This window comes from Ornithorhynchus anatinus, chromosome X2 (genome assembly GCF_004115215.2).
Source record: "Ornithorhynchus anatinus isolate Pmale09 chromosome X2, mOrnAna1.pri.v4, whole genome shotgun sequence".
Taxonomy (NCBI): Eukaryota; Metazoa; Chordata; class Mammalia; order Monotremata; family Ornithorhynchidae; genus Ornithorhynchus; species Ornithorhynchus anatinus.
The window spans coordinates 18,665,801-18,954,158 of record NC_041750.1 but is presented as its reverse complement, the minus strand read 5'-3'; the positions used below and the strand labels follow the sequence as shown (position 1 = coordinate 18,954,158).

Below are 288,358 nucleotides of genomic sequence, written 5' to 3'. Positions count from 1 at the left end.
CGTAAGCTCCGCTCCTCTGCGGCATAGAGAAGTGAAGTGACTTGTCTAAGGCTACACAGCAAGTGGCAAAGCCTGGATTAGAATCCAGGTCCTCTGACTCCCAAGGAGGGCTCTTTCCACTAGACCACATTGCTTCTCTGCCCAGATATAGCATTGCTCTTACCCATCTAAGTATATCGTGCTTGAGAATCTGAAATTAAGATGGGTGCATCTATTTCAGGAATGGAACTGCATGTGTTGCTTGGAAAAGAGAGCCAGGGCTATCTTCTTATTGTTAATGTCCCAACTCCATCCATTTGACTTAAAGAAGCTCACTGGGATTAGGTTGGCCTTTTAAATGCACTTGCTTTACATTTTATTCCCATTGAACTAGATAGAAGATCCATTTTTCTGCCTTAGTTTTCACCTTTGAGAAAATGGCTAAGCACTGCAAAAGCTTCAGGAACCCCAAATCATGTGTCATTTTAAATTGACACAGGAATACCAGAATTACTGACCTAAAAAACCTAGGCATCCTGAATACTAAAACATAGTAACTTCATCATACAAAATAGGTCTTCCACAGACTTGAAAAGTAGGATATTTTGTAAACTTGCAACAGGCAGGATTGTTGGCACAATGGACTGGAATATGAAGCTTGTCAGGACAGTTGTCCAGGACTTTTCAGGCTTTGCTGTTATGCTATTTGAAAGGTATGTACCTGTGATTTTTAAAGAGCCCTGTCTGCTTGTTACAACCTGTACTCCATCAAACTTGGTTTAGGCTAAATATGACCTAGATCAATGAAAACATGGAGGATTGGGAAATCCACCCAGACTAGCAGAGCAGGCTATGTGCAAGCAGAGGCAAGGTGTCTCCCATACATATAGGCAGAGATGGTATGTGAGTAAAAATGAGCCCCCAAAACCCAGGGGACTGAAAAAGTGATAATATCCAGCCTGCTGATCCTTCATATTTATCAATCAATCAGTGACATTTACTCAGCACTTACTCTGTGCAGAGCATGACAGGGTTTGGGAGAGCAAGATACAAAAGAGTCAGTATAGACAGGCAGGGAGCTTTCAGATCAGAGGGGGAGGCAGACATAGACTTACCAGGAAAGTGTAGAGACCAACACCAAGACATCTTTCATTCATTCATTCAATAGTATTTATTGAGCACTTACTATGTGCAGAGCACTGTACTAAGCACTTGGGATGAACAGGTCAGCAACAGACATCTATACTACATTCACAGTATATACAAGCATTCAACTCATCGCTCTCATTCAACCTACACATTCAATCTATTACCAAATCCTGCCAGTTCTAATTTCAAAACATTGCTAAAATCTGTCATTTCATCTCCATCCAAACTGCTACTAACCTGTTCCAGTGTAACCCATCTTGACTCATGCATCAGCCTTCTTGCTCACCTCCTTCCCTCTCCCCACTCCAGTCCTTACTTTACTGTTGTCTAGATCATTTTTCTAAAGAAACATTTAGTCCACATTTTTCCACTCCTCAAGAAACTCATCCACCTCCACATCAAACAGAAACTCCTTACTATCAGCTTTAAAGCACTCAACCAGCTCTCCCCCTTCCTACCTTATCTCACAGATTTCCCACTGCAACGCAGCCGTGCACTTTATTCCTCTAATGCCACTCTACTCACTCCCATCTCTTTCACCACCAACCCCTCGCCCACATCCTCCCTCTGGCCTGGAACTCCCTCCTCCTTCATGTATGATAGACCACAAGCTCTTCCTACCTTCAAAGCCTTATTAAAATCACATCTCCTCCACGAGGTCTCTGTCCCACTTGGGGCTCACAGTGCAAGTAAGAGGGAGAACGGGTATTGAGTCCCCCAGTTTTTCAGGTGAGACAACCGAGGCATAGACAAATTAAATGACTTGTCAAAGGTCACAGAGGAGGCTAATGACACAGCCGGCATTAGAACCCTGGTCTTCTGACTCTCAGGACTGTGCTCTTTCAACTATGTCATGCTACTCCATTCTGCAAACACAGCTATACTTGTTTTTGTTACCATTCACGTATTTAGCAACAAATATGGGCCCAGCACCACACAAAAGAAAGAACAGGCCATTTTCTCTCCTTCCCGGGCTAACAAGCTTTTAGTGATATTAGCCACCCTAGCTTCAAAATACTTAGCATTGCTCCTGGCTTCATAACACATAAAAAAGGATAAGTTTCGCTTCTAGATAAACACTCCATAAGCATGATAATTTTATTTTGAAATGTCTTCCCATTACCAGGGTGCATTTTTCTCTAGAACATTCCTCCTTTCTGTCAAAAGGACAAAATCACCAACAGTCAAGAACAGATGGGAATAGAAATCTCCCTTTCAAATCCAAGAGAAGACCTCTGATGTCAAGAGAATGTTTTTTATTTGGAACACAAACTGAATTTCAAAGACGGTCACACCAGTGTCCTGATCACAAAACTTCTCCCAAAGGTCTGGTGTAAATCTGAGAGGGCCTCAGATCTGCACGTAGTGTGGGTGTGGGCGGGGGGCAGGGGCTGAGAAATTCATCCTTGCCTGGCATGGTGGGAAGGGCCATCTGGTACTTTTTTGTTGTTATGAAAGTGCTGGCTTAAGGGTGGCGATTTGGATTCTGCTTTTCCCCTTTTACATGGTGAGAAACCATCATTATGAATGTAGTTATGCAGGCAAAATGATGAACAGTATTCTTACTTTCTGACTGTATTCCCTACTTTAGTCTTTCTGCCCCTAGTGAGCTCAATGGTGTCTGGCCTTTATTTACTTAATAGTACCTGGTTCCATGTGTCAGTTTTTGTTTTTTTTTTTTACTGAGTGCCTTGCTCTTAGAAAATTAACCTCTCTAAGCCACCGGTGCATAAGTACAAAGCAGATAGGTATGCTTAATCTCACTGGATTCATTAAAGCCATTTTGCGTTGCCTGCCCTGCTGATAATGCAGAGGCTTTCCCAGCCTGAGACACCAGCAGGACATCCTGTTTCAGTTTAGAAATCAGTTCCCTCGTTCCCATTTCCCTTTTTTCACCTCCCTTCACCCACATACCCACCCAGCAATAAACAAGGAAACCTGAGAAATAATCTCTGACCGAAGAGACTTCCCCTGGCGTTGATTGCCACTCTGGCAACCAGCCAAGCCCAGTGTGCCACTGAAATGGACTCAGCAGGGGAGCTACTGGAAGGCAGTCAAAGAGCACCAAATAGGGAAATCATTAAATACTACCACCTCAACAAAACTCTCATTTGTTTGGCTTTCGTTTTTTTTAAAGGCAAAATTAAACACCTTCAAAACTATCCTCCAAGCAGGTAATAAAATTCCAGATCTACTTGGCTTTTGCATAAGCAAGTTGGCTTTCACTAACTTGTTCAAAACTTCACTTCCTTAGAAAATTATCCCAGGTTGCAAGTTACCCGGAGGAGATGGAGGGTTAATACAGTAGCATGTGGCATGTAAGTGCCTTTGTAATGATGTTCTTATTCAAAGAAAGCTTTAATTTGTTCTGTTTGGAAGACAGTGAGGAAGATCAGGGAAAAGAGGGGGATCTCATGCTTTTAAAAACATGCTAAACGGTCTAAGTTTTTCAGAGAGAAAAATGAAGGGAAGTGAAAGTTGGGGAAGAAAAACAACACAGGGGATCATTTGACCTGTAGGAACACAGGAGAGGATGCTATTCTGATTTAATGTTTCACTGAGTTAAAAACAGAGCTACGGCCAGGCTATTAGAAAAAAAAAATAGATCCCAGTGACTTTAAACCAGGAAAATGCATCTCTGTTCCTTTTGACAGTGTCTTGTGAATGTGCTATTAGTAAGAGATTTTTTTTTCCTCTTAAAGGATAGATAACCTCAGGGCCTTCGTAAATATGTAGGGTGTATATATGTCTTAACAGCAATTGGCCTAGATGACAGCAGTAGATCAACTGTGAAGGGCTAATTAGCCAAATGAATGAAGAAAGAAGTGTTTTGGCAGATGACAAAGAGATTCATTAGATAATGTTTGCTTTTCCTTTAGCTAAATACTATGCTTTTAATTAGCACCAGGATTTTCCTCTCCAGCCATTTGGAGTACAACATTGAAACAGCTCCTTTGATATAATGTGACTCTTGGGTGGCATCTCACTTGTCAGGATGTAGCATCCCAGAGTCAGATGGAGAAAGAGAGAGAGAGAAAGCATGCACAAGTGCACTTGAAACATGTGACTCTTCCTGTTGTCCCTGATTTTTCTCTCCCACCTCCCTCAGTCATTTCAACCCAACACAAATAGTACTCCAGAGTAATCAAAAGATATTGAGGGAGAGCAGGCATCTCTCCTGAAGGTGCACTTGGACAGGCTTGTAAAATAATTTTGACTACATACAAAATATTCATTTTGCAAGGTCTTAAACTATGGATTTACTTGCCTTCCATCTACCAGTCGCCTGTCACCAAGGCAAGAAACGTTCCATAAACAATTTTTAAAAATTTTCTTTAAGGAAGATGTATTCATTCAATTTAAACAGATGACGATACTTTGTTTCTCTCTAATCCCTTTCCAAAGTTGTTCATGATCTTTTATAGATCCTCTCTCATTGATTCTCACAATTCTCAAAATTAGTGTGATCTAATAGAAAGAGCATGGGCTTGGGAGTCAGAGGATCTGAGTTCTAATTCATTCATTCATTCAGTGGTATTTATTGAGCACTTACTATGCACACAGCACTGTACTAAGTGGTTGGGAAAGTACAATACAGCAATAAAGAGACAATCCCTTCCCACAAGGAGCCCACCAAGGTCCTCCCTAGGGCAAGTAATTTAACTTCTCTGTGCCTCAGCTCCCTCAGCTGCAAAATAGGGATTCAATATCTGTTCTCCATCCTACTTAGATGTGAGCCCCATGTGGGACAGGGACTGTGTCCAACCTGATTATCTTCTATCTACCCAGAGCTTAGTATGGTGCACACAGTAAGCACTTAATAAATACCACAGTGAGTTCTCCCATAATGTATATTATCATCTCCAAGTGTAGATTAATTCACCTTATGGACTCTATGGGTACTTCCCTACCCCCTCTCTAGCTTACTCCCTTTTGCTCACAGGACTCCTGACCCTACCAGGTAATGGAAAATGGGTGTCTAGATGGACAGGAGAGCTTTGGCCTCAACCATCATCTGACTGGTGTACTTTCCCAAGTGCTTAGTACAATGCTCTACACACAGTAAGAATACAATAAATACGCCTGAATGAATGAATGAATGGTGTTGGCGAGGTGAAAGGGAATTGCACTCAAGAGAAAGGGGAAAGCTTGGGCACTGACATACCTGGGGGTGTTGATTTTTTGCCAGTGTACATTTCTGCTGGGTTTCACTTTCGCTCAGATGTGCTCTCTGCAGAGGGGATTCTACTCCAACCCTGGCCAGAGGGACAGGACAAGAAGGAGTGAGTGTGAAAGGAGACTCCAAACCCAGCTCCATAGTGTTCTCTCCTCTTGTGCACATGTATGCTTGCTGAATCTCTGACCTTGGCTACAGGGATGGGACATTAGAGGGCATAAATATGCATGAGAGGGAGCAATTCCCATAGTCAAATCCCAAGCTGGCATGCCTGCCTTTCATCCCTAAATGTTCCAGGCCCTCTTCTCCCATCCTGACATAATTTTCTGGTATCTGGGGTAGTGAGGGGGAAGTAGAGGGGATCCTATAGCCATCTTCTATCCGCTGACTCTGGGGCATCTAGAATCCTCTCGGGCTGCCCATCCACTGCCGTCCCCCACCTGGAACTCATTTTGGCTGCCTCCACCATGGGGCTATGCTTGGCTGGAAGGATGAGTTTGTGGGGGGTGGGTGGCAGTGGTGTCAGGATCACATCAGGGCCACCTCTGCAATTCAGAGTTGCCCTCTGACAACATGGCCCTACATAATCTCCCTCCCAACTCCATCAGCTACCCTTGCCTTCAGAGAGTTTTTAGGGTTTTTTTTGTTTGTTTTTTTATCATGGTATTTGTTAAAGCACTTACTATGTGTCAAGCACTGTTCTAAATTCTGAGGTAGATATAAATTCATCAGGTCAGGTACAGCCTCTGTCCCACATGGGGCTTTCTTGGCTTGATCCTTGACTTTTTCCTCACATTCAACACCCTGTTTAGATCTATTTAGTCAGTTTCCAAATCCGGTCAACTTTTCCTGTGCAACATTTTCAGTAACTGCTCTTTCCTCTCCTTCCAAATGACCACTATGCTGGTCATAGCCCATGTCATATCAAGTCATATATCAGCTTGACTACTACATCAAGCTTCCTCAATGGTCTCCCAGCTTTCAGTTTCTCCCTTCCCAGCCCACACTTCACTCTGCTGCCCAGATCATTTTTTCAAATGTCATTATTCATATGTCTCCTCACACCCCAAAACCCTCCAATATCTACCCATTCCTCTTGGAATCAAGTAGAAATAAATTTTTTAAGACACTCCATCCTCCTCCTCTCCCTCTTATTTTTCCCACTTTCTTCTGTCACTATACCCAGCTCACATACCCAGCTACCCCTGTAGACTGTAAGCACACTGTGGAGGAAATGTGTCTGTTATATTGTTCTCTCCCAAGCAGTTAGTACAGTGCTCTGCACACACTTAGCGCTAATTAAATACGAATGACTGACTCACAATCTTCATTCCTCTAGAGCTAACCTACTCACTGTGCCTCATTCTCTTCTCTCCCACCACCACCCCCTTGCTCACATTCTTCCTCCAGCTCAGGACACCCTCTGCTTTCTAATCTTCAAGTCACAGTCACCTTCAAAGCCCTTCCGAAATCACATCTCTGTCTGGAGGCCTTCCTTGATTACTTTTTCTTCTCAGGTTGCAACCCCCTACTTCCACTAAAGCACACCTACCAGCAGTTTGGCACTTATGTACCTATAGCACTTTTGTACATATAAATTTACATACCCTAAGCACTTGCTCTTCTATATATCAATTTTCTTTTCTATTTTCTCTATGAATAATTTTGGGTCATCTTCTTCACTAGACTTTAAGCTGCTTGAGGGAAGGGATCATGTTTTTTAACTCTATCATGCTCTTCCAAGCACTTAATATGGGGCTCTGCACACAATAGTTGCTCAATAAATACCACTGATTAATTGACTGTAGTGCTATCTGCCTAGCGCTAGTGTAGATAGAAGATAATCAGATTGAACACAGTCCCTGTTCCACCTGGGGCTCACTGTCTAAAAGGGAGGGAGAAAAAGTATTTTATCCCCATTTTACAGATGAGGAAGCTGAGGCACAGACAAGTGAAGTGACTTTCCCACTATCACCCAGAAGGCTAGTGCCAGACCCGGGAATAGGACCCTGGTCTCTTGGATTGCCAGTCTTTTCTCTTTCCACTAGGACACACTGATGGAGAAGAAAGTTGGAGTCAGTCCTGGGATATAGTCTATTTTTCTAACCAACAGGCCACACTTGAGTGATAAGGAAACCCAGTTGCAGAAGTTGTTTTCTAACCATGAGAGTTACACTTCAAGGGATGAGTGGTTGATGTGGCTGCAATTAAAGGCTTGATGGAGATGAAATGCACTCAAAGGCTAACAGTCACCTCCTCAAAGATAAGATGATAGCAATGAGAAGGCTCAGGAATAGATGAAGAGGTTTGTGTGTGTGTGCATGTGTATGCATCTCACAACAAAGAGGGAAGGAGAGAGAAGTAGAGAAAAATAAAACTAATAAAGGAACTTTCAGAATTCAGATCCACTTTATCCATATGGGAGAGAGATTAATTTGACTGTAATTACTATTACATTCCCAGCCCTTCTTTATAACCCTCTTTGTGAATAATTCTCCTCAGATGCAAATGTTCTGAATTTGTCTAGGGTTGATGTTTGAGGAGTAGCAGGGGAGGAAGCAACATGGTCTAGTAAAAAGAGCACAGTCCTGGGAGACAGAGGCCCTGGGTTCTAATTCCAGGTCTGCCACCTACCTGCTGGGTGATCTTGGGCAAGTCACTTCACTCCTCTGTGCCTCAGTTCCCTCATCTGCAAAATGGGGATTCAATACCTGTTCTCCTTCCTATTTACTCTGTGACCCCCATGTGGGATCTGATTATTCTGTATGTACCCCAGTGCTTAGTACAGAGCTTGGCATATAGCAAGCGCTTAACAAACACCACAATTATCATTAGTCTTAATTTAGTCATTTTTGAGTAAAAGCAGCAATATTTGGGAAGGGAGTGGGGAGAAACCATCTTCATTCAACAGTGATTTGACTTTAAACCTAAAAGTCTCCATGAATGCAGGTACAATTAGGAGAAAGGTGCCCTGGAGATTGGTAAAGGGTGACAGGGCTTCCAGAGTCCCCATATTAAAGACCTGTAGGTGGTTAAGCATGAATCCCACCTAATTAACTACTTGTGCCAAAGAGGGAGGTCCTAAGTTCCTGTGCAGAGATCAATACTACATTTTATGAGTAGTAATAGTAATAATAATTGTGGTATTTGTTAAGTAGTTATTAGGTGACATGGCATTGTTCTAAGCACTGGGGTAGATACAAGCTAATCAGGTTAGATGCAGCCCCTGTCCCACAGGGGGCTCACAATCTAAGTAGGAGGTATTAAATCCCCATTTTACAGATGAGGAAATTGAGGCATGGAGCAGTTAAGCGATTTGCTGAAGGTCATACAGCAGCTAGGCAGTAGAGTCAGGTTTGTGCTCTCTCCACTAGGACACTAGGACCCGCTGTTTCCCATAGTAGTAGTAGAAGCAGTAATAGTATTTATTAAGAGTTTACTCTGTGTAGAACACTGTTCTAAGCACTGGGAGAGAATCCACAAGTGGGAATTAGTAGTAGTAATAATAATAATAATTGTAGTATTTGTTAATTGCTTACTATGTGCCAAACACTGTACTAAGTGCTGGGGTGGATACAAGCAAATCTGGTTGGACACAGTCCCTGTCCCACATGGGTCTCACCGTATCAATCCCCATTTTACAGATGAGGTAACTAAGGCACAGAGAAGTAAAGTGACTTGCCCAAGGTCACAGCAGATTAATGGAGGACCTGAGGTTAGAACTCACACCCTTTTGACTAGTAGTAATAGTAACAGCATTTACTGAGTGCCCTCTTGGTGCATTGCTCTGCACTTTGGAAGTTCAGAATAATGAAGTGACACATTCCCTGCCCACAGAAATTATAAAATAACAAATAATTTAAGAATGGTGATATATATACACCAAGTTCAGGGTTAAATAGAAAATAATCAGGTCAGACACAGTCCCTGTCCTACATAGGGTTCACAGTCTAAAAGGGAGGGAGGACAGGCATTGAATCCCCATTTTACAGATGAAGAAACTGAGGGATCAAGAATTGAAGTGACTTGCCCAAGGTCACACAGCAGGCAAATGGAAGAGCCAGGAATAGAACCCAGGTCTCCTGACACCCAGGCCACTTATCTTTCCACTAGGCCATGCTAACCGGAGGAAACAAATATAAAAAATATTTACTATTAGAAAGGTCAAAATAAATAAATTGATGGACATATAGACATATATGCATGTATATTGAGAAGTAGCATGGCCTAGTGGAAAGTGCCCTGGCCTGGGAGTCAGAGCACCTGGAATTTAATCCCAGCTCCACCACAAGCCTGCTGTGTGACCTTGAGCAAGTCACTTAACTTGTCTGTGCCTCACTTCCCTCATCTGCAAAGTGGTGATTTGTTGCCTGTTCTCCCTTCTAATTAGACTTTGAGCCCCATGTGGGACCTGATGATCTTTTATCTACCCCAGCACTTAGTACAGTACTTGACACATAGTAAGCGTTGAACAAATACCATAAAAAATATAAATAAATTATTTCATCTGTAAGACAGGAAGAAGGCTGTTAGAGTCCTTCCACCCTGCCTCATAGAGGTGGGAGATTACAGGGAAACCTCCAAAGCTATGCCTTTCCCGCTGTATAAGCCCTCAACTTTATCCACTCACCACATAACCCCTTCTCCTTAACCTTTCCCTTTCATGCTGGTTGAAGAAATGACAGCCCTTAGATCATTCTGTAACTACTGGTTAAAATGGAGCTGGGGGGAAGCAGTGCAAAACCACTATGCACCTTGGAAGGAATGACTTAGAGCCAGAGAGCTGTCATCACAACCATGTGTGGCACTGCAGGCTTTGGATTTCACCACATTGCCTGCCAAGGCAGTGTTTTCATAAAAAGGTCCTGGTGCACGACATTCGGGATGATTCAGTTGCTGAACGGCAAAGCAAGAGCTCTGCCAAGTATCTGTCAATCATATCGGTAAATTAGTTGTCAGGGCCTGTTCCTTCAAGTACTTTTTGTTGCAATTATTTGCTCTTTCTTCACTTTCCAAACATAATCACATCCCATTCTCCCCCCTCCAGTCACTGCCCTGGCCATTCAAGGACATGAGTATCTAGGCCTTTCACCTAGGTGCTAGATTATTTTCAGAATTCCATTTCTCCAAGTGTTTTCCACTGGGAAATCATGCTCCTCATTTGAGGCAAACACAGATTACAGGTGGCCCAATCAATCAATTGTATTTATTGAGCACTTGTGTGAAAATCACTGAACTAAGCACTTGGAAGAGTACAGTGTAACAGAGTTGGCAGACATGTTCCCTGCCTATGACGAGCTTTAGTGTCTAGACGGGGAGGAGAAGTCTATGTTGAATAGGACCAAACTGTCAGACCTTAACAAACACTACAAAGTTCTTGCAACAGCAACTGAATTTTCAACTCATATGCTTTTTGAGACCCTGAAATAGTTTACTATTGTTCTGAAATATCTTCTCTCCCAGTTTCAAAGATCTGCACTGTGACAACACTGGGGCAAAGGTTTTTAAACTAGCTTTGGTCAGTGCCATCACATCTTGAAAATGTATCAGTCAATCGTATTTACTGAGTGCTTACTGTGCGCAGAGCACTGTTCTAAGCATTTGGGAGAGTACAATATGGCAGAAGCAGTAGACACATTCCCTGTCCACAAGGAGCTCACAGTCTAGATGGGGAGACAGACATTATGACATTTAAGCATCTACTATGTGCCAAGGATTGAACTAAGCGCTGGAGTAGATACAAGATAATCAGGTTGGACATAATCCCATGCCCCACAAGAGGCTCACAGTCAACATGAGAAGCTGCATGGCCTACTGGAAAGAGCAGGACCTGGGAGACAGAAGGCCACGGGTCCTAAATCCTGGCTCCACCACTTGTCTGCTGTGTGACCTTGGGCAAGTCACTTCACTTCTCTGTGCCTCAGTTACCCCATCTGTAAAATGGGGATTAAGACTGTGAGCCCCATTTGAGACATGGACTGTGTTCAACCCGATTCTTGTACCTATTGCTGGGCTTAATACAGTACCTGAAATAGTAAGTAATGCTAAAAAAGAAATAAATAAAATAAATAACATAGATGGTGACTGTCCAGTGTCACTGAGCATCCCTATTATGCTCATGTTCTAAAACATATTTGTTCTTTCCTATTTGCAGAAAGTGGTCTCAAGATTGCAGCTTTCCAGGTTGGATTGACTGTCTTGGGCATCATTAAACTGTCCACTGGATAATTTAAGTGCAACTCCAGTGATCCATGTACGGTTGTGTCACCCAACAGATGTCTGAGGAGTTAAATTTTCCCACAAGCATGATATCCTGCAGTTTCAGGTACTTCATGAGTTGGCTTAAGTGTTTTTTTATCCTTCCTTCCCTCCTGGCCTAGTGGATTTTAGCAGATGTATGCTGCATTTATTATCATTATTATTTTTCTTTCTGCCCTTATTCAAACAGACTATTTTTGTAAGCTGAAGCTGTGATACACTATTTGAGGTTATTAATGCCAGAGGTTGCTGACAGAAGTATCACTTGTAATTGCAAAAAAAAAAATAATTAGGGTTGTGGTACTACCTAAAAAAATACTGAGGAAGAAAATTTTGAAAGGGAGAGTCAGCCATCAAATTCATTCAATCGTATTTATTGAGCACTTACTGTGTGCACAGCACTGTACTGAGCGCTTGGAAAGTACAATTCGGCAGCAGAGACAATCCCTACCCAACAATGGGCTCACAGTCTAGAAGAGGGAGACAGACAACAAAACAAAACAAGTAGACAGGCATCAATAGCATCAAAATAGATAAATAGATCCGCGAGGACAGGATCATGTCTAATACTTCTATTTTACACTTCTAATGCTTAGTACAGTGCTCTGCACACTGTAAGTTCTCAATAAATACTATTGATTGAAGGTGACCAGAAGTAAAGGAGAATTAAAAGCTCTCTGAGGCCACTGGTGACCTTGGAGAGTTTCTACAATGAGGAAGGCTGAAGGTTTTACCTCTATAGCTAAGGAAATTAAGGCACTGAGAATTGAAATGTCTTACCAAAGGTTATACCTATGTCAAGTCTCGAGTTATTCCCAATACAAAGTACAGATGTCCACTTATCATTGGGGCCATCAACAGCTCATTAAGCTGGTTCAAAAGCTTCTAACAAAAATATCTAGGAAATCAGAGAAAATGTAATGGCTTGCTAAAATAATAGGTGAAAAAACCAAGACCTTTTCCCAGAGGAGACATTTACCTTGTATCTATTAAAGAAACTTGGAGGGGCATGACCGTGTTTCACAGCAGGGCTGGGGAGTTGGGGGCGGTGGGTGGATTTTTACTTTAACCTTATGAACCAGTTGATCAAAAACCAGCTGCATTCCAGTTTGTTCTGAGTGCTTGCCTAAGTTAAGCAGGATTTCAGGCACTCACTGCGGGCTCGGTAAATGCTTGCTGATGATGACGATCATGTAATATCTGAGACTAACAAAGATCAGGACTGCAAGATATAGGTCTGAGTAGACATTCTGAATACTTCCCTCTTCAGAGTCTCTTTCTTTCTTCCTCTCTTGCTCAGTCCCATATATGCCCCAGTCTACCTACTTTTAGTCTTCAGGTCTCCACCCTTCTAGACTGTGTGCCCGTTGTTGGGTAGGGGTTGTCTCAATCTGTTGCCGAATTGTACTTTCCAAGCGCTTAGTACAATGCTCTGCACACAGTAAGCGCTCAATAAATACAATTGAATGAATGTGTTCCAACTATGGTGCCACCACTAATTTGCTATGACACTGTAGAGGTCTTTTTATCCTAGTGAGGAAAATGATCACGAAACCCTCCAGCGAAGGACCTGAAAGAACTCATGCAATGGGCTTAAAAAAATATTTTATACACATCGTGGTTTCTTTCTAGTCCTTTGTTGTTTGTTTTTTGATGGGAATGGTGGGAAGAGAAATAAAAACTAAGTGACTGGGTTGCTTGAGTTATCAAAACCTGATGAGGTTGGAGACCATAGAGAAAATAGAAGTGGGAAACTGCCATCATGGTGGTCCAAGCACTTACCCTATCCCACCTTGACTAGTGTATCAGCATCCTCGCTGACCTCCCTGCCTCCTGCCTCTCCTCACTCCAGTCTGTACTTCAATCTACTGCCTGGATCATTTTTCGAAAAGAAGGTTCAGTCCGTCTCCCTACTTCTCAAGAACCTCCAATGCTTACCCATCTACCTTTGCAACAAAAAACCCAACTCCTTACCATTGGCTTAACAGCACTCATTCAGGTCTCCCTCTCTCTACCATACCTCACTGATTTTTTACTATTACCCAGCCTGCCCACTTCACTCCTCTAACACCACTGTACCAACCCACTGGACCTCAAACTCATCCATTTTGCCACTGACCCCTTGCCCACTCTGGCCTAGAACTTCCTCCTCCTTCATATCCAGACCACCACTCTCCCGACTTTCTAAGGTTTATTTAAATCTCATCTTCTCCAATAGACTAACTAAACCCTCATTTCCCCATTCTCCCTTTTGCATTAACCTTGCCCTTAGATCTGTGTCCTTTTAAGCACTTGATATTCTCCCCACCTTCAGCCCCACAAGTTATACACATATTCATTCATTCATTCATTCAGTAGTATTTATTGAGCACTTACTATGTGCAGAGGACTGTACTAAGCGCTTGGAATGTACAATTCGGCAACAGATAGAGACAATCCCTGCCCATTGATGGGCTTACAGTCTAACTGGGGGAGACGGACAAAAGCAAGACAACTTAATCATGATAAATAGAATCAAGGGGATGTACACCTCATTAACAAAATAAATAGGGTAATAAAAATATATACAAATGAGCACAGTGCTGAGGGGAGGGGAAGGGAGAGGGGGAGGAGCAGAGGGAAAGGGGGCTTAGCTGAGGGGAGGTGAAGGGGGGGACAGAGAGGGAGCAGAGGGAAAAGGGGAAGCTCAGTCTGGGAAGGCCTCATGGAGGAGGTGAGCTCTCAGTACGGCTTTGAAGAGGGGAAGAGAGTTAGTTTGGCAGAGGTGAGGAGGGAGGGCATTCCAGGACAGCAGGAGGACGTGGGCCAGGGATTGACGGCGGGATAGGCATAAACGGGGGAGGATGAGGAGGTGAGCGGCAGAGGAGCGGAGCGTGCAGGGTGGGCAGTAGAAAGAGAGAAGGGAGGAAAGGTAGGAGGGGGCAAGATGACGGAGAGCCTTGAAGCCCAGAGTGAGAAGTTTTTGTTTTGTGCGGAGTTCGATAGGCAACCACTGGAGGATTTTAAGGAGAGAAGTGACATGCCCAGAGCGTTTCTGCAAGAAGATGATTTGGGCAGCGGAATGAAGAATAGACTGGAGTGGGGAGAGACAGGAGGAAGGAAGATCAGAGAGAAGGCTGACACAATAATCCAGCCGGGATATAATGAGAGCTTGATATCTCTCTCCCTCTGTACTGTAAGCTCCTTGTGGGCAGGAAACTCTATTGTACTGTCCTCTCATACAGTGCACAGTAAGTGCTCAATAATTACCATCAATTGATTGGAAGCATTTATAATTAATAATAATGTTGGTTTTTGTTAAGCGCTTACTATGTGCCGAGCACTGTTCTAAGCGCTGGGGTAGACACAGGGGAATCAGGTTGTCCCACGTGGGGCTCACAGTCTTCATCCCCATTTTACAGATGAGGTAACTGAGGCACCGAGAAGTTAAGTGACTTGCCCAAAGTCACACAGCTGATAAGTGGCTGAGTCGGGATTCGAACCCATGACCTCTGACTCCAAAGCCCGTGCTCTTTCCACTGAGCCACGCTGCTTCTACTCCCTCCCCAAGGCATGCAATCCCAATGGCCCTCCCCCCTTAACATACAGTTATATCGATTTATGTATTATTTATTTGTTTCTTAGTGTAGCCCAGTGGATAGAGCACTGAACTAGGAGTCAGGAGACCTGAGTTCTAATCTTGACCTTGCCAATTGCGTGCTGTGTGATCATGGGCAAGTGATTTAACTTCTCAGTTTCCTCATCTATAAAATGGGCATAAAATACCTGTTCCCCCTCCTTCTCAGACGGTGAGCCTCATGTGGGAGAGGGACTGTGCCCAATTTGATGATCTTGTATCTACTCCAATGCTTAGCATAGTTTAGGGCACATAGTAAGAGCTTAATAAATACTATCATTACTAGTCATTTATTTTTCCCTTACTTTTCTGTGGCTGGTTGTGTCTATTTTTCCTCCTGTTGCCACTGAAAGTGCACAAGGGATGTCTGCCTGTCTCCCCTATTAGATTGAAAGCTCCCAGAAGAGCTTTATCTTTCATTACACTGCCCCTCTAGCACCTAATATAGAGTGTTCTACATATCATATGCACTAAATAAATACCATTGGACAAATGAATGGATAGGGCACAACAAATTTTGTGTCAAAGGGCAGGTAAAATGATCAGGGATATCGAGAAACTTTCATAGAGGACTCCTTGGTCTGGAAAGGGGAACGCTGAGAGCAGACATGCTTGAAACAGTCATAATCAGGAAGGATGTGAACAGGGTGAGAATTGAACTGATCTTTACCAATTCCCAGGTAGCTTCAACCCCCAGGAAATTAGGCCACTCCCTTGTAACAGATAAAATGCTCCTCAAGACAAAAGAAAAAAAAATTGGATACTTTATTTAAAATATACATTTCAATTCTACCCATTGTAGGATCTGGAAAGGCTTATCATATAAATCCAAAAATCTGTCTATGTGAGGTCTTTCAAGATGCTGAAACACCAAAGAGAGTCAATGAACTCCACAGGATTGTTAAAGCTTAGTAGTGGCCTACTTCTGCTCAGTGAATGTGTCAAACATAACTTAGTAAGTAACAGAATAGTCTGCTAGACATACCCAAGGTATGAACAATGGGATCCTGTCCACTACTGTCAACCAGCAGGATTTGAAAGATGACAGACAGATCAATGTAGCCATGTGAGGGACTGAATCAACCACTGGCTCAAAGCTTTGGAACTTGAGCTATCAGTACAACCAGTGCATTGAAAAGTGACATCCAAACCAACAAAATGACTATGAAGCTTTGGGAGAATAAAGAAACCTACATGGTGCTCTGTGACAGCATCAAAGGAAAACCCAGCTACAAGCACCATGTGAACAGCAAACAGATGCTTCTCAGAGACCCTATCTATAAAGCAGCTATCAAGACAGTGGGTATGGCAAGAGGATGCCATCGAGACTGGTTTGTTGAAAATATTCTGAGATTTTTTAAATGGTCTTCAACAAATGGACTGTATCAACAGTATTTTACAGCTCTTCACGATAATTACAATTCTCCCCTCCTCCCCCCGTCACCATTGAGACCTACAGGTTTTTATTTTTTTTTAAAGTGAAGAAACACTCAGCACCAGTAGTGGGGCTGTAAGTTCCCTCTAGGCTGCAAGGTCTTTTTGGGCAGCGAATGTGTCTACCAACTCGGTTATATTGCCCTCTCCCATGCTCAGCAAGCAGTTAGCTCACAATAAACTCCACTGATTGACTGGGTTTTCAAAGCTGAAGAGATCCAGAAATAGGCCTATTGTCACCAACTAAGAGCTTTTACTTAAGCAGCTCTGTTGCCTTATACACACTACTACAGCAGTGCTAATGAGAAGAGATGGAATCACCTCCAAACACAGAAAAAAAGGGAATCTCATACAGAAGGAATCTTAAGAAAAAACATATAGTGGATAACCACAGGTGACAGAAGTGGAATCTTTGTAACTGCCTATTTTGGAATAGCACTACCTCTTATGTCTTTATGTAGGCCATAATGCTATAGAAAACTTTGCTTTTTCTGATAAATGTCCACAAGAATCAAAGAATTTACCCAATTTTGATGTTTTAGGCAGAGTGCCTAGCCAGTGTTCACCAGATGTAGCATTGGAGGTATGTTGGCCATCAGGCCCATGCGTTTTGGTAACCAATCCCAGGTGCTCCCAAACAATAACAATAATAATAATTGTTATTGGGAAGCAGCGTGGCTCAGTGGAAAGAGCCCGGGCTTCGGAGTCAGAGGTCATGGGTTCGACTCCCAGCTTGGCCACTTGTCAGCTGTGTGACTGTGGGCAAGTCACTTCACTTCTCTGTGCCTCAGTTACCTCATCTGTAAAATGGGGATTAACTGTGAGCCTCACGTGGGACAACCTGATGACCCTGCATCTCCCCCAGCGCTTAGAACAGTGCTCTGCATATAGTAAGCGCTTAACAAATACCAACATTAACATTAATAATAATAATTTTGGTACTTGTTAAGCACTTACTAACGTGCCAAGTACAGTTCTAAATGCTGGGGTAGATACAAGTTAATCAGTTTGGACACAATCTTCGTCCTACATGAGGCTCACAATTTAAGTAAGAGGGAGTAGGATTCATTCCCATTTTACAGATGAGGAAACTGAGGCACAGAGAAGCAAAGTGACTTGCCCAAGGTCAAACAGCAGACACGTGCCAGAGTCGGGATTAGAGTCCAAATCCTCTGACTCCCTGGCCTTTGCACTTGCCACTAAGCCATGCTGCTTCTCTTATCCCACATGTCTTGGGACAGACGGATTAAATAGCCATCAGTTGATTTGTAGTCAAAAAGAATGCTCATCCTCTAATTTACCTCAATAATTCTGTCAAAGACTTGGTGCGTAAATCTCTTCACTGTGTCAGGGAGAAGTGCTCGCAAATGGTATTTCATTCATCACATTGCCTGTCTTAACAAACATGTAATTTTCTGAACATTCCTAGATGAGTGTCAGGCCAAAAACAACAAGGGTGCAGCCATGGGTGCGGTCTTCTCAATTCACCAAGAATGACTTGTCCCATATTTGCTTCCCCACCGTCAACACTAGATTCATGACCTCTCTCATACTGTTACCAGAGGGCGGTAAAGGTTAAGCAGGGGCCCATTTGCCATTCTCATTCAGTACCACAAAATTGATATTGTAATGTTTGAAGTGACAGGGCTTTTTTGCATAATTTTCACTGAAGGAGTCATTCAAAAAACCCATCTCCACTACTTTAGGCTGCTGCCCCAAGAACAAATTTTTCCCATTTCGGACATACCCTCCACCTAGATGACGACCCACCATCGATGGCTATGAGCAACACATTTGCACAGCTCAGACATATTACGGAGGGGTCCACCCTGATCCTCTTTACCGAGAGAGTCAAGAAAGATGTATTGCTTCTAACATTTGTTGGCCTCAGAAGCTATCCAGCAGAAGGCCTCGGATAGTGCAAGGCCCTGGGAGTCAGACTGTATATATCTGTATATTCTGTAATGTATTTATTCAGAGCCCAGCAGTCTTGCCCAGTAGCCTGCCCTGTCCACATCTGCAAGGCAGTGTAGTGATTTCAGGGTGAGGGCAGGATCGGGACAAAGCTGGAGAGATGACTCCCGTGGCATAATGATGTCACATATCATGTGAGCGGCTCCCCAAAGTAAATTAGCCAGGAACACACAGATAATTTCCCTTTGAGTAGACCTGGTAAAATTAGGATCTTTCATTCATTCATTCATTCAATAGTATTTATCAAGCGCTTACTATGTGCAGAGCACTGTATTAAGCGCTTGGAATGAACAAGTCGGCAACAGATAGAGACAGTCCCTGCCGTTTGACGGGCTTACAGTCTAATCGGGGGAGACGGACAGACGAGAACAATGGCAATAAATAGAGTCGAGGGGAAGAACATCTCGTAAAAACAATGGCAACTAAATAGAATCAAGGTGATGTACAATTCATTAACAAAATAAATAGGGTAATGGAAATATATACAGTTGAGCGGACGAGTACAGTGCTGTGGGGATAGGAAGGGAGAGGTGGAGGAGCAGAGGGAAAAGGGGAAAAAGAGGGTTTAGCTGCGGAGAGGTAAGGGGGGGTGGCAGAGGGAGTAGAGGGAGAAGAGGAGCTCAGTCTGGGAAGGCCTCTTGGAGGAGGTTTCTCCCTCTAGACCATGAGCTCATTGTGGGCAGGAATGTGTCTGTTTGTTGTTATATTGTACACTCAAGCGCTTAGTACAGTGCTCTGCATGTAGTAAGCACTCAATAAATACGATTGACTGAATGAAAGGACCTGAGTTCTAATCCTAGATCCACTGCATGTCTGCTGAAAATGGATCAGAGAGATAAGAGGAGAACCGGGAGAAAACTGTCAGAAAAATCAAGACTAGATAGGGTAGATTTCCAGAAGCAGGGAAGTGGTCCATAGGGCCAAAGGCAGCCAAGAGGTTGAAGAGGATTTGGACATAGTAAGATTCATGAGATAGGGTAAGAAGGAGGTCAGTGGAGTGAAGGGGGGTGAAAAACAGATTGTAGCAGGTCAAAAAGGGAGCTGGAGGAGAGGAAGTGGAGAGAGGGGAATCTATAAACCGTTTAAGAAGTTTGGACAGGAATGGGAGGAGGGAGATGTGTGTGGAGTAGCAGTGGAGATGTAAAAAGACCACAGTGACACAGGAGGCAAAGTGTTTAAATAGAACTGGGACATGGAATGTGTCTACCAACTCTGTTAGAGTGTACTCTCCCAAGTACTTAGTACAGTGCTCTGCACACAGTAAGGGCTCACAAAAATGATTGATTGACTGATAACATCACTGAACATGTCCTGCAGGCAGAAAACTCCTGAATTTTTCTGTCTCCTCATTTGTAAAGACACTAATAACAATACTCACCTATTTTGGCATAAAAACTGAAAATTATTTGCAAAGGGCAAGCATTCTGTTTAAGCATGTTAAATGTGTGTCATTTATTCCAAGCCTCTAATTAGCTTGCCTAAGTGATACCACTGGATGTTAAAAAGTTGGGAACTTCCCAAACAAAAGGGATTGGGCCTTCTGTTTGGAGGAGTTGAACTACAAGAAGCATTAAATTCCTAAATAAACAGGATCTATACAAAATCAAGAACAAGCAGAACAAAATAGCTAGAGAAAGAGGGCCAATCTACTGTTACATGAGCAGAGTTGTCTAAACCACATCGGGGAGCTTAAACAGAGCAGACAAAACTCAACATGGAATGAGCGACCCACTTGCATTCCTGTAAATGCTGGTATGAAGAGCAAATGAAATGTTGGCATTTGTTGGTGGGGTTTTTTTTGTAGTCAGGTTGTCCCACATGGGGATCACAGTCTTAATACCCATTTTACAGATTAGGTAACTGAGGCCAAGAGAAGTGAAGTGACTTGCCCTAGATCACTCAGCAGACAAGTGGCTGAACCAGGATTAGAACCCATAACCTTCTGACTCACAGGCCCGGGCTCTATCCACTATATGATGTTGCTTCCGCACACCCTTGTTCTCCTATCTGCGAATCGAGACGTGATTTGTAATGGGACGTGGAATCCTTTTTGATCCCTTTCAATTGAGTAAGACCTCTCCCAGTTAAATCGAGAGATGGGGATTCATAAAATAACCTGAAACATTAGAAAAGGCAGATACCTTGAATGGGAAATCTGAAGGACTGTTTCCCAGCTCCATTTTGTGCCGCAGACAATAATGGACATCAGGGAGACTGGATGGCTTGGGGAATTGGTCATGGGATCTAGCAGGTTTTACTTCTGTGGCACTCATTTGAACCCTGCCACCAGAAGCGACAGCGACCAAATGTCACTACCATCTGATGATTAATTGTCCTGACTGAGATGAGCTACTAGGAACCAGTCCTGATTCTCAAGGCTAAATCACGGTCAAGAAAGATTGCTTTGGGACTCTTGATGGCACTCTCAAGCTGAAAATATCAGATGGGCCATGGAGACTTAAATTATTCCTCTCACTTGATGTCTCAGCCGCATCGCTCATAAAATAGGGCCAGCTGCAAAGCCCCCAGTTTTCTGCTCTTTAGGAAAGGCATTCTATAGAAAAATAGGGGATGGGTATAAACTAATGCCATTCACTTTTCTCACTGCAAATAGAAATACTCAAATAATGTAGTTGGATGTTTACAAGTCATGTGCTTATCCATGCCTTTTTTAGGTTTGCCATGCTGATGTCTGTCTTGGATTATAAGCAACTAGAAGCCGTATCAGTTGAAGTTGTTCTGGACCTTGGCCTGTATGATGACAAATTAAGGACCGTGGTTTCGATAAGGATGATTGTTCTGACCATATAGGGCTAGTCCAATACATTCAGACCTGAGAATCACTGGCAAGAGGTTGCAATGGGTACTGAGACAGCCCAGATTATGGCTAAAGAGGAACCAGTCTGAGTCCTATACCTTTCACACAAGCATTCACTTTTAAAACCTCCCACCACCACCATCAGGAAAATGCTAAAAATCAAGTCATCTTATTGCTCTTTAGTATTCTTTGCAAAAATGAGTACACCTGGAGAATGCCTTCAGCAGCCTCCTCCTGCCCAACCCCCACTCCCTGCCAGGATGCAGTGACTAAACACCTTCCAATACCTAGGCAAGAACCAAGCAATGTCCTTTTAGGCTATCTAGTTCTCTAAGTGTGTTGTTGGCAGGGAATGTGCCTGTTTATTGTTATATTGTACTTTCCCAAACACTTAGTACAGTGCTTTGCACACAGTAAGCACTCAATAAAAACGATTGAATGAATGGCCTACTGATAGTTCAGGAGAGCTTACTGCTGCAACCCAGACATTAATGATTTTCTTTAACAGAAGTTTCCTGGTGTAGTACACAGGGTTAGAGAGAACGTTGACAAACAACATGTAAAACTAGAAGGAATATTCTAATCAACCTGATTTTATGACAGGCATGTTAAATGTGATTACTCCTTTACAGCATTCCCCGCATGCCCATCTGCTGCTTTGAGACATGCACAGCTGTTCTGATTTCCTCTGTACAGTTTCTTGACAGTTATTTCCAGTACATGGAGTCTAGCCCAAAATCTTTATCCTCGCTCTCATTTTGGCCAAACCCTGGCAGCTCTTTGCACTGTATATTGCTGGACAGAGTGCTTGCTCACAAGCAAAGTTTAACATGTTAAGAACTGGGATGAATCTACATACTTCTCAAAAGATTATAAACTCTCATTAAACTGAAAGACCCTTGTGGGCAAATAATCTCTCTAGTGCTTCAGTTGTACTTTCCCAAGTGCCTGTCACAGTGCACTGTACTTCCTTGACACCCAGTAAATACCACTATCATAACTCTGCCACTTGATGTTTATCAAATCTTCTTATGCGGTGAAGAAAACAAGAAAAGCATCACTTCAAGCACTAGAAGTCAGCCAAGACTGTCTCAACCAACTGGCAAAGAAGGGCATGATGCATCAATTAGGGTTGGTTTTTTTTTTTAAATGGTATTTGTTGAGCACTTACTATGCGCTATGCACTGAACTAAGTGCTAGGGTGGATACGAGTTAATCAGGTTGGACGCAGTTCATGTCCCATATGTGGCTCAGTCTTAATCCACATTTTTCAGATGAGGTAACTGAGGCACAGAGGAGTTAAGTGACTTGCCCATGGTCACACAGCAGGCATGTGGCAGAGCTGAGATTAGGACTCCAGTTCTCTGACTTCCAGAGCCATGCTCTATCCACTATTTACTCTTTTTTTATATATTTTGAAAACACTCAAAGGGTTTAAAAGTTGATGGCCACTGGGATGATATGCCTAGAAGGCAGTGGAACCTTCTGAGTTCACCACTACTTACCCAGATTCTAGGGCAAGAACATTATTCTTTAATAGTTCTCCATGGCATGGGACCATATCAGCTGTGGCTCAGGAGAGCTAATCAGCACAGAGGTGCTATCAGCCTGCCAAAAATAAATGAGGTGAAAATTGCCTCATTCAGATCCAATTCTGCCTAATTAGCATTGAAAGCTGTGAAAAGGTACTCTGTCCACCAGAAATCAATGAAGCAAAATGAGCTCTAACAGAAACATATTTTCACTAGTCCCCCAAGCAGAGGCAAAATCAGAATTTGATGTCCTGCTCCAATCATAACTCTTTACTCACCATCACTTACCCCAACCTGTCTTATGTGTTACAATTTCACATTTCCTCTTCCCTCCCAGACATCTCCACATAGCTGCTTTGTTGGCATCTCAAAATCAGCACGATTAAATTTAAATTGTTCATTTTTCCTCCCAAACCAACACCTTCTGCTAACTTTCCCATCTCTCTTGATAAGCACTGTCATTCTCTCCTGTGACAGAGGCTGGCAATCTTGGTGTCATCCTCAAATCTTCTCTTTCAACTCTCAATCTACTACCAGATCCTACTTGGTAGGATTTACCTCTCCATCCAAGCAGCTACTGCCCTGATCCAAACTCTGGCGTTATCACAGCTAGACTATTGTATCAGTCTCCCTGCTGCTTGGCTATTCTCCTTCCAATCCAAACTACATACTGTTGCACAGACCATCTTCTTGAAGTGACACTCAGTCCCCATCCCTTCACTCATCAAAATCCTCTACTGATTTCCTGTGTCCCTTGGATCAAGCAAAAACTCCTCACAGCTTCGAGGATGTCCACAAGTTCGACCCACCTTACATCATCCGCTATCTTCACTTGTTATTTCCAACTTGCTTTCTTTGTTCCTTCAAAGCCAGTCTTTTAACTGGTCCTCACTCCCTGCTCTTGTGCCTCCATCCCTATGCTCACACAGTTCCCTCAGCTTGAAACTTCTTCCTTTCCTAAATCTGACAGATCACAGCTCCCTATATTTGAAGTCTTATTAAAATTCCACCTCTTCCAACAAGCCTTCCCTGTGTCATTTCCAGTACCCCAGGTCCTATACACCCACCAGCCATCTCTACTTCTTATTTATACCCAGCCCCAACTTTTTTTATATATCAATAATATTTACTGAGCATTTACTGGGTTCTAAGCACTTAGTACAGTGGTTTGCACACAGTAAGCATTCAATAAATATGATAGAATGAATGAATGATTGGGAGCATCCAATAATTAGAGGACATGACCCCTGTCCTCAAGAAGCTTACAATCTCGTCAGAGAGAGAGACACACAAAGTGATTACAGAATGGAGGAAAGAGAACATGAAAAGATGGCTATCTTGAGGAGTAAGTACATAGATGAGAATGTATGGAAATGCTATGGCTGTTTGGGTGTGCATCACTGTGGAGGTGGTGTGCATATGTTTATTCAATTACTTACTTTGATTGCTCTGTAAAGATTGTAGTGTTTATTTCCCCTGTCAAAGTATGAACTCTGTGTGGGCAGGAAACATGTGGCTTCTTTGTTTTGTTTCATCCCAAGCACTTATTCATTCATTCAATAGTATTTATTGAGCACTTACTATGTGCAGAGCACTGTACTAATCACTTGGAATGTACAATTCATCAACAGTTAGAGACCATCCCTGCCCAATGATGGGCTCACAGTCTAAACAGGGGAGACAGACAGCAAAGCAAAACAAAACAGAACAAAACAAAAACAAGACATCATCATCAAGATAAATAGAATCAAGGGGATGTACACCTCATTAACAAAATAAATAGGGTAATAAATTTAGTGCACTGTATCCAGCAACACTCAATAAATACCACTGCTGCTACTACTACTTACTGAAATCCCCTGAGCCAGAGAAGACCCAAGACTTAGCCAGACCCCTCAGATCTGAGGTAATGATTATGGTATTAAAGTGCTTACTATGTGTCAAGCACTGTTCTAAGTGCTGAGGTAGATCCAAGTTAACTGGGTCGGACACAGTCCCTATCCCACATGGGGTGCCCGGCCTAAGCTGTGATGCAATGAAATGGAGCGAGAATTTCAGCATAGTTACCTCTCCCTGCTTCCATGGCACTTTTTAGCAATCGCTCAGATCAGGAACCTATTCACTCAGCATTCTCATGAAGCATGTAATGGTTTCAGCTGTGACTTCTCATTACCCTTGGAGACATGACATACGATCTTCCATCTACCACCTTCAAAGGGCTCTCAGACTGATAACATTAGGTGCCATCTAACACATCTTCCCTCTGGTGCCAAATTAAGGCACTCTCACCATACTGCCCTCTCTTATGCTGGTTGATGCAGGAGTGAAGGCTATAGAGACAGTTGTCTCTTTAGAGACACCAAAGTTAATTGGATCTCTACATCACCCTAAATATGCTGCAAAACAAGTGCAGGGAAAGAAAGATAGAATTTCTAGACCCTGGAGGATTCAGCTTGAGTGCAGCATGCACTTTAATGACTAAATTTACTTGTGTTGTACTCAATGGTAATTGAATTTAGCAGCTGAATTAACCGGATTAAGGCAGCATCTACCTGGATTCACTCAGAGTGGCTCAAGGGAGAGGAGCTACATTGAAGGGGAAAAAAACCAAACAATATTACCACTATGTCTGGGGGAGGTTGTTAGCTAGCTTAATCCCAAAGATCACATCTAGGACATTTGAGTACTCAAAAGAAAGGCAATTTTAGATCCTCTTCTCAGGGTGTTGGATATGAGTTCCATTAAATAAAACAAAGCACAGGTATTGTCCATAGTGTGTATCAGAGAACTGAAATTAGGTCAGAGATAAGAGGAAAACAACTGGCCAGGGATTTTCTGAGGGAGAAAAAGAGTCCCCTACTCACAAACCCCATCAGTCAATCAGAATCTACAACCCTTCACAGAAAAGAAGCCTAAAACTCTTTCCCTGGCCTTTGAAAGTTTAAGAAGAGTTGAAGCACAATGTGTTGAAATCCATGTTCTGCAGATTCCTTTTAGAACTGGGAGTCCTAAAGAGCAAGTGACAAATATCAGATGAAGTAAAATTACTTTGACTGCAGGGTTAGCAGGGTTAGCTCTTCCCGGAGGAGAATTCTGGGCCTCACTGTTGCTATGAAGTAGGAATGGTGCCTCTGTATTCTGGGTTTGGGTTCTTTCCAGAAGGAAGTTGGTGTATATGCATGTGTGAGTATATATAAAAATATATCTGTACTTCAGTTTTGAAGGTGACCCTCCTGATGGTGAGATCCTATCCATGCATACTGCTTGGCTGAAAAGATTGATGCAAAACTGACAATTTAATTCATTTACATGCATGTAAATACAGTTCTTTGCTGTGCTCATAAGTTTGTGCCATACAGGGCCTGTCTGTTTCAAACCTTCTTAATATCTTGATCTTCCCGAACCCTTTGCTCAAGAAGAGCTACCACTCTCCTCCTAATTGCTGTTTATGTTGGTCTACCTTAACAGTCCTCTTTTATATCATTGTTTGAGACTGTACTTTCCTGTCTTTAAATCATTTATTTTTCCCTCCTTGCTTGTGTGTGCCCCATTCCACCATTCAGCAGCTTCGTGGGAATCTTGCTATCACCCATTCATTTTCACAATCTACCCATGGAAATCTGTGATGAGCATTGCTTCAATGCTGCAGAGATGACTATATTCCCGCACCTCATTGTTGATTCTCACCCAGTGGAGATTCCAAGGAAGAACAGCACTATTATTTTAGTTACACTGAAGTAAAAGTTAGGTTTACTATCATGGAACCTCCTGCCATTCCTTTAATTCACTTATTCATTCAGTAGTATTTATTGAGCACTTACTGTGTGCAGAGCCCTGTACTAAGGCTTGGAAGAATACAATATAACAATAAAGATACACTACCTGCCCTCAATGAGTTTATGGTTCTGTGGTGACACTGATCAAATTGTTCAGAAAGTTGGAATTGCTTTTGCGGCTGGTTCAGATCTTACAGCCATATAGGTTAGACATCACTGTGTTTTTGAAGTACATACACAGGGAAGCAGCATGGTTTAGTGGAAAGAGCATGGATTTAGGAGTCAGGGGACCTGGGTTCTAATCCCAGCTCTGCCAATTGTTGTTTGGGCAAGTCACTTAACTTCTTTGTCCTCAGTTTCCTCAACTGTAAAATGGGGATTCAATTCCTGTTTTCCCCTCCTACTTGAACTATGAGCCCCATGGGGGACAGGGACTGCATCCAACTTGATTAATGTATATCTACCCCAGGGCTTAGAACAGTGTTTGACATGTAGTAAGCACTTAATATAATAACAAGAAGGAGACACACAGCTTAGTATGGATCACTTTTAGAGTAAACTGAGCACAATCCCGAAGAAAAATCAACGTTTAGAACCAGGCTACCCACAACCAAAGGTTATCTTCGCTAACATTGAATTTACACAAATCCTACCATTCTGGCAACTCACTATCCAACGATGCTCTGTATTCCAAGAAATAGATAACAGACCTGTTTGGCTTTTAGAGACTGTCAAAGATTTTGGAGATAATGGGATGTTAAATTTCATTAAAAAATGAAGAGCTACAAAACTGTAGCTGGGTGGAATAATAATTCTAGTATTTTTAAAGCATTTACTCTGTGCCAAGCCCTGGGGTAGATATGAAATAATCAGCTCAGACACGGTCCATGTCCCACACAGGACTCACAGTTTTAGAGGGAGGGGGAACAGGTATTTAGTCCCCTTTTTATAGATAAGGAAACTGAGGTTCAGAGAAGTTAAGAGACTTGTCAAAGGTCACACAGCAGGCAAATGGAGAAGCTGGGATTAGAACCCATGTTCCCTGATAAACTAGTCTTGTGCTCTTTCCACTAGGCCACAGAAATCAGTAGCATAAAATGTTCTGTAGCAAATCCATAACTCTGGGTCATTAAAGAATTGATCTGAGTGGAAACTGTCTTCAATATTCTTCTTGACACCTCTGGTTTTTCAAAATCCTAAAGAGGTTAAGTAATACATTTCAGTGTGACACAGGATTAGATTTGTCCTGTGGCAAAAAAAAAATGCAAGGGTAAAAAATCATATTAAGGAATAAAATCTATTTTCATTCATTTAGGAGAATGCATCTGAGCAACAAATACTGAAAATGAAATGGGAAGAAACAGCCAGGGTTCTAAGCAGAATATGATAGTGGAGCTTACATTTGATGTGGGGGGCGGGTGGGTGTTGGTGTTAAAATTCAGTTCAGTTTTAAGTAACGCTAAATAATAAAACTCTTAGAGGAATGGTTACAAAATAGTTCTGGCCAGGAACTCAACACCCCCCTTCATTCCCACCAGACCCTAACTGACCCCAACTTCAAAAACTTCCTGAAATTCCACCTCCTTCAGGGACCATTCCCCATTTGACTTCTATCATGTCATCCCAACAACCACTTTGCCATGGCACTGTGCTTACTGAACTGTAGCAACTTACTAAAGAAGCAGCATAGCCTAGTGGAAAGAGCACGGGCCTGGGAGTCAGAGGACCTGGGTTCTAAGCCCAACTATGCCATACGTCCGCTGTGTGACCTTGGGCAAGTCACTTAACTTCTCTGTGCCTCAGTTTCCTCATCTGTAAAATGGGCATTGACCTGTCTTCCCTCCTACTAAGACTGTGAACCCCAGATAGGACGGGAACTGTGTCCAATGTAATTAGCTCGTATCTGCCCCAGTCCTTCGAACAGTGCTTGATACATAGTAAGTGCTTAACAAATACCATTATTATTATTACATCTTTGCAACACAAAGGACACAGGAAAAATGCTGGGAGAAACACCAAGACCTCTCTATTGAGCTCATTGACTTTACAAATCATTTGACAACATTAAGGGTCAAGGGCTAAGTAAACTGGACTATCCTGTGAAACGCACCAAAATCTACTAGTTTACTTATACAACAAACTGATCAGTTAAGTCAGAGTGGAAGGTGCTTTATCTTTTTCCCCAGTCAAAGGTGAAGTTGAAGCAGGGCAATGTTCTGTGGTCTCTGGTCAAAGAACCACCTTCTACGTTCCATGAGGTGGATAGGCACATAATAAGTGCTTAACAAATGCCATAATTATTATATCATTCATTCAATCACTGTACTAAGCTCTTGGGAGAGTACAATACAACAGTAAACACATTCCCTGCCCACAATGAGCTTACAATCTGGTGGGGGAGACAGACATTAATATAAATTACAGATATGTACATAAGTGCCATGGGGTGATGGGAGACTCCATCAAAAGTGAGGGTAATAATCCTTGTCTTTCCCTTCATCTCTGGGATGTTGGAGGATAAAATAAGATAAATGATGTGAAAATGCTCTGACAAAACAAACCATGGTCTTTTCTATAGCTCCTCAAGGCGTCTGGTAATGGGGAATTCATGCAAGCGCAGGTGTTGGAGAAGTAAAACAGGGCCTCAGTCACCCGTGGTCTTCCTGGCATTTCCGCAGTGGCCTTTGCCAATCCCCGAGGGCCCGGAGATATTTGGGGGACTCTGTCTGTAGCTTTCCACAGGCACCTCCATGGTTTACTAGCAATCACAATTCTGCCCAAATGCCAGAATAACATTTGGAAGGTCTGTTTATGTCTTCAAGTTGGTTCACACTTTGGTATATTTAGTGGCCACAAAGTCCCACCCAGGGGTGGTCCACTTGAAACGAAATGCTTGTATAAATGGGAACCTGTTTTGAGTTCTCCCCTATCCCCATGAAATGCCCTACTTAGCTGTAGATAGTTTAAAATATTTAATGAATATCCAAACAGGCATCTGGTACCTATTAAAAACCCTTGGGGAGACTGTCTTAGGGATGATGCTTTATTCTAAATAGCTATGTTAAATATTTTTAAAAAAATACTTGGAATGTGTTTTCTATTAAAAGCAGAAATTCCCTCTGTAGCTGTTGGAAAATCCATCATTATCATGCTGACACATTAAGGGATAATCCAACACAAACAGTGTAAATCTATCTGCTTGTATAGAGAGCCCCCTCGCCTCCCCCATTCATAAAACCACAAGAAAGGTCTCCTAATGATCTGATGGGATGGAAAAAAAAATATGGTATTTGTTAAGCACTTACTAAGTGTCAAACACTGTTCTAAGTGCTGGGGCAGATACAAGTCAATCAAGTTGGACACTGTTCCTGTCCCACATGGGGCTCACAGTCTAAGTAGGAGGGAGAAGAACAATTGAATCCCCTTTTGAAGTTGAAGAAACTGAGGCACCAAGAAGTTAAGTGACTTGCTCAAGGTCACATAGCCGGCAATTGGCAGAGCCAGAATTTGAATCCAGGTCCTCTGATTCCCAGGATTGGGTTCTTTCCACTAAATCACACTGCTTCTTGGATTAATATTTCATTTTCTCATTTGCTCACTCACAAAAGAGCAACGTTTTCCAAAAAAAAAGCACAAAAAGTGGACTTTTATGGTGTCTTCTGTATTCATCCCCCATGTTTTGTAAATGGATAAGGGTACAGATCAGGTGTGAATAGTTCCTCAAAATGCCTATGTGACACTAATGATCCACCATACTATCATCATCATCACAGTTATTTGCAGAGGTTACAACACAATAAGGGACAGCCTTTTGGTGGGTACCAATACTACTTTGGATCCTGCATAGGCATTTCCAGCCCTTCTCTGCCCTCACCCCCTCACACAGGTGATTTTCATCATCAGCAGTGTCTTCTTTGACTATGAAAAGCATCGAACTTGAGACGTGACATGAAAGAGATGAAGTTCTAGCACCATCTGTTAGAAACTTATCATTTAAGGGGAGAGAGAGAAAAGGGAAAGCCAGATATATAGAAATATTCAGAAAGGATTCAACTTCAAGTTTCAGGGTCAGGATTAGAACCCAAGTCCTTATGACAATCAGGTCCATGGTCTATCCAGTGGGCCACTCTGCTTCTCCAGTGGCCCTGTTCTCAGCTAGGACCCACCAGGTGATCCAATTACGTCGCCTCATTAAAACAGGAGCTAGGTGGGCCTCCCACCTCCATTCTAGCCTGTAAACCCATTGGAGGCAGGGAATGTGTTTACCAACTCTTTTTGACTGTACTCTCCCAAAGGTTGAGCACAGTGCTCTATGCTCAGCAAGTGCTCAATAAATGATTGATCAGTCAGTTGATTGACTCTTCCTAAGTGCCCATTGCGGGGCCCTGATTGAGATCTCCTGTGATAGAAATGACTTCTTCTTGTTCCATAAGTTGCCTGGGTTGGAAGCCTCTTTCCCACTCTTGGAAAAAAGAAATTTAGGTGCCCTCTCCACCATATCAAATGATTCCTCTTATTTAATGACTTCACAAGATGTTCCCAAATCTACCAAGAGTCTTAGCAACATTATTCTCTGGCTGTAAAAAGAGTTCCTTGAGCAAATTACTTCATTTTGGGTTTTATGCTGAGTAAGTTTGAAGTGTGCAATTAAAAGGGACTAGTTGTGGTTTCCACCCTGCAAAGCTGTCTTGAATTTATTATAGCAGAACATGAACTTCTGCACATCACATGCCAGTTAACTATTTCACTGCCACCCCTCTGCTTCCATCTCCATATGGTCCAGACATTCCCTCCCAGCAACTAAGCATCTCCCCAAATCACATTTAGTTACAGCATCTCATGCAAGACCTGGAACCTCAGCCCCCTGTGGGGCACATTTTCCCTGGTGAGTTTCTCAAATATGGAAATCCATGAGGTGGTTGCTATTGAACCACAAAAGAAAATTCAGCCATATTAGGTGACCAAATAATGATAATTGTGTTATTTGAGAAACATTTACCATGTGTCAAATACTGTTCTAATTCATTCATTCAATCATATCTACTGAGCACTTACTGTGTGCAGAGCACTGTACTAAGCATTTAGGAGAGTAAAATAGAACAATAAACAGGCACCTTCCCTGCCCACAATGAGTTTACAGTCTAGAGAGGGCTGGGGTAGATAAAAGATCATCAGGTTGGACATGGTTTCTGTCCCACATGGGGCTCAAGGTATAAGAGGGAAGGAGAAAAAGTATTTTGCTCCCATTTTACAGTTAAGGAAACAGACACAGAGAAGTTAAGTGATTTACCCATGGTCAAGCGGCAGGCCTAGCTCGGATTAGAAGCCGGGTCTCCAGCACCAAGTCCTATGCTCTTTCCACTGTAACTAAAATGCAACTCCCTCCCCTCTCTCCCTCTCCCCTCGCCCCGCAATAAAAATCAGAGATCCTGGAGAAACCCCAATGTTCAACTTGTGGTCACCCATGCAAGCAACCCAACCTGAACATGTGTAATAAAATGGATTATTAAATCACTACAGCAGAAGCTGGCCTATGCTTGGGAGCCCAAATAAATTTTCAACTGGTCTAAAATTAAACCCCAATTCTATACATGTTCAAAAATAAGATTCACATCATTCACTGGAAATAATATTTCCCTCACGGAACCGGGTAATACACCAGGACAATTTCCTGTTGCTTAATGTTGGATTACAAACATTTTTAGTGCTTGAGTTAATTAAAATAATATTTTTACTAGAGGAATGTAGTGTAAATGTGGACAAGAGCTATCAAAAGATATTTGAAAGCAAAGATAAGTTACATAGCTATAAAATTAAGCTCAAAAGAGATTATATTCTGATAGTACATGCTCAAAAAAGTCATTAACTTTATAGGAAAAATTAAAAGGTAAATTTAGCTAATTAGAAAGGCAAAAAGTAATAGAGAGGACAGGCTGATCAAGAGAATGGGTACATTCATTAGTGATAGTAGAGAAGAGGGGAGGATTTCCTAAATTGTGTTTGGATTCCAAAGAACTGAATGTATTAAAAAAGAACATTTTCCCCATTCCTAGAAAGGATTAAATGTTTGCTCAAATAGCAGGAACCAAATATTTTTCCTCTCTAGGGCTCTGGCAGAATCTATTGGAAGAATCTATTAAGCTAATGTGTACATTCAATACTCCATTTGGAAGGTATTTACAAAGCTAGCATCTGGGATGTGTTCTGCTCCTAAGGTTTTCAGTAAAAGAGCACAAAACAAAAACATAAACTTTGTTATCAATGGGTCAGTCCAATGGTCCAATCAGCCCAGTGTTCTGTCTCTGCCAACAGGCTTTATCTGCTGTGTGACCCTGGACAAGTCACTTAAGTTCTCTGGGTCTCAATTACCTCATCTATTAAAATAGGGATTAAGACTATAGCCTCATGTGGGACATGGACCGTGTCCAACCTAATTAGCTTGTATCTATCCCAGCACTTAATACACCGCAAGGCACATAATAAGCACTTGATGAATACAAAAAAAAACCCCAAAATAGGCTTGAAGGTAAAGAGTCATAATCGCTTTCCATGACAACCAAGTTCCTGGTTATGAATGACATCTATGAATTACAAATACTGGAAAATAGAGGAAGAACAAGTGAATGTTGATGATACAGTGCATTCTTGATAGTCTGGATGCATTGGATCCCTGCTGCATACAATTTTTCAGAAAAGTTTTTTTTAATGGTACTTATTAAGCACTTAACTGGGTACCAAGCATTGGGGTAGATACAAGATAATCAGGTTGGATGCAGTCCCTGTCCCCGTGAGGCTCACAGTCTAAGGAGGAGGAAGTAGGATTTAATCCCCATTTTACAGATGAGAAAACAAGGCACAGAGAAGCTAAGTGACTCACCCAAGTTCACACAGCAGACAAATGGCAGAGGCAGGATTAGAACCCAAGTCCTCTGACTCCCAGGCCCATACTCTTTCCACTAGATCATACTGCTTTTGGTTTAGGAAATTTAAGAATTTACAAATTTAGGAAATTTTGGAATTTTAGAAAGCTATATTTCTGTGAAGGAGTTCTTAAAAAAAAAAGATGCTTTTTGCTATTGCCTAACCACCTCAGCAGTCAGAATGCTGCCTCTTGAAGGAAGAGAGCCAATGAAGGGTCACAAGAGGACACATCACACACTGGCTAAGTATAATTGATGCACAGGCAATCAGGAGGAAGGATTCCCAGCACCTGATTTGAAAATTTGTAACTTTGGCTGCAAGAGTCACACAAGAAAATCAACAGAACATCCCACTCCACACTCACCAGTAGCAGATGTTTCTGTCCACTCGTCGTTGGCTCCTGTCCTCCAACCCTCTCAGCTAAACGGATTCTGCTCCTGAGGTGCTCTGCAATTATCTGTGATTTTTCTGTTATCCAGTCACCTGAGTCAGAGGTTAAGCCAGATAATTGAAAACATGCTATAAGTTGATTTGGGGTGTTTTACTAGAGGAATATAATAGGACTATTAAAACTACCTATTAAAATTGGCAAACAGGGCATCAATCCATTGTATTTATTTATTTTGTATCCTAAAAAAACCCGCTCTTGACCCCACTTCCCCCTCCAGTTATCGTCCTATCTCCCTACTACCCTTCCTTTCCAAAATCTTAGAACGAGTCATCTACAATCGATGCCTAGAATTCCTTAACTCCCATTCTCTCCTAGACCCCCTCCAATCTGGCTTCCGTCCCCTCCACTCTACCGAGACTGCTCTCTTTAAGGTCACCCATGACCTCCTTCTTGCCAAATCCAATGGCTCCTACTCCATTCTGATCCTCCTTGACCTCTCTGCTGCCTTTGACACTGTCGACCATCCCCTCCTCCTCCATACCTTATCTCACCTTGGCTTCACGGACTCTGTCCTCTCCTGGTTCTCCTCTTACCTCTCTGGCCGATCATTCTCGGTCTCCTACGCTGGAGCCTCCTCCCCCTCCCATCCTTTAACTGTTGGAGTTCCTCAAGGGTCAGTTCTTGGCCCTCTTCTGTTCTCCATTTACACTCACTCCCTCGGTGAACTCATCCGCTCTCACGGCTTTGACTACCATCTCTACGCAGATGACACGCAGATCTACATCTCCGCCCCTGTCCTCTCCCCCTCCCTTCAGGCTCGCATCTCCTCCTGCCTCCGGGACGTCTCCACCTGGATGTCGGCCCGCCACCTAAAACTCAACATGAGCAAGACTGAGCTCCTCATCTTCCCTCCCAAGCCCGGTCCGCTCCCAGACTTCTCCATCACCGTGGATGGCACGACCATCCTTCCCGTCCGGCAGGCCCGCAATCTCGGTGTCATCCTTGACTCGTCCCTCTCGTTCACCCCACACATCCTATCCGTTACCAAGACCTGCCGGTTTCACCTCTACAATATCGCCAAGATCCGCCCTTTCCTCTCCACCCAGACGGCTACCTTACTATTACGGGCTCTCGTTATATCCCGGCTAGACTACTGTGTCAGCCTTCTCTCTGACCTCCCTTCCTCCTCTCTCGCCCCGCTCCGGTCTATTCTTCACTCCGCTGCCTGGCTCATCTTCCTGCAGAAATGATCTGGGCATGTCACTCCCCTTCTTAAACAACTCCAGTGGTTGCCTATCGACCTCCGCTCCAAACAAAAACTCCTCACTCTAGGCTTCAAGGCTCTCCATCACCTTGCCCCTTCCTACCTCTCCTCCCTTCTCTCTTTCTACCGCCCACCCCGCACGCTCCGCTCCTCTGCCGCCCACCTCCTCGCCGTCCCTCGGTCTCGCCTATCCCGCCGTCGACCCCTGGGTCACGTCCTCCCACGGTCCTGGAACGCCCTCCCTCCTCACCTCCGCCAAACTGATTCTCTTTCCCTCTTCAAAACCTTACTTAAAAATCACCTCCTCCAAGAGGCCTTCCCAGACTGAGCTCCTCTTCCCCCTCTACTCCCTCTGCCATCCCCCCTTTACCTCTCCGCAGCTAAAGCCTCATTTTCCCCTTTTCCCTCTGCTCCTCCACCTCTCCCTTCCCATCCCCACAGCACTGTACTCGTCCGCTCAACTGTATATATTTTCGTTACCCTATTTATTTTGTTAATGAATTGTACATCGCCTTGATTCTATTTAGTTGCCATTGTTTTTACGAGATGTTCTTCCCCTTGACGCTGTTTAGTGCCATTGTTCTTGTCTGTCCGTCTCCCCCCTTTAGACTGTAAGCCCGTCAAACGGCAGGGACTGTCTCTATCTGTTGCCGACTTGTAAGCCAAGCGCTTAGTACAGTGCTCTGCACATAGTAAGCGCTCAATAAATACTATTGAATGAATTTATTGAATACTTACTGTGTGCAGAGTACTGGCGCTTGGAAGAGTACAACAAATACATTCCCAGCCCACATTCCTAGCATAGTCTGGAGGGGGAGACAGCAATATAAATAAAGGATATGTACCTAAGTGCTGTGGGGCAGAGGGGGTGGTGAATTAAAGGGAGCAAATCAGGGCAATGCAGAAAGGAGGGGGAGAAAAGGAAATGAGGTCTATCAGACAAGACCTTTTGGAGGAGATGTGCCTTCAATAACGTTTTGAAGAGGAGAGAGGCTAATTGGTGAATATGAAGAGGAATGGCCTTCCAGGTCGGAGGCAAAAAATGGGCGAGAGTCGGTGGTGAGGTAGATGAGATCAAGGTACAGTGAGCAGGGTGGCATTAGAGGAGTGAAGTGTGCAGGCTGGGTTATAATAGGAGAGTAGCCAGGAGACGAAGAAGAGAGCAAGGTGATTGAGTGTTTTAAAGTTGATGGTAAGGAGTTTCTGTTTGCAGCAGAGATGGATAGGCAACCACTGGAGGTTCTTGAGAAATAGGGAAACATGGACTGCATCTTTTTGTAGCAAAGTGATCCAGACAGCAAAGTAAAGTATGAACTGGAGAGGGAAGAGCCAGGAGGCAGTGAGGTTAGCAAGGCGGCTAATACAGTAATCAAGTCAGATTAGGATAAATGCTTGGATTAAAAACAAATGTGGATGAAGCTACATGTGGGAATTAAGGAGCATTTAAAACTGCTGCCCAAAGACCCAGGCAAAGGGGGTCCCCTGCCAAACACCCCCCAATCCATGGTGCCACTACTGCACACATCGCTGCTCCCAAAACCCTCCTGTTTCCATCCAGGGAAGGAATTCCTGACCCCTTCAATGGAAGAGAATCCCTACTCACCTTGGAAGCTCCACAGCTCTTTGGAGTTGAGAGGAAAAGAGGGAGGAGCAGGTCTTAGCCATCACCCAGCCCAGGATGACCGTCTAATGATGATAGTACTTGTTAAGTGCTTACTATGTGTCAAGCACTGTTCTAAGCACTGGGGTAGATACAGGGTAATCAGGTTGGACACAGTCTTAATCTCCATTTTCTAGATGAAGTAACTGAGGCTCAGAGAAGTTAAGTGACCTGTCTGAGGTCACACAGCAGACAAGCAGCGGAGTAGGATTAAAACCCAAGTCCTTCTGACTCCTAGACCTGTGCTCTATCCTCTAGGCCACGCTGTTTCTCTTGCTGTGATTTAGAGAGAGTGGGACCTCCTTGTTCCTGGAGACTTCACTACAAGTCCCAAAGGGGAGGGAGAGAGGTTCCTGTTCTCTACTGGTGGGAGGGGCTCTCCCATGGCTGCCCCTACCTGGGAATTATCCTCTCATTGGAGTGAGGAGAAGGGGAAGTGATTAACAGACATTTAAAACCACCACTGCTGGGCAGGGTGGGAGATGACATTTAAAACCGTTAGATTCACAATGAAGTAAACCCTGTTAATGTGTGTTTAAATTGTACAATTGTTTTTTCTGCACCAAATGTTGCCGACACCTGGAGTGGAAACAGATCAAAACAGAATTTGGATTGTCAAAAACCCATCTGTTCCCCAAATAAGGAATGGTTACAGGAGGTATTGTTCATTTTTTAACTTTGCTGTAAAATACATTACAAACCTGGGATTAAAAAACTAGTTTTTTTGTGCTTCATAAAATATAAATTGTTTCCTGATATTGGGAGGACTAGAATCAGAAAACATTTGCCAGGTCATAATCATTAACCCAAATCTTAGAAGACATTTGAATTCAAGGCAGAAATATGGATCAAAGTACAGACCCATTGCATACACACCTAGTTTTATGACAGTAACAGAGAAACAATATGCTCAAGTACAGGAGGAGGCTTTAGTGCTTGTCTTTTGCACTTTTTATGTAATTATTTGGATCCAGAAAGTTATTCTTTACAACCTTGGATCAAAAAACACAAGTAAGACTTCGGGGGAAAATTTTGTGACATTTCCCCAGTTCCAATGTTTATCTTTTTCAATTCCAGTGACATGGAATGAAACTGTGTTTTGCTCAGTGGTGATCATTAACTACTGCATACACTACCTAAAGCATATTGTGAAAAATATGCAAACTTAGAGTCTGTCATGTAGATCACATCTGTAAATATAATGAAAAGACTGATGATACAAAAAAATGTGAATTGTGATTTTGATTCAGTGCATTATTTTGAATAATGCTGAGAGGCAGAATGGTCTAGTGGTTAGAACATGGGCCTAGGAGTCAGAAGGTCATGTGTTCTAATCCCAGCTCCACCACTGGTCTACTGTGTGACCTTGGGCAAGTCACTTCACTTCTCTGTGCCTCAGTTACCTCATCTGTAAAATGGGGTTTAAGACTTGAGCCCAATGAGGAACTGGGACTGTGTCCAACCCAATTTGCTTGCATTGCCCCTCCTGCCTCCCATGCTTAGTACAGTGCCTGGAACACAGTAATTGCTGAAAAACCACTATTATTATTATTATTTTTAACAATGAAATCCATTGGGTTGGGTCACAATCAGTGATATTTACTGAGCACTTACTGGATGCAGAGATCTGTACAATACAATACACTTAGAAGAGTACAACAGAATTGGTAGACCAATTCCCTGCCCAATTACAAAGAGGATGACATTACTGTGATGCATTCATCAACCATGGCATTTATTGAGTATTTACTGTGTGCAGAGCACTGTACTAAGCAATTGGCAACACATGGGAGAAGAAGCTCCATAGGTTTCCCAGGCCGCAGCAATCTATCGGGTTGCTGATGAGGGAGGGGCTACATTCATTCATTCAATTGTATTTATGGAGCACTTATTGTGTGCAGAGCATTGTACTAAGCCCTTGGGAGCATACAATATAACAATATAACAGACACATTCCCTTCTCCCAGTGAGTTTACAGCCACATAGAGCACCAATGGAAAAGCAGAGCTAAAACTGTTCACAGCACAAGTTGGGACAAAATGAACAAATGAATACATAAATGGGATTATATCTACTTTCTCTATTATACTTTCCCATCAATCATATTTATTAATTGCTTACTGTGTGCACAATACTGCACTAAGTTCTTGGGAGGGTATAACAGAGTTGGTAGACCCATTCCCTGCCCATAAAGAGTTTAGTCTAAGTGGTTGCATGCACTTATAGTGTACTGCTCTGCACACAGTACGTGCTCAATTAAAGTATCGATTGATTGATTAATAACTAAATGAATGGACAAAATAAATTAAGGTATACATAAGTGACTATTGGGATTCATTCATTCATTCAATAGTATTTATTGAGCGCTTACTACGTGCAGAGCACTGTACTAAGCATTTGGAATGTACAATTCGGCAATAGAGAGAGACAATCCCTGCCTCATAACGGGCTCACAGTCTAAACGTAGTGTGACCTGGAAAGGAGGAGCTTAACTGGTGAAGGCTTTCTGGAGGGGGTGGAATTTCGATAAGAGTTTGAAGCAGGGAATTTCCGTGGTCTGGTGGGGTGCGGGGGAGAGAGTGAGCAGTGGGTCCAAGACAGGAAAATTGGATGGTGAGGCATAGTGAGCTTTGGAAGAGTGAAGAGCAAGAGCAGGGATGTAAGGGTGGGGAGGAGAAAGTGTGCCTATGTGGGAAGGAGAGAACTGGTGGAGAACCTTGAAGCCAAAGGACAAGAGTTTATGTCTGGTGCAGAGAGGAATAGGTAGTCATTAGAGGAGTGGAGTGGGTGCTGCATTTTAATGATGGTGTTTGTTAAGCGTTTACTATGTGCCAAGCACCATTCTAAGTGCTGGGGTAGATACAAGGTAATCAGGTTGTCCCACATGGAGCTCACAGTCTTAAAACCCATTTTACAGATGAGGTAACTGAGGCACAGAGAAGTTAAGTGACTTGCCCACTCAGACAGCTGACAAGTGGCAGAGTCAGGATTAGAACTCAAGGCCTCAAACTCCCAAGCCCATGCTCTTTCCACTAAACCATGCTGCTTCTCCTAGCATTCTAAATGATGTATTGGGAAGATGATCTGTGCAGCAGATTGAAGGGAGGTGAGACTGGTTTAGTAGAATAGGAGAGGATGAGAATTTCAATCAGGCTCAAGGCTGAAATATGGAGAAGAAGGAGCAGAGCTGGGAAATAATGAAGAGGAAAGAAATGGCAGTTTTCAGGGATAGAATATTCTATCCCACACTATGTGTAAAACAGAATATTTTAAGAATATCGACTAGGGTGAAGAGTTAATTGAAATTGCTTAGAGCTCCTCAATTCTTTGTTAATTTTTAAATATTGAATAAGTTAATATTTGCTTTAAGTGGAAAGTCCTTATAGTATGCCTTTAGCCAACCAGTAAATAATGGCTGAGACATGAAGCACTAACAGACTAGAGCACAAGAGACACTGTACTAGTGTAAGCCTTGCAAAAGCCTCTTTTTTTTTTTCCCCTAGTGCCTGCAGTGCCTAGTTTGATTATCAGGAAAGACACACCATACAGCTGTTCTTCCTTTATAAGCCTTCACAACAGTCCCAGCTGGAAGCAGTTTGTTCCCCTCAGACCAAGACAAAGTTTCCTTTACAGATCAGAGACTCTCCCCTTCCATACCAGGCAAACAAGATTCACCCCTCAGTGCTTCATCTGAACTGCTTTGGGAACAGTTTAATAATTCGTACCGTGAGGAATTTTTCAACAGTTTCCCAGAAAACAATAAATCTTACCTCTCAGCAAGGATTTAGCCACAAGTGGCCACCCACCTTTGGTTTGCAGTTTTCACAGGACATTTCGTGAAATTTCGGTCCAGCCGGAGAGAAAGCAAAGGCAGGCCAATATGTTCCCTTATTAGAAAGGATTATTTTGGCCTTTCCCAAAAGTCTGACTCTGTACTTCCCCAAGCTTTATTCCAATTCATCTAGGGAAGGAACGAGCAAGTCTAACCAGAGTCCATAAGACTGCTGACTGGATTCTCGCATTGGTTAAAACAAGCTTAATGATACATAAGGAGGTCTCTATAAGGTCCCAAGATGGTATTTATTGAGTGCTTACTCTGTGCCAAAGCACTGTGCTAAATGTTGGAGTAGATTCAAGATAATTCAATTGGACACAGATCCTGTTCCACATGGGGCTCCCAATTTAAGAAAGTAAATACTTTATTCCGATTTTAAAGATGGGAAACTGATAGTCAAAGAGGATACATGTCTTGCCCAATGTCATTACAGCAGGTCATTGGCTAAGCTGGGATTTCAACTCAGGTCTCTCGATTTCCCTGTCTCATGCTCTTTTCACTGGGACACACTACCTCAAACCCAAACATTTATTAAGCATTGACAGTGTGCAAACACTGTAAGAAGTGCTGGGGAGAAAACATAACAATCAATTAAGAAAACAGGCTTGCCCATTCTGACATAAGCACACACTGTGTTTTCCGCCACTGTGATGGCCTGTATCCAATGGGTTTGGGTTGTCAGATGAATGTTTCTTCATTCCCTTATAATATCCTAGTCAAAAATGAATGGTGAAATCATGCATTTTGGCAGCATCGAGTGTATTATTGAACTTTCCTAAGTGCTTATTACAGGGTATTGTACTCAGTAGGTGCTCAATAAATATCATTACTACTAATATAGGTGAATCAGAAGCGGGGAGATTTGAACAGGGACATAAGGATCTGATGAAAATGATATACAAGTACAAGGAATTTGTAAAAAGTTTAAAGTCAAGCAAATGTAAATGGTATTGTATTTATGAGCTAAAATAATTACTGTTTTGGGGTATCTTTCTTTCCTTGAGCCATAATAAGCCATCCATTATATTTGGTAATTCTTTTGACTAATGTATCTTTAATAGGTACAACATGTGTTGCTTTTTTGTGGTATTTGTTAAGCACTTACTATGTGCCAGGCACTGTACTAAGCACTGAGGTACATACAACGTTGTCAGGTTGGATCATTTTTCTACAAAATCATTTAGTTCATGTTTCCCCACTCCTCAAGAACTTCCAGTGGTTCCCCATCCATTTCCGTATCAAACAGAAACTCCCTACCTTTGGCTTTAAAGCCCTCAATCACCTCGCCCCCCTCCTTCCTCACCTTGCTATTCTCCTACTACAACCCAGCCCGCACATTTCGCTCTTCTAATGCCAACCTAATCGCTGTATCTTGATCTTTTCTACCTCGTCGCTGACCTGTTGCCCATGTACCACCTCTGGCCTGAAACACCCTCACTCCTCATATCTCACAATTACTCTGCCAACCTTCAAAGCCTTATTGAAGGCGCATCTCCTCCAAGAGGCCTTCCCAGATCAAGTTCTCATTTCCTCTTTTCCCACTCCCTTTTGCGTGACCCTGACTTACTCCCTTTATTCATCACCTTCTTCCCCCCACTTACATACATGACTATAATTTATTTATATTGTCTGTCTCCCCCTCTAAAGTTGAAGCTCACTGTGGGCAGGGAATGTGTTTCTTATATTGTTGTGTTGAACTCTCCCAAATGCTTAATATGGTGCCCTGCAAACAGAAGCATTTCGTAAATAAGATTGATTGATACCATCTACAACTTGGGACATTGGCTCATTAGCTATGCATATGACTGTGAATAGCTGAGGGAGGGTGTGTGTTGAGGAGGTGTCGGTAGAGGGGGTGTGTATGCCTGAGTGAGTATGCAGATTTGTGAGTGTGTTAGTGGACAGGGTGTCTGAAGGAGCTAGGGTGTGTGTTAGGCAGAGTGGAGTAGGATGGAAGCAGAGGGACTGCTTCTCTCCCCCATTTCCTAACCCCAGGTAAAACTGGGAAATTCCAACAATGAAAGTAAAAAAAAAATCCACCTGTGGACAGAATCCAAACCTGGAAAGCTCCTGTAGACTATAAGTTTCTTGTGGGTAGAGATCATATCTAATAACAATATTGAGCAGGGAACATGTCTACCAACTCTGTTGAATTGTACTCTCCCAAGTGCTCAGTACAGTGATTTGCACCCAGTAAGTGCTCAGTGAATATCATCTATTGACTGGCTGAACATATTATATTTTCCAAGCACTTAGTATAGCATTCTGCACACAGTAAGCACTCAATAAATACCACTGATTAAGAAGAAAAAGTGTGGCAGAAACATCTAAGCAGATAGGTCAGGGAAAGTTAGTTTACACTTGAATCAAAATAGGTCTCCCTTATGAATAACAAGAGATACTTATAGGTATTTTATATATAGCAAATACGTATGTGTATATATATATATATATATATATAAATATATATTTCTTACATTCCACCCAAAGCAAGCATGGTGTTTTGAAGAGTGTCCTGATGGCAGAACAAATACATTCAGCTAGTTCAACTTTACTAATTACATCACACATACCAGAGTTCCCATGCATAGCTGTATCTAATTAGTGTAAAAGCATCTACACTGAGATTTACAATACACCCAGAGAGATGTTTTGAAGATTTCAGAGACTGGAAAAGAGGCTGTAATTGAGCCTGGCCTCATTGTTCTATTGGTTTAGGGCAATATAAACACGCTGCCAATCTCTGGATATCTGATTCCATTGGGGAGAATACAAGACTGTAAACTCTCACATGGGCAAATGGGGAGAGATAATATGAGCTTCAGCGATCCTGGATCGTGTAGAATTACTCACACTATTCAGAGTGTGCCTGAGGAGATTAAAGCAGTTTCTGCCATTAAAGTTCCAACATGCTGACACTTCAGACAGAAAATAGGCTTATAGTGTCCATGGGAAATTGGACTAGAAGCTGGAAAGGCAGCTTGAAACCCACACTAGACCTCAGGCCCCCTCCAGTTATTGCTCCATCTCCCCCTTCCCATTCCTCTTCAAACTCCTTGAGCGCACTGTCCACACTCGCTGCCTCCATTTCCTCTCCTCTAATTCCCTCCTTGACCCCCTCCCATTTGGCTTCTGTCCCCTTCACTCCACTAAAACTGCCCTCTCAGAGGTCACCGATGACCTTCCTCTTGTCACATCCAATGGCCTCTACTCCAACCTAATCCTCCTCAACTCCTCAGTTGCCTTTGACCCTGTAGACCACCCCCTTCTCTTGGAAAGAATATCCAACCTTGGCTTCACTGAAACAGTCCTATCCTGGTACTCCTATCTCTCTGTCGGCTCCATCTCAGCCTTCCAGCTTCTAAATGTGGGATTCCCTCAAGGTCCAGTTTTGAGTCCCCTTCTATTTTTCTTTTATATCCACTCCCTTGGCGAACTCATTCGCTCCCACTGCTTCTACTACCATCTTCTTGCAGATGACTCCCAAATCTACCTCTCCTTCTCTGTAGTCTCACATTTCTGCCTGCCTTCAGGATATCTCTACTTGGATGTCCTGCCAACGCTTCAAACTTAACATGTCCGAAACAGAAATCCTCATCTTCCCACCCAAACCCTATCCTCCCCCCAGACTGTAGCCAACACCATCGTCCTCCCTGTCTCACAAACCTACAACCTTGGTATTATCCTTAACTCATATCTTTCATTCAATCCACAAATCCAATCTGTCACCAAATCCTGTCCGTTCAACCTTCACAACATCTCTAGAATCTGTCCTTTCTTCTCCGCCCAAATTGTTACCATGCTTATCCTAGCATTTATCATATTCTGCCTTGACTACTGCATCAGCCTCCTCACTGACTTTGGTGCCTCCTGTCTCTCCTAATTCCAGTCTATAAGCTCCTTATGGATAGGGGATGTGTCTTCCAATTTTGTTGTACTGTACTCTCCCAAGTACTTAGTATGGTGATTTGCACACAATAAGGACTCAAATACCTCTGATTATTTCATTCTGCTGCCAAGATCACTCATTAAAAAAAGGGTTTGTTTTGGGTTTTTTTAACAGTATTTCTTAAGCGCTTACTATGTTCCAGGCACTGTACTAAAGCTGTGGTAGATATGAGCTAATCAGGTTGGACGCAGTCCCTGTCCCACATGGGGCTCACAGTCTTAATCCCCATTTTACAGATGAGGTAACCGAGGGACAGAAAAGTTAAGTGACCTGACTAAAGTCACACAGCTCATTATTATTATTATTATTATTATTTGTTGATCTCTTCCTATGTGTCAAGTACTGTTCTAAGCCCTGGAGTAGGTAAAAGCTAATCAGGTCAGACATATGTCTCCACACTCTTTGATAAACTCCAGTGATCACCCATCTAGTTCTGCATCGAACAGTAATTCCTTAGCTCAATCGGCTCTCTCTCTCCTAGCCACTTCTTCCTCTAGACTGTAAGCTCCTTGTGGGCAGGGAATGTGTCTACCAACTCTTTTGTTGGACTCTCCCAAAGTGCTTGGAACTCAAGTAAGAACTCAGTAAATACCACTGATTGATTTCCTTACTTTACAATTTTCTTCTCTTCCTCTCTCCCACTCTTCAATTTCATACCTCCTCTTGCTGGGGTGGATACAAGCAAACCGAGTTGGACACAGTCGTTGTCCCATATGGGGCTCACAGTCTCAATCCCCATTTTACAGATGAGGTACCTGAGGCACAGAGAGGTGAACAGACAAGAGGTGGAGCCGGGATTAGAACCTATGACCTTCTGATTCCCAGGCCCGTGCTCTATCCACTATACCATGCTGCTTCTCAACACCACCAACCATTAGCCCTGGACCGCCTCCACAGTACACTTACTCCACTCCATGCCAGGCAGTGCTGTTGCAGGAAATCCAGGCACCAAGTTGACTTCGGCCATTTCCACTTCATCTTCACTCTGTCCTCTCCTCCGCTCAGTAACACTACTTCTCCTCCTTCATTGACTTCCAAGGCCACTGCCCTCACCAACCATTCCAGACCTTTAACTCCCTCCTAGAACCTCCAGTTCCCCCACCTCCCCCTTTTCTTGCCTCTGATGACAAAATAGAAACCATTAATGGGGATTTCCCCCACATCTCCCTCTCCTATTCCCCTGCCATTCTTTAAACCACGACCAGAGTGTAAACTCCTGCGGGCAGGGAACACGTCACTTCTTCATTCCGTTCTTTCCAAGCTGCTAGTACAGTGCACCACACCAACTAGGCCCTCCTTAAATACTATTCTAGGAAATGTGAATTGTTGTGAAAATGAGCTCAGTATCTGGATGTCTGGAAAAAATGAAAAACCGATGCATCAGGGTTGCTGGCTTTCAGGATAAATTAACAGAACAAAATTCCAAAGCAGATAAAGTAGAGGGTGGAGGACTTGTTGACATCATTCCTTGAAGACCTATATGGCACAGTGACTCATTACCAGATGGGAGTTATTTTAGAAGTACTATTATGGGTACATTATATAACAATAATCAGAATGAAATAAAAATGGAGAACTCAGTATGCCTCCTGTTACGGAAAGAATTAAGTAGCAGAGGTCATCCATTTATCTATGTCTCAGCAGCCAAATACTTAAGCTAGTAGAAAACAACAGCCCTCCCACCTCGGCTAACACATACACACATACACACACACACACACATGCACACCTCAAAATATATTTATATGCACACAAAAATGCACAAAAAACTATACATTTAGATGTATGTCTGACTGTGTATACATACATTTGGTCTGGCCAGGGAAGGAATAGAGAATAGGACTCTTATCTTCATTGGTTTGTGGATGCAAGATGACTGGAATGAGATGGGAACTGTTTTGACTTTACAGAAATTTGATTTTACAAGTACTCGGAGTAGAGTGTGCATGTGTGCACTACACATATTTTGAGGAAGAAACAATATAAATCACTCTGAAGCTAAGCATATATACAGATATCCATTTGTTCTGCTTTGAAATGCCCATAGAGGACTAATATAACAAGATAGGAAGGTTTTGTGGAGTCCCTCTCCTAATCCCTGGGGAATGTGTCTCTTTACTCTTGTATTATACTGTTCCAAGCTCTCAGTACAGTGCTCTGCACCTAGTAAGTGCTCCATAAATATGACTGCCTGACTGACAATAATAATTATGGTATTTATTAAGCACTTACTATGTGCCAAACACTGTACTAAGCACTGGGGTGGATACTAGTTAATGGGGTTGGACACAGTCCCTGTCCTGCATAGGGCTCACAGTCTCGATCCCCATTTTACAGATGAGGTAACTGAGGCACAGAGAAGTGAAGTGACTTGCCCAAGGTCACATAGCAGACAATGCCTCAGTGGTTCATCAGCTGCAGGGGAACAATTGCAGGGTGACTAGCTGTATTGCTGGGCTGGTATTTGCTGTGTCAAAGTCTGGCATCAGATCTTGTTTTATAATCCAAGAGATTTAGAAAGGCATGCCATCGCATGGCTCCATGCAAATCACCTTCACCTTGAAGATTTGCAAGAGCTCTCTAAATGATAATTTGACCCACTTTAGCTTTAATGCACAGTTTTCATTCTCTCTCCCTCCCCCAACCCTGCAAACCATAAAGAAAACATGATTTTGTAGCTGTAATTTGGTTTTTCAGGAAATGCCTAATTTGTGAGTTGGATTATGAATATGTTTTGACTCACCTGGCCACAGTGTCCTCAACCAAGCTACCCAAACCATTTCTAGACCAGTGTTGGACCAATGTGTTCTATTCAATGGTCCAAGTCCCTTGTGGACCAAGACCCTCTGCCAATTTGGAACTCAGCATGGGGCCCGGAACAGTTGCCCCACTTACCCCAACTCAATTCCCAATACCCTTCTTCAGGCCTCACTGAGAGGTAATGTGTGACAAGAGTAAAGAGAGATGATGGGGATGAGGCTGATGTTAAAACTAAAAATTCCAGTCACATTTCTTCTGGAGAATAAGTTCTAAGGAGATATAAGGAAAAAGCATTAATCAAACGAGACACATCTTTAAGTAGTTCTGGGGATTAAAGGTGTGGTGATGCAGCAGAAGAGGGAGTTTAAGATGCTGTTAAGGAGGGATGCCATGCTCAGCTAGATGGATTTTCCTTTGTTCTTACCTCAAATTGAAACTTTGGCCCTGCTTCATTCTAGTACGCTAAAGTCTTCAAATGGCTCTCTGCGCTGCCATTTCGACCCCGACGCTTGCTCCGATGACCACTTGCTATGTTGAAGGCTCTCCACCTTCTGAGCACTCAAAAATAAATAAGTAAATAGATACATTACTAGTACTCAGTGTGATGGCTCTAACTGAGCAGGCTGAGATTCACATGTGAACAAGTAGACTTCCTGGGGGGTACTGAGCTGTAATTTCATTTTATTTTAAACAAGGCACTCAGGAAGAGGAAACCAAATGAGCCAAGAGGGTTGCCTGAAATAATAATAATTATGGTATTTGTTGAGTGCTTACTATGTGACAGGCACTATACTAAGCGCTGAGGTAGATACAAGATAATCAGGTCAGACACAGTCCCTGTCCCACAAAGGACTCACAGTCTGTGTCCTCATTTTATAGATGAGGTAAGTGAAGCACAGAGAACTTAAGTGACTTGACCAAAGTCACGCAGCAGACAAGTGGCAGAGCTGGGATGAGAACCTAGGTCCTCTGACTCCCAGGCCCGTGCTCTTTTCCATTAGGCCATGCTGCTTCTCAGGGCCATGCTGCTGTGCGAGGCTGGGGCAAAAGAGAAGGGGTGGAATGTAGGAATGTGAGCCACTTGTTTTCCAGCTGGCTATACTGCTCTCTTGGGAAGGCAAGAACTACCATTTCCCTGGAATCTCCCTAAAGGAAGGAAATTGGGTGATTTATGATACCTCTTGAACAGGTAAACAATGGCAATCTAATTTAAGGCATCTTTTCCCTCCCTTGAGGAATTATCCAACACATCAGAAATATGTTGTGATGAGTAGCAGTTGTGTTTTGCTAAGGTGAAGTCTTAAAGTGACATATGGGGTAATCTCACATGATCTCAGATCCAGACCATTTTTGGATAGTCGAGGAGAGCAAGGACTCGGGAAAGTGCCCTAGCAATTATGAAGTCCAGGAGATCTGATAACTTTACTCAGTACCAGTAAAAGTCAGGTGACTGCCACGTCAAGCAGCAACTCCTTTTTTGGTGCATCTATTTCAAGAATTATCCTCAATGCCACAGATATCTTTGGTCCTGGGTTTCAGGTGAGAAGCGCTCCCCAGTTCATGTAAATTTTCATTTCGTGACCTTGAAGGAAGGACCCAAATCTGATTGGATTTTGGCAGTGTGTTTGATTGAGCTTCATTATTGTTTCTGTGGACCAGATGGTCCTGCTTGCCCTTAATAGGTTAATCAAACCAGGAATTGCTAATTGTCTTCTCTGGCATTATTCCCTGAGAGTGTTTTAGAAGTGTTTCCCACAAGAGTTGATTTTGGTGGCTTTAATTCGCTTAGCTTCATTTATGTGAGATGCTATTTGTCATCTTCCAAACATCACTTGTATAATCTTAATGATCTGAGGGTGTCAGCAGGTGTAGGTAGAATTATGACATGCTTTAATTACCCTACCCAACCCAGCCTGCTCCAGCTCACCAGGGCAAATAATTCCATCAGGTTGCAAAGTCATCCTCTCAGTTCTGAGGCAGTCAGTCAAGTAGGAGGTTGCTGTCTGCCCCAAAGGAATCCGGCCACCTGGACGGGAGAGTGAAGGAGGGGAAGCAGGAAAAAGGCAAGTGGGAGAATTCAATCTGAAAGACCTAATTAGCTAAGGGATAGGGGTGGGTGGATGGGTAGGGATTGTTTCTATTTGTTGCTGAATTGTACTTTCCAAGTGTTTAGTACAGTGCTCTGCACATGGTAAGCACTCAATAATTATGGGTGAATGAATGAGGGAATGGCTATGAAGATGGAAAAAAGAATATGTTTCCTGAGTCAAGATGTCACCTGTCACCATCAACCAGCACCCTGAGTAAAGATCAGCTGCTTGGACTCTCAAATATAAATCCTGGAGAATCCAATAATTTTCAAAATGGAAACATTGCCCAAAGATCCTCTTACTCTACCAACTGGAGGGGTATTTGCCCAGACACTTTTTGACCCCTACCAAAAAAGGACATTGAAAATAAAACATAAATAATATCGGATCTAAGCTACTTGGTAGGGATGTCAGATATATTTAGCACCAAGAGCAAAGGCTGGAATACAGAGCTTGAGAGAAGCAGTGTAGCCTAGTTTGTTTTGTTTGTTTGGTATTTGTTAAGCACTTACTATGTGCCAAGCACTGTTCTAAGCACTGGGGCAGATACAGGGTAATCAGCTTGTCTCATGTGGGCTCACACTTTTAATCCCCATTTTACAGATGAGGTAACTGAGGCCCAGAGAAGTTAAGTGACCTGCCCAAGGTCATACAGCAGACAAGTGGCAGAGGTGGGATTAGAACCCACATCCTCTGACTCCCAAGCCCATGCTCTTTCCATTAGGCCTAGTGGAAAGAGTACAGGCTTGGGAATAAGGGTACCTGGGTTCTAATTCTGACTCTGACATTTATCTATTGCATGACCTTGGATGAATCATTTAACTTCTGTGGGCCTTAGTTCCTTCATCTGTAAAATGGGGATTCATTACTTGTTTTCCTTCCCACAGACTGTGAGCCCTATGTGGGATAGAGACTGTATTTGGCCTGATTATCTTGTTTCTACCACAGTGCTTGGCACAAAGTAAGCACTTAAATACTATAATTATTATTATTATTTCAAGATTTCTTCATTTTTACTCATGATAGGCTTCTCATTTAGGGATGTGTCTTTTTATTGTTGTACTGTACTCTCCCAAGTGCTTAGTATAGTGCTCTGCACACAGTAAGCACTCAATAAATATGATTGAATTTTTTTTCTACTCTCATTCTTGTAATATTACTAGCACTAAGACTCTGTAGAGTGCTTTCATTTTCCCTTACCTTCTATCATAATAATAATAATGGTATTTGTTAAGCATTAACTACATGCCAGGCACTGTATTAAGCACTGGGGTAGATAAAAGCAAATCAGGCTGGACTCAGTTCCTGTCTCCCACTGGGGCTCACAGTTTCAATCCCCATTTTACAGATGAGGTAACTGGGGCCCAGAGAAGTGAAGTGATTTGCCCAAGGTCACACAGCAGACAAGTGGTGGAGCTGGGATTAGAACCCAGATCCTTCTGATTCCTGGGCCCGGGCTCTATCCATTAGGCCATGCTGCCCCTCTGGTCTTCCCATCAGGTAAGGAGTAAGGAGTGTACCGATGCTGGAGACTGTTAACTGAGGACACCAAAGTCAGGTCAGGCCTCCAAAGAAGAGTAAAGGGAAACTAGAGCCAGAGGGAAAGAATCAGTGAGGGACAAGGCGTGCAAGAAAGCATGCATTTGAGAGAGGGGAAAAATGAGAATGTGAGCAAGTGTGAGGCAGAAAGAGAGTTGGAGAGAGGGAAATGTCAGGGAGAGGAAAAGAGTGAATGGCAGAGCCTGCTCTAAATACGGTTTCGATTGCAGACATTACTTTACAGAGTGAACAGATCATTGTTAAAACATCAAAATCCATTAAGCCAACTCAGAGATGCTAACCATTAGGAAATGGGAAAAAAATTGGTTGGCTAGAACAACAACCCTGGGACAACCACTGCCCCATTGATTTCTTTTGATCTACAAATGCATCTGGGAGAGAAAGGAGTGCTGCAGCCTGAATGCCAAGCCCCTGGAGCGAACTCGAAGCCTGAGAGCATAATGGGGCTTGCTCTCTGATTTCCCATCTTTAGTGTCTCAATTTAACGATAGCTTGATGATCCCTCTGAGAACGGGCCTGAAATCCGGCTGGGCCGCCACATCCTTCATCCTTTAAATCTGGCTCCGATTTACAAGTCGAAACCCTCATTGCAAGAGTTCCCCGTGGTTCACTTTCTGTTCGGATTGGCCGCCTCGAGCCTTTATTCTGTCACTGTGTTCAGTTTCTGTTTCCAGCCATACTGAAATTCACGGAAGAACATTCCTTCTCAGCAAACCTCATCGGGAAGCACTATGGATTTGCTAGAACATAGTAGAAACTTATTTTCTAGAGTACAAATTCTCAGTTGATATTTAATTAAAATAAGAATAACATCTTCTGTTTGGCTTCCTTTCCCATCTCTTAGGATGGCTTGCTAATGCTTCCATATTGAACCACATCTGCCGGAGTTTTCACTTGCTCCTGCTAGGTTGAGCAGATCCGATCAGATTTGAATCAAATCCATACAGTGCCATTAGTGAGAGTGCACACGTGGCAAATTCAGACAATCCATGGAAATTCTCTCCAGGTGTGCCACGAAGGCCTCTGTACCAAAGTCCCAGCACTCCAGCTCAACACCATTAAAGGGATCTGATGTTTTCAGACAAATGGGTGTGATATGCTCCTAGAACCAAAGTCAAGAAATACATGCTTCCAGCTCTCTGTGGCCTAGTGGAGAGAGCATTAGCCTAGGAGTCGGGGAACTTGGTTCTAATCCTGGCTCTGCCACTTTCCTGCTGTGTGACCTTGGGCAAGTCACTACTTCTCTGGGCCTCAGTTTCTCATCTGTAAAATGGGGATTCGATACCCCTTCTCCCTCCTACTTGAACGGTGAGCCCCGTGTGGGACAGGGACTGTGTCTGACCTGAATGCCCTGTATCTGCCCTGGCACTCAATACATTGCTTGGCACAGAGTAGGGCTTAACAAATACTATTATTATTATCATTATTAATAATAATGATAATGATAAAAAAACTCAAAGCACACACACCCATCTCTCGCTTAGAGAACTCTTTGCAGGAAAATCTCTCATCTTTTAGGCCAAACTTGGGATATATTTTCCCGGTACTTAGCCTCACTCTTTTACAAAATCCCTTTGACATAGCTTCAGGTGATACTGACAATTTACAGTTCAGGAAGTGGAGGTTTAGAGGATTGAATGACTTTCCGAAGATTTCACAAAAAAGGAACCAGGGGAGCCAGGACTCAAGCTCAAGTCTTAAAATTCTGTTGTCAGCCCATCCGTGCCCAAAGAACTCCTTTTTCTTAAAACTTTTATTACATGGACTACCTACCTCTCCCTTGGTAATGTCTCCTCTAACTCATTTACCAGCTCATCTGTCAATCTTATTTTAGGTGTGTGTCATTCCTCATCCAGCACAGATCTGTCACCCTCCTGTTTCCTAAATAGTTCCTTAAAATAGTTTTCCCTCTGCATATACTTTGCTTCTCTGACCTGTTTCCTTAAAATCATCTCTCAATCAAGTTTTTTACTGATTGCATCCATTTGCCTAGTGTTATATCAGATCTTTGCTCTAGCTATTGTTTATCGTGTGGATCTGTAACAGCAAACATGAGGCCCCATCTCTGCAAACAGGTTATTTCTCTCCATGATAATGACAGAAATAAACCATTCAACAAATGGGAATTTTAGAGAAAGATGAGTAGGGGTTGGGTGACTTTAACTGTTTTAAAGATCTTCAAGATTAAATGACAAGTAGGACAAAGTGCTCTGGTATGTTGCAAGACCATTAGGCCCAACCTATAAAAAAAAATGGGAATGAATCAATAAGTGCATACTGTGGACAGAGCACTGTAATAAGCACTAGGAAAGAATACAGAGATGGGACTTAGATGTGGTCCCTGTCCCTCAGCAGGGAAGTGGGGGGTGGTCACGATCTACACGAATGATGCAAGAAAGGCTAAATGGGCCATTAAGGAAGACAGACATGGGGAACCATGGGGAACATGAGGCCTCTCAGGGAAAAAAAACTGAAGAGGAAAGTGAGGTCAGTGAGGAAGTGAAGGGGAGAGAGAGTAGGGCTGGTGATCTGTAAGAGTTTGCTCTTAGAGTTGATGAGCTGTAAGTTTGCTCTTAGACATCTTAGAATGCGCAAGGGTGCAGAAAAAGAGAGTGAGGGGAGGCAGTAGCACCCAAGGGCAAGGATAGACAAATTAATGAGGAAAGAAAATGCAATTGGGGAACATAGTGGATAGACCCTGGGAGTCAGAAGGAACGGGATTCAAATCCTGGCTCTGCCACTTGTCTGCTGTGGGACCTTGGGCAAGTCACTTAACTTCTCTGTGCCTCAGTTCAGCAGTAAAATGGGGTTGACTGTGAGCCTCTTGTGGGACATGGACTGTGACGAATCTGGTTATTTTTTATCTACCCCAGCGCTTAGAACAGTGCCTGGCACATAGTAAATGCTTAACAGCGTGGCTTAGTGGATAGAGCACGGGGCTGGGAGTCAGAAGGACCTGAGTTCTAATTCCGGGTCCGCCACATGCCTGCTGTGTGACCTTGAGCATGTCCCTTCATTCTCCTGGGTCTCAGTTACCTCATCTGTAAAATGGGGAGTGTGAGCCCCATGAGGAACAGGGACTGTGTCCAACCTGATTAACTTGTATCTATCCCAGTGCTTAGAACGGTGCTTGGCACATAGTAAGTGCTTAACAAGTACTATAATTATTATTATAAAAAATACAATGGTATTTATTGAGCACTTACTGTGTGCAAAGCCCTGTAGTAAGTGCTTGGGCGAGTTCAGTACAATGGAGTTGATAGATATGGTCCCTGCTTACAAGACAGACATTGAAACAAATTACAGACAGAGGAAATGGCAGGGTACAAGGATGTGTGCAGAAGTGCTGTGGATGGAGTGACTATCAAGGGTTTAAAGGGTACAGATCCAAGTCCACCCCACATGCTCCGCTCCTCTGCCGCTCACCTCCTCACCGTCCCACGTTCTTGCCTATCCCGCCGTTGACCCCTGGCCCACGTCCTCCTGCTGTCCTGGAATGCCCTCCCTCCTCACCTCCGCCAAACTCTCTTCCCCTCTTCAAAGCCCTACAAAGCTCACCTCCTCCAAGAGGCCTTCCCAGCCTGAGCTTCCCCTTTTCCCTCTGCTCCCTCTGCTGCCTCTCTGCCCCCCCTTCACCTCCCCTCAGCTAAGCCCCCTTTCCATTTCCCTCTGCTCCTCCTCCTCTCCCTTCCCGCCCACCCCGCCCGCCCAGCACTGTGCTCATTTGTATATATTTTTATTACCCTATTTATTTTGTTAATGAGGTGTACATCCCCTTGATTATATTTATTGCTATTAAGTTGTCTTGTTTTTGTCTGTCTGTCTCCCCCAACTAGACTGTAAGCCCATCAATGGGCAGGGATGGTCTCTATCTGTTGCTGAATTGTACATTCCAAGCGCTTAGTACAGTGGTCTCCACATAGTAAGTGCTCAATAAATACTATTGAATGAAAGTTCATAGGTGACATAGAAGGGAGAGGGAATAGGGGAAATGTGATTCTAGAATGACTTTGAAAGTGTGAAGAGTGGTGGTCTGTTATATATGAAAGGGGAGGAGAGGGAGGACGTGGGCAGGGGGATGGCAGCGATATAGATGAGATCAGGGAACAATGAGTAGGTTGGTGTTAGAGAAGTGAAGTGTGCAGGCTGGGTTGTAGTAGATCAGCGAGGTTAGGTAAGATGGGGAGAGCTGATGATTACCATTAAAGCCAATGGTAAGGAGTTTCTGTTTGATGTGGAAATGGAAGGGAAACCATTGGAGGTTTTTGAGGAGTGGGGAGACATGAGCTGAATATAATTTTTTTAAAACATCCGAGCAGCAGGGTACAGTATGTACTGGAGTTGGGAGGCAGGGAGGTCAGTGAGGAGGTAGATGAGATCAGTGCTTGGATCAGTATAGTAGCAGTTTGGATGGGGAGAGAATAGGGGATTCTAGAAATACCGTGAAGGTAGAACTGACAGGATTTGGTGACAGACTGAATGTGTGGGTTGAACGAGAGAGATGAGTCGAGGATAATGTTCATCAATCTGCCCTCCTCCCTTCCCTAGTCTATATGCATTATTAATCACCTGTCTGGCTACACCTCTATCACCTTCATCACTTTTATTTGCTTTTGTTGCTTTGTTGATGTTTTTTTTTAAACACCAACTTGACCCCATCACATTTGTCTTCACAATGGACCTTCTTGACATGCCTCAAACCTAACCCATTTTGGCCCCTCATGTTTTCTTTAGTAAGCAACTTTGTTTCTCCTATCACCATTCTATCTCATTCCTTCCACTTTTTTAAGCCTTTCATCTACAATCTTCTCTCCTGCTTCCTTTAGAATTCTTTTAGCAACTTCTTTCTTTCCCATCACTGCGCCTAAAGGGAAGTCTTTTTTACTGCCACCTCTGCCATTTGTTAATAAGCTTTTGTGGTCTACCCCAAGGCATAATCCAACCAATCAACAAACCTCACAAAAGTGAGAAGAGTGGGTCGAAGCTGCCAAGGAGGTTAATATGCTAATATACACAATTCTTGTCTTGCTCTATGCTGTTGAGCTGTCTCTGACCCACAGCGACTCCAGTGACTTCCAAAATGCCCCACCTCCATCTGCAATCATCCTGGTAGTGAATTCAAAGAGTTTTCTTGGTAAAAATCCGGAAGTGGTTTACTATTGCCTCTTCCATGTACTAAACTTGAGTCCTGCCCTCAACTCTCTCCCATGCCCCTACTGTCCAGCACAGGTGAGTTTTGACTTGAGGCAGATGGCCTTCCACTCTCTAGCCATTGCCCAACCTAGGAATGGAATGAGTATGCCTCCACTTGACTCTCCCTCCCATAGTCAAGACTGGTAGAAGACCGGAAACTCTCCTGAGAGGGGATATACATAGTTACTGATAATGAAATTAACAGATCATGTTTTGAATTCTGAAATGTCATGGCCCAGTGGAAAGAATAGGGGCCTGGGAGTCAGGCGACCTTCTATCTCAGCGCTTAGATGAGGTATATGCTTGGCATATAGTAAGCACTTAAATATAACAAGCATGTGGCCTAATGGAAGGGGACAGGCCTGAGAATCAGAAGGACCTGGGTTCTAATCCCACCTCCCCCATGTCTGCTGTGTGACCTTGGGCAAGTCACTTAACTTCTCGTGCCTCAGTTACCTCATCTATAAAATGGGGGTTGAGACTGTGAACTCTATGTGGGATGAGGATTGTGCCCAACCTGATTATCCTGCATCTTACCCCAGCACTTAGTACAGTGCCTGGCACATAGTGAGCGCTTAAAATACCATAAAAAATTATTAGCACTTAGCTAATGTATAGACATTTAATTGTTCATTCAATTAGATTAACCTATTTATAAATACTTTGATGTTTGTCTCCCCCATTAGAGTGTATTCACTTTGTGGGCAGGGAAAGCCTATTGCTTATTCTGTACTTCTGAAGTGCTTAGTATAATGCACTGCACCCAGTGGACACTCCATTAATGCTATTACTATTACTAGGAAGTAGATTTCTGTAATGACCACAAAATGATTTAGGGTAAGATCGCTTAAGCTGCTTCAGCATCTGTTACAACCATTGTCTGGGGAAAGGCAGACACGTTATCCCCCAAGAGGCTATGCAATTCCACACTTTGCATTCAACTTCCTTGAAGAAAAGGCAGAAGATAAGTAAGCAAGCAAGCTGAAAGCAGGGAACAGTTAATCAATAGTATTTATTTAACACCTGTGTGCAGGGCACTGTACTGAGCCCTTGGGAAAAGTACAATAGTAGTAGAAGCAGCGTAGCCTAGGGGAAAGAGCACAGGCCTGGAAATCACCCTGCCCCCTCCTACCTCACCTTGCTACTCTCCTACTCTAACCCAGGCCGCCCACTTGGCTCATCTAATGCTAACCTTCTTTCTCGCTGTACTCCTATCTCATCTATCTTGCCGCCAACCCCTTGCCCATGTCCTTCCTTTGGCCTGGAATGCCCTCCCTCCTCAAATCGGACAATTACTTTCTCTTCCCCCCGCCGGGCCCCCCTTCAAAGCTTTATTGAAGGCACACCTCCTGCAAGAGGACTTCCCTCACTAAGCCCCCCTTTCCTCTTTTCCCACACTTTGTGTTGCCCTGACTTGCTCCCTTTATTCACCCCTCCCTGCCCCACAGCACTTACGTACATATCTGTAATTTATTTATATTAATGTCTGTCTCCTCCTCTGGACTGTAAATTCATTGTGGGCAGGAAATACGTCTGTTTATTGTTATATTTTACTCTCCCAAGTGCTTAGTACAGTGCTCCACACAGTAAGCGCTCAATAAATACCATCGAATGAAATCAGAGGACCTAGGGTTCTAATCCCGGATGTTCCACTTGTCTGCTGTGTAACCCAGGGCAAATCACTTAAATTCTCCATGCCTAAGTTTCCTCATCTGTAAAATGGGGATTCAATACCTGTTCTCCCTCCTATTTAGAGCCCCATGTGGGACAGGGGCTGTATGCAACCTGATTATCTTGTGTCTACCCCAGTGCTTAGTACAATGCTTGGCACAGAAGAAGCACTTAAATACCACCATTATTACTATTATTATTGTTGGACCTGGCCATTGGTCCTAAGAGCTTACAATCTAGTGGGGGAGTCAAACAGTAAGATCAATTACAGATAACAAGAAGTAAGAGTTTAAATATCTAGTAATAATAATTGTGGTATTTGTTAAATGCTTGCTATGTGTCAAGCACTGTATGTACTAAGTGCTGGGGTAGATACAAGATAATCAGGTCCCACATGGGGCTCAGAGTCTAAGTAGAAGGGAGAACACGTATTGAATCCCCATTTTGCAGATGAGGGAACTGAGACACAGAGAAGTTAAGTGACTTGCCCAAGGTAACACAGCAGGTAAGTGGCAGAGCCAGGAGTAGAACCCAGGTTCTCTGACGCTCAGGCCCCGGCTCGTTCCACTTAAGCCTTACTGTTTCTCATGACTTATTGAATATCTGTTCATTCATTCATTCATATTTACTGAGTGCTTACTGTGTGCAGAGCACTGTACTAAGTGCTTGGAATGTACAATTCGGCAACAGATAGAGACAATCCCCACCCAACAACGGGCTGACATAAATCCTGTGTGTCAGATTCAGGATTAAGTTCTGGAATGGAAGTGCAGAAGTGGCATTAGAGGGAACTATAAAGTGGGGAAATTAGATGTTGATCGGGGAAGGCCTCCGGGAGGAGATGTGATTTCAGGACGGATTTATTCTCCAAAGCTCTGGAAGCTGTCATTGCCATAATGGGGTTCATACAGATTCAGCCCAATCTCCTAGACTTTCTATGGCTACAATGTTAATTGATTCTGATGCCCCCGAGGCTCTGCCAGATTCTCAAGTGACTCCTGAATCGCAACAGGAAGATTCAATTACTGCATGAATGGTTCAGATTCAATGTTAAGGCCAGTCCTGCCTTGATTGGTAAGTAACTACAATCCATTTTATACTTGATATGTGACTGTATTTTCCTAATTTCTAAAAATTGTACACTTTTGAGTAACTGGCATCACCCATTTCTCCAACACGCCAGAGAAAGCTTAGGCCAAGTGCACAAGCTGTTGTCTGTACTGTATTCATTAGGGCAGAAATGAACCTAACTTGGATAGATTGTAAACGGCACAAGGAACCCTGTCTCTTAATTTTCTTTTGTTCTCCAAACACCTAGAACAGTGTTCACAGCAGGAGCAAAATAAAGACTTGAAGGAATCCAAGTTATCACAGTCACACCTGTCAGAGAACCTTTCAACTCTTGGACCTCAAGTGGAAATTACTCCCTCTCCACTGGGGAGATACTTCACTTGGGATTCTCCCTAATAGGCAATGTTCTTTCTCTCAAAATTCACTGTGATTCTGTTATGCCTCTGTAATGAAAAGACTATCTGCATGCCTTGCTCCATCTACGCCGAGGTAACAATTAAGGCAGCAACACTTTCAAAAAAGATCCTTTACAGATGCTTCACATCCAGAAAATAAATCACACAGACCAAACAGAAAGTTACACATGCCATGCCCCCACCTCAATGATAAAAGAGCCCTAGAAACTCCTACCCTTTCACTGATATTGTGCAGAATAGAGGCTCAAATATTTAAATGAATAAGCAAAGTTAAGACTGCCTCTCAGAACAAAGCAGAAAGAAAGCTGCTTTATCCTGTAAGATCTATAGATGATACTAGCTAAGCCTGTCATGAAGGTCTCCCTCCACTGCTCAAAAACTAAGCCATCTTGCTGCATTTAGCACTTTTTTTTAGACCACCCACTCAGACTCAGATACACAAACCACATGTGCTAGGAATGTCTGCTCTGAAATCAATATCAGCATTACGACCTTATTACTTGCACAGACAGCCTTTTAGGGCAACTCATTTGTTATAGCTTTTCAATACCTTTGATTATTTTCTTTTAACGGCTTAGCTTATTCTCTTTTTTTAGCCTTCAGAAACTTCAGTACTCTTTAGCAGGGAAGAAAAAAAATGGTGCATGAAAATTTTTTTGTCAAAGTATAAAAGCTTTTACCATATCCACCGTTTACTCCTAGTTCCCTCTGATCTCTTCATCTGTGGGGATAGGCTTTGATGAATCCTGATACCCACCCTGAATTATGTTCTTATTAAACAGACATGAATGGCTTAGCCCCATAAGGGATAATTTTGCTAGTTAGCAATCAACGGGTTCCCCTCTTCCTGGTTTTTCCAAGGGCTCTCCAATCCTTTAACACTTGTTTCTCAATACCTCTAGGGGGCAAGCCTGCATTACCCGGTGGTAATGGGTGCTGAACAATGCTTATTGGGTGCAGAACAATGTACTAAGTGCTGGAAAAAAATTCGTAGGTGGGAATTAGACAATGGAGGGACTGGGGAGAGGAGCTCAAAAGCTGGTCTAACTAGAGAGGAAATGGAAGCTCAGAGATGTCAAGCAACTAGTCCAAAGTTACCCAGCTAGCTGCTGGAAGATCAAATTACTGACCAAGAAAGGTGTAATGCTTCTCTGAAGAAAGAAAGGCTCCGTAAATGGGAGGAGGTGCTTTCTGTTCATTTTTCAGAGGGAATCCTAGCTTCATGGCCGAAAGGCACTGAATAAAATTTCCATTTGGGTGACATCCTTTCAGGAGGACTGAAGATTTTGCAGATTTCATTCGAGAGAAAAATGCTAATAGTACATTGAAAAGTCTAATAGCTGGAAGAGGATCTGACCCCTTGACCACTTAGGTGAGACACTCAATCTACCTATCCATTTGTGGATTAGGAATAAATATAGGCCACCCCTCAGAGAGATATTGCAAAGAGGGGGATGGTGAGGATGCTTACCTGGTACTCTGAACTCCTTGGGTCATAGGTCCGGTATGCGTACCAGTGTCATGTTATTTTTATTGCTGTGATCCAAGATGCAATCAGATCTTTGTCGCGAACAAAAGTGGTGCAGGCATAATTTTGTAGAAAAATGAGTTTTTATGCTGAACCAAAAGAGGACAGACTATGAATAATTCAGAACATGGCCACATGCGAAATCATTTGCATCCTCAATCTATTTCAGGTTATGTATTTGTGCATTGTTATTTACTTAGCTTCAACTGTTAAAATCCAAGGCAACCCCGTTATATCAATGGTCCACCAAAGAACCAGAGCCAACCCAGAATCATGATGCACATCTCTTTCATGTGTTGGAATTAATGATTGGCAAACAATCTTCTCTCCACTAAATAGAGCATCACATTCACCAATTATTCATCAATTCTTTACTCTTTTACCTACTGAACTTTGGGCAATTTGGGGTCTTTAGATTGTACATATCTTATTAGATTGTACATATCTTGCCTACTCTATTACTCCCGCTATCTGTAATTTATTTAAGGGTCTGTCTTTCCCACTAGACTGTGAACTCCTTGAGGGCAGGAATTGTGTCTTCCAATCTTTTGTACTTTCCCAAGTGCTTATCTCTGCACACCAGCACAATCAGTGCTACTGATTGACTGCTTTATATTACTACTGTCATATGTTACCAAGGGTCTTCACTTCTTGTCACAATTCCATTTTTCACACCAAGTCTGGGAACCCTCACCTTTGGTAGCCCAGCATTACAAGAGTTAACATGCAGATGCCAAATATAGCCACTGTAGGTTGGGTAATCCCGGCTTCACCTTATGTCTGCTGTGAGACCGTGGGCAAGTCACTAGAAGCAGCGTGGCTTCGTGGAAAGAGCACACGCTTGGGGGTCAGTGGTTGTGGGTTCTAATCCCAGATCTGCCACTTGTCAGCTGTGTGACCTTGGGCAAGTCACTTAACTTCTCTGTGCCTCAGTCACCTCATCTGTAAAATGGGGATTAAGACTGTGAGCCCCACATGGGACAACCTGATTACCTTGTACCTACCGTGGTGCTAAGAACAGTGCTTGGCACATAAGTGCTTAAGTACTACTATTATTATTTTTATTATTAATAAATTTGGATCACCCATATCTGCAAATGGCCCTTGGCAATGGCATGAGGCTTCTATCACCAGATACCCCCACCTGAAAAGTCAGTAAGCAGCGAAAACTAGGCTAAGAAACAACACCCACAGTCCTGAAATCTGGAGTGGCTTTAGGGAATGCAGGAATGACTACAAGGACTCCGATTGAGCCTACAGCACCCCTAAGAGATCTACCCTAGGCTATGGAGTTCCCCACAGGGACCTTCTCTGGGCCAGGCCTCTGCCTCCCAGATTTGGACCCTCCAAGAAAACTATAATGGGCCATGTAGACAATTTCTCTGTGAGTCAGGGACCAAGTTTAAAAACACTTTTGTATCTCAATCTCCAAATATACATTAATATATGCTTTTGATTCATGAGGCACATCAAATGCATATAAAGCTCTACATACAGGTAGCCATTCCCTTTGATAGATATTGACAGATTTACTTTCTGGTGTCAAGAATTAGTCAGAGAAGCAGCATGGTGTAGTGGAGAGAGCACGGGCCTGTGAGGCAGAAGGTCCTGGGTTCTCATCCCGGCTCTGCCACATGTCTGCTGTGTGACCTCGGGCAAGTCACTTTCTTTCTCTGTGCCTCACTTACCTCATCTGTAAAATGGGGTCTGAAAATGTGAGCCCCATGTGGGACAGGAACTGAGCCCAACCCACTTTGCTTATATCCACCCCAGTGCTTAGTACAGCACTTGGTGCGAAGTGCTTAACAAATACCATAATTATTATTATTAAGAATACATTTTCCTTTATTTTTTCTCTGCCTGGTGGTTCTTGGATCCAGTTAAGGATCCATCAGTATTTCCATCCTAATTCTCTAGATTCAAAACACTTTCATTCTAGTGCCAAAATATATACTTTCATTTACTAGACAATAGGGGCTCTGTCTTTGATTTAAACCCTACTTTTTCAATATACTCTTAACAAAGAAGCTTGGGAACAGTAGTAACTGAATAAATAACACTATTGTCTTAAAAAAAAAAGCTGGGCTTCCAGATGAGTACCAACTCTGGGAACTGATTCACTAATGCCCACCTACACACACAGTTCTATACTATTAGACCAAAACTGGATTATGTTGACATCTTGAAGGTTGGTACATAAAATCAAAGCAAAGTTGAGAGTGGAAAGGAATGCATGGAGTATAAAAGCAAAGCATAACCTTAAATAAACTGTCCCACAGCAGATCCTTATGCTACAGTGAGAAAAAGAACATAATAAATGCAGTAGTGTGCCTTTCCTTATATCCCCATTTATCCCTTTCAGTACTAAAGGTTAAGCGAGTTGGGTTAAAAACAGGTTGAGATTAGACAATTATGGGATAGTCATCAACTACTCATAATTACCCTTTTAAAAAGATTGAGACAATATAAATACATTTACTTTTATTTTTAGTCTGACTTTAAGAAAAGACTAGGATGGGTCTGTACAAGCATCAGCCTAAGATTCATTGTTAGAAAAAAATTTAACTGGCCTAGTCCATAATAATGATGGGAAATTACCCAAATTCAATTACATAGGTTTGCTTAGTGCTTTCAGAAACTGATCCTAGCCCCATAACTTTGGATTTTTTCTAGCTTCCCCTCTGTTTTCCTAATATTTGCATACTCGCCCCCTCTTCCTTTTTTTGCTACAGCTTTTCTTCAAAGCACACTTGTACTTGAGAGGTTTGGGAAGCGAAGAAAACCCCTCTTTTGAATCAAGGTAAATAAGACAATTGCCAAAGCTTCCTGGGCTAACTAAATTACTCTAATGTCCTAAAACGGAAGCGTCACCTCTTATTACGCTCTTTTGCTGCAATCCTGAGGCAGCTGTTACATTAAGAGTTATTCACTTCATTCGACTGCTGTTCTTACTCACATCTTCAGAGAGGTTTTATGAAAGTTAACCCCGATCTGGTTAATCTACTTCATTATTCATATGCATTTGGTTAATTTGTTAAAAAATGCTTAGAGAATAGAACTGAACTTGACTAAAGATCCCTATACTTGAAAGTCAAAGCCACTGCACATGCTGATTATAAATTATTTCACATAGGAAGACCTAAATGGGGTTTTAAGAGACATATGACTAAGTGGAATTAATTGAAAAATGATTTATTGTTTCTGCATACAAAATTAGATGAAAATAGCTAATGTAAAACTTTAAAAAAAAAATCAACACTGTGACTCTTATCTATCAGAATTTTGTGGAAAACTCACTTTTTCTGCCCACATTCCAAAACTTAGATGGGAAGATTTTTTTTTCCCAATGTTATCAAATTAGAATCTAAATTTTGGAGATTTTTTTTTAAAGGACATGGAGAAAATTACTTTGAAATGTAGATCTAAACTAGGATTCGGGTCCTTTATTCTCTTTCCATTCTGGTCATGTTCTGGACTTTCTAGTATTTGGCTAATATTTTATGGGTAAAATATGTCCTCTTGAACCAGTTCGACAAAATAGTTGGTCAGGCTCTCCTCCCTCCGAAATTCAGAGTTTTTACCACAAAATTTAGTTAGAAAAGTCAAAATGGTCCAAACTACACATGAAAGTCTCCGGTTCAACTAAAAAGATACTAGATTGACTGTGCACTAGTAATTTAACATTTTTTTTTAAAAGATTGCTTTTACAATTTCCAAACATTTTCATATAAATGTGGACTCCCCCACCCCCAAAATGTAAAAAAATCCAAACCCACACATTTACTCAGTATTATCTGCCTAGTGATCTTTAAAGAAGTATCTTCTGCAAATTGCACATTGAGAAGTGGACTAAATAGCAACAAATGCTTCAAGTATGTTTCATGCCAATCATCATTAAGAGTCATAACATTACTGAAAAAGTACACTTGTTCTTTTGGAAGCAGCCATAAAGGTATCTTCCCTGGAAAACTGTTGAATTATAAGTAATAAAAAAAGAAGAGAAACATCATTTCTTTGGATGTAAAGAAACAAGATAAAATTCCCCTTTTGGAGGTGGCAGAACTAATCCCGGGATAAGTCTGCGTTAACATTAAATTCACCAAAGTAAGGGCGTGGAAACACCGCTGACTGAATAGGTATTAGTGAATCTCAGTATAAACAATACTGCATCGGGTATGAAAGTTTACATGGGAGATGGAGACTTCTCAACATACACATTAAGTCATTTTTCAGATTGATCCATTTGAGCAAACCTTTGGATCCAGAAGTATTTCTTTATCCTTTTCCTAACAGAGATGAAATGTTTATCCTAATAAGGATTTGGAGATGTGATAGATTCATCATGAAGAAGATGGAGTACGGACACCAAAGATTTTGTTGCTTTTTGTTTAGTTTTTTTTTATTTTAAGTTATTTGCTTTGCACAATGCCTAGTTTTAAAGTAAGGGTGCATAGGAAAATCCGACCATCTTTGTTATATTTGACAAAAGAAATCCTTCTGGAAACACAAGAAGGTTCCTGAACAGTTTCTGAAATGGCAACTCAATATACAATTTAACATATCATTGTAGAACAACAAAGTTTTCTTTTTCAGAGAAAGAATTTTAATTTTCAGATGTAAAAAACAAAAACAAAGTCTAAGCAGACTAGAGGTGAACAAAAATACTTTGTACCAGTTTTACGGAAAGGGCGGGTAACACACCGGTAGCAGAAGAGTGTTGTAACTCCTAGTAATAAATAGCCCCAAATTAAGAATTTTCTACAACATTTCTTTAGAAAACAGGACCAAAACTCTTATTTTTAAAATGATGATCCTGTTGAATGCCTTCACTTCCATATATACCTAATATTATAACATTAAAACAGACACAAGAATGTTGATGACAGATCAACAATGCTGGGTTCAGGACAGTTGACAGTAACACTTTTTGTTCAAAGTCCTACTGGTTTATTAACTAAGGCTAGCGAGCAAGTCATATGACCCTATTTGGTGCATCTTCTACCATGGTCCGATATCAGTACATGGTTAGAGCCAAGGACCTGACCCAACCCATGGTTTGGTCCCCTACTTGGTACATAATTTCCTGGAACGGCAAAAAGTGGAAACAAGACAGTAACCTTTTAAGTGACTCAAGAAAAGTGGCACAAACGTAAGTTAGGTCACTAAGCTTGTGATGGTGCTGCGTCAAAGGAGCAAACGTGTGACCCGGGTACTTGTAACATCTGGTAGTGTCATTCCCTCAATGACTTTAGAATATCTGTATGCAACAATAAATAGATCAGTTATGTAATAAGGCAGTGTGCTGAACATGCATTCATCTTGTGGACTGAAATGCCACAGAGAGATACATGATACCATACACATTCATAAAGAACAAGGTTTTTTTGTATTTTTTTCAAGGCGATCCAGGTAAACTCTTCCAGAGTATTTTCTTGGTGAAAAGAGTGATCCTCTGAGCATGTCACTTAACAAATTCTTTATTAAGAGATGATGACTGTTTTTAATGAAAAATAAAGCTGTAGAAGTTTGTCCCGTTTGTGTTTTCCTTTTGGCTGCATTATTTAAGAGTATTTCATAAGGACAAAAATAACCAAAAAAAACCCCATTCCAACAGTTTTGGATGCAGACATGTTCTGGATCCTCAGGATGTTCCAGATGATTCCAGGTAACTCTGTAGTTTACGTACTGTGGATTTGTCCAGCGAACATAGGTCAAAGTCAAAGGTTGTGTTCGTGATATGAAAGTGTCCAGTTTCTTCTATAAGGTTTACAATCTGGGAAAGTGAAGAGGAGGGATGAGAAGTGAAGGGAGAAGAAGGGGAGACCATAAGCATTTAATTAAATCAATCCATAGTAATTATTGAGCACTTACTGGGTGCAGAGCATGGCCCAATGGAAAGAGCACGCCTGGGAATCAGAGGACCTGGGTTCTATTCCTGATTCGGCTGATTGCTGTGTGACCTTGGGCATGTCACTTAACTTCACTGTGCCTCCGTTCCCTCAAACTGTAAAATGGGGATTAAGTATCTGTTCTCTCTCCTACTTAAACTGTTAGCCCCATGTGGGACAGGGACTATGTCTAATCTGATTAATTTGCATCTATCCCAACGCTTGGAACAGTGCTTGACACATAATAAGCCCTTAACAAATGTAATAATAATAGTAATAATAATGCCATCAAGCAATAGAGCAATGGGAGGGAAAGCAGCTGGATGGACAGTAAGCACGTTGGCTAGATAGGGGCCCAGAGTGCCCGGGTGGAAGGGGAAATGAGGGAGACTAAGTAAGAAAAGGGACAATGTGGCAGATAGCCTTGAATCTTAGAGTAATTTTTTTTGTGTTTTGGGGTTTGTTTTTTTTAGATTTTTTTAAGGTATTTGTTAATAATTGTGGTATTTGTTAAATACCAGGCACTGTACTAAGCACTGGGGTATACACAGGAAAAAAGGGTTGGACACAGTCCATGTCCCATTTGCGGCTCACAGCCTTAATTCCCATTTTACAGATGAAGTAACAGGCACAGAGAAGTGAAGTGACTTACCCAAGGTCACACAGCAGCCAAGTGGTGGAACTGGAATTAGAACCCAGGTCCTTGTGACTCCCAGGCCCGTGGTCTGTCCACTAGGTCAGGCTGCTTCTCTAGTTTTGATTTAGTACATTAAACAACTGGAAACTACTGAACACTTATGAATAAGATTGTGGCACTTGTGAGTAGAAAGTGTTTCATCAAAACAGTTATGGCCTAAATGGGTCTGGACTGTAATATTCCTTCATTTTATAAACACTTTCCACCCAACCCACACTCCATCCCCGATAAACTCATGCTAATATTCTCAGTGATGACCCCTGAGTGGGCAGGAGAGAAAAATCTCTAGAACAATGTCAGGGGAAACCATCAGGCACAGTGAGGAGAGTAGAAATATCTTTCATTCATTCAACTGTATTTATTGAGGGCTTACTGTGTGCAGAGCACTGTACTAAGTACTTGGGAGAATGCAACAATAAACAGACACATTCCGTGCCCACAACGATCTTACAGTCTAGAGGACGAGCCCTGAGGAAGGTCTGCAAAAAAACCCTTGGAGAACTGAAAATGCTGAAAGCAGGAAAAACTGGGTATCAGGCAGGCAGGAGGCTTATAAATCAGGTAGTGTGGAAGTGGAAAGACAAAGGGAACAGGAGGGGAGAAAGCAACATGTTCCTTTCTCTACACAGATAACAGATAACCCATTATCAATAGTCAGTATTCTCTAATATTAAGGACAGAAGCTGACAATATTTGTTGCAACATTGAGGGACTAGGCATGGACTAAGTAGCTACAAGATAATGGTGACCGTAAAATCAGCATGGTGATGGCTTGGGAGTTAAGGTCTAAAGCCGTTCTGCTACGAATGCCACTCTGGGCTTTGTGAATTTTGGGTGTAAGGAAAAGTACAAGTGGAAATCCATGTAGAATGAATCCATTCAAAATGAGGAGACCACAACTCAATATCAATTCTAGGCTTTTTAAGCTCCCATATAAATAATGTACATATTCCACTATCTGTTGCCAAATTCAAGTCTATCTCTGTCTCTCTCTCTCTCTCACACACACATACACACACACCTCAGTCTGAAACACCAAGGACATATGATAAACCTAAGTAAACTCCCAAGATTTGAGTTTTTTATGAGTTTGCAAGACCAAACCAAAGTAGAGTTAGATGGTATCACGGGCAGCAGGATTGTGGACTGCTTGCCAAAGGGAACAGCATTAATGGTTTGAGTTATTCATGCACGCATACACATCCTCAACTTAGTCCAAAAATGCTTTATATAAGAAAAATACAAGAAGGTTTCTTGCCAGGAAGTCTTGCCAGTTAAAGTATCAGAAACACAACTTGAAAATACTTTATTATTAGGACAAAGACTGAAAAACGTAAGGACTCCCCATCAACTCACAACTATCTGAGCTCCACTTTTCTATGTGAATGTACAATTCTGTTGAGGTAATGCCTTGGGGTTCACCACCTCAGTTTCATTATCAATTATCACAATGCAGAAATTAATGTTTCAAGTTGCCTCCCTGGAACACCCCTACTGCCACTAATAATGAACATATAAGATACAGACCAAGAAGAGGGGAGTAAACTGGGAATCTTCCAAGTGCTTAGTACAGTGCTCTGCACATAGTAAGCACTCAATAAATACTATTGAATGAAATACTATTGAATGAATCTCATTTTTCAGAGAATACTAGTAACAAAACCTTTTGTGGCGGATTATTTCCAGCCGTGTCAACTCATTGGCAGTAACACGCATTCCACTGTGTTGTTTTGTTATTGTTTTTATAATGGCAAGAGCCTCTTGTTCAATTTGTGGTTTCTTTGTTCACTATAAGAGTAGCTGCATTATAATTAATCTTACTATTTAAAAATCAAATCATTTTCAAAACAATTGGTCTGATTTCCCCTCCGATAGAAGCTTGAAGTGTCCTCCTAACTGAGCATGAAGTGATAAGGAAACGGCGGTGGTGGTGATGGTGGTAGCACAGGTAGAAGTAGAAATAATAATATTTATCTAGTGACCACCAGCATGGTTTGGTGGAAGGATGACACGCCTGAGAGTCAGAGGCCCTGGCTTTTAACCCGGGCTCTCCCACTTGCTTGTTCTCTGATCTTGGGCAAGGCACTTAACTTCTCTTGGATTCAGTTTCCTCATCTGTAAAATGGAGATTGAAAACCTGTTCTCCCTGCCACTTAGACAGCGAGCCCTATGGGGGACAGGGACTGTGTCTAACCTGATTATGCTGTATCTACCTCGGCACACAGGACAATGCCTGGCACCTGGTAAGTGCTTAAATACCACAATTATTATCATTATAATAACTATTATTATTATTCGTGAACTATGCATTTGGGAAACTCAAAACAAACGACACACACCTTGTCCAGAAGGAACTTACACTGTAATAGGGAGGCAGACATAAAAGTACTTAAAAATGAATAATGGAATGTACAATTCCATAAACGTGTAAACATAAGTGCTAAGCAGGGGTATACGTAAGCACCTAAGTGCTAGAGATAGCTGATGGGTACTGGCCATAGGTGAACCACATATGTCAGTAGCCAGTAGCACTTAAGTGACATTTTTAACACTATTATACTATGAAATCAGTAGCCCTGATCCAAAAGTTTCCCATTCCTGCTATTTTCTCCCCTCGCATGCCAGGTTAACCTATCAACAAGCTGAGAGGTCTTTGATTACAAAACTACAAGCAGCAATGTTAGAACTTCATTTCTACAGGTACCGATATTTCACTTTGTTGTTGCACTGTCAACTGAAGGAGATTAATCAATTCCCAGACACAACACAGGCTGCCAGGTGTCAAAGGAAATAAGTATTGTTGGCCAATGCCTCCTTAGGTTGTATTAAAAACCCCTAAGGTGCCATTCACAATTCAACCCTGATGGTGAGTCACAGGGTTTGTGCTTCCTAGTTTCACACTGTCCAGGAAAGTATCATGAAAAGAAGAGTTCTCACCTGCTGAAGAACGGGTCTTTCCCTCAGTGTCATTAATCTTCTATGAAGCTCCACCAATTCGTCCAAATATGCCTAAAAGAGAAGATTTCCCACAAACACACACTTTACTAAGAGGCAGACTCAGTGCATCACTTTCCACACCACCCAATCCCTGCTGATTTGAACTTGTGGGCTAGAATTTGAACTTTGGAAGGGGGGCATAAAAGGCAATTTCCATAATCATGGAATGGTAAAAGCTAGACTACTAGAAGGAATTCTATTTTACCCAACCTTTCTTCACCTTCAAACGAATTAACATTGGAAATTTCTTGCTTTTTTTGTTCTTCATGAAATTCAAATGAGCATTCCAGAATGTTCTCCCCACCACTCACTTTTACCCTCACAATTCTTCAAATGGTATGGGCATGTATCTGACTAGGAAACATTTAAGGTTTTAAATATCTCATACAAAAACCTGAAGACAGGTTTCTTCATTAGGGAAATAACTCAAATGGTCAGAAAATGGCACCATTTAATCATTTAGCAGAGTTTCTATCTGGCCTAATATATTAATGTGTAACCTAATGGAAGAATCACAGGCCTACGAGTCAAAGGACCTGGGTTCTAATCTCAGTTCTGCCTCTTGTCTGCTGTATGACCTTGGGCAAGTCACTTACCTTCTCTGTGCCTCAGTTACTTCACTGTAAAATGAGCCCTATGTGGGACATGGACTGTGTCCAACCTGATTATCTTGTATCTACCCCAGTGTTCAGTACAGTGCCTGGCACAGGGTAAGTGCTTAAATACCATCAAAAAAAAATCAGAAGGGAGCAGGGACAGGAGTAACCTTAGAGAGACGGTGGAGGCATTCTGAGCTCTTCCTCCTCATCCCCTCACTCTCTGATTCGGGGCCAAATTGGTCTCAGTTCCTACTCTGGAGCCGCCTCAGCGCCATCCATTTCCACAGAAGTAATCAGCTTCCATTCTTGCAAGCGTGAACAGCAGTTATGTGCCTCCAATCCTATTCTGATGGTGGAGGGCAGTTCTCAGCTCCCGTTGTCTCTCTCCCTCCCTCCCTCTCTCCAATCTGGGAGTGACTCAACTTCAGTCAGGGAGGGGGCAGGAGGAACCCTGCTCTTACCCCTGCCCCATCAGGTGGTCTGGGCAAATTCTGGGTTGGGGCAGCTGCTGTCAGATCAGGATATTCTTGACAGCAGCTGAGAAACACTCTTCCATAAACCATTTGTGTGATGTAATGATATCATATGGAATGTGGGGGCAGCATATTTACACCCCCTTTTTTTTGGGCGGGGGGCACAATTTCTGAAGGCCACTTTGTCAGGGACATAATAAAAGGTAAGCCAAAAGGAAGAGGGGGGATCCTTCTCTTTCGTCTGGTCACGTGCCATTCACTCAAAAGACATACCCGCCTATCTCCATTTTAACATGTTTGCTCCGCTTCCTGTCAAAAGTCTTCACTTCCACTGGGCTTCCCATGAACTCCTCCACCTCTAGAGTCACCTTAAGCAAACCAGAGTAAAACTCTGGAAAAGGACCCCTGAGATTCTCCTGCATTTCTATGTGGAATTCCATATCCCCAGAACACCAAGCCCATATCAGTCCAGGATTATTAGACAAATATGGCACTCATGACCAAGTTCTCAAAACATGCTGTATTTTAGCCCATTGTCCTGGATAAAGAGTAGTCGTCAAAATCATCGTCTCAGCCCACCTCTCCCCGACCTCCAACTCTCCTACCTCACATTTTCTCTGGAACAACTTGGAAAATAAAAATCATGTCAAATGGCAGCATGAGTCACAGACCAATTTTGAAGCTACACTAAGAGTACCTTATCACAATCACCATTCTTCGTTGACTTATCAGATTTGTTTGGCTTCACTGGACTTTTCACTTCTAAGATCTAGGAACCAAGAAAAGAAAACACTGGTGTCAGGTTCGTGTTTTATTGCTGCCTAAGAAGTGACCCTTAGTCAATGCACTAAGGTACACAGTAAAAGCAAAGTACTCTGTAACAATAATCACTTTGCATTTATAGGCAGCTTATCCTTGCTAGAACTCTAGTTGAAAATACACTCAATAATAAGCCCTAAAACAAAAACAACCCTCAAACTATCCTTGTTCATAGAATCTAGGTTTTTCTCCCATGTGCTTTTCAATCATTTTTAAAATCATATTTCATTTACACCAGAAGTATTGAATCACAGGTGCAGGATGTCAAAAATCCTGTATTGATGAGAAAAACTGAACTATCACGCTAAGCTCAGGAATATATTTCCTGCGAAGTCACACTCTGTAACACATGAATAGTGGCAGAAGCATACTAAGATTACATTACCCTGAGACATGAATTCTTTCTTCTTCATTGTCTTCTGCACAGCCAGTAATTCTGCCAGTGGTAAATAATAAGGATCTTGCTAATGATAACCACATAGCGTGCACGCAGCTCCTTTGTACTGGATTCCATATTTTCCTGGCTACCAAGCCCTCGGGTTGGGGAGTCATCGACTGTGGGCGGTGGGAGGGGGTGGGGGTGTCTCCCTACATTATTAGAACCGGCTGAAGGCTTGCACCCCATAGGGGTTCAAAGTGGGAGTGAGCACCCTCTGGAATGAGGTGGCCCATCTCTGATCCCATCTGAAGTAAGTGGAAGTTTTTTTGTGAAGCCAAGAAAAAGCAGAGTTAACAGCACAGCTGAAAGAGATGCACGTGGAGAAGGCTAATGAGAAAGTCCTAACAACTGAGTGTGCCAGAAGTTCCACAGAGTGGGAAATGAGCTGACAGGATGGGTAACTGGGTTAGAGGGTCAGGCGAGCTTCCCCGTCTTCCCTCCCCATCCCCCGGTCACCAGCAGAGCACAGAAAGCAGCATGGTGCAGTGGATAAAGCATGGGCCTGGGAGTCAGAAGGTCATGGGTTCAAATTCTGGCTCCACCACTTGTCTGCTGTGTGACCTTCGGCAAGTCACTTCACTTCTCTGTGCCTCAGCTACCTCATCTGTAAAATGGGGATTGAGACTTTGAGCCTCACATGGGACAGGGATTGTGTCCAACCCAATTTGTTTGTATCCACCCCAGAGCTCAGTACAGTGCCTGGCACATAATAAGTGCTAAACCAATAAGATGCAGCAAGGTGGCATTAAGTGCCAGCCGTGCTTGGCTTCCTCTCCCCCAACCAAGCTCCTCGTTCTTATGCTTCCTACCCCCCACACCCTATTCCTTCCCCTCACTCATACATTCTCTACCCAGTGATGGTCAGGTGGGAGAGTGGATGGAGGAGAAAGGAAGAGCAGCAGGGGAAAGACCATCGAACACAGACAGAGAGGACCTGAGTAGTTCCGAACATGAGACCTTTGACCCTGAGAGGGATAATCGATCAATGGTATTTATTGAACACTTATTGTGTGCAAAGCACTGTATTAAGTACTCAGGAGAGTACAGTTCAACAGAGTTGGTAGACATGTTCCCTGCCCACAACAAGCTTAAAGTCTAGAGGGGACCGCAGAGTGTAAAACCCCCACCACATTAATGCAAGGGACTCGTTGACCCTCTGGGGGACTCAAGCTCACCATGGGATGCTGGGATTCAACAGGAATGATCAGGCTCAGGTGAGGTGAGCCTCCTAGGTCCCCACTGGAATCAGGTGGCCAGTTTAACTGTGAATGGAGAACTTCTGGTGGCACCTTAAGATCTTCAATTATCAGAATGTGTTTGCTCAATGAGGAAATCCCATACTAAATTGTTAATCTCTTCTCTATACCCAGATTTTCTTCTCTGTTGCTGCTGTTGTTGGATATGGGACCTCAAGAGAAAACTCCAGTGCTCACAGGTCTTGGAATGGGGAGGTCAGTAGATGGCACTCCTCCCTAAATGAGATATTGTTGGTAAGCAGAAATTGAACCTTCCCGGTGACATTCAAACCTCTCAATGCTCTTTGGCAAAAAAGAAGTCTCATTAAAGCCAGTGTCCCAGTTAAGTTCTAATTTAGAGAGCTGCCTTTTGGGTTCCTTTCTTTCCTTTGAGACATCAATTAATTTGGACTTCATATTCACTAGCTGGTCCTACATTTAATGAGAAGCATTACAGCCTATGATGAAACAGCAACCGCCTATTCCAGAGGTATGGTAGGCAGAATACCCCAAGCAGCAAAGCCACATATTATGTATTCTATATATGTGGCCCAGAGAGGCTGTAAAGTGCCTGGAGATTAAAAGTTAGACGACAAGTGTGGTTTTGTTTCCTTCAAACTTCAGTGCCAGTGAGCAAAGATTAACCAGGTTGTCTAGAGCAGCAACCTTTAACTTGAAGCTGGTTAATCTTCTCTCTTTACTCTCTCTTTGCTCCAATCAACAGCTCTGTCAAAGCTTCATATTCTGAAAGAGCTAAGACATGCTAATGATAATTCTATTTATGTTCTTTCCTTATCTGTAGGAAATTGACTTGGGAATACAAAAGTGTAACCCTGGTTGCAAACCAGTTTGACTGGATGAGGATTCTTTAAATTTTATCCAAACTGCCTTACAAGGCATTGTCAGAGAGCTAGATGCTGGTTTATTTTTAAGTTCATACAATGCCAGTACACTTAATTAAACCCTTAAAAAGAAAGGAATAGCTTTAGTTAGATGCTTGGACATTTCTCCTCTTTGTTCACCAGCCTGTTTTGTAGGGCAGGAAGGGGAGGAAGATATGTGCATAAGATTTATAGAAACTTTTCTTTTTCAACATAGGCTAAGAATATCATCATTATTGAATCACCATCAGCATTTATTGAGGGCCTGCCATATGCACGTACTTGGACATTCACTAAAGACGTGTGCAGAGCACTGTACTATGTGCTTGGGAAAGTACAGTATAACACTAAGGAGACACATTCCTTGGCCACAACAAGCTTACAGTATAGAAGGGAGAATACACTATGAAGAAAAGAATAGGGCTGGGAAAAAGTACACAGGTGAGAATTAGACATGGACTCTGACTCTCAACCTATGAAGGGGCTCCCAAGAGTTGAGAGAGACCTTTTTCCACAATCCCCTTTTCTGAAGACAGAGCCAGAGGAAAATGAGAAGTTGAAGATGGGAAAAACATGGGAACAATATTTTTATGTCGTGAGAGGGAGGGGGTCCAAGGCATAGGTATTTTAAGAACAGGAAGAAGACCACCTCTTGGGAGACAATCATATTTATTGAGCGCATACTGTGTGCAAAACACTGTATTAAGCACTTGGGAGAGTACAATATAACAGATACAATCCCTGCCCACAACAAGCTTAGTCTAGAGGGGGAAAAAGACAGTAATATAAATAAGTTCAAGGTGGGGTGAATTAAGCAAGTCAGGGAGAGGCAGGAGTGGGAGAAAAGGAAATGAGGGCTTAGTCAGGGAAGGCCTTTTGGAGATGTGTCCTCAATAAGGCTTTGATGGTGGGCCGAGTAATTGTGTGTCAGATATAAAGAGGGAAGGCATTCCAGGCCAGAGGCAAGACATGGGAGAGAGGCTGGCAGCAAGATAGATGAGATCAAGGTACAGCGAGTAGGTTGGCACCAGAGGAGTGAAGTCTGCAGGCTAGGTCATAGTAGGAGAGCAGTGAGCTGAGGTAGGAGGGGGTAAGGTGATTAAGTGCTTTAAAGCCGATGGTAACGAGTTTCTGTTTAATGCAGAGGTAGATGGGTGTAACCACTGGAGGTTCTTGAGGAGTGGGGAAACATGGACAGCTGGGACAGCTGGGAAGGAGAATGTGGAATTGTGTAGACTGTTAACTCCTTGAGGGCAGGGACTCTCTACCCACTCTATTGTACTCTCCCAAGTGTTCAGTACAGTGCTCCATGCACAGTAAGTGCTCAGTAAATACCACTGATTGCGGTGGGAGCAGGGAAATGTTGAAGCGGTAAGGGTGGCCCTAGGGGAACTTCGTATTTGATGGACTCTGGCTTCCAAAAGTTAGGAAGGTCTTGAGGCGTTAGAGGAGGAGAAGGTGAGGGCAACAGGATATATGATTTTGATCACCTCTCTCTTTGCCCTATGGAGGTGGCTTTTAGCTCCACTCTACCCCTCTAAACATTGTTCTATGAATAATTTTGAGGAGTGTAGTCACCCAAAATATAAGCTCATAAGAATAAATGTTGAAACCATCTGTACTAACCTTTTCAGGTCATTTTTCTAAGATCCTTTTTGCAAGTGCACAAAGTTCCTTCTACATTTTGGTTATGTGTAAAACAAGAGCCCTGGCTGCCTGTTCCCAGTGAATCAACAATATAAAATGCAGATGTCACAACAGCACCTCAATTCTTTGTGAACTTTCTTGGAAATAGAAAGTGAAAAAACCAAACTGGGTTATGATGAACTCTTCCCTGAAAACTCCACTTGAGGCTGTATATGTGTTCATGGAATAGGAAATGGAAAGAATAAATTTAACAGAAGCTTGAGGGAGGTTATTCGAGCTAAGTCTTCATTTTACCTGGTTGTTGTTGGCTTTTAATAAAGGAGGTGGTAAATCATGGTGTAAGGGTGAAGAGGTAGAATTGCTCTCAATGTCGCTGCCATCACTTAAACTAACCCTGAGAAGAGAGGAGAAAAATTCATACATGAGCATCAGATAGACACTGAGATCTATAGTACACCCTCCACCTCCAAGGGTAAAGTGGAGGGGGGGGGGGTGCGTGGGAGGGAGAGAGGGAGAGAGAGAAGTGGGGTGGGGGCACGCCACGGGTCTGTGACAATGCAACCATGAGCAAGGGGATTTGCAATCTATACCTAATCTAGACATATATAATAATTTTAACCCCCTATCCCACCAAACCTTCCACCAGGATGAAAAGATTCTAATTCAAATTTTACTTTCCCTGTTCACTGTACTGGTTTCAGTCTGCCATTCAATAAGTATTTACTGAACAGCCACAGGCTGTTTGAGGTACATAGCCATGGAGGTGCTAATAAGTGGCGAAAAGCTCAAAGGTGACAGCCAGAGGTGGAAGGCAAGGGTCCGGGATACTTTACAGACCAATTGATCAGTCTCTGGATAATTGAGAAGGGATGTTTATGAAATCAAAGTGTGAAACTCGAGAGGAATTATTAGAACTATTCTAACACTAACTTTTTGCAAGAATGCTTGGGAAGTCAGACTCTGCTGACATGAAACAAATTTGTACAAACCAAAGATATTGATTATATTTTTCTATTCTGCTCCTGCCAATAACAACTAATTTTCATTTATTGTGACATATAGCAGTGCTCTATGGATTCAATGTCTGAAATGATTAAAGTATCTCAAGTCCAAAGCACATTTACAAAACACCCTTGAGAAACAAGCAAAAGTTTTCATAATACCCTTTCTATACTGAGATCTAGAGCTGCTGATGAAGGCATCCAAAAGCAAAAGGACATGAAAATACCTTTCTTTTTGGTCAAATTAAAATTAGAGTTTCTTTTTAAGTAGTGTACAAGTGGGCCTCTGTGCAAACTTGCTGAATAAATGTCCTTCACTATTCAGAGTCTTTTCCCCAGTTACACAGAGAATAACAATAGCATTATTTCATATAATAACATTTCCTACTGAGGAACTCGGAATGCTTTAGAAAGTCAGGGTGGTCCTTTAAATGGGCAATCACATACTGTCTTGAATAAAATATTTGTGAGATAAGGTACAAGAGACAAAAAGGAAAGGGTGAACTTTGACATTATATACAATGATTTGGATGTGATTAATTTTTCTAAAGGGAATTATGTTGCCAAAGCCACAGACAAGGATTACAGATGAAAATCACTTCTCGACTAAAGAAGAAATCTTCATTGAATTTCTCAAGTGCATTAAGGGTCAAATGTTAGAATGAGAACTGGAGTGTTAGCAGCAAGTCTCAAACTGAGAAAGGAAGAAGGGGATGACCACCCAGGCCAATGCTCTCAGCAACCTTCAAAAAAAAAAAAAACCCAAAACACTACACTGCCAGCAAAAGATGCTGCCAAATGGAATAGGAAATTTTTGTAAAACTAGCCACTTGGTAAAAACCAATGGAATACTATTACAGTAATTGCCAGGCCATCTACATACAAATGAACACTAGAGAAATTTTATTCAGCACAAAGCCAATTTAATTTTATAAAACTGACCCATATTTATATACCTCAAGTACATGGATTCACATTAGTAAGAAAAATGAGAAACAAGATGTCATGAATATCACTGTTTATTGTTGTTATACTTTCCCTAGTGCTTAGTACAGTGCTCTGCACACCGTAAGTGCTCAATAAAAATGAATGAATGAATGAATGAACTTATGATAAAGAAATGAAATCTTTCGAAGTAGTTAAACACATTCTATCAATTTTAAATGACAGAAGTTGCCCCTTAGCTGCAATTGAAATTATGTCTAAGAGCATCAAAGCTTCCTAGGAATCTCCCTTAACACATTAAAAAGGACATATTTGAGGAAAGGCCAGGAGTACTAGTTAATAATGCCAGCAACATGATCCACTAATACCAGATAGTGCATTTTATGACTGCAAAAAGGAAAACTGTCTATATCCACTTGATGGACAATCACTGGATTTATACATGGGCTTATATTCTCAAACACAGGGGCTTCCACTCTGTGAATTTTGGGAGAAGTAGCGCAGCCTAATCAAAAGACCATGGGCCTGGGAATCAGAGGACCTGAGTTCTAATCTCAGCTCTATTTGCCTATTGTGTGACATTGGGCAAGTCCCTTAACTGTTTTGTGTCTGAGTTTCTTCAATGTAAAATGGGGAGTCAACTCTCCCTCCTACTTAGATTGTGAGCCCAATGTGGGATAGGGATTGTGTGTTCAACCTGATTGTTGTGTAACTACTTCAGTGCTTGGCACATATCAATCAAAGGTATTTACTGAGTGCTTACTGAGTGCAGAGCACTGTACTAAGCACTTGGGAAAGTACACCCTAAAAGTGTTGGTAGACACATTCCCTGACCACAATGAGCTTACAGTCTAGAGGGGGAGACAGACATTGATATAAATAAATAATTTACAGCAAAGTTCTGTGGGGCTGAGGGTGGGGTGAATACCAAATGCCCAAAGGGTAGGGACTCAAACACATACCGATGCAGAAGGGAGGGGGATTGAGGAAAAGAGGGCTTAATGGGGAAGGTCTTTTGGAGGAGATAAGCCTAGCATAGTAAGTGCTTAACCAATACCATTATTATTAGTTCCTTAATCTTTTAAAAAAGAATATTATGTCACTGAAAATGCAAATGAACAATTCTTTCTAGAAACAGCATAGCATAGCAACACATTAGGTTTCACCCGCTTTTAATCAGTGAGAGCTTTTATAATGTGCCAGAGTGCTTTTGTTTGGAGATAAATTTGGGCTATTTTAAATCAGCTCGTTTATTCACCCTCCCTAACTGGCAACATCCACCTGCATACCCCTAGTAGATGCTCACCTGTGACTTCTGGCTCCTCCTTGAGAATTTACAGCCTTCTCCATTTCAGAGTCATTGTCATTTTCTTCTCCTTCTGTTTCTTCTTCATTGTCATCAGAATGCAGATCTTTCATTATAGAGCTTAAGGGACCTGAGCAACAAACAAACAAACAAACAAACAAACAAACAGGTAATGGGTCACAGAGTTCAAATTTCTTTTCAGTATTTGATGTAGAAAATTTTCTACTATTTGCACTTTCATGCTATTCCTGTAAACAAGACAGATTCAGCATTTAACACCTTGGGGGAGTATTTTTCAAATGCAGCCACTGCTAACTAGCCAGGATTTTAGCCTTAGATAGTTTCTGTTGTATTTGTAGATCTGGGAACTTATTTTTAGAGGACTGAATGAATCTCCCATTTTTACCTATTAGTAAATTGCATGTTTTGTTAGATTAATCCTTGGATTGAAAAGCAGAGTCTAATAAATCACTCTGATTGTAACTTGTTCATGGCAAAGCAGCCTTTGTGTGCCTGTTTTTGATCTATTTAGGTTTAGCTGTTCCTTTTATTTCAAGGTTAATTTCAGGTCAAGCAAGCACTTTGCTAAAGTTCAGATTTTAAAAGTGTGTCAGTTTCATGCTTCATTGTCCTATCTGTTCCTCACATGAACTGGGGCTTGGGCATGAGCCTTTTGGGGAGAGTTACACAATCAGTTTTCATTCTTTGACTCCTTGTTAAAGGCAGTTATGGTATTATCACCAATGTGCATTTACATAGCTAAGAAACTGAAATAAGACATTCCTTAGAACATTCAAGAGAGTCCAACAGTGGGGTGAGAGAAGAAAACTAAGCTGCAAGTAATGTGATTCTGGAGTAGGTCATACCTGAAAAGATAGAGGAAAACCCAAGAGGGGATTGCTTGTGGATCACTAATTCTGAGACCATATGGATCCGGCCAAAGACAAATTAATTTAAAGCCAGAGTTTGGAAAGTTAAGGAAAAGGTGAGGTAGACTCTTGGGAATCCCCAAATCCTTATTTGAGATGGAAAGGGCACAGATTTGGGGAAAGTTTGAATTTTCTGGAATCCAGCATACCGAATAAACCCAATTCCTTTGCTGTTGTTCTGGGCTTATAAACCATATAAAAAATCTCGAGAAATTAATGGAGCAAGGCCTTTCCACCACCTATGTGATTTCTGTTCATGGTACTCTCTATTTTATACTTTTTTTCATAAAAGCTTGTTCTTAGCCCAAACACACAGTACATCATGGTTTTAAAACTACTTCAAATAATGAATTTAACATCTAATGATAAACTAAAATGCAAAATGAAGGAAAACAATTTAAATGTAATGAAATAACTATTAAGACTCAAACCACATGATCTTCCTATATACTCATTTGAGAAATCTCAGAAGAGAGATTTTGAATCCACCTCTAAACCCAATGGTCAGGATAAATCTAGTTTTCTATTTTCTATTTCACTTTGGGAGTCTTGGGAGGGTAATCCCAATTTTCCTTTAGAAACAAACTAAATGGAAGCTAATTTACTATTCGGCATGTGAAACAGAGAAAATTGGTAACAAAATCCCATAGGTCACTGAGCTCCTTGGCATCTTTTACATGCTTTTTGGGAATATCTTTTTTTTAAAAAAATTTGAGGGTTCTTTTATACCTTGTTGTCTTGTCTGAGAAGGTGTAAAGCTGGAGCTGGAACTGGATCCAGAACTTGTTGGGCTAGGTTGCTCAGACTTAAAGAAAGAAGGGCAAAAAACACAGAAAGAAATCATTAGACAAATAATATAGGGCATTCGCATAAATACCTAAAAATAATCTAGTTCCTCACGCTTTTCTAACCCCTTGTAGAGAGAGAGAGACAGCAAATCTGGCCAGCACTAACTGAATGGAAACTTTTTCATCATTTCAAAATGTCAAAAGCCACAAAGTACACATCAAGGGTTTCTGTGGGTCCATAGCATATTCTCCATACCCTGCATTAAGAGATTTAGAGGATGAGGATCATTGCACACAAAAAGAGACTCTCAAAGGGGGTTGGAATGTCTTGGTCTGGTAGGTTATTAGCAAAGCTGTTCACCCCTAGCAAAACTTGGCTTCAATTTGGTTCCTCATTCTCACCTGCATTATACCACCTTATTGAAACCACATCAACTGGTATGACTAGTGTTCGCATCAAAAATCCACAGTGCTGTTTGCCACAAGATTTAAGAAGCATCTTACAATTGGCCTAGGATTAGCAAAATGGAAAATGATCTAAAGCAGAAATAAGATGCATGACCAGAGCCTTCGCAACTGCAACTGCTCAAACCTTTATGTTATTTTGCCACATTCATTCACTCAATCCCATTTATTGAGTGCTTAATGTGTGCAGAGCACTGTACTAAGCGTTTAGGAAAGTTCAATATAACAATAAGCAGACACATTCCCTGCCCACAACGTTTCAGTCTAGAGGGGGAGACAGACATTAATTTAAATAAATTGCAGATATGTACATAAATGCTGTGGGGCTGGATGAATAAAGGGAGCAAGTCAGGGCGATACAGAAGGGAGTGGGAGAAGATGAAGGCTCAGTCAGGGAAGGCCTCTTGGAGGACATGTACCTTCAATAAGACCTTGAAGTGGGGGAGAGTAATTGTCTGTTGAATTTGAGGAGGGAGGGCGTTCCAGGCCAGAGGCAGGATGTGGGTGAGGGGTTGGCAGCGAGATAGATGAGAACAAGAAACAGTGAGAGGGTTAGCATTACAGGAGCGAAGTGTGCGGGCTGGGTTGTAGTAGGAGAGCAGCGAGGTACACACACATCTCACTGCGGTGGGGTGAGGGGGAGAAGTGAGGTCAAACAGACAGAAGTAGAGGAATGGGGTTATGCTCTCTCTGCCAAAAAACCACCTAAGGCATCTCGTCTGGTGGACGGGCTCAGCAGGGATCTTGAAAAGAGCAGGTGAGTGCGGGCAGTGAAGATCATAGGAGCTACTAAGGTCGGGGACTTGGCCACTAACTACCTTATGGTGTTATGGCACAGCAGAGTCACTGTGCTTTTGGCATGAGAAATTCTTGAGTGCCCTTTGCAATGTGCAGCACTGCCGCCCACCTGCCTGCTTATTATACCTACTGCACCAGAGGAAATATGGCTGGCAGGGACAAGAAAGTGCCAAGGGCGTTACGCTAACTCTATTGCCATGATCGATTCCTTCGGGCAGGTTCTCAGTCCTGAAGTCTCTGTGACCAGATCTGGCCTTGTGTCTGTTCTTTGGCTGAAGAATTTGTTCATAATAAGAGACCACATTCTCCACCCTCTCCAGTCAGTGGGAAGCAGCATGGTCCAGTGGAAAGAGCACGGGCCTGGGAGTCAGAGGACATGGGTTCTAATCCTGACTCCACCATGTGTCTGCTGTGTGACCTTGGGCAAGTCACTTCATTTTGCAGAAGCAGCGTGGCTTAGTGGAAAGAGCATGGGCCTGAGAGTCAGAGGATGTGGGTTCTCATCCCAGGCTCTGCCACTTGTCTGCTTTGGGACCTTGGGCAAGCTGCTTAACATCTCTGTGCCTCAGTTACCTCATCTGTAAAATGGGGATTAAGACTGGGAGCCCCACGTGGGACAACCTGATTAACTTGTATCTATCCCAGTGCTTAGAACAGTGGTTGGCACACAGTAAACGCTTAACAAATACCAACATTCTTATTATTCTCTGTGCCTCAGTTACCTCATCTGTAAAATGGGGATGAAGACTGTGAGCCCCATGTGGGACAGGGACTGTAACCAATCTGATTACCTTGTATCTACCTTAGGACTTAGAACAGTACTTGGCACATAGTAAGCGCTTAACAATACCATTATTATTTTTATTATTACTATTATTAATTGGCTTCTTCAACCCTGCTTTAAAGCAATACCTTTATGACTTTTGACCATTCAGTCTATGTCCTTAAGTCAACGCCATTGGTGAGAATAATTTTATAATACAAATGGTGGGGGGCTATTTTAGTGTGGGCTCTTGACTGCTCAGATTGTTCACATGCCAGACTGCTTTTTGTCTCGCAAGCACCAACTTTGAGACTGGAATCAACCCGATGACCCAGAGGTAAAAGGAACCTTACCTTCCAGGCTCAGGGTCAAGCTTGGACCAAGTAACACATTACGTGCTGTAGAAAGCCAATTAACTGAACTAACTGGGGCTCTGGCTAGTTCAGATCATCGAACGTCTGCATGACCACACAAAATTAGGTAGGCTATCCCAGATAGGCAAGTGGCCAGTTTTGTTTTCTTATCTGGAATTTGGTTTGTTTGGCATTTAGTCAAATGAGCTTCAGTTTATATAACTGATATTCAGCTTCTCTTGCCGACTTGGATTTTACCGACATGGTTCTTTCTTGATTCACCTCCTACTACTCTGCACTCTCCGTCCTGATCTCCTTGGCTTGGACATCAGAAGTCGGGACCAGTGTGAATGGAGACACCACAAACTCTGGGGTCTGCTGAGGGCCCCCCGATGCCTCTATAAACTCCTCACCCTGGAACGGATTCATTCATTCATTCATTCAATCATATTTATTGAGCGCTTACCGTATGCAGAGCACTGCACTAAGAGCTTGGGAGAGTATAATACAATAAACAAACACATTTCCTGCCCATAATGAGCTTACAGTCTAGAGAGATTCTGTCCTCTGCAAAAGGGGAAGGCTGTGGCAGTGGAGAACCAAGGGCTGGGGCTTGGAGCAGTGAGGATCCTCCAAGGACTGTTGAGCTATTTATTTATGCTCTTCATTTTTGGTTGTTGAACTGTTAAAATGCTCCCATAGTCTGTAAATTCATCAGGTTTTCTATGTAGCCATTTCCCCCCACCTCGACTGTGAGTCCCTTGTGGGACGAGGCCCACGTCAGAACTGATTATCCTGTATCTCCTCCAGTGTTTAGCACAGGGCTTGGCACAAGGCAAGTAATTAATACCATAACTAAAAATAGTATTTACCTGGAAACTAACACTTCCTTCTCCCTTCCCCTAGAGGGGAAAGGGGCAGTAGACACTAACAAAAAGGGACAAAAGTCCTGTCCAGGTGGCACATACTCTACTGACCCTCACCCCTAGAGAGTGATCCAGCACAAACAAAAAGATGGAAAAAATCCAACATCACCCAAATATTTGAACACCTGTATGAGCAAGGCAGAGAAGGCGGCACTTTTTGCCTTTGGGCACACGGCATAAAAACACCAGGCATGAAGTTTTCCCTTCACTGGCTGACACACAGGAGCGTTATTAATGGACATCAATTTATTACCTGAAGTGACATGGACTCCAGATGAGTCAAGCGCATCAGTGGTTTGTGTAAAAGTATACTTTGCTTATTTCAAACCTCCTCAACCCCTTCTTGTAGGCCAACACTTGGCTGGCTCAATCCTAAGTAACAATGGATACATAATTTCCATGCTTCCCCCAGCCATATCCAGCAAGAAGGGAAAACTGCATTATTATTTCTGAGTTCCTATTTTTTAATGGTATTTATTGAGCACTTGCTGTATGCAGAACACTCTACTACCAAATACAATTTCTTACCAAGTACAGCTGTTCTGGACAGGGGTAACTTCCTGGATCAGCTGGAATGGTGTCCTGAATTGGCTACTGTAATACTTATTGACAACTCAGAAACTCTTAACACACTCTCTCTCTGACAGGTGGAAAATACTGAGAGAGAGAGAGAGAGACAGAGAGACAGAGAATAGTGCGATCTGAGAAGCACTGAGTGAAGAGAACTGATTTTTAATAATAATGGTATTTAAGTGCTTGCTATGTGCCAAACACTATATGAAACACTGGCATAGATGCAAGGCGGGAAGAGCTGATGGAGACGCTCGAAGCTATTTGTGTGGAGTTTTGCCTTGCATTGGTTAAATGTCCCCATGAGCATAATGCCAGGTAAAATTAGGTCATCCAAGCAGACATGGGTTACTGACATACACTGACTCACAGAACATACCGGATTGCCACTTCCTGTCTTAGATCGTGGGAGTGCAGCCCCTTGCTCCCCAACTGTGGAGAGATGGACGGGGTTGGTTTCCATGGGCTCACAGAAATCTTGACGCTTTGCCCTCTGCCATGATGGAGGGAGAACAGGAGAACGACTTCTAATAGGCAAGTTTATACCACTAGGGTAATTGGGAACCTGGAAATCCTGCGAGGTGATTGAGGCAGTCTCCATTCTGTTGACCACTGTGAGCCGACGGTCCTGCCTGCTGTCATCTGAGAAGGTGGCTTGCATAGTGATTTCTGACTGACGGCACATTGAGGTTGGAATGGGAACAGTCTGTGTGGGGATGGTTGGGATGGGAATGTCCAGAGAAGGCTTGTAAAATGAATAAGGGTACTCCATGACTATCCTCCACCTGTGGAGGCTCCAGGGAGCAGAGTGGCCCCCGCTGTGGTAGCCCCGCCCTCCTGCCTCACAATGTGGGAGCATAGCTTGACCTCACTATTAAAACGCTGGGAGGCTGGGACAGCCCGTAACCAAGGTCGGTTGCCTGGAAATGATGAGAAGCCTGAGTTCTGTCGCCTCTTAGGGCTATTGCAGCTGCTTATTTTTTACATTCTCAATTTGATTTTTGATCCTTAATTTGATTTTATTCTTGCTGGCCATTCATAGGAGTATTTCCAGTATTTATTAAGTGCTTATTTTGTGCAGAGCACTTTACTAAGTGCTGGGAAAAAAACACTCAGATGAAAATCTGACATAGTCCCCGGGTTTGAAGGGGCTCACAATCTAAAAATATAAGAGGGGGCGGGGTACGGCAGCCACGTCAGAGAAGAAGAAACAGTAAAAGCACAAAAATACGCAAGACAAGGACAATGATAAATGCAAGTGGGATAGAGCATTGTGACTGGATGCAGTGCTACCTGAGGTTCTGTTTTACTGTGTCCTTAAAATGTTTCCTTTGCCCTTTTTGCTTTCCGTTTCCCAACTTCAGCTCTCCACACAGGTCTGGGTATTCCGCTGTCACTCATTCTCCTCACAAGCGCCACCCATTGTTGCCGTGTTAAGGTGGGCACAGCTTCAATGCTAAAAGCCTGACTGCGTTGGAGAACTTGATTAATAATTGTGGAATTTAAGTGCTTACTATGTACTGGGCACTGTACTAAGCGCTGGGACAGATACACGATAATCAGGTCCCACAGGGGACTCACAGCCTAAGTAGGAGGGAGAAGGGGTATTGGATACCCATTTTGCAGATGAGAGAAATGAGGCACAGAGAAGTGAAGTGACTTGGTCAAGGTCACACAGCAAAGTGCTAGGGCCGGGATTAGACCCCTGGTCTGCTGACTCCCAAGCTTGTGCTCTTTCCACTAGGTTACTCTGCTTCACTGTTCATGTATATGAAGCATTTGACAGCTTCTTCCCATTTGATATTGGGTAGAGCCCATAAACGATGCCAACAAAACTGCTCAGGGAGTCGTCCATTATTCTCTGGTAGCCGAACCAGGAGCACTCTGGCTAGGATCTTACAGGGAAATGGAGAGTATTGAGGTGCCTGATCATTGCCACCACCTGATCTTTTGCCTTTAGTCTTGAAGAAGGAGATGACAGTGGCATCTTTGAGATCTTCATTGTGCCATATGTTGAGGAAATGCCTGTGTGTTTAAGCAGAGGGTCCCTTCCATGTTGACACATTTCAAAGAGTATGCCATTAAGTCCAGGCATTTCACCATTTTTCATGACACTGATGCAGTAAATTCCTCAGTAGTAGAGACAAATTCCAAATCTTCATATGTTGGAAAATTTTCACAGAGTTGATATAGAAAAAGTTCTTAATAAGTACCATAAGAAAAAAGAATACAATGTTCATCTTTACATCTCTCTCCCTAGGCTGAGCAAGACTCCCTCAAACTCTCCACACCATTAATGTTATTTTATCTGAGGCTGATTCTTATGGCTAGACCATTTGCATTTTCAAAAATCCAGCTAATGTAAAATGGCATGAATTAGCTGGGTTCCAGTGAGTTACTGACTAGAGGCTTTTCTTCTGGAGAGAACTGTGGGAATTGAAATAACCAAGAGGTAGGTGATTAAAAGGTCACACCATTTTTAAACATGCTGCTCATCTCTGAGTCAAGGTCAATTGTTCAGAAGCTCAGGGTCCTGGAAATCCTGGACTTAAGACAGTTCAAGAAACAGTGATCAGCACTTAGAACTTTATTAAATGTACATCCTATTTCAGCTTTACAACATATCAGTTTCAACTTCACAGCACTAGCCTCCTTCATGTCACTAGTTCCCTTAGTGGCTTAATAATAATTATACCTCCTCACTAAGCATGTACCACATGCAAAGTACTATGATAAATACAAGGCAATCAGATCAGACATTGTCCCTGTCCTACTTGGCACTCACAATCTAATTTATCCCCATTTTTACAGATGAAGAAACTGAGGCCCAGAGAAATGTAATGATTTGCTGCAGGTCACACAGCATATCAGCTTGGTCTAGTGGATAGAGCACAGGCGTGGGAGTCAGACCTTGGTTCTAATTCTGGTTCTGCCACTTGTCTGCTGTGTGACCTTGGGGAGTTACTTAACTCACCCGTGCCTCAGTTACCTCATCTGCAAAATGGAAATTAAAACTGAGACCCCTAAGAAGAATAAGGACTGTGTCCATCTTGAATAACTTGTGTCTATCCCAATGCTTAGTACAGTGCCTGACACATAGTAAATGCTCAACCAATACCATGTAAAAATAGCTGGGATTAACATCTAGGTCTCCTGATTCTCAGCCCATGCGCTTCCCATTAGACACAATGCCTCAGTAGGGAACTTTATAAGATATGATGCATGGGAAATTGGAGAAACAGTTATAAGATCTTAAAAAGGGGAGGGGCTGATGGAGCAGGAGCAGCTGTGGGGGCGGGGAGGTGGGGCTACCTAATTGCCAGGGGGAGTCACCAGGGAGGGTCAACATGTCCATTTTACTTCCAATGAAGTAAAAGTCAGCTGAGTAGTTAGGTTACTCAGCTTTAATAGATTACACACCCAATTCTAGGTAATTCTAGTATAAATAGGGTAACATTGTTTTAAGAGAAAACTGGTACCCACTTACAAGGTTTTGATTTGAAGGACAATAGTCATAAGTCAAAGGACTGCCTCTAGTTTGTAATTACTTACAAGCACCAACACTTACTGGTAAATGAAAAGATTTACAATTTACAATTACAATTTCTCTTCCAGTTCTAACAGCCAAAAGGCCCCAAGCTGAAGGGGTGCTTTTGTCTCTGCACTGAGCGTATCTCAGGCTCTGGACTTAGGAGCAGTCTCTACATCTACAATTTAACATTTTTGCCAAGGGACCTGAAAGCACCACACTAGATGTGTGACACTATATTTATACATATATACACACACACACATATATAGGAGCAGAGAAGGGGAAGGAGGCAGTCAATCCAGCTGTGGGAACAGAGCAGAAAAAAGACCAATTACAGTTGTGAAACCTGTAGTTGTTAATGCCACCTTGAACTGAACTGACTCCACCTGTTTTTGATCCGATTGTTCAACAAGGAACCTAACTAGAGCTGTACCCAGGGCTGGGTCACCTTCACTGATTAAGGCTGATAAATTTTCTGGTGTCCAATTACTTAAGCAGTGTTTCTGGGATGGATTCTATCTCACCTGTTGCCCCTAAAGGGCAGGGTTACAAGTCCAGTTGAATTAAGGGCTCTAACATGGCACGATGACTGCCCTCCCACCCACCTGGAAAGGTACAAGCTACCTCCACAAATACCCACATTGTGCTGGAAAGACTATCCTTGGCTACAGTTTAGCAACATTCTCATTACCATTACTAATTGATCCTGTAGTCAGAATTGACTAATTAGGTACTTGTGAAATGATGCACATAAAAATAATCATAATGGTAATTGTTAAGTGTTTACTATGTGCCAAGCACGCTACTGAGCACTGGGGTAGATATAAGATAATCAAGTTAGACATAAGTCCCTGTCCCACATGGGGCTCAGAGACTAAATAGGAGGGAATAAGATTTTTATCCCCATTTTACAGATGATGAAACCAAGGCACAGAGAAGTTAAATGACTTGCTCAAGGTCACACAGCTGACAAGTGGTGGAGCTGGGATGAAAATCCAGGTCCTCTGACTCCCAGGCCTGTGCTGTTTCCACTAGGCTACGCTATTTTATGCATATCTATGCATAAAGCAGAGCCTGAAAGACTCTTAAATAACTGGCCATCCTAAATAATTGAAAGTTTAGAAATAAAGCTTGTGGCCTTGAAAAAATTACAGAATGCTAAACAGTAGATGCAAGTCATCTGTAGTAGCATTTTTGATATGCACTTCTCATGGAATATGTTAAAAATATGGTTAAGTGAATTTAGGACATCACAAAAACCAGCAGAATAAGAGAACAAAAGTGGCAACAATGTTTAGTTACCTAGTCGGACACTTCTAAAAAGCTTTCAAATAACTACTCTCTGAAATGAACTTCTAAGGATCTCTTTCAAATGGATTAGTTCAAGAGTTTTAGGTAACGTTTGATTGGTACTAATAAAGAGATTGTATGGGTAGTATCTTCACCGTCAGTAGGGTCTTCTTCGAATATGAAAGACAACGAAGGGTCTATCGAGCTGTCATGTATCCCTGTTGCTTGACTTTCAGATTTCTCTCTGGTATACCCAAAAATAGATTTCCTTATTCTATGTGAATTTTCCACTTAGCCTCACAGTTGTTCCAATCTGAATTTATTATTTGCACTTTGATTTTGATCAAGGAATTTCTGCCTTACAGAATCTCTACATCTCATCGGCATTACCTTATGCTCCACTGAAGCACTTCATGAAGGGTCCGCTATTAGCTACGTTACATTTTTCAAATTTTTTTAAAGTATATCCCTTGCAAAAGGAAAAGGATTTTTTTTTTAAAGAAAACATCTTTCTAACGATAATATACTGGGTGCAGCTTAAATACCTGGCACATTCAAGACCAAACTGCCTCAAGCTGATTGGTGACAACCCTTTCGGTCTTAGTCAAATCAAATGGCTGTGAAATTTCAGTATTTGTAGGTCACTGGTATAAATTATTTCTAATTGTTGTTGTCTTCTGCGAGTATGTTTGTTTCTGCCCACCCTCCACATGCCTCGCTCCCCATTCCTAACTCCCAGTGAAACACAGACAATTTTGCTAGAGTTAAATATTATTAAGTGGGGCCTTTTTGGGAAAATTCTGAGACCCTGAGTTTACCATACTCATTATTCACTTCCACCCACAGGTTCATTTTGATGACCCACCCAGTAAAAAAGGGTGAAGAGGGAAATTCTGAATGAATAAACCGAGTGTCGAGTAAAACACAAGATTAATGTAATTCAACTAAAAACAGTAAAATATCATCATTTTGAGTATTACATCTTTAGGCTCAAGTTGTTCACCAACTTAACACAGCTTTACTAGTCTCTGATTTATGGCTCATTACATTTCAGTCAAAAATAACAGCATTAATATATAATACTTGACTGCCCTCAGCGAACTACACTTTCATTCATAAGTCAAACAGTTACTCTTCTTTATAAATCAATCTATTGTTGTCCTTCATAAAGAGAAGGCAGATTTATGGCCTTTTGAAGCCTTTTTCCACAATCAAAAAGATGCCTCTATTTGGGCAATAGAACGCCTTTCTTATTCTAAGGGTCTTTGGGGTGGGGGTGGGTAAAAGGACCTTCAACATCTGTTCCCTTCAACTCAGTGACACCTCTAATTTTCAAATTCTGGAAACTGAAATGCAAATGTGTTGTGGGGGCTAGATTTCTAACTTCTAAATGGAGTAACTGGAATAATTTCACAACATTCCTTTCAAGCAATATTTAAAACACTCAGTATCTGCAGTTGGTCATTTATGTATTTGAAGTATAACATCTAGAATTCACGGAACAGCATTTTGGCCTACAATCACATCAATGATAAATAATGTATATTGACTCCTTCAATTTTTCACCCACCAAAATGTTGAAGACAAATCTGAACTATAGGCTTTGAAGATTCCAGACTCCCAATAGTGATTCAGCTTTTCACAAAATCATCATAGACCACCAGCATACAGTAAACAAACGTATGTCCCATATGTTGTTTCCTGTCCCTTACCCCTTCTTAGAGAGAAAAGTTGACTTGGATGAGATTGGAAACTTTATGCATTCATTTTGAATGAACAGCAGGAACTTGCCAACACTCAATTTTAGAAACTATGTTCACTTATCAGCTGGCAACCACACATATCAAATATGGGGTCTTTTTTCCCCAGTTAGTCAAAGCTCAAGCTTCAACACTATCAGATAAAAAGTTTCAGAAACAAGCCATTTTGATACTTATGGAGGAGACATGTGCTGAACGTACCATTTTTCCTGTCCTGAATTTGCACTGTTCTTTATTTCAACTGCTTTCTCTACTAAACTGTCCCACACCAAGCCGATCTTCATGGATATAAATTCTCACACTAATAGAGTTCAGCTTCTGGAAACCAAAGTTACCTCGAACGGTCCCAGAGGAAACACAAAGTCAACCACAACTATTAAAAACTGAAAAAAAATAAAAAGCCAAAGGATCAGGTAACTGGAAGCAGGAAGAGCTTCATTTTAGAAAAAAATACTCAACTATTTCTTCCACCCATGAATATGGAAAGAGCTTCTTGTTACTAGAGGCTATCTTTTGTCACTTAAGCAAGACTTTCTGACAGTTTTACAGGCTGTTATCCCAAGGACTTAGGGATTTATGGCTTTTATTCACTTGGGCTTTCTGCTCTTACCCACTGGTTACTAATCATTAAAGATATTTTTTTATGGGCCTGAAATTAGTTCAAAGGATGTCCTTCACCAATAAGAGTTTAGGATAGTAGCACCATAGGTCTTCTTCGATGTTCTTGCCTGGCTTTACTTGACTTTTTTCTTTCTACAGATAAGTTAGGGTGTACTCAGAACCAAACTGTTCAATTAGTGCCATGGCATGGAAGATTTACAGTATTCTTAGATGGCGGTTTTAGACAGCTCTGGAACCTAGTTTAATGCCAGGATCCTAGGTGGATTTAAAGCCATAAACTTATTTTTAGCACCACAAAATGGAGCAGAGGGCATTTCATTTCTTATTTATGGAGAAACCCATTCAGGTTAAACTCACCTGCCTAACTAGCCATTGCATGAGCAGTAGGGGCTTCCGAAAAGTACTTGGGCTTCTTTAATGCTTGTTGACATTTAATTTTCATATTGCTGTGCATCAATTTTGTCCTTTAAAAGACCTATTGTCTGGTAGTGCCCACCATGGGAAATCTAACAAATAGACATTAGGGCAAAAATGCCTTTCAGAGGATTGAAAAGAAGAACATCAAGGTCTTTTCATTTCCCTTCCATTTGGCACTTACGTATTTTAATCATATCCTCAGCATAGATGTACAAATGTACAATTTCTTGTATATTCAATTATTTATCCAGCTATTTTAACTGGACATATTTGTTCTACAACCTTTCATATCCCTGTTCCACCTACGGATCCCACTATTTGTAAATCATTTTTCTGTTTCCTCCATTAAATTGCGAGCTCCATGAGCACAGAGAAAGTCTGGTGCCTTGCTTTTGTTGTACTCTCCCGAATAGAGAAGCAGCATGGAATAGTGAATAGGGCACAGGCTTGGGAGTCAGAAGGTCATGGGTTCTAAACCCAGCTCTACCACTTGTCTGCTGTGTGAACTTGGGGAAGTCATTTCACTTCTCTGTGCCTTAGTCACCTCACCTGTAAAATGAGGATTGAAACTGTGAGCCCCATGTGGGGTAGGGACTGGTTCCACCTGATTTGCTTGTTTCCACTGCAATGTTTAGTACAGTGCCTGGCATATAGTAAGTGCTTAACAAATGCCATAGTCATTCTTATTCTTATTACAGTGCTCCGCACTCATTAGGAGCTCAATAAATACTATTAGTCACATATTTAGTGGTGTTCCTCTTGCTTGGAAAGATGAAAGGGACTGCAGACCAGCCAACAAACTTGGATGAAGACCATTTATCGCCAAGGCGAAGGAAATCTTTTCAATGTCAATTAATCAGTCGCATTTATTGAGCACTTACTATGTGCAGAGAACTGTACTAGGCACTTAGGAGAGTACAATACAACAGAGTTAGCAGAATAATAATAATTATGGTATTTAAGTGCTTACTATGTGCCAAGCACTGTTCAAAGCGCTGGGGTAGATACAAGGTAATTGAGTTGTCCCACGTGGGGCTCACAGTCTTAATCCCCATTTTACAGATATGGTAACTGAGGCACAGAGAAGTTAAGTGGCTTGACCAGGGTCAAACAACAAGAGACAAGTGGTGGAGTGGGGATTAGAACCCTCATCCTCTGACTCACAAGCCCGTGCTCTGGTCACCAAGCTTTGCTGCTTCTCAATGTTAGAATGTCATGAGATCTATTATTATTGCCTGAAAAGTTAGATACTAAAGTAATGATCACGATATAAATACAGTAGCTACTCTATGAATGCGGCAAGAATGTTGTGCCAGGAGACTCTAGCCAATCAACATCCATTTTGCTGCTCCCCAGAGGGAGTGGCAGAAGGAGGAAGGAGAAATCTGGCCAGGGATACCTAGAGAGAAACAGCCAGGGGCCATTCTAACTCTCCTTCCCCAAGATCCCCTAGCCTGGTACTCTCTCACTACCTTTGCCATAGCTGCCACTACCCCTCCTTCAGCTCCCACTGTGCAGGCTCCTCTCCTTGATCAAGAGGATTTATTGAGCGCCTACTGTGTGAAGAGCACTGCACTAAGTGTTGGGAGATCAGAAGCAGCATGGTGTATTGGAGAAAGCAAGGGTCTGGGAGTCAGAAGGTCATGGGTTCTAATCCCAGCTACACCACTTGTCTGCTGTGACCTTGGGTGAGTCACTTCACTTCTCTGGGCCTCAGTTACCTCATCTGTAAAATGGAGATTCAGACTATGAGCCCCATGTGGGATAGGGACTGTGTCCAACCTGATTACCTTGTATCTACCCCAGCGTTTAGACCAGTGCCTGGCACACAGTAAGTGCTTAACAAATACAATTATTATTATTATTATTACAATAGAGTGAGTAGATATGGTCCCTGCCTTCAAGGAGCATCTCCCTTAATGGTTTCAACTTCAACATATCCAATAGTTTAGAAAATAATGTTACTTTCTTGCTAACCTCAGCTTTTCAGATGTCGTCACAAAAGATTAAATTCTTCCCACAGTATACCCCTAAAGCTGAATTCCAAATTTTGCTAAAATCTATGCATGTGGAGAAAAAAAGCCAAAGCAGCGCTCTCTCTAGGAGACAACTTCCTGGCAATGACTGGGTCATGGGAGGGGCAGAAATGGGGCAAGGTGGAAGGGTAAGGGAGGAGGCGGAGGAGGAGGAGAAGGAGGAGAAGGGGCAATGGGTAAGAAGATGGAGGGCCTGGTGAAGTAGAAAGGCTGGAACCTATGAGCCTGGGACCAGTAGGACAGCTGGTGTAGAGTAAAGGGGCAGAATTGGCCCCTAGGGAGAGAATCCTGCTATGGATGGGGCAGCAGTGGTTAATGATGCATGAGCACCGTTAGACCGTCAGAGAGAGGGGGTCACTAGCAGGGCCACTTGGGAGTCATCCACGTATTTTGGCTAGAACAGACAAAAGAGACCTCAAGGAAATCTAGCTTGCCATACGAAATCATGCAAAGTACATTGATGTCTTCTTAAGATCCAATAAATTAAATAAAAACATCTAAAATCTGGGATCAAAAACAAAAGTATCACATTCAAGGAGCAATGAAAATAGGGGAGTAGTGTGGCCAAGTGGATAAAGCATGGGCCTGGGAGACAGAGAACCTGGGTTCTAATCCAAGCTCCGCCACTTGCCTGCTGAGTCACCTTGGGCAAGTCACTTCACTTCTCTGTGCCTCAGTTTCCTCAACTGCAAAATGGGGATTAAATATCGGTTCTCCCTCCTACTTAGATTGTGAGCCCCATTCGGGACAGGGACTGTGTCTGACCCGATTAACTTGTATCAACTCCACTGCTTAGAAGAGAGTTTGATATATAGTAAGTGCTTAACAAATACCATAAAAAATACCCCAAATAAAAGATTTTCAATTTGATTTTTATATGCATATATGCAAACACTTAATTTTCAAAATGTTTACCTTTAACATCTTACTCAGCATACTGAGGTCATACTCAGACTAGAGGTCTGCCATTATCAAATACTAAATTCAAAAGGCTTTTATCAAGCCAGTCAAATTATTTCACTGGTGGAGGAGAGGAAAGGAGCTGCTTAAGCCAACCTTTAAAATTCAATAGCACTATGTCTTAACAAGAAATGCCTATTACTATTTCAGACAATTATGTAAGCATTTGTGGCATTTCTCTGACTCACTTTCTTCATTATCTAGCTTTCGGTGAGAAGAGAATACTGCTGATGATAAACTGATCTTGACCAGAGAAGCAGCGTGGCTCAGTGGAAAGAGCACGGGCTTTGGAGTCAGGGCTCATGAGTTCGAATCCCAGCTCTGCCACTTGTCGGCTGTGTGACTGTGGGCAAGTCACTTAACTTCTCTGTGCCTCAGTTCCCTCATCTGTAAAATGGGGATTAAGACTGTGAGCCCCACGTGGGACAACCTGATTCCCCTATGTCTACCCCAGCGCTTAGAACAGTGCTCGGCACATAGTAAGCGCTTAACAAATACCAACATTATTATTATTATCACTATAAACAGCAGACGATACGACAAGTCAAAACCCTCATCGTTTTAGAATAAAGAACAGAGCAACGAAGTTCATTTGTTGGTGGTCAGGGCTTTTGGATTAAGGAGTAAGAGTCTCCCAAAGGCATTTGGATCCACACACACCTATTTAAATTACACTAGCAAAGGCTTGATCATCACACAAACCCCAGCTAAGCGTAAGCAAATACCCTTATAAGGTCTTTTAAAATCCAGCTTCTTCCATGTGGGATAAGGTTACAATCTGTTTGACAAATCAAGATGTCAAAAGTTTACCATCTTCCCAACCTCCCTGAACTTTGAATCAAATGGTTTTACATCCTTAAAAAAGGTAAAGTGTTGCTTAAGAAATAGTCCAGTTAAATAGCCTTGGGCAAATTCATTGCACTTTGGTTTTTTTGTTTTGTTTTTCAACTGCTAAGGACTTTTGGATCAAGAAACTACCACATCAGTGTTTCAAAGCATCTTTTTGTTTTACAGGCATTTTAACCATTTGTATAACAGAGTATAACATAAATGTAGAATACTCCAAATAAGCAAACAGGGAAGGTCCATTACAGAAAACTACCAGGGATCATTTCTTCCTATACATCTAAGCAGTGGCCAAGTCAAACGGCCACATGCTGAAAAGGATGGTTTTAGGGTTGGTTTATGCTCAAAATGCTCTAAACTCAACATGCTTAAACTTAAAATTGAGCAACCATTTCAGAAAGAGTAAAAATGGCACATAGAAAGATTTTCATGCTATGCTACTAAAATGCAAACCAGAAAGCGGAACTGAAAACTGAAAAAAACTTTTTCAAAGTAACTTGGGAGTGTTCACTGTTTTCAGATGTAGGTCCCTCCCCTCTAAGTAACACAGGCCCCATGATTTTCAGGACCAGGTCTCAGCAAAAGATACCTTGTTCTCAATGATCTAAGCTGGTAAGTAAATAAGTGGGGGGAAAATGCCCTCAATAATGTTATTAAAAATAACTTCCTCTCAGCATCTTTCATCTTGGTTACATATACACACACTTCTCTTGTGTGTTGACCTGTCTTGGTTGTAAAAACACAAAACAGATGGCTGTTGTCTTGCTCTGAGCCTGTCCTGAAGGAATAATGACAGACATGTTTGGCCCGCAATTTAGGTACTCCATATATTCAACCTAGTTACCAGAAAACGGTTAAGGAGAGTAACAAATCACACACTCTTTTCAACTCCCCTTTTGTTTGTGAGCAAATTGAGGGCCTGCAAGACAGTGCCTAATTGTCCAGGGAGAGGTGCTGGGCTCTAAATGCCAACACTTCTCCCATTGTCCTGGTCTGGGGTTCAGCAGGAGGTGGGGGGGGAGGGGGAGAGGAGATGTAAGAGAGGCAGAGGGGGAGGGAAAGCGGAAGGGATGTTGTCTGAAAACCAGAAGGTCCTAGGAGATGTACTTTCTTGTCACTGATCCTTCCAGTCTTGGGGCAAGAAGTGCCAAGACTCTGCCCATAGGTGCCAAGGCTGTGCCTAGATAAATCTCAGCACTAATTAAGCGCGGTTTCAAGGTATCTTTTTTGCCGTCATGTCATCAGATTTACAAACTATTGGCAGCAGTATCAGTATATCTCTCCCTTCTACCAAACTACACATACTATGCCAATTCCTCCCAGAATTTAGGAAGCTGCAAAATCCCAACAGTATTTTAGAACTAAGCAGTTTTGTGTTTGAAAACACAAAAAAGAAAACTTCTCATGTTAGTGTTTTCCAAAATGAGTCCTTGGAATATCCACCAATAAGATCAGGTCAATTTTGCACTCTGGGCCAAAGACACCAATTCTCACCCCCTTTCATTCAGAGAAGGCTCCTGGTCCAGTCTCAGCGGAGGTGGAAGGATACAGCAGGAGAAGGCAATGTTCGGCAGCCAGGGCTCAGTCTCCACTCCACTCCTGAGCCTGTTCCTCCCTCCACTTGTTGATGTCACTGCAGAGGCAGGGGTGGCCACCAAGGGCTCAGGGAGGCCTCAGAGGGCAGTTCCCTGGCTCCATCTTGGGCCTTCTGGCTACTGTGGGGCAACCCCCATGGCATACTATTGTGGTGGCCAATGGGCAAGCTGTAAACTGAGACCATACTAGCTATGGTTCTGCTGGTCTGTCACAGGACTGGTGATAAACTAGGAACAGAGATTGGAGGCCAACATGAGGCTGGAGAAGCCATTCTTTTATTCATTCCTTCAATCGTATCTATTGAGCGCTTACTGTGTGCAGAGCACTGTACTACACGCTTGGGAGAGTAGAGTATAACAGTAAGGAGACACATTCCCTCTTATACCCCCTTCCCAAGTGTGCCATAGGTAACTCTCCTTCTTGCCTCGTCCTTGCTCCATCACTGGCTAAATCTGTCTCAGAAAACTTTGAACAAAATAACTATCAATGGGACACAGGTGTTGGGATAATTTCATTATTACCAATGCAGTGGTCAAATGAAAATTTCTTTCCATGCATTGCATTCCCGATAAATATCATTCTTATAGCTTACTGCATCCAGGGGATCAAAAGGCACTACATATGGCACTAATAAATCATGTAGAGTCATCAAATCTCCAGACTTTTCTTTGGCTAAAAGTGCAATGTTTTACTAAAGGGGTTTTATCTACTCTAGCAGTTCTCTGCCAAACCAAATTTAAGTCCCCAAGAGCTCTAAAAATATATAGTTCCCCTGCTGCCCCCTCCCTGTACTTCTGAAGTTGAGAGATGTTATTATGTGGCCATATTCCCCCTGCTTTTAAATTGCATGAATGACTAGGAATTTATTCAGAAAAATATAAAGTTCACATGTGCTTTCATCCATATATATAGATATAGAATATAGATACATATAATAATGATGGTATTTGTTAAGCACTTACTATGTGCCAAGCACTTTCTAAGCACTGGGGTAGATACAAGTTAATCAGGTTGTCCCACGTGGGGCTCATAGTCTTAATCCCCATTTTACAGATCAGGGAACTGAGGCACAGAGAAATTAAGTGACTTGCCCAAAGTCACACAGCTGACAAATGGCAGAGCTGAGATTAGAACCTATGACCTCTGACTCCCAAGGACTGCCCCTATTTGGACTGTGTCCAACCTGATTAACTTGTATCTACCCCAGTGCTTGGCACATAATAAGCACTTAAGTATAATTATTATCATTATTATTATTGTTATTAAATGATTCTGTTGTCTGGCCAAGTTATTTCTGACCTGCCTCCCCACCTCAGCCCCCAGGATTGACTTATCTCATCTCAGAGAATTTCAACTTCAGCCAAGCTGGACATCCCCATGGTATCTTCCCAGGAGACCAGAACTGTAGGATCAGAAGTGGGAGATTAATTAGGGTGTGAACAACCTGGAAATCAATCAGTTGCTACATCTACCAGGGCCTATTAAAGCAAACATCAGGTTCCTGCTCACAAGGTGATGAGAGGCTCGGTAAATAATAAGGGTATAATTACACTTTAGAGAAAGGAGAAAATGTCAAACCAGAACTAAAACTTCCCACAAAATCACAATCTCCTCTGCAGGTACATTTGATAGAGCGCTAGATAGTTGGCAGGGAAGGAGAGAGGCATGAAGGAGATGACACTCGTACCGACAGATCCCCCCATCCTCTACTAGTGGCATCACTTTAGCCTAACTTAATCTGATGTTTCACACTAAGGTTTTCCTCCATTCAGCATTGCGTAGTGGATAGAGCACAGGCCTGGGAGTCAGAGGGTTGGGGGTTCTAATCCCGACTCCACCACTTGTCTGCTGGGTGACCTTGGGCAAGTCACTTCACTTCTCTGAGTCCTCAGTTTCCTCATATGTAAAATGGGGACTGAGACTGTAAGCCCCATGTGGGACAGGGACTGTGTCCAACCCAATTTGCTTGTATCCACCTCAGTGCTTAGTAAAGTGCCTTTCACATAGTAAGCTCTAAATGCCAGAGTTATTATTACATGTTGGATCAAAATGAAGAGTTCCCTACAACTGGGGTGTGAGGACCTAAAGCCTGATGGGCTACCACATCAGTCTGAAAGCTGAAAAGCAAAGACAGGGACTCCATTATTACTACTACTACTAATAATAATGCAACAATAATTGCATTCACTGTGGGGGTTTTCTCCTAGATCCTGCTGCCTTCTGCTTGGCACCACCTTGCCTGTTCCCTGCCCCCTTCCTAATGCATTCAGGGGTCAGGCAGTCAATCAATCAATGGTATTTACTGAGTGCTTACTGGGTGCAGAGCACTGTACTAAATGCTTGGAAAAGTATAATATGAGTCGGTAGATGCCATCCCTGCCCACAAGGGCCTTACAGTCTTAAGGGGGAGACAGATATTAAAATAACCCAGAGATGACATTTCCAAAGTTGTCACTCCACAGGCAACCCTCTATTCAATAACCACCCCAATAATAATACCGTGGAAAAGGGCATTTCCAACTTTGAAAGCGCTTTTTATTAGTAAATTCCCCTAGCCAGCACAATTCTTCCACATCGTTCTCCCTTATGCTGCTGATCGCTCCCATTGATGATAGGTCTAATTTACAATAGCTTCCACTAACAGGGCTTTGTCTAGTCTGTTCATTTAAAAACCACTTTAAGACAGAGGAAGTTCATTCTTAGTATTCTCAAACAGAGAATCCTAAGTAACCTTAAAGTTACGATGACTCTGATGGTATTAGAGCTCAGTATTTTTCACCTGGGTCAAGTCATTGAGCCAATTAATTTTTCCCTCCAGAAATCCAGCAGCACCATATGGTGGCACTCTGCACACAGTAAGCGCTCAGTAAATACTATTGATTGATTGATGTCTACTGTGAGTAGGGTAAGTTCTTTTTGAGTAAGGCAGTCTTTCTTCCAGCCGACTGCTTCCTTCTCTCTCTGCCCAGATGCTTCATTTCAGTTCTGCTTGCCTAAGGTTCAAATCAGTCAACTTCCCACGTCAACAATGCCGTGGGGTAGCAGGATCATCCCTACTGGAAATGAATGTCAGTGTCAGTCGTCTTAAAGGCCACTAACACTTTAGAGTGGTGAAATCGCACACCATTAGCAGGAAGGGTAAAGCCCTGAGAAGTGGCAGCTTTTGTCTGTCAAGGCCACCTAGGATTAGTGAAAATGGAATACCCTAGGCTATCATCATCGTTATCAATTAACCTTTACAGAGAGGTGCCTCCTTGTGAGGCCTGCTTATATCTCTAGTTACCTAACAATGGAATGGGGTCACCACCTCACTGGGCCCATGTACAGCCAGCGCTGGGCTGCCAGAGCTGAAGAAATCTAGGGATATACTGACCTTCTTCAAGTGAAAGATTTTTACTCATCACTCATAAAGCCCTATGGCCTTACTGAAAAATCAAATGGAAAAGCCCTCATCACTGACAAAGAGGCACACGTGGCAAGAGCAGTATAATGAATCTCTGATCATGTTGGCCACTGTCGAGGAAGAGGTTCTTCAAGGCCTAAAGAACCTGCTAGAATGTGGAGATATGATCTTAGTTCCAGCTTATGAGGAATGAGCTTCCACAGTCAAAGGTAGCAAAAATGGGAAAGCACTGGAATCCAACAGCATTCCTGTAGAAGCCTACACCCAAGGAGGGGACCTAATCTTCGAATACCAGGACAACCTTTTCTTCAGCAATTTGGAACCCCAAGGAAACACTATAAGACTTCAAACACGCCACCACATTCGAGAAGAATGGGGAGAGCTGACTGTGGGAATTACAAGGGGATCCCTTTGCTGGCATGACTCAATCAACCAATGGTATTTATTAGGCACTTGCTGTGTGCAGAGCCACTGTATTAAGTGCTTGGGAGAGCTAGAATCTTTCTAAACAAATTACTGAAGAACGTAGTCAGAAGGGGAACGCTCGCAATCACCGAGGACAGAAAACTGTTTTCCAAGATCTGCTGAAGTACAGTCTTCAAACCAAGTGATAGGGCAGTGAACTTTTGGTAGCTCAATGCAGCAGCCTGGCCAACCTGGCAAATGGAAATCCACAGAGGGGCTAGAGCAAAGGCTTTGTCCTAGAGCAAAGGCTTTGCGAGGGCTGGGAAGTAAGGAAGCAGAGTTGAAAAGCACGATTAAGCCTAACATGGGACAAATGAACTACCACGAGGATCTAGCCTTACTTGAAAACAGTGCAGGAGGGAATGTGTATTGGTCTTTTCAACCATATTTAAATGCAAGAGTATGACCTCACAGTAGCATTATCTCTGATAATGAAGGATGGAAATATATATATATATACACACATGTATACACATACACACACACACATTCCTTAATTGCAGCATGGCTTCAAATCAATATGCAGCACAACACACGCAGGAAAAGTGAGCAAATCCACGACTGCTATCCTGTGTTTATTGAGCTTACAAAAACTATCAAAGGCTCATTACTCTGGAAATTGCTGAGAAGATTCAACTATCTAAGAAATTCATGAAGCTCCTTAGGCTACTTCATGATGGTAGGGTTGGTCAAATCAGTCAAGAAATCAATCAAAAGCATTGATCAAGCACCTACTGTGTGCTAAGCACTTTACTAAGGACTTGGGAGAGCACAATAGAATTAGAAAGCACAATTCCTGCCCTCAAGGAGCTTACAATCTATCAGTGAGCCAGACATTTAAATAAACTACAAATAGGAGGCAATAAGAGCGTAAATATGTTACGTACAACCCTCCCCATGCTTGACAGACCACAGGCACTCCTCATGTTCAATGCCCTCAACTCCCTCCTCTAAAATACTTTTTCCAAAGAGTTCCCAATACCTCAAATTGTACAAACTCACAAGCAGTCTCCAGAACATATGTATTCATTTATACCCATCCTAAGTATTTCTGTATATATGTTATTTCAATTGTACATTGATTATTAATTAATTTGATTATTCTCTAAATACTCTCATTTCTGACTCTCCCACTAGAGTGTATGCTCCTTATAGGCAAGGAATGTGTCACTTCTCTGTTTGGTACTTCCCAAGAACTAAGTACACTGCATTACAACTAGTGGACACTCAATATATACATACCACTACTATGAATACATGTACATAAGCGCTACAGGGATTGAGTACTTAAGGCCTTATGTGGTGTGGAAGAACTGCAGTAGAAGTTAAGGGACATAAAGTGGGGCGATGAGAGATTATTCAGGAAAGATCTGCTGGGGACATAACTGGAAATTGGGCAGAGCTGTGGTCTGGCAGATAAGAAACAGGAGGGAATTCCAGGTAGGGGAGTGAAGACGCAAGCAGGCGAGTTGGGAACAAGTCAGTGAGTAGCTTAGTTTGAGAGGAACAAAGAGTGTGAGCTAGGGTATAGTGAGAGGAGAGTGGATAAGTAGGAGGGAGAGAGCCCAGTGAGTGTTTTAAAGCCAATCGTCACTCAGTCACTCATATTTATTGAGTGCTTACTGTGTGCAGAGCACTGTATTAAGTGCTTGGGAGAGTACGATGTAACAATAAACAGACATATTCTCTGCCCACAATGAGAATATAGTCTAGATCGGGGTTCTAATCCCATCTTGTCTGCTGTGTGACCTTGGGTGAGTTACTTCACTTCTCTGTGCATCAGTTACCTCATCTGTAAAATGGGGATTAAGTTTGTGAGCCCTATTTGGGACAGGGACTGTATCCAACCTGATTACCTTGTTACTCCCCCAGTGCTTAGAACAGTACCTGGCACATAGTAAGCTCTTAATAGAGACCATTAAAAAAAAAAGAAAAAAGAAAAGGTCCTGGTTGTGCTCTCCACATTTCTCTTGAAGCTAACAACAAAGGTCAGTTTGGCAGAACTGCGCTCTGATCAAAGGCCATACTGACTTTCAGGAAATTTTTTTTTTTCTGCCAGCTGTCATTCAGATTGCTCAGCAAATTAGAAGCGCACACAAAAGTTTTCAAGTGCAGAATCCATTTAGGAGCTAAGTGACTGCCGCATAGAGCCAATGCTATGCCACAGCTCCAGGAGCCAGCAGCTATTGTGATTTTCACAAGCCACAGTAGCCAACTATTTTTTGGGATTCCTGCTGGCTCGGCCCACCACCCAGACACCTGTGTGAGGGGCTTGATGATATTCAATCAATGGTGAAATCCTTCACCACTGAGGCAGTGACCCAACAGGCAATTGCATGCTTCTAGCTGTCGCACACTTCTAAGGGACTTTGGCAAAACATCACATGCTGTCTCGTAATGACATCATATGGAGCAGGGCCCAGGGCAATTGTTCTGATTCTCCATACCCCAGGGAACCAACACTCCATGTGATTTTGAAGATTCAAATCACTGGAAGAGACAAGCTCTGTTTCCCACAATTTTGGAATCCTTCTTCAAGAGACATATTCAAATTCAGTCAAGCCTGCTTTTGTGAATATGGAACTCAGCAGATTCTCCCTCAACCTTCAGCCTTTCCCTGCCAAAATCTTTTATGGAGATTAGAAATGCATTCTGGATTTCTGAGGTGGGCCATGGAGGTTCTCTCGGTGATTTGCAATTCTGATGAACTTCATGGGAACAATGAATTTTGAGACCTCGGATGATTTCCTTACTAAAATTCCTAGGACCCATTTCTCTTAGGCATCTGAAATATCCTTCCTTATGACCTTAATGGATTAGATAATCTAGTCCCTTAACTACTGGGGTCAATAATGGGCACAAGGGTTTTTGGAATTTACATAGCTCTTTGCATTGCAAAATGCTGTGCCATCATTTCCAGTCTTGAACCTCTTTTATGAAAACATATTTTTGCATCCGGGGTAGTTCAACACACTGACTGACATTTCAGATGCTTTAAATTAGGCAAACCCAAACTGTCATAAATTTGAACCATGAGATATAAATTTGGCAAAGTTATTTTTATATTTTACTAACTTCTGTCTAATCTGCCATGTCTTTAATAGATGTCCATAAATACCTTATCAAAAAAAACATATTTAATTACTTCCTACATAGGGAATTAGTTCTGCTGATGGAAGTACATCTTGAAAGATGTGATCCAAACCAAAATGTATTTAGAGATTTATCTTATCTTCCATAGCTAGAGCAGGCTAATTTTAATGGCACTGAAGGAAGAAAGTAGCAGTGACAATTTAAAACTATGTTCTAAATGGGAACATTAGAAGAGCTAAAATCCAAGGGGTTCAGAAATTTGTACAAGGAGATTTCACAGTTTTAAATTTTCCTCCACCTTAAAAATAAACTGTTTTCTATTACTTTTAGGAGAAAAGTGGGGACACTTCTCACCACTATTGAGAATGCATAAGGAGGAAAAACACAAGAAGAATCAAATAGCTGCATTCTTCATAAATTCATTTTAATGACTTCACCTTAGAGAAGCAGCATGGCCTAATGGATGGAGTATGGGTCTGTGAGTCAGAAGGACCTAGGTTCTAATTTCAGCTCTGCCACTTCTCTTCAGTGTGACCTTAGACAAGTCACTTCACTTCTCTGTGCCTCAGTTATCTCACCTGTAAAATGGGGACTGAGATGACCTGCCCCTACCCCTACTGGACCCTCCAGCTGCAGCTTTGTAAGGGCAGTGCCTCTGGCTAGCTCCTCTTGGCTCTCAGTCTCATCAGGATTGTTTTGGCCACCTCAACTGTGGCGCTGCCCCTCGTCCTGCCCCCGACCTCTCCTGGCTTCCCTCACCTGCTCCAGCCTGGTCCCAAGGGCCTAGAGAAGCAGCGTGGCTCAGTGGAAAGAGCACGGGCTTTGGAGTCAGAGGTCATGGGTTCGAATCCCAGCTCGGCCACTTGTCAGCTGTGTGACTTTGGGCAAGTCACTTAACTTCTCGGTGCCTCAGTTTCCTCATCTGTAAAATGGGGATTAAGACTGTGAGCCCCACGTGGGACAACCTGATTCCCCTGTGTCTACCCCAGCGCTTAGAACAGTGCTCGGCACAAAGTAAGCGCTTAACAAATACCAACATTATTATTATTATTATGTCCTCTCCAAACATAAAGGTGGTTCGTGTTAAGCACTTACTAATTCATTTATTTCTATAAATGCATATCTTCCCCTCTAGATTGTAAGCTCGTCGTGAGCAGGGAATATGTCTGTTATATTGTACGCTCCCGAGCGCTTAGTGTAGTGCTCTGTACCCAATAAACACTCAATAATACGATTGACTGGCTGACTATGTGGGACAGGGACTGTATCTAACTCAGTTATCTTGTATCTACCCCGGTGCTTAGTATAGTGCCTGGAACAGAGTAAGTGCTTAACAAATACTACAATTATTATTATTACAACTTATAATAATGTTCTGGTTCTCACTTCCCAAAAGCTTTCTATGCAAGAATAGACACACACAGTACAATGTTAAACTTATAAGAATTAGCCCTTTCTGTAAAGGGGAACTGGAAGGCAAAGAAATGTGTCACATTCTACAAGCCACCTTAAAGATTAGAAAAGGAACTCCTGATTCCCTACCGCCAACTTCTCCTCCAAAAGATAGCACGACACAGACAAGTGTCCCACCACCTCATACCGACGTAGAACAAGTCGGACACCTGAGGAACACGGAAGGTGGAGACAGTCTTGGAATTTTTTTTTTTAATATGTCCACTTTGCCACCTGTGTCCACTTAAAGTTCCTGAGGAATAAAAGTTCACTATTATAAATAGGCTTCCAAGAACATTTTGATGTAGAAACAAACATCTGTTTTATGGTTCTGGCACACAAATAGGAGAAAGCATTACTGAACCAGAATTTTCTACTCCTAGAGGCCAGCAATGCTTCCACAGAAACCGGCATGCCGGACAGGTACATGCAAAGAGACTGACCTGGGCAGTCACCTACTTGGAGGATAGAACAAGGCTTTTAAATTCATCCAAATCTTTGACAGTGAAAATGCCCCTGGTGAAAGATGTGATGGAACAACCATCATGAAGAAAAATAGGTCTTCCCTCTCACCATTCCTCCTGTCTAAACCTCGCAAATGATGTCCGTGGGTAGCCGGGGCTCAGAATGCTGCCAGTGGATCAGAAGGTAATGAATGATTTATCATTAATTCAGATAATGCCTAATATGTGTGTCCATGTGTAGTGGTGTAAACAACTCTCTCTTTTGTATCCAGGAAAGGCAACTTGAAATGATTACTAAATTCTAAGATTAAAATATAATTAGGTTATGTGTACTTTGTGTGTTTTGGAAAACATTTCAGGCCTATGCAGCTCTCACGGAAGCTTTCAAAAAGAAAGTATGGTAAAATTACTCAAATAAATTTAATGGTGTGTTTGGCAGGAACCGTTGAAAAGTATTAAAGATAAAACGAACAACTTTAGCCAAAGAAAATAGTTGCAAATTTGATACTGCTACATTAAAGATATAAAGGAATAGAAATTGAGCCATTTTGGAGCACAAGGTGAGAAATATAAACAGTATGCTATAGAGGACTATGTTAATAAAAATACCCTGTGCATATAGTGATTTTTCAACCAAACCTCAATGTTTTACATAGTTAAAACCCACATTAGAAGCAAAAAAAAAAATAACTACATTAATGCAACATGAAAGTTGAAATTTTTAAATTCCAAAAGTCCAGATAACCTAGAGTTATTGGTCCTACAGGCACCTGCCTTTTATCCTTTGCGCCAACAGATTAAAAAAATACTCAGAGTAAACACATGCATCTTTCTTCTACATTTCAAAATATCTGCCAAACTGGCCATCATTGTACAGTTACAGAAATGGCAGAATCTCTCAAAATACTTCTTTGCAAGGGAGACTGTTATAGTGTGACCTAGTGGATACAGCACAGCTCTGGGACTGAGAAGGACCTGAGTTCTAATCCCGGCTCCACCACTTGTCTGCTGTGTTATCTTGGGCAAATCACTTAACTTCTCTTTGCCTCTATTACCTCACCAGTAGAATGGGGATTAAGACTGTGAGCCCCATGAGGGACATGGACTGTGACCAATTTGATTTGCTTGGATCTACTCCAGGACTTAGTACAGTGCCTGGCACATAGTAAGCACTTAAAAAATACCATAAAAAAGGAGGACACTGGAATTAACTGGCCTTTCTGAAAGGGCATGGCCTAATGGAAAAAGCATGGTACTGAGAGCCAGATGACCTGGGTTCTAATCCCAGCTCTGCCACTTGCTTGCTGTATGACACTGGCAAGTCATTTCACTTCTCTGTGCCTCAGTCTCCTCAACTTTTAAATGGGGATTCAATACATGTTCTCCCTCATACATAGACTGTGAGCTCCATGTGGGATGGGAACTGTGTCCAATCTGATTAGCTTGTATCTACTCCAGCGCTTAGAACAGCGCTTGATGCTTGGTAAGTGCTTAACCAATACCATTATTATGATGAAAATACTGTCCTTTTACAATAAACCAGTAAACTTTCACTTATTTGGAAATGAGATTTAAAATACAAATAAAGCTTTTTAAAATTTTAAAAAGCAGGGCGGTTTTGAAGTTTTAGATTTCAGCTCACAGACATCTACAAGAATGAATGGAAATTATGTCTCATTTTCCATGGAATTAGCCATGGAATCATCACCTCCAGAACACAGTGCCCAGTTAGGCTCACACTTGTCCAGCAACACTTCATTTCACCACCTACACTAGACTATGAATGTACAAAAGTTCAACTGAAAATAATAACATCTGTTACTGCACAAGTGTGTTCTGGCAGGAATTCAATGAAATTTTCCAAGTCGGACATGGATTATACACCTGGAAGAGCCTTTAATTTCCCATCCATCATGCTTCCTCTTGCTCTCACCCTGATCCCCAGGGAACTCAAAAAAACATAGGAAATTAAAAAGAAATACATTTAAGGCCTCTGAGATTAGCACTATAACCGACTCTGATAAAGTACATCAGCAGACAACAAGAAGAGCATGGAAAAAATAGAGTCTTCAGGAAACAGAAAGTCATTTGCGACAATATAGTTACAACCTCCTCTCCCACCCAACACAATTAACTGATTTGAGTTTCGCCACTTCTTTCTCTGTCCTCCCTCCCTTCCACCACTTCATTCTCTGCTGGAGATGCTAATAAGCTGTGAAAGTTCCTAAAGGCAGACAGTAGCAGAGAGAGAAGCAACACTGTGTCCACCAACTGGAATATCAATCACTGAACAATCCACATATCAAATACACATCAAATCTATTCCACACTGCAACCTGGCCCAAACTGTATTCCAAACCGAAGTAGCATAAGGCATTTAAGCTATCAATTACACAGACTATCAAACTGAAAAAAACAGCTTTCTTTATAGTGAATGGAATCTTTAAATGGGAACATGTTGGCATATGTGCAAGGGCAATGAAATTTTTAAGAGAGCTGGTGGGGGCCAGAGGGAGAGCCAGAGATCCTTCAGAAACTGATGCAGAAGTCTTGCCCCCTTGCCTACTCTCTAGGGTGAGATGAAGAAAAGGCAGAGAGTTGGAAGATTCTAGAATGGAGACAAAAGAAATACTACCCAGCGGGAATTGACGATTCACTTGAAAATTCGGAAATGGAACTGAGCAACTCTAAATTAGATTCGGCCAAGATTGATGGAAAGCTTTCTCACATGCGTCTACAGAATCATAAGGCTCAAATTGGCCATCTCGGGCAGATGAAAATTGGTCCTATTTTTAATGACCTCCCAAACTGGAGATTCTACAACCTTCCTTGGTTACACATGTTAGTGCTTAACACCATTCCTTTAAATCACTTTAAACGGCTTAAGTCCATTTTCTTGTTCCCCTCTTTCCTGCTTTTGCAAGTCCTAGGCGGAAGAGATTCTGGCATAACTAGAAGAAAAGAATCCATCACCAGACATTTCTGTGTGCTAACTCCCTCATCATCCTTTGTATCTGAAGACAATGTTACTGAAGTAAAATTCTACTTCATTCACAGTCATCATTCCCAATAGTTATGAACGTCTTTGTGTGCATATGTGACTCCATTCCATCCTGTCTGCACCTAAAAACTGTCCCTAGCTACACTGACAGTTTTGTCATTTGCAGTCCCGATCACGTTTTTGAAGAAACTTACCTATTGGTCTCCTGATTTTTCTCCAAGTCTCTGCTTAGGAGAGCACCTCCATTCCTGTTGGCTATTCACCAAGTTAGTTTGTTACAACCATCTTCAATCCACTGTTCTACTACATTGTTTGAGACTGCTTTTCTATGGATTAAATTCATCAACACACACGGCGCGGCAAGCTGAGTTGAGTTGCAGGTGGCTAGCGTCATCCAAGTTAAAGGCAGCCATACAGTTGGTAGCTCGGTCCAGTCTGAGGCAATCTATTCAATGCTGGGATGCTTGAGGACGCGATAAGGAACTTGGAGTCAAAATATGCATCTTGAACACCAAGAAATTCTTCCAAGCTAAGAACATCATCAAAGGTTTATGAGTCCATCATCCAGGAACTGCTGTATGCTGATGACTACGCTCTGAGGCACATTCAGTCAGTCAATCTTATTTAGTGAGAGCTTACTGTGTGCAAAGAACTTTACTAAGCATTTGGGAGGACAATATAATAACTTAACAGACACATTCCCTGCCCACAAGGAGTTTCCAGTTATTTGGTCAGACACAAGAAGAAAGGCAAAGGTAAGCTCATTGTGGGCAGGGAATGTGTCTCATTTATCTTTATATTGTACTCTCCCAAGCACTTAATGCTGTGCTTTGCACACAGTGAGCCCTCAATAAATCTGACTGAATGGATGAATGCTTGGCAGAGTCAAAGCAGTGATAATAGTCCAGACGAAAAGTGAGGTTATGACCTGGACTTTACCATGGAAATTCTACACATGACCATCTTTTACCAACCACACAAAGATGAATGCGGTCACTGCATTCTGCTACCTAGGCATGACACTATCCAATGATGCCCCAAATCGGTAACTGAATCGAAAAGACCGGGATTTTCTTTGGGAGACTGATATGGATTTTGGTGGTGACAACAAGATGTCAAGCTTCATACAATTTGTAATTGAAGATTTACAAAGCTGTGGTGGTGACAGAACTTAGATTGGGGGATTGGATCCAGCAGAAAACATCCATCTGACTTTTCTACAAGTTTAATCAACATCATCAACATTAAATAGCAGAACAGGGTTACCAACAATAAGCTACAGTGAGACCCACATTATTACTGATCTCTGTATGGCTGGTTTCCCCATGAACAATTTATTTTTTAGTCCCCAAATATTTCAAATACCATGGAGGATTTGCAATTGAATGTTTTAGGGGTGGGGGGAATTCTGTAAGTCAGCCTAATCCTCAAGTAGGGGAGAGAAAGAAAATAAGTCTTGGGTTTCTCTCTCTCTTCCATAAGAGATCCCTCCTGACACTAAGCGCTCTAAAGAGAGTCTATTGGTTTCCCTGACCCCTGCTGGTGGCTTGGAGGGGAAACCCTTTTCCATTGTTTTTAAGCAATTTACTGCCTGAATAAATGCCTACTCTCTCTCTCCTTCTCCTTGCTTGAGGCAGGACAGGGGGCGGAGGTGGTGGTAGAGAAGCTGATCATTTCAAACACTTAGAGAGGCACCTTCAGCTGGAAGTCTCCAGAGTCATGCAGCTTAATCTTCTTGATTAACAAAGGGAAGATAAGAAAAGTGGAAAAACGTTGGGGGGGGGGGAAGAGAAGCAAGTAAGGAGAGGCCAATCGGATTCAGAAATAGCTGCAATTGCAATTCAGCACCCCATCGGTAGACATGCTGGGTGGTATGGCTGCCAGTCAGTACTGAGTGAATGCTCACCCAGAAAGCTGGGGCCCAGGGAGATGAGGTGAGGTGTAGCAGCTTTGTATCCTAATCCAGAAACCTTTATTTATATATATTTTACACGTATATGTTTGTATGGGGGCAATACGAAGTTAATGTCTGTCTGCCCCACTAGACTGTAAGCTCCTTGGGGGCAGGGGATGTGTCTGCCACTGTGTTGTACCATACTCTCCCAAGTGCTTAGTACAGTGCTCTGCACACAGTAAGCACTCAAATACGATTGATCGACCGACTGTAAGCTCCTTGAGGGCAGGGATCGTGTCTACCAATTTGACTGTATTGCACTCTCCCCAGCGCTTAGTGCAATGCTCTGCACAGTTAGCGCTCCAAAATACAATTGATTGGTTACATGGATATACTTAAAGAACACATGTCAGCATTAGAGAGAGGCTGCAGTTCACAATAATAAATGCACATTCTGAATCGATGCTTTCCATTTCTAAGTGGCCTTTTGTCTTTACCAGCCTGAACACTGCGAGGAAGGGGAAGCCTGTTCATCCTAGCTGGAACTTTGGAAACTGCACGCCTCCCAGACAGAGCACAGGACCGGATAAGTGTTCCATCCGGCCTTGGCTAGCCGAGCCCCGGGCCTGCCCCTGTCTTTCTCTCGCCCTCTCCCTCTCCCAGGCTAAGCCCCCTTTTCCTCAGCTCCCCCTCCCTTTCGCCTCACCTTGACCCTCTCCCTATGCTCTCTCCCCACCCCACACCACTTATGAATTTATGTATATATCTATAATTCTATTTAGACTGATGCCTGTTTACTTGTTTTGATGTCTGTCTCCCCCCTTCTAGACAGTGAGCCCGTTGTGGGCAGGGACTGTCTCTCCTTATTGCTGTATTGTACTTTCCAAATGCTTAGTACAGTGCTCTGCACACAGTAAGTGCTCGATAAATACCATTGAATGAATGAAAGTGTTGGAAGCTCTAAAGGCTAGCTTTTGTCTCTGACAGATTTCTCTAACTTAGAAACTGAGGCCTGAGAGGGTTAATACCACTTGCCACCCCAACTCTCTCTCAGAGATGCTGGGAGGATGAGTAAGGTGATGATAACAAAGCACTCTGCATACAAACCAGTGGCTGGGTGAATGATAATGATGGCAAATGGCTAACAGGGGCACCAGAACAGACTCTGTGGAGTCAACAAGCAAGCCGGTCAAAGTGCTGAAACGGAGAGCACTTCTTGTCTGCTGTGTGACCTTGGGCAAGTCGCTCCACTTCTCTGGGCCTCAGTTACCTCATCTATAAAATGGGGATTGAAACTGTGAGTCCATATGGAACAGGGACTGTGTGCAACCCGATCTGATTGCATCCACCACAGTGCTTAGTACAGTTCCTCACACGTGGTAAGCACTTATCAAAAACCGTAATTACTCCCCTGAATTACAGAGCCATGGAGCTCCTATAAACTATTTGCTCACCCATATCCCACTAGAAATAGCGCAATCAAGCCAATTAGCCCTCACATCTAAAGACATCAGGCCGAGGCTAAGGAAGGATTCTTAATCAAACAGAACCAATGTTTGCCTCCCCAGTTAGATTGTAAGCAGAGCAGGAATTATTCCTATCAACTCTATGGTACTCTATGGTATGGTATGGTACTCTTTCAAGCACTTATCCATTATTGCGACTGCATTATTAACCAACAAATTATGAATTCTATTCTGTTGGAGTTCCCAAGGGCATTATAACAAGACACACTCGGAAGTCAAATAAAGGAATAACAACTTTCCGTCTTCCCCACCTTGAAAGGGGCTTAAACCAGCTTGAAGCAGAAAATCACTCCCCAAGTAGCAGTAGATCGAGCTTCCATCCACTCCTCTCCTCATCAGTGCACTCCTTTCTTTCTCAGGTGTGTTAAATAGATGTTGGTAGGAGAGCAGAGATCATGCTGAAGGTAGAATTTCTGAGAATCCGTATTAACCTGCTTTCCCCAAGCTAGAATTTCATCATCAACGTTATTGAGCACTTACTGTGTGCAGAACACTTGGGAGAGTACAATATAACAGCGTTGAAAGACACATTCCCTGCCCCCAATGAGATCTATAATCTACAGTCTAGAGGGGTAATAATAATAATGATGGTATTTGTTAAGCTCTTACTATGTGTCAAGCATTGTTCTAACCACTGGGATAGATATGAGCTAATCAGGTTAGGCATAGTCCCTTGTCCCATATGGGGCACAATCTTAATTCTCATTTTACAGATGAGGTAACTGAAGCACAGAGAAGTTAAGTGACTTGGCCAAGGTCACGCAACAGACAAATGGTGGGATTGAGGCGGGAAAGAGGTATCCAAGCCACATGTTGGAGGGGCCCAACCCAAACCAGCCAACAGTCTGTTGGCCTTGAGGATTTTAGTCCAGGTCAAAGCTGTGGGGGGTGGATAAGGGGATCCCCGACTTTTAAGTCAAAGTAAATGCCCCTGGAGAGTCCATTCTCCCCTTAAAAGCCAAATCCTCTGACTTCCTCTATTTAAATATTCCAAATGGAGCAAAACCAATGCTCCTTTTAATGTAAAGGAGATACTCAGTCCATATACATATTTTATTTGATTGACCAAGCCACTTTGGTGAGCAACTATGAGATAACTGTAAAATAATGTCACTTTCATTGTATCCTAATAATCACTTTAACTTCAAAAATTCTTATTTGGCCAAATGACCTGCTATACTTTTTTGGTGATATTTTCTCTTCAAAGTCAGTGACTAGAAAAATTTGTACTCTCTACTGCTATACTGACAAGTTCTGAGCTTTATTACTCATTCACTGCAGGAGAAGAAAACAAACTACTGCATCTAGCTAGCCTTTGTTAAATTCTTTATTTTGTTGATGGACATAAAATGATTCAATATAGAATACAAATAATATAGTCATAAAAGAAAAAATGCAGTGCCATGTTCATAAGATTAATTCATATTTGTAGATTTTAAATGACTAAAACTTGCTTGTCCCTGATTATCTACCCTGCCCTTTTATAAACAGATGTTTGACATCACCGTTAATCACAGATATTTAACCTTTCCAGGGCATTTCACATTTGCTAATGATTTAGAATCACCCTAATTAGGAATTCCTCATGAAAAGCTGATGTTGTAGACTATTGTGGGTCCTATTTTCAGATGAGCAGACATACATAGTTCATATGAATCACACAGGGACTCACAGCAAGAAGGGAGTTAGGAGGACACATGCCTCTGCTCAACTGAACCATGGGCATCGAAAAGGACTAGAAGAGAGACAATATACTAGGTTCCTTCATATACACGCTTCTGGATCTGTGCCTTCTGCCACTTAACCAAACAATGGAGGACAAAGAGCCAGATTTGCTGTAGTAAGAAAGGGAATGCTGCTCATTCAATAACGAGACAATTATCAGACAGTCACTTCTTCACTTACTTCACTTCTCTGGGCCTCAGTTACCTCATCTGTAAAATGGGGATTACGACTGTGCGCCCCACTTGGGGAAGGGACTGTGTCTAACTTGATTTGCTTGTACCCACCCCAGCGCTTAGTGCAGTGCCTGGCACACAGTAAGCGCTTAACAAATACCATCATCATTATTATTATTACTACTACTACTTCCCTGGGCAGATAACTGTGGGTGGGCAACCTCAATGGTTAACCACAGGGCTCTAGCCGTAGGAACCAATTTATGCCTGTAATCTCACCTGGATGACTGGCAAGGGGGAAATAATGATAATAATGGTATTTGTTACTTACTATGAGCCAAGGACTGTTCTAAGCGCTGGGGTAGATACAAGGTAATCAGGTTGTTCCACATGGGGCTCACGGTCTTAATCTCCATTTTACAGATGAGGTAACTGAGGCCCAGAGAATTAAGTGGTTTGCTCAAGGTCATGCAGCAGACGAGTGGCGGGGGTGGGATTAGAACTTGTAGAGCAATAATTACTAATTGAGGATGACGATCACTGACGGGGCTCACCAGCCACCCCTTTCTGAAAGTAGGGCTCAGAAGCATGGCTGCCTCTTGCACGTGGCAGATTTGGGTAGAACGCAAGGAAGCAGATACTTATTCTGCTAAGGACATTGATCAGGGTGCTAGGTTTGTTCCTGCATGGTGTGCATGAGGTGAAAGGCCTGTCCCATTCTGGAAAATAAAGCCAGGCTCCACTTTTTCTTCTACAAGAATGGCCAGTTTTGTCCGAAGGGTGTTTCATTAGGGAGACATACTCCAAAATGGCCCATGGGATTCCACTGCAGGATGTCAACTTTGCCCAACCCATGGCACAACTTTAGCTCACACCATTATTATTATTATTTTTATTATCATAACTCATATATACATCTAGACTGTAAGCTTGCTGTGGGCAGGGAATGTCTTTACCAACTCTGTTATACCATGCTCTCCAGAGGGTTTAGTACAATGCTCTGCACCCAGTAAGAACTCAATAAATGCCACTGATTGACTGCAAGCTCATTGTGCGAAGCAAACGTGTCTGCCAATTCTGTTGCACTGTACCCTCCCAAGTGCTCAGTACATATAGCGCTTTCTGCATATAGAAAGTGCTCAATAAATACCATTGGTGATGATGATAAATCTGTGTCTATGATGAAATGAGGAACGAATAGGTCAAGGACACTTTGAAGAGGGCAAGAATTGAGAGTAACAAGTTGTTTCTATGAAAATGAGCTGTTATTAAGGCTTGTCATGTGGATATATGAAAGAGTATCTGTTAAGAGCTTTCTCTTGACATGACTTTTTCTTTCCTGAAGAATATCTCCAAAATGGATGAAAAGAAAGTGAAATGTCCTCGAGAACAAAAATGATTCACCATCAGATGGATGGATAGGGAAACCCATTTCAACAGCCAACTAAGACACCAACTGAATCAGGGAAATCTGTTACTATCCTTCTTCCGTATCCTTATGTGAAGGCCTTCAGAGGGAAGACAGTTATATATTATATCCTGCCAAAACAAACTTGGCATTTGTTTTACCTTTTCTCTCTGGCTACGGCTTCATACAAGATATTTCAAATGGATAAAAACTCTAAAGCTCCATCTGGGCTTCTATTTCATTATTATCATTTCAAACACTAAATGTTATCTGCTCGAGGATCTTACTTTGGCTCCTTGCCCTGGCAGAAGGCAAGATTTTTCAGCTAATAAGGGCCGGGAGGTTTTACAAGACCACAGGAGTTTTCAAAATATTCCCACGTATCCGTAAGAGCCAAATTAATAGATCTTATGCCAGATTTAAAGTGGCGTTTTATGGGCAACTTTAAACGGTATTAATAGGGCAACTTTTAAAGCTACTTCAGAATATGTAACAGTGAACTTTAATGTAAAAGTTCATCATAAAGGCAGCATGGCCTAATATAAAAAGCATGGGCTGAGGAGTCAGGAGACCAGATTTGAGATCTGGATCTGCCACTGCAGTGCTGAATGACCCTGGGCAAGTCATTTAACCTCTTTGGGACTCAGTTTCCCCACTGTGAGCCCATGTGGGATAGGGACTATGCCCTATCTCAAAATCTTCTATCTACCCTAGCACTTAGCACACAGTAAACACTGTATTATAAAATCTAATTGCTTTCTGATCTGTCATAATAATAATGATAATAATTGTGTCATTTGTTAAGTGCTTCCTATGTGCCATTCATAGTAGTAAGTGCTGGGGAAGATACAAACATTCAGTTTAGACAGTTCCTGCCTTTCCTGGGACTCACAGTCTAAGGGGGAGGGAAAACAGGCATTTCATCCCCATTTTACAGATTAGGAAACTGAAACATAGAAAAGTTAAGTCACTTGCCCAAGGTCATACAGCAGGCATGTGGCAGGATTAGAACTCTGGTTCCCAGACTCATTCTTTTTCCATTAGGCCATACTGCTTTACACTGTAATGTCTTTACTCTTTTGCAGTGAATATCAGGAAATTCACACTTGGCAATTTTTGTCATCCCCCCACCCCCCCAAAAAAAAAATTATGTTACTTATCACTTAACTACAGTAGTGATTAAAAGCTTTTCCACTGACTTACTGACAAAGTTCACTATCACAAATACCTGCCTCTCCCATGTCCTGCCTCTGGCCTGGAACGCCCTCCCTCTTCAGACAGTCACTCTCCCAGCTTCAAAGCCTTAATGAGGGCACATCCCCTCCAAAAGGCCTTCCCTGATTAAGTGCTCTTTTCCTCTTCTTCCACTCCCTTCTGTGTCACCCTGATTTACTCCCTTTATTCATCCCCCCCTCCCAGCCCCACAGCACTTATGTACATAACCGTAATTTATTTATTTATATTAACATCTGTCTCCCCCTCCAGACTGGAAGTTCCTTGTGGGCAGAGAATGTGTCTGTTCTACTGTTCTCTCCCAAGTGCTTAGTACAGTGCTCTGCATACAGTAAGTGCTCAATAAATACTCTTGATTGGTGGTAACCTTTACTCTATATTGCATCCTCTCAGATGTATTAAAGCACACTGACTGATTCTGCATTTCAGCAATTGCTGAAGAACGAACAGTGGTATTAATTTAGAATGTGGAGAGAAAGCATCATCAATCACTATATACCTAACACCACACTAAAAATTGTAGATAAGCGGTGTGGTCTACTGGAAAGAGTACAGACCTGGGAGTCAGAGGATCTGGGTTCTAATCTCAGCCCTGCCATTTATCTGCTGTGTGACCTTGGACAAGTCGCTTCACTTCTCTGGGCCTCAGTTCCCTCAGCTGGAAAACGGGGATTGAGACTGGGAACCCCACATGGGGAAGGGACTGTGTCCAGCCTGATTTGCTTGTATCCATCCCAGCGTTTAGTACAGTGCCTGAAACAGAGTAAGCGCTTAACAAATACTACAATTATTAGTAGTATTATGATTACGAGGACTCCCAAGTCCATGCTTTATCCACTCCACCACACTGCTTTCCAGTATACTTCCCGCACTGGTTCTGCTCAACAAGAGTCATTGCTTATTTTGACTGTACTGCACTCCTGTGGTCTACCACAGTTATCTGCCTATTCCCAACTGACATTTACAGTGTCTGAGCCTGGCTTCTGTCCTTAGAGTTTCCTCCATCGCCTTTCATTTAGGTTTGCCCAGTTTCAGCTCACCATACAGCAGATGTTTGCTACCTTCCATTCTCCTCAACCATTCCACCCAGCAAACCTGGGTTGAGGTGAGCAAAGCTTGGGTGCTAGGAGACCGATTTGATTCCACGACTTTGTTGTGTGTGACCCTATGTTGCCACGTGATGTTGAGTATAGTCTGTGAATGATGCTGATGGAACTGCGCAGCATGTAGTGCTTAGCTGCCTCAACAAAGTCATTTACACTTGTGGGCAGGGAATGTGTCTGTTATATTGTACTCTTCCAAGCTCTCAGTACAGTACTCTGCACACAGTAAGTGCTCAATAAATATGATTGATTGATTTGCATGTCATCTTGAGTGTGTACCTCTAGGGCACAGTCTTCTGCATATAGTAAACACCTGAATTACGGTCTTTAGAATTGTGGATAATGCTTATTGCCTGTTGAATTGCAAGAGTTTCCCAGAGGAGTGGAAGCATATTCTAATTCTACATTCAAGTCCCTTCTTGCATCCTCCTGCTGTCTGGCCTCACAGATTAAACAGGACTAGGTCCAATATATAACTCTGCCATACCACATCAGCAATGAAGAATGGCTCAGACAGGGCACCCCAGATCTGACACAACCAGTCATGCCATTGTGAAGTTGTCTCAGAACCACAATGGTCTTCTCAGGGCAACCAAATTTACCACACAATTTCTGGAGCAATTTCTGACTTTGAAAGGTCTATGAAAATTGTTGAGAGGTCTTCGTGCCGTTTACTGTCCTTCTCCCCTAAGTGATGAGTGGTTAAGATCGAGCTCTCCATCACCTTGCCCCCTCCTACCTCACTTCCCTTCTCTCCTTCTACATCCCAGTCCACACACTCTGCTTCTCTGGTGCTAACGTTCTCACTGTGCTTCGTTCTTGCCTGAACCACTGTCGACCCCTGGCCCACGTCCTACCCTTGGCCTGGAATGCCCTCCCTCCTCAAATCTGCCAATCACACTTCCCCCCTTCAAAGCCCTACTGAAGGCTCACCTCCTACAGGAAGCCTACCCAGACTAAGCCCCCCTTTTTCCTCAGCTGCCCCTCCCACCCATCACCCCAATTCACTCCCTTTGCTCTACCCACCTCCCTGCTCCACAGCACTTGTGTATATATGCACATATCTATAATTCTATTTATTTATATTGATGCTATTGATGCCTGTTTACTTGTTTTGATGTCTGTCTCCCCCCTTCTACACTGTGAGCCCATTGTGGGCAGGGATTGTCTCAGTTGCTGAATTATGCTTTCCAAACGCTTGGTACAGTGTTCTGCACACATTAAGCACTCAATAAATACGATTAAATGAATGAATGAATGAGTCTACTGTGCCACGATGTAGTCTGAGGCCATGCTGTGATTTGGGGAGTGTACGGTTAATGATATTCTTCAGCAAATTGTCCAGGACTCTAGCTAGGCTCTTGGCAGCAATGGAGAGCAGTGAGATGCCTCAGTAGTTTCTGTAGTCTGGTTTTTCAGCCTTTTTTATGACGACTGTGGTGTCTCAAAAGGAAAGGCTCGTGGAAGTGTTTAAGCAGAGCGTCTCCTCTATGTTTGTAGACCTCAGTGGGTATGCCATAAGGCCCAGAAGTCATTTTTCATGGTTCTGACGCAGGGCCAGCTTCATTCGGTAAACACGGTAAGTGACTGCTTCAAGGCAGAACAGCAGAGGAGGGAAGCACCACGGCCCCTCACAAAGATGGCAGAGGCAAGGGCTACACATCGCTCTGCCCCTCTCAAGATGGCATCTGCAGGGTTCTGTATTCCCTAGGCCAGAAATGATGGACTTGTGGGGCAAAAGTTGTGTTTTTTTTTTTATTTGCCTTCAGTTCTTTGTAAAAAGCCAAGACCAAGGCATCTGCTCATATAAACTGTGGTGGGGAGGAGGAAGACTCAATTTGGGCTAATGGGGGCGGGGGGGCCCGTCTGTGATAGATCCTGAGGGTGGTTTCACATGAGCGGGTGTGGGGAGGAGGCAGATACAAAGGGCTTTAAAACCTCAAGAACCCTGGGCCCGGGGATCCAACCATCCACAACTCCAGGCCAGGCCGTACGGGTAACTGAGGGGCAGCCGGAGCAGCTCCTGTAGGGAGGGAAGTAGCCACTTCACCAAGTCTGCCCAGCAGTGTGGTTACTGGTAGCAGCTCCTTGGGCCCGCCTCATCTAGGAGGATGTAGGCGGTGGCAGGGTCAAGCTTGGGACAAGGCTTCCCAGTGAGGGTGAGCGAAGCACTCCGTGATGGGAATGGGAATGGACAGGTCAGGGCTCGGGGAGACTGGGCAGTTCCTCTGGCACTCCAGTCCCGCTCCCATTCCAGTTTGGCCCTCATAACAGCGGCCGCACCTTGAGACACCACGGGGGTGGGCAGGGCACGAGTTGAAGCCAGCTCAGGCCTGTGCACTGGAACTGCTGCAACACCTGCTCCCATTTCCCAACCATTCAGGATGTCACCCTGCAGTCCTGGAGTTGGGAGGGGAGGCAGTGGGGATCCCAGCTTGGGGGCCATGTAAACCCCACCTAAACCTAACTCCCTAAACCAATGCTGTCCCCTTTATGAGACAGCCACGCCTAGTCTCAGGCAGTCAGCAGACTGACTGGTGTAGACTGGCTCTTTTCCCGATGCTATGTTCACCCGGAAGGATGTGTGGGTGTGGAAGTGAAGGAGGAGAGGGGAGGGGTGTGGAGTGTGTGTCTGTCTGTCTTGGGGTGGGGAGGACAGACGGGACACAGAGGTGGAAAAGTCAGGGCCAGCCCAGTGCGGTGCCTGGGAGCCAGAGTTGAGCTCCAAGCATGTGGCTTCACATGGTCTCCCATGCTCCTCCAACGACAGTCCTCTCCTTAACAGAATGAAGAAATTGAAAATGCAGCCCAGAAATTCATGAGCAAGTCAGCCAGTATGTGATACAAAAATCAGGAAAAGTAATTGCACTTTTTCTGCCAATATATGGCATTGCCACCTACAAAAGATCTGTTGTCATTGATGAATATTTGATTTGGGATCCTCCAGAAGAGATTTTTCTTTTTATAGTATTGACTTAAATGCTTTCTATGTACCAGGCACTCTAATAAGCACTGGGGTAGATACGAGATCATTAGGTTGGATACAGTCCCTGCCCCACTTAGGGCTCACAATCTTAAGCCCCATTTCAGGTGAGGTAACTGAAGAACAGAGAAGTGACTGGCCAAGGTGACACAGCAGACAAGTGGTAGAGCCGGGATTAGAACCCAAGTCCTCCTGATTCTCCAGCTCATGCTCTATTCACTAGGCAACTCTGCTTCTCGATTACCTGAGATTCTCTCTAATGCAAATCCTAGGAATAAATCAGGCAATGGTCTTAGAGTTAATAAAGTTTCCAAATAAGGCTTACTGCCTCTGGGACTTTACACATTTGAACAATCTGTTTATCTGAATGCACAGAATGTGCCAGGCATGGAGAGAACATACATCCAACCCATTTTCTGCCCCCTAAGAGCTTATATTACCTGAAATTGCCCACTCAAATACTCACTATTCTATTTCAGAAAGATAACAGCACTTGAGTCCTGGGTCTGGAGTCTATTCCTGAGCCTTCAAATATCCCGTAAATGAATTTCTGCTATTAAGGGAAAGCCTCTTGATTCAAGTCAATTCAGTACAATGCATGTCCAGGTAAATGCACTGAGAGCGCCAAATCAGCACACACCCATTTTGAATAGCCCACCTTTTTCTGTAGCACCTATGTCCTTTCAATTGTCAATCTTCACATTTTAAAGAGAGAGAGAATGTTAATTAGCATCTTTTTGATCTATGCTTTGAGATCATTGGTTATCTGGGGGTGAGAATCATTTAATCAATCAATGGTATTTATTGAGCGCTTATCGAACTGCACTAAGAACTGGGGAGAGCACAATACAGCCGAGTCCGCAGATGTATTCTTTGTCCACTAGGAGCTTACGATCTAAGTGAAACACGAAAGGACTTGGGGGCTCTCCAGCATTTTAGCCTGTAAATAAATTCCTGGGGATGCTTTTTACTTTTAAACCAAAATTCAGACTGCAGCTTGTTTTAAGGTTTTTCCAGCCATTAACGATTTGCCCTAGATCTCAAACTTCCTCAAACATATGGGCCTTTCAAAAGCTAAATCGAAAGAAACCTACAGGTCAATGTTAATAAGTTTATGACACTACTATGGAATGTAGCTTTAAGAGTTAAGTTAGATTTGGAAACTCACTAAAGCAAATCAAGACTGCCTTAACTCTCTAAATGAACCCCAAAGATTAGATCTGGGTTTGTAAGAATGTTGCCTCAATTAAGGTTTCAACTCTTCAGAGCCAAATATAATTAGGCCTGAATGCATCTAGACACATAAAATGTTAAAAATGTCTTAACTGTCAAAACTGAAGATAAAGTTGAGACAAGAGTATTTCTTATTTCATCAAAATGCCCAAGTACTCTGAAATCAACAGACTGGAGACCAGATAATCATTCTCCCAGCTTCCTAAGGTCAGGAATTCAGTCCTCTACTACATACAGTATATCTGCTTCAGGTTTCCTAGGGCACAAGTTGGTAAATTGTAATTTACCAAATTGTAAGTGCCTAATTTCTCCTCAGAAGTCATTCACTCACTCACTGGGACCAGCTGGGTCACCATGGACAAGGCTGCATGGAAAAATATGTATTTTGGGGGAAGGAATTTTCTAATGGAAAGTTCCAGGATCACATCTACCAACCATATTGCACTTTCCCAAGTGCTCAGTGCAGCGCTCTGCATACAATAAGCACTCGGAAAATACTACCAATTGATTGAAGAGAAGCAGGATTGCAGATTAGATGAGAAGTTAGAGCTATAGGTAGATGTGTGAGTCATCTGTCTAGAGGTGGTAGCTGAAGCCATGTTGAAAGGGGGAGCTCCCCAAGAGAGATGGTGCAGAGTGAGAAAAACTGGGGACCCAGAACAGAGCTTTGCATGCAAACAACAGTTGAGGGAAGACAAGTAGAAGAAGAGCCAGCAGTCAGAAAGGTGAAAGGAAAGACAGGTTAGTACTGGGTCAGTAAAATTGAGGCTCGATGGCATTTCAACAAGAAGGGAGTGGTCATTGGTATCAAAAGCGGCTGAGAGGCCAAGGAGAATCAGGACAAAGTAAAGTTCACAAGACTGGCTATAAGGCAGTCCCTCTAGACTGTAAACTCCTTTTGGGCAGGGAACATGTCTACCCACTTTGTTGAACAGTACTCTTCCAAGCACTTAGTATAGTACTCTGCACACGGTAAGCCCTTGGTGAATACTATTAATTTCTTGATCACGGTCATTGGCAACTTGAGAGAGTGCAGTATCAGAGGAATGACAGGGTTGAAAGCTCAAGTGTAGTGGATCAAAGATAGATTTAGTGGCCAGAAAGTGACGGCAGTGGTTGGAAAGGAGTGGGAGCAGGGAGATGGAGTGAAAGTTGAAGGGCAATAAGTACAGGGGAAACTTGGGCATGTTAGAAGGCAGAAGGAAAGGAGCCAATAGAGGAGCAGTGAGGGAGGGGAGAAGAGTGGGAGCAAGTGTTTTTAGGAGTTGAGAAAGGACAAGGTTCAGTGGCCCAGGTATAGCAGGTGGATTTAGAGAGCAGATGGTCTACAGACCTCTTTAGCACGGGAATGCTGAGATGGGGATGGTGGAGAAGTGAGGAGGTGATGGAGAAACTTGGGGAAGTTCCTGCCTGATGGTTTCAATTCTGCCAACAAAGTAGTTGGTGAGGTTTTCAGGGGTTAGAGACGGAGGGGGTGGTGGCACCAGGATTTAAGAAGAGAGTTAAATGTTTAGAGAGTTGTTGGGGGTGTGGGATCGGATGACTGAGGAATCCAGACAGATTAAACAGGGCAATGAACACTAGAGTAAGGGAGGAAGGGGAAGAGAGAGGAGAGGGGGAGAAGGAGCCAAAGCAAAAAAAAGTCAACTTGAGTAGTTTGAAGTTTATACCCTGCATCCCAGAGGAATAGAAGAGTTCTCTAGCAGAAGAGAGAGCGCTGGGTTAATACAGGGCGAAGTGAACTTCAAATGGTAGAAGTCGGTCCCTCCTGAAATCCTCAGAGTAAGCCTGGATATTTGGTGACCTCCTTATCTATCTGCAAACAACAAATATGCCAGCACAACAAGGGACAGTCTTTGCATGTTCACATCGTCGTTGAGACACTGGATTCCACATAGGCCTTTTCAGCCACCTATGCACCCATAGGAGAATTCCACTGTCAGCAACATAGTCTTCAAGTATGAAGAACAACTAATCTACTCATAGTTTTCCTTCTTGAGTCTCTCTCTCTCTAAATATATAGACACACATACTCAGAGACATCTATATTATATATACTATAAAATATATGTGTGTATATATACGCATATACACACACTACATATCTTTACATGTCTACAGTAATATAAATATACCTTATTACTCACTAGCCCAGTGATAAGGAAGCTATCCCAAATGTAGTAAAACCTGGAAACTCCAAGTTATGATTTCCTTCAGCAGTTCCATCTGATTGCATATGCATGAACATGTGTTTGGGTGTGTATGAAATCCAATAATTCACAACAATACAAATACACAGAGGGTAAGGATATGGTTGCTATGGGAGCCATATGTTTATATTTCTTATAGGTTTAGAATTTCAGAAATAATGGGATACTCACTGTTTGGCTTTGCATTTAATTTAATAAGCCTCTTTAGTGGTAAAATGAAGAGTATCTTTGGCTTTCTGTCTAAAGATGACAGCTAGGACTATTACATAAAGATCCTGGCCCATATGCTGAAACAGTAATTTACTCAACAATACCCTAGCGGGCTAAAAGAGTTAACACAAGTACAACCATCTGGCTCATTATGCATGTTTTCCAAACCCTGTATTTTCGAAACAACTCATTTTGAGGTATTGTGGATAAAACTACATCTAAACAGTTTTTTTCAAAGATGTTTGGGGAGCTCAATTAGTCACAACTGTACAAGGCTCCCTGCAAGACAAAAGGGAGAAAAGATCGTCGACTAATGGGCTTCCAGCCCTACTTGACAGGTAAATCAGGATCGACAGAGAAAACAAAATAACTGCAGTCAGGTCAGTCTGGCTACTCTACATTCAAAGCATGAAGTCAAATTTCTTCAAAAATGGAAAAATTGTTAACCGTGGGTTGAGGATACAATAAATTTCACTCTCAAATATAATTTTCCACCCAGTTAAAGGCCACAGAAACCAGGGAAATCCAAAGGAAATACCCCCTCAAGAGTACCAGTAGAGCCCCATAATGAAGGGTCTGTATAATTGTAGAGTTTCAGATTTTACGGCCCTCGCATGTGCTACAGGAACAAGTCATTAAAAAGCCACTTTGAAAATAAAATAAAGACCTTCTTCTCCAACTGTGACAACCTTCCATCAAATAAAAGCCTACGGTTGATGCTTCAACAGCAGGCTATTTATTACCGGTTCCAGACAGATTAAACAGGGCAATGAACACTAGGGTAAGGGAGGAAGGGGAGGAGAGAGGAGAGGGGTAGAAGGAGCCAAAGAAAAAAAAATCAACTTGAGTGGTTTGAAGTTTATACCCTGCATCCCAGCCATCAACTTACCCAAGAAAAACAAAAATGCAGTCACCCAAATAGAGTCCATTTTCCCCTTTCTTTTACCTAATAATATACACTTCCAAACCAAAAGTCAAAGGACATGATTTAAATCCTTTGTCTGATGATGCAGAATATGGTAAAGTGTCTGATACTTTCTCCTGTTGGTTTCAAGAAAGCCTGATGAAAACATTAAGTGTTCATTTACCATCCCTACCTTTTGCACCAGAATTAAATTTCTCTCTAAAAAATGGGGGAAATAGAGGGGGAAGAAATAAGATAGTGTTTTATAAAATAGCTTGTTGGATAAGACATTATTCTATTTTCTTTTAAAGGTTTGGAAATTACTCTCATCATATTGAAACACTGTTGTGAATTCTTTTGTTAATAAAGAAATGAAAACCATACTCAGATTCTTCTTTCTATACAATAAAACGGTTTGATAATAATCAATGATAACCATGATGAAAATTTCAGATGGACAGCAGAGGATATTTTGATACTTTCAGGCCACATAGATTTAGTGTTTCAGTGTACTGAATAGGACCTTATTGCCTCGAAAGAGTTAATGCAGCTTCCAAAGGTACCTACCCCCCCCCCCCCCCGGAAATAGCTTAGGGGGAAATCTGGCTCATTAAGTACTCTCTAGACCAAATATCATTCAAAACTTATAGCCTAGTGATTGTTGATTAGTGAAATCAATTCTCCCCTTGCAGTTCTCAGGATCCACGGAGAAAAGGGTGAAATCAATTCTTCCCTTTCAGCTTAAGGCAGAAAAATCCCTCCTGGGCACTACAGTCTACAGTCAACAAACGCCTCCCATTAGGTGTCACGAGGGAGGGCAAGGCAGCCACTGGACTCCCAGAAGAATCACTGGACAGTTGCCTCAGGTTGCTGCCACGCTATGGACTGTTGTTTATTTGCAGGGGGCACAAGTCCACTTTACAGGGTAGTACAGGGAAAGGAGACATTATCCTACCAATGTGTAAAACATATAGATGAAAAACATTCAATCGATCAATCAGGAATATTTACTGTGCATCTACTATGTGTTGCATTTACTGCACTAAGAGTTTGGAGGAGTACGATGGAATTACCAGACATGTTCCCTGACCTCAGGAAGCTTACAATCCAGTGAGGGGGAGGGGGAGACAGACATGAAGATGATGATCCAGATGTTTATTAAACTCTTACGAGGCACTGTGCTCAGCGCTGGGGTAGGTACAAGATCAGTGTGGCTCAGTGGAAAGAGCACGTGCTAGGGAGTCAGAGGTCATGGGTTTGATTCCCAGCTCTGCCACTTGTCAGCTGTGTGACTGTGGGCAAGTCACTTAACTTCTCTGTGCCTCAGTTACCTCATCTGTAAAATGGAGATTAAGACTGGGAGCCTCATGTGGGACAACCTGATTACCCTCTATCTCCCCCAGCACTTAGAACAGTGCTCTGCACATAGTAAGCGCTTAACAAATACCAACATTATTATTATTATTGTTAGATCAGATACAGACCCTGTCCTGGCATGGGCAGTCTAAGCTTTATGTTATGTAATTTGAATTTCCAAGTGGACAAGTATAATAAATCTAAACAATTCCCTCCAACCACCCCTCCAAAAAATGACAAGTCAGTAAATTGATTTAACTTCTTAAACAACCCCACAGATACATCCCTCTTCACAATTAACTCAGTTCCCTTCATTGGTCTTAATGTGAAATGATGATATTTTAATGACTGGCAAAAAGAATACCCTCAAAACTCCCCCTTTCGCTAGGATTTAAAAAGGCAGAAGGGCAGTATCAAAATGTCTGTCTCTTCTTCCTAGGAGTTATCACAGCAATATTGCATTTTTTTGAGATTAGACTATTTGGGATTATTGAGGTAGACAGAAACATGTTTAATAAATTCGGTATAAAGATGATCACAATGCTTACTTATACAGATAACATTTATAAATTACTATTTCAATAGATGAAATGGCAACCTAGTGCCTAAAGAGACAATGCAGATTCTAGAAATTAATTTATATCCAGAAACAGCCTTCGGCAGGACAACCCGATGCTGATTAAAACACCCATTGTCCTGTATTTACATTTACAGCATCTTAATATAAGCATAGCATTAAGTCAAATCTTGCATCTTCTCAAGATGAAATTCAGGGTAAGCTGCCATTTGCTTAGAGAAGCAGTGTGACTTAGTGGATAGAGCAGAGGCCTTGGAGTCAGAAGGACCTGGGCTCTAATCCTGGCTCTCCGACATGTCTGCCATGTGACCTTGGGTAAGTCACTTCACTTCTAAGGGCCTCAGTTAGCTCATCTGTAAAATGGGGATCAAGAGTGTGAGACTCATGTGGGTCAGGGACTGTGTCCAACCTGACTTACATCAAACCCAGCACTCCCCTCTCAGGGTCGCACCTGGAGAGTTTCCAGTACTCTACCAGTCTCGACTAGGGGAGGGAGAGTCAAGCAGAGGCATACCCATTCCATTCCTAGCTTGGACAGTAGCTACAGAGTGGAAGGCAATCAAGTCAAAACTCATCTGTGCTGGGCAGCAGCGACATGGGAGAATGTTGATGGCGGAAACTCAAATTTACTACGCAGAAGGAGGCAATGGTAAACCACTTCTGTATTTTTACCAAGAAAACTCTATGGATACACTACTGGAAGGATTACAGATGGAGGTGGGGAGTTCTGGGAGAGATGTGTTCATGGCGTCGCTATGGGACGGAAACAACTTGATGGCATAAGACAAGACAAGGCCCCAGCGCTGGGCACGTAGGAAGTGCTTAACAAGTACCAAAGTTATCAATTATTATTATTTGCTCCAGCTATTTTCTTCCTCTGAAACATTTATATTTAAAAAAATTTTTTAAAAGCCCAACTGAAAAAAGGCACCGTGAGTCCCGTCAATAACTGACTGGGAAGTTGTAGTCTCAAAAACAATACCTTGTACTTTGAGTCTGGGCATACCTTGTAACAACTTGGTGTTTCTGAGATCCTGTCTACCAGAAATACTTGTAGCACATCAGCCCCATCCTCACTGGGATGCTAGCATGGCGCACATGATAGTGGGAAACTCATAATAACTGTGGCATTTGTTAAGCATTTGCTATATGCCAGGCACTGTTCTAAGCATGGGGTTGATACAAGCAAATCAGGTTGGACACAGTCTCTGTTCCCCAAAAGACTGCAGCCTTCCAGTACGTTTTTCTGATCAGCCTCTTTTATCCTCCCCCATCCTTACTGGCATTCTTGAAGGCTCCATTGAGCAAGGCCTCATTATACCTACTGCACTACTAGCCCTGATGTTCCCATACAAATTACCTACCACAATAATAAAAGTGTTTCTCTGCAAACATGATTTTCCTTCTAAATGAGTGAGAAAGAAAGCAGATTTCAGGTAATCGCTTCAGTGTCCAAATAACTCAAACAGGTATAGAGGTCAGAGTGGTTCACTAAAACACTTAGAAACCATTTCCAGGTTTATGTCCTATAACAAGGGACACCTAATTGAGATCATTATCTGGAGCAAAGACCGAATCAGTTGTCTGATCTTAACTGGAACATTCAGTTGCCTTTTATGAATACTGCTTTGACTATTCCTTTTCAGGGAGAAGAAATGCATAAAAACTAAACTGTACACTGGTTTGGCAGCTGCATCTTCGCCTCCCCAAACTACTGGACAGCTAAGCTGCTTCATCAGGAACTTGTGCTGCTCTCCCTCCACATCATCTTCACTCCCCTTCTGCCCTGCACCCCGCGGTAAGGACACAAGTAGCGTTAAGGTGAGACTCACACAGCCTTTACACCGTTGGGAAGGCTGTAGCAGTTGCTCCTGTGGCAGCGTGGCCTACTGAATACAGGCTGGGCCTGGGAGTCGGAAGGACCTGGGTTCTAATCCCGGCTCTGCCACTTGTCTGCTGTGTGACTTCACTTCTCTGTGCTTCAGTTACCTCATCTGTAAAATGGGGATTAAGACTATGAGCCCCATGAGGGACAGGGACTGTGTCTAACCTGATTACCTTGTATCTACCCCAGCGCTTAGTACAGTGCCTGGAACATGGTAGGCACTTGACAGATACAATTATTATAATTATTACTGCAGCTGTGACTTTTGCACTCTGATCTGCTACAAGCCTGCACCTTTGCTCTTCTAGCCACAGTACTCTAGTGCTCTTTTTGGTTTTATTTCTCGTATTTATTCCTGTCCTTTATGTTGTTTTGTAATTTTAATACTTTATTTCTCCTCAAGTGCTGTTGCTAGTCTCCTCTCCCCCAACCACCACTGGACTACCCTCATTCTTATACTGTGAGCTCAATGAGGGCCAGGAACCATGTCTCATTCTCACTTGTGTATTCTTTCCCAGAACTTAGTTCAGTGCTTTACACACAGCAGGCACTTAATAAACACTACCACTTCTCAAATATGCTTCTGAGTGGTATCACTAGATGTTCTCCCATGAAATGTTCTTTATTAATACATGAAAATAATACATCTTTAATCATAATTCTATTTTAAGAGCAACAGAAACAAACTAAAGGAATAGAAGAAGATGGAAACAGAGCATGATAGCTTTACAAATCCAGTCAAATGACTGGGTATTTCCATTTTACCAATTAATAATAATAATAACAATGTTGGTATTTGTTAAGTGCTTACTATGTGCCAAGAACTGTTCTAAGCACTGGGGTAGATACAAGGTAATCAGGTTGGACACAGTTCCTGTCCCACATGGGGCTCACGGTCTTAATCCCCATTTTACAGGTGAGGCAACTGAGGCAAAAAGAAGTGAAATGATTTGCCCAAGGTCGCACAGCAGAAAAGTGGCAGAGCCAGGATTAGAATCCAGGTCCTTCCGACTCCCAGGCTGAGGCTGGGAGTGGTTTTCCCAAATTCCATCGTAAAATACAAACAAAAACCAAGTAGAAGCTACCACTCTGCAAAGGAGTGTTACGCTGATGTCTCCCAGTGTGTGCAAAGCAACTTGAGATTCTAAGAAAGGAAGTTTAAATGTCCAAAATAGTAATATCTACAACGATACTTATGTACCATCGTCTATTAACTTGCAAGTTTAGAAAAATACTTCATGAGTAACCAATGGAGACCTCGGAGAAACACTCAACTCAAAATAAGTATTTCTAACTTTCTTTTTTTTTTCTTTCCTCCTGGGGCAACTGGCCATTAACATCAGCAACTGCTTAACCTTTCATCCTGACCCCCATCAGTACAATGCTGAAGGTGGAAGGCTAAAGCAACCCTGACTGTAATGACATCTCACAGGGGAGACTGACATTGCTCAGAGGTGAGCTATCGGAGATAAACTTTATGTTACGAAGTCTGGATGGATAGTGAAAAACATGTAGCTGATCTTTTCAACTTCAAAACTTTGCAATTAACTTTTATGCAAAATCAAATAGACTCCTTTTATTATACTGATTGAAGTACCCAACTGAGTAACTTTAGCTCTGCCCAGCCTCTTCCTCCCTCCCCACCACTACAAAGTGTTGTTTTTTAGCTTCCTGCTCTGTATATTATACAGTATATTATTTCCTGCTTTTATAAATCAGTGGTTATTAGAATGAGGACCATGGAAAAGGAGTGCCAGGTAGAGCAATGACCAAAGGCTAAAGTACTAGAGAGATGACAGAATACCACCCACTGCCACTTCTTCCTTCCATTCCAAGCATGGAGTTGCTTGGCGAGACAAAAGGCACAGGGTGAGGGAAACAGCTGTACAATTCTGCAACAGGCACAGGTCCCGTTCCTCTTAAAGTAGAAGGCATAAAATGGAACCATGTACTTGAATGCCTCAGGCAAGTGAGAGGTTTTTTTTTTTTTTTCTGGGACACTAGAGAAAGAAGGGAGCAGGAAGATACTGAATTCCATTCATTATCCAGTGGACCCCTACTCCCCCACCCCAACGAGCATATTGTGGTATACCCCTTCCTTGACACTCTGAATTGGATAAACATCACACTCACAAGGCTGCAAACCCAGTTAACAATTTCAACTCCTACCATAATCCCACCCTGACACCAGGTGACATGAGGACTCTTTATGGAGTTGTGCCCAGTTTATTTTCCACTGAATGTATAGATTCAACTTTTAGCAAACTTTTCCAAAACTGAACCCATCAAGAAAAAAATCTGGGAAAGTCCAGAGGAGGGGGAAGAAAAAAAAATCAATGACACTTACTTCAGATTTTGAAGACAGGTTTTCCTCCATGTCAGAGTCATTGGGATCCACAATATTATCAAATGGTGGCAAACTTGATTTCTTCTTCTCTGTTGCCTCGCTTTCCATTTTGACCTTACTCATCTTGACATGCGACTTATCTTTTATCTGTTTTTTATCAGCAGAACAAGTGAGTATCAGTGGGGGAGCACTAGAAAAACTTTTAAATAAAGCCTCTGATGTGTTTTTCTTCTTCTTTTTGGCTGTAAGTTCCTCAGAATCTGAAATGGAGGGCCTTTTACTAGGTGCCTTCTTGTCTTGCTGCTGACCGCCTGTGAGAGTAAGTAAGTTATTTTCAGATTTAGACTCTTTTGACATGGGTTTAGGTTCCTTGAAGGCCAACTTAGGAACAATTTTTTCTTCTTTTAGGGGTTTGTTTTCTTTGGGTTTCTTAGAGGATTCTTTGGAAGATTTGTTGTGTTCCCTGGAAGGTTCTTTGAAGGCACTTTTATGCTCTTTTGAGTCTTTAGAGGGTTTTTCCTTGTGCTCCTTCATTAACTTGTGGGGCTTTGAAAAACTGTTACTGCTGCTATTCATATGGATATTCCTATTTAGGTCCTGCAAGAAGGTAAACACACAAAAATGAGACTCTTGAAAATTAAAGACAGATGCAGCTTACACAACAAAGCTTAGGTTAGTGAACAATATGGAAACCAATTGCATGTATCTTGAGAAATATGCCTACTTTTTGAGTTGCTTTATCAAATCCAAAAGGGCCAAAAAACTCTCCAAAAACCTTACCGTTGAAAACAAGGCATACTCCAACTCTTCAGGTTTTTTTTCAGATTTAAATTAGGCCACATTTAACATAAAATTATGTAGCTACCCGATTGCTTTTTTAAATTCCATCACTGCACTAAACCAGATAATTTTCTTAAAAACCTGAGCAAGTTTACAAATTCTCTGAGATGTGAAAGCAGAGAGCAGAAAAGAAGTCTCATTTCTGAAATGTCCTTATTTGTACAGACTATATTACAAGACATCCATTGGCATATTATGTACTATTATACTAAATAGTTTAAAATAAAGAATAATAACCACACAATTAGGTGAGTACATTTTGGAATTGCACTATCATTGCTTTTGTATTGGTTTGCTGATTCACTCATTTGCAAATTGAGTAACTTGCAACTAGTCTCTTAATTATAGCTTTAAAACACCTTTGCTCAATAGTAACTTCAGACATCCCTGCATGTAGTATTAAACAGATGTTTATGAACACATATTGGGTAAAGTCATAGTGTTCTCAACCTAGGAGCATATTTTCTTAAAATGAAGAATAATAAAATCGCTCTGATGCCCCTTGAAAAGTTTTTAAATTTGATGGGCGCTGATGGGGAACATTAAGACAAAGGACACCATGTCCTGTGTTATGCATCTCTCTCTGGACCCAAAGGGCACTCTATAACCGTAAAGTCCATGGGTTCACATCAATTACAAGAGTGACAATGTGAACGAAGGCATTCCAGGACTATTGGGGCTCCAAACTCCTTCCATTTAGCATTTTTCCATTTGCTCACCAAATCAGTCTCACTCACCCTCCACCCACCCATCCCTAACTGCTCACTAAGTAAAAGAACACAAATGGCTCCTGCCACAAACATGCCTTGAGATTAGACATGGAAAAATAATTCCTCAAAAATCTAACAAAAAGGTAACAGACAAGAGGAGGCAAAGCACGTTCAACTAATTTTCTGGGCTGGAAGCCTGCTTTCTGCTGACCATAGGTCAGTTTGCAGGTCTTCTGTGAGTGCTACTGAATTGTATTTTAGGGATCTGTATGGAGAAAGAAAAATTCAAATAAAAAAGTTGAATTTGGAGGCCTAGATGAGGCAAAAAAAAGGCTATCAGATCCATTCTGAAAATCCCATCCCTGGAGAACTGACACTTCCCCTTTATTTTACTAATCGGTTAACCTCAATACCACTCAGTATTGGTGAATTGCACATGGTCATTACTATTAAAAGTGAGATTTATGACTATTACATCAATCATCCTCAAGTAAAGGGAATGGATTTCAACCTAGCCAACTCAAACAGTACATAGATTTTAAAGATTATGAAGAACTGGTGTTTAAATAAATATTTTTATCTTCAATGAACTTCAAAACCTGGGATGGGATTCTAGGACAATGGATTTCCTTTTAATGAGATTTTTTTAGGGCTCTTTGCTTTAATACCCTCTGACCTTTCCTCATGCACAAACTCATCTACCACATCCATGGGGCAGCATCTGTTAACCTCTTTCCAATTAAGAGGCCTTTCAGATACAATCAGTGCTCGATTATTCCTCAACTAATTATCTGCTGTGTGGATTATTCAGATTCGGTGCTTGTTTTCCTTTTACCTCCTGTTGCCTGACTTTGGGCCACTTCCCAGTTTATTAGCATCTTCACCACAGGATAGCTAGGAGAAATGTAAAAGGAGATGCAATTTAACCCAGTCAATCTGGTTTAGTGGGGGAGGAGGCTGTAATTGTGGTATTGGCTAAAGGAAGTTTGGGGGATTACCTTTGGACTTCAACTGACCAAACCAGGGTGGTGCAACACCAGGCAGTAAAGCCACATGTTGTCCCCCATGTTGATTTTATTTGCTTTTGAGCCACGAAGCTTGCCCCTTCCTCCAGCACACCCACCCACCTTCACACATTCCCTCCCTTCCCTGGTAATTCCAGCACTATTTATAGAGCAGGGGCTGGATCTGTGAGCAGGGAAGGGGAGGCTTGATGTGCACCACCCCCATCCCCCGAGGCTCCCAAATCTCCCCTCTCGTAATGCTGGTTATCCCCCTAGTCCTAGAAGAGGGTCTGAAACTTCACCATGTCCTTCCCGACCACTCCTTCTGCTCATCATATCTAAGTGTAATCTAAATTCTTCGTTCTGCTGGCTGGATCATTTTTCTGAAACACTGCTTTGCACACCTCTCCTCACTCTTCAAAAACCTCCACTGGTTGTCCATTCCTCTCTACATCACAGAAAATCCTGACGATTGGTTTTAAGGCACTCCAACAACTCTCTCTTTCTCTCGTTCTTACCCACTCTCTACTCCCACTACACCCCAGCTCGTATTCTCAGTTCCTCTCAAGCTCACCTACTCACCTTGCCTCATTTTCATCTCTCCTCCTTGCCTGGAAGACCCTATCGTTTCATGTCTGACAGACCACAGTTCTCCCCAACTTCAAGGTCAAATCTCCTCTAGGAATCCTTTCCCAAATAATCTCTCATATTCCCACCTTCAATCCCTCAACTGCCACTTCATCCCTTCAGTATCATCTAAGCACTTGGGTACTCACTGCAGATTGTAGCACTTACGTACATATTTTGTGTACTCTTTTACTTCCTCTTATCTGTAATTCACTTAAGGATCTGTTTCCCCCACTATATTTTAAACTCCTTTACAGCAGTGACTATACCTATTAATTCTATTTTATTCTCCCGAGATCTTAGAATAGTGCTCTGCACAAACACTCAATAAATACTATTGATCAATTATTCATTCAATCGTATTTATGGAGTGCTTACTGTGTGTAGAGAACTGTACTAAGCACTTGGAAAGTACAGATTACATTGATATACTCCCCAGTTCACTCTTTACCCCTTTCAAGCTAGCCTTCTTAGTATACCTCACTCTCACCTCTCCTGCCTCTGTCCCTTCTCCCATTGCTATTCCCCTGGCCTGGAGCCCCCACTCCTCAAAGCCTCTAGACTATAGTGCTCCCCACATTCAATGCTCTCCTACAATCCCACCCGCTCTCAACAATCCTTCCAGCACCCCAAAGCTTAACAAACCCACCAGCCATCTCCATCTCTTATGCAATTATTTATACCCATCCTTTACCCACCTTTGTATATATGTTACTGAAATGTATATTCAATTATAGGCATAACCCAGGTTACACCTACTAGGGGTACATCAATTTAATAATGATAATAACAATAAAATTATGGGGTTTGTTAAGTGCTTACTATGTGCTAGGCACTGTACTAAGCGCTGGGGTGGATAGAAGCAAATCAGGTTGGACATAGTCCATGTCCCACATGGGGCTCACAGTCTTAATCCCCATTTTATGATGGGGTAACTGAGGCACAGAGAAGTTAAGTGACTTGCCCAAGGCCACACAGCAGACAAGTGGCAGAGCTGGGATTACAACCCATGACTTTCTGACTCCCAGGCCCGTGCTCTATCCACTACATCATGCTGCTTCCATCTAGAGATATTATTGTTTGACACCTCGACAATCCAATGCATCACTGCAAGATGCTAAAACAGAGAAAAAAGTTAGTCTCTCCACTACCAGCTAAAATTTTGAGATCAGGAAGACTTGCCTCAATTTTAAAGAAAGCAAATTAATTTACAAAAATGACAGAAGACCACCCTGATAGAGAGTGCTCAAAGGTGTGAAGAGGTGTTGAGAAGGCACTGGCCCTCTACGAAGTACTTAATGAAGACAAGCAGAGGCTGTTGTTCAATCTACACTGGACAAAATCTTCACTTCAATTGAAAAATCGCTACCACAGTCAGTCTAGTCACAGTCAGTCTATACTGACAGCCTCCTGCGAAGATTCATACTCACAGGAGATTCATAGGGAAATCAGAGTGGCCTAGTGGAAAGAGCTTGGGTCTGGGAATCAAAGGACCTGGATTCCATCCCAGTTCTGCCAGTTGCCTGCTGCGTGACCTCGGGCAAGTCATTTAATGTCTCTGTGCCTCAGTTTCCTCATATGTAAAATGGGTAGTGACAAGTTAAATCAGGTTGGACACAGTTCTAGTCCCTCAGGGGAGAACAGGCAATGAATCCCCAACACTTAGAACAGAGCTTGACACATAGTGAGTGCTTAAAGCCATTATAATACTAATAACAATAATACTCATACTACTTCTCCTTTAAAGCTGTGACGTTATGCCCTGAATTACTTTAACCAAAATTAAACAATAGTTTAGTGATGCCTAAAAGAGAGGAGGAACTTACACTGGAATGGATACTTACCTATAGGGCCCAGTCAGCATGCCAGGGCTGGTTTTGGAACAGGACCTCACATATTCCGATGTAAGAATATGGGAAAAACATGTCCCTCTGTACAGTCGTGCATGATACATCCACATGTTTGAGGAACACATCATGGCTGTATTGCGGGGGTATGTCTGTATTTATTCTGCTTGTACATATTTTTATGTTTGTAATGTTCCCCATTAAAGTGTAAGCTCCCTGTGGACATGTATAATACATTGCAGTCAGTGAGTGCTCAACAAATACTATTACAACTACTCCCACTGTGTCTCAGAAGTTTCATGCAATCCAAGCATATGCTCATGGATTTTTGCTTAGGAAGGTAGCATGGCATCCAGGAGCAAGATGAGTTTCAGGAGAACCACGGTAGAACCCAGAGAAGCAGTGTGGCCTAGTGGATCGAGTACAGGACTGAGAATCAGAATGTCATGGGTTCTAATCCCAGCTCTGCCACTTATCTGGTGTTGATCTTGGGCAAGTCACTTCACTTCTCTGTGCCTCAGTTACCTCATCTGTAAAATGGGGATTGAGACTGTGACCTCTACGTGGGACAGGGACTGTGTCCAACCCGATTTGCTTGTATCTACCCCAGTGCTTAGTACAGGGCCTAGTACATAAATACCAGTTAGTTTTATTTTATTATTAGGGGCTGGGGTAGATACAAAATAATCAGGTCTTACATGGGGCTCACAGTCTAAGTAGGAAGAACAGGTATCGAACCCCCATTTTGCAGATGTGGGGACTGGGGCACAGAGAAATTAAATGACTTGTCCAAGGTCACACAACCAGTAAGTGGGGGAGCTGGGATCAGAACCCAGGGCCTCTGACATCCAGGCCCATGCTCTTTCCACCAGGCCATACTACAGCTTTGAATAAATGATCAGGTGTTTTACCTTATTTCATGCAAGAGGCAATACAGACCTAGATGAAGAGTTTGAGGAGAGGAGTGATGTTCCAAGAAGCATTTTAGAAAGGCAAAATCAGGCAGCTGTATATAGGCTAGCGTGCAGAGGGAGGAGGCTGGAAGTAGGGAGATCACTAAGGAGACAGTTAAAATAATTCAGGTGGGTGGTGATGAGGTAATTATCGTGAAAGAAGAGAGGAGGGTCCAGAGCACAGATAGAAGAATTAACTTTCAAGAAGAGATGGGAGATCTCCTCTGTTTTAAACTGGGATTTAAGCATCTGGTAGCAGGGGAAAATCAATTGGAGCATTTTGTTTCAAATACTGTAAAGAGCACTGCATTGATATGTAATTTGACAGGATACTACAAATCTTCTATTCAAAAGAGACGATCCAGAAAGCTACAGATGATACATGGGGAATTCAGTTATTTTTATTTTTTTTAAAAGGGGCTCCAGGACACACACACACACACACACACGTGTGCACACTCTCTCTCTCTTTCTCTCTCTCCCTCCCTCTTCCTCATTCCCACCACACAAACCTGAACAGGGAATTTTAGTAACAATGCTGCTTATTCTCTTTGCACAGATGAGTGTTTTTCATTTTCTGAAAGCTCTTTTGAAAAGTAATGACTATGCTCGGAACCTCCGAAGAGAGGCAAAGTAAAAATTATTGTGCCGTCCATCTTGTCAGTGAGGCAGTGGCAGGAACCATGATTGATTCACCTTACACAGTCGAAGATAAAAAGCTTTTGTTTTGTTTGTTCCATACTGAATGCACAATTATCACCAGTAAACTTAAGTGAAGCTCTACTTCCGAGCCAGTAGAGGGAGCACAAAACATTGTGTTTTCCTACAGCAAAAACTTCCGTATCTGCACTTCTGTTACCCCAGCCAACTCAATTTTCCTGGCTGCCTATGTTTTTCTGCTGGAACACAGCTATACAAAACTATTAAACATCAAACATTGCTAAAAAAAAGAATGGAATCACCGAATAGTGGAAGTAATAATGTGATGTTATAATGTATGTGAGAACATAAAGACCAGACCAAGATCTGTACTTTAATGTAGAACTCAGTAGGGGTAGATGGAGCTGAGTGCAAATTCCAACACAACGCCCTTTAAGGTACAAGAAACAGACATAAAAGGGACTTTTTCCAGTTGCCCCAACTCTGGAAAGACTGCTAGAGCATCCAGACAATTCTCTGGGGCTGGTAAATTAAAACCCAGTTTCCATTTCAGAATCTAGGACAGGGGAAATAGGGTGGTGCCATTTTCTTTCACCCCCAGCAGGGCCTGTTGGACACACATTGAAAAATGAAACCCATTAACTCTTATGTAGACGATATAAAAGAAATTTCAGTCAGTCTACGGAAGGGGAGTGGTCATGAGGTGTCTCTCCTTGCCCCTTATTTGTTTTGGCTTCCTACCTTCCAGGCAGAGTTGCTTCTGACGGCTAAGGAACACTGCTAATATCATTGACTCTCAGGTTGCAAGAAAGCAATCTATAAACCTTCTAACCTGATGCGAGGGAGCTTAGTGTGAACCTTCTCTCTTTATTGCTGAATTGTACTTTCCAAGCGCTTAGTGCAGAGCTCTGCATACAGTAAGCCTCAAAAAACATGACTGAATGAATGAACATTGCCAATCTTCACATTATTCAGTGTTTTCCTTTACTCAGACTCACTTTTGCTCCCAGGTTTGTTTATTCATCAAGTTTCTCAGTTTCCTCTTTGGCTTTTGCATCCTCTGTACATTCTGCCAGGGTGATCTTGCTACACCAAAAGGAATCCCATTTTTTGGAAGACTGTCCCCCTATAGTATTTGTCAGTTTCTGTCCATATGCCTTACCCAAGAGACTGTAAGGTCCTCGAAGGCAGCAGGCATGAGTTTTAGTCCTAATATATATGCTAGCCAAGTGCCTAGCAGAGTTCCCTGAACAGAGTGGGTACTAAAAACTGTTGATACTGATTCATTCATTCAACTGTATACACTGAGCACTTACTCTGTGCAGTGCACTGTACTAAGCTCTTGGGCGAGTACAATATAACAACAGACATATTTCCTGCCCACAACGAGCTTACAGTCTACACTGACATGAAAAAGATACTACAGTACATGCAGCTTGGTGTCTGCAAATAAAATGTGCAAGCAACTAAATACTGCCTGAGGTACTTTCCAGTCCTTTATGTTTATAGATAATCTTCTTATTTACAGGTCAGTCAGCAAATGCTAACATACAATTAGGCAAATTCTCCATGTTATTCCCTACCTGCTTCTGTTCCATGCCTGGAGATACAATTAAAAGGCTGACACTGGTAATGATCACATCACAGTCACACATTTAAATGTCATCATAAGCCCTAAATTTATCCCAAGCTTCACAAAAAAGATTTAGCTTTAGCACTGAAATTACAATCACAAAGTAGTCTGCATTGATAAACAAAAAGCTTGTGCAATTATTAAATTTTCTAGGGGAAACATACAAATTTAAAACAATTGGATTAGCGACTGAGACAGAAAATGTATCTGAGGGCAATCTATCATACAAAAAGAAGTCAGAAACTTTCTTCACAACTAAGTTGAACATCTATTGTCAGTATTCCTAGTGCAAAACTGACAACAGTGTATCAGAATATGAAACTACAGGGCTTATGAATCAGTCAATTGTATTTATTGAGAACTTACTGTGTGCAGAGTACTGTCCTAAGCACTTGGGAGAGTACAATATAATAGAGTTGGTAGACATGTTCCTTGCCCACAATGACCTTAGAGTCTAGAGTCCAACACATACTTGAATTTGGATCTGATTTTGATTTCAACTGGGCTTTGTGCCAATTATCAGAAGATGAAAATAGGTATATTCATGGCATTTATTAAGCACTTACTATGTGCTAAGCCCTGTGCTAAGCACTGGGTTAAATATCAGATAATCAGATCAGACAGCATCCCTGCCTCACATCGGGCCCACAAACTGTCATATCTGTTTAAGAAATACATAAATATTAAGTGTTTTCTCACTACTGTCACATATCATTTTTGTTCACTAGATAAATGCAATAAAGTTAGGCCCCTTTTGATAATGCTGAGTTTGATTTTTAATACATATTTCAAATAAAATCAAATGATATTTTCAGTTGTGGTTTGGGATGATTTCTCTGTGTGAGAGTTCTTTCCTTTCAAAATTATATAATTAAGATATTATTACTACATGGAATTGAAACAATTTAAATACATTTCTTTGATGAATTATGGATTATCATCTGAATCTTTCATGAGGGCTATTTAACATTTCTTGGTTCAAAGTCCACCATGTTAAACATCAATAGTTGCATAAAATTCCCAGTTTTTATGTAATTCAGACTGTTGCAATTAAACATTCTCATCCATAAGTTAAATTTGGAAACTTGGGGTTGGAAACCAGAAATGCAGATTAGTATTTATTTCGATTCAGTTATTGTCTAGGTCCAGTTAAAATGATTTTGTTTTCTGATGAAATCCTTTATGATTTCCGTAAATCAAGAAAACAAGAGCTGGATAACTGATGGTTAGTTGAAGGTTCAAGGGAGCCTTGAATTCATCAGAGGGGGGGATATAAACAAGGTGGAATAAGCCCTGGAAGATCAATTCAGTCTTTAAATCTACCAGTCATTATACCAAAGTATCACCCAAGGAAAACAACATAGTAGAAGGACCAAATGAATTTCATTCATTCAATTCAATAGTATTTATTGAGTGCTTACTATGTGCAGAGCACTGTACTAAGCGCTTGAGATGAACAAGTCGGCAACAGATAGAGACTGTCCCTGCCGTTTGACGGGCTTACAGTCTAATGAGGGGAGACGGACAGACAAGAACAATGGCAATAAACAGCGTCAAGGGGAAGAACATCTCGTAAAAACAATGGCAACTAAATAGAATCAAGGCGATGTACAATTCATTAACAAAATAAATAGGGTAACTAAAATATATACAGTTGAGCGGACGAGTACAGTGCTGTGGGGATGGGAAGGGAGAGGTGGAGGAGCAGAGGGAAAAGGGGAAAATGAGGCTTTAGCTGCGGAGTGGTAAAGGGGGGATGGCAAAGGGAGTAGAGGGGGAAGAGGAGCTCAGTCTGGGAACGCCTCTTGGAGGAGGTGATTTTTAAGTAGGGTTTTGAAGAGGGAAAGAGAATCAGTTTGGTGGAGGTGAGGAGGGAGGGCGTTCCAGGACCGCGGGAGGACGTGACCCGGGGGTCGACGGCGGGATAGGCGAGACCGAGGGACGGTGAGGAGGTGGGCGGCAGAGGAGCGGAGCGTGCGGGGTGGGCGGTAGAAAGAGAGAAGGGAGGAGAGGTAGGAAGGGGCAAGGTGATGGAGAGCCTTGAAGCCTAGAGTGAGGAGTTTCTGTTTGGAGCGGAGGTCAATAGGCAACCACTGGAGTTGTTTAAGAAGGGGAGTGACATGCCCAGATCGTTTCTGCAGGAAGATGAGCCGGGCAGCGGAGTGAAGAATAGACCGGAGCGGGGCGAGAGAGGAGGAAGGGAGGTCAGAGAGAAGGCTGACACAGTAGTCTAGCCGGGATATAACGAGAGCCCGCAACGGTAAGGTAGCCGTTTGGGTGGAGAGGAAAGGGCGGATCTTGGCGATATTGTAGAGGTGAAACCGGCAGGTCTTGGTAACGGATAGGATGTGTGGGGTGAACGAGAGGGACGAGTCAAGGATGACACTGAGATTGAGGGCCCGAGAGACGGGAAGGATGGTCGTGCCATCCACGGTGATAGAGAAGTCTGGGAGAGGACCGGGTTTGGGAGGGAAGATGAGGAGCTCAGTCTTGCTCACGTTGAGTTTTAGGTGGCGGGCCGACATCCAGGTGGAGACGTCCCGGAGGCAGGAGGAGATGCGAGCCTGAAGGGAGGGGGAGAGGACAGGGGCGGAGATGTAGATCTGCGTGTCATCTGCGTAGAGATGGTAGTCAAAGCTGTGAGAGCGAATGAGTTCACCAAGGGAGTGAGTGTAAATGGAGAACAGAAGAGGGCCAAGAACTGACCCTTGAGGAACTCCAACAGTTAAAGGATGGGAGGGGGAGGAGGCTCCAGCGAAGGATACCGAGAATGATCGGCCAGAGAGGTAAGAGGAGAACCAGGAGAGGACAGAGTCCGTGAAGCCAAGGTGAGATAAGGTATGGAGGAGGAGGGGATGGTCGACAGTGTCAAAGGCAGCAGAGAGGTCAAGGAGGATTAGAATGGAGTAGGAGCCAGAATTTGATGTGGGCTGCCTGCAAGGCATGTGTGGACCAGAGAAAACTGGAATGAAAGACTGTAATCTCGCCTTCTGGATTGTAAGCACTTTGTGAGCAGGGAACGTGTCCATCAACTCTGTTGTACTGTACTCTCCTAATCACTTAGTACAGCATTCTCTGCAAAGTACTCAATAAATACCATTGATGATGATGATGATGATGATGATGATGATGAGAGTACAGTGGCCCAACTCCACACCTGAGAGAGAGCAGGCAACTAGGTTTTGTGACCAAAAAGATCTCTGCCTGAGGAAAACTGGTTTCACTACATAGGCCTATAAACTATATCCACTCATTCTTCATTTGTAATTACTAGTAATAGAGAAATGCCTAGTGTAGTCCCAGGACATTCCCAATAGGAAACACCATGTCCTCTTCCATAAGTAGTTCTCAAGAGTTACTGCTATCATGTTCTTCCACAAGATCCACTTCCTGATTGGCTAAGCCTTTCTCAGACTGAATATATACCTGCCACAATCATCTGGTCTTCTAGTTGTATAACAGGAGGGTATTGAATCCCTTTACTCATGCTAACTGAAGATGCCTCTTCCATACTATTTCATATGCACACTATTTCTAACCTCAGTTTGGGCTGGGGATATGATTTGCTAAGGTATATTTCCATATAAGATTTTAAAAGCTGTAACATGAATATATATCTCCTCTACCCAGACTGCTGAAAATAAAGTTTATGGTTTTACTGAAATTCCTTTTAATTAGTTGCAACTTTCATTAAGCGCTATGTGCCAAAGCACTGGGCAAAGCACTGGGGTAGATACGAGATAATCACTTGGGACACAATTCCTGTCCCACATCGGACTCAAAATCTAAGAAGCAGGGAGAGCAGGTATCTCATCCCGTTTTACAAATGGGGAAACTGAGGCACCGAGAAGTTATGTGACTTGCCCAGGGCCACACAGCAGGCCAATGGCATACCTGGGTTTACAACCCAGGTCTCCCAACTGCCAGTTGCAGACTACATCCACTAGGCCACATGGACACACTGCTGAAGCGGTTTACACACAGGATCGACTTTTCCCAACAGTTCACACACACACAATGCTGCTGTCTACAGAAAGTGAAATGTCACTGCAGAATTTTCAAATTTATCCAAGGGCTTCCAACAAAGCTGCAGAAATTACCTATGAGATCCAGCTCGGTAGTGGCAGTAGTATTATTTATTAAGCTCTTACTGTGTGCTTAGCACTGTACTAAGCACTGGGAAAGAGTACACAGGTGGGAATTAGACACGGACCCCGTACCTCGAGGGGTTCAAAGCCTGGTGAAATAATGAGTGTGACAGAGGATTCAAGAGATGAGGCTGGAAGATCCCTAAATTGATTCAAATTTCTGGGCCTGGTGTGAGCTGAACCCAAGGACTCTGAAGGGTGACAACTATTTTTCTTTTAGCCAGGTGGGGAGGAGAAAAAGCAAACAAGGAATATCAGGGACTGTTTTACCATGTCATAGCTGATGCACTCACTAGTGTCCATGGAATACGCCTGCCCATTTCCCTCTTCCTCAGGCCACGCATAGTATCAAGGGATTCCAGAGGCCCTCCCACCTCACCTCTGCCAAACTAACTCTCTTCCCCTCTTCAAACCCCTACTGAGAGCTCACCTCCTCCAAGAGACCTTCCCAGACTGAGACTGAACTTCCCCTTTTTCCCTCTGTTCCCTTTGCTGCCTCTCTGCACCCCCCTTCACCTCCCCTCAGCTAAGCCCTCCCTTTTCCCCCTTTCCCTCTACTCCTCCCCCTCTCCCTTCCCCTCCCCTCAGCATTGTGCTTATTTGCACATTTGTATATATTTTTATTACCCTATTTATTTTGTTAATGAGGTGTACATCCCCTTGATTCTATTTATTGCTACTGTTTCCTCCGTTTAGACTGTAAACCCATCAATGGGCAGGGATTGTCTCTATCTGTTGGCGAATTGTACATTCCAAGCGCTTAGTACAGTGCTCTGCACATAGTAAGCGCTCAATAAATACTACTGAATGAATGAATGAAAGGTGTGGGAGTGGGGGGATGCTAGACAATTTGCCAAGATGCTTCAGCCTAAATCCAGGCTTCTTGTCACTGCCTAGGCTAAGCTCAACCCAAGGCCAGGTTCTGTGTAAGGCAGGCACAAATAATAACAATAATAATAATAATACTAATAATAATAATGTTGGTGTTTGTTAAGCGCTTACTGTGTGCAGAGCACTGTTCTAAGCGCTGGGGTAGATACAGGGTAATCAGGTTGTCCCACATGAGCCTCACAGTTAATCCCCATTTTACAGATGAGGTAACTGAGGCCCAGAGAAGTGAAGTGACTTGCCCACAGTCACACAGCTGACAAGTGGCGGAGCCGGGATTCGAACCCCTGTCCTCTGACTCCCCAGCCCGGGCTCTTTCCACTGAGCCACGCTACTTCACAAATACCAAATCACAGTCCTGGGCCTACCCTTCAAAGATGGCCCAAAACTCAGAATCAGTCTCACAACCATTCTGACCTCTATGGGGTCTTGCAGAGTAGGTGGGGATCACTCAGGGCTTCCCTGGACTCTCCAAGCCTTCCTTGTCCAGACCCCTTAGTCCGGGGACACGGCTGGATTTGGACGAGCTCCAGGATCGAGAGGGTCAAGATGATATTCACCTGGTAGAGGTATAACCATCTTGCTGAGTGACGCCTCTTGGGCATATATTTACCGCAATTGTACAGAGGCTTCATGTGTAAAATAACCACAATGATATTCAAAAAGGCCCACGAAGGTAAAGTGGAAAAAAAAAATCTAAGAAAAGCAAGCACTTAAACGGATTCAGAGGTTGCTTTTCTTGCCGACCTAACTTCCTCAATTGTTTTTAAGGAGGCAGGACGAGGGACTGCCCTTCAATGAAATGAGTTCATTTCAAACACTCCATTTAAGATGTAAAATGAATCGCTCAGCATCTCTAAGAAAAAATATCCCTAATTGCATGTTTCAACTTCTCCACAGTTAAGGGCTCTTCTTTAGAGACTCACCTTTGAACCGTGAGATGACTTATTCTTCTTCACATCAGAAAAAGACAAAGAATTACTGGGGAGGCTGGGGAGGTTAAGACTCTGTCCTGAAGGAACCGACGTTCCGTCAGACATTACCATTATCTGTTGGGAGGGAAGTATAATGAGTGCATGGTTAGAGACTAGCAAACGTTAAAATACTTTGCAAAAATTATTACAAACAGAAATACTAAAGACTTTTCAAAGTAGACATCTGAATCACCTGGGGTTTTTTTTTTAAGGGTTCTGATGTTCAATTTCAGTACATGAAGCACAGACATGAACTTGATTCTCCCAGAAATTAAACTTTAGAAAATAACTGGATTTCTTTAACTTGGAAAATGCATTTTATCTTTCACCCTTGGAGAATGTGTCACTATATCTCAACTTTTTCAAAACTATATAGTACAGCAATGGCTTTTTTCATCTCCAGATAAAAATTACAAAGAGCTCTTTGCTGGTTTCATTATCATGTCACTAGCTCTTCAGCAGTTTAACATACTGGTAAATGTCATTTGAAGACCTCTTCTGAAGCCATTCATCCACATCCTTTTCATTTTTAAAATGGCTCCAAAATTGAATTTATCCATAATTTATTGAAAACATAGCCAAGCCTCAGTTGATCTCTAGTAAGTTTGATTCTGATTTGTAGGAAGGGCTCTAATACATTTTTTTTCTTTTCAAACTGGAATTGCAGAACATAGTGAAATCTGTTTTGGAAAGGGAGCCATCAAATTGTCAGGAAAGAAGGGAGACAATGGAATACAATACCAACCGCCAAACTCAGTGAGGTTTTGAGGCTATTTAATTTGGCAGCTTTTGCCAAGCTGGTCTTGTCTTGGCAGAGCAGACAAGAGGTTTTGCTGGGTGTTGCATCACTGACTTGAAATGAGGGCAACTGGACAAGGATCCAGTTGGGCATTTTTTTTTTAATGTTCTTACAAGGTAAAACAAAAAAAAAAATCTACTATCTTCCTTATTAACTCCTCCCCCTCTTGCTTTCCTCTCCCCCCACCCACTCTTGGACAGCACCGTGTTTCTCTCTCCATTCCCCCCAGACCCATATTTCAGGGTAAGGGTTGATATCTTTTTGCTTCTCCTTTCCCCTCCCTCCCCTCTAACTCCTCCCATTCACCACACCGCATCTCTCTTCCTTGGCTCAAGACTCATTTCATAGAGGAAGTTTTCCTTGATTAACTCTTCCCATTTTTTTCTTTAGCACAATCCACAACACTGTTTATTTGTTTTGATGTCTGTCTCCCCCTTCTAGACTATGAGCCCATTGTGAGCAGGGATTGTCTCTCTCTGTTGCTGAATTGTACTTTCCAAGTGCTTAGTACAGTGCTTGCTCTGCACACAGTAAGCGCTCAATAAATACGGTTGAATGAATAAATGAATGCTCTGCACACAGTAAGCGCTCAATAAATATGATGGAGTGAATGAATGAATCTCCCTGTACTCAGCCTTACAAATGCAAATATGCAATTCTTAAAATGGATTGTTCATCTTTCTTTTCTTCCCCATTAAATTATCAATTCCTTGAGGGCAAGAATCATGTCTTTTCTGTAAAGTGAATTCCTAGCTCCGCCTACAGTGGAAGGCATCCTGTGTAATGATGATGAAGATGATGATGACAACTCCTGAAGAGTCCTGATTATCCCAAAGTTTGGGAAAAAAAAATCAACTATTCACCAGAAAGGGGAGCTAAGGACCCACCCTTCAAGCACAAACTATAAACTCCTTACGGGCAGAGAAAGTGTCTGCCAATTCTGTTGTACCGTTCTCTCCCAAGCACTTAGTGCAAGCTCTGCCCATAGTAAGAGCTCAATTAATACCACTGATTGAAAAATTAGGCCCCACTTCAAAGCACACCCAGAATAAACCTGAATCTTTGGCCAAATGTAATGGAGCTCCTCTTGCCTGAGTGACAGTGAGAGGTAAATAGATAGGCAAACAGGAAAAGAGGAACAGATTGCAAATTCCTCATTAGACTGCAAACTCCTTGAGGGCAGGGATCAAATCAGATTTTCTCCTTTGTAATTGCCTAGTGATGGGAGCTCATTTATTAGTGTTGTCTTCAAAGTATAAGAAAAAAGCTAACACAAGCTTCCATTTTACAGACCTCAGACAACTGATGCATTTGTCTCTTGGGATCTTTGCAATCTTATGTCTTATGACAAGGTATAGCAACATTTCCATTGCCTGCTAGGCCTAGAGGGAGATGCTGTGACATGAATCTGCCACGCTGTTTTCAGAGAATCACCGGTACTACTCTGCCACCCAAACAGATGGGGAAACTGTTGTGCAAACTGAGTGATCAAGTCATGGCCAGGGTCCCCGGGTGTCAGGCAGCACGGCACTTTCTGGCCCCACTTTCTAATGGTTTAAATTTGATTCTTACTATATGAATTACCAAAAAACATTCAAATAGCAGCATATCGATTACTGTACTCTGTTGTGCACCACCCCCTCCTAACCCCCGCCAAGAGATCAAAACGTTCATAACATATTGGTGCTTGGGAAGTAAGGGTAAAAATCAACAGTAGGGAGACCTCAAACTGATAGCTCATTTGCTTTTCAATCCCAGCCTCACTCTAAGGGGGGCGGACACAGTACAGTTCACACTATATTGTGAACACACCTTTCCAAAGACAACTTGGTCAGAGGGAAGAGTATTAAATAAATCTTTTTTAATGATATTTGTTAAGCGCTTACTATGTGCCAGGCACTGTTCTAAGGGTAGATACAAGATAATCAGGTTGAATACAGTCCCTGTTCCACATGGGGCGCACGCTCTTAATCCCCATTTTACAGATGAGGCAACTGAGTCATAGAGAAGTGAAGTGATTTGCCCAGGGTCACACAACAGCAAGTGGCAGAGCCAGGATTAGAACCCAGGCCCTTCTGACTCAGAGACCCATACACTAGGCCATGTTGCTTCTCATTGGGAAATACCCAATAACCTAAAATTGGGTATTTCCAACACTCGTTTTCATTTTCTTTCTTTTAATTTTTCTACGAACAACGAAAATCTTTCAGTTCTCATTGGTACGGTTAAACTGTAAGCTCCTCCGTTAGACTGTACGCTCCTTGGGGGCAGCAATCGAATTTACTATTGTATTGTATTTTCCCAAGTTCTTAGTACAGTGCTCTGCACACAGTAAGTGCTTAATAAATGCCACTGATTCACTGAAAAGTCCACTTCCTTCAAAGGATCTAGCATGCTCTAAGCCTCTTTCTGCAACCTTAGTTCTTTCAGGATAAGAATGCTTCTTTCTAAGGATCACTGCATTTGGAAGTGGAATTAGGGAAAGTGGGGCAAGATCCAACTCCATACAACCAGTTTAACAGTTACCCTTGGGAGGGCTCATCTGAAACGGGGCATCTTTTGGAAACACTGACAGATAAAGCAACCATACTGGGGAAAACCCTCAGTGAACATTTGGAAACAGCCACCTGTCTCCTTTTACCTTCCATTTCTGTTTCTTTACTGCAGAAGGAAAGGCCTTTGGCTCCAGAATGGGTAGGCTAAGTGCCTGGTGCCTCCATTTTTCTCTCTTTTAAAAAAGAAAAAAGATTCACACTACAGATGTTTTCCTTCTATTTTCATATATTCTTAACAGTTAACATGCCAGAACCAATTTGTCTTTCAATGGAAATCAAATCAAAATATCTACAATGCCCCCCTCCCCCTCAAAAAACACTTTATAAACATTTACAAACTTTACATATACACTCCCTCTTCCCTCCCCCCACAGACAGATTCAAGATCTAGCTTTTACAGGAAGAATGAAAGCTTAGCTCACACCTTTGATGTTGAATATAGTATTCAAAACAAACCTTATTTCCATGATTTAATTCTTGACACTTCAGAAGACTCAGAGATCAGAAATATTTTTAAAATTCAGTTACCAAATATGAGAAAATTAATAGAACTCTAACCCTTCGCACCTTAGAGAAACAACTAAAGCATTATTTCACCTGGTCTTATGGTTGTTTAAATGAATCACCTTTCTCAATTGATGGTGGAAAAATAGGTAGCAAATATTCCAGAAAATGAGCCACAATAAAATACTCTTGTCCCAAAATGAATAAATAGCAGGCCTCTTCCTGCAACAACCCATTTATGTGTATTTACTTCTTCCATTTGCTAACAGTCTCTCAGCTGTCTATCCATGGGCACTGTGGCAATACAGGGAAGATACTTTATATTTTAAAATTTATTTCTTAAGTCAAAGTCAAGAAAATTTGGTTCCTAATAAAGAAATTAGTTATCCTGGATAAGCATAGGCTTAGTCCTTGTGCGTTACTGAACCAAAGTCTGAAACCACAACATGCAAGCAGATTCCCTTAAGAATTTTTACTACTGCTAAATGTCAGGAGGGGCACCCATAAATTCAAGTCTACAAAGAAGGATCTAGAAAATTCTGTTATGAAATAGAAGCCTGAAAATGTGGTCTGCAACGTTAAAAAAACAACTGACAGGTTTCAGCCTCCTTTCCAAAATGCACAAGGAATACTTGCAAAGGTAATTCATGGCAACTTGTCTGTAGCTCCAAGAAACTGGACTGTATTATATGGCTGGCTTATTAGAAAATGAAATTATTCTAAGTCCAAACTTCTCCAGAGACTTAGGGAATACATGTTGATGAGTTAATAACAAAGCAGGTAGTACTGGAGGAAAAACTTATATCTCTCTAGAAACCGCTGTTTTTCAGATTACTTTAAGCTTAAAGTTTCCATCCTCACAATTAACCCCTTGCCAGTGATTCACGAATGGAACACAGATCACTTCTAAAATATGCATTCTTTTGGTTTATATATGCTTAATGCCACTGATGTTTGACTATAAACAGATCAGAATCAAAGCCCACACAGGAAACCCAGTCTAAAGCACAAAGGAAACTGCTCTAGAAAACCTTGTCAAAGATGAAGTACCAGTAAGTATGCAGTAACCTATCAACTACCCATTGTAAGGGGGTGTAAATAATTAGGACCTTGTTTTAATTTGATTACCAAATATGAGAAAATGAACAGAATCAGTGTGAGAAACCATGGGAGGGAGGGAAAAGAGGCACAGATTTTTCTTACTTTTATCTCTCAAGCCAAATCATATGGAGGGTTATGCCCATTATTTAGAAAAGGAAAACCAACAACCACAGGGGCAATCAAGGCTCATCGCCAACCAACTCCCATGGCTTTCTTCTTACCCAGCACCTGTTTTTCCCATCTGCAACCATTGCTAAAAAAAAAAAAATAATCCAAAGGGGAGTATAAAAACAATTACATTTTTGCTGCATGGCCCTGAATATCCAGGTCCTTGTAGGTCCCCCCGCCCCTTGAAGTTTCCTCTCCTTCCAGAAATATTCTGGAAAAACTGCTGGAAACTCCCATTTTAAATGAATGATCTGACTTCAGTTTTCAATCCTCTTGATTCCAGTTCTCTTCTTTCTTTCCCGCACACATTTTGGGGTCTTGTGTTAACTCAACTTCTTTCCTCAAAAGCTAGTGGCTCTGAGAAGAACAAAAGAGCTCACAACTGAAGGGAAATCTGCACCATGGGATTTTAAGATCCTCCGGCCACACATTTTCAGTTTTTAGGACTTACTTTTTATTCTCCAACTAGGGCTTGGAGATAACAGGGATTTTTGTCGAGCCTAAAATGGCATACCCAAGATTCAGATGGGATTTCTACTTTGGACCAAAGTACCTTCAGTGCCCTGAAAACCGAATCAACCTCAGTTTGACAAATTCAGAAAAGAATCTCGATAGTGACCAATCTACAAAGGGGGGTTTTATCCATATTTTCATAACAATGGGGGAAAGGATCAGCCTGACCAGAGAAGTACACTACACTTTTTTCCTTCAGAAGAAATGCTTGACTCAAGATTTCAGAGATCATTGAAAACTGGATGCAGAATCAAGGTAAGAGTCAGGTTCTTAAAGAATGCCTTCATAAGAATACCTTCAACCTTCATGTTGCCGTGTGAGGCAGACATAAATTCATAATCTTCTAGGAAAGTAAATATTTTAATAAATTATTATTAATGTGCTATCGCGTCGTTTCTGACTCATAGCGACTCCACAGATATACTTTCTCCAGAAAGTCCTGTCCTCTGCCATAATCCGCAACCTTCCTAACCGTTCTTCCGTTATTGTTGTTATGATCTATATTCATCCAGCTGCTGGTTTGCCTCTTCCACGTTTTCCCTGGGCTTTTTCTAAAAACACTAAAGGACCTGAGATTAATTTCTTTAGATTGCTGAGGCTCACTGGCATCTGTTACAGCACTGTTATGCCATGGCATAGGGTAATACTGTGTGTTGGCTCTGGAAAAATTTTTGTGGGCCAAAACATTATTTTGGACTGCTTTGGGAAGCTGCCCTAAAATTAGTAAGTGCAGGAGTCAATCAGAAAATATGATCAGTTGTCAAAAATGCACCTGGAGAAAATCCAAGGGCTTCAAGGCAAAGAGCAAATCCCTAGAGTATTGGGAAGAGGGGCCAAAAATAAGAGTCCAAGAAATAATAGAGATAAATGTCAGGCTTTTCCTCTTATCACTAACCAAAAGCCTTCTCTCCAATATACCGTCACCTTATTGAGCACCTGGGGACTGAGAGGTCATTTAGAAAGCCCTTCTGGTTTATCTTCCCCTGCAATCATTATGAGGAATCCATTAGTTGCAGTATGGATGCAATCATATTGACAACAAACTGTATATCAAGGAGCATGAGGCTGAAATGTTAAATAGTCTCCTCTTATAAATAAGAGGCCCAATTAGAACATTAAATGACCAAAATTGCTTAGCAATGCTCAGCTGCCCAGCTGCAGACATACCTAAGTGCCATGTTTTGATTAACTGTGATATGGATACAACATTATTTAGATTATCCAAAATAATTAGATCTGATACAAAGCAGTAATAATACAAGGCTTGATGCAGGAATGTGCCTGTGGATTTTGGAATAAGATCAGATGACTGGCAATGCATGGGACTGGGGGTTGGGTGTTTTAGGAAGAACTGGTTATGGGAGAGATTCACAAAGGCGAACTTTCCAAACTAACTTTTCAGATCTACCTTTTATTGATAGAAAGGCATTTTGCAGATGGCCAAAAGTTGTCACTGTGCATTTACTCTTCTGCACAGAATCCTATGGGAATTTAAAATTCAAAAACTGGAGACACTCTCTCCTTCAGTAGCAGCTAAATGATGTTGATAAGTGAATATTTAGATGACTCGAAAAACTCCTCAGTAAACCCTGACTCTAATTCCATAAACTCAATGAAAAAATAGTACTTGCTTGTCTGTGGTTCCATTAATTTTCCTAAGCCAAAAAGACCTTTATCCAGATCTGTTGCTTAATCTAAAAAAATATAATTTACCTTCAATAAAATTCCATCATCTTAAAACTAAAAGGGAAAGCAAGCTATTGCATTTACTCATCTAGATCCAAATTTACCTGCTCGTGAATTAATGAACACTGCACATGTTCCAGGTTCACATTTTTCCCTTTTCATCTGATGATCCACATCACCTTGTGAACAGTTAATTATTTTAAGTAACAATTGCTAGGGAACTGTCCTGTTTATGGTTATATGTGTTAAAAAAGAAATTCCATCCTTTGCCTACACACAGTTCAAACATATAAGACTCTGTATTCATTCCACTTAGGAGGACATTTAGCATGAATACACTTTTCCCATCTATTACAATCAAGAAAATTTGGGGAAAAAGTCTGTTAACCGTTTAAAAGTAATTTCTGTTGCCACAATTTATAACCTGTATTTCCATCTCGTATGGTGTTCTTGAAACACAATGCTGAATGAATTCAATCTTTAATCCTTTTTTTGGCCTGTTCTGAAATAAATCTGTACTGCCTTGACTCCACAAACAAAGATTCCATTAAGCAACAGTGCACTTGAGAATTAAGTAGCTAGTGAAATAATTTGTTTGCTTACCTGCTTCTTTTCAGAAAACATTCTGACCTAAATCACTCAGGCTCTCCTCTTACTTTTACTCTCAGGGTACCTTTATTACACTTTATAATGCACCGGGAATAACCAGTACATTCTTTATTGGGATGGCTTTTGCATGGGAGTGGGACTCACCCCTCCTGCCTTCAACAGCTTTCTTCTGAACTCCTCTGTAGGGTTGTTGAATGTTAGCTTTTCACAACGGAGGTGATTTACAGGTGGATGGCCTTCAAGGTGCAGGAATAAGTCATAATCAAAGCGAACTTTCTTAGGTTCTTCCTGGAGGTTGAAAATAGCCAGAAATAGAAAGTCTAATAATGCAAACGATTACATTCACAAGGAATGGAGAAGAAACAGGCATCTAACAGTTAATCTGTCACAGGGATCGCTCAATATAAGCAACATAATGTGAACTCTTTTAACCAGAATCAACAGCAAAGCAGAGAAGGAAGACTCCTGTAGATCAGCTTCTCATGAACACTGTTAAAAATCAAACTGTAGGGGGAGGGTGGGGAGCCTTTTCCCTGAATGAGACGCACTGAATGACACCATGAGTTAATAGAAAAAGCAGAGCTCAGAACCAGGAGAGTACACTGGGGAGCTGAAGAAATCATATCACAATTAAGTACCTCAGTTTCCCAACCCATAAATCAGGGATGGTGCTAGACCTTATCTACCTCAGGGTGATAATGGAACAAAATGAGATAAACAAAATATTCTGGAAAGAAATACTGTCTATATAAACATAGCTGCTACCTCTTAAAATTTTATTTGGCTATTTTGGTGTATTGCCTCTTTTAAACTTACTAGTGGGGTACGCTTGATTCCTGGCATATGACTCCAACAGTGCTTTAAAATCCACTGTTGTGCTTCCTGTGCTTTTCTTTGCCATCTGTCAAGCCTAACAATTTGGACTGGAAAATGCTTGGGCAATATTTGTGAGGATTGATCTAGAAATCTCCCAAGACAAGAGCAATAATGAAGAAAACAAATGTTTCTGGATTTTACCGTAAATATCATCAATTCTTAATAAGATTACAAATAGATGAATTTGGATAAAAGCCAATTTTTTTGTTAGCCAATAGATTTCATTTTATCCTTATTCCACTGATCGATGTGAGGTCTAGAAAGGATTTTATTCCTACATAGAAAAGATCAGACATCACTATTTCACCATCTGGACCACCAAAATTGTTAAGCCCCAGAAAAACCTCCTAGCTACTGCCAGACATCTAGTCTGTAACACTCAGATCTCATACAAAGCTCATACAAATCTCATACATAGCTTAATAATGCAAGATATGAAATTAGAACTAAAGGTCTGTATTTTGGGAAGACTAAGTCAGGCCTCTATCTACCTGTCCTTATGAACAATGATGAGTTCTTAGATTCTTAGTTCTTAGATGGTGGGCTCTGGGTCTGATCTGATTAACTTGTGTGTTGTGGGTACAGAATGTGTCAGTTATATTGCTGTGTTGTACTCTCCCAAGCACTTACTTCAATGCTCTGCACAAAGTAAACGCTCAATAAATACGACTGATTGATTCTCCAGTGCAGAGCAGAGGACTTGGCACAAAGTAAGCCCTTAAATACTGTTATTACTAGTGTCACAATTGCATCCTCTCAACCCTTCTAGACACCAGGGGCGGATTCCACTAATGTAGTTGATTGGAATTTCTGAAAGTAGTATTTCTACACTGGAGTGAGAATCTCTTAAACTTGTATGCTTTCTCATAATGACGGTCTTGACAATAAACGTGTTCTAACGTCAATGGTCATTTGAAGTCGTAAAATTATTTGGATAATTAAATAAAAACAAAAGTCTACAAAAGCAAGCAATAGGACAAATAGCTTTGAATCGGTACAGTAGGAAGTTCTTGAACAAAGGCACGAACAAACATTCCCAAAGGCTGCTTTCTCTCTCTGATTTCTTAAGAGTATTTCCTAAACTGGGCCGATTCCCACTACATGGTCAGTAGATACCAGTTCCTGGAAACAGATTACGGTAATTCCCCAGGATGAATCAACTGATTGCTAGACCAAAGGAAATCCATCTAGAAATGTGCATTTTGGTGAAGACACTGAATTCCTTGAGGCTTAACGGGTGGCTTCTTAGGGGGGAAAAAAGAAAGTTTGCCTGAACAGGTACATTCAACAAGCCAGAATTGTAAATAATTCTGAATGAGAAAAATTTAGGGACTTTTGCTGTAAGTTGTTATATGAGAAGAAGGGTCAGCAAAACAATCATCTCCTTAACTCACAAAGCCAAGAACTGCTTTCCAGCCAGGTCATTCATGTGCTTATTTAAAGGTATTATCTCTTCCTGCTTAGGGATCTCTGGCCCAGTGCTGAGTACAATGTTCGGCACAAAGTGCTTAACAAATACCATTATTATTATTATTATTTGAAATACCTTACCAAATGACCAGCATTCAATGTTTACCTCTAAGAATGGCCATGCACCTTGGCACCCTTCATCTTGCCATTCAATCCCTTCTTTGGAAACCTTAGAGATTGGAATCATTCTTTTTTGGTTTTGGGGGTTTTTTTTTTGAGGGAGACGATTCATGAATTCATTCATTCAATCACATTTGAGTGCTTACTGTGTGCAGAGCACTGTATTAAGCGCTTGGGAGAGTACAATATAATAATAAATAGGCACAGTCCCTGCCCACAACAAGATTACAGTGTACAGGGTCTACTGGGGCTCTCTCGTTCCTTGTCTTCCAATTTTCATTTGACCAGAGAACCATTCTTTAAAAGAAGAATTACAGGAAGCCGCACATTTTATTTGCTTCAAAGTTAGCTCTTCTCATCTTGAGAAACATTAAACTCTCTAATCAACCAGTTCAACCTTGTGGCCCCTGCCTTATCAGAAATGACCAACCTGGCTAACTTGAGCTGCTGCTGATCCCTTTAAGTCTTCCTTCAAAATGTCACCTTCCTTTAAGCAATTTGGGAAAAGAAGAATAGCTTTAGACTACTGCACACCACCGAAACTCAAGGAAAATCTGAGAACTGTCTTTACTAGCACTCACCTCCTCCATTCCAACCGCCCTCTCCCTCTCCCTCCGTCTTCTCACGGAAGCTTACTGATGACATCACTTCCTCTTATTAAGTAACTGGATAGAATCTTGCCTGCTAAACCAGATGGTCACCGAGGGCAAAGGAAAGAAGAGAACCATTTTCGGTACCATCTCATTTCCAATTTACAGCTTTTCTAACCCCCAAAGCCAAAATTTTAAGAAGGGTAGAGAAGGAATTCATTTAGTAGCTCTTTGGGTTTTTTTGGAACATCTCTCATGGGCACAGCATTCTATTAGGTTCTTGGGAGAGTGTAAAAGTTAATGCTCCTTCAAGAATCTTCTAGTATAATGAGGGCGATGGGCAGCTATAAATAGTATAAATAAAAATAAGGTATATATAAAATGGGAAAATGGAAACAGGAGGAAAAGTACAGCTATAACTACAAAAGTAGGTAGTAGTAATAGTAATTGTATTTATGGAGTGCCTCGTGGGTGCAATGTACTATACTAAGCACTTGGGTAATATAAATCTGAGAACACGTTCCCTGCCCATAAGGAGCTTACACTCCAATCAGTGGTATTTATTGAGTGCTTACCATGTTCCACTGTACTAAGAGCTTGGGAGAGCACAACAGAATTAGCACACATGTTCCTTGCCCATAATGAGTTTACAGTATAAGGAGGTGGATGAAAAGATGAAGAAATGAACGAGGTATATAAACTGATTTATATATTTATATAAGGGCTAAGGGTGGCTGCTGGGATGACACAGCCGGGGTGGTGGAAATTAGCTGAACAATGTCTCTTGGAGGAGGTGGATTTTCAAAACAACTTTAAAGATGAGGCGGGATGTGCTGTGGCAGATGGAAGTGGGAGGAAGTCCCAGACAGGGGACGTGAAATAAGGAAGTGGTAATAGACATTTCCTACAACTTTCTGACTTGAAGGCCTTCAATCTTCAATGGCCATCAAATGCCTAGGCAAATTATTTTTTTAAAAATGTTGGCCAAGAAACCCTACAAGGGATATGCCAATTTATCTGATTTCTTTTTATTTTGGGTCTCAGTTGGAGGTAATGAAAGGACAGGATGAAGAACCAGAAAACAATGGAACTGGCCATTTTTCTGCGGTCAAGGATTATTCCCCTCTGACCCCTGAGTTACTTCTCATAAAGATTACTCGAGTTAAAGAAACACGTTAAAAGAACTGATGTATTTCTGCCAGGCATTTTGCTAATGTGGACATACCCTAAGATGCCAGACATACCCTATGATGCAGCCATGAAGTGTTTCTTGAAAACACGGATGTCATTCATTCCATCACATTTATTGAGCACTTACTGTGTGTAGACCACTGTACTAAGCACTTGGGAGGGTACAATATAACAGTAAACAGACATATTCCCTCCCCACAACGAGCTTACAGTCTAGAGGGAGAGACAGACATTAATATAAATAAATTACAGATATGTACAAAAGTGTTATGGGGCTGGGAGGAGGGATGAATTAAAAGAGCAAATCAGGGTGATGCAGAAGGGAGTGGGAGAAGAGGAAAAGACAGCTTAGGCAGGAAAGGCCTCGTGGAGGAGATGTGTCTTCAAGTAAGGCTTTGAAGGTGGGAGGGTGGGTAATTGTCTGTCGGATTTGGCAAGGGAGGGTGTTCCAGGCCAGAGGCAGGATGTGGGCAAGGGGTCGGAGACAAGATAAACAAGATCAAGGAACAGTGAGAAGGTGAGCATTAGAGGAGTGAAGTGTGCAGGCCCGGTTGTAATAGGAAAGTGGCGAGTTGAGGTAGGAGGGAGCAAGGTGATTGAATGTTTTGAAGCCAGTGAGGGGAGTTTTTATTTGATGCAGAGGTGGATGGGCAACCACTGGAGTTTCTTGAGGAGTGGGGAAACAAGTCTTGGATGTTTTTGTAGAAAAATGATCCGGGCAGCAGAGTGAAGTATGAACTGGAGTGGGGAGAGACAGGAGGCTGGGAGGTCAGCAAGGAAGCTGATATAGTAATCAAGGCAGGATAGGATAAATGACTGTATTAACATGGTAGTAGTTTGGATGGAGAGGGCATATTTTAGCGATGTTGTCATGAATAACAGTACCGAGATAGATGTGATAGCAATTGGGAACCATTCCAAAACCTCTGGAAAAATATGAAATTCCTTTACGTGCTACATATTGTTACATTTGGCATCACAAACTTTCATTTGATTGATGTTAAAGTACTTCAAAGCATATCATCCCAACATGAACTAAATGAGGTGTTTTGATTATGAATCTTTGCAGAAGGCTGCAAAAGTAGAAGCTTCTTCTGTTGACTGTGATAGTGAAGAAAAGTAAAGTAAAGAAGATTTATCTAGGTTTAACAGCCTTGTCTTCATAAAATAAGATGTAGCAGGGCAACTCCTTCTGAATACCTTTTTACACTTTGAACCTCTCGCTTCTTTAATCATTTTCAGGACTTCCTTCAATCACTTTCATAAATTAATTTACTTTCTTTGAACTTGATGCATGACTTCTTAATCCTGAAATTATGGCTAGGGGTGGAGAGATCCTAACTTCTTTGTATGTTTAGGCATCTTGCAATGATGAATTGGTTTGTTGAGGTGTCAAACAATAGCCAATCTATCTCCAGGCTATATGTTTCGTGGGGTGGCTGTATCCTGGGGTAAGGTACCAAGCCATAATGACTGCAACTCCAAGTTGTACGTATTGTGGTGTGGCTGTAACCTGGGGTATGCCTGTATAATAATAATAATAATAATAATGATCATATTTAAGTGCTATGTGCCAGGCACTGTATTAAGCGCTGGGGTGGATACAAGCAAATCAGGTTGAACACAGTCCCTGTCTCACACGGAGCTCACAGTCTCAATCCCCATTTTCCAGATGAGGGAACTGAGGCCCAGAGAAGTGAAGTGACTTGCCCAAGGTCACATAGCAGACAAGTGGAGCCGGGATTCGAACCCATGACCTTCTGACTCCCAGGCCCGTGCTCTATCCACTAGGCCAGGCTGGTCTATCTTTATGTGCTGATAAGGAACTCTCCTCTTCACAAATTGGTACAGGGAACATTGCGGAGGCTTCTTACCATGGCACACGCATACAGGAAAAAAGCATCTCATTAAATCCTAATAGGACTGAACAAAAACACTCCTCATCAGGAACAAGTGGGAAAAAAAATTAAACTGGCTAGAAGGGAAAAGTAAGATATAACTGGAATGCAGTCTTAAAACATTCCCAACTTCTAAATTATTCTAATATGAATTTCAACACCACCTAATGGCAGAGAGGGAGTGGTGACAGGTTGAAAATCCCAGCTCGGCTATATCTCCCCACCGATTTTCCATCCACTAAAATGGGAGAGATCGAGGCACAGTAAGTAGGTTGGTACTAGGGGAGGGAAGTGCGCAGGCTGGGTTGTAGTGGGAGAGGAGCTAGGATAGATAGATGGGAGACAGCAGATTGCCTGCCTAAAACTGACAGTGAGGAGCTTCTGTTTGATGTGGAGAAGGATGAGCAACCTTTGGAACCTTTCGAGGAGTGGAGAGACAAGGTTGCAGGCTAGTGCAGTCAACTGTGATGGGAAAGAAAGGTGAAGGAGAGGAATTGGGAGGGAAGAAGAGGAGTTCAGTTGCACGCATATGGAGGTCAAGATACTAGCAGGATATCCATGTCGAGATTTCCTGGAGTCAGGAGGAAATGTGAGATTGCAGCGGAGGTGAGTGGTCGGGACTGGGAGTCATCAGCATATAGGTGGAAGCTGAAGCCACAGGAGTGAATAAACTGCCCACGTGGAAAATGAGAAGAAAAAGGGATCCAGAACCAAGCCTTGAGGGACACATATAAAGGTGAGCGGCAAAAGAAGGCCCAAAAAAAGAGGCCTGGGGAGTTTCCAGAGAGGTAAGAGGAAAAAACTATGTCATTAAAACTAAGGTTAGGTAGTAACCAGAGTAAGGAGGTGGCTCATGGTATCGTGGTTGAGAAGCACCGTGGCTTCATGAATAGAGCATGGGCTTCAGAGTCAGATGGACCTGGGGTCTAAGCCTGGCTCTCCACTTATCTTCTGTGTGACCTTGGGCAAGTGCTTCACCTCTCTGTGCCTCAGTTACCTCAGCTGTAAAATGGGGATTAAGATTGTGAAACCCCTCGTGGGACAGGAACTGAGTCTAAGTAACCTAACACTGTCACGGGTTAGAACAATACCTGGCACACAGTAAGTGCTTAACAAATACCATAGTTATTATTCTTATCATTATCATGTCAAAGGCAGCCAAAAGGAGGAGGAGGATTAGGAGAGAATGGAGTCTGGTAAATTTGGCAAGGAGGGGTCATTGGTGACATTGAAGACAGTTGTCTCAGTGGAATTCAGGTGGTGGAAACCAGATTGTAGATGTTCAAGAAGAGAGTTGGAGGAGAGGAAATGGAGGCAGTGGGTGCATACAACCCATTTGAGGAGTTTGGACAGGAATGGAAGCAGGGAAATGAGGCAATAACAGGAGGGTTCAGCTGGATCCTGAGAATGTTTTCCTAGCTTGAGGGAGATGTGAGCATGCATGAAGGCAGAGTCAGCATTTGAATATGCCAAGTTGGGGAAGTAAAATGGGTACAAGAGTTTTTTTAGAAGATGAGAGGGGGTAGGGTCAAGAAGCACAAAAAGAGGGGAGGATATTTTGGAGTCATGTAGGATACCTTCTTGAGAAAAGGCTGGGAAGGATGCAAGGGTGGATAACAATGGTGGGAGGGAGTTGGGAGGTGAAGAGGGAGACTTTGGGAAGCATATATTTGATGGTTTCAATTTTGTCACCAAAGCAATTGGCAAGGTCAACAGGCGTACATGAAGGTGGAGTTGGGGGCACTGGGGGTTCAGGAAGGAGTTCAAGGTCTGGAACAACTGGTGGAGGTAATGGGCATGAGAATCAATGAGGGACGAGAAGTACTCTCACTGAGCAGAAGAGATGGCCGAGCGGTAGCAAGGGAGAATGAATCTGACGTGGCCAGATGTTAGGCTGGTACCTGGTTTTCCATGAACAGTGCTCTGTAGCACAAACCCAGGAGTGGAATACGCATTCCATGGAGGTGATCCAAGGGCAGGGGTTGATGGCAAGATCGACAGAGGGACAGGATGTGAGGAAGTTGAATTTGGCAGAGGGGTCAATGTTGAGGTACACTGACTGGAGCACCAAGAGAGGGGAGATTTGGAAGAAAGTCCATGATGGGCATGATGAATGATGACCTGGGACTAAAGACCAGAGGTGTTTTTCAGGGAGGGAAATGATCATCGGATGACAGGTGAAGAGGTTGTGGTTGCAGAGTATTTCAAGTTAGTAAGGTTGGTACAGTGACTATGGGACGATGACATCCAGCGTGGGTCCAAATTGGTGACGGGGTGAGGCGGGAAAGAACAGGAGATCTGCAGAGTTGAGAAGTGAGAGGAAGGCAGGGAATGTGCCTGTCATATTGTACTCTCCCAAGTGCTTAGTTGAGTACTCTGCACACAGTAAGCGCTCGATAAACATGAGTGACTGAGTGGCTGGGCAGTCTTTGGGAACGTTCACTTCATTCTATTACATTTGTTGAGTGTTTTCTGTGTGCAAAGCACTGTACTAAGTGCTCTGGAGAATACGACAACTAACAGACACATTCCCCTGCCCACAACAAGCCTGTATGAATGTCCCAGAGAATCTGTGGAGGAGGAGGAGGGAGAGAAAGGGGTCAAAATTGCTCAAAAAAGTGGAGGCGGGACGGGAGAGGTGGGGGAGGCTGGTAGATGACAGTGGCAAGTAATTGTAGAGGATAAGAAGGTGAGGAATGGATAGGGTGGTAATCAACGGTAATTTCTGAGTGCTTCCTGTGTGCAGTCCCCTCTCAGGGTTGCACCTGGTGAGTATCCAGTACTCTACCAGGCTCGGCTACGGGAGGGAGAGTCAAGCAGAGACCTACCCATTCCATTCCTAGCTTGGCCAGTGGCTAGCCATTCCATTCCTAGCTTGGCCAGTGGCTAGCGAGCGAAAGACAATCTGCTACAAGTCAAAACTCACTGATGCTGGGCAGCAGCGGCATGGGAGAGAGTTGGGGGAGGAGGTTCGAGTTTATTGTGCGGAAGGCGGCAATGGTAAACCACTTCCGTATTTTTACCAAGAAACTCTATGGATCTACTACCAGCACAACTGCAGATGGAGAGCGGGTCGTTCTGGGACAGATTTGTCTGTGGTGTCGCTATGGGTTGGAAATGACTCGATGGCATAAGACAAGACTGCATGCAGAGTCCTGTACTAAGCACTTGGGAAAGTATAATAGGGTTGGTAGACACAAACCCTGCCCACAAGGAGCTAACAGTCTACAGGGGGAGACATTAAAATAAATTACAGATAGAGGAAATGGGAGCCTACAAGGATATGAGTATAATAATAATAATGTTGGTATTTGTTAAGTGCTTACTATGTGCAGAGCACTGTTCTAAGCGCTGGGGTAGATACAGGGTAATCAGGTTGTCCCATGTGAGGCTCAGTCTTAATCCCCATTTTACAGATGAGGTAACTGAGGCCCAGAGAAGTGAAGTGACTTGCCCACAGTCACACAGATGACAAGTAGCAGAGCTGGGATTCGAACCCATGACGTCTGACTCCCAAGCCCAGGCTCTTTCCACTGAGCCACGCTGCTTCTCGAGCATAGGAATTGCTATGCAGGGTGAGAAGCAGGTTTGAACCGCCTCCTTTCTCTGTGAGTTAAGGGGAGTGGGAGAAGGGGAAGCCTTTCGGAAGAGAGTGACAGTGGACACTTTACCATCTGGAATGGAGCCACAAAGGTTCACTTAAAATAGAACAAACACACACCCACAACACATAGGCACCAATTTTGTTCTTCTAAGTTGATTATTCTCATCCCCAGAAGTATTAAGCTCTGTGACAACATAAACCTATCATTTTCTTACCAATGTCAATCATCCATTTGTCTATTCTAGTTATGTTTATATTCCAGACTTACTACAGAAGTAACGAAAATCCCCACAGAGCACAGATAAATTGTATTTTAATGTCATCAAAGTATATTGCTTAAAGAAATTCTCAAGAGCCAAATTACTCAGACAGTTTAAAAGACAACCTGATTAGTAGGGTTTGGATGAAAAGAGAGTATTATTTACCTTGTTTTTAAAATAAACTTCAATTGGCAAAATGAAACCAGCATACCCAGATTCTTCTACTTTGTAAGGTGGATCTTTGCACACTGAAACATTAGAGAGAAAAAAACATTAATTTGCTAAAGACAAATCACTTCATTTTCAACTAAAAGGCAAGAAACTATAATGATCAAATACCATTTAGTTCTAAAAAGTGCAAAAAGACATCTCATTTTTGATACCTAACTGAAAAGTAGCCTTAAAAGGTAAGCAACAGTGCCATTGCCCCCTTGACAGGTGAGCAAACTGAGGCCAAAAGGTCACAATGCCCAGGGTCACAATGCAAATCAGGGGCTTTAGAATCAAATGCACTCTTAATCATGTAACTACTAAAGCACCTTGTACATTTAATGTACACATGCTGACAAAGCCCAAGGGCATCCTGAAAACCATATTATCTACATGAATCTGGAATAATTTTGTACTTTTATGCAGACCAGAAATGCAAAACTTGTCTTAAAAAGAGAGCATAGATATTAAGGTAGCTCTTTGGGGGTGCATTAGATTGCCTTAGAAGCTCATTAGGGTGAACAATATAGCAATTTTCCAATAAGCTACAAGTGAACCAATGTTACTCCAGGAAAGAGGAATAAAAGGCATTCCAAGAACAATGTAACATTTTCTAGCAAACAAAAGAGGAAAAAACAAATGCACTATATGCCACTTCCCAAATCACATTTTCTATACAGTGGTGCATAATCCATAATCCCAAGGCATCCCAACAACCTCAGTCACTTTTTCAAATCAACACCCTGGCTCTCAAAAAGGATCATCTGTGTTGGAAACCCATACAAAACCTCCTAGGCATGAAATGCAGCATGAATCTTACAGCACGAAGGTATGAAAGATAGAAGCTGCAATTCTCAGCATCTTTGAGGGGGTTGACTGAAAGAGGTGTTGACAGTTCTGGGACCCTCCCCTTCTTCTGCCACTGGCAGATAGTTCTAGAAAGAAGTAAACCAGCAAGGGAATGGTTTGGCTTGGCCAACCTCATCCAGCTGGCAGTGCAGGAGTGAGCTACAGCAAGAAATGGCAAGAAGGAACTACGGGTGCCTGCAGTTCTTACCCAAAGGATGCACTGTGAGTTATCTATACCCCACATGAGCTAGACTTGTGCAACCCTGCCATAGCTTTCAATTCTAAACGGCAACATTCAGAAACTCAGAAAACAATACTACTGGCAGCAGGTCAATGACATTCAAGATAGGCTACTCTATTCTGAGAGTCATTTGCCAAACAGCAGCTACCCCAGGGTCCAGCCACTTGATTTCCCTGAAACCCCTTAGGCTTGTGTCTGCATGTCTGAAAGGAAATTTATTCTGAGGAATGATAAAAAGGGCCTATCACCAGAACACACCCTAAAAAGCTACTGTTCTCTTGGTGTGAAGAACTCTTATGCCATTAATATACTTTATTCTGCAAAGATATTAATTCTATTCAAGAAAACAGCTGTTACTCTGTAAATTTCAAGTCTCAAGATCTCTGGGTTTCTTTTTTCTTTGTGTCTCGCTTTAAAATCTCCCCCAAAAGTACTATTATTAGCCATAGCCTAAACTGTGTATGAATAGCTCAGAAAAGTCCCTTTTGTCTTAAATGCTCCAAAGTCATAACTAAAATCAATAACCTTTATTGAGACAAATACAATACTGCATTTTTTTTTATCATAGGAAGAATGAACACCACCTCTCCATGGTCAACTTCAGCTACTGCCTCAAGGATCTACCATACAAACTCTTGGAAATGCTTTAAGGTATGTTTTTCATTGCCTGAAATAAAGGCTCTTTACAGAACTATATAGAAGCAGGCCAGATTTTAAACTGTATTACTTAAGTGGTGTGTTGCCTAATTCTAAATATATATCAAGTTGCGAACAATTAAGTATTGAATCTTGACATTTTTAGTTTCAAAAGCTAATTCACTGCATATTTGGTAAAAAGTAACTGCATACATACATATGAACACACATAGCTGTTCTTTGGGTTCAAATGAAGCTACCGACAGTGTGATGTTTAAAAAAAAACATGTGTGGGTGTGGCTGGCGAGACCGGCAACCCCCTCCACATCTAGCTCATGTAAAAATTGTCACATGGAGACTTGGTCATTGGGTAAGATTGTCAAAATCCCAAGGGTTGGGAGAGGGAGAAGGGAGAGGGTGTCCTGATTAGCTGTAAGCATGAACTAGCCTTCACAAATCAGGTCACTAGAGGGAAGTGTCCCACCAGCCTACCCCTACGCACAAAATGCAGGCCGGCCATCAGGTGCACTCTGATGGAGGCCACCTTCGAAATCAGCCTGGTCCAAGTGAGAGAAGTCTTCCAGAATGGGAAAGACAAGGCTTTCAAATGGATTGGTGTTCTGAGGTCAAAACCAAAGCGAAAAATCACATCCAATTCTACAAATAGACCAGCCTGGTGGTAGGCGACATGATTCTGGACACACAGTGCAACACTTCCAGTCTGTCCATCACTACCCCCTCAGCTTCTTGCCCCAGAGTCCGTAAATTGTATCCAGCCCCCATCTGAGGTGAACAGAAGTGGATCGAATCCCAGGCGCAGCAAGCTGTCCGTGGTGAACTCAATAATCAAAGAGGGAGGGTCATTCCTTTCTGGCCCAGAGTGCGGACCCTAGAATGAGTCTCTCCCCCACTTAGTCTCAGTTCTGCCAGAACCTCGGTGGCCATTATGGGACGAGATGGGAAAGCCTACCCAAACTGATTCCTCCGATCCAGAGTCAGAACATTTGTTGCTGCTGCACCTGTACCTGGTATCTTGGACCAGAGCAGGGTTAATATGCGATTCTGCAGAGGGGCACAAAGGTCCAGGTCTGATGCTCCCAGATGATCAAACACCCCCTGGGCGACTTGAGGATCGAAGGAACATTTGTGCAAATCCAGGGTGCCTCAACACTGTCTAAAAGTTCTCTTCTCTGGGAACTAAATGTAATAATGCTCAGCCCCATTGTTCACTGCCCAGTTTCCTATTCATGGATTCCAAGCACAGAACTTTGGCGTGAGTGCTCCCTTGCTTGTGTGGGCCGGACATTGTAGGCTGACTGTCAGATCAGGACAGGCATGATGTGGACTGAGTGAACTGACCGAAGAGCTTCAGCATAGCTTGCATCTAGCAAGTCGATTTGCTGTGGGGGTGGTGGGAGTTGTGTGTGCAGGGGACAAGGGAGAAATGACATATTTCCTGTAGCACAGTCCTCCAGTTGAGCTACTCAACCTTTCAGAAAGTCATTTGTGAGACCCACATAATAAGGTGAAATAAACCAAAAGGCAGCCTTTCAGTAAGTTTTCTCCCGGGGACCACCACTGGAATTGTGTGGACTTTGTGCGTTATCCTGATCTTGAAGGATGAGGTATATAGTTTTGGCTCCATTGAAATCTGAAGGCCAGCTGAAAGGGGTTCATTCAGTGGTGATCCACAGGCAGGACACTGATTATGGATGCCAAAGGCCTAGAAGGCAAAGGGATCTCTCTCACAGGTACTTAGTTCTGTGCTTGGAAGCCTACTTTCTGGCAGAAATGCCATCTGCATGCCCAGAGGGGCCCTGATGAAATCCTTGAGTTAGAACCAGCCCGGGCTTCAGGAGACTGGACTTGAAGTCCAGATGTAGGAAAACAGCCATGCCGTGCTCGGAGTCCCAAGGAAGCTATCAATTAACTGATCATCCAGATAAAGAAAAATTTGGAGCCACTGTCATCTCAGCAAAACCACAGGGCTGCCAGGCACTTCCTGAAAACTCGCAAGGCAGATGTGAGTCTTAAACAGAAGGGAACAGAGCTCGAAGTGATAATCGCCAATCCGGAAAAGAAGAAATCTGTGCTGCTCCAAATAGGTCACGAGTGTGTACACCTCCTAGGCTGATGGGGGTGGGGGTTGGGGGGGGGGGGGGGGTAAAATCCTTTTCAAAGATGTCATCTTGAACTTTTCTACTGCTCTGTACAACTTCGATTCTTTCGGGTCCAAAATGGGACAGCAGCCTTGAAGTCAGTCCAGCCAATACTGCCATTTTTGAAGTAATATCTGGGTTTCTAAGAGCATCGCTGAGAGAACAGTTGGAGAAGGGAGCTCCGCAGCAGACCTGACCAAAGGGAAGTGGAGTGGGCAAGTTGCCTGAGAATCTCGGGTGATAGCGGAGAGAAATGATGCTCAGAGTACACGATTAGTAGGAAATGCTTGGCCATCGATGACAAAATCAGGCTAGTTGACCATTCCCCATCAGAATGTCCTCCAAGTCAGGGGCTGTTGATTTTGGCTAGATGGTCCCCTGCCTCTATGCCCCCTACACCCTCTAAGTGTGCGTGCCCCCAAAGGATGGCTGTTAGGTAGGTGTTTGTCTAACTGTTCTGGTAACACCACCCTGATTACCTTGTCATACCCTACCAGAGTCTTGATACAAGCCGATGCACTCCTCCAAGAGCTCTTTTTGCAGAAAGAGAGGGAGGAGCCAAGGTAATTATGCATGTTCTCCTCATTCTCCTTGTTCTAGAAGAGGATCTGATGGATGTCCTCTCCCAAAATATCTCACCCACTGAAGCAGAGTTCCATCTTGACTCGTGACACCAGACCAACTAGTAAGCCTCAGCCAGGCAAAGTGTCCAGAGTCCATCAGGAAGGTCATGAGTCTGCAACAGGTATTAGCCACGTCCTCGACTGCTCTAAACCAGTTCTCGTGGGCTTCGGCCGAATCCTCGACGGCCTCCTCTGGTGGAGAACAGATAGTCTTTGATTGCACCCAACATCTTCGGCCGGTATTCCATCACGTAGACAAAATCACTGGCAGCTCTGGTGTCAGAATTTGAGCATGAAATGCTGTTGGAGGTGGAGATGGGATCGGGGGGTGGGGGGAGGGAGGTTAGACACCTCATGCCCACCCCTGCTACGGTTGGTTCAAACAAGGGTGGGAATAAACCCTTGGGAGTGAAGACTGAAGGAGAAGAGTCCTGGTGCAAGGGATGTAATTAGTCTGCTACTTTGGCCAGAGGGTCCCTGGTGGCAAGTAGCCCTAAGAAACAGGGGATGGCTGTGCACACTATGGGGATAGGTAGGTTCCAGGAATAGGTGGGCTGGGATTACATCTTTGAATCTTCAGACAGTGGCTTAACTACTTCTGCTCCTTCAATCTTCAGGATTAAGTTGGAATCACTTCTCCTTGGTAAGCCACAGAAATCTTCTGAGGAAGGGCTTTTTGCTCATGGAAAAAGGGTTTTCCCCACATCACTCTTCTGGAGCGACCTCCAGCTGCAGTTATACCTGACGGTTCGTGTCAGTCCTCCTGTCCGCTCATGAAGTCTGGCACACGCTGAACGAGGAATTCCACAGTCCCGGAGAGGGCCGCCATCATGTGCCAGGAGTGTGGTAGGGCAGAAGGATCCTGAAAAACTTCGCTAACGAGGTGGTGAAGTGGGGGAATGATCGGCTGGACAACCCCAATTCTGACTCCGGTAAGGCAGAGGGGGAGTCTGTGTGAACGTAAGCCCAGGCAGTCCCGGCAAACTTCCCTGGGCTCCCCAGGAGGACGGGGAAGGATCGGCTACAGGAAGGGCAAACTCGCTTGAGCGTGGACAGTTTCTTTGGGGGCGGTGCCATGTTACAGCGTAGCCCAATCCGAACAGGTCTCCGACTTGGCTTGGAATGTATAGGCTGCTTGAAAAGGAAAGTCAAAATCCTTGTTAATAAGCATGCTTCTTCCCTTCTTTCATTCTTTTTCTTAAAGGGCAAGGGGATGGGAACCAGAGTGCAACTCCAGCATGCGCATGTGGGCCTAATAGCTCAGGAAGCTGTCTCCATTGCTCAGGAACCTGGCTAAGTGAGAAAACAGAAGTCACTACTGTAATACTCACTACTAAGATACGCCTTACAACTTGCCTCTAGCCTAGCTCTTTGTATGTGCACTCAGGGGGTTCTTTCCCACCCACCTCAATGGAGGAGGGTGGGGGAAAGATTTTGACTTTGGAGGGAGGCTTTGCCACACAGCAAACCCAGGAAAGGAGGAGCAGAGAGGTCATAGCCAAGGAGGGAGTCCTTTTAGAAGGGACTGGGAACCCTCCCTTAGACCCAAAATGCTCAGGCTGTGGCAGGGAAGGGCGGAAATGGAGGCTCCAGCCAGCAGGAGGATCTAGAAACTTAGGTAGCCTGCAGCCACAGCGCTGGGGGTAAGACACTAAGACCATGCTGGGGACTTATCAGGGGACTTACTCTCCAGGAGAGCTGCTAGCTCTTATCTCACTCCCTATATTTCTTTACCTCTTATTTCACTTCAGCCCTCCTGAAGTTCAGAGATAAAACAAGGCCACTCTGAGGTCGGTGGGGCCCAGGCAATTTACAATTAGGGGACTCCCCGAGGCCCACGGGTTTTGGGGTGGGAACTCCCCTTCCCAGCTACCCTAGGGTAGAGTGGTGACCGAAGGGTGAAAGGGACCGGCGCTAACGTGGAATTGCCGGATCCCACCAGGCTTTTAGGGAACGGGAATGTCATCAGCTGTGTCGATAGAGCTGAGGTGGGAGTGCGGGTTGGAGGTGGGGTGAGAGGAAGGGGATAGGGAGGGGAGGGTGCAACAACCTCCACCGGCCCAGTCTTTTAGCTTACCTGAGGTGAGTCTCTGAGGTCTTCCCAGCAAGGCGTCAGGAGGGAAACTGGAAGGGGGAGGGGCCCACCTCCCTAGGAACATGGGAGGGGTGGAGCCTGACCTCTTTCTGGTCAGACTGCCAGCTATCCAGGGAGGCAGCCCCTCAAGCTTTACAAGGACGAGTCCAGGGATATCCAGGAGCAGCTACTAGAGTGATCATCTGGCGTGGCCCTTACCCACCTTTGGAGAATGGGGAAGAAAAAGGTAAATCTGTACATTCAGAGAAATACCAAATGGACTCCCAATGTCTTAATTTATGGTCTCACTCATATCCTTTTATGAAGAAAACCTGTACATACAAAGAGAAGAATTCAACAGATTATTCAGATCCAGAGACTGGTTTCTCTTTTTAAAAGACTTTCCCTTATGATATTGTTGGCTCATTACGGAAATCACTCCCGGGGCCCTGGAATAGTTGCTGAAAAAAAGAAGACTGCTACAAAAAGGGAAGAAAGGGAAGGACACAACCCTGGTGGTGATAATGCTGTCGTGAGTGGCAAAGCAGGCTTCTGATTAAGTAAACTCAAAGTGGAAAGGGGGCAGGGTCAAGAGATGGGGGTCTAAAAGCCAGGGCAGAAAGATAAAGAGCCAGATATATATAGGCGGGGGGGGGGGGGGGGAAGTGGTGGAGGGAGGAGGGAGAGAGAGAACAATGATTGGAAAAAAAAGGAAAGAGAGAGAGAGAGAAGGAAGGCAGACAGCCTTATTAAAAACACATCTCTTCCAAGAGGCCTTCCCTGTCTAAGCCTTCATTTTCTCTTCTGCTAGCCCTTGCACTTGGTTTTGCACCCTTTATTCACCCCTCAGCCCCATGCCACTAATGACATATCCATAATTTATTTATATTCATGTCTGCCCCCCTCCAACTCTAGATTGTAAGCTCACTGTGGGCAGGGAACATGTCTGCTGACCCTGTTATACTGTACTCTCCCAAGTGTTTAGTTCAGTTCTCTGCACACAGAACTGAATTCAATAAATGATTGATTGATCAGATGGAGACTGTAAGAGATGCAGCATGGCCTAGTGGATGGAGCACAGGCCTGGGAGTCAGAAGGACCTGGGTTCTAATCCCGGCTCCTCCACTTGCTTGCTGGGTGACCTTGGGCAAGTCACTTCACTTCTCTGTCATTTACCTCACCTGTAAAATGGGGATTAAGACCGTGAGCCCTATGCGGGGCACAGACAGTGCCCAACCTGATAATCTCGTATCTTCCCCAACATTTAATACAGTGCCTGGCACATAGAAAGCACTTAATAAATAACATTAAAAAAAAAATCTCTGTGGGCAGGGATCACATCTCCCAAGTCTATTGTGTCGCACTTTCCCAAGTGCTTAGTACAGTGTCCTGCATGCAGGAAGCCTGCAAGAGAAGCAGTTTGGCCTAGTGGATAGAGCACGGGCCTAGGAATCAGAAAGACCTGGGTTCTAATTACGGCTCCGCCACTTGCTTGCTATGTGACCTTGAGCAAGTCACTTTACTTCTCTGTGCTTCAGTTACCTCATCTGAAAGATGGAGATTAAAACTGTGAGCCCCATGCGGGCCAGGGACTCTGTCCAACCTAACAACTTTGTGTCTACCCCAGAGCTTACTAAAGTGTCTAGCACATAGTAAGCACTTAACAAATACCATAAAAAAGACAGCAAAATAGGGAAGTGTTCCCTAAATACCACTGATTGATTGAGAGAGCAGAGAAAGAAGGGGTAGAAATAAAGACTGAGATAAAAGGTAAAGAGGTGGAAAGAGTGGAAGGCAGGGAAGGTGAAGAGTAGGGGACATAGAGGACAAAAGGAATGGGAAGGGAGACAGGGGTCCTAGACACAGACACACACAGTGCTTGTCGAGGTCTGGGTCTGATCAGCAGGTTCCCCTGCCGTCGCCACCCAGAGTTCACTAATACTGTTGCCACCAACACCACCACCATCAGCACCACCACCTAAGCCCTACCATGTTCTGGGTTGGGAGAGAGCTAGTCCCCACTGCCTCCACCAACTGAGACCTACCAGAGAAGTTCCCCGCTGCCATCTCCTACCAGATCCTCTAGGTAACGGGCGATGCAGTCAGCCCTGGCAGCAGGGATCGCTGTTGGCAGAGTCTAGGTGGTGGCGGTGGGGATTAGCGCCACCAACACTGTCCACCCAGAACATGGCAACAGAGTCCAACCGGTGGAGGCAATTCTTGTTAAGCCTTCCCAGAGCGTAGCCCAGGAATATTGCCGGCGTGGCCGGTCCAGAGGCAGTAGGTGGTGATGAGAACAGGGGGCCGGTAGCTAAAACCGTGGCTGCCCAGACAAACCAGAACGACCCCTTCTGAGACAGTGTCAGGAGCCTCTAGAACACCTGGATGACACTTTCCCAGTCACTCCAGAAAGAAAAGCCCTTTTCTAATCTAGCGGTGGCAGTGATGGTGTCCGGTGGCCACATTTCTTGAGGAAAGAGTTTCACTTTTAATTCCTTCCCCTCCACATCTGTCTCTTGCCCAGCAGCTCCATTACTGAGCTAAATATTTCCAGTGTTATTTTCCTTGGCAGCCCCTCCAAAAAAAAAAGGTTCCAGAATTGTCAACTTCAGGAATAATGCCTGGTGTGAGATGGGAAATGATGAAAAAAGACTCCCTCAACACTGCAGCTCCATTGACAGGAATTGCTGCCAAAGCCCCTGGTTGTTCACAGCAGTGGCAGTGTGGTCTTTGGAAAAGTGTCTTCCCTGAATTGGCTTAGGTGATTGCTCTCCTGCTGTTGACTGGGACATTCATCAAACACCTGCTCTGGTTTTGTTTTGTGATTTGTTTTTTTTCTTCCCACCTTCCCCACTAACAGATAGTGCACCACTGTATTTCTACAGAAAAATGATTTGGGTATTCTTTCCCTTTGAGCTATTTTCTAGCTTCTTTTACCTTCCATCATAAATTGACTGCCCTTGCCCATAGTTCTGGCCAATACAAATTTGGTTATCTTATTTCCCGAATTTTAAATACTTCTATCATGCAATCTCTCACACTAAGGCTTCTGGCTAAAGGTTTCCAAGAGAGAATGTGCATTATTTATAAATCGCTGCTAAAAATGAGAAGTTCAACTGAGAAAATGTTAATGAAACAAATCTCTAAAGGCAAAGATGAAACTCCAAATGGTATCTAGTACTAGCAGGTCCTTGCCAGAGGTGTGGCTTGCATAAGAGGTGTTTGTTTGGATGACGAATTTGACCAGGCATCCTAGAAAATCGACCAATTCCTAGAAGAAAGGTTTGAACATGGAGAAGCAACATGGCCTAGTGGATAGAGCACAGGCCTGGGAGTAAGAAGGACCTGGGTTCTACTCCTGGATCACCCCTGCCCTCGGGGATTTATTTTTTGTTTGGGGGGGCTTTGTGTTGTTTTTTTTTTTTAAAAAAAGGACAACTAAAACACATCTTCTTGTTCCATCTCCTCCACCCACCCCCGGGGCTGGGATCAGAGCATCTGGGATCTGGCAAGGAACCATAGGTGCTTTCCTGCTTTCCCCACTCTGGCTGCTGCTCCAGAGCCCAGGCTGGGGAGACAGACTGCAGATGGCAGGAACCCCCTCCCCCGCCCAGGGAGCTGGGAGAGAGTCTTTTCAGTTTGCACTGCTCTCTGTTTGGAGAGAAGGGAAATAGCTCTTCTCTGCTCTGGCCACTGCTCTGGAATCCAGGATAAGTCGGGAGATGGATCTCATTGCCCCATGTCCCCTGGTCCAGCAGGGGAAATCTGGCACACTCATCTTTCATCCACACAACCCCTCTGCCTCCTGTCTGCTGGAGGGGTGGCAACCCCAGGGCTGGGGGATATGGAGAGAAAGCTGGGACAGAGCCGCTTTTGGTTTTAGAGGAAACCATGCGCATACGTGTCCTCGGTGGACAGTCCGCTCCTCGCGTGTGCAGCCCCACCCTGATCTACTGTGCCTCCCGCCGGCTTGAATCCCTTCTTCATATGGAGTTTCATTGAAAGTCTCGCCTCCCTCTTCCCCGATTCCACCCCCTGGCCGGAAGATCAGGTGACCAAGTAACACAAGCTGTGACAACCCTATAAACCGTTCATTTATCAGATCATCTTGAAGGATTTTGCCTGATTAACGGGTAGTAACGCAAGATGTGCCAATTCATCGTGAATCCTACCAGCTAAACACCACTACCACCCAGAAAAGTCCCACTGAGATCAATTACAATTATTGAGTGCTTACTGTGCAGAGCACTGTAGTAAGCACTTGGGAAAGTACAGTGAAACAGAGGTGGCAGACATGTTCCCTGCCCACAAGGAGCTCATAGTCTAGAGAGATTCTAGAGGGATTTGAAATGCATTTACATTTCCCTCACCCTGTTTCCACGCAGTTCAAATACAAAGTGGCCTGTGGGATGAGAGTGCATTCTGGAAGAAAAAGACTAGCAGACAGTGAAATTTTTATTGGGGGTTGAAAAATGGGAAGAAAGCTATCTCACAACAGCTGGGAAGCTCTGTCAAGTGCAGGAAGGCAGCAAGAGAAAAAGGTATAATATGTACCTGAAAGTGGAAAGATGAATCAGAAAGAACATTAAGAAGAAAGGAAAGGTGTCTAAGAAGTAGCAAGGGCAGGGGTAAGAGAGAAAAGGGAAAAGAGGTGTGTGTGTGTGTGTGTGTGAGAGAGAGAGAGAGAGAGAGAGAGGGAGGGAGAGAAGGGGAAAAGGAGGAAAGAGGAAAAGAGGAAAGGCAAAGATGGGGAAGAAAATGGGGAGGAGGAGCAAGGCAAGGGGAGAGGAGGAGGTGGGAAGGAAGGAGAGGAGAAATTGAAAGGGACAAAGAATGGGAAAGAGGAGATGAGGGAGCAAGGGGAAAAGGGAGAGGAAAGCAACGGGCTGCTGTCTGGGCTATGCCAGCTGGCATGCTGGCACTGTTATCCAAACAGAACCCAGTGGGGATGGATAGGGCACAGGTGGCATGAGATGCCGCATCCAATGCAAGAGGGAGAGGGAGAGAGGGGAACAGGGGTGAGAGAGAGAGAAAGAGAAAGAAGGATCAGGGGTAAGGAGGAGAGAGAAGGGCCTGGCATGATTCAGGAGGTGGCAGCAGTGGCGACTGCTGGGGTGTCGATGCAAGGTTCCCACTCACAAAGTCACAATTTCTGGATGTGATAGTAGAATAGGATTTATCAAGTGCTGACTATGTGCAGAGCCCGGTACTAAGCGCTGGGAAGGAGTACACAGGTGGGAAATTTCTGGCACGGCAGACCGAGGAGCAGCTATTGTGGCTGCAGAGTTGGCTCCCTCTTCATCACCATCACCATTGGTATTAACGGAGTGCCTACTGTATTGAGTATGCGTTAAAAGCCAACGGCACGGTCCCTGTCCTTACAATCAAATGGGACAGGTGCAAAAGACATAAAATAGGTTCAAAAATGAAAAACAGATACAACTGTTAACAATAAAACAACAAAAAAAACTAACGAGAGAATGAAGCGTTAAACACATGAGTCGTAGCTGGCACCCCGTGGCCACTCAGAATTCACCAATGCTGCTGCCGCCGCTGCCACCACCTAGGCTTTACCAGCAGGGCTCTGAGAGCCATCTTCTGTTGGGGATAGGGCTACTGCTAAGTGCAGGAAGGCTGACAAATCCAGGTAGGTGGAGATTGGTCAGGGAATGCCACTTTGAGGCAGTGGCTTTCTAGGAGGATTTTAGAGATGGTGAGGGTCATGTTCTGGAAAATTTGAAGGGGGAGGAAGTTCCATGCAGGGGGAAGGTTGGGCACAATGGATCAGAGATGGAAAAGTTGAAAGTGAGGTGCAAACAGGTTAGCTTGAGGGCAATGAGTGCAGGTTGGGATATAGCAGGAAATGGGAGGAGAAAAGTAAAAAGGAAACAGCTGGTGGAGAGTCCTGAAACCAACGATCAAGAATTTTTCTTTGAGGTGGAGAAAGACAGGTAGCCACTGGAGGTGTTGGGGGAGGAGAGCAATGTGCTCTGAATGATATTTTGGGAAAATGATCCAAGGAACTAAGGGAGGGAGGGACACTGTAAAGGAAAAGGCCAGAGGAAAGGAGACCAGCAAGGGGGTTGCTGCAATAATATAGGAGGGAACTGGCTAGGGTTTGGACCATACAGAAGGGGTGGTTCTGGGAAATCTTGTGGTGGACAAACTGGTTGGATTAAGAAACGTATTGAATGTGGGAGGTATAAAATACAGCTGAGTTAAAGATAACACCAAGGTTGGAAGCTTCTGGAAGAGTGGGTGGTGGTGTCCACCATGATGAGAAAGGTAGAGGGAAGAGTTAAGTTTAGAAGGAAAGTTGAGGAGCTCAGGTTTTGCCCTACTGAGATAAAGGTCGAGGATCCATGTGGAGATGTCCTGGAGATAGGAGGAAATGTAACTCTATATGGCAATAAAGAGAGGTCAGAGTTAGTGAGGTATACCATCATCGCTGTCACTGTCATCAATAGTATCTATTGAGTGCTTACTCTGTGTGGATTACTGTAGTAAGCGCTTGGGAGAGTACCACAGGACAGAGTCAGTAAACATGTTCCCCACCCACAGTGGGACTACAGTCTAAAGCGGAGACAGACATTAATATAAGTATGGTGTCACCTATATAGAAATGGTAGCTGAAGCCGGGTGAGCATATGAATTCTCTGAGATAAGTGTAGGCTGAGAGGAGCACAGAAGACAGAACAGGGCCCTGTGGGACACATTTAAAGGGTGAGTCAGGGGGAAGAAGAGCCAGCAAAGGAGACTGAGGAGTGGTTATACAGGTAGGAGAAAAATAAGTCAGTGAAACTAAGGCCAGAGTATTTCTAGGAGGAGGAAAGGTTCAACAGGTCCAAAGGCAAATATCCTTGTTTGATCGATAAGGTAGAGTGAGGTAAAGGAGTTTCACAGTAAAGAAGAGCCCATTTATCTTGGCCAATGGAAGGCTGTTAGAGACCTCAGCGAACAAGGTCCCAGTGGAGTGGAAGAGTGTAAAAACCAGCTTGCAAAAGTTGAGAAGAGAATTTGTGAAGAGAAATGAAGACTGTGAGTGCACACAGACCATTCAAGGAGTTTGGACTAAAACAGGAAGAAGGAGTTGTGGCAACAGCTGAATGGTGCAGTGTGGTCAACAGAAGGTGTTTTTACTTTGAGAGAAACTTGAGCATGTTTAAAAGCAAGGGGAAAAGAGCCAGAAGATGGCGAGGAATTGAAGGCAGCAGAAAGTGAAGAAGGGAGGGAGGTAGCAAGTATTTTTCTGAAATGAGGGGGATGAGGTCCACGGCATAAGTAGAGGAATTAACATTTTAAGAGCAGGTGAGAGACCTCTTCTTTAGAGAATGTTGCGGAGAATGTGGAAGCGGGGCAAGCAAGCACTGAAAGGCAGTGGTAGTAGTACTAATACAAGGAATAGAGCACTACATTAAGTGCTGAACAACAGTACGCAGGTGGGAATTGGACACGGACTCTGTCCCTTGAAGTGTTCAGAATTTTTCATATGTGAGGAATGCCCTTGGGAGGTTTGTGTCTGATGTTCTTCATCTTGCCAACAAAGTAGCAGTTGGTGAGGTCATGGGATGAGGTGGGAGCTTTAGGGGTTACGGGAAGGACTGAAAGGTCTGGGACACATGGTGAGGGCTGTGGCATAGGCATGAGAATCAATGAGGAAGGTACAGCAGCATGGTTAAAAGCACGAAAGTGTGGAGGTACAGCAAGAGAGGGCAAATTGGAAGCTTCGGATATCAGCCTGGTTTCTGCACAACTACAGAAGCAGAGAAGGGAGATTGTGGGGGTTGAGCCAGGGCTGGCACTTGGTAGTGCAATAGCAACTGAGGGGCTAAAGGGATAAAGGAGTCGAGTTTAACAGGGCAGCGCTAAAGGCACAGACTTTTGTGTCTAGAAAGGGGAAGCATAGCAATTCAGGTCAGGAGGAGGAGATCTATCGACCAGAGGTCTCTGTTGGGTGCAGGTCGGTTCCGAGGGGTGAGAGAGAACGTAGGTAAGGTGGCAGGTTACATTCCACACCTTCAGGTCCACACTGCTGTTTCTGGCCACTACATCTATCCGGTCCTCTCTCCCCACCCAATTAAAGGCTTCTAGGATGGCAGCATAAAGCCCCTATAGATCAGGGCGAGCCTATGTGAAGTGGGATATCTGGTCACATTGGTGAATTGTGATGCTCTATTCACCCATGAAAAATTCCAAATATTCTACATTTCTTTCTGCACATACATATCTTCTGGTTGGCAAATCATAGGCACGACATTATAATTTTTAGCCCCACAGATAATTTTCTTTCTTTGAGTATGAAAGACAGATAGTGTAAAATAGATTACACCAACATGCAATTTGGCTTTCTGAGTTAGTAACTTAAGTTCTCTCCCAAAACAGAAAAGGATAAAATGTTTTTATATCCATGAGCATTACCAACTACATGCATGCGATGGAAATACAATGCATAATGAATACACAAACAAATAAATCAAGGTTGGCAGAAACAGTTTTTATAAAAACAGCAACACAAACAACAAGAACTACTGACCTGCAAAAAATAATCACTTCAAAGTTTTGGAGAAACATGGAAAGTGGAATTTTGTTGTTCCTTCTACTAAAATTATGCTTCCCTTTTTTAGTATTAGCAGGGTTTAAAAAGAAGTGCAAGCCCAATTCTGAAAATTACTCTTATTTTAGGGGAGAACTGGAAAAGGCTATTTTTTCTCTTCCTGCAAACGAACAAAACCTTGTCCTTTGACATGTATAATATTGATATTTAGATGCTCAATCCTAAATCCCCTAACTTATTTAAACTCCAAAAGGTATTATAAATGGAGAGAATGAGGATGTTGCTAATGCTGACACAATTGTTTATACAGTTTGTGTGCAGGAATGCTGTTCCTGCTTATTCTGGCTTTCTTTCAATGTTACTTGCGCTAGTCAGGGAACACCACACACATTTCTCCAGCTCTATGAACATCCCACATTCCAAAAGTTTCCAAAAACAAAATCCAAAAGCAATTCTATTTTCACACAGGCTCCACATTCATGCTGATTATGTTAGCTATCTAAGAGTTTTCCACAACCTTCTTGCACAGGTAATTTGCACAGGTTCTTTGTGAGAATTACAGTTGCAAGACTGCTGGGAACCCAGCCAGGATCCGCTTAGAGTGGGAATAGAGTTTGGGGTAGCAGGGAATGGAGAAGGATCAGCTTGACTTTGCCTGTGGCATAAATATTAAAATATACTGACAAAGTTTGCCGAGTTATACAACTGTCCTATTGCTCTTCCCCAATAGCTAGTCTCAGCGGTCTCAGATAAATCCATTATATTTTTTTTTTTTAAAGAATCAGTCCACATTTTCCATTTGATGAGCCTTGATTTTGATTGCCTAGTACAACCACAAACCCCTCATGTCCTGAACTTGAAGCAGTGGACTTCCAAATGCCTTCATAGTTAAACAAAATCTAAGAAATCTATTTGTTCCCAAGCTTCTGCTTTTATCATCTTAAGCGAACATAAATTCAAGTTTTACAAACCCCAAAAATATGCACCACATGTCATCTAAATACTTGCAGGCAAAGAAGACAAAAAGAACTGCAGGGCAGTAACAAATTAAAATAGAATTTTGGGGGCTAATTTTTTCCTGCCTTGGTCTAAGTTAATTTATTCAGCATTTCTTTAATGGCCCCTTGAAAAATTAAAAAATCTCAACAAATGATGTTTTCATTTTAGTCCTGATCTTAAAATCAAGACAGACTCTACTGAATGAAATTCAGAAACTCACAGAACACTGATTCATGTACATAATAAAACTAGAAATTGGTGTGCTTGAAATCTGAAAATTTAAGTTATGCTATTGAATCATCATCAATACTAAGAAGCAGGATAACAGATAGGTGTAAGGAGTTGTACCAAAAAAAAAGTTAAAAGAAAAAAATTCAAGTTGCTTTCATGCACATTAAATTACACATCCTGGTTCACTTAATATATTATACATGCTTTGTCCAGCCTGCCCCCAACCCCATAATTTATACAAAACTACACCAAGGCATATTATTCTGCAATTTTTCCATTCAGTATGGCAAGGTGTATTTTTTCTAAATGGTTTAAGCCAGCTGGTGATGGGAAAATGGAAGGAAAGGCAAAAAGAGAGGTGCTATTCAATGGGAATAAAACACTGCTCAACAGAACAACCAAGGCTCCAGATAGAGAAATCTTAAAATTGACATAATTTAATAAAGCTATATAGCATAATGATAATAATAATAATAATGATATTTGTTAAGTGCTTACTATGTGCCAGGCACTGTTCCCTGCACTGGGGTAGATACAAGCAAAATTGGGTTGGACACAGTCCCTATCCTACATGGGGCTCACAGTCTCAATCCCCACTTTATAGATGAGGTAACTGAGGCACAGAGAGGTGAAGTGATTTGCCCAAGGTCACACAGCAGACTAGTGGCGGGGCCGAGATTAGAACCCATGGCTTTCTGACTCCCAGGTCCATGCTCTATCCACTATGCCAGCATATCTTCATATATGTGAAAACATTTGGATATATAACTACACACACACACACACACACACATATATTTAGATATAGATCCGAATATGCTCATATAAGTAAATACTTAAAAAAAAAGCTGTAAAGATACAAGCACTGGAAGGCAAAAGAAAAGAAGGGCAAAATCAAAGGAAAATCACTGCCAAATATATCATCCGAGATATCAGAGTGGATCAAGTAATGTTCAGGAAAGGAACACTGCACACATGCTACTGGACACTAAACATAAAACCCAAGAAACACATGCTATATAAGATGGAACATTTCTCTCACCTATAAAAACAACTGTCCATTAAAAGCAACACCCTCTACTCTGAAGGACTTCCAAGTGGATATGTTTTGAACCTCAACATCACCAGATGGATGAAGTGAGCTCGGTGAATCAGCACAAGACTACATACCCCTGATTTGGAGGAAATCAGTCAAAAAGCCAGAAATATGGAGAAGAAATTTCTCCTTGACTCTATGACCTTTTTGTTCAGTTTTCATGGAAATCAGTGCTGGTAGGTGAGCTCTTGAATGTACGTGACTGGTGATTTGGCCTACTGATTCAAAGAGTGGTAGGAAGTGAGGCAAATCATGTCCTAACATTTCCTGAAAGGCATTATAAATCAATGTATGAAAATGCATAAATGTCATGTAATGATGGAGCATGTGCACCACAAGGTTCTCAGATTTAAGATGAGAGCTAATTTGAGTCAATGACAGAAAGCCAGTTGCATAGGTTCCATTCACTGAAGAAAAGAATCATTTAGTATTTTTCATAACATCCTTCTCCAGAGAATTAAAATTACATCTCATTCATCCTCACAGAGTTAAGGAGGGAATGGTGCCTCCCCCTTATTTACAGATGGGAAAACTGATGAACAGAACATTTTACTACCTGGTCCCCAAGGTCACTTCCTGCTCAGTGGTTAAACTGGGACTAAAATCTAGAGCCTGATTCCTCTGAATACTAATCCCTCTGATCTATTTTTTTCAATGAAAAGCTTCATTTACTAGTCTCGCTTTACTCTGATTTAGTGAGAAAAATTTCCCAGTTGTAATCAACCAGCAGATTGAATATAAGTAGCAATTCCTAATATTTGATAACAGCAGTTTTTCCTTTCCACATCTAAAATGTTATTGACAGAATAGTTTCATTAATTTACATGTCAATAAATCACAAACCTGCAAATCTGCCACGTTTCTAAAAGAGCAAAACTCGTTACTGCATCTTCACCCTGGGCTTTAACTGAGGAGATACCGTCCATAAAATGACTCATCACTCAATCAGTCAATAGTATTACTTCAGTGCTTACTGTGCGCTGGGCACTGTACTAGGTGCTTGAGCGAGAACAATACAGTAGAGGTGACAGGCACAATTCTTGCCCACAATGAGTTTATATTTGTTTTTTATGATATTTGTTAAGCAATTACTACGTGCCAGTCACTATACTAAGCACTGAGGTAGATACAAGCTAATCAGAGTGGACACAGTCCATGTCCCACAAGGGGCTCACAGTCTTAATCCCCATTTTTCAGATGAGGTAACTGAGGCAGAGGGAAGCTAAGTGACTTGCCCAAAATCATACAGCAGACAAGCGGCTAAGCTGGAATTAGAACCCAAGTCCTCTGACTCCCAGGCCCATGTCTATTTACAGTCATACCAGCTACAAGAGAACCAAGACAGATTCTTTTAATATTTAACTTCACCTATGCCTTACAACTCTGTTCTCCAAACAGATCCAGAGCCCATTTATGACCCGGAATGTTTTGAGTCTTTTTTTATGAGTTTCACTGTCTCCTTGACTCTGGGTGCATCCCCTTTCTTTGCTGCACCCTTGTAGACCAGTTGTCATAAGTGACAGCTGAAAGAGAGAAAAGTTCAAGAAGTGATATCCGTAAGAGCACTAAATCCATGTTAATGATAAAAATTGCCGCAAAATTGATCCAATAGGCTATACAAACATTCGCAAAGTGCATGCAAATGAAATGCATTCTCATACAAAGACATTTGTAGTCTCTCAAATGGAAATTACTACACTTGGCTTCTCACAAAACTGTTGTGAAAAGTTGAAGAAATCTGGCAAGTCCTTTTGAGTGCTTTTTTCCCCCTAAACTGATAAACTATTCTCCTCAAATAACTATTAGATATTATAAAAACATCTCAGAGTTGATTACTGAGAACCCAGAACTGGATCAAAGGCCCATGGTTTCATGCTTCAATCGATATCTAGTGGCCTTGTAAAGAAGAGCCACTTACAAAATTGGCATTTACCATCTGTATATAACAAGGCCATGCTTTATAACCTATGGTCTCGTTTTTTTCCAATCAAGCTATAAACATGCTATAAATAGTTTAACACACAGTTTCACCTTTAATTGAACTGACTCTGGCTGGAACAGGGATAAGGCCTTTCATCTACTTCCCTCTTTGGGACCCATTAAGATGACTCTGCCGGAGGGATTCCATGAAAGCTTTCGAGGTCCTGGACTTACAGTCTATTTCTTTTAAAATTGTGGATTCTTTTCTTGCTCACTTCCTCTTTTTGGCAAGCAGAAAAACAGGAATAAAGAAACCCAGGTAGGTAGATCCTTAAAATTGGCCTATCAGGCAGAACAGATCATTTTCAATAATTTTCCTGAAAGGACTGATGGATGGAAGAAAAAAATAAAAGAGTGAGAAATAATAATCATTATTATTATCATTATAATGATACTACTACTACTTGTGGTACTTATTAAGTACTTACTATGTGCCAAGCACTGCACTAAGAGCTGGGGTAGATACAAAATTATCAGGTCCCACAAGGGGCTCACAGTTTAAGTAGGAGGGAAAACGGGTATTGAAAACCCATTTTGCAGAGGAGAGAACTAGGACTTAGAGAAGTTCAGTGACTTGCCCAAGGTCACACAGCAGGTATGTGGCAGAACCAGGATCAGATCAAGAGAGAGGGAGAAAACAGTCAAGGATGCTATGTACAGGTTTACCATGCCAACCACATGGGTCAGGTTCCTAAAGGTACTGTGGCTGCCAAAACCACAACTGGCAAGACCAAAGAGTTATGGAATAAAAAGGAGCTAGGAATTGTCCAATTCCAACAAACATGCTGAGATTAAAGTAGGTTTTGGGAAAACAAAACAAAAAGTTCTGTTTCAAACTTGCCAGACTCTTTCTTGTTGCCAGCTGTCACTGGAATTGCATTCTCTCTCTGTTACTGTATTAATAGGTCTAAAAGAATTACACAGAAAGCTTCAATACACTGCTACAATTGAATCCCTGGCTCTATGTTCTCCAAACAGATCCAGAGCGCATTTACGACCCAGAATGTTTTGAGTCTTTTTTTAAGACCTACTGATACAGTAACCCTGAAACCTGACAATATTCTACTGCTGAAGGTACCTAGTGGAAGTGCCGCCGGCTTGAAATGACAGGGAGTGGTTAGTCAGTCAATCAACAGAATTTACTGAGCACCTATTGTGTGCCGAGCACTAGATTAAGTGATTTTTTTTAATGGCATTTGTTAAGTGCTTACTATGTGCCAGGTATTGTGCTAAGCGCTGAGGAAGATACAAGTTAATTAGGTTGGACACAGTCCCTGGCCCTTGTGGGGCTCATGGTCTTAATTCCCATTTCACAGAAGAGGTCACTGAGGCAGAGAGAAGTGAAGTGATTTGCTCAAAGTCACACAGCACACAAGTGATGGAGTCAGAATTAGAACCCAGGTCCTTCTGACTCCCAGGCCTGTGTTCTATCCACTAAGCTATGCTGTTACTTGACTGGGAGAATACAATTAGTATTCATGTCTAAGGTCACACAGAGGCAAGTGGGCAGAGCGAGAATTTATTCATTCATTCAATCGTATTTATTGAGAGCTTACTGTGTGCAGAGCACTGTATTAAGCGCTTGGAAAGTACAATACAGCAACAAAGAGAGACAATCCCTGCCCACAATGGGCTCGCAATCTAGAGCAGGGGGGAGAGGGGGTGCAGGGGGGCAGACATCAATACAAATAAGATTACAATGCAGATCTTCTGAAGCTTGGCTGGAATCCCACTGAGGAGTTTGGAAAGGAATGGGAGACGGGAGATGGGGCTAAATGGTACGGTGGTGTCCAGAGAAATATTTTTCAGGATAGGAGAGACATAGGTGTGTTTGAAGGCAGCGGGCAAGGAGCCATATGAGTGACAGTTGAAGATGGTGATCAAAGAGTAAACAGAGTGAGAGCAAATGTTTGTAGAAGGTAGAAGGGAAGGAGAGGGATGAGCAGCTTAGAAGGGGTCAATTTTGCTATCTAACAGAGGATCTCCTGTGGTGAGATGGCTGGGAAGGAGTGGATAGTGGATGTTGGAGTGGGAAGGAGTTGGAGAGATGAGGTAATTTGGGGGGGCTCACACCTGATGGTTTTGATGTAGTCAACACAGTAGTTGGCAAAGTCATCAGGGAAAAGACAGGTGGCGGTGGGAATCATGGGGGTGTTAGGAGGGAATTAATGGCCTGGAATAGTTGGTGCATCAAGAGAGGGAAGGCTGGTTGGAGAGTCCGAATGCAGCATGATGACCTGGGATATGGGGGGGGGGGGAATGGTCAAGAGATTGTACATCTATGCTGGAGGAAAGAACAGTTTTGAGAGGAGAGAGGGTATTGGAGAGAGGTATCTTAGGAGAGTTTAGTCAGAGAATGGGATTTCAGAGTTGGTGAGTTTAGAAATGGTGCATTAGTAGCAAATGATCAATTGTATTTATTGAGCACTTACTGTGCACACAGCACTGTCATAAGTACTTGGGAGAGTCCAATATACTCTCATTCCCTGCCCACTAAGAGCTTACAGTCTAGAGGGGGAGACAGGCATTGACATAAATAAATAAATTATGGATCTATACATAAGTTCTGTGGGGCTGAAGGAACAGTGAATAAAGGGAGCAAATCAGGGTGACACGGAAGGGAGTGGGAGAAAAGGAAATGAAGGCTTAGTCAAAGAAGTCTTCTTAGAGGAGATGTGCCTTCAATAAGGCTTTGCAGGTGGGGACTGTAATTGTCTGTTGGATTTGGCAATGATAGTGATAACCAGACCAAATGTGTACTCAGGTTGGTTAATAGATGAGGTGGGGTGGAGCAAGAGCTTTGCAGAATTGGTGGTTAGGAGAGGCAGTGGTAGCCAAATGATCTACAGAAAACTGAGTATAGATACTCATAAGAAGTGGTTGGGAAAACTGTGGTTGGCAAGGGAGACACATACTATATAGGCACTGTCCTCCCTAAATGGTTGTATTATTTAAGTACAGATGAGGGTGCAATGTTGAGGCTCCTAAGAAGCCACATTTTCATGAAAAAGATGATCTAGACTAGAAGGTGGTTGTGGGCAGGTAATGTGTCTATTATTTTGTACTCTCCCAAATGCTTAGTATAGTGCTCTGCACAGAGTAAGAGCTCAATAAATACAATTGACTGAATGAATGAATACATTCAGTTCTGCCTAACCTAGTTATGGATAGAATGCAATGGGAGAATTAGGGAACATTCTTCCCATCACAGGGTCTGTGTCTAATTCCCACCTGAGTATTCTTTACCGGTGCTTAGTACAGTGCTCTGTATGCAGTAAGCACTTAATAAATTACTATTACTATATGTTGGCTGGATACAATTTGTTGAGGTGTGGAAAGGAACAGCTCTGTGCACGCGCACTGTGTTGGACGTAGGGGTTGATTGAATATTGCACTGTGAGTCTACTTTAGTGCAGGATTCTGCAAAAATGAAAGCCCTACGTTACAGCAGATCCGAGTGTAAATGCATTCAATCCACAGGAAAAGGTCATCTGTACACACCCGGGACTAATCTAATAGAAACTAAACTATATCACAATACAAAGTATTCGCTCAATTGATTGTTGGTATTTATTGAGCACATTCAATCAGTACTATCTATTAAACATTTACTATGTGCAGAACATGGTACTAAGCGGTTGAGAGGCTACAATAAAATAGAGTTGGCAAACAAGATCCCTGCCCGCAAGGAACTTACAGTCTAGAGTGCAAAGAGAAAGAGACCATTTAAGTTGGGCTGCAAGAGTTTATAGCCCCCAACTCCACTTTGAAAATCTAGGGAGACTGTATTTGGCAACAGCTCTTCAAATTGAATTCAGAAAATGATTTTGGAACCCAAGCCTACATGTGTGCTTCTCATAGAAAATTGTTTTCCCTATTAAAACAAATCTCCTAGCAACAGGAATTGAAGTTCTACATCAGTTAGCCATCTCTCACCTACCTGCCCTCATCTAACTGATCTCAGGTACTGTCTGGTGCCATAAGCTTGAGTGGTAATAGTTGCAGGAGTAAGTAGTAAAGGGATTTATTGGGAGCCTACTGAGGCAGAAAACACTGTATGAACCACTTGGGAAAGTACAACAGAAGCAAAAAGCACAGTTCTGGCACTTGAGGAGCTTATAGGTTTCCTTCGTTAACACCGATTTCCATATCAAGCAGTTTATTTTCATGCAGAGCCCTTCATCAGACATTACTGTGCAAAAGCGTTACCCACCTCTCAACAGAGCAAGCACTCAAGACAATTTAAATCACTTTGTCCCTCTCTGGAAGAAGCTGAATAGCATTCTACTGACATTCAAGGCTAGACCTAAAAGATGAAATACTAGCTTTAAAAATGGCATTTTCATGGGCACAATAATATGAACACCTGCAAATCAGTACATTTTCAAAGCTCTGCTTTTACCTGTGGAGTGTTCATGAATGGCTGACTGGCTAGTTTTCTGCGAAGGCAGGCTCCTGTAATCCAGCTCAAAATACTAAGTGGCCACATGTTGACATAATTTAAGCACAGGCTATGACATTAATAATAAAAATGGAATCAAAGGTGTGGCCTCTTAGCTGTGGCAGTCCTAATCCTAGCTACTTGCTTTAACTACAACCACTTCTAGTAACTTGGATCACTTCCCTAGCCAGTATCAGAATGACAAGCAGTCATTCGGAAGACTTTTTCAGTTAAACCTCTTTTGAAGAATCAAAACCTAAATGGGACCTCATCAGTTTCAAGCCCACCTCCACCTTCCAGAGGAATTACATTTAGGACAAGCCAAATATGAATGCATCTGATTTATTTTTTTTAAGACCCTCAGAGCAGTGGCTTCCCCAGCTCCTTTAATTAAATTCCCCTAACAGAGCTCTTTCCTTTTGTTCTGCCATCAGGGGAGATGGAGAGCACCTGTTTTACCCAATGTTGAGAAATAATAACTATGGTAATCCTTAAGCACTTACTATGTGCCAGGCACTATACTAAGCGCTGGGGTGGATACAAGCAAATTGGGTTGGACCCAGTCCCTGTCCCACGTGGGGCTCACAGTCTCGATCCCCATTTTACAGATGAAGCAAGTGCCTTGGCCTGATGTGTGTCATTGGCTGGAAGGGCAGGAGAGCAAGAAGGAAGTTATTCATGAAGTAAAAAGAAGGGAGGGAAGAGCAGGTGCGATGGGAAGGAAAAGTGGAGGTAGGGAGGCTGGCTTAGGCGCTCTCATTTCAAATAGTTGAAATAGTTGAAATAGTTCAAAAGGGAAGAGGAGGAGCATATAGGCAGAGGGCTGGAGCTGGAGGAGGGAAGAGCTGCCACAGGAGAAATAAAGTTCAAAGATGGATTGAGGAGGCTGTGCTTCACCGAAGAGCTGGTGAGATGTCCTGAGAGGGATTATTATGTGGTAGATGATAAGGTGGATACCTTATTGATCAGATCCCCGGCCATCAGGCCAAGACATAAACGCTGACTTAAGAATGCCAGTTTTAAAAGAGGTTGACCTAAGTTTAACATTGAAGGCTATTTATGATTACCACTGGAATAGATGGGCGGAAGATCACGCCTGTGATCACTCTCCTAAGCCGGCCCAGGCTAAAGGCCACGCATCTCATTCATTCATTCACTCATATTCCTCACTCTAGGCTTCAAGGCTCTACATCACCTTGCCCCTTCCTATCTCTCCTCCCTTCTTTCTACCGCCCACCCCGCACGCTCCGTTCCTCTGCCGCCCACCTCCTCACCGTCCCTCGGTCTCGCCTATCCTGCCGTCGACCCCTGGGCCACGTCCTCCTGCGGTCCTGGAACGCCCTCCCTCCTCACCTCCGCCAAACTGATTCTCTTCCCCTCTTCAAAACCCTACTTAAAACTCACCTCCTCCAAGAGGCCTTCCCAGACTGAGCTCCTCTTCTCCCTCTACTCCCTCTACCACCCCCCCTTCACCTCTCCGCAGCTAAACCCTCTTTTCCCCCTTTCCCTCTGCTCCTCCCCCTCTCCCTTCCCATCCCCTCAGCACTGTACTCGTCCACTCAACTGTATATATTTCCATTACCCCATTTATTTTGTTAATGAATTGTACATTGCCTTGATTCTATTTAGTTGCCATTGTTTTTACGAGATGTTCTTCCCCTTGTCTCTATTTATTGCCATTGTTCTTGTCTATCCGTCTCCCCCGATTAGACTGTAAGCCCGTCAAACGGCAGGGACTGTCTCTATCTGTTGCCGACTTGTTCATTCCAAGCGCTTAGTACAGTGCTCTGCACATAGTAAGCGCTCAATAAATACTATTGAATGAATGAATGAATCATATTTATTGAGCGCTTACTGTGTGCAGAGAGCACTGTACTACACACTTGGAATGTACAATTCGGCAACAGAGAAAATCCCTGCCCGACAACGGGCTCACAGTCTAAAAGGAGACATTATGCCTTCGCCAGAAGGCCTTCCCCTATTAATTTCTCACATCCCCCCACTTTATACCTTCCAAATCCCATGTCAGCACTTCTGTGCTATCTAGGCACGTTAAGTACTCTCAACCTCCTGTAGCACTTGGATATGTATCTTGCAGCCCCTATGACTTAAGCACTAAGTCACAAATATATCTCCCTGTGCCTTCTCCCTCTTATCTGTAATGTATTTTAGTGTCTATCTGCCCCTCTAGACTGTAGGTTCCTTTAGAGCAGGGATCATGCCCACTAATTCTACTGTACTCCCCTAAGAACTTAGAACAGTGTCCTGCCCAGAATAAGTGTTCCATAAATATTGCTTGATGGATGCTTTTATGGATTAATGTTTCTGCATTTTAATGTGCAGAAGGTACATGGGAGTGAAGCCACGTGGAAACAAAATTTTGAAGTTTACCTCCTGCAGCTGGCAAGTGGTGGGAAGATTCTGCACTGCCACGAAGAAGAGGGACAGTGAAGCAGCATGGCCTAGTGGATAGAGCACGGGCCTGAGAATCAGAAGGACCTGTGTTCTAATCCTGGCTCCACCACCTGTCTGCTGTGTGACCTTAGGCAAGTCACTTCACTGGGCCTCAGTTGCCTCATTTGTCAAATGGGGATGAAGACTGTAAGCCCCATGTGGGACAAGGAGTGTATCCAATCTGATTACCTTGTATCTACCCCAGCACCTTGAACAGTGCTTGACATATAGTAAGCACTTAACAACTACCATCATTATTTGATGGTTGTAGCAGAGAAGTCACCCAAAGGATCAAGAAGTGAAGAATATTGAAGTCCAATGTAGAATATGAAGGAGGGAAATTTTTACTTGGAGAAACTTTTGATAAGTAGCAGTGTCGCATCCAGTGGGAAGGATGTACGGAAGAGGAGACAAAAGAAACCTTCCATTACCTGAATAAGGTGACTGTAAGCAGGAGACAGAATGAGTTTTTAATGGAACTCTGTATGAACTGTTTTTAATGGAAGAGTTCAGTAATATCAAATAACAAAAAAAGCTTATCTAGGGCAAACGAGAAGCAGTGTGGCCTAGTGAAAAGAAAGCGGGACTGGGAGTCAGAAATCCTGGGTTCTAATCCTGGCCCCACCACTTGTCTGCTCTGTGACACTGAGCAACTCACAACTTCCCTGTGCCTCAATTTCCTCATTTGTAAAATGGCAATTCAATATCTGTTCTCCCCCCTGCTCAAACTGTGAGCCCAGATGTGGAATAATGACTACGTATGATGATTATCCTACACTTGCCCCAGCACTTAGTACGGTGCTTGGTACCTAGTAAGTGCTTAAATTCCACATTTACTCTTATTAAATGGTCCTGTTTCCCTTAACCTTTCCTCAAAAGCAAAAGCAATGCTCACACTTTATGAGTAAACCCATTTACAAAAAGAAATCTATCAGAAATTTGGGGGACCAAAGAATCTTCACCTTCAAATTAAATACATTTCAAACAATTAACTTTCTCCAATTAACTAGGCAAAATGAGGGCACCTTTCAAATCTGCTCATCCATCCAAGCAACTATAAAAGACTGATTATTTTTCATGGTGGCTAGAGGAACAGAAAGCTAACAAAAATTACAATCCCCCTTCCTCCTATTGACTACTAATCAGATTTTTTATCAGGTAACTTCTAGGTAAATAAAAGCCACTTGAATTCACAAATATTTACTAACTAGATAATGATCAGATTACCAAATACCTGGTACCTGTATTATCCTGAGCTTGTTAGCTTTAGATTGGTAGAGACTTTGAAATAAGCAGGACCTTATCTAATCACTACTGAACTGCAATCAATTCCACTAGAAATCATGGGTGTATTCTTGACGCCCAAGTTCTTTACAAAGCCCATAATACAGGAAACATGCCCAGGAAGCAGTGTGGGCTAGTGGAAAGAGCACAGGCCTTGGAATCAGAGGATCTGGATTCTAACCCCAGCTTCTCCACTTGTCTGCTATGTGACCTTGGTCAATTCACTTAACTTCTTGGGCGCCTCAGTTACCTCATTTGTAAAATGGAGATTAAGACTGTGAACCCCTGGGGGACATGGATTGGGTCTAACCTGCTTATCCTGTATCTACTGCAGTGCTTAGTGAGGTGCCTGGCTCATTGTAAGCACATGACAAATACCATAAAAAATTGTGTGTCTTATTCTACATGCATACATACAACCGTTTCTTCTGACACTGCATCATGATGTATCTACTGCAAACTCGTGGTGGGCGGGAAATGTGTCTGCCAACTCTGTTGTACTGTACTCTCCCAAGTGCTTAGTACAGTGCTCTGCACATAGTATGCACTCAATAACTTCCATTAATTGATGAGTGGTGTTGGATTAACGTTTCCTAATTCCATTGCTATATTCTATCCAAAGCCCCTAGCCAAAACGCAGGTTCTAGGAGAACTGTCTATATATTAATCAAAAGTATTTATTAAAGAGCTCATTATGTGCAGCACTGCACTAATCACTGTATTTGATCTACTAGATGGGACACCCCTTGAGGCTTTTGTTTTTTTTCCTATGATCCCCAGATGCTTTGTACTCTGCATTAGGATTCTGCACATAGTAGGCACTCTCGAAGAACAGTTAATACTACATTGTACAAAGTAAACTGAAAAAGCAATCCCTGCTAAACAGGATCTAAGGGAACAAGCTAGGACATGCAACACACACTAATATATATATTTATAGTCAGAGGTACATGGAAAATAGTGTATTCACAAGACATACATATATTCACACATGGTTAAGGATAGACACAGTTGAAGCAAGTGTCACAGATCAGATGTTTTATATTCCCAAGAAGTGACCAGAGACAAAAGGCAAAATAATTCAAATGGGTGGGGGGGAGAATGAGAAGAAAAAAAAATTGTGAGTTTTCTTAAGATAAAACTCCAATACACCCAAGAGAATTCCGTTGGGGAAAAAAAACCTCACTTCAGCAGCCAAGATGCTATCCACCAATACTTTTTTTAAAAAAAATTTTTAATTTTCTGGGACAGGAGGGAAGGTGGATATTTATTTGATTTGAGAACAACACAATCTCTAAGAAAGGATGGGTTCAAGTTCCTAGCTTATTACAGTGATTGTAAATTATGTTAAATAACTGTTATAATGTTCATGCTTTTGGACTTTCTGGGATCTGAAGTCATACTTCCTAACAAGTCTTCCACTGTTTTTAAAATAAGCATTGTATATGCACATGTGCATTCTCTGATTCCTAATCTTGTGATTCTAGAAATGTGGTAATTAAATAGCATTTGGCTAGCTCTGAGGCCCTTTCAGAACACATTACACAGGTTGTTTCTACAAGACCAATACTGATTTTAAGTTGTTTAAAGTCCCATGTAAATTAGTCTTGAGAGTGTGTTTTGACTGTAGCCCCTTTCTTCCACATCCGCTCTCGACCACACTTTTTCTTGTTTACAAGGTAAGAAGTTCCAATGCCAATTGGTGCTGCTAAAACTACTTACAGCTGCTCTGGTATATGGAAAATGAATGGACAATTAAAGCATTAAAGAATGTTTATTTCTGTCTTTTTAACACCGAATTTTATTTCTAGTAAGTCAGAATTCTGATTCTTCTCTTGATTTGGTTCACTTTGTTGTCCATTTTCTTTTGTCCCATTCCTCATGGATTTAGGAAAGTTAGATCTCCTTTCCCTGTCATCACAGAGAAGAGACCACCCCCTTCCTCCAAAACTAGACAAGGAGGCTCTGCTGAGAGGATCGAGTAAGCAGTTTTGACCCTATTCTAGCATCCTACTAACTGGACAAATGTTCACCAGCCCAAACACTGTCATTTACAAGAGATTCCGCCAATCAATTCAACTGTATTACATTTCTGGGGAGTGAGAAAAGCATATCGAGTTTGAGGCTGTCAGGAATTAACTACCTAAACAAGCAGAGAATTACCTCCATTGAATTCTGGTAGCCTTAGACTAAACATTTCAAGCTGGGATGTGAAATGATCTTAATGAAAGTCTAATTGAGAGAAACAGATATTTTACAGGGGAGATTGGTATATATATCCTCAAACCCTCAATTCGCAAATTCACATCCTTTCTGCACTATTAGAGAACTGACTAAAAACATCTTTTTCAAATCTCTGACAGAAGATTCCAATTCAGAATCTAGAGGATGAAGATCATCAAATGTGGCTAACAAAAAAGTATGTGTGCGTGTGTGTGCGCGCCTGCATATATTTAAAAATGTGTGAGTCGTGTTTTAGTTTGTCTTTTACTTGTTAGCATTACAAATTCAAAATGTTCAGGCCACAGTGCTTTTCTTCTGAAGAACACTTCAGAAGAGAACACAAAAATAACAGAAACCAAATTTAGTAATCATTAAGCTGATGATTCATGCAAAAATAGGGGGAAAGATCCTACATGGACTTCTTGACACATTTTACCCTTTTCCTCTAGTTGGTAATTATCTTATCCTTATTCACATTTGAAATTACATAGTTGATAGTCAAGTCTGGAATGACACTTTTAAACCTTTTTGCCAATCTGTATATATGGTTTCTTTCAAATTAAGAAGTAATAGTTATGGTATTGAGCACCTACCAAGTGTAATGCACTCAACTAAGTGTTAGGGAAAATACAACAGAAACACTGGCCATGTCTCCTTCCCACAAGAAGCTTACGTAAACAGTTGAGAAAAAAACAACCCATAGAGATCTGGTGTTGTGAGGACATGGGTGTGTCACCCTGTATCCCATGGGGAGGGAGGAGTGCACGAGCGCTTCGTACAGTGCTATGCACACAGTAAGCATTGAATAAATACCACTGTTTGATGGCCCAGACCAAGGACAGCCCAGTATGGAGCAGTAAGGTGCCTGAGAACTATTTCTCACCAGCATTAATGTATGACTGCTTTTCTTCTTGTTTTTCCAGAATTCCTCCTCCGCCCCGACCCACCACCCCCCCAACACACTTTTAAATTAAGAGCACATGTCTCAATCAATATCTTTGTACCCATCCCCAGTGCTCAGTAAATGCACATAGTGTGCAGGGCACTGATCAAATGTCAAAAATAATAGCAATAATAATAATAATCAGCATCATCTGTGAGCCACAGTTCCCATCATTACTGATCCTGCCTTGCCATTTGATGTGGTCTTGAAACACATGCTATTCTCTTTCCTGCAGATATATTTACTTCCTTTGTGAATCTCACCAAGTTCAATATTACTGACCCTAAATTCTAGGAATTAAAATATACACAGTAGGAAAAACAAACTAGTTAATCATCAGCTCTTTTCTTCTCAAATGCACTCATTCCTTTTTTAGCAAAGGGTAAAAAAAGCATCAGAATGACCTTCCTGATAATAACAAATAAGATCACCACCAGTTGAAATGTATATAGTAACATTTCTCCTACTTTAAAATCTTGCACAAATTCAGGAGGTACGTTCTTTGGTCCATACTAATTCCATTTGGGAGGATATAATTAATGTAACTTTTGCCTCTTTTTCTTTCCCTAGTTTTGAGATCAAAGCATCTTCCATGTGCCGAGTACAATATTAGACACCTTGGCAGAAAACAAGAGAAGTAATAGACATTATCCCTCCTCTCCAAGAGATTACTCTCTAACAGGGGAGACAGACACAAAAAAAGAGGAAAAAGAAAATGGAGAGAGAAATAAGTGTCAAAATAGTACAGATCTATCCAAATGTACAAAAATGTTATGGATGGTTGTGAGGGTGTAAATGGGTAGTTTGGTGCAGAAGTGGTAATTAGGGGGATAAAACTTGGAGAGAAGAGAAAAATTAATCTATGAAGGTCTCTTGGAGGAAAGGAAATTTCAGAAGGACTTTGAAGAGGGGGAGAATCATAGTCCGTCAGAGTTTGTTGGTTAGCCTGACAGGAACAAAGAGTGACACCCCCCCCCACACACACACACACAGACACATCTCTCAGGGTCATTTACTTTCTATTACATGTGTCTCAATGCTGAGTATTCTGTAGTACCATCTGTGGTTACCCTAAGCCCCAAATATGGGACCTGGGTAATGGTGATTTCCATGCAACTGCAGTAAGTTCTTTATTTGTATGACTCTATCAGTATATTCATTCACCCCCTCCATTTGTACCCTCCTTTCTCTGTCTTGCTTCCCTCTTACATTTTGCTTCTTCCCTCCTGTCTCTGTACATTACTGTCTCTCTATCTTTCCCATCTCTGCCACCCTATCCCCTTCTGGGCTCGCATCTCTTCCTAAATCGAGTAATTTTGCAAAAAAACACAACAAACCCCAACTATTTGGAACTCTTCAAATCTTTCAAGTGTTAAGACAAAAACGCTAGTTATCTTGTACATGCCCTTTCAATGTGAAACCGGGACAATTAGTTTAACCCATTCCAGAAATGTGCATCGCATCAGCAACTTACGGAGAAATGGTGGTGTTCAGTGAGCTATAGCCATAAAGACCCCGATCTGGAGAGGTGTGAGTTCTGAGCTTAGATCTCCTGCCAAGATAGTTCAATGATTATGAGTTATTCGTTATAAAGAAATCAATTTACCTCACAGGGACTTCAACAACAGCACATGAAATGAGGGTAAAAGCTTTGGAAATTCCCACTAGCCATACCAAGAATGCAGAATAAAATGACAGGGGCAAACTTTAAAATTTCTACAAATGCACGAGCCCTCACTTACTGAGATCCTAAGCCCTCCCTTGTTAAATTAATCATTTCCTGACACCTGCATTAGGTTCCTTGGAGAAAGTGCCTCATGTAACTCAATTTGTCGGTTTCTTTGACAGACCTTGGTTTTTGCTCCTTTCCCTTTTGGTTTTTCTTTCCTGCCACTTCCTCATCAGAGGTGTTAAACATTTTGGGCTCACAGCCATCTTGCATGTACATTTATGCTACAGCATTTCCAGGATTCACACCTTCTTCTCCATCCAAACAGCCCCAACACTGGTCCAAAGCACTTGTCATATCCCGTCTTGACTATGCATCAATCTCCTCTCTGACCTCCCAGCCTTAAGTCTCTCCATATTTTGTTCTGCCGCCCGGTTCGTTTTCCTGAACTATTGTTCTGTGCATATCTCCCCACTCCTCAGAAACCTCCATCTGCTTTAAAGCCACCTATCACCTGTCTCCCTCCTACCTATCCATCTCTCCTCCAACTACAGCCCACTCTTTATTCCTCTCAAGTTCATGGATTCACTGTGCGTCATTCTCATTTTGCCTGTCTCCATCCTCTTGCTCATGTTCTCCCCACTGCCTGGAGCTCCCTCCTCCCTCAAATCTTACAGACTGCTCTCCCCATCTTTTGAAATCACATCTCCTTCAGGAGATCTTCCCTATCTAATTCTCCCAACTGCAACTTCAGTACTTTTGTATTGTACACTCCTGAGTACTTTATAGTGCTCTGCATACAGTGCTACTTTATAGTACTCTGCATACAGTAAGTGCTCAATAAATACTCTTGATTGATTCTGCCACACCTAAGCAGCATCCAAGTCCCTACTCAAACCTCCTGTGACACTTATGCATTACACATACCTTGCATACTATATTATCTTACATTCACTGTTACTTAGCAGCGTGGCTCAGTGGAAAGAGCATGGGCTTGGGAGTCAGAGGTCACGGGTTCTAATCCCGGCTCTGCTGCTAGTCAGATGTGTGACCTTGGGCAAGTCACTTAACTTCTCTGTGCCTCAGTTACCTCATCTGTCAAATGGGGATGAAAACTGTGAGCCCCACCTGGGACAACCTGATAACCTTGTATCCCCCAGCGCTTAGAACAGTGCTTTGCACATAGTAAGCGCTTAACAAATACCACAATTTATCATTTATTTACTTAAGCACCAACTCATAGCCATATCCTTTTTTCCTTCTTCCTCCTATTATTTAAGGGTTTGTCTCTCCTACAAGTCTGTAAGCTCCTGGAGGTCAGGGATCTTTGTCTACTAATTCTACTGAATTCTCTCAAATACTCAGTACAGTGATCGATTGATTGATTGATTGAATAGAAGTGCTCCTTGGGGTTACATCTTCACACTTGTTACTAACACAAGCCATGAGCTGTGCCTGATGATTAATTCCACTAGCCCTTATGACCATATCTTTAGTTGAAGCATTAACAACTCATTTTACATGGGTTCCCCTTCCGATCTCCTCTGGAGAGTCTAAAGTTATCGTACTCACTTCACTGCTTCTAGGCCTTGAGAACTATGATACAGGGCAGCAGCAACCACCATCACAACTGGCTCTTTTTTGAGTGTCCTTCCCTCAAATCGTATCCCTTCCTTTCTTACCTTCAAAGCTCTACTAAAATCACTCTCCTGCAACACTTTCCTAGACTAGCTCCACTTCACACCAAAGAAATCAATCATTCTAGTAAACCTTGCCATTTCTGTCCCATTACATAAAATGTATTTGTTCTGGTTATTTGTGTTCTTTAATGCTGACCACCTATGTGTATGTGGGTCCTTTCCTATTAATCAATCAATCAGTGGGAATTCTTGAGGACTTACTATGTGCAGAGCACTGTACAAAGCACTTGCGAGAGTACGAATTAGTAGAAACGTTCCCTGCCCACAGAGACTTTACCACATAGGGGGAGGAGACAGACATTAAAATAAATTACCGATAGATGAAAAGGCATGGTATAAGGATATGTACAAAAGTGGTTTGGGACCAAAGGGGTGGCTATCAGGTACTTAAAGGATGCAGAGCCAAGTGCACAGGAAACTCAGAAGGGAGGGAATGAGGGAAATGAGGGCTTACTCAAGGAAGGCCTCTTGGAGGAAATGTGATTTCAATTAAGTTTTGAAGTGAGGAGTGGGGTGGTCTGTTATATATAAAGGGAGTGAGTTCCAGGACAGAGGGAGGATGTGGGCAAGGAGTCGGTGGCCAAATGGATGAGACAGAGGTATAGTGAGAAGGTTGGCATTAGGGGAGTGAAGTGTGTGGGTTGGACTGTAGTAGAAGCTCAGCCAGGGGAGTGTCAGGCAACTAGTTGGAAAGTCCATACAGAGATTCGTTTGTCTGTTTCCCAGCCTGTATGCCCATCACCCCCTGCCCTTGCCTTCCTCCCTCATTCCCTTCTTCCTCCTCCCCAGCTCCACATACTTCTTTCTGGGTGCCTCTTATCAGCTAGGCAGCAATTTAGGAAGTGCTAGGTAAGGAGGTTCATACACAGATATAGCCACTCGCCTGCTTATTCTTGTGCACCCATTTCCTTCCCTAATGGCTATTATTGTAGCTCTTGGGTAAAGAGTGGATGTGATCGGGGTAGGGGGGTGGGGGGAGAAGAGGAGTTGGATTGCTGACCATAACTGGCACCTACATCCTTCAAGGCAGTGTGTGCAACACCTACTGGGCCCACTAGGGGAAATGGGGGGGGGGGGGGGGGGGGAAATGGGAGTACCTCAGGAAGGAATGGCACAGCTAGATTGCTAGTGTATTGATCGAACCACAAGAGTGCCTGAAAAATGCTGTTGTTGACTATTTGGAGGTCTGCAAATTACTGATCAGAAGCAGGGCTTCATCGCCCCTCTTGGCTTTCTGCATGGATAAAGGACTTCAGGAGACCTGGCTGTCAGAGAGGTATGAAATCAAACAGATGTTAATTGTGCTTATAAAATATTAAAGAAAAACAAGCCAAAGTTAATGACTTCATGGGAATAAAATGTTAGATGATGGATACTGATTTCTCAGTTGTTTAAAACACTATGCATTGCAAACACCGTGCCAAATTTCTAATTTTCTTTTCCAATGACATTTCAGAAAACATACACTGGCAATAACAAAGAGACCATTCTCTTACACATTATTTTTCAAAAGGTGCCACAGGGATAAAATGGTTGATGCCATCTTATGCAATTTAATATGTCTGCTCAGAATCCTCAACGCTACCTTCCATCTTCCAAATAAGAGGACAACATCATGGAGGCATCTAAAGCCTAAACAATGGCATCTTCTAAACTACTTCATGGTCTGATGGTGAGATCTCAACATTGTGTGGATCACAGCAGCCTTGCAAGATGCTGCATGTTGGGCTGACCCCTGGCTCATACAGGCTCTCAATATAATCAACGCATCAAAAAATGGCAAACCATCAAGAAAGCTGAATATCAAGCTCTAGGAAAATAAGGAAACTTGCACACTGTACTGGATGACACCAAAGCAGCCCTATAGGAACTTCAGTTTCAAATACAGATTAGACCAGCAAATGGGTGCTTCTCAGAGGCCATAGCCAACAGACAATCATTACGAGCACGGGGACACCATGCAGGTTAGTTTCACAGAAATGGTAGCTTAAAAACCTACAAGAAGCAAAGCATGAAATTAAGTCTGCAGCCCCTCGTGATCATAACAAAAGGGAGGCCTGCAAAAACCCGTGTTGGAACATAAAGATCAAGCTAAGAAACCACATGTCCAGTGGTGAGGACCAAACACTGAAGAGATCCAAGAACACATTGGACATACTCAGAGGAAGGATATTTAATCGTTACTATAGAAGGGTTTCCACAATGACATGGTCAGTCCAGTTGAGTGTTGACAGTGTCCTACCTAGCCCTTTCCCCATCACTGAAAGAGTAGAGCAGATTTGTGTGGTAGGGCCAGTCCTGTTCAACCTATTCTCTGTTGCAGTGCTTAAGGATGCAACAAGAGCTCTCAGAGCTGGGCATCAGAAATCATTTCCCATCTCCAAGAAAACACTTTCAGTTCTCAGTTCCCATTTATTAAGTGGCTACTTGGTCTTCTAGACTGGTCTTCTACTTGGTCCCTTGTAGGTGGTGAACGTGTCTACCTACTCCATACCCTCCCACGTGTTTATTACAGTGCTCTGCACACAGTAAGCTCCCCACAAATACAACTGATTGGTGTGATGCACTACTGCACTAGACACCTGAGAAGAGCAGGCTAAAGAAGTGACACACTCCTTGCCCACAAGGAGCTTACAGTACAATGGAGGGGACCAACATTAAAATATCTACTAGAATGCCAAAAGATCAGCTCAGAAAAAATAAAAAGGTCCTGTACGGAGGCAACACATCAACATAGAAACTATTTTCACTGGCAAACAATGCAGGAGGGAGTTTTAGTGATGCATCAGTGTTTTAACCACATTCATACACTATGATTTCCCTACAAGTAGCATCATCTTCAAAACGAAAGGTCGGCTATCTATTGGTATACATACACATATATACACACAAGCATAAATTATGTGTTCTTGCTTTTACATTAATTTATTCTACATTAGTTTTCTTTAACATATGGTAAACATATGGGCAAGAAAAGAATATCTGGAAACTGTTAGAATTGCATGTAATCAAAGCCTACCCGGGGAAAGTAATTTGATTAATTGAAAATTAAAGTAGCACTTAATCTTTTCTGTTTAAGAAAAAAATGCATCCTGACTAAAAGAGTATCTCCAACACAAGCATACCACTCAGTTCAATGCACAATTAAATGTACAATTAGCAGCATTTATCATAATTGTTTTTACACTTGTGAAATAGTAAACATGCAATAAAGAAGCAGTCATCTACTCCAAATAATGAATCACACAATTGCACTTGAAAGAGCACAAGGTACAAAGGAGTTACTCCTTGCCCCTCAAGGAGTTTGCAATCCACTAGGGGAGACAGTCACAAATAAACTGCAGATATGAGGAAGAAATACAACATAAATTGCATGTAAGTTGTATGTACCTGCTTAGGTAGTTTAGAAGGTCTGAAATGGCAGCTAGAGGATTAAAGGAAGTGAGGTAAGCAATTACTAAGGGAAGGTTTCCTGGAGGAGCTGTGATCTCAGAAGGGTTTGATTACTGAGGGTGGGGAGAGCTGTGGTCTGTTAGATTTGAAGTGGGAGGGAGTTTCACGCAGTGGGGAGGATGTGAGCAGGAGATCAGCAGCGGGAGAGATAGGAACGAGGTGCTGGAAGTGGGTTAGCTTCAAAGGAACAAAGAGTGCAGGTTGGAGTGTAGTAGGAGAAGAGAGTAGATAAATAGGAGGGAGAAAGCTGTGATGGAATGTCTTAAAGTCACTGGCCAGAGGTCTGTTTGATATGGAGAGGAAAGGGCAACCATTGGTGGGTTTGTAGGGGTGGGATGAGCTGACTGATGTTTTAGAAAAATCATCTGGGCAGAAGAGTGAAATATGGACTGGGGAGCTGGGATATAACAAGTGCCTGGACTAGGGTGGTGGCCATTTGGATGGAAAGGAAGGGGAGAATTTGAGCAATGCTGTGAAAGAAGAGTTGACAGGATTTGACAGCAGAATCAATATGGGGGTCAAAAGAGAGGGAAGAGTCAAGGATGATGTCAAGGTTGCGGGCTTAAGAGACAGGAAGGGTGGTGGTGGTCAACTGTAATGGGAATGTTAGGTGGAGGGGAGGATTTGGGAGCGAAGATGAGGAGTTTTAGACATACTGAGCTTGAGGGATCGGAGGGACATCTGGGTAAAGATGTCCTGGGAGCAGGAGGAGATGCTGGATTTCAGAGAGGGATAGAGGTCAAGGCTAGTGAGGGAGATTTGGGGGGTCATCCACATAAAAGTGGTAGTTGTAGCAGTGGGAGCATAAGGAATACAACTGAATAGTGGATAAAAGAGATACAGTTTTGGGCTGGATCCTATAATTTGTAAATAAATCTCTGGAGGGTGAACTTTCCCAGAACCTTAGAACCTCCAAACTCTGAATAGTTTACAGCCTGAGAAATCCTGTTACCCAATTTCCGTTTGTCCAGTAAACGGTGCTCACTAAACATAAATTGCTACTTGACATCAGCAGCTGAACAGCCTTTAACAACCTATAATACAAGGTGCTGACAGGGCAGTGCTTGCAATATTTCTCAACTAATAAGTGAGGACAGGAGACCAAGAGACATCACCTGGGTTAACGATGAGTCAAACATTTTCCTTTCAGGCTTCTCAGCTAAATCTCCCATTCTCCTCATTCTGCAAACTTTCAGAAGTCATCTAGTTTCTAATCAAGGCATTAGTGTCACCATGGGGATAAAATTGCATTTTTTATAATAGTCAAGGTCAAGGTTTCTCCATCTCTCCATTAAATGAGTCAGCTCTCTACTTCCACTAGATGTGCTTGGTACAGTAACCTTGCCTTTTCCTCCCAACCTCTAATCACTTTGGATCTGAGGCATTAAGCCTCCTACATTCAATGTCTTTATGAAAAAATGAAGGAATTGTTAGAAGCCAGAGGACACATGTTTACAGGATGCTCAGTCCACTCCCTCAAGCTATCTTACAAAAAGCTCACTATTTGGACTTAAATACTCTATCTCCTTCAAAGGAACTCTGACCGTAGAAGTCAATTAACCAAACTAATTGCATATCCCAGACTTCTGCACAAATTCAAACTCAGATAAAATGAGACCATCAACCTCATTTTCTGATTTGAAAGCATTGTGGTACAAGGTTTGTTTTAAAATAAAATACAAATTCAAGGTATCATTATTAAAGGTATTTTTAAGAGTATCAATTTTCAAGAGTAGTCTCCACTGAGAACATATATTTAAAAAATCAATTCGAATGACTCAACTAAACTCACCAACTTTGACTATTTCCATTTGTAGTAATTGACAAACACAACTCCCCCCACTGTACAAAGCCCTTCTAAAATCCCACCTCCTCCAACCAGTCTTTCCTGCTTAACTCTTAACACACCGAGTCATACCAATCCATCAGCCACCTCTAGCCTTGACATCTTTATTGATACCCTCCCTCAGCACCTCCACATACATGTATAATCAATTGGTCAGTAAATTACATATTCTAATTACCCTGTCTGTATATATTTATGTTGGTCTCCATTACAGTATAAGGTCCTTGTGGGCAGGGAATGTGACCCATGCTTCTATTGTTTCTTCCCAAGCATTTAGTACAATGCATTTGCACCCAGTGGATTCTGCTACTACGACTACCACCACCACAGTATTGAGTCTTTATCTCGATAAACCCTACACACTTTCCATAACAGAAAGAATTATAGGTATGCATTTTACTTAAAAAGTCACTGTTCCCTGAGGTTAAGTTTCAGCTTAGACTACAAGTCAAAATAAATAGCCAGAGTTGCAGCTTTACTACAATCGTGCTGTAGCCTGCCTATTCATTTGATTAGGACTATCTCTATTTCAAAGGATGCATAATATCCTAGAGCAGCTGTGTGAGTTTTTAAGGATCTAAATCTGGGGACCACAGCTATACAACTTTACTGAGGAAAAATGCAATACAAAGAACAAGGAAGGGCTGCCACTCCATTCCCGGTTTGATTTGGCGTCTTTCTATACCTTATGATATAGAATGTTAGAATGTAAGCTCGCTGGGGCCAGGGACCACATTTCTTACCTAAAGTACAAACTTTTACAAAGTTTTCTTAGAGAAGGCACTTATATACTGATGATGATGAAGATGACAACGACAAAGACTAATAGGTCTGGAGTACTCAAATCTGACAAGCATGAGGGAAGACAATGACCATATTCCTTCTCATACTTTAGTAACAACTGAAGATATTCATTAGCAATTCAGTGCTGAAAGAAGGGATTAGAACCCAGGTCCTTCTGACTCCCAGGTTGGTGCTCTATCCATTAGGCCACGCTGCTTCTCCTCCAAGAGGCCTTCCCCGACTAGACCCTCTTCTCTTACACCCTTCCGTTTCACCCTTACACTGGGATTTGCACCCTTTATTCACCCCTCCCTCAGCCCCTTAGCACTTATGTACCTAGCCATAATTTATTCACTTATTAATGTCTGTCTCCCCCTCTAAACTGGAAGTTCATTGTGGGTAAGAAACATGTCTACCAACTCTGCTGAACGGTACTCTCCCAAGCACGTATTACAGTGCTCTGCACATAGTCAGTGCTCAATAAATACAACTGACTGATCGATTTCAGCCTGAATCACCACCACCACCATACGAGTGGAAGCAGAGGTAGCTCTAGCAGCTCTCTGGGGTTGAGAAAATCCTTGCTGTCCTTGGTTAAGTGCTTAGTACAGTGATTAGCACACAGTAAGCACTCAAATATGACTGAATGAATGAACGAATGCTGTGGCCTTTCATGAATGGGAGTTTCTGGTGCTGCTGGGAATGTGTTGTTCAGGCCATGTCCAAAATTCCCATGTGAGGCCCTGCTAGGGCTGCTGCTGCTGCTGAAAAGAATGGGTTCTAATCCCAGCTTCACCACTGGTCTATGTGACCTTGGACAAGTCACTTGACTTCTCTGTGCCCCATTTTATCTCATCTGAAAAAATGGGGACTAAAACTGTGAGCCTTATGTGGGACAAGGACTGTGTCCAACCTGATTACTTCGTATCTGCCCCAGCTCTTAGTAAAGTGTCTGGCATATAGAAAATGTTTAACAAATATCATTTAAAGAAAATAAAAAAGAGGTAGTGCATCCAGGCCTTCTTGCTACTGCCATCACTTCCACCCAATAATCGTGGTGGCAGAATGATCCATGAAAGGCAAGTTCTTCCAGAACCATTGTCAACAGCACAGGTTAACGCTAAATGGGCCTGTATTTTTCTGGACCACTGCCCTTGTCACTGGACAGAAACAGCGTAAATTGGTCGCTCTGGGGATACGTTTTGCCCCTCATCCCTCTCTTATAGGTTGGGGGTGGGGGGGATTCTAGTTCACGACACCAACAAATTGGAAAGCTGTCTGGTGTTCTTAAAATTAAATAGAAATTATTCACCCAACTTTATGATCTAATTCCTGCCCAGGACTTGGTTTTCTAGCTGAATCACTGTAAAAAGGGAGGGAAGCAAAGGTGAATTTTAAGTAGGCAATTATCATTCAGTCTTAGTTGCCTCACAACGCTAAAGATGATTATGGAATTGAGTTGAGGAAAACTTGCCAAACCAAATGACCCATTCATTTACATAATCAAAAAGTGCAATTATGTCACACGTAGAGCAAGGCACCTTCAACCTTTTAGAATCTTCAAAGCTAATGCTGCAGGTATTGGCTACCACTAGCTCAAGTTGAGTGCTAAAGACTCTGAAAACATGAGCTTCATACATGAGAACAAGAAACTTCTAGAATTAGTCAATTTACTACTATTTGAAGACCCCACGGAAAAAAAGCCCTAGTCTATATATGTGAAATTATACTTTAGGACTTATGAAAAGATGTTTTGAAGATATGCAGCTTCAAGAGATATTAATAATGCTCATTTTTAAGTTGCTTCCCCCCAAAATTACAGAAAAACAGCAACCACAGTTCAGTAGAGTCCATTAACCTCTATTCACTAAATGGATTATCCCACAGCAAATGAGATTACTGCCTGCATGGGGGAGGGGCTGTTTTTCCAAAATTAAATTTCAAGGTTACACATGACATTGAACCAATCTTTCTTCAAACTTCTGGGACAGCTCCCTCTCTACGAGAGAGATTCCAAGCTGAGATAGGCAGCATTTCTGTAAGAAAGTGCGGACTAATGGGAAAATGGCAAGAAAAAAAAAAGTAACTCCAAGTTTCAGTTATTTAAAACAAACACCATTTGACCGAAGATCTTCAACAATGAAAAGCTAACACTAATAGTCTGACCAGTTAGACATAAAAACTTTTAAAAGGGCTTTGAACAATGACTGGGTAATGGAATAATAAATGCATTCTGGCAGATGAACATGTACTGCCTAAATTTTCCTTAAAAGAGCTATCTTCAAGGAATCTTTTAGTGGCAGGGATAAAAACCCACATCACAACTGACGACAAAGCTATTAAATAAATCTCACTCTAAAGATTTGAGGACAGAGATGGCTGTCGCTGGTGACTGACCAAAGCAGTTGTCCATTAGTTGCTGAGTTGGGGGGTTGGGGGGGGGCTGGAGGGGGAAAAAAAAAACAACTAACGACATTCACTTTAGATTCATCAATACAATTTTTCACAGGCAAGCTCCTATAAGGCCCATGTTTCTTCCAGGGCATTCCATTTTTCTGATTGGTTTATTTTTTTTTTCCTTCTTCTTTGGAGGGAGACTGTGAGTCAACTTCTTCCACCAAAAAGGAAAAAACAAATGATACTAACAACCAGAGCAAGCTGCTTTCTCCTGAAAGCAGCAGGAACTCCCTCAGGCTACAAAAAAAGCAGCTTGATGTATCCCCATCTTTCTTATGGCCACCTACTCTGGTAGTAAGCAATCTCACATCATTTTTAAGAGGTTTATCTTTGTTCTTTTCTTTCTTTTTTAAACAAAGAGAAGGGGGATTGGAAGAAGAGGTGACTAGACATTAAACATTTACAAGCTTTGCTAACAAATGACAAATACAATTTTTGTTGGTTTAAAAAACAGTAAGGAAGTTATATATGCAATTTAAAGCGCTTGTTTTCATTCCAGCTATCAAGTGTAACTAGATCCTCACTACACATGCTTCTTACTTCACATGTCTGCAAACTATTCCTGTCAAATCCCAAATGCAGGTCTATTCAGTCCCAAGGTCACTGCAAGCACATGTTTCTATCTCATTTTAATAGGTTTGGTAATATAGCCTTATTGCAGCAAGACTTTAGCAGAACAGGACAGGCTTCTATTATCTTTCATCAAACTATTATGCACAATTGATCTCTAGATTTTAGCTCAAATGCTGACCCTCAGAATTCCCATTTTACAACAAACTTTGAAACATTAACTGGAATAACTGGGACAAGAACATCTGAATAATGGTTGTTCTACAAGATTTATCATTTATTCCTATTTGCGGGGCCTAGGGACAGATTTGACAAGGTCAGCAAGGAGGAAGAAAGTGTGCAACCGGTATTAGCAAATCCTAATGGTGACTTCAGAAAAACAATAGGGATATTATACAGGTACTACCACCGTCATAAACACTTAACAAATGTCAGAAATAATAATAATACTTACTCTTGATCCACTGGGGTCGGGCCACCTAAAATATATGGAGAGAGAGGGCAGACTCACAGGGAAAGAAATAATGGGGTAAATTCAGAAAAAATCATTCAATAAGGAGCAGCAAAGTTGGCATACGTTAGACCGCTCCAGGTATGGCCAGCCTATGTAGAAAGTCTATGTAGTATGTAGTAACTATGTAGCCTATGTAGTAACCTTCTCACTTCCTGGCCATTTGTATATGAGGCAAGACCTAGTGGAAAGAACATGGGCCTGGGAGTCAGAGGACCTGACTTCTAATCCTGGCTCTGTCGTGTCTGCTGTGTGACCTTGGGCAAATCACTTTACTTCTCTGGGCTTCAGTTTCCTCATCTGAATAATGGGGATAAAGACTTGGAGCCCTATGAGGGACAGGGACTGTGCCAACCTTGATTAGCGTGTATCTACCCCAGTGGTTAGTACAGTGCCTGGTACATAGTAAGCCCTTAACAAATACCATCTAAAGAAAAAAAAAGACAGTGGCAGATTGTGGGAGGATGGCAGGGACCCAATCCTCAATCCTTGGGCCCCGGAGCTCTTATAGTGGAGATATCTGGGCTATGAGACTACAGTTGCAGCTTCTGCCCTTCCTGCTCTAGGTAGTGTTAAATTACTTGAAGGCTTAAAATGTTCTTCAGCTGTCTTTCAACTTTCACATTCAATCTACTGTCAAATCCTGTCAGGTTTTCCTGCCCAACATCCCCTGGATCTGCCCCTTCCTCTCCCCGCAAATAACTACCACCCTGGTAAAAATTCTGGTCAGGTCTTCCATCAGTCTTCATCTTTCAAAACTGAAGCAGCCTATCCTTTTTTACTGTCTTTCCATTTACCACTTTCTTGCAATAGAGTCCAGGCATCATCCAAAGTCTAAGGGACAGTCGTTTTAGATTACCGTACTTAGAAGACTGTGCCTAAAGCCCACACCCAGGAAGACAAGAATTGATTGTAAACCACTCTGCAGAAAAACCCAAGAGTTACAGGCTGACGATAAGCCGGAAAAAAACCAAGATAATGCAATTACCAGGGAAGCCAAAAAATCTATATTGGCAACACAGAGCCAAACAGTGTCCCATGATGCAAAAATCAACAAGGAGGTCGAGATAAGAAGGTCAGCCCACCCTCTGGGAGACCATCAAATAGTGTGTGGCAGCAGTGTGGTATCGGGCTCCAGGCCAAACCAAAGACCTATAGAGCTGTAGTAGTGTCCAAACTTCTCTACGGTTCCTTAACAGAAGCATAGTCTAATACCTTGAGTCAATGATATTCCTCAGTGTAATGCTTTTTATTTATTTTTATGGATACAACCGCAGTCTAGGTTCCTGTAGCCTAACTTTAAAATTCAAGAGCAGTGAAAACATCCTGTAATTCACAAACCAGACTTTTATTCATATAGGTCTGAAATTGAAAGTAAACGTACCACAAGAGAAGGACCACAAAATAATTATGAGCACCCTAGCCCACAACCCACAAACTTAGGAAATGGTTCGGTTTATATATGTATATGTGTGTGTGCGTGTGTGTGCATGTGTGTATATATATATATATATATATATATATATATACATATAATTGCAGTACTTGTTAAGCACTTACTATGTGCCAGGCATTGTACTAAGCGCTGGGGTGGATACAAGCAGCATGGCTCAGTGGAAAGAGCACAGGCTTAGGAGTCAGAGATCATGGGTTCTAATCCCAGCTCTGCCACCTATCAACTGTGTGACTTTGGGCAAGTCACTTAACTTCTTGGTGCCTCAGTTACCTCATCTGTAAAATGGGATGAAGACTGTGATCCTCACATGGGACAACCTGATTACCCTATATCTACCCCAGCACTTAGAACAGTGCTCGGCACATAGTAAGCGTTTAACAAATACCAACATTATTATTATTATTATACAAGCAAATCAGGTTGGACCCAGTCCCTGTCCCACGTGAGGCTCACAGTCTCAATCCCCATTTACAGTTGAGGTAACTGAAGCATGGAGAAGGGAAGTGACTTGCCCAAGGCCACACAGCAGACAAGTGGCGGAGCCTATATACATTCACACACACACACACACACACACACACACACATCTGTCCTTTGGATTCAAAGATAATGCTATGCATGGTGAGATTTTATCAGTGAGTTTGCCTGCTAAAATGAATCGGGGATTGATAATCCTTTCCATATTGTGTAGATGTTAAAGATTGCCCCATGCTGCATGCATTGTTGCATTTGCTACCCACAGTTCCAGGCTGACCAGCTTCTGTTTCTGTTTCCCAATTGGACCAGTTATGACACATGATTTGAAGCTTTGCCTCACTGAAGTGTTCGTCTTGCTCAGTCTTTCTACCATCTCCCCATTTCAGCTTCCCAAGGAACAGCTGTGTGGGTCTCCTGCTGTCATCCATGCTCCTCACCCTAGAGAAGGGGTGAGGTGCCAGAGATCGCTTCAACGTCGGTGTTCTGGCTGGGATCCAGAATTACATCATTTGGGATTTTGTTTTGTCAGTCAGCCGATCGTATTTATTGAGAGCTTACTGTGTGCAGAGCACTGTACTAAACTCTTGGGAGAGTACAGTACAACAATAGACACAGTCCCTGCTTCCCACTTGATCTTAGGTACTGTACAAAGATGGTGTTCCTGAACCTGTTCTAGAAATCAAATGTAGCATTAGGATGAAGTCCCAGTCTCAGAGCCACAAAGAAGGCTGGACACTACAATTTTCCTGTTCACCTTCAGTTTTGTCTGAATCTTGATGCAATGTGAGGCTCACTCTGTCTTTGAGCCTCCCAAATCACACACTAGCTGTTTTGAGTGAGTTTTCTACCTCCTTGACTACACTTGCATCATTGGGCATTGTGTTACCCAAGTTAACAGAATTCAGTAACAGCCTTCAATCCTGGAACACTGATGTTGATGCTCCGTTATGAACAAGGTTTATACATGACAGAAAAGAAAATTTAAAATGCAAGAACAGCCTAGAATCTTTCTATTATACACAGAACAGGCAGGGTCTATGACTCCATGCTATGCAGAGACAGAGTACATATAACAGTCGAATCTTGTTCAATGGGGAACTAATCATATTTTCGGGTTACGCAAGAAGCTACCTGTTCCTTCTCTTATTCTGCCAACTATCACTGGTTTGTAGCTTTGGTATCACACTACATAGTCATGATGTACTATACAACCTGATTAGCTTGTATTTACCCCAGCACTTAGTACAGTGCCTGGCACTAGCACAACACAAACTACACAATAAAAAAAAATTAAATTAGACAGAATTTCTGGTCAAGTAAATATCTGTCCCAAGAGATCTTCCAAAGAACACTGAATCTCAAGATACTTTACTATAACAATTTGAGGGGTAATCTCAATGCCAAACCATAGCAGCTGGGTGTGCTGTACAGAGTGGGCCTGCGTATGGCTATCACACAGAATGCACATCGGCTGCTCAGAGTCTGTGTAAAAACACCTGAACTACACCCTTGATATTTGACTGTAAGCCTCTCAAGGACAGAAACCCTATTATTCCTATGGCATGCTCCCCGAGTGTCTAGTAAAATATTCTGCACACAATAAGCCACTCAATAAATCAATAAATACTACTGAAAGAACAACACTGGAGAGTACATTAAAATAAATTCATGCTAATGTTAACCTTCTTACTGCATCTCGATCTCATCTCTTTCGCTGCCGACCTCTTGCCTACATCCTATGTCTGGCCTGGAACTCCCTCCCTCCTCAGACCAGGCAGAAAATTGCTCTCCCCCACTTCAAAGTTTTATTGAAGGCACATCTCCTCCAAGAAGCCTTCTCTGTGGTTACTGAAGAACTGAAGTAGCGATAGTAAGAGTGTGTATTAAGCACTTACTGTGTACACACCACTGTACTAAGCGCTGGGAAAGGCTACACAGGTAGGAATCAGATACAGTCCCTGTACCATGGGGCATCACCAGTTAAGAATGAAAGTGGAGAGAAGAGACTGGACAACAGGAGTGATGAGACAACCAAACACTACAACGAAATAAAACGCAAGGTCAAATAAACAAATTATTTTCTGTTTCAAATAGCATGTCAAACTCTCTGCTTTTTGCTTATGGAGGCTAAATTCTACTTAACACCTGTGCACCCTAGTAAGACTAGATCTAGTACCTATCCTCAGAGCAACGAGGGGCACGAAATGAAGAGTGAAAAACAGGAAGGCATGGGCACAGCAATCAGATCACAATCTTCAAGTCGCTAAAGCACCACTGCAACCAGCTCTACCCAACACCCCTCTCTGTAGACCATAAAAAGCCTGGGTCTGGCCATCCCCCAGGGAGTTAGCACTGCTCTTGGGACAAGAGAGGCATGCAACACTGGGTGAATTAAAAAACCCAAGCTGACGGAAGCAGTGTGGCCTAATGGATAAAGCACAGGCCTGGAGGTCAGAAGGACCTCAGTTCTAATCCCGGCTCTGCCGCTTGTCTGCTGTATGACCTTGGGAAAGTCTCTTCATTTCTCTGTGCCTTAGTTTCCTCATCTGTAAAATGGAGATTAAAACTGTTAGCCCTATGTGGGACAAGGACTCAACTATCTTGTATCTACTCCAGTGTTTAGAACAATGCCTGGCATATAGTAAGTACTTAACAAATACCATTATTATTATTAGGTGGCCTCCCCCGCCCTCAAGGCATACCAGTTTTGCATTGTCCTCACCCCAGTATAAACCTCTATTCCAGGCCACTATTTCCACTACTCTTACTCACTTCAGCTGGCCCAAGAGTAACATTTGGAGCCAAATTAGAGGGATCTAAGAGGAGCTAGTGGTTTGTAGCCAAAAGAAGTGGGCATCCCAAGCACATGGGACTTCGTGACATTAGGATATCAAGTGCCTGCCCAGAGCTCAGCCAGACTCTGCTGAAACATCTTTCTTTAAAGAGATATCATTAACATCTCTTTGGAACACAACATTTAAGGGAGTCTCGTCTAGTGTTCTTAAGAAGCCAAGGTGCTGAACATAAACAGTTTCTAAATAAACCCCAAATCCTTGGGAAAATTGCTTAAAAATAACTTACTACATGAATCACTGAACAGATCTTTAAACTTCTGATCTCATTTTTTCATTGCCTTTCACACATACAACTCCAAACTTATTGCAATACCTTTCCTTAGTATTTACTTAGATCTTTTAACGAAAAATGTATGCACAGTTGTCTTTATCAAGACATTACTTACCTGTAATTTAATGGAAGTTAACGGACAAGTCGCATAAGTGAGATCATGGTTGCTAACATTCATTACAAACTTGACTCATTTATAAAATTCAAAGGACATAAAACCTGGAAGATGAACAGATGTACCACTAGAGCTGATAGAATAGGTTTGCTAGTTGGCTTTAGTAGCTAATATTCTATATTCTCCTACCCTAAGCAAAAGTAGAATGAGTTCAGCTGTAAAGAATGGTTTCGTGTTTCTGCTTGGGTCTTGTGAATTATTTGGCTCCAGTGGAAAATACCAGCTACCTTTACCTGCTATCTGGTCATGCCCACACGGCAGTGAGTAAGGGAGGGATATTTCCTCTACTTGCACCAAATGAAAAGAATAAAATAAGAGGCCCATGAGCCAAGATGAAGTCTGTAAGTACTGCAGAAACACCATCCACTGAACCACAAAACAATGAAGTAAAAGAAAGCATTCCAACAATTATTTAGCTGGAGGAGTAACTTTGTTTAAAGGTGGTTTAGAACCATAGAATTTTAGGATTTCAAAGGAGATGAAGGTAGCATTACTTTTAAAGAGTCAAAATGACTTTTAAGAGATATCAAAGTGAAGAAACACACAAATATGCATAAATAAAAAACCACTTAACTGATTGATGAGGAACAATAGTTATTGAAAGAAAATGAAAGACAAGAGACAAAAACTGAACATGCAGTTAAAGGGTTTATAATTCAGCAATGTCGTAATAGAAGGGATGCTGTGAGGTTATCTGGTTTCACTTCTGTCCTTCAGGGACCACCCTTTAACCAGAAGCAGCATAGCCTAGAAGATTGAGCCTGGACCTGGGACTCAGAAGGACCTGGGTTCTAATCCCAACTCTGCTACTTGTCTGCTGTGTGACCTAGGGCAAGTCACTTAACTTCTCTGTGCCTCGATTTACCTCATGTGTAAAATGGGAATTAAGACTGTAAGCCCCATGTGGGACAACGTCTGTGTCCAACTGGATTACCTTATATCTACCCCAGTGCTTAGAACAGTGTCTGCCACACATTAAGCATTGAACTGTAAGCTTGCTGTGGGCAGGGAATGTGTCTGTTTATTGTTTTACTGTACTCTCCCAAGCACTTAGTACAGTGCTCTGCACACAGTAAGCACTCAATAAATACGACTGAATGAACAAATACTACTAAAAAAAGGAGAGACTGAAAAAACAATAGTTTTATAAAAGGGGATTAAAATCAGGATCAGCTAGGAGAGAGTTAATAGCAGTCCTCACTTAGACATAGACACTTTACAAAGACCTTCTATGTGCTCAATGTTTGTTCATAGTTTGGGAAGTTATAAAATGTATCCAGAAAAGTTGGTGATCTTCCATTAGTAGGAATAAGGAATGGCACAGGATGGGTCCCAGAAAGTCCTCTCTTAACCTCTCGGGAGGCAGGGGCATCTCTGACTTCTAAGGGAGAAAATGTTCCCCACCTAGATTCTTTTTATTTATTAAATATAAAACAGCTTTTAAAAGTTCATCAAAAGGTGCACAGCTTACAATCATTTAAATAGCACATTAACAGGGGCCTTTCTCCTCATGCTGTCAGTTGGCAAAGGGCCAATCAATCCATTAGAAAAACAAGGATCCTTACTCCAACCTGTTCCTGGACTGGTCTCATTAATCCAACCATGGAGAGCAAAATTACTCCATTTGCTTGGGAAAAGTGAATGGGATTCTTCCATAACATTATGAGTCAACTTTATAGGCAGAGAACCACAATCAGTCTGAATCTATTTAGTGGCTGATGCGATGCCATTTTAAGGAATCAGTTTAGGTTGTCTTATGTAGGCTAGCTGGGTCCCCATCACAGGATAGGACTAAAAATGAATCCATCAGTGGTTTTTGTTGTTTGCACATAAAAACGGTTCTTTGCTGCTTATGGTGTTTGCCCTGTCTAACTTCTTGGTGCCTCAGTTACCTCAACTGTAAAAAGGGGATGAAGCCTGTGAGCTCCATGTGAGACAGGGAATATGTCCAACTTAATTAGCTTGTATCTATCCTGTGCTTATAACAGTGCTTGACACGCTATTTGAGACTGTGCTTCACTATGTCCATAATGAGCTTACAGTCTAAAGACAGACCCACTGGGACACGGACCGATTTTCCTGTATCCATCCCAGTACTTAGTACAGTGCCTGGCACATAGTAAGCGCTTAATACCATAATGATGAAGACTCTTATTTTGCCCTCCCAGCTAGCGTGAGCCCTTTTCATTTCATCATACAACAGCCACTTGCCCATCCTGCTGTCATTCTGTCTCCTCACAAATCCCACCCCACAAAGCTGTGTCATTGTGAGCCTTGCCTCCTACATTCCAGGACCTCAATCAATCAGTGGTACTTACTGACTGCAGTTTAGGAACCTAATTTCAACTTATTTGTAATATTCACATCTTCCTATTTCTGTTCTTGAAATGAAATTATACACACCAACAGTAAAAATTGCTAAATATTCAAGCTTAAAAATACAGCCAAAATAAATACCATAAAATAGAGTCCAACCCAGTGAATATGTTCTTTAGGTTCTAAAAAACATTGGGGAGGGAACAGGTCTGGAGTTCCATCACAAGACCAAGGGGTACTGTTCATATCTGTTAAATATCAAAGACATTTTAGCTTATTTTGCTGTCTTGTAATACCTTCTCAAAACAATGCCTTTTTATGTTGGGAATGTAGGTATGTTCAAAGACTTCCATAGACTCCCCCAAATAATTTTGAAACTTGTAGAAAAAAAATTCAAACAGCCAAATACATACACCCTGAAAGCTTTCATCTTATTTCAGTTGTGAATGTGCCTACCCCTGATATTTGGCTGGTGCAATCTGGGAAGTATCAGCTAGTACAGTTCTTGGAATAGGCAGCATTTATAGCTTGCTCAATGACAAATGAGCTAAGCATCCAAAATATAATCACATCCAAGCTCCTTATGGATTCAGCCTTCTGAGTTCTCCATGGAGCAGGGTGGGGAGACTGAGGGGAGGGTACGGAGATTTTGGTTTTGTTAGTTACAAGAAATGGGCTTGACCTTTATTTGGAATGCCCCCATCAACTCACCTAAGTAATGTTGTGGTGATTAGAGCAGAGCCCTTCCTTTAAAAGTTGCAAGCTTCCCAAAAGCCCTGACAAACCCTCATCTTCTACTCACTGAGCAGAAGAGGCCTTCCCTGTTTTCCCCAGCTCCTTCTCCCTTCTGTGTCATCTAAGCACTTGAATCTGTGACCTTTGGGCATTTGATATTCACCCCACCCTCAAACCCACAGCTCTTACACACTCATCTTTAAACTATATACTGTAAATTATTTATCTAAATGTCTGCCTCCCCTTCTAGACCTTCTAAGCTCATTGTGGGCAAGGAAGGTGTCTGCCAATTCTATTGTATTGTACTCTCCCAAATGGTATAGTGCTCTGCACATAATAAGCACTCATTTAAATGCCACTGAGGGTAAAGTGGCAAGAGGGAATCAGGGTGGGAATATCCCAAGATTTGAGAATTGGTCTCCTCCCATTTTAGGGAAGCTGTTGTTGGACTGAAATGCCAATTATTTTTTATTTAATTGGGGGCGGGAGATGGAGAGACAAGGGAAGAGGGGTTAAGGCAAGGAGGGAGGAGGAAGGGGGAAGAACCGGGAAGGGATGCACAGGGTAAAAGGGGGGCCCCCAGAATGGCCAGCCTCAGAAGTCACTACAGCAGCTCTGCAAACTGGATCCCTCGGGTCTGGGTAACTGAATGTCTGTCACTCCCGGGCACAGATGGTTCGGGGCCCAATTTTCAGGGTCAGCATAGTAGTTTTCCTGCTAGTACCCTGTGGAGCCCGATTTGTAGATCCACCACTCTAACTCCAACACCCAGATCCCACAGGGCAGGGCTGAAGCGCTGGCTACCCCGGCTGCGGCTGGTCCAGTTGCCCTGGCAGCAGGGGATGGTGGAACACGGCATGGGGACAGTGGGTGAGTCTCCGCTCTCCTTCCTTCCCTTAGTATTAGACTCGGACTTTCCAACCTTGGGAAAATCCACAGATTTCCTTTAACTGATTCATCTAGGGTAGATTCAGAAGTGGCCTTCCCTAGGATATATTGTTAGAGAGTATTTCTGACTAAAAACCTAATAAGACAATCATGGGCAGAAATGAAGCTATAAATTATCGAGGCTCTTATTAAAACTGGCTGCAGAATCCTCTTTCCACTAACTCTTTCTACCTGAAAACGAGCACATACAAAAGATACCCCCTATAAGAACATAATATGATCCTATGGCCTACTAATTCTATGAAAACATGCAACAGGGGTGGTGGAGGGGTGATGGCCCCCACGGCTGAACTCCTGGACTTGCACATTCGAAATCTCTGACAACACATGAGAGTTTTCCATCAGATCTGAAGAGACCCCAAATGGTGGATTTCTGGACCAGAAGCTCTTTGAAACCTGGCCCCATCCCTCCTAAAATATCCCTGCCCTCTCTATGAAATGTACCCACTCTATGAAATGTTGGCACCTCTACAAAACACCATTCAAAGTTTAAACCAAGAAATATTTAAAATGAACTGAAGGAATCTGCTTGGTGACCAATAAGTTACTAATTCTAACAATTGGGCAGCCAGAATGGATTATTTTGAAATTTAGCACATATAAAAGATACCCCCACTAGGAACATAATATGACCCTATAGCCTACTAATCCTATGAAAACACGCAATAGGCAGGTTTATTTTGTGCAAGATTCCAATAGCTGTCTATTTGACTCAGCACACACATCACCTAGACGTGGCCGAGGCACCTCTTTTGCCCACATGGAATTTCGCGAGATGCCACAGCGAAGAACCGGGAGCTGCAAGTGCTTACCTAAGCAAATCAGTATCACCTAGTATGGACATAGAAATTTGAATTTTCTAGCTTTCTACAGTCATTTTAATTCCTGGTCTCTACTCAATCCTCAATGGCCTATATATACTCTTCTCATGCCCCTCTCTCGTTCTATATAAATGTAGATCTCCATTTATAGGTATATCTGTCATTTGTTTTTAAAAATGACGCCACTAACTGTGAGATTTTAGCCAAGCACGTGGGTGTGCCCAGACAGATGCATGAGCAATACTCTGTTGCACATTGTTTGCACATAAAAATAGTTCCTGGCCATGCTGATGCATTTATCCCTGTCTCTGTTTTTGAACCTGCCTCTTGGTATCGCGAACCTTGTAAAGTCTCCACTCAAGGTGAGGAGCCCCTTTCCCAACTATTGCTTACTAGGCCTATCTGTGTGCTGTAAAAGTCTCCCGACACTCTGTTTCAGATCGCACAGGCACATGTATTCTGATATATCGCTAATTATAACTGTCACCTTCTCTCAGCTACCACATCATCATTTGCCACCCTGAGCCCCAAATGGCTGCCACTGTCTGGATTACGTATCTGTGGCGCCTACTAAGATCATTTTCCTTTCATTGTGGATGGCTGATCCTCCAAACCTCATTCAGGGAGAAAAATGGCCACAATATCCAGGAAATTTTTCATTATCCCAGAGGGTTTATATTTGCTGAGGCTAACCATGCTGCCACCGTGCTAGAGTTACTACATTAAACACTGGCATCCTTGTTAGAAGGGCTCATTACGGAATGAATTGACATGGAGGGATCTAAGTTCTTCAAGAACTTCAGCTTGAAGAACAAGGACAGGAGTATGTCAAGGGTAACTTACATTGCAGAGTCCTGATCCATTCAAAAAGCTACAAGCCAATGGAGTCACCAATTCTTCTTTACTCCCTTTGGCAGGGGGTGGGGGTGGGGGGTAGGGATGAATCTTCCCCTCAAATAGAAGATTCATTAATGAGATGATTTATTAAAAAATGGTTTAAGAATTCATTTTTATGACACCTCACCTACTACAATATACAAAAATCCCCCTTGAAATCTCCCTCCTGACCTGGTTAGTTCCTTACTTCTAAAGGTATTTGAACAGTAATCCATGCAAAAGACCACATGAAAAACTTTGTACCGCACTCTCCAGAAAGAGCCTGTCTTTCAATGCACACCTTGAAGAATGGCCACGGAATGAATTTTTCAAACAGTACCCAGCCTTTTGACACCTAAAATGTTTAAATTAGGACAGAAATTCAGATTAAAAAATTGAGAATCTAACCCTCTGTGTATTAGTGACACTCACCACCAGGGGTCAGAATCCAGAACAGTTTACTTCTTGATGTAGAAGAACATAAAGGGCTTTCTAAAAACGTCTGCTGATCCAAAAGCCTTTCCTCTGTTAGGTTAGCTTTCCATCCTCTACTGTATCTTCAGCACTTCCAATGTTTGCCCCTTTTTTTCTTTAATTTCTTCACTTTCATTACTCAAGACTTATGATACATAAGAAGCAGCATGACCTAATGGAAAGAGCCCAGGCCTGGGTTCTAATCCCGGCTCTGCCACTTGTCTGCAGTGTGACCTTGGGCAAGTCACTTAATTTCTCTGTGCCACAATTCCCTCTTAAGCAAAATTCATTCAATCATATTTATTGAGTGCTTACTGTGTGCAGAGCACTGTACTAAGCACTTGGAATGTGCAATTTGGCAACAATCCCTGCCCAACGGGCTCACAGTCTAAAAGGGGGAGACAGACAACAAAACAAAACAAGTAGTCAGGCATGAGGATTCAATACCTGTTCTCCCTCCTTAGGCAGAGAGTCCCATGTGGGACCTGATTATCTTATATCTGTCTTGGTGCTTAGTACAGTGCTTGGTATATAGTGAAGCGCTTAAATACTACAGTCATTTTTATACTACCAAAACTTAGTTACTCACACAGATGATCACTCACAGTTTTCACTTTTTTGATCCATTTCCCCACAATGAGCCCAAGAACATCCTTAAATATTCCCTTAGTCAGTCAGCCAATTGTATTTATTGAGTGCTGTCTGTAGAGCACTGTACTAAATGTTTGGGAGAGTACAATATAAAGTCACATTCCCTGCCCATAGTGAGCTTACAGTCTAAAGAAATGCCTTTCACTTTCAACCATGGGAATGAAAAAGAAGGAAGCTGAAGGAGTGATGTGTTAAGTAAGGAAAAGAGAAAAGAGTATGATGACTTCAATGAATACACCTGGAACCCCCTGAAGAAAACTAGACAGTCATTTTCTACTCCTCACTCAGAAAGACCATGGGCAGGGGACATAGGTCTTGCTTCTGTTCTACTCTCCTAAATGCTAAGTAGCGTGATTAATCGGCTGATCGACTAAAGGTTTGAGGTGAGCTTGTCCTCTACACTGTAAGATAGTTGTGGTTAGGGAACGTGTCTATCATATTGTACTCTCCCAAGCATTTAGTACAATGCTAAAGTACTCAAACACTATTGATGATGATGAGGTGTATGTACATACGCATACGCATAGTCACATAATATATATTTAGCTCTTCATTTCAAAAAACGCTGATGAGGGGATAAGATTGAATTTACGTGTAAGATTGGGGTTAAAAAGACTATGCAATTGACTTACACTGCTGCATTTTTTTTTAACCTAGGGACACACATCCCTGAGTTACTGAGTGTTCCAAATAGCATTTGCTTTGGATTTTGAATATCTCTCTTAGTATCCGAAACTGAGAGAGGCCATTTACTCCCCCATTCTTCACCAAAATGCAAGACAATCTCAGTTCACTTATAGCGCTAGCACTGGGGTAAGTACAAGTAAATTCGTTCGGACAAAGTCCCCGTCCCGCATGGGGCCCACAGTCCAAGTAGGAGGGAGAACAGGCATTTAGTCACCATTTGACAGTTAAAGAAACTGGGGCACAGAGAAGTTAAGTGACTTGCCCAAGGCCACACAGCAAACAATTGGCGGGGCCAGGATTAGAACCTAGGTCCTCTGATTCCCAGGCCCAGGCTCTCTCCACTAGGCAACGTTGCCTCCCCACCACAAATCCCAGCACTGACTTCCTCTGTGACCCTGATTAAGTTACTAAACCTCTCAGGCTCCACTTTGCCTTCTGTCTTCCCCATCTGTAAAGAGTCTCTCTTTGTTTACTATTCCCTTATGTGAGGAGAAAGGATTATGGAACATTTGTAAAACATCTTCCATATAAAGAGAGTGTGCTAGTCATTGTAGTACCAACTGCTATTTTGAGGGAAAAAAACCCCACTACAATTTGCAACAAAGTTATTCTCTTAAGAGGAACCTCCATACACAAGGCCTATTGTACAAATGCTCTTCTTGCTTCTCTTAGGCGAATAGTTTAACTGGGCCACAGATTTCCATGCCTTAATAACAATTCCTTGCACGATAGAATTATCTCTCTCCTATTTATTCCTATCCAAGGGCTAGCAGTTTGCTTGAAATTCCACACTTAATTTAATTAACACTATACAAGGAATATCAGTTGCTAACATTCCTTATATGCCCTTCGTTAAAGGGACATTAATAATGGCAATCAACCCAACTCTAATTCCTCAGTCAATTATTTAATTTCCCTATCTCCTAACAGAACTCCCAACTTGGCTAAATACCAGCCAAATACACAAGTTGCAACAAGCTGCAACACTCACCTTCTGGTAGAAGAAAACTGGAAATAGTTGTAGAAGCTTGAGTTTAATCTTCAAACTCTCACCAAGAAGTAAAACAAAACTAAGCCTGATCCTCCATTTTAAGTTTATTCTTTTGAAAAAAAGAAAGCATTTGCTCCTGTCTTCCACTCATGTTTATTTTCAGCCTCTGAATACCTAGTATCACTCAAGCCAAACAATCACCAAGAACCAGCATGGAATGGCATTCAGGAGGCCTGGGTGCTAATCTCTGCTCAATCACTTGCCTGCTGTGTGACCTGGGGTAAGTCACTAAACTTCTCTAGGCCTCTGTTTTCTCATCTGTAAAATGGGGACTAAAATACCTGTTCTCCTTCCCCCTTAGACTGTTGTCCCCATCTTCAGAGCCCTACTACAATCACATCCCTTCCAAGAGGCCTTCCCTGACTACTAAACTAACCCCTCATTTCTCACCTACCACTCTGCATCATCTGTGGTCTTAGGTGAGTACCCCTTAAGCACTTTGCTACTCAAGTGCCCACCCCCAGCCCCAGAGCACTTATGTCCATATCCTTATATTCTGCCATTTCCCCTATCTACAACTTATTTTAATGTCCGCCTCCCACTTTAGACTATAAACTCCTTGTGGACAGGGATCATGTCTGCTATCGTATTGTACTCTCTCAAGAGCTTAGTACAGAAAGCACTCAATAAATATCACTGATTGGAGTCCCAGGTGGGACAGTGACTGAGTCTGATTTGACTGTACTATATCTACGACAGTGCTCAGTTTCCTAAACTGGAAAATGGAAGTAAAATATCTCTTCTCCCTCCCTCTTAGGCTCTGAGTCCCATTTGAGAAAAGGATTGGGTCTAGTCTGATTATCTAGTATCTACACTAACACTCAGCATAGAGTATGGACTTAAATATCCTAATTATTACTATTAATAATAAGTATGGTATTTGTTAAGCTATTGCTATGTGCCAAGCACTGTTCTAATTCATTCATTCATTCAATAGTATTTATTGAGCGCTTACTATGTGCAGAGCACTGTACTAAGCGCTTGGGATGAACAAGTCGGCAACAGATAGAGACAGTCCCTGCCGTTTGACGGGCTTACAGTCTAATCGGGGGAGACGGACAGACAAGAACAATGGCACTAAACAGCGTAGCAATGGGGTAGATACAAGGTAATCAGGTTGTCCCATGTGGGGCTCACCGTCTCAATCCCCATTTTACAGATGAGGTAACTGAGGCACAGAGAAGTTAAGTGGCTTGCCCAAGGTCACAGAGTGACCTCAACAAGTGGTGGAGCCAGGATTAGAACCCACGTCCTCTGACTCCCAAGTCCGTGCTCTTTCCACCAACCACACTGCTTCTATTACTAATTCCCCCTCTGAAACAATCACTTTTTCCCTTTTCCCACTTTTTATGCATATTATTTTATCAAAACATTTGAGACGCCGTATCTAAAATTAGAATTATATCTTAGAAGAAACACTTCTAAATAGGGACACAATAACATTCATAGATTATATAGACATCAGCAGCAGAAGGATTATCACTGCTATTCACCTAATTTACACTCAAGGAAAAGCTTCATTTCATTCATTCATTCAATAGTATTTGTTGAGCGCTTACTATGTGCAGAGCACTGTACTAAGTGCTTGGAATGTACAATTCAGCAATAGAGACAATCCCTGCCCATTGACAGGCTTACAGTCTAATCGGGGGAGACAGACAAAAACAATAGCAATAAATAGAATCAAGGGGAAGTACATCTCATTAACGAAATAAATAAGGTAATAAAAATATATACAAATGATCAGATAAGCACACTGCTGAGGGGAGGGGAAGGGAGAGGGGGAGGAGCGGAGGGAAAGTGGGGTAAAGGGGGCTTAACTGAGGGGAGGTGGGGGGGCAGAGGGAAAAGGGGAAGCTCAGTCTGGGAAGGCCTCTTGGAGGAGGTGAGCTCTCAGCAGGGTTTTGAAGAGGGGAAGAGAATTAGTTTGGCAGAGGTGAGGAGGGAGGACATTCCAGGACAGCGGCAGGACATGGGCCAGGGGTCGACGGTGGGATAGACGAGAATGGGGGACGGTGAGGAGGTGGGCGGCAGAGGAGCGGAGCCTACGGGGTGGGCGATAGAGAGAAGGGAGGAGAGGTAGGAGGGGGCAAGGTGATGGACAGCCTTGAAGCCTAGAGTGAGAAGTTTTTGTTTCGTGCGGAGGTCGATAGGCAACCACTGGAGGTTTTTAAGAAGGGGAGTGACATGCCCAGAGCGTTTCTGCAGGAAGATGAGCCGGGAAGCGGAATGAAGAATAGACTGGAGCAGGGAGAGACAGGAGGAAGGGAGATCAGAGAGAAGGCTGACACAATAATCCAGCTGGGATATTATGAGAGCCCATACCAGTAAGATAGCTGTTTGGGTGGAGAGGAAAGGGCATATCTTGGCGATATTATAAAGGTGAGACCGGCAGGTCTCGGTGACGGATTGGATGTGTGGGGTGAATGAGAGAGCCGAGTCAAGGATGACACCAGGTTGTGGGCTTGAGAGACGGGCAGAATGGTCGAACCATTCACAGTGATAGGGAAGTCAGGAAGAGGACAGGGCTTGGGAGGGAAGATAAGGAGCTCAGTTTTGGACATGTTGAGTTTTAGGTGGTGGGCAGACACCCAGGTAGAGACGTCCCGGAGGCAGGAGGAGATACGAGCCTGAAGGGAGGGGGAGAGGACAGGGGCAGAGATGTAGATTTGGGTGTCATCTGCACAGAGATGATAGTTGAAGCCGTGGGAGCGAATGAGTTCACCAAGGGAGTGAGTGTAGATGGAAAACAGAAGAGGACCAAGAACTGACCCTTGAGGAACCCCTACAGTTAGAGGACGGGAGGGGGAGGAGGAGCCCGCGAAGGAGACCGAGAATGAGCGGCCAGAAAGAGGAGAACCGGGAGAGGACGGAGTCCGTGAAGCCAAGGTGAGATAAGGTGTGGAGGTGAAGGGGATGGTCTACAGTGTCAAAGGCAGCTGAGAGGTCAAGGAGGATGAGGATAGAGTAGGAGCCATTGGATTTGGCAAGAAGGAGGTCATGGGTGACCTTTGAGAGAGCAGTCTCGGTAAAGTGGAGGGGACGGAAGCCAGATTGGAGGGGGTCCAGGAGAGAATTGGAGTTAAGGAATTATAGGCAGCGAGTGTAGACGACTCGTTCTAGGAGTTTGGAAAGGAAGGGTAGTAGGGAGATAGGGCGATAACTGGAAGGGGAAGTGGGGTCGAGAGAGGGTTTTTTTAGGATGGGGGAGACATGGGCATGTTTGAAGGCGGAGGGGAGAAAGCCATGTGAGAGTGAGATAGAAGTTAAGGAGGGGAGGAGGGAAGAGGTGATGGGTTTTATAAGGTAAGCGGGAATGGGGTCCGAAGCACAGGTGGAGGGGGTGGCACTTGCGAGGAGGGAGATCTCCTCTGAGGATACTGCAGGGAAAGATGGGAAAGTAGGGGGGGGGGGCGACGCAAAAGGGGGAGGGGTGACTTTGGGAGGCTCAGATCTGATTGTGTTAATTTTTGTGATCAAGTAGGTGGCCAGATCGTTGGGGGTGAGGGATGGGGGAGGGAGAGGAACAGGGGGCCTGAGGAGAGAATTAAAGGTCCGGAACAATTGGTGGGGGTGACGTGCATGGGTGTCAATGAGGAAAGAAAAGTAGTTTTGCCTGGCGGAGGAGAGGGCAGAGTTAAGGCAGGAAAGGAAAAATTTGGAATAGATAAGGTTGGCTTGGTGCTTGGACCTTCGCCAGCAGCACTCAGCAGCTCGAGCATAAGAGCGAAGGAGGCGGACAGAGGCAGTGACACAGGGCTGTGGGTTACTGGAGCAAGAGCGGCGGAAGGAAAGTGGGGCGAGTGAGTTGAGTAAAAAAAAAAAATTATGTTATTTAAGCACTTACTATGTACAGAGCACTGTTCTAAGCGCTGGGGTAGATACAGGGTAATCAGATTGTCCCATGAGGGGCTCACATTTTTTTTTAATCCACATTTTTCAGATGAGGTAACTGAGGTACAGAGAAGTTAAATGACTTGCCAAGGTCACACAGCAGACAAGTGGCGGAGTCGGGATTAGAACGCATGAACTCTGACTCCCAAGACCGGGCTCTTTCCACTAAGCCATGCTGCTTCTCTAAGTTAGGAGTAGAGAGGGTGGAGCTGAGAGAGGTAACCTGATCATCGAGAGTGGAAAGAAAGGATAGGGAGGCAAGGTGGGGAGAGATGTTTTTGGAGAGATGGATGGGATCAAGAGAGCGGAGGTCTCTGTGGGGGAGTAATACAGATTTGCAGGGGGAGAGAGTGTGAGAGAGGAGGTAGGTGAGAAGGTTATGGTCTGAGAGAGGAATTTCAGAGTTGGTGAGGGAGAAGATGGTGCAGCAGTAGGAGATGACGAGATCGAGGGTGTGACCGAGTCAGTGAGTGGGCGAGGTGTGGTGGAGCAGGAGGTCAGCAGAGTCGAGGAGCGATAGCAGGCAGGCGGCAGAGTAGTCACCAGGTACATCCATGTGGATGTCGAAGTCTCCGAGGATCAGAGTGGGCAGAGAGAAGAAGAGAAGGAAGGTGAGAAAGGGGTCAAGGTGGTTGAAGAAGTCAGAGGTGGGACCAGGAGGGCGGTAGATGACGGCTACAAGTATCTGGAGGGGGTGGTAGAAGCGAACGATTTGGGCTTCAAAGGAGGGGAAGAAGAGGGAAGGGGAGGGAGGGAGAGTGCAGTAGCGGCATCGGGGTGAGAGAAGGAAGCCGACGCCTCCTCCCTTTCCGGTGAGTCTGGGGGAGTGGGAAAAGGAGAGGCCTCCGCTGGAGAGAGCGGCGGCGGAGACCGTGTCTTCAGTAGTGAGCCAGGTCTCCGTAAAGGCGAGGAGGAGGAGAGAGCAGGAAAAGGTCAAGGATGAAAGGTAGTTTACCTGTAATGGAGCGGGGGTTCCAGAGGCCACACTTGAAAGTAGCTGTGGGTGTAGGGGGGATGGGGGAGGGAGCGGGGGGAGGGGAGGGTTTGGATGGGAACGAGGTGGCGGGGCCCTGGACGCGAATGGGGGATGAGGGGTGGCGATGGGACAGGAGGACTGGGATGGGGCATGGGTGGGGAAGAGGGAAGGGGGAGGGTGGGAGGAGGGGGTTTGGTGGGGAGGAGCGTAGGGGGAGGGGGAAGAGGGGTGGCACTAGTAAAGTGGGGTTCTAGGGCGGGGGAGGTGAGGAGGGGAGGAGGCAGAGGAGAGAGCGGGAAAGAGCTGGGCGAGAGAGGGGAAGGGGAAGGAGAGGATTGGGAGGGGCAGATGGGAGGGGGGGTGGAAGGACATAGTGAGGCCAGAGAGGTAGGTGGCAGCACTGCGAACAATTAACGATAACATGTGAAAGCGGTAATATAGTAACATGATACAATAAAATATTATTAATAAGTGGGTGATGACTAGGGTCGGGTGTTGACTTGACTAAGGGTCGACCTGATCTTCCTCAGCAAGATCTGGCCCATTTTAATCATAATAACAAATTAATAATTATGGTAATTAAGCACTATGTGCCAAGCACTGTACTAAGCACCAGGATGGATTTAAGCAAATCGGGTTGGACACAGTCCCTCTCCCATGTGGGGACCACAGTCTCAATCCCATTTTACAGATGAGGTAACTGAGGCACAGAGAAGCAAAGTGACTTGCTCAAGGTCACACAGCAGACAAGTGGAGGAACCAGGATTAGAACCCACGACCTTCTGACTGATCCTTTGAGATGAAGGAACTGAAGGAGTGAGGGTGAGAGCTTCTAGAGATGGACTATGGATTCTTAGGGTCCTCAACATCGCAGCCCTCATCCATGGTTTAAAAATACATCCATTTAGGGAGCACAATATCTATATATGTTTCCCTCACCAACCACAGTCTCTCCAACCAGTCCTTTTGAGTATCCACGCTCAATTTTCTGTAGATCACTTGGCTACCACTGCCTCTCCTAACCACTGGTTCTACAAAGCTCCTGGTCCACCCCATCTCACCCATTAACCAACCTGGGCATACACTGGGTCTGGTTATCACTACCATTTTCATATCCGATAATTACAATCCCCACCTCGAAAGCCTTACTGAAGGCACATCTCCTACAAGAGGCCTTCCCTAAGCCCTCATTTCCTCTTCCACTCCCTTCTGCATCGCGCTGATTTGCTCCCTTTATTAGCCCCTCCCCTCAGCCCCACAGCACTTATGTACAAATCCATAATTTATTTATATCAATATCTGTCTCCACCTCTAGATTGTAAACTCACTGTGGGCAGAGAATGTGTCTACCAACTCTGTTATACTGTTATATTGTGCTTTCCCAAGCACTTAGTAAAGTGCTCTGTACACAGTAAGCCCTCAATAAATAAGACTGATTGGCAGAAGTTGAAAACAGAACTCAGGACACAGTCTAAGTAGCAAGGACAACAGATACTGAATCCCAATTTTGCAGATGCAGAGAGACATGCAGAGGTTAAGTGATCTGCTCAAGGTCACAAAGAAGACAAGTGGCAGAACCAGGATTAGAACCCAGGTCCTCTGACTCCCAGACACGTGCTCTTTCCACTAGACTACACTGCTTCTCATCTGCAGATAAATGCTTTGGGGCTGAAGGTGGGGTGCCTATCAATTCATTTAATTGTATTTATTGAGCGCTTACTGTGTGCAGAGCACTGTACTATGCGCTTAGAAAGTACAATTGGGCAACAAAGAGAGACAATCCCTACACAACAACTGGCTCACAGTCTAGAATGGAGAGAGAGACAAATAACAAAACAAAACCAGTAGACAGGCATCAATAGCGTCAATATAAGTAAACAGAATTAGAGGTGTAAACACATCATTAATAAAGTAAACAGAATTATAAAATAATATGTACATGCATATATATATATACTTAAGTGCTAAAAGGGTACAGATCCAAGTGCATAAACCGATTACAACTCCTCATTTAGTGAATGTTGTGTCGTTATGTCTTGGATATCTTTAATAGAGATTAAACAATAGTTTAGTGATGCTTAATGTTACAGTGCATAGCACAGAAAGGAATTGAGTATGTTTTTAGAGGTCTGGAATGGATCTTAAATTCAGATACACAGATCTGTGGGAAAACTTCTCCCATAATAGAACCATTTACAATATAATCACGCTTTCAAGGACCATAACCCCACTGTATTAATGTTGGTATTTGTTAAGCGCTTACTATGTGCAGAGCACTGTTCTAAGCGCTGGGGTAGATACAGGGTAATCAGGTTATCCCACGTGAGGCTCACAGTTAATCCCCATTTTACAGATGAGGTAACTGAGGCACAGAGAAGTGAAGTGCCTTGCCCACAGTCACACAGCTGACAAGTGGCAGAGCTGGAAATCGAACCCATGATCTCTGACTCCGAAGCCCAGGCTCTTTCCATTGAGCCACGCTGCCCTGTAATACAATTTAAGGTTCTATCCAGGCCAGGCATCAGTCCTCTTTAAAAATCAATATTGAGATTTTAAAATCCCCAGACACCTCACTAATCAAAATAATAGCTGTGGTATTTGTTAAGCACTTACTATATGCTAAACACCATACCGAGGGGGATACGCGAATCAGATCAAAAACAGTCCCTGTTCTCACATGAGACTCAGAGTCTAAGGAGAAGGGTAAAAAGGGTATTTAAATCCCATTTTACAGATGAGGAAACTGAGGCACAGAGAAATCAAGTGATTTGCCCATGGTCACACACAGCAGACAAATGGCAGAGTGGAGATTAGAACTCAGGTCCACTGACTCCCAGACTACATTGCTTCTCATTACCTGAACATTGTTCTGAGAAACTGAGAACCGTTACACTTCCCTTCACTCTGCATCCATCATTCTCTCCTTCTCTCTTTCCGATTCTGTTTCAAATTTATTGTATGCTTCTAAGTGTATGAGCAAGGAAGCAGGAAACACTAAGGAGCAGGTGTATCACAGAATATCACTTTAAACTGCTGCTTCTGAAGCTTCCTCAATGTAATCACGCAAAAACAGGCCTGCAACCACAGGATACCTGGCTCACAAAACACTTCCGCACATTTCTGTAAGGGATTTCTTACCCTGCAAAAGTCCCACCGAAGTCAATTATGCAAAAATCTCCATTCATTTCAGGGGAACTCTATCTAGTAAACAACACTGTATAGAGACTGACATTGGCAAAGGAAAAACAAGGTGGAGTACTATTATGGCCAAGGTAAACAATGTTAGTTTTTTATGGTACTCAGCCACATTTGGTTATTCAAAGATTTTAATAGCAAATAATGTACTATATTAATGCAGCGAGATGTAGGTTCTCACAAACTCAGGAGAAGACATCAGGCAGTTCTGACTAATCAATATCCACTCTGCTGCTTCTTGACTTCCCTTCTCACCCCTTGCCTCTTCCCAGCCATACACATGCATGTATGGACACATGCCTACACACACACGAACACACACACGGACCCGAGAGCCAGAGAAGCTGCAGAGAGAAGTAGCAGGAGGGCCAAGGGATGGTAATACAACTGCTACTGGTAAAATAACCCACATGAAAAATTAACAGACCAAAAGTTAGATTTTTAAAAACAAAAGGGCACGTTTTCTATGTGTAGAAGACTGTCAAATCATGTCTCTTTAGAAGGACAAGGAAGTTACTCAGTTTGGATCAAAGGATGTGATAGTTTTTTTCATGATATTTGTTAAGTGCTTACTCGGTGCTAAGCACTGCACTAAGCACTGGGGTATATACGAGCTAATCAGGTTGGACACAGTCCGTGTCCCACATGGGGCTCACAGTCTTAATCCCCATTTTACAGATGAGGTAATAGGCACAGAGAAGTTAAGTGACTTGGCCAAGGACACAGCAAACCCAGGGCAGAGCTGGGACTAGAACCCAGGTCCTCAGATTGCCAGGCCCATGCTCTTGTCATTAGGCCAGGCTGCTCCTGTTGAGATTGTGTGAAGAAATTGAGATTTTGATAGAAGCCATTTCATTTAAACAGTTACAACCAGGGTCAGATACAAGAATAAGAGTAGTCTAAGCCTTGTGGTTGCTAGTTGGGAAAAAAAAGTCCACCCAAAAACTAGGCTCTTCAGTCCTATAAATTGCTCTGAAAATGGAATTAAAACGTATTACCAAATATGCATCTCAGAAAAACAAAAAACTACACAAAGCCTTGTTCCCAGGACATCCTACCTGGATTAAAAAGCACTGTTATTACAGCCAGCATCTTATTATTGACCTTTTGATTTCTGGTTTGGACATTTTGAGCCCCATAATCAAGAAAGAAAGTCAGTGTTCTGGGCTGCACTTTGCACTGCAAGTTTCTGCCCAAAGAAATACTTTAAGCCCAAAGCAAATAAAAACCTGACATACACTTTTCAATGGAAATGACAAATGATTCCTGACTCTCGCCAACATGGTTGGCACCACTGAGTCAAAATGCAATATGAAAAACTCCAAAAAAAATACAGCACTGGAATGCACTTCCCCTGATCTGTTTAAACTCTGCTACTGCAAAAGCACATGGCACCTGGAGAAAAGCATATTTTCTCTGCTCATGAAATAAGAATTTTTTGTAAAATTCAGCAACCATACCCCAGGATATCCTAAGAATTGCAAAGCACAGTAATTCTTCTCCACGAAAAATGCAAACTTAGACAAAATGAGATAAAAGGAGCTATAATGTACATACAAACATTCTGTAACACAATTCCACAATCAATAGTCCTCAAACCTTAATTTAACAAAGAGAAATACGCACACTATATATCTACAGATAAGTACATTTATATATCTATATATGCATATTCTTATTTAGAAAATAATGGCTTTAACAGGTCAATAGTTATAGTACAATTTCCAAAGAGGATTGTACTACTTCACTGGATGACAGATGAATCCTCAGAACACAAAAGGATATAACACAAACTAAGGTTTACACTAGGAGAACCTTCCAAAGAGATCATTGACTCCTTCACTGGTCTACCTCCCCAACAGCTTTACCAAGGTATGGATAGGGGCTTACCGCTGCATAGCCAAGCTCCGAAGAGGTTCCTCAATCACCCGAGCTTCGGAACGGAAAAAGGAGCCAAAGCAGAAATCATTTCACCTTCCTATTCAGGAAGGGGCTTGGCTCCACCCAGAACCACACCCTGATGAGGTCAAGAGTCAAGCCCCTTTGCTTCCTGGGAAATGAAGTTTTCTCCTTCTTCCCTACAGTGCCCTGGCTTACCAGGTGGTATGCTTCCTAACAGCCGACATGATTCTGGATACATAGCCATGGCATACCCGGCCATCCCATCTTTACTTCTTCAGGAATCAGCTTCTGAGGACCTGCATTCTGTACTCAAGACCCCATACTGGGTGGGCAGAAATGCTTTACATTGCAAGAGAAGTAGCGATAGCAGGGAACCGCTAGGATCAGTCTCCCGCACTGGTCTATCAGCTTTGCCAGAACCTTGGATGTGATGTAAAGAAGAGGGAAGGTGTATCCAAACCTCTATCACAACATTGGTTGTTGCAGCACCTGTACCTTGTGCCCTGGACCAGGGCTGAGCTCATTTCTGACTCTGTGAGGAGATACAAAGGTCAAGGTCTAGTGTTACCCAGTGATCATTCATTCATTCAATAGTATTTACTGAGTGCTTACTATGTGCAGAGCACTGTACTAAGCGCTTGGAATGAACAAGTCGGCAACAGGTAGAGAAAGTCCCTGCCGTTTGATGGGCTTACAGTCTAATCAGGGGAGACGGACAGACAAGAACGATGGCGATAAATAGAGTCAAGGGGAAGAACATCTCGTAAAAACAATGGCAACTAAATAGAATCAAGGCAATGTACATTTCATTAACAAAATAAATAGGGTAATGAAAATATATACAGTTGAGCAGACGAGTACAGTGCTGAGGGGATGGGAAGGGAGAGGGGGAGGAGCAGAGGGAAATGGGGGGAAAAGAGGGTTAAGCTGTGGAGAGGTGAAGGGGGAGTAGTAGAGGGAGTAGAGGGAGAAGGGTAGCTCAGTCTGGGAAGGCTTCTTGGAGGAGGTGAGTTTTAAGTAGGGTTTTGAAGAGGGGAAGAGAATCAGTTTGGCGGAGGTGAGGAGGGAGGGCGTTCCGGGACCGCGGGAGGACGTGGCCCGGGGGTCGACGGCGGGATGGGCGAGACCGAGGGACGGTGAGGAGGTGGGCGGCGTAGGAGCGGAGCGTGCGGGGTGGGCGGTAGAAAGAGAGAAGGGAGGAGAGGTAGGAAGGGGCAAGGTGATGTAGAGCCTTGAAGCCTAGAGTGAGGAGTTTTTGTTTGGAGCGGAGGTTGATAGGCAACCACTGGAGTTGTTTAAGAAGGGGAGTGACATGCCCAGATCGTTTCTGCAGGAAGATGAGCCGGGCAGCGGAGTGAAGAATAGACCGGAGCAGGGCGAGAGAGGAGGAAGGGAGGTCAGAGAGAAGGCTGACACAGTAGTCTAGCCGGGATATAACGAGAGCCCGTAGCAGTAAGGTAGCCGTTCGGGTGGAGAGGAAAGGGCGGATCTTGGCGATATCGTAAAGGTGAAACCGGCAGGTCTCGGTAACGGATAGGATGTGTGGGGTGAAGGAGAGAGATGAGTCAAGGATGACACCGAGATCGCGGGCCCGAGAGACGGGAAGGATGGTCATGCCATCCACGGTGATAGGGAAGTCTGGGAGAGGACCGGGTTTGGGAGGGAAGATGAGGAGCTCAGTCTTGCTCATGTCAGATCAGAGTCAGAGTCTTTGTGCCACTTGAGGACTGTGACCTCCATCGTGAGGATCCAGGGAGGTGGCCCCACTCAAGCTTTACAAGAATGAGTCCATAGAATCAGGAGGAAGGTACCACAGTGGCCGTTTGGCTTTTTCCTTACCCACTTTAGAGAATTTCCATTTTCCTATGAACAACACGAGGCTTTCTATTTCTGCCTGACAAAAGAAGTTGATTTGTTCACACTGATCTGACCTAAAACACAATAACTTTACAAACGGCATCAGTCTTCCAGTCCTGTCACCAGAGAAGCAGCATGGTCTGGTGGAAAGAGCATGGGTCTGAGAGTCAGAGGTTCTGGTCCAGGCTCTAACACTTGTTTGCTGTGTGACCATGGGAAAGTCGCTTAACCTTTTGGTGCCTCCATTTCCTCAGCTGTAAAAACGGGAATTCCTACCTAGACAGTGAGCCCCACGTGGGACAGGGACTATATCTGATCTAATTATCTTATATCTACTCCAGCACTTAGTACAGTGCTTAACACATAGTAGGCACTTAAATACCACAATTATTAATATTATCATGAGGCTCTGGAGAAAGTTTAAACTCATGCTCAGCAAGGAAAATGGTTAGTAGATTAAAATAGTTAAACTCTGAAAAGTGACCGGGGTGGGGTGGGGGGTAGAATTTGAAATTTGATTTCTTAAGGGAAGATACTATTTCTAATAATAATGCTTCCAGTCTGCCTGTTCTTTCCACTCTGTTCAGTTGGAATAATGAAAACATTTTCCTAACACATTAGACAGCAGAACGAGTTAATGCATTAGTCTCTCTTCTCTTCTCTCTACTCACAGAGCAAATGAGTTTCAGGATCTCATCCAGTGACACCCCAGGGAGGCCTATATTCAGGGCAAGTTTATTTAGCACCTTAATTTTGCCTTAAGCCCTGAAACCTGGCTGCGAGTACCCTCCCTGCAACCACAGCCACCTTGAATGAACCCCACAAACTCAACCCATCCCTTTCCCAAACATCCCATCCCAAGCATTGTATCTGGTCAGATCACTCCCATCCAACCACTCCCCTCCTGTCCCCATCCTACAACCCCATCTAAATGCAGCCTGAAGAACCCCAACTCCATTGTGAGCAAACTCTCATTCAGCCTCAACCTGTTCCTGACACACCGTCACTGCTCCTGCTTCAAATCACTGAAACCTGGTTCACCCTAGACAACACTGCCTACCTGCCAATGTCCCTCTAAGGGGCTTAACCCTCTCCCACTCTCCCAGACTCAAGCGTGAAGGGAGACGTGTCAGCTGCTCCTCACGGCTAATCCTGTTTTGGCATCAGCTCACCCCCATCATCCCTCGCCTCCTCTTCCTTTGAGATCCATGTTATCCATCTCAACCACCCACTTCAAGTATTTGTTGCCATTATCTACCAGCTCCCTGACCCCACCTCCAATTTTCTGAGTGATTTTGACACCTTTCCCACCTTCCTTCTCTCCTCCATCCCTTGTCTGAGTCTCTCCTCTCACATGGTGAAGGCGATCCCGGGCCGGATGTTGGTGGTGCGAGATGGACAGGCGGGCAGTGGGATGAAGGAGTTGAGTTTGGTGAAGAGAGGACTTGAATCTGAGCCTCAAGAGAGGAGAGGTTGGATAGGAAATCTAAATTGGTCGTGATGGCCTGGGATAAGTGGATGAGGTCTAGAGATCCGAGGTCTCTGTGGGTGCAGATAACAGTTTTGCAAATGGGGAGGGTGTGTGAGAGAGGTCACATTAGGTGATTGTGCTCATAGAGTGGTCCTTTAGAACTAGTGAGCTTAGAGATGGTACAGTGCCTAGTGATGAGATCCAGTATGTGCCCAAGGTGGTGAGTGAGATGGAGTGGAGCAGATGGTCTGTAAAATTGTGGGGGAATTATTATTATTATGGTACTTGTTAAGCACTTACTATGTGCCAAGCACTGTTCTAAGCATTGGAGTAGATACAAGGTAGTCGGGTTGGACACAGATCCTGTCCCACATGGGGCTCACACTCTTAATCCCCATTTTACAGATGAGGTAACTGAGGCCCAGAGAAGTGAAGTGACTTGCCCAAGGTCACCGAGTAGACATACAGCACAGCCAGGATTAGAATCCATGACCTTCTGATTCCCAGGCTCGTGCTCTATCGACAAAGCCACACTGCTTCTCTAAGCAAATTCATTCACAATGGCAGCTCATCTCTTTGAGTCTCTACCCTCTCCAGTTCATACTTTACTCTGCTGCATAGACCACCTTTTCTTAACCTTTTGCACATCTCCGCAATCCTCAAAAACCTCTAAAGGTTACCAACTTCTCTCTACATCAAGCAGAAACTCCTGACAATTGTTCAATCCACTCTCTCTTTCCCACCCATCCATTCTCTTCTTCCAATCCCTAAAACTTGTACCTTTCGTTCTTCTCAAGCTAACCTATTTACCGTGCCTCATTCTTGTCTCTTCTCAAGCTAACCTATTTACCGTGCCTCATTCTTGTCTCTTCCCCTGCCAATCTCTTGCTCACATCCCACCCTTCCCTCCCGCCCCCCCATATCTAACAAACCACGGCTCTTCCCAACTTCAAAGCCCTGCTGAAATCATATCAGGGGAAGCCTTCTCTAATTAATTTCTTATCTTCCCATCTTAGATCCCTCAACCTCCCCATCAGCACTTTTCCAGCCAGCTAAGCACTTAAGTAGTCACAACCCCTACAATTTATTACCTTCTCTCCTTTCTCATGAGAAGCAGCATGGCCTAGTGGATAGAGCACGGGCCTGGGAGTCAGAAGGTCATGGGTTCTAATTCCGGCTGTGCCACTTGTCTGCTGTGTGCCCTTGGGCAAGTCACTTAGCTTCTCTGTGCCTCAGTTCCCTCATCTATAAAATGGGGATTAAGACTTTGAGCCCCATGTGGGACAGGGACTGTGTCCAACCCAATTATTGTGTATCTGCCCCAGTGCTTAGACCAGCGCCTGGCACATAGTAAGAGCTTAACAAATAACCATTATTATTATCATCATTGTTATTCTTATTCTCCTATCTGGAATTTACTGTAGTGTCTGCCCCCTCCCCACCCCCCGCCACTACACTGTAAGCTACTTGAGGGCAAGGATCAAGTCTACTAATTCTATTGAACTGTCTCAGCATTTAGTACCATGTTCTACCAAGAGTAAGTACTCAAAAAAGGCTACTGCTCAACTGAAAAATTCTAATCCTGAAGGCGATTGTTTCAGGAATACAGCTGACTACCATAATTGCCAGGCAGGAGCTGGGGAAACTTCTAAGGTGTAAGTCATGCTTGATTCCAGCTGGAAATGCTATCCTCTTAACTACTATCTCCGCCAAATTTAAATAGCTTTAAAACATATAGATTACATCATAATCCTGGGAAAATCAGTAATATGTCACTGAGTAGCAGCCTTAATGGGTTTACCTGGAATCCGATCTTGTATTATTAAACATCCATATACCTTTTTGCCTATTTACTATATGGGGGTGACTACAATAGAGAATACCTTTTATTCATCCACTATCTAATCTTGTTTTCCCCAAGGCGGGCATTACCTGAAACCTCTGGCGCTTTGGAGGTGGGTGTCACAGACTTAACAGATAAAAGACTTGCAAGAACAGAGAATTATTTTTTTAAAAGCTGACAGCTTGAGTATTTGGATAACTCAGACCTAGTCCACTTCCAGACTCCTTTGACAGCTGAGGACTTCCACCTGCAGAATACAAGGCAAGCCTGTGTGCGAGCTTCAGAACACCCTCTACCTACATCTGAACTCATACTGCCTTCTTCCCTTTCTAAGGCTTGTTGTTCTGAAGTCTTTTATTCCACCCAGGGCCTCAGTTCCTGGGCTAGGTTGGAAAAACCTACTGTTTTTCCACTTTCCCCTTCAGTGAGGGCCTTGTCTACACCTCTTGCCTTCAGACAGAAAGGACAAAAGGAGGCTGGAGCTATAGATTTCCAAACTTGGCCTTTATGTGGTAAAGCTATCTGCTGCCAGGCTGCAATAAGAGGAAAGGAATGTGAACTGCCTGAATCAAGAGGAAAAACTGGCAAGACGTTTTCATTGCCCAAGTTAAGATTTAACAAGTTTTTAAAAATTAAACAACTGAGGAAATGCATCAATTCCACTCCCAAGATAAAAACAAGGAAACACTTTTATGCCCAGAGCAAGGCATTTTGCAGAAGTGTGTTTGACTTCTCTTCGATGAGACAAAGAGAATTTGACAGAGTTTACTAACTATTCTGACTTGTCGTCCTGCTAATTTATATTGGACCCATCTTTCAACAAATAAATTACTAAGTAATAAGTCGGGAAGATTTTCCCCCAAGTGGTTCCCTTAGTAGTTCCCCCTAAGTAGTTCCCTAAGATTTTCCCTAAGTAGTTCCCTTAGTAGTCCCAGAGAAGCAGCGTGGCTCAGTGGAAAGAGCACGGGCTTTGGAGTCAGAGGTCATGGGTTCGAATCCCGGCTCGGTCACTTGTCAGCTGTGTGACTTTGGGCAAGTCACTTAACTTCTCGGTGCCTCAGTTACCTCATCTGTAAAATGGGGGTGCAGACTGTGAGCCCCACGTGGGACACCCTGATTCCCCTGTGTCTACCCCAGTGCTTAGAACAGTGCTCAGCACATAGTAAGCGCTTAACAAATACCAACATTATTATTATTATTATTAGTTCAACAAATATGTAGGTAGTATTTTTTCTTGGGTTCAGAGACAACATTAGTTAATAACCACAAGACTGAGCCCAACTACAAATATGAAGGAAACATGTGAGTAGCAGGAGCAGAGCTTTACAAAATTTAAAAAACTGTATTGATGCTTTTGTGTTGCAAAGGAAAACCAAGTTAAGCACAAAGGCAAACCAACATCAATCCAAAGAAGTTTTGCCTACAACAAGATGAGATTACAAGAAGAGGAGAGAAAGAGAGAGGGAAGAAAAAGGACAGAGAAGGTGAGAGAGAGAGAAGGAAAGAGAGACAAAGAGAGAGAGAGGGAAGGGTTTATTATACAGCAGGAAGGCGAGAGGAAATTCAGCAGTGGATGTGAAAGTACCTTTGTCTTTTCATTTTTTTTTTTTTTAAAGATTGAAAATTATGAACAAGCACAAATTTGCAAGGTGTACAATACCATTCACCGAACGCTTATTCTATACTAAGCGCTTAGGAGAGTACCACAGAGTCAGTAGACATGATCCCTGCACTCAAGTAGCTTACAATTCTAGCAGGGGAAACAGACACTAAAATTAGTGACAGGTAGAGAGACTGATGAATACACATATCTACAATATATTCTTGCTGTGGAGCAGTCCTGAACAGCAGCAGCTGAAGAGATAGGAAAGCCAAACAAGAGTGGCTATCGAGGCTACCACTGGCTGACCCAAATTTCCAATACAAAGACTATAGGAGTCATAAGGTGGCAGCAAGTGGTTGGAGTTGTTATAGTTTCACTTACCTTCTCCAGTAGCAGCTCAGCCCCACAACGGCCCCCAGTTGCCACCTTCATTGCTGACAGACACAGCGTGGTCTGGGAGTCAGATGCCCTGGATTCTAATCCCTGCTTCATCACTTGTCTTCTGTGGATCTTGGGCAAGACACTTCACTTCTGTGCCTCCAGTTTCCTTATCTGTAAAATGGGGATTAAATCCTACTCCTTCCTACTTAGACTTTGAGCCCCATGAGAGACAGGAACTGTGACCAACCTGATTATCTTGTATCTACCCCAATGCTTAGTACGCTTGGAACATCATAAGCTTGTGAGGAGGGCACCCACAGATGTACTGCTCCACGGCCACAGACTCTACCCTTAACTTGGCCACTGGTCACAGTGGCAGGAAGGGGAGGGAGGGAGAGAAGGGAGAGTGTGGATGGTTCAACACGACCCAACACCACCATTACAAACACAACTCAAGCGCATGACCTGTTGAAAGTGGAAGAGCCTAATCAAAATTCCTATGCGTATAGGGTATTGCTCACTCAGTTGCTGAAGAGACTGTGGCACCTTTCAGTAACACCCTGGGTGTCTAAACAGGCTTGTTTGGGAACACACTGCTCGCTCTGAATGGGGTGGCGGGTGGACTAGAAATGGTAGTGTAAACATTGCCTGCCTGACCCAAACCAAAGTCACCAGAGAACTGTTACTAGTGAGGCGTCCCCTAGCAAGGCAAAAAACAAACACACACATAGCCCCCGCCCCTCCCCGCCAAAAAAAAAAAAACTTATCAAAAACCAAAGAAAATAACAACAAATGCATCATGAAGTATCAGTTCACAACATGCCGTTGAGAACAGCAGTGACTCTCATGGAATAGTTCAATGAACGTATGGGCAGTGATGCTGAAACAAAAAGGAAAAAAAGTCACTAGACAATACAGCATAGGTAAATCAACCACAGTGGCTTACACTATTGCTCAGTGAATGCATCGAACAGCATCTCAAAAATCGTCTACACAGATTTTATCTTTCTGAATATGAGAAAGACATCTTGGATGCACCAAGAACCAAGCGGTGGCATCTTAGAGATGAACTCAAATAGTATAGCCTCCATGGGAGCGCGACAGACAGGGATGAGAGAGAGTGTGCATGGTGCTGTACAAACCCCAAGCCCTACAATCCAGTTCCTCTGCACAGGCTCTCAGCCCTGAAGTTCCAGGGTTGAGCCTTACCGGTCATTCCCAAAGAGACACTCCATTACAGAATAGCTCGCTGTCAGGCTGTGAGACGTGAAGGATGGTCACAGGACTGCTGCTATGTGTGGCATCGAGTGCTGGGTTGATCATCGCCCAATTCATTCCAAATTTTCCCCAATGACAAATCCATTGCATCACAAAATCCTGGCTCCAGCACTTCTCTACTGTGTGACCTTGGATAAGTCATTTCACTTCCTCTGGGCTTCAGTTCCCTCATCTCTAAAATGGAGATTACGACTGTGAGCAGTGCTAAGTACAGTGCCTGGCACACAATAAGCACTTAAATACCATTTAAAAAAAGGTGGCATCCAAATTACCTATGCATCTTAAATGTCAAACTGCTGAAGAATTAAGAACCATGCAAAGAACTTAGCAACAACACTTTTGAATAAGTAATCCTCTCTTCTCTCCACCAATGTGACCAATGATTGCGTTTCTCTAGAGGATACTCTCAACAAGAGAGTCTAAGATTTTGGGTGCCTCCAGAAGGAAAAACCAGGGCTGATTTGATGAAAATGTCTCCAAGTTCCAAGAAGTAGTCGTAGTGAAACAAGCAACGCATCGTGCATATCCTCACAACCCTGACAAAAGGAATGCTTATAATAATAATAATGTTGGTATTTGTTAAGCGCTTACTATGTGCAGAGCACTGTTCTAAGCGCTGGGGTAGACACAGGGGAATCAGGTTGTCCCACGTGGGGCTCACAATCTTAATCCCCATTTTCCAGATGAGGTAACTGAGGCACAGAGAAGTTAAGTGACTTGCCCACAGTCATGCAGCTGACAAGTGGCAGAGCCGGAATTCGAACCCATGACCTCTGACTCCATAGCCCGGGCTCTTTCCAGTGAGCCACACTGCTTCGATCTTCCCCTCTGGACTGTAAGCTTGTTGTGGGCAGGGAACGTGGCTCCCAACTCTGTTGCACTGTACTTTTCCAAGTGCTTAGTACAGTGCTCTGCCCACAGTAAGTGCTCAATAAATACCACTGATGGATTGCGCTAAGAAGCACGTGACAAATGACGGGAAACCATTGCTGAAGAGATATTCAAGGCTATACAGATTGAAACCAAACCAAGTACTTATATGCTTTACCATCAGACATGATGCTCAAATGCCTTCACAATGCCACAGAATTTCAAAGATGACACCATTATTACCACCATCAAGAATCAAAGCAAGAGAGCTGACCATAGAAACTATTATGGCATCTCACTGCTCTCGACTGTTGGCCAGATCCTAATCAGAATCCTCCTGGACTGACTACTGAAGTACAGAATTAATTACGCCTTCCCAATCAAATTTATTGAGCCCTTACTGTGTGCAAAGTACTGTACTATGCACTTGGGAGAATACCATATAGCAGAGGGGTTTTTTATGGTATCTGTTAAGCCAGACACTCTATTAAGCATGGGGTGGATACAAGCTAATCGGGTTGGCACAGTCTATGTCCCACATGGGGCTCACAGTTTTAATCCCCATTTTACAGATGAGGTAACTGAGGCACAGAGAAGTTAGGGGACTTGCCCAAGGTCACATAGCAGACAAGTGGAAGAGCCAGGATCAGACCCCGGGTCCTTCTGACTCCCAAGCCCGTGCTCTACCCACAGAGTTGGTAGACACAATCCCTGCCCACAACAAACTTAGAGTCTAGACAGACATGAATATAAAGAAATAAATTGCAGATATGTACATAAGTGCTGTGGGGCTGAGGGTGAATAAATGGTACAAATCCAAATGCAAGGGCAGAAAGGAATTCAGAAACCACAGTAGTATGGCTGGACATGCCAGAACTGAAGAGGACTTGCCCAATCCTATCTCCATCACCAAAAGGTGCCGTTCAACCTATTCTATACACACACTGAAGAATCTGGAAATGGGTGTCAGAATATGATTCCAGTTCTCTAGAAAATTTGTTCAACTCAAACTGAGAGTACCATCAAAACTCCCTGAATCACTTACTTGGAAGCTCCAACAGGCTACTGACCGTGCTGTGGAAACACACACACACACACATGCAGATGATTATGAATCACCCCTCAAAATCAAGAAAGGGCCATTAGTCTGAAGACCAGAGTTACACACCAACCTGCACCTGGCAAACTCTCCACATAACAAGGCATCAACATCAGCAACCCAGTAGTGAATTCTATTATGTGGCTCGTACAAAGTCCGATGATGCAGGAAAAGTAGAAAACTGAATCAAGAAGGCTAGAGTGCCTAAAACAAGGCTCAGAGAGAGTAATGCTGTAAACTCCTTGAGGGCAGGTATCACATTTCATCTCTTTTGAACCCTTCCAGCTGCTTTATACAGTGCTCTGGACACAACAGGTGCCTAATAAACACAACTGAATGATTGAGGCACCAAAATAGGATCGAGAAAGGTTAATCGGTATAAGATTTCCTTTGCTGGTGATGAGGGTGGCTCCATCTCTAATATACTTTAATGTCTGTGGCCCCATTAGATTTTAAGGTCCTTGAGGTCAGGGCTCATGTCTACTAATTCCGTTGTGCTCTGCACAGAGCAGGCACTCAAATACTATTCATGGATTGATCCAACTGTGCTCTTCATTGGTGCTGAAGCTTCTTTAGTATGGAGTAAAAGGTCTTAGTTTGGTAGGAGTGGGCATATCCCTGGATTTCATCAACTGTGGTATTGGCCACACGTTTCTTCACTTCATCTTTATATCCCATCCCAGTTTTTCAGCCTACAATTTGTTATGATGAAGAGCTTCAAGGTGTGTTGATGCACTTCTTGCTTTGCTGCAAGGAGTTTTTGAACTATTCATTCATTCAGTGATCGTTATTGAGCGCTTACTGTGTGTACAGCACTGTACTAAGAGCTTGGGAGAATATGATATAACAATGAAACAGACACATTCCCTATCCACAATGAACTATCTGGGGTAGTCTTCATCAGACCAGTCTTCTTGCCAAACCCACAGACTTGGTAGTCAGTTTCTCAGAGAAGTGATCATTCGCTGCTTGTGTCACATATCAGTACTTGTAGCTGGGTTTCTCTGTTCCATATGGTGACTGACATGTTGTTACTAAATCCCGAATCCACACAGGGTACAACTGGAACTCGAATCCCTAAATCTCCGTGTTTTTTTTAACCACACAAACAACTTCATTTTCAAGCCAAAGGGGGATGTGCAACTACTGCTTTTTGCTATCATTTTTCCAGATCTCCTGAAAGAGGCTGGAATAATCTTCTGTGGAGATGTGTTTTTGATGGCGAGTCTGCTTAGACACACAGCTAGATTCCCAGTAGTTGCCCAGGAGTGTTCATGGCCCTCCTGGACTCTGGGATACAATTTATCTATTATCTGCTCCACGTTCTGTGGGTCAATAGCAGGGCAGAATGGCAATAATAATAATAGTATTTTTAAAGCCCCTACTATGTACCAAGCATTGTACTAAGTACTGGGGTAGATACAAGGTCAGCAGGTCGGACACAGTCCCTCTCCCACATGGGATTCATGATGTAAAGGGGGAGGTAGAACAGGTATTTCATCTCTATTTTATAGTCGCAGACAATGAGGCCCAGGGAAGTTAAGTGAGTTGCCCAGAGTCACACTGCAAGCAAGCAGAGGAGCCGGAATTAGAAGCCAGGCCCATTGACTCCCTGGCCCGCGCTCTTTCCACAAGGCCACGCTGCCAAAATCCTATCTTCATGGTTGCTGGTGTGTGGTTCTAACACGATTCTGCCTGTCTGCATTGAGCTCCTCCCTGTGAATGAGGGATCGATGCTAATTGTTCAAGGGGTGTCAAAAACGTATTATTTCCATGAAATAAGTCCTTTCAAAAGTACTCTTGCCCTGTGCAGACCTGATGCAGGCAACAGGAAAACCAAGAGAGGACCGATTCACCTCATGATGAAGATTTTAACAACGTTTTCTCAGATTTCGCGACAAGGCAGGCTCCCCTGACCATTTGTACTGGGAGCTAAACATCAATAGAATCTTCCCATCTCATCTCATAATACAGGGAAAAAATAAAACTGAGCTTTTAACAGGGGCTAGTGGAAGAACAGCCACACCAATGAAAAGCAAGTCAAACTTGGTTCAAACATTTAGGCCGACCTATTTAAAACACGGTATAGTTTAACTCAGAGAAACGCGCCCAAACCACTCAACTTCCTAAGAAAAGCACACATATATTAATCGATTGTCATTCAAGATACCAAATCCCACTATGGCAAAGTCAACTATGTATGCCAAGAGCAATAGCAAACCACTGAGCAAAAAACAGAGTCTGAGACCAAAATGTGCAAATAATCTTAACGGGATTCAAGTCATGAAACCGTAATTGATTCCGTCCATCTTCAGCTCTTTGTTGCAGAGTGTTGTCAGCGTTCCAGAAACCAGATCTTCAAGTAATCATTTTGTCTCCTCCGCAACGTTCGGTCAATAAAATGGCTCTAACTGCATTACTATTACTACACAGATGTATAGAATGTGTCCAGAGCTCGAATCCCTGGCTCTATATTCAAATTTAAAACGAACAAATTGGCTTCTACTCCCCAGCCAAGCTAAATATCTTTTTCCACAGGTCCAAGCCTGACTGAACCAATCACCGCTTGGCCTCATGCCCTAGAGGGCAACAGACTCTGGCTTTAAGCCAGGAGAGGAAAGGAGTTTCTGAAACATGGGCCCTGAGCAAATAAGGTCCTGCCCTTCTCTTCCTGAAGCTCAAGCCTAGAGACTGTCAGCCCCACAGTCAGTCGATATCAAATATCACGATGGAGAGGAGAAACCCTTAAGGAAACAGGAACCCCAATAAGCAGGTTTGTGAGGAATACCACTTCGCACTGCACTTTGAAAACAAACAGGTAGTCAATGCAAATTGGGGAGTATATTGGGAGCGTAAATTGCAGGCAGCCAAAACATGCCTAATGAGACAAATTGCTCTCATCTGGAACTGCCTGGGTGTCCTTCCAGTAATCCAACCCACAGCTAGGGCCATAACCAGACATAAGTCAATCAGCACTATTTATTGGGGGCTTACTGTGTGCAAAGCACTACACAGAAGAGTTGTAATGCCCCTGCACTATTGCCATACTTTAAAAAAGGCTCTGTGCATCAAGAAGCCTCCTTGGATTACCAATTACAGGGGGCAATAACAAATGATGTCTGTCTCCCCCCGGCCTAGACTGTGCTTTGTGGGCAGAGAATGTGTACTGTACTCTCCCACGTGCTTAGTTCAGTGCTCTGCACCCAGTAAGCACTCAATAAATACAACTGAATGAATACACTCCCTCTGCTGATGGAAGAAGTGCCGTGCCATTTATATACGAGACTGCTTTTGCCCAACCTAGAATCATTTCCATTTTCTCCAGATCGATCCTCACTTATAGCCCACCTTTAACTCAGGAAGGCACTGGGGTGACTACAGATAAATGAGTCTATTGAAAAAAACTCACACAAATAGAACTTAACATTCCCCTTCACAGCCCATGCATTCCAACAGTATCACTTTACTGCAGGATTAGAATCTCCTCCCAACCACCCCAAAAGACATTTCCTCATTTTGAGTGGAGGTTAGAGAAGAATGAATCTCTCTGTGAACCTTAAAGAAGACTCTTGAGAATGTATTACCTAACCTAAAAACAGCCCCACAGCTACATCTCTGTAAAGTCCATACCGGCAAATGATCAACCCTCAAAATACAAGACTCTATCTAGATTTCCAGAATCTCTAACCAGATTTCCAAAGAGTCTCTATCCAGATATCCCAAGAGCCACATGAACTCAATCAGATTTATTGAACACTTAATGTGTGCAGAGCACTGTACCAAGCACTTGGGAGCATACAATATAACAGAGTTGGTAGACACCTTCTTGGAGACTAGCTCTTTGATTCCTCAGAGAACCAGTATCCTCCACAGAAGCAAAGAGGACCAAATAGGTGAACGCTTCATCTGTAGCCGTGATAATGCTCTAGTAAACAAAGGGAGAAAGTTAGCTAAGCCTACATATCTTAAAAGAGCCAGCTCCAATACTCTGCTTTTCAAGGCTCTTCCACACAAAAGGAGAAGACCATTTTCTCCTTTTTTCACCTCCCCAGTCAGAAGTTCCCTGCTATGGGCTGAGCCAGCTGGCACACAAAAACTATCTCCTTCAGAGAGCATACCCTGGCATCTCCTATCGTACAATGCTCTCTTTATGGGAAAGATCCTCAAATTGTGGGGTTTCAAACTGGTTTCTCAGTCGCTCTCATATTGCAATACTATAATTTTATTTTATTGGCCTTTCAGGCAGAGAGGAGAGGGGCTTTGTTTAGGCTGTGATTATTTCTGAGCCAACTTTCCATTTCAAATTCTAAGCTTTGATAAGGAATATGAAAAGTGACAAGACTACAGCAGAACGGGGTGGGGAGAGGGAGAGAGGAAGAAAGAGAATTGGGGGGGGGGGGGCAGAGAATTCAGGTGAACACCCAGGGATCTTGCTCAATTTCTTTGAGCAGACGGATTTGTCAGAATTTTTATTTTCCAGGATCAGTCCTGCTGCTTTGCTGATTAATATCTGAGCAACTAAAATCAACTGCAAAAATATCTTATCAGTTTACTTTTACCAGTGTAAATCCCAAATGACATTTCAAATAATCAAAAAATGGTACACTTGAAAAAAATACCCTCAAAGGGGATGGGGATTAAGATTAAAATTGTGCTCTCGCACACCATGAGGGAAAGAATGGGAGCAAAACCAGCAAGTATCTTGGCACCTCACCTAGCATACATCTTAGAAAACACAATAAGGACCTGCCAAACCTTTTTCTAAAAGCTGCTTCTGTGCCTGCTACATTACTGCATTAAATGGGATTTGGAACAATCTTTCCCCAAAATCCATTTAAAGAACTGCTGTGTTACATTTGCTCTACCTATGACCTCAGATAATTGTACACCACATGTGTACATTCATAATCTTCTTACCAAAAAGAGGAGAGGAGGAGATCCTCTGTTGTGAGTCTGAACCAGTCAACAACAAAAAGGAAATTATGTTTTTTAAATCAGGGTGTTGAGTTCAGACATTTCATCAAATTTAAAGTCACAAATTTATTTCTCCCCAAATCCTGAGCTGAGGACTGGCTGGCATTTCCTTTAGAAATTAGTTGCAGAGCAGGTTATGCTACTAAAAGCACTTTCCACACTTTTAATTCGTTCCCACTACATTCAGTAGGTAGTGTTCCTTTCAAATGTGTTTGCTTTAAAAAAAATCAGGGTTAAGAACTAAATAGACTCTGACCTTTAAGCGTGTCACTACAAAGCAATAGCCTGGAGAATATTCATAGGCTTTGTAAACTTACCACACAATTGTTATATTGTGTTTTATTCACCAAATTTACAGAGCAGTAAATAAGCGCTTTTTGTGCTTTATACCCTTTGACATCAATGTTCATGTAACAAAATAATGAGAAATCAATTATCCTTGTTCTGTTAACAATTCATTATCTTTAAAAGAAGTGCTTTTTGTTGTTATTTTAAACAAGCCGTCAAGAATTTAGCCTACTTCTCCTAGGGGTGAATTAAATGAACACAGGTTTAACCAATAATTGTACATACAAAAGTGTCTGAAGAGAATCTTATAGCTGCCAATCTTCTTTTATCATTCAACTTTTCCTCCTTTTCAACTCCAAGAAAAGTAGCAGCACTTCTTCCACCTGCTTTTGTGCTGCTTTGGGAAAAATCAACATACATTCTCCTAGTAAGATTGTGAGCCACTTAGTCTTCTATTTTTATTGTACTTTCCCAAGCCTTTAGTATAGTGCTCTGCAATGCAGTAGACATGCTAAGTACTACTGATTGATTACTATACCTTGCTCTCCTCTCTCTTGCGAACCGATCTCTCTCCCATGTCCTCCCTCTGGCCCGGAATTCCCTCCCCCTTCATATCCGATAGACCAGCGTGGTCTAGTGGATAGGGCACAGGCCTGGGGGTCAGAAGCAGTTGGGTTCTAATCCCAGCTCTGCCTCTTTTCTTCTGTGTGACCTTGGGTAAGTCACTTTACTTCTCTGTGACTCAGTTACCTCATCCGAAAAATGGGGATAAGACTTGTGAGTCCCATGTGGAACATGGACTGTGTCCATCTGATTAGCTCGTATCTACCCCAGCCACATAGTACAGTGCCTGGCACACAGTAAGAGCTTAAAAAAAAACCATAAAAAAAGACACAAAAATACCACCATTCTCAGCTTCTGGTTAACTATAATTCCCCTCCCCACCATCAAAGTCTTTCTTTGTATTAGAAGAGTGTTTGGCACATAGTAAGCACTTAACAAATACCATAATCATTATTATTATTATTATTATTATACTTGGGCCTAACCAGTCTTTCCTCAACTTGTTATATTTGTGCTGGTCACTTGTATTCCTTTGGATTTCATCCTGGTTTTTGGAAGGGTAAGGGGTGGATTATTATTTCCAAATTGGTTAAATGATTTTGAATTACGCTGTCTTATTATAAGGAAGGATTTTCATTCACGCAAAATACTGCATCAAAAAAAACTTGCACTGTAGTAACCATTCCACCACTGCATGCGCACATACACACATGCATGATTTCTTCTGGTACCATGGTACTTTGTAATTAAACAGGCTCAAATTGCCAAACACTCCCTACTCTCCAATAGCATCCTAAGCAAATAATGTAGGGAATACATGTGCTATGGCAGAAAGCCACAGCAGAACGAGCTCTCAAAGTGTTAGAAACTCCCCCCGAATTTTGGATCATCTGCAGATTTGAAGGGCAAATACAAGCTTAAAGCCCAGGGTTATGCACCAACCCGCTCTCAGTCAAAAGAAACAAACACCACTAATTAATTCTACTACTTGGGCAGCACACCACCCATAAGGAGTAGAAAAATCCCATCAAAAGGGCCAGAAGGTTCTTTGGAGACTGAAAAGGAGTGAGGCAACATCGAGCCACCAAGCTCTAGATAAAACTGAAGGTCAACAGGACTCCTAGAGGGTTCAACTTTTTATATAGCTGTAAGCTAGCACAAGCTTCATATTTCACTTTTTGAAAAGTAGGTGGAAAAATAGGAGCTCAGTCAATGAGAGCTTCAAACACATCAAAGCAAAATTCATCACCAGTTTGCTGGGCAGGGCATGTGAGGAAAACTTTTAACAGGAGACTCAAGCATCTCACCACCAACAGAATAAATCAGGGCTGTGTGGTAAATCCACTTCTCTTCTTTTAATTTATGGTGCCATGCTAATGACGGAACAAGGGACCTGGAAATTGGTAGGAGAACATACCACCAGAGAACAATCCATCACAACTGGCCATTTCTGAGGTAGTCATCCAAAGCCTGGCTTATGCTGGTGACTGTGCTTTGGAGATGTTCATGGGTCACTTCAGAGTCATTACACCACTACGGGTTGACAATGAGTTTGAGGAAAACAGGCTAGGTGCCTGTATGCTCCAGAGAAACCTAACTCACAACCCAAGATTTTCATAAGCACCCCAAAACTTAATGTTTTCTTCAGATCCTGTAACCCAAGCAGCATTCTATCTGTAGACAAAGAAGGGGAAAACAGATCAAGAAGAGCAACATTTCCTGCAGAGGCTTCCCAGAGTTTGGTGACACAAGAGAAACAAACTTCATCCCAAACTGAAGATCTGTAATACTGTGATGGTGTCCAAACTTTGCTTTGCCCATGGGACCTGGGTTTACTTTATTCAGTCATTCATTCAATTGTATTTATTGAGCGCTGTGTGCGAAACACCGTACCACCGTACTAAGCACTTGGGAGAGTACAATATAACAATAAGTAGACACACTTCCTACCACAATGAGCTTACAGTTGGGGGTGGGGAGCGCAGTGGAGAGACAGACTTTAACATAAATAAATTAGAGATATGCACATAAGTGCTGTGGGGCTGTGAGGGGACAGTGAATAAAGGGAGCAAGTCAGGGTGATGCAGAAGGGAGTGGGAAAAGAGGAAAGGAGGACTTAGGAAAGGCCTCTTGGAGGAGATGTGCCTTCAATAAGGCTTTGAAGGGTGGGTGCGGGGGGGGGAGTAATTGTTTTTCAGATTTGAGGAGGGAGAGCGTTTTCCAGGTCAGAGGCAGGACGTGGGTGAGGGGTCGGTGGTGGTATACATGAGATCGAGGAACAGTGAGAAGGTTAGCATTAGAAGAGCGAAGTGTGCGGGCTGGGTTATAGTAAGAGAAAAATAAATATTTTCTGCAAAATAAATATTTGATTTCTCAAGCTCTTTCAATGGTACCAGTGAGCCACACATAACATCGAATATCAAGAATGCAAGAGTGGAACCAGTCAACTCGCTAGCATTGAATCAATCAATGGTATTTATTGAGCACTTACTGTGTGCAGAGCACTGTACTAAGCACTTGGGAGAGTACAACTGAAACCATGTCCATCACAACATAGTTTTGGTGAGAAGAATGGATGCCAGCAAAGATATGCAAGTTGCTGCTGTACGGTCAGCTAAAACTGGAACACACACACAGGAAGGATGGTCCAGCATGGGCTCAAAAAATAGTACAACCGAAGAAACAACAGCAACAGCAAGACAGACCAGTCTGCCATGTGGCAAACAGGAGAAGGATTGCTCTCCCTGAGCAGGGACTTGACCTAGATTCCCTCCCAAGAACTTAGTTCAATGTTCAGGAAGTTGCTGGGGTGGGAGAGGGGAATGGGACTCAATGGGAAAATTGTGGTAGATTTTAAAACAACCAGAGATGCTGTTAGTGTTAAATGCATTGATGAGGCCAAGGGCAATCTCCGCATGCAGAGGCGGAATCAAGTGCCTCAAGTGCAAAGGTCTTTTCTTGGTTAGAATTTCACTGTCATTAGCAGCATCTTCCACTACAAAGGACAGTTGTATTTTGGTGTGAGTGCCTTGTAAGTATATTCATTTTAATGGTATTTTCTATTTCTTTGTATTTAGCTGCACTGCTGCACAGTATGCTGCCCATATAGCAGAATTAATTGATATTTGGTTCTTTTGACTGAGAGCAGGATGTGCATAACCCTGGCCTTCAGGTTTACCATAAATTGTTCAGTCCTATGGATTGTAAGCTCCTTATAATAATTATGGTGTTCGTTAAGCACTTACTATGTGCAAAGTTGCAGGGAACATGTCTACAAACTCTGTTGTATTGTACTCTCCCAAGCACTTAGTATGGTGCTCTGCACACAGTAAGCACTCAAATATCAACTGATTTCTATGAAATGAGTCTGGTTAGTTGAACGACTTGGTACAAAAGGACTTTAAAAGTTCCTATTGGATGATACTTTCTCCTATCTGGTAATGTATATTTGAAACTTTTATTATTTACTTTGAAGTAATGGTTTCATTTTTTTTTTACCGCCGTCTCTTTTAAGAGACTCTATTTCCACAGCTATTACTGAAGCCTGCAGGCATGAGGCCCAGGAGCTCTTCCCTAACTGGGGTTCCGGGGCCTGTGAGGGGGTCACTTGACTTAAGCAGTTCCTTTTCCCCTACCTGCAATCACCAGGGATTGCACTGAAATTCCACTGAGATTCACCTCCAGTGAAGCGCAGGATGTGCTGACACCCACAGAATCACTGCTCCACCGCTCTCCCCCAACCCCCAATCTCCCCCAAGGGCTCTCATGGTTGGAGTGGCCCTCTCCTTCCACTCATTCATTCATTCATTCATTCAATCGCATTTATTGAGTGCTTCCTGTGTGCAGAGCTCTGCATTAAGCGCTTGGAAAATACAATTCAGCAATAGAGACAGACAATCCCTGCCTGCACTGGGCTTATAGTCTAGAGGTGGGAAGACAGACATCAAAACAAGTAGACAGACATCAAAACAAGTAAATAGACATCAATATAAATAGAATTATAGATATATAAACAACAAAACAAGTAAACAGGCATCGATATAGAATTACAGATATATACATATATACATAAGTGCTGTTGGGTGAGGATGAGGGGGAAGAGCAAAGGGAGCGAGTCGAGGTGATGCGGAAGGAAAGGGGAGCTGAGGGAAAGGGGAGCTTAGTCTGGGAAGGCCTCCTGGAGAGGTGTGCCCTCATTAGGGGAAGATCTACTTGTGCTAAAATGTGGTGTAGCGGCGGACAGGTAGAAGTCAGACCACTGCGAGGCAGAGATACCTTGTACCTAAGATGGGGTTGTGAGGAGTCTAAGGAACGTTCCCTCTCAGCACTAACATCCAGCACTCTGTTTGTTGCTGAGTTGTTGTTTCTGCTGAGTTTACACCGTTATTTCTTTCCCTCTGAGCCCGGCCACCCTCCCCACTCCCGTTGGGCTATGAGCCTCCTATGAGCTAGAAACCATGTCGGAATCAGCATCCTTGCACTTGTCCCCAGCCTTGCACATTGTAAGCACTTAACAAATATTATAACATCTACTATTTCTGTTGCTAATATAGTGAACTGAAATGAAGGCAGCATAAGTTATGGGGGGAATGGTGAAATCAATCATTGGTATTTATTGAGCACTTACTATGTGCAGAGCACTGTACTATGCGCTTGGGAGAGTGCAATACAACAGAATTAGCATAGGGAGTTTAGAGTCTAGAAACATCTTAAAAACCACAATGAAGCACAATGGCAGACATCAACCTGGCATGTGGCAGTTCAGAATAGGGGGGCTCCATTAGATCAGAGGTTTGGGGAAGACGGTAAGAGCAAGGGAGAATATCAAAAACCGCTACCAACCATGACAAAAAACAAATACACATAAAAACCTTCACATGTGCAAGTATGGGAGGAACTGTCGGTCACGCACCTTCTTTTTTCATCTCCACCTACATACGCTGATAAAATCTCACCATTAGGAAAAGTGTCATCTTCGAGTTAGAGCTATATAGTTAGTTGAAAAGCAACCTACCCCATCAGTAACCACCCACACAGCCTCTTTCGTGCATTTCCAATTCTATTGGGCCTTGATTCTAAAACAGGCTTGACTTAATTAGGTTTCTTGATCATTTGCACTATGTTCTAAAATAATATTTTCTTGATTAACAACATTTCTGTGAAACATCCCTTCTGGGGAAAAAAGCTTACATTTGGGTAGTAAATTTCCTTTGTTCCCCAAACATCTGCTATTTTCCTGCTGTGATTTAATTTTGTAACATCTGATGAGCTGGTTGACTGAAGTCACATCATCTACTCCCCCCCCCCCCCCATCTTTTATACTTATTGTGTTGTAATTCTTACTTTTTACAGTTTTGAACAAAAGCGCCATTCTGCGCTATGCCTTCTAACTCCTGAATTTACAGTAGGTCAGTTAAGATTATGTGGCAATAGACTGTCTTCGCAACATTAATTAAGGCCAACAATTTTATGCTAAGCACATCATGCATGGAATAATGAAGCCTAAATGAGAAAAAGATTTTAAAAAGACAAACCTCCCTTCCCAAAACCTAATTCTTGTTGGCAAAGAGAATGACAGAAACAGGAAGAGACTGAACCACCTCAAGGTTCATATTGTTTTTAATTACATTTAAATCTCATCAATTGTTCCATGTTTAGCATTGGTCATGTGGGTAATATAAAATATAATTATATATAGATCTATATATATATATATATATCCCAAGGCATCAGGCTTCAGACCAAAATTAAGGCCTGAGCTGTAGAGCTGTCTAGCTTGCTATACGCTTGTGAGAACAGGACCTGCCGCAAGCACTTCATCTGGCTCCTCGAGCAGTTCCAGCAGCAGCATCTATTTGCCATTCTTGACATCAAGTGGCAAGACGGAATCACAAACAACAAGGACAGGAACAGAGCCCAACTATTAACACTAAAGCTACACTCACCTCAACACGACTTTGCGAGACGGCACAGAAGGAAGCTGTTGAATGGTGAGCTGAAAAGGGGTGCTGGACTATGACTGAGTTGCTTAACGTGTCTCGAATCATAATTCCAAGCCACAGGACTGTGGTCACGTGGCGCTCAGAAAGAAATGGTCAAACACGGTTACTGGGAAGAACCCAGAGAAAAGTTCATGGCACCGCCCAAAGATCAAGACTTATGCATAGAAATTTAGGAAAAGGGGAAAGCTAAATCCGATTTGAAATGCCTCCACACCTTTACACCTACAGACTTCAATTTCCACACTATTATGAATATACAGAAGTAGCGTGGCTTAGTGGATAGAGCATGGGCCTGGAAGTCAGATGGACCTGAGTTCTAATCCTGGATCCACCACTTGTCTGCTGTGGGACCTTGGGCAAGTCATTTCACTTCTCCATGCCTCAATTACCCCATCTGTAAAATGGGGAATAAGGCTGGGAGCCCCATGTGGGACAGGGACTGTGTCCGATCTGATTAACATGTATCTACCCTAGTGCTTAGAACAGTGTTTGGCAAATAGTAAGCACTTAACAAGTACCATAATTATTATTAACTACCACCTCTACAGGGATGATTTCCCCATCTACCACTCCAGACTTGACTGCTCTTCTTCTCTGCAGTTTCACATTTCCTCCTGCCTTCAGGACATCTCTACTTGAATGTCCCGCTGATAGCTCAAACTTAACAGGTTCTGAACAGAACTCATCTTCCCACTCAAACCCCGTCTTTCCCATCACCGTAGACTACCCCCACTATTCTCCGTGGCTCATGAGCCCGTAAGCTTGGCTTTATCCTCAACTCATCTCTATCATTTAATCTACATATTCAATCCGTCACCAAATCATGAAGTTCTACCTTCATGACATTTGCTAAAATCTACCCTCTTATCTCCATCCAAACTAGCATGGCTCAGTGAAAAGAGCACGGGCTGGGGAGTCAGAGGTCATGGGTTCAAATCCCGACTCCACCGCTTGTCAGCTGTATGACTTTGGGCAAGTCACAACTTCTCTGTGCCTGAGTTACCCCATCTGTAAAATGGGGGTTAAGACTGTGAGCCCCACGTGGGACAACCTGATCACCTTGTATCTTCCCCAGTGCTTAGAACAGTGCTTTGCACATAGTAAGTGCTTAACAAATGCCATCATTATTATTACCTTGCTGACCCAGTACTTATCCTGTCCCACCTAGAGTACTTCATCAGCCTCCTCACTGACCTCCCTGCCTCCTGTCTCCACTCCAGTCCATTCTTCTGCCCAGATCATTTGAAAAAATTTTTAGAAGTTCAGTCTACATCTTCCTACTCCCAAAGAACTTCCAGTGGTTGCCCATCCACCTCCGCATCAGAGATTCCTTACCATCAGCTTTAAAGCCCTCTCCAATCTTACCTCCCTGGCTTCCTGTGATGACCCAGTTCACACGCTTCACTCTCCTAACACCAGCCTACTCCCCATACCTTGATCTCATCTATCTCGCTGCCGATCCCTTGCCCACATCCTCCCTCTGGCCTGGAACACCCTCCCCCTCCATATATGACAGAACACCACTCTCCCCACCTTCAAAGCCTTTAAAAATCACATGTCCTCCAAGAAGCCTTCCCCAACTAAGCCCTCATTTCCTCTCCTCCCTCTTCCTATGCACTTAGATTGGTACCCTTTAAGCACTTGATATGCACCCCACCTCCAGACCCACAACACTTATGTACATGTCTATAATTTATTTTAATGACTGCTTCCCCCTCCAGGCAATAAGATCCTTGTGGGCAGGGAACGTGTCTACCAACTCTATGGTACTGTACTCTCCCCAGTGCTTAGTGCATTCCTCTCTATGCAATAAGAGCTTAATAAATACCACTGATCGACTGATTGCAGAGCACTGTACTAAGGCTTAAACCCTGGGTTAATCTAGGATTGGTTACTTGCCCTCGTTGACTCTCTGTAAGGAGAAAGTCAATAGTGGTATGTGATACACCTCTGGATTATGCTCCATGATGCAGGCAAGGTGCTTCAAGTCACAGTCTTTTCACGATGGCTACGCTTCTTTTCTATCAGTGTTTAAAACTGTTAGGGCAAAAGAGGACTGATTACCTCAGACATTTCGCATATGTGTGAGCTTGTTGTGGCCAGGGAACAAGTCTACCAAACCTGTTATTGTGTACCCTCCAAATCGCTTGGTACAGTGTTCTGCACACGCTTAGCACTCAATAAATACCCATTGATTGCTTGATGTGCCTAACATGTGGATAGGGTCTTTTCAGTTGTGGCCACTTTCAGGACAGAAAGTAGATCGTGGCTGGGTTATGACAAACTGGGGTGTTCTCCAGAGGACACAGAAAGCCTGAATGTGTCATGGAGTCCATCTCCATTCTCCACTCCTTTCCAAAATCTGTAGAGAGGAGCAGTGAAGGCTCTGTAGAGTCCAGTCACGCTCAGGAAAAATCTATGTGCACTCAGATGTGGGCAGTGACAGGTCTCCTATTCTGGCTACTCTCCGATGGTCTAGGGAGTGCCCTCTGGGTTCTAGGCTAAGACCTTGGAACTGGACCAAAGAATGCCTCAATTGGGCATTCTTGAAATTAAGCTTAAAGTTGCCCCCTTCGGAATGGTCTCCAACAGGCTTTTCAAAACCACTAAACACGTTCCTCCCACATTTTAGCCACTACCGTTACCGGTAGTGAGATTTTTTTTTTTTAAATCAGTGTGTGCGTGTGTGGTTGACCGACCAAAAGAGACTCACAGTCCCTTTCACATCACAGGCACGTAATTGTCCTTACTGCACCACTGCATTTGTTGCATTTGAGAAGTATTTGCAAAGCAGTGTGGCTCAATGAGAAGCAGTGTGGCTCAATGGAAAGGGCACGGGCCTGGGAGTCAGAGAACAGGGGTTCTAAACCCGGCTCTGCCACTTGTCTGCCGTGTGACCTTGGGCAAGCCACTTAACTTCTCTCTGCCTCAGTTGCCTCATCTGTAAAATGGGGATTTAGACTGTGAGCCCCACATGGGACAACCTGATTACCTTGTATCTACCCCAGCACTTATAACAGTGCTTATCGCATAGTAAGCACTTAAATACCATAATTATTATTATTATTATTTGTTATCCAGAGTAACTGGTTCTGTTTTCTTTTCTTCTCTTGGTATTTTGATCTTTCCAAAGCCTTCAAGCTTTGGGTGGAGCAGAGGTGTGGTCATGCACTTCCTAGCATGGAACTGGTTCCACAATCCTATATTGGTCCTGGAGCTGCTCTTTTATTCATCTGATCATATTTACTGAGTGCTTACTGTGTGCACAGCACTGTATTAAGGGCTTGGGAGAGTACAATATAACTGTGGGCGAGTCACTTCACTTCTCTGGGCCTTAGTTACCTCATCTGTAAAATGGGGATTAAAACTGTGAGCCCCACCTGGGACAACCTGATTCCCCTGTGTCTACCCCAGCGCTTAGAACAGTGCTCTGCACATAGTAAGCGCTTAACAAATACCAACATTATTATTATTATTATTAACAATAAGAAGCCACATTCCCTGTTCTTTGACGGTAGCACCCCTGGAAGGTGAGACTTCCAAGAGGGAATGGAAGGTCTTCTCTATACATGACTGCCACAGGCACATCCCTGCCACGCAAAAGTCCAAGGACCCATGAGAATTCTCTCACTCCAGGGCCAGCAGTTTCAAAGGTCATTCTCGAATAATGGTATGTGCTTTACGTCTGCTTCTTAGAATGGAACTGCCCCTTAATTTCTAACTGTTAAATGCATTATGTAGAGACTCTACTTTTAAAATGATGAATTTCCTTTCAGTGATACATCACATCTGATTAAACAACCAATTTAATGGCAAAGTAGGGGAAAATGACGCTCTCTGTTTCAGAAATATGGCATTCGAGGGCTTTCTAAGTATTATACTACTATTCAATCCAGCGCCTTTTCACCTCTCTGGCTAGCTAAAGACCACTTAGTCACGTCAAAAGAAGCCACGGACTGTCAGACCCAGCTCTTACATGCTCACCTTTTCCCAAGAATCTGAAGGAGAATGATTCAATCCCAGGCTGGTTCTGGAGGTCCAGAGAAACACCCTAAAGCCTTGGTCGCTTCTGAGGCTGCTGCAAGAATTCTCAGCATCGGAAAGCCATTAGCATCACACCCATCCCTAACGATAAAATTCTACCGGTCAATGAAAAGAGGTTTGCATAGCAACATTCTCCAACTCATTTCCCAAGCTGTAAAGTGCCCGATGGTAGTCCTGATAATATATCCTTTGGCCAAATCCAAAAGTTAATAAAACATTCCTCAAGTTTTGTTATTTGTAGTCAAAGCGTGGAAATGAAAATTTCCCCTGAGCTTTTGTTTTCCTTCCCCTCAGGGATGAACCAATTCAAAACCCAAAGAATGAACCAATCTGGGTAACCATTGGGTAGGAATCGCATCACCCTCCTATAAGGGACATAAAATCCCATGGAGTGCCTAATCCTTGGCTAAAGGAACATATAAAATCCCATGGAAAATAGGGAAATGTAGGTTACATAAGGAATTTTTATTGCATTACACCTCATCAGAATCAACAATGAAGCAGGCCTCGGAAACTTTTACTACAATACAAATTCAGCTAACAACTAGGAACTGATGGGTAATAAACAGAATGGGTTTCCTCAGCCCTCTCTTAAGAGTTTGATTTTCCTTAACAAGGCTGTGCTTCTCTTCTCTTGACTATTTTACCTATCACTCGAGACATACGGTGTTCTACACCCTAGGTCAATACATCAAACGCAGACGACTTCCAAATCTGCAACTCGAGCCTTGACCTCTCAACTCCTCCTCAATCTTCAATTTCCACCTGCCATCATGGCCTGTCCATCTGGACGACGGGCAGGCAGCTTAAACTTAATATGTAGATAAAACTGGCCTCTTTATCTTTCCTCCTAAACCCTTCCCCTTCCTCACATTCCCATCACTATGAAACACACTACCATTCTCCCATCCCACAAACTCTCTGACACCTCTGTCTCATTTACTTCCCACATTCAGTCTGTCTCTAACTCCTGCCAGTTCTAACTCTAAAATATTTCTTCGCAAATCTGCTCTCATCCCCTCCATTCTTAGAGCCTCCATTCTCATCACCTCCCAAACTGGATTATTTGAAACAGCCTCCTTTGTATTGTTCCTGCCTTCTCCTCTCCTGTCATCAGCCTACTTTACATCCTGCTTTACTTAACTCTGCATTCCCCCACCTCCTAGGCTTTACTCACACCTCTTCTTCTGCATGAAACACCCTTAACTGTGCCAAACTGTATATCCCTCTCTTCTTTCAAAGTCCTTCCAAAAAGTCACCTCTTCCAGGAAGTATTACTGCAGAGGGTGGAGACCACAGCAATTCCAGGAAATGGGAACTAGAACTGGGTTAAAGCTACTAAACTGTTAATTGCATTTAAAAAATACATGAAGTGTGATAGAAAGGACCCTTAGGCTTTTATGATGAGTAAAATACAATGTGATTAGCATGGTGCATTTTTGGATGCATATTTGCTGCAATGTGCTTGCTATTAATGTACCCTCCTCTGTACTTCATACAGTGCTTCACTTCGTGCTAAGCACTACACAGATTATTTAGGAGAGTACATCAGTAGCAAAACATACGATAATAATTACTGCATTTGTTAAGTGCTTACGGTGTGACAAGCACTGTACTAAGAACTGGGGTAGATATAAGACAATCAGGTTGGGCAGTGTCCTTGTCCCACACAGGGCTCACAATCTAAGGGGGAAAGGGAGAACAAGGACTGAAGACTCATCTTACGGATGAGGAAACTGAAGCCAGGGCAGTTAAGTGACTTATCTAAAGCCACATACAGGGCCAGTAGCAGAGCCAAGATTAGAACCAAGACCCCCCTGACTTCCAGGGTCACGCTCTTTCCACTTAGAGCAGGCTGCTTCCCCTGCCCTCAAGGAGATTACAATCCAATGCATTGCACTGGATGCCAATCAGGCAATCCATCAATGGAATTTATTGACTGCCTACTCTGTGCAGAACACTGCACTGACAACATGCGTCATATAAATGAAAAGATTGTAAACTGGTTGTGGACAGGGAATGTGTCTACCAACCCCGTTTCATTGTACTCTCCCAGATGCCTTAGTACGATGCTCTGATCACAGTAAGCACTCAAATACAACCGATGTTCTAGAAAATATTATTCCTAGTGCCCAATATTGTTGTTTTAGAAAAAAAAGAGCTCAAGATCTTGTAAAGGCTTTTATAAATAGGATTAATAAAAGCACCTTCAAATGTGACTGTTTTTATTATAAAACAAGCAGCCAACTTCCCCTGAATTCTCCTGAAAAGAGGCTGGACGTCATTAAAAATTTCCCTCACCAGATTACCTCTAGAATGGTAGAAACATCTGTCTCAGCCAGTCTAATTTAACTTTGGAAAGGCAGACTTTAGGGGAAACAAAAAAAGCCCCCCAAACCAACTGTGCATAATGTTTTAACCCAATGAGCAGCATGGCTTAGTAGAAAGAACACAGGCTTGGGAGTCAGAGGAAATGCGTTCTAATATCGGCTCCACGCTTGTCTACTGTGTGACCTTGGGCAAGCCACTTAACTTCTCTGTGCCTCAGTTACTGCATCTGTAAAATAGGGATTAAGACTGTGAGCCCCACTTAGAACAGAGCTTGGCACATAGTAAGCGCTTAACAAATACCATCATTATTATTATAACAAACTAGCTCATATTTGGCTCAGTAACCTAACTACTCCTATCAAAATCAAGAGTTCGAAAAAGGTTGATAAAACTTCTGCCACACTACTGAATAATGATCCTCATCACCCTCAACTATCACCCAGTAGAAAATTGTCTGCATTTTCTCCAACGACAGTTCCCACATCGGTAGAAAGTGATTATTTCAGGGAAGACTCTACCACTATATGGGTGAGGAGGAGGGTCTTTATATTTTTCCCCAACAAAGCCTCATTACCATTGTGATGAAGCCATTCACTTACCCAAATGTCCTCTCTTTTTATGGTATCTGTTAATCATTTACTATGTGCCAAGCACTGTGTTAAGCACTGGAGTAGATACACGATAATCAGGTTGGATGTAGTACCTGTCTCATATAGGGCTCACAGTTTTAATCCCTATTTTACAGACAAGATAACTGAGGCACACAGAAGTTGAGTGATTTGATCAAGGAAGTTCATACAGCCAACAAGTGGAGGAGCAGAGATTAGAACCCAGGTCCTCTGACTTCCAGGATCATGCTCATTCCACTAGGCCCTGCTGCTCCTCTTCTATGTAGATTCCTTAAACATTTTATTATGCACAAAATTATTTAAAATATATATTTAATGAAGACAGAAGCTAAAGCCATATATTAAAAGAAAAGGTAAAGATCGATGCAAATTGGGGAAACTAAAATTCACTGGTGCTATTGAACTGCGGCACAAATAAACAAAACAGGCATTTCTAAAGCTCCTTTCTTCCAAAACATTCAAGACCCGTAAATATTCCCTCCTCTACACATAAGGTTTCAGAGAAAGAAGCAGCATTTTACAGTTGGGAACCCTGACATGGGATTTGTCCAAACATATACAGAGGACAAGTCTACAGGGGCAAGAGTAGAGTTAGTCTGCTACTGACCTAAAAATAGCCCCTAGGTATTCTGTTTAAGAATGGCACTGGATTCTAAGAGGCATTCAAAGGTTGAGGCAATTTGATTCCTGACCAAAGGTAAGCATAAAAATAACCAGAGTCTATACTTCCCACCAATCCTCAGTGACACTCCATTAAAAGCAGCATCTGTCTTTTAGTCTGGGGCAGCCAAACTACATTGTAAGAATTTAGCTCTTCATTGTTTTCTAAAACAAACACTGGCACTGGTTGCTGAAGAATAACAAAGAGACAGTCTTTATTCACACTAAAAATACTGTATCAGCATTAGTCATTCAAAAAAATAAAATAAAAAGGACAGCCTCAGACTACTCTTCGTGGTGTTTCTAATTAACTTTTGCTCCCTGTTTGTGATCTCCACCCTAATGGAAACTTCTAAATAATATTTCCTTACCAACTTATTTACTCTCTGTTACATAATGGGCTGCTCATATGTTTCAGAGCAGAAAAAAAAACCTGAAAGTGTTTGTTTTGAGGAAAAACATATATCCTGATTTACATGGATAATGCAACCAGATCCTTAAAAAAAAAAAGAAAGAAGGAAAGAAAGAGGTCAAGTTTTTTACATCTGCCAGCCTCTACAATGTCTCTTTAAATTATCATTTAGTCGGACAATCAAATTTCCTGGAAGGCTGCCATGTTTCATGTTCTAGTAACAAGCCTGGCAATCAAAGAAAGCCTTAACTTCTCTCCTGAATTGTACAAATTATAGGAATATACATAAAACAGCTGAAACAAAACAGAGTTTGCCAAACTTCTTAAATCTATGATCCATACCCTGTGTTCAGCAGCCAGTTACAAAATGACATTTGTAACATTCAGAAATACAAGAAACAGATTTAAGGGAGAACAAAACAGACACACGCACACACCGAGTAAATTCCTATAGACTCTATGGTCACATATTTGATTTGTCTACCAAGTCAAAACGTGCACAATGATCAGGACAATGTTTGATTGACAAGAAGTTTCTGTTACAGCAAACCTGCCTTATATACACTCTTTAACAGGCAGAAAAAAAATTAGGACATGCTATACAAACGTTTGTTTAGAATTTCTTGTGCTTTTAATTTTAATACTAGACCCTTTCATACATCTCCTAAACTTATTCATAGCTAAACAGCAATATCAGTGTATGCCCTGAACTAAGATCCTGGGAGAGTTTATTAGCATCTTCTAAGAACTATGTTTTGTTTTGATAACTTTTTTTTTTGCTTCCCTTAAGCTAACTCAGAGCTCAAAAACTTGGCCAGAAAATGACAACTTCAGAAATTAAAATGCCATTAGTTAATCAAAAACAGGCCGAGCTAGCTTCTCAGGCTTCTCACTCCTACTGGTTTACCTGTGTGCCCCATACCGTTTTGAAAAGTATTTTATTCCTCATCATTGACATCAAAAATGCAAAGCTCTGTATCTTGGTCAAAGAGGCGACTATCAACTAAGTCCTTTTCATCCGCAGAACAGAAACTTGAACTGAAGTCTTCCCTTAGAGCTCCAGGAGACATGGCTGCCCGAATGCACCTTCTTTGTGCCTGGCGAATAAGGGGGATATCCGAGGCAACCGGCAGGGATTTGACAGCTGCCACCCAACCCCCAAATAGGACGAACCCTAAGAAGGCACAGGGTCTTGCTGGGCCTCACATGGATCCTTCATCAGTTCTGAATGTTCTGGGCAAAAGGGAAGAAAAGATACGCTCCCCATCCTTCCCCAATCCATAAGTCCAAAAGGGCTGTCCTCTCCTGGTTTATGACACCCCCTTCTCCAACCCACAGATCAGAGAATTGAGCTGGATGAAAATCTCTCCTCTTCACTCCAGCACTGTCAGAACGACAATCATAACATAAGAACACTATTTTGCATAACAATGCACGATCCGAATACAGATCCATTTGCAAGCATGATCTCACCTCAAAGGAACTTAAGAACATGAGATTTTGATTTTGTTCCCAAAGTAAACAAGACATTTGAAAACAGAGGCCCACAACACAAAAGGCTGCAATGATGAGTTCAAAATATGGTAAGAGTTTTCTGTACCCAATTTCTAATATGTAGGTACACAAAACAACTTTTTTGGTGGGAGGAGTGCGGGAGGGAATAGAAAGGAGTACAAAGCCATGTTCTTCTTTCTTCCCACTCCAGCAACTCATCATCCGTTCTACAAAACGTTCAGCTCGAACCTCATAGGATCCAGAATCACAAGGTAGGAAGTGGCTGACTGTGTTCAGGGAAGTGGAGCCAATAAAGCCGATAAACCTTCAATGCCTTCGCATGAACTTACCTCAACTTCCAAAGCAATTTTTCATGTATGCAAAAGTAAGCTGGGGTCACTGCAGTAGTCTCCATCGCCTGGCTGCCAATTGGCTAGCATGGTGGGAATGCACAGAACGCACTCCTGATATGCCCCAAGGGAATGGACTCTTGTCAAAACTGCAGGCCTGAGAAAGAGCACTCACTTCCATGTCAGGTCCCTGAGAACACAGCTGCCTTCCTCCGTGGCTACACTACTTTGGGGCCTACTCACAAAGCAACTCCCTCTTCCCTCACCATTAGGTCTCCCAGGTTTGGGGCAGGGGGGAGATAGAAGAAAAGGGAAGAAGATTGAGAAGCATTGCATTGAGAAGCAGCATGGCGCAGTGGAAAGAGCACGGGCTTTGGAGTCAGGGCTCATGAGTTCGAATCCCAGCTCTGCCACTTGTCAGCTGTGTGACTGTGGGCAAGTCACTTAACTTCTCTGTGCCTCAGTTCCCTCATCTGTAAAATGGGGATTAAGACTGTGAGCCCCACGTGGGACAACCTGATTCCCCTGTGTTTACCCCAGTGCTTAGAACAGTGCTCTGCACATAGTAAGCGCTTAACAAATACCAACATTATTATTATTATTATTAAGATGAGAGAGGAGAAAGGAAGAGTGGGGGGGGTACTCCCCTTCCCTCCCTTCCACTGTCATTCATTCATTCAATCGTATTTATTAAGTGCTTATTGTGAGCACAGCTCTGTATTAAGCATTTGGGAAAGTGCAATACAGCACTAAAGAGTGACAATCCCTGCCTACAACGAGCTCACAGTCTAGAGAAGCAGCGTGGCTTAGTGGAAAGAGCATGGGCTTGGGAGTCAGAAGACATGGGTTCTATTCCTGGCTCCTCCACCTGTCCGCTGTGTGACCTTGGGCAAGCTGCTTAACTTCTCTGTGCCTCAGTTACCTTATCAATAAAATGGGGATTAAGACCGTGAGCCCCATGTGGGACAACATGATTACTTTGTCTCTATCCCAGCACTTAGAACAGTGCTTGGAACATAGTAAGTGCTTAACAAATATCACTATTATTATTATTATGGGGGGTGGGGGAGAGAGACATCAATACAAATAGCAGACATCAATATAAATATATAAAATTACATATATATACCTAAGTGCTGTACTGATGCTTCACCATCACTGGAGCTGCTTCCGCAAGATAACCTGTCCACCCCACATCCCAACCTGCAGCTTCAGAGCTCCTTATTTGCTCTCAAATTCAAGCCTAATCTCAGAGTTGGTTTGCCAGGGACCCAGTTAGCATTGCTTCAAAAGGTGTTGAGCCTTGCCCTCAAAAAGCTGCCAGGGCTTCAGGATAGGTCCAGGGGCTTTGCCATAGATCCTCAGGCTAAGCCCCGGCAAAAATTAATCCCTCATTTACAGTGTGTGACATGGTAGGCAATGCACACGACAGCAGAAAGAACCAGTGGAAACATAACCCTGTTGGCAGGGACAGGAGAGCCAACCAGAAGAGATAAAGTGAGGTATTAAGGCAAGGGCTTCAGGGAGAGAGCATTTCTAAGATGGGCTGTTGTCCAACAAATGACTGCAATGTATCTGAGTAAAAGCGTTTGAAGAGAAGAAAGAAAAAAAATGAAGCAGCATGGGGGGGTGGATAGAGCATGGGCCTGGGAGTCAGGAGGTCATGGGTTCTAATCCCAGCTCCGCCACTTGTCTGCTGTGTGACCTTGGCCAAGTCACTTCACTTCTCTTGGCTTCAGTTACTTCATCTGTAAAATGGGGATTCAGACTGTGAGCCCCATGCAAGACAGGGGCTGTGTCCAACCTGATTTGCTCGAATCCATCCTAGCACTTAGAAAAGTACCTGGCATATAGTAAGCACTTAACAAACACCACAATCATTATTATTATTCTAAAGTGGTGGTGCACTCTAGTAGAACCTCTTTTTGTCCAAAGCTCCCCCCCAAACTACCATGCTGATTTTATTTTCCTCTCTGATTCCCAGTTTCCAGTTGAACCAGAATTTGGGGGCAGGGGGAGGGGGGCATGGGCAGAAAAGGTTTTCAGGAATAATAATAATAATGGTGGTATTTTGTATTACTACTACTACTAATAATAATAATGGTATTTAAGCACTTACTATGTGCCAGGCACTGTTCTAAGCGCTGGGGTAGATATAAGATAATGAGGTTGGACACAGCCCCTGTCCCATATGAGGTTCACAGTCTCAATCCCCATTTTACAGATGAGGTATCTGAGGCCCAGAGAAATGAAGTGACTTACCCAAAGTCACACAGCAGACAAGTGGCAGAGCCAGGATTAGAACCCATGACCTCCTGACTTCCAGGCCCATGCTTTATCCACTTCACCATGCCCTTCTTACTGACCTATCAAAACACTTAAAAATCCATACACAGAAGATAGAAGTCTCAATTTCCAAGTGATTGGGTCAATTCCAGATGTGTGATCCTTAGGTGATTTCCTGAAAGGCACATAACATCCCTAATTCTTTTGCCCATACTTCTTCATTTTGGAGCATTAAATTTGAATCCTTTGCTTGATTTTTCAATCTTTCAAGACTTTCTAGCCAGGTGTCCATTACTATGAGAAGCAGTGTGGCTCAGTGGAAAGAGCCCGGGCTTGGCAGTCAGAGGTCATGGGTTCGAATTCCGGATCTGACACTTGTCAGCTGTGTGACTGTGGGCAAGTCAACTTCTCTGTGCCCATTTTACCTCATCTGTAAAATGGGGATTAACTGTGAGCCTCACATGGGACAACCTGATTACCCTGTATCTACTCCAGCTCTTAGAATAGTGCTCTGCACATAGTAAGCACTTAAATATCAACATTATTATTACGATGATGATGTCCTAAAACCCCATTTAAGACTTTCTGCCTCACAGTCCATTTGCCAACTTTTCTCCATCACTCAGCCTCTGGTATATGAAAAAATATCTCTCCGTTCATTTAGCCCCCTCACCGAACCCCACCTAAATTGCTTTCATTCACAAGAAGGCTTCATTCAAGAACCTAATATCTCTACACATTCAAGTGTCTCCTCCTATGTAGCGCACCAGCGAGTGATTCCTTACTTCATAATATCTGCAAGATCCTTTTATCTCTATCAGAGAGTACAGGCCTGGGAGTCAGAAGGTCGTGTGTTCTAATCCCGGCTCCGCCACTTGTCTGCTGTGTGACCTTGGATGAGTCACTTAACTTCTCTGTGCCTCAGTTACCTCATCTGCAAAATGGGGATTAAGACTGTGATTCCCATATGGGACAGGGGACTGAATTCAACCTGATTAGCTTGTATCTACCCTAGCACTTAGAACAGTGCTCAACAAATAGTAAACCCTTAACAAATACAATCATTATTATTTTTATTATTTTCCTCCAGAAGACTCCCCCCACATTCTGACCTTTTTCAGTGACTCTTCCCCACAGCAACACCTTCTGGACCTTGGAACCCCATAAAAGAATCATTAGAGAAACAACATGGCTTATGGAAAGCATTCAGGCCTGGGAGTCAGAGGACCTGGGCTCTTATCCCAGCTCCGCCACTTACCTGCTGTATGACCTTGGGCAAATCACTTAATTTCCCAGTGCTTCAGTTCCCTCATCTGCAAAAAGGCAATTCAACACCTGTTCTCCCTCCTACTTAGATTGTGAGCTTTATGTGGGATCTGATCATCTTGGATCTACTTCAGCGCTTAGTACAGTGCTTGGTACAATCATTATTATTATTGAAACACCCCCAAGGATCTATTCAATGCAGTTGTGACCCACTTCTGGTGGCATTTGTCATAGTGATAACAGAAGTAATGGCACTTACTGAACATGTACTAAGTGCAAGGCACTCTACTAAACAGTCGGGAAAGTAAAGAGAAGCAAAAGATACATTCCCTGCCCACAGGGATCTGGTAATCTAATGATACTGCCCAAAACCACAGCCCATGTTGAGTGTTCAGAATCAGCATGGTCAAATCAATCAACAGTATTTGAGCACTTACTGTGTGCAAAACCCTGTAATAAGCACCTGGGAGAATACAACAGAGTTGACAGACACAATCCCCGCCCTAAAGATACTTACGATCTATGAGAACCAAGCCACAGGCAACATAAATGATCAAAGTCATGGCAATGTATCTGCAAGACTAAAAAGGCCCTCCTACCTAAGGAATATTAAGTTGCTCCCTGAAGGAAGAGGATGCATGAATAGTGGAGGGATGGGCCCAGATTTGTGCTGGCTTCCAAACCACTACTTTTTCCCACAGCAGCTCCTACTTCATTCCATTCCTGTTATGGACACAAGTAACAAACTCCCAGTATATTACAACTCCAAAGTAAAAGGAACACGAGGGCTAGCAACTGATCTGTGGCCAACTCAGAGTCAGTCGTTAGTTACAGACAAAAATGACGGCACAACTCCTCCCCACTTTATCAGTGGGCCCACAACCATTCATTCATTCAATCGTATTTATTGAGCGCTTACTATGTGCAGGGCATTGTAGGAAGCGCTCGGGAGAGTACAATACAACAATAAACAGACATACTCCCTTCCCAACATGTGTGACTGTTAATCAAATTACAGGTGTACTTCCATTTCAAATCAATTCATCATATTTGAGTGCTTACTATCTGCAGAGCACTGTACCAAGCACCTGGGAGAGTACAACAGAATTAGCAGACATGTTTCCTGCCCATAACAAGCTTACAGTCTAGAGTGCGAGCTTACAGCATAGATCACAAATAATAATTATGGTATTTATTAAGCACTTACTATGTGCCAAGCACTGTTCTAAATGACCACGATACATAAAATATGGAGATATGTGACAAGTTAATTGCTGACAGAATAGGATCCAAAAGCCCCACCCGACTTGACATCCAATCACTGCAGGGAATTCAATTCCCTCTCCACCTGTTCTTCCGCTCATGCCATCAGTTCCCACTCTGCTCCGGTTGGAGAATTTTCCTTCCCCTTCAGACTCCTAACTCAGCACCCCCCTCACATGTTTGCCCCCAACCCTACTAAAAAACAGATAACATTCAACGCATACTGATGTGCTGCCTCAACCCACCTGGCTCCCAGCCCCTCTGGTCTGAAGCAGCAGCAAGCACCCATGAAGACAGGGGATGTGATTAATCCAGGAAGCCTCAGGAAGAGCGGGAGGAGAGGAGAGAAAGGAGGGGTGCAGGGTTGCCAGCAGCCGCACTAGAGAACTGGAGCTCCAGGGGGTCCTTGGAGACAAGGGAGGGCTGAGCATGGCCTTGGGAGGTGTTGAGGGGTGGGAATAACCATGGTATTTGTTAAGCACTCACTATGTACCAGGCATTGTACTAAGCACTAGGTGGATACAGGCAAATTGGGTTGGACACAGTCCCTGTCTCACATGGGTCTCACAGACTCAATCCCCATTTTACAGATGAGGTCACTGAGGCCCACGAGGTGAGGTGACTTGCCTGAGGTCACAGAGCAGAGAAATGGCAAAGCTGGGATTAGAACCCATTACCTTCTGATTCCCAGGTCCATGCTCCATCCACTATGCCATGCCAAGTCTGTGGAGCCCAAGATAGAAACTGACGAGAGAGCACGAGGAAGCCAGAGCAAACCGAGCTGGGGGTTGGGATGTGGGGTTCGACCATGGGGAAGGGGAGGTGGAAGCAGGGGGAGAGCAGCTGATGAGACAAGGGTGCAGGGGAAGAAATTGGGGTGCCCGGGGGTCAGAAACATCCCCTAGGTATAACGGCAGGGAAGCGATGAGGGGAGAGGGATCTACAATGGATCTACAATGTACTTTTTAATTACCTCGTGGGCTTGGCCATCATGCCGGTTGCCATGACAAGAAACCAACAAATTACATTAGTACTACGGGAAAACATATCCCACAATACAGTTGTTCACAATACACCCTTTTTTTTTTTTTGAAGAGCATATTAAATGTGGATCCTGAGTATATCTGTCCTGGGTGAGGATACTAATCATTAGCTGTGCGAGCTAAGAATGTAAAGAAAAACAATACTTCCATTATCAGATGATATTAAGAACAGAAACAGTAAAATTGCACCAGATTAAATTTAGCTTTTCGTAAAATGAAGGGCTCGTGAGATCTCGTTGACAAAATAAGGCAGTGGGTGACTGTTTCTTGTCACTCTAGACTGGACTGCAACTTCAAATGAAACTTGTACCTGCTGACCAAGATTTCCTTTGGAAAATATTGATTTGTCTCTTCTCCAAGGGTTTTTTTTTTCCCTCCCCTCAGAGTGATTTAAGAATGCCAACGGAGGTACATTGGTATTTTTCTTAAAAAAGAAACAACAGAAAGATGTGCAATTTCAAAGTGAGTGTAATATTAAAAGCCCTGAGAGCAGACAGGTCCTTGTTAACTTAGCTTCAATAAAAAACTTCCTAAACCCCTTTCCTTTTTGTTCCTTTGAGAAAATGGTGAAGCAATTTGCATTTACAGCTTAGTTCCTGTTTCCAAAATACCCCTTTAACTTTTTCTTTTCTCTTTTTATGGTGGGTATAAATAGCACCAAATTGTCAAATCACAGCTATTTTGTGTGCTACCTATACAAATAGGTCTGATTTCTGGCAAGCCATAAAACAATTACTGCCCGAATTCCTGTAGCCCTTTGATATCCCAGCTTGCCTGCAGGGCTTCAAAGCCATCCCCCAGTACTTCTTGGGGCACTGCTAAACAACAACTTCAACAGAAACACACAGAAAATAAAATGTTCCAGTGCCTATAAACACACAAAGGCACTCACAGCTACAGAACTAAAACAAATCACAACCTTGTGGTGGGGTTTTAGCCATGAGAAAAATCCCAATCCTCTGAGTTAAAGTATTGATTTAGCAATTTGCATCAACTAGAATTTCTGCACCTCACTACACATCCTGTTATGGTGGGTGTGTTTTTGTTTTCAAATTAGTTTGCATACATAGAGATCATTTTCCACTTTATTATAACTTATCTGTGAGAATATAATGGAATCACAGTTCAGCTCCTTGGATACAGAAACGATCACACTGTATTTAGAGTCCCAAAACTGCAAACTGGCTGTAGTGTGAAAGTAGACCAGCACATCAAATACACCCACATAAATATACATACACATATTCACACATCCAATTGCAAATGTATTATATGCACATGCTTTTCTAGTGGTGGTGGTGGTGGTAAGGCATACTTCCTATAAAGATAATGACAGCAGCACCACACAATCACTTCAGCAAAAGATAAATTACACTTGGTCCTTTGGAAATCTATTTTCCCTTCCTGTACCTTGGCATTTGATTGGGCAATTGAGAAAAGATTGGAAATCGCCCTCAACCCAAGATCCCAAAGTACAAAAATATTATTAAGATTTAGAGATTGCACACATCTACCCAAATACAGGTATGACAATATTCTTTTTCTTTATCCTATCGATGACATGACATCTGATCAGTTTTTCCTTAATACACAATACTTCTGGCAGCTCCCCCAATCTGCCTAATAGGAAAACTATTTCAAAGATAAAAATGGCTGTCAAATACTTATTCCCTGAGCCTACCAAGGAATACAATATAACTTCCCCTTTGCTATTTCAGATTCACACACAAATAGGAGCCAAGAGCTATGTCCTGAAAACTAATTTACACAGTCACATTTCTAACTCTTCCACCTCATTCCAGGACAACTAAAAGATGCTGACAAAAAGAATATACTATATAGCTATGGAATGGGTAAAGTGGAAATTAAAAAAAATAGTCACCTAGGGTTTTCTTCAGAATCTGTCCCCAGAAAACATTTACATATACTTCACACAGCAAATATTTTGCAGACTAAATACATTAGAAAAACCTAAGTGGGGTGTGATCATTATGCTACTCACTACAGCTACATTTATTCAAAGAATTTCAAAGTGCCTGAACTACCTGATTATAGATCTCTTATCATTACCTAGTGCCTTTATCTCTTTGAGCCCAAACTGGCAAATTTTGTCCTAAATTTCCTTTGGTAATAACATGATTATGTAATCCCTCAAATTTAATTAGACTTCTTTTTTTTCTTAACAAAAAGGCCAAATGAATTAACATACAACAAAATTCTCAACATGAGTGATATGAATGCACATAGAGTAACCTTTAATCCATACTACTAACTGATTTTATTCTATTTTGGCACGTTTGAAGTAACTCATCTAAGGATTAGTTAGGCTTTTATATACTTCTTTTTATCAGGAGTCTACCATTCTTGATTTGGTTTTGAGAGAAAAGGGTTGCAAAAACTATAATAATCTCCCAGCTGGAGATGGCTGGAAAGTCCTTTAGTACTCATTGTGCCCTTAATTTGCAATAAGCCTTTGTGCTCTTCTACTCATTTTACATGCTGAGCAGTTTTATCACTGATAAAGTATTTATAGACTACTTATTTCATATTAATGAAAAAAACACTAAAATTTTATGTCAAACTATGATTTTTTTCCTCTTAGAACACTGAAATTTGTCTTCAACAACTTGATTGCATGACAGTCTTAACCACTGGTGATTTGGTTCAATACTATTCAAATATAAATGCCAATGCCAACATCATTTTAAAGTTATATTATTTTCACACGACAAATGCTCCAGAAATTTTTAGTCGACTCTATGAATTTAGATTAAATGCCTAAAGCCTGAAGGTAGACACACTGATCTAATAATCACAAACTGGTAGATTCCAAAATCTTGTCTTGGTCTCTCTTCAGAAAAATAAAAGTATTTTGTTGCTCTCTAAAAATCCCTATAATAGCAACAATATTTCCAGAACACAAACATGATTATAAAAAATGCAATTTCAACTTTCAGTATGGGGCCATCAAAGCATTTTTAATAATCTCATGAATGTCTGCCTACCCAGTAAACAGCAGGCAAACACCAATATTTTTGTAATCTTATCGAAAATAGGATATTTTTCAAAACAGCCTAGAAATGAAATATTTGTGTGCAAGTCCCCATATTGAGATGGTCAAATTACTCATTTTATGCTACAATGCTTCCTGAAAATCTGCAGTTCAAATCATTACCATGGAAAGATTCATATCTAGCCCAGCAAGTATCTCTGCAAAGTAGAAATGGTAGTGTCCGAAACTAATAGGGTTAAACAATTTCTTTTGTGAGGGCACTGGCAAAATCTACAGCAGCTGCTTAACTTTGCCTTTAACTATAATATCAAAAGCTCAAGGAAGTGATCTAATACAGTGCTGGTCTTTAGAAACCAGATCGTTTCTATTTAATTTTCGGGCAATGGAATGGATAATGAAAACAAAATTATTCCGTAGCCAATCTGTTTGACAATCTAATTCTTGCCAACTATTAACTTTTTATTCACATGTAAGGTCTCTAGAGTCCTTTTTTCTTTTTTTTTGGTTGACAGAGGAGCCCCATTTTAAAAAGAAAAGAGGATGCAGATAAAGTTCAGATACTTCACAGTGTGTATTTTAACCTACTTGCAAACGCTAACAACTTCTGGACAACTTTTTAGATATCCAAGGAGTAGCATTAAGCTAGCAAGGGACGGCAAACATTTAGTCAGAGTTATAAACAGCTGTAGAGACACAGGTCTTTGCCTGTATCAGGAAGGAAAGCAGGAGAAACTATGCCCCAGCTATCATGCATGTTGACCAATGGAAAATAATGAAATCTTGTGTTTTCAAAGGGAATCCAATTTAAATCTTCAGAGATGCCATTTCTAAATCAATTTCTACTGTTAAAAATCACCATACTGTTATGAGCATCTGCTGATTTACACTGTAACCCCAATACAAAAGAGGACTCTGGGTGAATAGCTGATGGTTTTGATAACTCTAATGCCCAAGCTTGCAGAAAGTTAGCTTACCTTTTATTAGAATAACAGCATACATTTCTTAAAAACACCAAACTAGCTCTTTCCACATGTGGCCTTTTGGGGAAAATATGGGGTTAAAAAAAAGAAAAAGTGCATAGAGAAAAGCATGCAGGAGGTATGAAGGTATAAAATACACAAACTACCAAATGACTTAAAACCCCTTTTCACCTTTATTTTCCCCGAAAGTGGTTCCAACAACATTGGTTCACAATACAAAGTACTTTAAGATTATTTTAAAACAACAGCGTTAAGGGGAAGAAGACTGTCAATCTTGCATTTACTGCTTGAGCTTAGGACAGTGTTTGGCACATAGTAAGAGCTTAATGAATACCATAACTAAAAAAATATTCAAAATGGTCCAACTTCTGGATTTGAGGAGAGTAACTTTGCTTTGAACATGGCCAAACATGTTTTCTGACACTTTAACCACCAAAGTAAATATTTTTCTGAAGGAAAATTTCGGTTACATTTCAGGTTAGCAGAGATTTCCACAACAAGAACAGAGGGAGTACATGCCTTCAGTGCTAGCATAGTACCACTATTATGAGATTTTAAGTGGCTCATGTTAAAAAATACTAAAGCAAGATTTACTTTTTCCATCCTTGGAGCATGATTTGAAGGGGTAAAAATGTCTGGAAACCAAAAAGGGAGGAGACAGGGGAATGCAGCCAGTAAAGCCAGTCACTCTGAACTAAAAGCAAAAGGTAGGGTACAAAGGTGATTTAATTATAATATCCCACCAAAGTAGAATGGTATCTGGGAAAGCAAGTTTATTTTACTTCCAAAGTTAAGTTTCTAAATTGGGGGTCAATATTCATTTAAGATCTGGGAATTCAAGATAAGGGGGCTTATATTTAAATTCCCCCCAAAGTTAACTTGCAAAAGCAAAAGGAACAATGTATGTTAAATGCAATGATCTGTTCTGATGCAGCTATTCTTGGGTGCTCGGATTTTATGGGTAGATTATCTCATTACACAATATTGCTGCATCTTGAGGCACACTGACAAAAAGATATTCATGACCTCCTATTAAAATAGTACACTGTGGCCTTAAGCATGAAGTGGGTGCACGCAATTTCTTATGCAAGACTTCTAAATGCAATTTTATTTGAGAAATTATTAAAGGTGGTGTTGAGGGTGATGGAACCAGGGAAGAACACTGCAACAAAAAGAACAGCAAACCTGAGAGCTGGATTCTTTGGTTTTGTTTCAAGTTAATTGCCGTATGTCAATAATGTGCCCTCAGAGGGAATTGTGTAAAACACTGTCTGAGTTAAAAATGTTGTTCCCTGAAAAGTTCTTCTGCTCAAAGACAATTTTTACATTGCACCAATATCAGACAGTAAAAACTGGTGTGGGCACAGGCAGCAAAAGAAGATAGGGTGAAGCGGAGGAAGAGTTGGGAAAAACCCATTCAGCATCTTTCAATGTTTTAAATAGTTGATCCAATAGATATTCTTTAAACAAAACTTTTAAGTCTACTTTTTTTTCCCTCCAAGTAAGCGAATCATATAGGAGGCTTTTCTTTTCTAGGGTACGGCACCCTGTCTCTTTAAATTCCAGATCTGCCCCATTTCCCACGCATTCAATGAAAGCACCATGTTTGCTGGCCTCCAGCCCACAATGTCAAGTAGTTTTCTTGCTATTGAATTTCAAGATTATTCTTTTTGCATCATTTGCCCTTTAGTTTTAAGCATGCCAAAGCAAAAATAAAGTCTCTACAATGATATAAAGAAAATCCTGAGTTCTTTATAAGTCTGCAAGTACAGAACACCTTGTCTTTCAGTCCCCTTTTCAAGAAGAAATATGCTCCCACTATATATGCTCACAACAAGCAGCAAGTGCTACAGTGGTATTCCATGATTTTCACATCTGCTCCTATAATAGCAGTCATTTACATGTAAGACTGTGTTTATAGATTTACTACAAACTGTTTAGTATCACATGAAGGCCCAGTTTCACTCCACCAAAGTGGATTATGCTATTTAGAACGGTGTATCTTTATTCTTAATATGTTAGACACATAAACACTTTAGCCATCATTTCAATTTATCCATGTAACTTTAACTTTATGTGCTATTTAAATATTCCACTGAAAAACAAATTTTATGCCCTGTGGACCAGAACGTATCTGGGTCACCCACCCACGCCTGAATCTTGAAAAAAGAATGCAATCCTTTATAAAATGACACATTAGTGTTCATATGAAACAGGAATAAAAGGGAATAACATTAACAAGCATAAATTCAGTATAAACCACATTACCATTTCTAACTGATGACAAATCAAACTTTTGTCACACTAGATGGAAATAACCTTTAAATCATGACATGCCAGGAAAGCGAGTCATTTACAGCAAGATACTGAGAATGAACATTTAATTAGTTTGCCAAAGTACAGTTCAAAAGTCTTCTAGAGGACAAAAGTGACATACATCACAGTATCAAATATAATTTTGTCTACTATCATTGTTCACCCAAGGAACGTTGCATATTTTCTATTTAGAATGGGTAATTCAATGTGGAACTGCATTGTAACACATGGCATTTATATTTTCAACCTAACTTTAGTTTGGGGTGGGTTTTTTTTTAAGAAAATGCACAAACATCTTAAAGAATTCTTTCATTTGTAGTGTACTCACTGAATAGAATGAAAAATTAATTTTCATTAAAATAATAACTTGGGGGTTGCAAGTTTTGTAGACATTTATCCTGAGGAATAATGATTTCCTATTAAGCAAAGCACTTGTTTTTCAATTTTTTTTTTAACTGTTTAGATTCTTAATTAAAAAAGTGATCCATTCTCACTATGGAAGTGATAAATATTTTCTTATAGAATAAACCTATTTTATATTATGCCTAAAACTGTCCATTTTTACCCAGTCACTCACAAATCATGAATAAAATTATAGGCACTATTTATTCTCACAGCATTCCCATATCCAGAAAACAATCATACTACACATCAGGATGTCCCTGTTAACTTCTTATTCTAATTCCAAGGAACAATACTCACCAAGATTTCAGGGTATAAACTGTCTGCTGCAAAGGAAGAAAATTAAATACATCCACAGATTACTCTGAATTTACTTAAGAATTTTGAGATTACAGCACACCACTAAAGGATATGTATGTTAGAGCTCACAAATAAAATGCTACATTGCTTTTATTTTAGGTCACTTCTTAGTTGTGGGTGGCTACCAGGCTCTCTAGAAGATATTCAGAACTACAATTCTAATATGATGATTCAAAATAAATCTTGAAATCTGATAAGATAGGATTTACTTATATTTCTCTAACTTCCACCTGGATTACTATAATTAGTTCATCCAAAAGCATTATATTGAACTTTACATAAAGGCTCCTCCTTGATATAATTATATGTTTTTATTTATCTATCTTTGTCTCCAACATAGAACATTGGCACATGAACACCAACATGATTTCCTCATAAATCAGAAATCCCAGCCCTTCTGATTTCAGAACCCCCTGCGATAACTCAATGGTTAGAAGCTGGTTTGATAATAAAAAGACATTCAAAATTGCAGAGGAAACATAATCCTGACTGAGAACTAGCATATCCCAATATGGATTGCTCCACTACTGCAAGATATCAAGTAATACATATGATGCAGTACTGAGAACAAAGGGTTTGAGTGGAGTTCTCACTCCTGGCCATTCAATCTCTTTGTTTTAGTTTGACTCATCACATTCAGATTTCCCTATAATACTGTCAATAGGCCACTACTGGATTACCAAATGTTGTAGGTATTTCTAGCAGGTAGACTTCTCATTTTCCTGACTACTGCTGGTTCAAGGAAATGAGGAAACAGTAGAGGAATACACTCTTCAACTGAACAACGAAAGGATAGTTGCTTTTGTATGTGCCAGTTTAAAGTTTGGAATAAAGGTTAAGTACAAAAACCTGCTTGGATATAGAGTGCTAAGACTGGTGAATGCCTCTTAATTTTTACAACCTTGTGGCTCCAACTCAGCCTAAATACACCAAAATAAAGCAGTAGCCAATTCGATCATTGTCCAGTAAATCAAGGGAGGAATCTGAGGTGTGTTTTTAAGGAAACTGAATATTTTTATTTTGTATATCCTAAGTGACATTTAAAACATCAATTTTCAGCTTTCACGATAAAATAACACAGACATAAACCTGGACACGTTTGTAAGCATTTTGGTGTCTAGACCAAAGACTGATATTCTATAGGGTTCTTTACTTTCTTCCAAGCTCTTACTGATTGATATTGCTCCATAGGGTAGCCTAAAATGAAAATCAACTCTTGCTCATTTAAGAACTGATTATCCAATCTGTGCTAGCCATTCCATTTGCTTTCACTGCTTCTCCCCAACTGTTCGCTATCTCTTTGCCATTTTATCAGTGTCAATAGTGGAGGCGAAATTCAAATCTATCCATTTTGTTTCTCCTTCACAGTTCTTGTAAAGTGATGTGCTGAATTGGAGATAAAAAGCAATGGCAAAAATGAGGCTTGTGAATTATCTGTAGATAACAATTATGTCATCCCAGGACTCCAGTGCCATAGATAATCAAAAGATGAATGTACAAGTTCTTTAAAGAACAGAGGACTTCAGTCATGTTAATAACACCCCAACTACTGAAATTCAGTGATTCATGATACGAACGGGCAGAAAATGGGAGACAGTTCTCTCATTTTCTGCCTGTTCATACCATGCCCCTTCTTTAAACAATCATATATAGTCACACTGGCCATACAGGAACACAGATTATGTTCTTCCAAAGTCAAAAGCTCCTTGTAGAAAACAGCAAACAAAACAAAGAGAAAACAGTTCAAAACCTAAGTTTGGTAAGTTAAGTTCTTGAGTTGTAGCCTAATTTTTTTTTAAAAAAAGATGGGAAACAAATCTAAGGGGAATAAAGAAAAAAATTCAGTGACAGCTAAGCTTTAAGACATTTCTAAAACAACAGTCACTCTGTAGCCAAGATTTCTCAAACAAATGTAAGTTTGGCAACATTTTATATTACATGAAAAGAATTATGGAATAAAAAGAGGGAACAGACAAGGATGAACTTCAATTTCTAGCTTGAACGAAATGAATGTCAAAAAAAGCAAAAACCACTCACAAACAAAAAAAACCAAATGAAACCAATTCAGCAATGGAGGTCTCTGCCCTTCGACGTTATCACATTTTTGTTTGACTAACAATATCTTCTCTTACACTGCCTGCAGAAGAATGCTTTAAAATATTCACACTGTAAAAGGCAACCAGGAGGCTGATGACATTTAGAAAAATAATTTACATCATCACAAAGTCTGGTAATTATACTATGACATGGTGAGAAAAAGCTAGAGAGATAGGGAAGGCTCAGTGCCACTTTTTGATTTAGAGGGGTCACCATATATTTTGGTAAAAATATACTGCAAAGTCAGCTACTGTGTTGGCACATACATGCTAAAAGCCAACATACAAGAGACTCTTCGATATGCTCCACATCATGCAAAACAGAATTTGGTCCCACAACTATAATTCCTAAAGTTCTCAACCCCCTAACAGCAAACAGCCGAGTTGCTTATCTTCATGAGCAGTCACTTTAAAACAGCTGCTTGTAATACATGATGACTTAGGAGGGGAGAAATCAAAAGCAAAAAAAAAAAAAAAGCTTAGTATAAATAGAAGTAGGCTTGTCAATACAAAGAAGTCTTTCATTATTCAGCTCCTCTTATGTTAATGAAGTATACTTTAAAAGGTATGGTTAACACAAAGCCTACAGTTAATCTGTGATACAAAATATCCAACCCTAACTGATACTGACGTATCAAAATCAGCAGAACTAGAAAAAGGATAATTTACAGATGGAGTAAAATGTGTGGTATTGGCTACATCTGTATTTCTAATATTCCCATTCTGTCTCAGTTTCTATTCTATTACTAGAATTAGTACTATTGAAAAAGTTTAGAATATGTTTTGTCTTAACAGCTAATGGAAAATTTCATTCTCTTTCCAATAAGGGCAGCATTGATGCTTTACAAATGTACAACTCTTTTGGGATAGGGATTAAAGGATTGCACAGGTAATTTCATTACTTGAGGTTCTGGAAGGGCAACAAAATTGCAAAATTGCAAAAGTTTCAAGTTTTGGCATGATTATGCATTTACTTAGGGAGAAAATATTGCTGTTGTACAAGTTTTAAGGAAATCTAGTATTAAAACCGGTTAGCACTCTGGTTAGACTAAGCAGTGAATTCTATACATTATTGTTTTACATTTACACTATTCAACAAATGTATACTATATCTCTAAGCAAAATCACAATCCTCTCAAATATAGGATAACCTGAATATGTCGGTGTTTGCTATAGCATCCCCAAACAAACTTCATACCATCCATCTAAAAGTTAGCACTGTGTAAATTACAGCAAGAAAATGTGTCCAACCTGATAACCTGGTATCTACCCCAGTGCTTAGAATAGTGCTTGGCACATAGTAAGCGCTTAACAAATACCATCATTATTATTATTATTATTAGCTAATTCATACAAATGTCATTCCTTTTTTTTTTGCCTTTGAAAATCCAGGTCAATTTTTTGACAAATTTTAATGACTGAAGCACTCCATTCAATATTTCCCAGGAAATCAGAAAAGAATAAGAGAGAAAAAATAGCATTAGTAGGTCTCAGTGTGAATCTTGTAGCTTAAAAAGAATACAAGTTCATAAGTGATTCAATTAATCTATCATTTTAAAAGATTACGTACTAAATCCTTAATTACAGCTGCAAACCAATTTCTTATTTTAAAATTATGAATGTAATATCAGGAACTATTATTCTGTGAACATTTTCTCTTTCAATAACATCATTTCGAATGCATTTTCTTGGCTTAGTGGCTGAAACATACTTAAAATGCAAATAAATGCCAATTTAAAATGCAAATTTTCCTCTGTGAAAGAATCTGGCTTTGCCACTAAGTGGTTATAAACATTACAGTTACTTACTGAAATCCTGGACTTTCCCTACGATCCTGTCAGATCTAAACTTTTTTGTAGATTAGCTCTAAATTGAGTAACTATACACAGACAATTTTAGACAAAGTTTGAAAAATGAAATTTTGTGAACTGGGTATGTGACATGATGTGTAAGGCATAGCGACTGTCTTTTCGAGACATACAACCGTTTTTCATGGTGCTGTTAATCAACTATACTCCAAAAAGGTTTGATTGTACTAGTAGGAGAAACAAATACCAAGAAAAGCAAAGAGAAACTTAGATTAGACAATGAAGTGAAAATTAAATTGCACTATTCGATCAATAAAAGGAAGAGATGCATTAAACAGACCTAGGCAACAGAAAGAGGATCTTGATCTTTGAAAATAGCAAGAATCTTTGAGGCAGAGAAATAATAGAAATATGTAGTTGGATGGGAAGGTCCTTCACTGGAGAGGAGCACATCAAATACATAGAAGACATCACACACCATGGAACAAGGCAGATAGAAACACTGTGCCAAAATATTTTGCTCATGATATTTCAAAGAATATATTGTCTGCTTATCATTCAGGGAGCAAATACCAAGTAGTTGCATAAAAGGAAACACACTTACAATGTTTAAATAAACCATTTTCCAATTTAATTGCATAATTGGCCTAATTGCACAATTAGAGTCCCCTTTGGTATCAAACCATTTTTCTTCTTTTTCCTTTGTATATCATCCTCACAATACAACAAGCACAGTATCAGGTGACCACCAAAGAGGTATCTCAAAACTATTGCTAACAAACTTGTCTGGAATACATTTATTGGAAATGGTCAGAAGGGAAGAAGAAAGAAGGATGAGGTAAAGGAGAAAAGGCCATTCAAAGACCACATAAAACACTGCAAAATACTAACGATATCAAGTGGTCACAAATACACTTCTAAAACCATCGCCAAAAAGGTTTAGAGCAACATAACATGATCTCTCTGAACAGTTTACACTCACAGTTAACAGGGAAGTGTTTTGCAGAGATTTGCAGAGACAGCACTTGGAAGAGATGTTCAAATATAGCATTTAGATGGCTATGTTCGACTCCTTTAAAAGCACACTTTTCTTAGAAGACAAGGTTCACTGCCTAAGGAATTGAAAGGGCTATGCCTAGCATAGATTTTAAATTACTGGGGAGAATGGCTACTGGATGGTTACTTTCACTCCACCTACAGCCCTACAAAAGTTTAAGAATGTTGAAAATTGTCAGTCATTTGAACAGATTGCCTCCCACATGGCTTGGAGAAGATTTGACAGTCGCATAACTAGGATCATGGAACACAAATTCAAAAATGAGGGGTGAGTGAAGTTGGGAATCACTAAGCATTTCAGACCAGATATAGCTTTTAGGCTTAGATGTATTATGCTTTATTCTTATCCTTCCTCAAAGGACTTAAGCTTCACCTGAAAAGCTACCAAATTCTACTGGAAGACAAATTAGCTTATGTAAAATAATACGCAACAGATTTAGTACATAAATTTCAGTGGCATAGATTGCAATGTTGGAGACAGATATAATTCAAAAGAAAGACCACTCAAAAGCACATCCTTTTGAAATGAAATGATTAATATTTAGCTGGGAGGACTGAAATGTTTGTGGTGATTTATGGTTAGATTCAAATAAAATAAGAAAATTAACAGACTTTTTTTGCACATAGATCTTTTAAGAAATACAATCCACATTCTCACCTGCTGGTTTGTACAGTATAACAATATACACCTTAGACAACACTGTGCTCTCAGAGTTTTATTCTAAAGCTAGCCAAAAGGAAATATTCAGTTCTGGACTTTACAGTACAGGACTCTTGCAGGTCTCATAGTGATTCAGTGTGCCTCAGAACTGTAAAAGTAGATTCAGAATTGTTGTGCTCATTATTCTGTAATAACCTATTACAACCTATTATCATTTAGAAAAGCCTAAGAAACTGAAACAAGCCACGGGGGCGAGGAGTACATTTGGTGTTGCTTGAACTCACAGCTAAATGTTCCCCATGAACAGAGAATGCTCCCTTGCTATCTGAGTCATGTGTAATTACAATATGACAAGGTCTCTCCCGGGCTATGTAAACTGGCATTTTTCCCAGCACTTGTCACACCATGGAATACACACATACAAATAAAAATCCAAAATTAAACATTTTAAAACAATGGTTTACATGGCTACAGCAAGTAACTCAACAGCCGAGACTACACAATACAACACTCTCACCAGGAATCATATCTCTTACTTGCAACATCTGAAAATATCTCCTGTTAAACAAGCTCTACACCACACCTAGCAACAATTCCCAGGTCTGGGCTGCAGAGTCATATTCCCTCAGGCTGGACAGAAAATCATTAAGTGTGGGGAATAAAGAGAGGGTGTCACACAACACACACCCACTAGGGCAAAGATGTAGCTCTAAGATATGAAAAAATAATTTTCAACCCTGAATTTTAGAATGCCAATCTGCTCACTGTTCTACCAGATAAACAAAGTTACCTCAACTCTAAGACTTCCTCTTCCAAAGATTAGGCTTTTCCCTTTATTTTCTATAAATAGGTTGGTATGCTTTTGGGGGGGGGGGGGGAGAGTTCTACATTCTAGTCAATAGCAGTCAGAAAAAAACTAATCTTTGTGCATCACTGGCATCATGGGTAGATGGTTTCTTTTGTTGAAGACACTGCAGTGGCTCAAACAAACCCACAGGAAAAGAACCATCATAGTCGATCTTGTACAGTAATTAAGACTTGACAGTCTAGTTTCTTATCATGGCTTTGAGAATGCAAAATAGGTTCCAATAGATGGGTATTTGTTTGGCAATTATAATCCTTACACAATCAAAATGTTATTTCCTACAGGGTATGCATTTTTCTTCGACAAATGTAATTATTTTTCACAAATTATTAAACAAGGTCAAACTCAACTGATCAAGTTTTGAAAGGAGGAAAACAAATAAAGTCCCTAGAGAAAAAACAAAACAAAAAAACAACATCGCTTGGGCAACAATACATCAAAATAGAGCTCTGCCACTCCTATACTCAACCCTAGATTATTCCTTTCTTCTACTTCTATACCGTCAATAATTCCCACATAGCTCTATGCATAGTGGCTGTATTATGAAGTTGATCTAAGGAACTGCAAGAGTTCTAGATGCCAATGAAGATTACAGATCAAATGGGAGATAAACTACTAACCATTGTGTCTACTTAGATAAATAAACCTGTTCACAAACAAAGCACCTTATTGTATTTATACTGTTACCTCCCACTAATCCAACTAAAACAACCAGACAGTAGCCTCCAGGAGGGTGAAAGAAACTGAAACTGGGGTTGCTCAAATCTTTATTAAATATCCTATAAAATCACCAAGTGTTTTGTTTTGGGTGCCCTGGGTAGAAAACTTATGAAATGGCACAGGCTTGGAAGTACAATGCAAACTCAAAATCAAAGCATAAAAAACAAGGTGGGGAGATGAGTCAAAGCAGAAATCAATATTTCTCCACCTGAAACTTAGCAGCACCGTTTTCTGATAATAACCTCTAGATACGATGTTCCTTGGGGGGGAAAAAGTGGGAAGCCCCTTCCCACTGAACTATTCAATATCAAGCTGATAGAAAGTGCTTCGATAGGTAGAGAGGGTCAATCCCAACTTATAAAAATAATGCACGGAATTCTGGTCTGGAAGGTGTTGGGGTGCCGAGGGGAGGGAATAGGGGAGGAAAAGTAGGGGCAATGTGCCCCAGAAATGCAAACAAATAGGCAGAAGACAGGTCGGTGCAGCAATTCCTGAGTAGAATCAAAATTCAGTACACTACATAGTGTGTATATATATATATATATATATATATAGTGCATTAAAAAAACAAACAAAACTGCACTTCAAAGATAACCTAAGAAAATGAAAATGCTACTAACTCTAATCCCCACCCCCAAGAAGCCTTAACAACTGCACTATCTCCAAAGCAAGCTGGGAAACCAAGAGGACTGGAAACTTCTCTCGTCTCGGAAAAGAAAATGCTGTACACCTGATAGCCTTCTACATGCACTGATTTCTGAAAAGCCAGAGGAGAGAGGGTAGGGAATCTCTCGCATCTTTGCGGGCAGCCAACAGCAGTCTGAGAGCTGAGAGGGTATTTTCAGGGGGGAAAGGAAGGGGGAGGGAAAGGAACTTTTTAAAAAAATCACTTGCAAACCAACTGTTTTCTCTCCTTTAGCAAATACATGTTTCTTGTTTCTTTGTTTTTTAATCAGGCCCCTTTTGTATTGGAGTCCTACCTCTTTTTGGCCTAGGGAAGCTTTCGTGCAAGTGAAAAACGACTTTCTCCACAAAGTGCTGAATGTTACTGTGCTCAGGTCCTCGAACAAACACCATCCAGTCGTGGGTAAAGCCCTCCACGGTAGGTTTCTTCCTGACCTGGGCTCGGTGCCCCAGTTCCAGCTTCACCTGAACAGCACACTAGAGGGGGGGGGAAGGGGGGCAGAGGGAAAGAGGGACAAGAAGAGGAGAGAAAATGATGAAGGACAAGAGGAGGAAGTTTTACATTTAAGGTCTTGGCCTGACACTTTTAATACACATAAAGAAAACATCGGCATTCCTCGCATCCACGTTTCACACGCGCGCGGATATACACACGCAATGTTTCACATCCTGTAAAGCGAGACCTGATCAGAGCCTCTCCAGATGGGCTCTAATTGTAACGGAATGTTACCCCAAATGAACATATGGGGGTACGTACCGACAAATGCAATGGAAACAAATTAAACGCAATTTAAGAACCGAGACGGGATCCGTTTTCAGAGAGCGAAGAGGTGACGGGAAAGAGGATAGAGGAAACCGAATAACTCCCTTCATAAAAAGTAACGTCGTTAATAAGGACAGTGCTGTGAAGTCTTTGTGTGTGCATGTTTGTGCCTGTGTCTCTGCAAGAAGCTAAATTGTGAATGGGCAAGTCGCAAACTCCGGAGCTTTTATTGCAGCTTCAATGTATAACCGATGCAAGACGTCGCGACCCACGAGCACACATGCATCAAAAAGCACGCAACACGCCCATGCATAAATAACGTATCCCTCCATCCCCTAAAACAAATACGGTACATAAAAGGCAGTCACTGTTAATGTGAACCGGTAGAAGAGAGAATAGCAACGATTACCCCGAGTGTAACAAAGTGTAAACAAAGTACAGACCCACTTTCCTCTCCGCCCGGCCCCCCAAAAAAAAGAAAAAAGAAAGGGTGGGGGGAGGCAAAGGGAGGCGGAAGACATCCACCGTTGCTAGTCTGTAAACACACATACACACACATATGCATGAGGTTAAAGTTGCGGGAGTAACAGCTGCTGTCACAGACACCCGGGAGAGAACGCACCATCCTACTGGCAGCAGCGGTGCCTACGGTGCCGCTAATGCTCCGAGTTCCCCTGTACAGTACTCCGGGTTCCCGGCTGCTGCAGCGGCTGCTGAAATATGGCTGAGTTATTATTCGCCTCCTCCACTGTCTGCGCGTGTGTATGTGTGTGTGTGCGTGCGTGCTTCTTGCGATTGCAAAGAGAGAAAGGGGGAGTGGAGGAGTGTGTGTGGCGGGGGGGGGGGGGAGGGAAGGGGGGAACTGGAAAAAAAAAGGAAGGCGGGTGGAGGTTTAGAGGGAAAAGCAGCACACTGCAAACCATACCAACCTTTCTTTAATTGGAAGCACGGAGCGATGTCTGGGTAGCAGCGGCAGTAGCACTGAGCGAAGGAGGAGGAAAAGGCATTTTTTTTAATGCATGTACTTACCGAGCTGGCCATGCCTGGGGGCCCGGAGGTTTGCTGGGGTGTTATTTTTGGTATTCCCCCCTACCCACCCTTTCAGCTGTAATTCATGAAGAAGTAGATATGAATGAGAGTGCGCACAGGAGTGGAGGGTAGATGGCGGACATTCTCTGTCTTTTTTTTTTCTTCCCACCCCCCCCCCCCCCGGTTTCTCGCTCCCTCGCTCCCTCTCTCTCGTTCGCTCTCTTATTAAACTGAGCCTTAGTAGCAAGCGGCAGCGGCAGCAGCTCCCACTGGCTCGGGCTGAGATTCCGGAGCATGCGCCGTGAGCTCCGAATCCTGACACCGAAGACACAGACCGAACACCGTGCGGAGGGAGGGAGTGGGGAAGGAATATGGGGGG

General features: G+C 42.5%; 1 protein-coding gene across 7 annotated transcripts; it reads right to left on the bottom strand.

Annotated features, from left to right (window-relative positions):
* Positions 1-66,481: 66,481 nt before the first annotated feature.
* MLLT3 (MLLT3 super elongation complex subunit) lies at positions 66,482-288,125 on the bottom strand. 7 transcript variants are annotated; one of them, XM_039910473.1, is made up of 15 exons: positions 288,048-288,125; positions 287,880-287,931; positions 286,484-286,664; positions 165,638-165,720; positions 155,608-155,751; positions 150,969-151,055; positions 147,481-147,603; positions 133,245-133,841; positions 99,934-100,001; positions 81,608-81,684; positions 79,950-80,079; positions 76,992-77,091; positions 72,374-72,445; positions 70,545-70,616; positions 66,482-66,795 (listed from the first exon to the last, which is right to left on the bottom strand). In XM_039910473.1, the coding sequence occupies exons 3-15, from the start codon at positions 286,578-286,580 to the stop codon at positions 66,664-66,666; spliced, it is 1,782 nt and encodes a 593-aa protein (XP_039766407.1). In that variant the 5' UTR covers positions 286,581-286,664; positions 287,880-287,931; positions 288,048-288,125; the 3' UTR covers positions 66,482-66,663. The 7 variants fall into 7 exon arrangements, with proteins under 7 accessions (XP_039766407.1, XP_028908678.1, XP_039766405.1 ...); XM_029052845.2 differs by lacking the exon at positions 287,880-287,931 and having other exon boundaries at positions 287,980-288,124; XM_039910471.1 differs by lacking the exons at positions 287,880-287,931; positions 288,048-288,125 and adding an exon at positions 287,573-287,638.
* Between the last annotated feature and the right edge of the window lie 233 nt (positions 288,126-288,358).

Bases quoted from the DNA above. Each gene is read 5' to 3' on its own strand.
- MLLT3 (XM_029052845.2), bottom strand. The intron at 133,842-147,480 runs GTGAGTCTCTAA...ACCTTCTTGCAG, and splicing joins AGTCATCTCACGGTTCAAAG to GACCTAAATAGGAATATCCA. The intron at 70,617-72,373 runs GTACTCTTAGTG...CTTCTCTTTTAG, and splicing joins AGAATGGTGATTGTGATAAG to GCATATTTGGACGAATTGGT.